The following is a 288,358-nucleotide window of genomic DNA, read 5'->3' as shown; positions in this document are numbered from 1 at the left end:
ATAACATTGCCTTCTTTAATATAATTCTACCTGCACTGTTACGTCCTCCCGTCTGGTGTTGAAAGCGTCTCTCCAATGATTTCCATCAGAGGCCAGAGCAGAGCCATCTACAGCACGTCTGTGGAAGAAATGCTCTGTAAGGCAGACGGCGTAGACGTCAATTTTAGCACATGCTCCTGTGGTCACTATATCTTTGCCCAGGGTGCACATTTACCTGCTTTGGACATTTGACAGTGCCTTCACTCGATTACAGCTAATTTTGTAGCCATATATTGCAATTTCATCTTCAGCTCTAGCCACATACTTGTAACAGTGTCTGTAAATATCATATTCAAAGTCACCTTAAATCTCATGAATTTCTCGGAGACGAAGGTGAAAGCCATACCCTTTTCTTCTCCGTCAAATGAACCGATCCCACGCGAGTGTTTTTCGCACCCAACTTGATTGCGCATTGCATCTGGGATGGGAGGAACTGCAAGCTTTGTGCGTCTCGCTTTTTTATAGATTATCCAGAGTAGGTATGCCTTGGACCTTTTTAACGATGTGATGTTCGGACGTCAAACATTACATGAACACTTTACGTCATAAGACGTCACAAATTTTGAATTCTTGTTGCATGATGACATCATCATCATATAACCTCATCAGACCACTTTCAGTGATACATACTTTGTGTATCTCTCCTGTTTATGTGAATGCCCATGGTGAAATATAGCGTCTGATAATGCATTTAGGTGTTACAACTTAATAATTCTTAATTTATTAAGTTACAAAAGTAAGGCCAAGTCTGTGACTTGTTCAAGGTTGAACTGTATACTAGGCCTGAAACGAGGCGTTATTACTAGTTGAGCGGCGTAACGGCTGTGCCATCACCGTTTACCGCGAATGCATGAACTGACCCTATTTTTGATCTGCCTTCATACCACCACATTCCTTCCTCGAGTTTTGTTATCCACCCGTTACACTGTCCGTAATTGTCGGCGCAAACAGCCTGCTATGTTTGACAAATTTCGGGACCGTAGTAAATCATTCCTTTAAATTACATGAACTATGCGAGTATGACAGATTGTTCTGGAAAATACGTGGTCTTCAGCGATAGCAATACAATATTCGAGCACACATGCATAAATGCCGACGTGGTTTACCGATTGTCAGCCAACCGACGACCGACCCTGAGTGTGCCGCTATCAGGGCTAGTGTGTATCGCTGCAAACTCACTTTCCGTTCACTGGCCACAAGGTCAGCCAAATAGGCAGTTTTATCTTGGACCATAGCCTGCTCCCTTCGTCGACGACATGAGCTCGAAACAATACACATAAGCCATAGCTATCACAGGCCTATAAAGTGTTGAGGCTTCCACAGGGACCACTTTTACCCCAAAGTTTATTGGTACAAAAGCCTAATTCTTATATGCGGTCATCTAAACCCTCCCATGCCTTACTAGTCTGCGTTTTAAAACAATGAATCTTAGAAGGCGCACTTCAGCTTCAACAGCTATGACTTTGTGCTGTCAAAGTTAAACAATGAATGAAAACGTATACTCCGTGCCATTTATTCTTATCCTATGTTCAGATTTAAATAAATTTATATGCGTTTCAGTAAAAAAAAAACGTGGCAAGAAATTTGGACTTAAGTGCAGCAAATGTGTAGGCTCTTTCAAGAGAACGAACTCTCGACATGACTAATAAAAGCAATATCTAGAAAATTTTGCGTTTAAGAATTTATATCGTACTATAGTGCCGCCCATTGTTTTAGGTGCTGCAAAGAGCAATTTTCACGGGTAATGACAATCATCTGCTTTCCTGTGTTAGAACTTGCATAAATGCTTCGCCTTCATTACTAAAGAAGTAATGTAAACCATTTCACTCACCATGACTCGACTTCCGTTCTGGAAAAAAAAGTGACACAAATTAGTCATAACCATTGCTATTGTTTCATGGCCCACTTACTTAGTATACAAGACAAATCCTCTTAGTTTAATGAAAATAATTACAATAACCATCATATTTTAGCCATGATACAGATGCAGTGTGCACGTGCAAAACGTTTTAAGAAGTGCCCGTCCTGCGCGAAAACCGCAGCAAAGTCACAGCTAAAAGTCAGAAGAGTGGGATTTGTCAAATTTTTTTTTAAAGACTCTTCGGGCAACTACTGCTGGTGCACTTGTGTGGCACCTTTTACTACTTAAATCATAATTTTTTAGAGCTAGATGAGCATTCACTACATCATTATAATTTTTCGTAAAAGCGTGTTACCCGCAATACACCTGTAGGGTAATAATGATTTTTGTCGATGCTGTTACTCACGGCGATAAAAAATTATAGCTGAACCTTTTTTTTTTTTTGGACACGCACGGTCAGGCCTTCCCACTCAGGTTAAAGGGGTCTTTAGCCAGGGGATGTTGGCTTTAGTCGCGTCTAGTGTGCACCAGCTAGAGTGTTTGCACTCACTAATTGAGTGTTTTTCGTTAGGTTGAAAGGAACATTAACCCAATCTTTACGTGATTTACTTTGCGTGACGTATGATTACTATTTGACTCGTCTAAAACACCCCTTTGCGCATGTTAGCGCGCTTCCTTACTCTAGATGAAGTCGACATAGGTTCTGTTTGGATATAATTTTCAAGCACTAGCGTGGCTCTGTGGTAGAAAAGTGGGAGACCACACAATCGGCCATAGTTCAATTCTTTTTTTTTTCTAGCTATCTCATTATATCGTTCGTTTTGTTTTGTTGTTTCGCGTTATAGTGGCTCTGGGCTTCGATGGCGGCTGCTGATGACGACGGCAATAATAACGGGCCTTCTGATTTTATAAACGTAAAACGTAACTTTCTCTGAGCAAATTGTGCACCTATTTGAGTACTTATTTCAGTGATATCCAAGATATGGCTCAGCTGGCTGTAAGCACTCATCATCTATCGGAGTGTCCGCCTTCTTGCTATCGCGTCCTTCGGCACTCATCGAGCGTGGCTCATACTATGTGGCTGAAATTCACAATAATCATGCGTTTACGGTGAATATAAAGTTACAGTTGCATATAAAGAAAAACTTTCACTATAATAAGCTTCGAATGCTTTTTGCATAGTTTTCCCATTTTATTTTTTCAGCAACTTTACTGTTAGAACAATTGAAACCTCCAAAAGACAATGACCGTCAACGTCTGATGCAAAGTGAGTCCTTTATATTGGTTCATGTTCACTTCCCTTGATTGAATTTTACCCCAGTTTTGTCTGTGTTATACAAATTTATTGCGTGCTCTAGTTTTTTAAACTGGACACGACCTTCACAACTCCTTTGCAAGTTATATGGCCCTGCCGTTTTTAACAAAACTGATGTATATATCTTTTTGGGAAGAACAAATAAATTGAACTGAATTGACTTTAGGTTGTTTCTATGTTTCACCTTATTACTCTTTGCTCTTCGGCAAGGCTAGTTGTCAGGCTCCGCTCTGACTTCATTCAAGAGAACGCCGGTTACATCATAGTTATGATAGATGTGGGAGGGGTAAAACTCAAAGAATGCTGTTTCGGACCTGAACTTGAGGCAGGAAGTCCGAAAAACTGCACACCGTGACTTCTAGCATGAAAATTATGGTGTTCTTATATACTGGTATCCACGAGGCAGATTCAGAACTCCCTACTCGAAAGGACCTTTATGACGAGCGCAGCAGCCTTGGAATTCCGGACTCTAGTATGCCAAATCAGTTTGCCACATCAGGCCGATGAAATAAATTTTATGCATTTCACATACAAAGCGTTGTCGGCTTCACTTCTTTTGCATCCAATCATGCGCATAAATACAATTCTTCCATTCGCTCTCAGCATTTCTTCATTCTCGATAAAACAACAAGGCAACACAATGTCACCGGCACTTTTTTTAACTCCTTAGTGCAGTTTGGCTTCGAAGTACTTGAAAAATGTTTCATATATTTGGGAGCAATACATATATATTGAAGGTATTACAGATGTTCGAAAGTTCGGCAGCTGCACTTATGATGCAAGAATATCCTGACCTTTTTACCGAGAGTCTGGAAGTCAGCAAAAGACCGCCAGCACGGCTTCATTTAAAGGACTGAGCACCAACATGGTTTTTAAGGGCAAGAAAAAGTTTATTTTCTTTCCTAGACAAAATGTCCACCGAGCTAGATCGACTCGTGGCCGAAGGTACTGTTTCTGCAGTTTCATATACAGAATTGGCAATGCCGATGGTTCTCGTGCTGAAACAAGACGAGACAATTAGCATGTGTTGCGATTTCAGAGTTAATTTAAATCAGGATGCGAAATGGAGAAATGTGCTTCACCCGTACAGGAAGACATTTTCGCTACGCTTCGTGGAGTTCAGCAGTAGAGCATCCTGTTCTACGCGATTATTACAACCAAATTGTTCTAGACGAAGAGGTGCGCAAGTTTATGGTTTTAAACATTCACAATGACCTCTTTTATTACAATAGGCTAATGTTTGGGATGGCCTCGGCACCTGCTATTTTTCAAAGAGCAATTGAGCATTTTTTTTGAGGTCTCCGAGGGATTCAAGCGTGCTCAGGTGACACTGCAGATGCAAACGATAAGCCAACTGTGAACCTTCAAGCAGTATTGCAGTGGTTCAGAGAATACAGCGTCAAGCTTCACTCGGACAAGTGCCGAATAGGTGAAACATCAGTTACGTATCTAAGACACAGCATAGACGCAGGAGGGTTACACCCGTCGTAGGAGAAAATCGAAAAAATTACGCTGGCTCTGATTCGCCGCAATGCACGGAGCAGGGGTCTTTTCTCGGCATGAAAAGGTATTACAATAAATTGTTGGTTAATCTCTCCACACTCCTGAGTGCCCCTTGCCTTCTACTCAAAACCAAATTGAAGTGGTTTTTATGGCTCAGCGTGAAAACAATTCCTTTCAGAAAGCACAAAACGCTCTGTGATCCATGCGTGTGCTAACTCGCTCCTGTCCCGCACAAGAGATGTTTCTTAAGTCCGATGTGTCATGTGGAAGCGGGCTAATTTCACCGCATTCAAAGACTTTAAAAGCCCTTTTGATTTCGACCTTGCTGGCGTATACTGCCGCAGAAAACAATTAGTCGCAGGTTCATCGTGAGGCCTTGGAATATGGTTTATGGCGTCACACGATTCCAAAATTATCATCTGGGCAGACAGTTCACGCTCATAAACGACCAACAAACATTGGTGGGTCTCCTAAGAGCGGGTCGTCAGACGCCGGTTAGGGCCGCAGCTTGCATTTAGCGCTGGGCCATCATACTTTCAGCCTACTGATATCGGATGCGAAAACACCTGTTTGCAATTCTTTTGTGCAATACTGATGCTCTGAGATGTCTGCGGCAATCTTTACAGGAAGAAATGAAGCGGGATGAGGAAGCCGAAGTTTTTCTAGCCTATGGTTAGTGTGATCAGCTGGTCATGCGCTTAAAAAATTTCCAGGCACTCCCCATCTCGGATGAAGTAACGTTTTGAGGTACGCAATTACACTCGGGAGGCTTGGCCACAAAAGCTTGAATTGAAATGTAAGGAAATATACGTTTCGTAGAAAAAGCGACAAGAGCTGTCTGTTAGTGAAGAAATCCTTCACTGAGGTCTTCGCTTCATAGTGCCAACGGCAGTGCGTGTGAAGCATGTAAGGTTTCTGCATGAAGCCAAACAACGAGTGTCCACCATGAAAGAAAAGGTGAGTTCTCGATTTTGGTGGCTGAGCAAGACACAGTAGCCACTTCATTGAAAATGACTCTCTGTTATAAAAAAGTTGTTTGGTTTTATTTACTTGAACTCTGATGTTACGAGCAAGATTTACTGTTACGTGGAACATGGCTATGCCACTTCCGCATTAAACGACATGGTCACACCGTTCTATCTAATAGCCCGTGGTGTTATTGACACGGGTGAATAAATATAAAACTAAAAGAGAGAGGGAAGTGAGATAAGATTGCACGCATGCGCACTCGAGAGTTTATACCGCATCATTCAATGGGTTATCGCATTTCTTCTCCCTTAGTAGACAAAATGCTCGACTGGTTTTTTTGGCCCAAGTGGGCTGACGTAGTTGCTGAGGATGCACTTTCGTGCCACACTGGCAGGTAGTAGGTACGTGTGACCCTTGCATTCAGTGCGTGGATATTTAGGTTAAGGCACCTCCTTGTTGCACTAAAAACTGTGTGGTCGCATGGACGTAGTGGCAGTCCAACCAACAATTTTTGCAAGCCTCATAGGTGGTCAGCGCCAAAAAATGTTCTCTTTTTGTTTTTGATGCAATACTGCATCCGGCATACACGTTAAAGCACGTTGAGAACAAAAACAAAACAAAGAAATCAAAGTACACATACTTAATACAGTATGAAACCATCATATTGTGCCTCGTACAAACTGGCGAATGGTGATGTGGCTAGAGCGCTGGGAAATCTTCCTAGCTACACAAGCAACAGTCAACTGCATCGAAATCGGTAAGCACAGACGTCGGTCGTCGGTAACCTGATCAATGGCGGAGCTTCTCGTTTTTTTTAGCATAATTTTTGAATACTAGAGCGTTATCGCTAAGGCTCGCGGTAGCCATAGTGCGCTCTATTGCTGCACGTTATCTGAAAAACAACCATGTAAAAACAAACCTTTTAAAAACAAACCCAGCGAAGCAATTTTTAAATTTTCTGATTATTGCGGAACAGATTCTTCAAAATGATAGTGACAGTATTTTGAGAGCAACGCCCATTTACATAAAAATACATCATCCACTGAGATCATTAGCTTAGAAAGCCACCCGAGCCCTTTTTTGTAAAACAAATTTATGTTGATATGCGCTAATAGAGTAGAACGCTTGGTGTGCTGAAATCTGCTTTTTCTGACCAAATCCCACCGACAGTCCACATGCACGGTGTGTGTTACAGGTGCGATGAGGTTTATTTAACCAGAAGAGTCACAACGAGGTCGCAACCAAAGGGCCGTACGCAAGGCTGGCAAAGACGGCATAGCTTCACGCACATTCAAAGCGCAGGGCTTTACGTCCTCTTCCGAAGGCTCATACGTGTTGGTGCATAAAGTTCACTACACAGGTTGGTTAGTCTTTTTCACCAATACTATGCATTAAGTAATAAAGGAAATTTAGATCAAGAAAACGATTTTGGAAGGTTTTTGTAGCTATGAACCTTGTGTTAAAATTAACGTTCTCGTTACAGTTGCAGACCAGACTTGGTATTGCAGGCCTTCTATTGATCAGTGAACGAAGCACATAGTCTTTGTAATCTCTCATAACCTTTGTTATCCTGGTAGCTGCGCATTTGTAAGTCACTCAACTGGTTCTTTCTGTATATCTTTGCAAGTAATAAATGCATATAGGTGAGACGGGGAACCTAATCATGTCTGCGTTAATACAGTGTTCGACGGCAGATTTGCACGAAATGGCGTATTGCGTAAGCTTCTTTCAACTTATAATAAAAAAGTAAAAAAAGTAAAAAAACATTTGTGGCATTATAAGTGGCATCGTGGAAGCCGCTTACACATTGATTAGTTTGTCACCTAAAGAAAATATTGGACGTTCTTGAAGTATTCACTCGAGCGATCGTCTTCTTCTGTGACTACGACAATAAAACAAGCATCCTGGGAGGATTGGAAGTTTTAGAACCACACAGATGTTCGCCCTATGTCACTTGCAATGGTCAGCCTTCCTCCCCAGGCTATGTAGGGCAAAACTAGAAACAATTAATCACGCAGGACCTTCAACAAAAGCAAGCTAATTAAAGAACACTGTATTTTTTTTTCAGGAATACTTTCGGAACCTGCTGTAAGCAAGGACAACGCCAGCGCGCATGTGTCATAGTAAGTCAAAGTTGGCGCTAGACTATTTCAACGCTCTCTTTGAATACCTTTTTCTCAGGGGTTGAATGCTTCTACATTCTCAAGACATGTGTAATATTGATTAGTAACACAAAGTAAGTTTTTGTTGCGTAAAAACTATAACTGCGTGACGTGTACATAACCAAAAAATGTCCTTCAATGATTTCCATCAGTTCTGTGCATTGAACCTCGAGCACCATATCTACCAGAATGTACTTTTTTCATTGCAAAATAATATTTTAGCTTTCTGATTCGGCTTTTATCATTTCGCATCTGATCTATTCTAAGCCTGCTGACGTCTGTTTTCCCTTGACAGATTTTCAGAATAACGTTTTCCTGCTGAGAAATGCTTCTTATAAACCCATTCTAGCTGTTTTGCTTCATGTAACTTTAAATTTTGTGACTAATTTTTTCGCTATGTGAACGCGAAAACCTGCTAAAACTTTTAGTTGAAGGAGTGTTCAGAGTACTAAGGTAGTTCACGTTTTAATTAGCACATTTCCGGATTGTCGGTTCGCTATTAAGTGGCAGACAATATTCAGACTAACCGAACTCATAGCGATCGTGGTCTAGCTAACATAGCGAATGCCAATGAGATGCTGCAGAGGTGCCAACAGGCCAGAGGAACGCGAAGCGGGAATGGACCTTGTGCACTAGGAACTTTTTTCGGGTGCTTTTATTGGTTAAAGATCTACATGCACAAGGTGAACAATCATGCGCGCAATGAGATTTCAAAGTATGACATGAAGTAAAAGAGTCCAGAACCACTTGTCTTAAACACCTCAAGCAACCTATCGACAAGTGTGAAGCAAGTCAGGAGTAAATTTACCCACGGCTGAACGCACTGCACATTGCGTAAATATACCGATGGTTCAATTACGTAATGCTACCCCAATATGGGGCTTCAAAAACGTTTTCGCTATTTTCAGTCATCGTCGTGCTCTTTCCCACATACGCAAGTTTTTTGCCGCGACCAAGGCAAAGGCGAGACATTTATTTTGGTGGCCAGGCGTAGCGCAAGTCATCTGGCTCATTGCAGCAACAATCAAAACTGCGCAAATACATTGCTGATATCTCAGACTAAAAAACCAGTGAATTGGCTCAAGACGTTCGAAAGATGTCCGCGTAAGTATGTGGAAAATGTGGGACCAACAAAAGGGACAGTGTTCTCATAGTCGTCTACTCAGATGAAGTGGACTGAGCCGCTCACCGGGTCGCAAGTCAACTCACATATCACAGTCGATACCCTCAGGACTATAGCCAGCCGTTTCTGTATACCACGCATGGTGGTCTCTGACAGCAGGACGCACTTTACCGCAAGAAATTTCGAGCCATTTATGCAGAGCAATGAAATAGAGCATATTAGAAGACCTCCCAGTCACTCCCAGAGGAATGAACTGGCAAAGAGAGCTGTGCCCACTTTCGGAGAATGCGATAGTTTGAAGTATGAGGCACTTGTCTGATAAAATCTCCGACACATCTATTGTGCAATCATCGGAACGCACCCCACCAAGAGGGCTCGTCTACCTCCGAGAGGCTATTGAGATATCGCCTTTGCACGAGACTGGACATGTCTTGTCATTCCAGAGTTGATCCTGCCAGCGCTACAAGTGACCGAGGCTGGAATTTTGTCTAAAGAGACCAGTTGTACCTGAGAAATTGTAGCACCAGTGACAAGTGGTCCCAAGGCACAGTGTAGTCTACTCGTCACATTTGTCGGTTGGAAGCCAATCCTGCGGATTGGCTTATCCGTAGCTGCGTGGACGAAGTTCGTAAGCCGAGCACAGATGAAACCCCAGCAGTTGAAGACACGTCATAACCTTCTACAACAGGTTCCCTGGAGCCAGAACAACTAGAAAGAATGGCACCTGCTACTACAGAAGAGCATCCACAGCAGCTACATTGCTCCAAACGGGCCAAGAAACCAGTGTGAGGTTTTAGCTACTAAGGGAGAAGAAATGTGATAACTTGTGCAATGATGCGGTCGCCGCTCTCAAGTGCACATGCGTGCAATCTTATCTCACTTCCCTCTCCCCTTTAGTTTCCTATATAATAACGGGTGTGAATAAAAATACCGGCTTTTTTGTTGACATAATCAAAATGCCTTGTTTAAAACGGGAGCGGTGTTGCCGTCTCACACATAATAGTAAATCCAGCTGATGACACCAGGTTTCAAGTATTCACCTTTGAATTGCCCTTTATAACATATCACCATTTTTGATGGACTGACTACAGCATGAGAGTTGGTAATATTTTTACGAAGAATCGTCTTGCGCTAGATGGCTTACTCATAGGTGGTATTCCTATCTATGGAGCCCTAAACATAATGTCGTTTGTGCGTTAAAGAGACGCATTTATACTTTGAGCACCTCGTGTCCTACGATATTTATTGAAACATTTATGCGAAGGAAGAATGCAATTAGTCATAAGAAATTCGGGTGAATCCACTGGGATGACGACCACTGTCACGCATATGAGCTCTGTGAACGAGACTAAAATTTTTAGTTTTTTGTAGTTTCCCATTCAAACTACGCAAGATTATCTAAAACGTAATGCGGGAAAACGATCTTAACTTTTGCTTCCGACAACAATGTTTGCATGGTTGAAACAATGACACGTAGAATTACTCGGCGCATGTCACATCTTCCCGTCATGAAGAGCAATCATTGCGATAGATTGCATGGTATTCATGTATAGAAGAACGCCTGCGTGTTTCCCCGTGCATTACACAAGGTAAATAATTTCTGCGAAATTTCCCAGAAGTATTTCACTTTCTCCAAATGAGAAAACTGAATATTGGAATTCAGGTAAGCGGATTCTGCTCAGATAAGGTGCGATATTCACTGCCCGTGCGCTTTGAATTGTTGTTTAATTCACCCTCGTGCTGCCAATCGGTAGCTTTCTGAATACCTCTAAGGTAAAGCGGACTTCCTGGAGATATATTTGGCCAGGTTTCAGCTACTAATTATGACAAATTTCTTCTTGAATAAGAACGATTTTCAATCTGAAAAATAATATGGTGTTCTTTCTAGCTTTGTGCTGAAACTTCGTCATTGTCCGTCTTGCTTTCCGCGCAATATACACTTGAAACTCAAGAACGGTTTTGGCGCCTTCGTCATTTTCGTGAGTTCGCTTTACATTTCTGGGCAATACAAAACTCAAGTTTGCACGACCGAGTACCATTTCATTCTACAGTTTCAGAAGGGGAGCATATGCCAGGGCAGGAATCAGCAGCCTGCGGGTTGCGGAGCAGCATTATGCGGCCCTTGGCACGCCGTCGAATTCCTCGGTTCATGTTTTGTCACTTCTCTGAGAACCGACGTCAGATTCTTGACATAGAAGTGCATTTTCGCTTGTTGCACATCACTGCAACTTTGTGACATGCCTGATGGAAAAAAAGGGGGAATTTCTTGTTCATTTTGAAAAAGTTATAGTTTATCGCCCGACCATTTATCTTTGCCTGAAAAGCCCTACTAGAGCCCTCAACTTCCCAGTTATCCTTCAGCACCCCGCTCGGTCGCCTTCATGCAAATTGACCCTCCACCAGAAAAACTTCACCGACCCCTGCTATAACTGCATCTGCACAGCTAAGCACGTTTCATTGCCTTTCATGCTATTTGATGCAGCGACACCCCGCGATAAGGTTCAGTGCCCTTAAATATTTTGTACTTCTTAGTAAGCAGATTACACTCACCGGGAGCATCGCATATGTTTGAAGCGTAGCCTTGGGAGGGCAGTCTGATGAATTATTGGCTCCTTCCATCACTTCCTCGCCGTTGTTGCTTCTCACTAAAAAAAAAATCTTTCAGTTGCTTCACTACATACTTGTATGGGTTGAGTGAACCTATGGTAACATTTACTCTAAGCTTTGAGAATATTGTTCGATATACAAGCATACTCCGTCATTTAGATTTTGTTTTCTAGTAAATGTTCATTATATATTTGTGCATTTCTCTCCCTATAGCGGCGAGAGCTTATTTTTATTTTCTTTACTTTTATTGTGACTCAATACGAGTACACGTTCGTTGTGCCGATATCACTTTAAGACAGCTGTGTTTATATATTTGTGAACTTATAATTTTCTTCAATCCTGTAATCATTCTAGATGATTATGTACCAGTGTATTCTGTTCAACAAATGTTTGTTCGTGTGTCTATGCTTTTGCTGCCAGGGTAGCACGACCTATTCAGGCGTTTATTTAGCGTTTAGTCTTTTCCTCAAGACAAAGTGTAACAATTTTGCCTTGAATGAAAATGAAAAAAATAGATGGCACCACTGAGTGTGTGTTTTAGAATATGGCTGATCCATGAAAAACCACGAGGCAGGCGGGTCGATTTTGCTAGATAACCTTGCGTCATTTCTCACCCGTTAGTAGGGATGTTTACGGTCGTTTCACGGGAAAGAATACACTATTGCGGAAAACAATATTTACGTAAGTAAAAAAACTGGATCGGTAACGTACACGACTTTTAGGGGGTTCCAGTGTTGCTTATTATTCGTGGTCGTGGTAAACTTTCATCCAAAGAACGTGGACAACTTCGGTACATGGACGTCGCACACATAAATTTGAAATGGTACTCTAGGGCACTACCTCCTGATTCTCGTCACTTCGCTAAGACCTCAATTGCGTCGTTAATATTTATCCGAACGCACACGCTGCTGTAGACTTGTCAGCACCCCTACGTAACATTCTGCTTGTAGTAGGCATTCAATGAGCCCTGTTTGTGACAGCAAGCATGTGCATCCTGAAGGTTGTGGATGCAGGTCCGAGCAGGCTGAAGAGCTTTCTTGATTTTTAGGACAATGTCGTAAACGCTGTGATGTATCGTGGTCTGGAGGTCAAGTGGCGGCAGAGCATCAAACGGTTTCGCGACACGACATGTGTAAACAACCTCGTGTTCTGATGTTCAACAAAAATTTCATAATGACGCTCTTAGGCAAGCAACAGTGGTCATGGAAAAAACGGGAGACAAGGACTCAAAAAACAAAAAATTCACATGGTGAGTGGAGCAAAGCTTCGAAAGGTTTATTCGGCAAACCGTGAATCATCGGTCTGCCTGTATGTCTGCCTACTGTCTGTCTGTCTGTCTCTCTGTCTGTCTGTCTGTCTGTCTGTCTGTCTGTCGGTCTGCCTGTCTGTCTGTCTGTCTGTCTGTATGTATGTATATCCGTCCATTCTTCCGTCTGTCAGTCTGTCTGTCTGTCTGTCTGTCTGTGTGTATATCCGTTCATTCTTCCGGCTGTCTGTCTGTCTGTTTGTATATCCGTTCATTCTTCCGGCTGTCTGTCTGTTTGTCTGTCTGTATATCTGTCCATTCTTCCGGCTGGCTGTCTGTTTGTGTCAGTCTGTCTGTTTGTCTGTCTGTCTGTGTGTCTGTATATCCGTCCATTCTTCCAGCTGTCTGTCTGTCTGTCTGTCTGTCTGTCTGTCTGTATATCAGTCCAATATTCCGGCTGTCTGTCTGTCTGTCTGTATGTCTGTCTGTCTGTCTGTCTGTCTGTCTGTCTGTATATCCGTCCATTTTTGCAGCTGTCTGCCTACCTGCCTGCCTGCCTGCCTGCCTGCCTGCCTGCCTGCCTGCCTGCCGGCCTGCCTGCCTGCCTGCCTGCCGGTCTGTCTGTCTGTCTGTCTGTCTGTCCATTCTTCCGGCTGTCTGTCTGTCTCTCTGTCTGTTCTTCTGTCAGTCAGTCTGTCTGTCTCTTTGTCTGTTCATCTGTCAGTCTGTCTGTTTGTCTGTCTATCTATCCGTCCATTCGTCCGTCAACACTAGTGCCACCTGCTCAGTGAGTCGTACAACTAGTCGGTCACGTAACAAACAGAGAGACAAGCATTTACAGACTCACAGCTTTAGGAGTTTCAGCCCTAAAAGCTGGGCGACACAATTTTGGTCATTATAAGCTCTTTGTGAACTTTCGCTTAGCTATCGGTCAGGTGCTCACGTGCTGCATGCGTCTTTGTTAAAGTGTTCCACTACATCCCATACATTCGACACACGTTTTCCAACAGAATATGAAGTGCATGGCTAAGTGTAGTCAATCATAAAACCAAGAGAGCTGGAGATTTTCGTTGGTAAGCCTGTATGGGAAATACACCGTAGAGTGGCAGCACAAAGCACGAATCTTCAGCGTAACATTTAACAGGGTTTTTATTACAAGGAATGTGCGGGCCAGCCAAAGCAAACGCTTCTGTCAATGTGTGGCATGTGCTGAAATCGTTAATTTTGCTTCAGTTCTCTCATTTTTAGAGAGGCAGAGCTCCCTAGCCGCGAAGCTGAGGAGGATTTTACGTGGTAGTGTGCTGAAGATACCCGAGCTTTGAGGCAAGTCTTTCGAAGAAAGGCAGAGGTACAAGTACCAGCAGTACGCAAATAGAATGTGGCCTCACATCCAAAAATATTCCTCCATATCCACGAAGTGAATGTTGATTAAGGAGCTTGCTCCAGAGGTTAAACTCGGTAAACCCTGAATCCTCTGCAGATATGCTCAATCACCATCATATATAGACGTTATAAGAGAGTTGTTGTGTTTTATTGTAAATACACGTTATTTACACAATGATTTTTCTGCACGATATCATCTGTTATTCATATAACTGTACCAGTCATATGCATAGCGCGCGACTCGTCGTCTCTGTACAAAGCACAATTGGCTTTCGGCACATGCGTCATTGTAGGCACTCAAAAAGCTGCAACGCGTGATGGCTTGGGCGACGTATACCATAGCGTCCACACCACTTCCACCACGAGCCTTTCGAACGAGTGCCTCTCCATGCTCGCTGCTCATAGCGAAGCGCACTCATTGTGGTCCTCACCCGCTGTGTGGAGCCAGTATAGTGCCTCACACGCTGCGCTCAGGCGAGTGAGTGTCGCCTGAGTGGCGGCACGCCAAGTAGTGAGCGCTCTTAAAACGAAGAGCACAGCTGCTCCTCAAGCGGGAACAACGAGCTAGATCTAGACATTCACTCAAGAATCCAAACCCATCGCATCAGGCATCGCACTGCCGCACGTGTGCTTGTTCACCTGTATTCCCTGGTACAGAGATTTTTTTCTAAACACCGATTCAAGATAACTAGTGAAATATTGAGCATTTCCACGGTAAACGAATTGATGAAGCATGCGTCAGTGAGGCATCAATATATCACACTGAAAAAGCCTTTCCAACTTGCTTGGGGCGATTCTAAGAAATTGGTCATCATTTTGCAATTATAATGATCACACATGCGTGAGATTGTTATGAAGTAGTCGGTACTATATCCGTATTTTACCTACGCACCGTTCTTCGCGCTCGGAGTAATTGACCAAACACTACGTTGCTGCACTTTCCTGCTGTCTGGGAGGGTTGTCGCGGTTCTGTTGTTTAAGTTTTTCTTGTCATTCCGCGGCGTGAGTGACCGCAGACAAGGATGTTATTTCTAGACTAATGGTTACTGGCCGCATGCTTCATTTTTGTGATGCCGCTAACTATGATGTAGTCACGTTTCGACTTTTGACGGCTCACACCTTTTTCTACAATTCTTATACAAATGTTATCTCGTACAAATGACATGTAGCATGTTGTTATCTTTAATATTTCCTCATACTACAGCGACATAACTAGGCTAAACCAAAACAAGTTTTTCCGTGGTCATCCCATATCACTTGCAACTGCCGCCTCTGCTACGACAGCCAGCCATGCCGGCCCCTGGGACGTGCGCTCCTTTCCCCGTGCTCCCATTATTGTTTATTTTTTGACAGGGCTGGTGCCATAGTCTTGCTCTCTCTCTTAGGTCACTTTTCTAAAGCAGCCATCTATTCGTATGTCTCCTTGTTGAGTCCTATACAACATGATTCCTATACAAGAAGAAGCCGCCCAGGGCACCAAAGTAACCCTGCGTGCGTTGTAGCTCCGTAAGCATATGCTTAAGCCTTCCATCTAGGATTGCGTGTATAGGCTACAACTAAATAGCTTGGCTACAAAACACCATGGTTTCAGGATCAGCAGATCCCATATACTGTCACATAAAGCTTGCACGTACCGATCAGGAGCATCGAAAAAAGGTGTTCTAGGGCTATAAACGAATATACAAGTTTTCTCAGTAGTCATCGTTTGGAAGAATCAGACAGATAGAGACAGGTTCATTTTGCAGAAAGGCAGGGAGGTTGGCCTAAGTGATAGCCTGATCTAGCCTGCTACTCTACACTGGGAGAGGGCAAATGGTAGAAGAAAGACTAATGGATGACGATGGTGAGATAGAGAGGTGAGTATTTAGAAATCTCTCTAGCTGAGAAAAATTTTATAGCCGCGCCTATAGTCCTGTTGCTTTCGAAAAGGTTGTAACATCTATTATGACCACAGTTGCACTGTTGGTGTCTGGTCAAAGGCCCAGCATGGTCTCATCAGTTAAAGACCTACTGCGATATCGTTCAATAACAGAAATCAGTGTTTATCGTTCAAGTGCGTATGCTGGGCAGTCACAAAATGTGTGCTCAAGTGTTTCTGGCACATATATGTGTTCACAATCAGGACCAGTGTCTCTGCAACCGATGATATGTACGTAACGTCGTGCGTACGCCACACCAAAACGAATGTGGTTAATCGCACTTGCGAGTTACCTTTTCAATTTAGGGGCATGCGGAACCTCGTTTCCGGGTCCCATTTGTGAAGTCGCCGGTGTCGCCGTTTTGGTTTGGTTAAGTGCTGAAGTGTGTAGCTGCGCATCACGCAGCGAAACAGCGCGTTCGTGTCGGCTCGTGAAAACAGGATGCGTACTTCATGGACACTGAATAAAGGATTTTTAGCTTCAGCGTCTGCCTCTTCGTTTTCCATACTATTAATTGTATAGCTTAGGCCAAGTATCACAGGAGGTGCTTTATTGAATGTATGGCTAAATTTTGAGGAACATACGTCAAAGTACTGTGATTCTCAGGAGAACCATCATTTTCTAGGCCTCGAAATTTTTGCGAGGTAATAGTTTTCTAACAGCGAATATTAGCATGGTTTCCACCATGGTGTAAGAATAAGTTATATGCTGACACTCAACGCTCCGCGCATGGAGAGGGCGCGGGCAGATTGTGTTCGCCAATGAACTTCAGCTACGAGTAGCTTCCGTCGCGAGAGTTGAGATGGCGCTACTGTAAGGACCGCAAGCTATACGCGCGACGCTTCATCTGAACTTCGCACGTTAAAGAACATCTTTATGAAACCTTTGTGTGCATGAGATTTCGCGATTTATAAATGCGTTGCTTTGTGCCTGTGAAACCTGCCAGTGCATTTGTTACACTTATTCACGCTTTAAAATTTAGCGCACGTATGCCTTCACGCTGCATATATCACTCCTTGTATGCGTCAGCGGCCGTGTGTTCATGGCCGCACCTCTGAACGGGCAAGTGGTATTTTGTTTCAATTGCAAGTCGAGGTACCAGGTTTGTACTGAGCATGTGGCGCTTTTGAAGCCTTCACGTAAACCGGAGCACTTGGATAAGTGATGACAGGCTATTCCAAGAGCTTACGAAGCCTTGCAAGCTACTGACCTTGGAAGAAGCACTTCTTGGAAGAAGTGATTGCTGTCACATATCACGCATAATACAAGAGAAACGAGTTGCACGCACCAAAAAACCTATGCTCACTTCGGATACTCTACCTGTCATATTACCGGACTGCCCAAAATACCTGACCTCATAGCAAAAAACCAGGAAAGCTCGGTGAGAACGGCTTACTCTTCTGCAGACGTATGGGAAGCGACGGGGACCAGAACAGCAACTGCATCTGACTTGCCTGACACGATCGTTGAAAGTGAGCAAAATGTATTGCACGCGGAGACAGCGACTTCATAGCATGGCGATAATGAATCAACAGGCACATGCATGCAAAAAGCAGCGCTTAGGATTCCCCAGTGGCGGGCCTCATTCACGAGAAGAGAAGGATGCCTCACAACACGACACTTGCAGTGTGGGCCTATGCGCTACCGAGTTAGTTGTTCATTATGCCAGAAAAGTAATTTGTTGTTTTTTATTCAGATGACACTTTTTAGAGCTGCCCCATCTATGCCTCACTGAACCAAAAAATAATGAATGTTTCAGAATGACTAGTCAATACTTTTTCTGTGATGCAGCCATGTTTTTTACGTTCACTATAAGCACGTGATTTAAATCGTTTGCCATGCTAGATTCTGCAAGCCAGTTTTTCTGACTTTTATGATATCTCTCACACTTCATTGTCGCTGTCTTGCAACATTGCAGGCCCACTTCCGACCACTTCCGACACCACATGGTTCATTAGGGCGTAGGCCTTAGGTCACCTAAGATGCCTCATCAAATGCGAAATATGATTGTCGGCGTAAGATAAGGACTGCCCAAAGTATAGCAATTTAAGCAGTGCGCTTCATCTAGTTGTGGTGCAGCGGGCTCAATAAAATAGCGCTAAGTATGGTTGATGGCACTGGCTCGACAGTCCTGGCATTCCCAACATTTGTGTGACATGGGTTAACCCAATGCCGACTCTGGGAACCCAATGAAGCTTTTCCGCCATACTACGCTGCCTAAAATGCCAGAGGCCGAAATTGAGTCATCTGGGTCACGCTAACAAGACCGCCAAGGGTGGCGTGTCGATCAAGGTTTCCAATAGAACGCGTGTAAGTATTGTTTACTATAATGCAAAATTTTCCGATGAAGTTTTTGTTCATATTGCTGAGCAACCAGAACGCCCCAGATATATGCGTACGCTCACAGACGCGCGCGCGCAAAAGACGCATATACGCAGGGACACATATACTCACATACAAGCAAAAACACACGCCCGCCGGCTGTTCGCTTCCTAATAGCTATAGTGTGTTATTGCCCTCGGGCTGCTGTTCTGAACCAGAGATGCCGACGCTGACATCGCTGATGCCAACGAAACCTTAATTTCTGCAAAAAGAACTCTTTAGAACTGTCGCGTCAAAGTGTGACCACTCTTCAGGCCAACATTTGCTGTTGTCGCCGCATTTATGACAGGAATACTGTGAGCAAATAAACTGCATATCAAATTAGTAAATCAATTTGTTGCAGCAGAGTCACAGTGTAATAATTCATTGACATTCATGTACATGGGTGTTTCGAGTGCAATAAAAAAGTGAGGCTTCGCAGTAATAACTTACTACACGCGAATCGACATCGCTCCCCAGCGAGTGCCTTGCCCCCTTCCTGCGTGAGCGCTATCTTTCGCAATAAACGTAAACAGCCCCGGCGGCGAACACAATCTGGACGTGGCAGTGGGCGTAGTGTCATGACTTGACCTATTCTCACACCTTGGTTACCACTCTTTGCATTCGCCCCTCTTGGAGTCATACACGATCGTTACTGATGTCGACATGGTTGGGCGCTTAGTGTTACCTTACGAATTTAAAACCACCTTTCAGAGCGCTATGTGTTCATCTCAGTGATTCTGCAACATTAACAAAAACGCACTGCGAACTAGTGCGCCAAGTCTTTGTTTACGCTTGTCTGAGCGCTGTATTATCAACAAAATCAATGTGTCATAAATAAGCCAGATCATTAATTCGGCGTACGTTCGCACGTAACTTTTTGGCCTGTGGCTGAGCTCTATTCATATATTAATCGCCTACCGACTTTATATGTATTTAGACAAAATGTATGCCACCTGCTTCCCTCCTCTCTTAGACTTTTTTTTTTTTGGTCAGACTAATCTTGTGTGCTGCTTCACATATAAGCGTAATTGCTTTTTTTCTTTCATGATCTATTTGCATCACTACTGCATAGACACGAATACGTACTTCAGTTTCCTCCTGTACAATAATGCTTTGAAGTGTGTCACATGCACGAACAAAACAATTCGTTTAAATATTTCTTTTGAAAAAGTGATTATTTTATGTGACTAAATACAACACCGAGGTTTTGGCTGTACTTGTCATAAAATAAATTAAGAGTGCCGTTGTCAGTACCATATGCTTCAAACTATACGTACCAATGCTAAATAATGTTGCAAGCATTGGAAAAGTTGCAATTAACATAATGTTCAGGCCTGAAAAAAGAAACAAATTGTATAGTGGAAGCTGAGCATGTGGTACAGCTTATACTTAACATGGTCCGTTGCTTAGGCAAGAAATCATAAATTAATTATCTTCTCCGTCATTCGTTACTTTCGTTGCAGATGTATTTATGATCTGCCTGTGTCTCACTTAATAGCTTCCTGTCATTCTAGCTTTATTATCGAGTGGGTCAAACAGCGTTTAAATATAAAAAGTTCTTTTATCAATACTGGTATGGAGATTAGGAACTAGAAATCAAGCTTATAAAAGCGAATGCAAATGAATAATTTTGGTACAATTTTACAAGGCAATCAAGTCTTAATGACATCATGGTGTCGTTAAAAGGCAGGTCTTGAAGACATAGCCCAGAATTTTTTTACCACCTAAATCTTTTTGTCGACGCCCTAAAGCAAATCAAATTTTTAACATGGAAAATTGTGGTACCTTCATTAGGATCGGACAGTGCAATCAGGACGTAATGCCACTGACCTAAAGAATTACAGCATGTCCGCGGAGTGATTGATGATGAGTAGGGTGAAGCTACGAAGGGTTTTATCAGCAATCCATGAATTATCTGCTGGTCGCGTCCGTCCGTTCGTTCCTCTGCCTGTCTCTCTGTCTGCCTGTCTGTCTGTATGTCCATCCGTCCGTTCGTTCGTCCATCCGTTCATCCGCCTGTCGGTCTATCTGTCTCCCTGTCTGTTCATTCATCCGTCCATACGCCCCCCGTCTGTCTGTCTGTCTGTCTGTCTGTCTGTCTGTCTGTCTGTCTGTCTGTCTGTCTGTCTGTCTGTCCGTCCGTCCGTCCGTTCGTTCGTTCGTCCGTCCGTCCGTCCCTCCCATCAACCATCCGTCCGTCCGCCTGCCCACATGTCCATCTGCCTGTATGTCCGCCCATCCGTCCGTCCGCACATCTAGTGAACACTCCAAGTACCGCCATTTCGCATTGTTTCATGATAAATCATTAAATACAACTACCGCCATTCAGTCAACATTCGAAGGACCAAAACGAGATGTGGCTGCTACATACAGGAGACTCAAGACCCACCTTTTAACTAGCTTCACCTGTAAAGCAGGAAATAAACCTCCCTTGCTACAATACGCCTGTGGCTATTTCATGGATGAACCGCCTCACAACTGTGAGAAAATGAAGCAACCACATAACGCATATAGCTACAACAAACTTCGCAAAGAACAACTACATATGTTGGTTTAGGCGCCATAATTTTTGTCAACAGGGCCTCATTAAATTTGTGGCCTACTGGACGGCTATATGATCTCTCATGGTGAAGTACCTAGTACTCTAAATTATTACCTAATTTTGTAAACACATCCTCTATACTTTTACATCAATGCCGGTATTCTTTACAGTGACGACGCGCTCTTTTTCCAACTTGGGATGGCCTCGAACACACAAGGTTTTCACACTGTTAGCTATATCGTTTAGGCTGGCCAACACCAACGTGAAAACGTTTTTAACAGAGCATGACTCTTCTTCATACTTACACTGGAGTGGAACGCAGGCCCGTCGTTGCACAGGGAATGCGTTTTTCGATACTTGCCGGCGCTTCATGTTATTCTTTTCGTAAATTTGGCCGGCGATCTTGAACTTGTTTCTGTGTAGTGTCAACGCTGCGATAAAAATATAATAAAAATATTATTCAAACGTGCCAGGAGAGAGCCATTTGTGAATCACCGGAGCAGAGGGGAAAAGATTGTACGATGTGAAACAAGTTTTTTTCATATAATAATAACCTTTATAAAATTATGAAGGCAGAAGGAATGCAATACAAAACTTACCAGCTAAAACCTCATTAATAATGAAACGCATAGTCGTGACACATAGCAGACAACAGTCATTAATTTATCTGAAATCACACAAGTGCACACTTTTTTTCGCACATATGCGCAAAGTATTGGCGCGTGCGTTTAGCAATGCATGAAGAAATAAAACTGATGCTGATATAAATAAAGTTATCTACGTGCACATGCGTTAACCCTTCGCACATGCAATAGCGACAATGCACTAATAGAACACCATCAGATTTTCGGTGTGGTAGAAAATAAAGAAAAGGACAAAAAACTGTATATCACATGATAAATCACTCTAACACAACTCTAACACGCTGAAAATTGAACTAAGAAAACATGAGTTTTCATTCCTTTAGTACACCAACAGCTATGCGCTGGTGCAATAAATAAGGGATAAATGTGACATTATGACAATAACAAGCAGCAAAAAACATTTTGAGCTACCATTGTATTTAGCGCGCTGATATTTAAATTGTGGTTCTCGAGCTCTTTGGCCATTATATGGCTCTTGTGCCAAGAGACACCATGTATCATCATTTTTAAATTATGGAGCCTTCTTGTAGCACTCAAAACCGTGCGGACGTACAGACGTTGTGGCAGTAGAGCCAACAAATCTTTGCATGCCGCATAGATGGCCAGCTGTAACTAATCATTCCTTTCTATTTCTTCATTCAGTAGTGCAGACATTATACTCGTTCAAGTACGGTAAGAACAAAAAGAATACAAACAAAGCAATTTAAATATAGTTATTAAAGTATGAAACCAACATATTTTGCCTCGTTTAAACTGGCGAATGACAATGGGGCTGCAGCGCTCGGAATCCTTCTTGGCTACACAAGTAACAGTCAAATGCATTAAAATCGGTAAGCCCAGACGTCGCTTCACGGTAACCTGGGGCCGGATTCACAAAACTCCCTTACGAAAACATTTTTGCACAAGAGAAATTTTGTTGTGTAAGTCGATTCACGAAACGAAAAAAAAAAACGTCGTAAGAGGCCATCGTTGTCACATCGGCTGCTGCAATAAAGCGCGCTGTGACTGCTAGGGAACATGTCAGCGATTGTGATGCAGTTGCTATATTTGCTTACATCACCGAAAAGTGCTTGTAAGTAGATTCACGAAACAAAAACGTGCGTTAGAACAGCGTGGCGGAAAAAAAATCCTAAGAGTGTTTCGGAACACTCTTAGGAACATTGTGGCTACTTAGAACCTGCACACCACGGCGGTATGCTTTGGTGCCCTGGCTAGTTTTGAGTTAATTTACGCCCATCAAGGGCTGCCTGCTGACTGCTGGTGCATTTTTATTTCTTTCGGCGGTTTGAGTTTCGTGTGTTGTTTCCCTTGTACGCAGTGGATGGTGTTGACAACCACCATCGTCCGATAAGTTCAAAGTCGCAGTAAATGAAGAATTCAATTGGGCGTCAATGGCGTAAAATTATGCATTTGAAGATTTGTGGTTGGATGAAAACCAATGTGTTACGTGAATGGTCCGTGCATTCGAACGTGGCACGGCATAGGATCAACGTTATTTGTTATGTTGTTGTGTTGCGCCCCATCTCATTCAATTAAAAGTACGACTCGAGATCCTTGCCTCATTGGTGGAAATTACCTCCAAAGAGGTTATTGGGATCACATTCCTTGCACGCTATTGGAAATTAAAATGAGAGGAACGTTTTAGTGAGTGGTTCATGAACCTTGTGTTCTAGTGTACTTCCATTGGCTCTAACTGTCCAATGGTTGCGATCTCTGAAATACAGCTGTCGATACACTTTGGGACGATCTCGAACAAAGCGTACTTTGTAAACCAAAGCGTATTAGGGGTGCGCGTGATTAAGCATGGAGCTACAAACAACTCAAGCATTTTCACATTCACTGTTCAGAAACCAATACGGACCATGATAATATGGCAAGCAGTCGGAACAAAATGATTCTAGTTACATTGTATGACACCGGAAACATGCAAACCCTCACGATTCTGCACCAAGCCTGGGCTGAATTCATCCCTGCGACAATTACCAGCCGTTTAACTTGGCGCACGAATATTATTCAAAAGTAGAGCGAGCCACTGACATGTATTTTGTGCGAGGCAGTGACCACTTGACCTGAGAATAATAGCGTTGCGAAGGCGAATCCCCTGTCGCACGCTCTGATCGAAGCAGACGACAAACGCGAGCAGACGACGGCTTGGCCGACAGGCACAGCTTGTGATTGGTTTTGAAGCATCAACATCAGCTCATTCCGAGACCAACGCCTCCTAGATATCCCGTGCCTGCCGGATAAGCGCGAAACGCTGGTCGTCTATAGCGGCGCTGCCTACGTAGAGCTAAGAGTCTTTGTACTCGGCCTTTGAGATCGGCAATTTTAGCGTTTGCTACTAATTTCAGTGGATACCTTGTATTAAAATGTTCCTTGCTGAATCATGGCGCCACTTACGTACGGTTATTTGAAACTTTTTAACGTTGTTTTTGTTGCATATAAGTTCCAAAAAACGTAAAAACTTATTTGAAAACACCCCTACTTAAGAGGCGTCACCACCGTAGTTCGGACGACCACCGCTTTCCAAGTGACCGTCGATAAGTCAGCAGGCACGGGAAATCAAGGAGGCGTTGCCGTGACGTTACCAAAACACTTCTTTTATCTGACACACCTGTCGTGTTCGTCATATCACCCCCCTCGCACATAAGAGAAAATTTTGTCACGCCGTGAAAATTGCGCAAGTACTTTCTAAGAGCTCTCTTAGGTGCTGCGCAGTTGTCGAAAACAACATGGCGTCGTAAACAGCATGTTGTTTATGACTTTTATGCGACTTCCAGCGAACGCTACTCCCATGACTGACTTCAGCGCTCGACTGGATGCGTTGTGATTACGGCAGCTCTTTCGGTGCGTGTAAGCAGTGTGGAAAGCTGCGGCAGTGCAATGGTCTACGGTGAAACGCAGCGAAGCCTGTGCGTCGGTGCGGTTATCAAGCGGGGATCGGCGCCGCTGTATCGACGGCAGCTAGCACTCGAGAAGCCTGCAATGCGTGTTTTTGTGCCGGTAACAGTTTGTTCGTTTGACTTTCCAGTCTCTCTGTTGGGTGCTGTGCGACATTTCGTATTGACAGCGTTTTGACACGTTACTTGAGTGACCCCAAGTACGAAAACGTATCAACTACGCACTGTGTTCGGTTCTTGCTTCACCACTGGTTAGCCCGTAGGCTTCTATTTTCTTGTGAGCAATCTAGTGTTCGGGAGTGAAACTATGTTCGTTGTGTTCAGTGGTGCTGTGTTAACGTTCCAAGAGTTGTGAAGAAGCTGTGCTCGTGTGATTGAGAATTGAAAGACAGCATTGAGAGCTGTTTTGCCCTGTGAAGTTGTGGTGCTTGAGCTTAGTGCTTTTGTTTGTTAACTCGTCACTTCTCTTTTTTGTGATAACCATATTTCTAGCACTGTGATGTGATGAACCAAAGCTACGAGATGCTACATTCTGTTGTGGATCGTGTTACTTTGGCAGCGCGCCTAGACTGTTCTTCGGTAAGAACTTGAGAGTTCTAAGTGGCAGCGAGAGCCCGCGAACGTCAAGCTTCCCTCCGGCCCCCAGAAAGAGCAAAGATTTAACCGGTGCCTTGCTTTGGATGAAGTTGTAGGCCAATACCGCCCAACTACAGGTTTTCTAGTTCGTCTGGCCATCGTTTTGCACGGTACTAGAGCCTTGACAACAGCCGGTCATGGCCAGTTCTTACATTATATCAATGAACGTACACGCCTGGCCAGCCCTTCATTGTTGTCATCGGCAGCTTCAAGTCTGCAGATGTCCTTTGCCTGTTGGCCGTAGAGCACACTTGGTTCCTTATGACACCGACGGCTACTAGATACTGTCATCGGTGAGTTGACCTTGCAGAACTAAATTTCACCGGTACTATAATTCACGCAGTACTATAACGTGTGCAAGTTTTTTAGCCCATCAGATGTAATGTTTCCCAATGGTAAGTTGAAGCATAAAACATTTACTACTACTGTTACATACATACATATATTATAGATCAAATACATCAGAAGTTCATTGTGATGTGATACAAGTGAGCTCTTGTTTGATTATGAGGTTGGGCCTGTCAATTTACCACATTTGATTGTTGGAAAGTTAATGTGAATTTATTTTCCAGGAGCTAGGTTACACTTAGGAATTTATGTTATTTTGGGAAATTATTTCTATAGACGATTACCACTCTGGTAGCACTATACTTCACTAGGACATATATATTTCGGTACATAAATTTTACATGAGGCTTTAGTTTACTTCAAAGTGATTATAGCAGATTTTGGTCACTCTGACGAAGTGACAGCTTCGTCAAATAAGTATTACAAGTGAGTGCCTGTAATGATTGTCTTTATATATCAAGTTTTTGGCTCTTCACAGATCGCAGAGATGGGTTTGTTCAGGTCCTGTGATGTATCGATTGCACACACTGGCACATCAATCCTCATCATGACTTGAAGCACCTGTACAAAAATAGGAAGGACACGTGCTCCCTAACTGTGCAAGTCTATGTCACTGCTGGGACTGTTATCATTCAGCGGACCTGGATGTGGCCTAGAAGCATACGTGGCAGCCTCATTTGGATGGACTGCGATAATGCTTGGGAGCTTCGAGGGCACAAAAATGTCTAACGGCTGGCTGCAAGGTTAGTTTTTCTTTAATACATATGATTAAGTGAACACCACTTACTGTGCACAAATTGAAAACTCAAGCATGGTAGCTTGCAGTGGATAATTGTATAATTCTCACGCATAATGCTTATTAAACATCATTACAACTACATTGCGAGATAATTGAGAATGTTAAAAGTTGAAAGCCTGCAGCTTATGATCGAAACTCCATTCATCTGAGGCTCAAAAGCTCATTCTCTTGAATGACTTATAGAGTCCTTATAGAGCTCTCGAGATTGTGACTCACTCTGGAAAATAAGTGTTCTGGAAGGAAACAGCAAGTGGGTGAAAATCGCCTGGCTGTTCACAACTTGCAAGGAGAAAGACCTACTGAACAAGCCTCAGACGACATAAGGCCAGTAACTGCATCTTTCACTTCATGTAGCTTTTTCTCTCTCAGTGCTATGGCTTGTTGTGTTTCAGCAGAACGTGTTCACCATGATTGCACAGTGATATATATTTCTCTACAAATTGTACCTGACTTAAGTACGCATTGTTGATCTCTAAAGGTGACGTTCAGTGTGTTTTAAGGCCATGGATCATCATCTCTCTGTCTGTGGGTAGCCTACTTCAGCAGCAGTGCGATGCAGCCAGCACACATGCAAGCCAAGCCATGGAGCGCTTCTTTGGTGTTCTCTGCAGGATGCAGCATATCCCTCTGGCAAGACACTGGTATCAACGTTAATGGTGACTGTTGGTGGCACCTGTAAGAGCCCGTTGTGTTTGTTGCGCATGATTATTTCCCCTGATGAAGTGCATTTATAATGGTTTTCTCGCTTGGAATAATAAATGTCAGCAACAAGCACACTCATAATCCACAAATGCTTTGTGTCTTCTAGACTGCCCATTTGCTCCTATACCCGGTATGGTGAGCTGACTGTGCTATACAGCCTTAAAGTTATGAACATTGGCTGTTGTGTTGTAATGCAGTCTAACTTGTGTTTCTTAGTGAACTTATTTGTGGTCTGCTTCTCGCACCTAGTAAAAAGTCGAAATGGAACAAACTTTATTGGCTTTTTATGCCTGGCAGAAGTTTCATGCCTTCATCTATAACATTGTAGTTTTGCTCTTGTATAAAATATAAAACATATTTTCAGTCTTCACTGTTTGTGTGTGTGTTGAGCCTTGTCATTGGCTTCTGAAAATAGGACATCTGTGAATATGAGCACATATTTAACAGCTGTACACTCTTGCATGTGACACGGTTGTAACAATGATCTGTATTTTTCTAAGTTCCAGCAGTAACAAGAGATCCTGTGCTCACGTTCTTGTACAGTGTATCAAGAAAAGAGCACAGAAGACCAACAAGTATAAAGAGACTGCCAGTGACATTTCTCCTGCTCAAATTTTATGACAGCAGAAAGAGCACATTGTGATGTCAGGAGCAGTTTTATTTGTATATGTAGTAACGTTCTGTGCAGCTGCAGCTTAACTTATTAGCAGTGCATTATTCAACAGTTCCTTTGCTTGCATTCCAAATTATTTATATTTTGCCTAGAAGATACCAAACTATGACACTAATTTAAAGGCTGCTGTAGTGTTAGTGGGCAAATATTTTTGTGCTGAAGTTATTATCATGCGTGTTAAGTGCCTGTGTGTCTCTGCATTTACTGTCATAAATCACAGCATCCATGGTCAGCAAATGTAGCTGTGGTTACATTCTTCGTAGTACAAGAAGTAAAGCCATGGATTCGGTAATCTTGTACTTAGTCGATGTAATCCTTCAGTGTACACTAATATATATAGCACGAATGATGCCATGAGTGTATAAGCTCTGGGAAGTGAATTTATGAGGATTATTTTCTTTGGAAGGAAGAGCATCATCACACTCCTAGTATATCCAAACAGTAGATTTAGTGCTTGTGTATTGTTATCCCACTCCCTGTCCGTCCTTCAACTGTCTACTTCCCTGTTTCTACTGTGTACGTGTAACTTTTTTAATATATTCCTTGCTCGGATAGGTTTGTTCATAATGTAATTGAGTACTATGCAAGTGACTTATCATCTATGCAGCTCTACTCAGACTAGAAATAAATGTATTTATTTTTATTTATATGTAGCTATAGCATGCATTTACATATCTTTTTCCAGTTGCCTGTACACTTGTTTAGCCCTACAAAGGTACTGGTATACTCTAATATTGAAGCTCGCTAGTGCAAGTAACAATGTGTTTACAACCATTATTACTATCCTCAGATGAACTGTGAAAACTCCATGGAAATGTATTTACTTTTTTTGAACTGTGTGAAGATAAATGTTGTTATGTTCTTTTATTGTGGTCCCTGTTTCATGCAAATGACACATAATTACTTTTCAGTGGCATAGTATTAGTTGTTATTTTACACATATGTGCTGAGCGACATCGCAGTTGAGGCCAGCAGCAAGACCTACATGCAGTGCACTGGAGCATCACCTAATATAATAAGTGTACAGTCTTTGCCCAGCAGTGAACTGAATTTTTTTCAAGCAGACTAATAGACAGCTATATGGGAAGTGTGTTGATGTGAACTTTGAAGCCTTTTAGAGGAGTGTTTTCTGGGTACAAAATAGGGTCTATAGCTCTCAATATAAACACTGTTTGCACCAAGAAGCGTAGTAGCGTAGAATTGTATTATTCATGTATTGTCTAGAATTTCTTTGCGCTTAGCCGCTTTTCAGCCCAAGTGTCCTAACATGCTTTGTTAGTGTGTTGTGAATGAGCCAAGCTATGTAAATAAACAGAGTAATATTGCAGACATGTACGAAATATTGATGCACATCATTTTTCTTTAGCATGATATTGTCAAGGGCTTTATTCCTGTGTTTCTTATAAAAACTGCTTGTCATTGGGCAGCAGCAGAAACTATGCATCAAGCTTTTGCGAGATGGTTCGAGAAACACCGAATTCAGGTATGACAGTGCTGGTGGATTTCTCTTGTAAGTTCCTTTCTGCATATTCAAAATGAGTGTATTAGAATTGTTGTTTTATAGCCATCCATCTTAATATTTACACCTCAGTGTATGTATGTATGTATGTATGTATGTATGTATGTATGTATGTATGTATGTATGTATGTATGTATGTATGTATGTATGTATGTATGTATGTATGTATGTATGTATGTATGTATGTATGTATGTATGTATGTATGTATGTATGTATGTATGTATGTATGTATGTATGTATGTATAAATGTATGTATGTATGTATGTATGTATGTATGTATGTATGTATGTATGTATGTATGTATGTATGTATGTATGTATGTATGTATGTATGTACGCATGTATGTATGTATGTATGTATCTTTTAAATAAGAATTCGTTTATCATTGATGAGTAAGTTTGATAATGATATAGCTGAATTTGTTTCAAAATCTATTTTTTCTGAGCTATTATTTGTTTCAATTTGTTTTTACTGCATAAAAATAAATGTAACCTTACACAAAATATGTGCATTCGAAGAAGTTGTTTCATTTGCCAACGTACAGTCATGAGCAAGGAACAGGGTAAAATGGTACCAACCAGCGAAGATTAGTTTAGAGCATAGCTACTCTACATGGCATATTTTGTACAATTGTGTTGGTCGAATATGTCGATTTCAACATATCAATTTTAATCGGAATAAGCAAGCTATCACCCGTGGTGGTATATGTGTGTGATATTTATGCATATTGTAATACCGGTTGAAATTATTATTAAGGTCACAAACCTAGTCAAGCTGAATACACGAATTTTGTCTATGCACCTTTCATTTGTACTGGAGCTGTTGTTAATAAAAATTAACCTTGGTTTAAACATTTGTTGTAGTAACCAAAAGCAGAGTATCTCTCTACGACACAAATCGAATTACCATTGTTCTGTTCCATTCTTGACAATAGGGGGCCCTCTCAGGAAAACTCGATTACCGGCTATAGATAATTTTTAATCATTGATAGCGACATTACGCTGAAGCGCGCAGCATGACAGATAGCAGGAGAGAAGACACAAACTAATCACTCTGTTTGTGTTTTCTCTAACTATCCATGCTCTTTGGCCTTGCTGCATGTAGTGATGCCCACCGAATTAGCACAAAAACGTGTCCCGACAAAAGCAGTCAACTTGGCCGCAAGCAATTAGCTCACTGCATGTGTAGATTTTCTTGGAAACACCGTGATGACTGATCGCTTGTCGAATATCCAAACACGTGAAAAGTAATATACCAGGTATGATATTGGTATTTCAGCACTGGACACTTTTGCGATAAGAGAAGATGGAGGGAAAATTATGAACCCTGAGTTATGTAATTTACGAAGGAGGACGGCACAGCGCTTTTGGGTCAAAAGGGGAGTGAAAGAAGAAAACGCGAAATCCACTTTCTCAAAAAATAGTACCCGCTGCCACGCATCATCTCAGGCCGGGCAACATCTTTAAAAAAAGTGCTTAGTGGCACTGCGGATCGAACCCAGAACCTCCAAGATTGCAGCCAAGCGCTGCAACTTGCATTCATTTTATCCCGGATATATGTTCAATGCTTCAAATGACGCCAAATATAAAAACGTGTGGCGAAACTTGGTCAAAAATAGTCAAAATAGTTATAATGCGTTTGGCCAAGGTCACTAGAAGATAGACACCGCCACCTGTGACTCTATAACCATGCACTATAATTCTTGTACATTACTGCCATGATGTTTGGATAGCCGGCTCTAACGTAAGCTACCTTCTCATAGTTTGCCAAATATAAATAAAAAATAAATCTTGGCCGGCGACAACACTAATCAACTATTTTGAATTCACTGTCACTGGTGCCACTTTCACTACATGAATACTCAGTTTGTTTCTATTATCGTTATTTAAGGAAGATTTGGCTCATTAACTCACATCTCTCCTAATTAGCATTGATTTTCTCACATCTAAAGACAGTCGCACTTCATCTAACTTTCTTTGTGGCTGTCACTCCCATAAAATGCGTACTCCACTTTTTTATGCTCTCCAAGCATCCGACGCTGCTTTGCGGAAACTTTCCCGGACGTCTGCTGGGCCAGAAACGTGTCTTTAATATCTATCAATTTCAAGCTTTCGTGGAGACAAAACGACAGTCTCTCTCTCTCTCTCTTTCGTCCTTTTTGCACGTGTGATAACGCCTCTCGACTTCAAGACTCGTATACACGTCTCTGTTGTGTTTGCCAACTCAAACGACGCTGGACGAATTAGTTGCACAGTGTTTTCTGAAAAGCATTAGCACTGAAACACCTCCCGACGAGTCTCCCTCGTTTTACGTAGACAAATATCTAAGCGTAAGTGTATGCCCGTTCTCGCATTCCGGCTTTATAAAAACCACTGCTGTGCATGGAACCTGCGCAATTCCGCTCACAATTTTATTTGATTACTGTTGTTCTATATTTCAGCACAATTCGTCCGCAGGCACAAAAGTCGCACCTGTATCTTGTAATTAGAATGTTGTAAGAAAGGCAACTTTTTTACGTCAACGTACAAAACACCCTTACGTTCACCACTATACCATGCTCGATTACACCGGATTAGTTGAGTAGCAGCGCAGCTTCATTAAATTGTAAGGCAACTGGTCGCGTTAAACAGGGGAAGATACTTGAGGCACATTTTCAAACATTGCGTGCATTGGTGTATGCGTGATTTCTTTGATGTGGTGCACCTGGAGTGTTGTTTACTTGTACTTGGCGAGAAAGTGCATGGATTATTGCTTAAGGCCATCGGGATATATTTTTAGCTACAGTTGTTGATGAAAGGCGAGTGCTTGGCTTCATACAGCACACCAAGACGACAATTACAACGTACGTGGATTCCCGTAAGCGCTGTAGCAGACACTCGCGAAACTCAAACTTAGCTGCAGCAAATCATTGGCTGTCATCATATACCCTCGATGCTAAACTCTTTGCGTCCTACCTTGACATTATCAGCACACACTTCTTTCTTTCCTTGTCGTTTCATCAGCTATTGTGTTTACTTATCACCCTCTTAAGTGCCGAATAAGTGAAATTTGTACCTGCGCTATAGTAATCCCTCCAGATAAGCGAATGCTTGGCTAAAAAAACGCGTAGCTAAGAGAAAGGTTTGTGAATTCGGTCCCTTATCAATAGCGGAACATCTCATTCTTTTTGCGTGAATTTTCAAATATCAGAACTTTATCGCTAGGGTTCGCGGTAGCCATAGCGTGCTCTATTACCGCGCGCTATCTAAAAAAAACAACCATCTATAAACAAACCTTTCAAAAGCAAACCCTGCAAAACGATTTTGAAGTTTCCGGAACATTACGGAACATGCTGTTCCAAATGGTGGCGACAGTATTTTGGGAGCAATACCTAATTACATAAAATGCTTCATGCATTGAGATCGTTAGCTGAAAAAGCAACCCGAACCCTTTTTTCTAAAACAAACCTATGCTGATAAGCATAAATAGAGTAAAATGCTTGGTGCGCTGAAATGTGCTTTTTCTGACCAAATCCCGTCGACAGTCCACATGCACCGGCCCGTATTACAGATTGTGTACTGTTTTTCAAGTCTGCGGTACATTAAACATAACTTAAAGTCAATGGGGTGCAAAACGATTTTGCGTTGTTTATCTGAGCTTTGCGTCTGCTGTTCAAATTTCCATTTTCTTTGCAGTTGTAGGGGAGAGTTGGTGTTGCAGGCCTTCCGTTTATCAGTGAACGGAGCTCAGTACTCTTAATCTCTTGTTATCCCCTTTATTTTGATTGCTGTGACTTTGTCTATTACTCAACTGGCTCTTTCTACGCAGCTGTGTAAATCTTTGATGCATAAAAGTGAAGTAGGGAAGTTCATCATGTCTGCTTTACTACAGCGTTCGACAGCAGGGTTGCACGAAGTGGCCTATCACGTATTCTTTTTTCAACTCATAACTACAGAGAAGTAACTAAATTTTGAGAATATCTGTGGTATTACACGTGGCACCATGGAGGTGCTTCCCATAATAACTAGTTAGTCACCTTAAAATATGTCGGATGTTTTTCGGAGTATTCACTCGTGGGCGATCTTCTTGTGTGACTACGACAATAAAACAAGCATTCTGGGTGGATTGCTAATTTTAGAACACACAGATGTTCCCACAATGTCATGTCCTCCTCGCCAATTCGTGTTAAGCAAGGCTTGGAAACATCATTTACGCAGGACCTTCCCCATAAGCAAGCAAAAAAAGGACACTAAAATTTTGTTTCCTAGAAATATTTTAGAAGCTGCTGTAAACAAGGAAAATGCCAGCGCACATGCTTCATAAACTGACGACACAGCTGAAATTTCAGCGCTGCGTAGTTGGCACAAAATCATTTCAACTCTTTACTTGAATACCTTTTTCTGCGTTCACATTCTCAATACGTCAATAATATTGATTAGTAAAACAAAGTAAGTTGTTTTGTGTGAGGCATATTGACTACGTAACGTTTACATAACCACCCAATGATTTTTTCGGATTCGCATCAGTGTTGTGCATTGAACCTCGAGCACCGTATGTTCTAGAATACACTTTTTATTGTAATCGAAATTAATATTTTAATTTTAACATGTGACTTTCATCATTTCTCTTCATATCTATCCTAGGCCCGCTCACTTCTGTTTACCCTCGACAGATATTAAGAACACCGTCTTGCTGCTGGGAAATGTTTGCTATGAACCCATCCTAGTTTTTTTTTCATGCAAACTTAAGTTTCATTGTTGATTCACTGGCTACGTGAACTCGAAAGAAATGTCTGCGACCTGCTTAAACTTTATTTTGAAGGAGTGCTTAGAGTACTGAAGCGATTGAGATTTTCTTAAGCCCTTTTTCCGGAGGTTGGTTTTCAGTATGTAGCAGAAAACATTCAGGCTAATGAAGCTCATAGAGGTGGTGGTCTAGCTAACACAGCAAAGGGTAATTAGAAATTGCAAATGCCTGAGGAACGTGAAGAGGACACTGAGCTTGTGCGTTAACAATTTTTATTAGGGCACTTTCATGGGTTTAACATTCATGCAAGCCGATTGTGAACGATCATGCGTGCAATGAGAGATCAAAGCATAATATGAAGTAACAAGTGTTCAGAACCGCTATGAAGTAAAGGTGTTCAGAAGCAGTTTACCAACAACCGCGAAGCAAGTCGGGAAAAATTTAGCCACCTCTGAACGTACTACACCTACCGATTAGTAAATGACGCAGTGGGACACCAACATATAATTTATAAAAACGTTATGACTAATTTTATCTTCCTGCTGCTCCTTCCCACATGCACAGCCTCTTGTTCTAAGTGGAAACTTGTGTAGCACTCACCATTTTGAGAGTTCCCTGCTAAATTGCCTGGCATCAGTAACCCTCCAACTAAATATACATGCCACTGCAATTTTAAAATGCGAAGCATTTCTTAGCAAACTTCTATCTATCCATCTATCTATCTATTCATTTATCTATCTATCCACCTATCTATCTATCTATCTATCTATCTATCTATCTATCTATCTATCTATCTATCTATCTATCTATCTATCTATCTATCTATCTATCTATCTATCTGTCTATCTATCTAACTATCTATCTATCTATCTATCTATCCAGCTATCTATCTATCTATCTATCTATCTATCTATCTATCTATCTATCTATCTATCTATCTATCTATCTATCTATCTATCTATCTATCTATCTATCTATCTAGCCGCCTACGACTTTTAGCTATGGCCGTTTCGATATAGGTCTCGATACAAAACAGGTATGACATAACATTCCTGCATCAAGAGTATAAGCGACTAGCCATAACATTAAAATTATGATATGCTGCCACGATTGTCACGAGTTACATTTCATGATGTTACTACTCTTGCGATGATTTCGTTCACATGATATGTTGCAAATCTGGTATGGTATGACACGATGATCGCATGGCGAAACCAAGTGATATGCCCTAACGTGTAAATCATAACATGCTTGTCATCTAAGGCGTGAATGCACGTTACGCTCATGTTGAGCTTGCGCCCGTTTCACTAGCTCCGCATACATCGCATTTTTTTTACACGAGCTCAATGGAAGACGAAGTCATTGACTGGTGCAAACATTAAAATAAAAATATGCTTACAATGTAAGAAGATGACTACATGCCAGAATCATGATACGCTCGCAGCGGTTTCGGTAGCTTAACATATACCAAATTGAGTATTATGGAGCATCAATGAATGACGAAGGTAAAGTACGCGTCACAATATGATAATTATGGCATGGGCGCCATCCAACAACATGACTATGAGCCGTGCTCATGATGTGCACGCGGTTATTTCGTTAGCTTCACTTATACTAAATTTGCTATCACGTGACGAGAATAGACGACGAAGGTAAATGAAACGTCCGAACATAATAATCTAAGCATGAAAGCCTTGTACGGCATAATTTAGGTCAGAGTCAATACGCTGTGCTGATTTTAAAGTGACCTATCAACCTTCCTTATTCATGCTTCGCATGTCATTGATTCCCACTGCACTTGGGATATGCAAAGTTTTTGTCACGCATTGGCCATCTTGGTTAATGTATATCTTGTCACAGCTTAAACTACCACAGATTAGACGACTTGAGTTCTGATCATACGTGTTTTTGTGCTAAAGAGCACTCCTTATGTGTGTCACATGGTCAGTAATGTGTTTTTTCGGGACACCAGCTGCTGTTTAAAAGCAGGAGAAAAATTACGCTTCACCCCGGTATTTTCAGCTTTTATACAGGCCATGTGATGCAACACACAAGTACAGGATACAAGATATCTTTCTTTTATGCTGTGGATAATCCACCCTCCTTGCTGGTAGCTGAAAACATTTTTATTGAAAGCAAATCGCCCATGACATGTTTGGTGAAATATGCTCCTAAAGTGCGCTTCCCTTCTTCTGCACATGTCCTTGTTAAATCGTCTGTCCTGCGCACAATACAATTGGCAGCACCTTTCGCGTATTGAAGTGTGTGGGGGCAGGCCTCCCTCACTTCTCAGCGCACTATATATGTATATATATATATATATATATATATATATATATATATATATATATATATATATATATATATATGAAATCTAACGGACAGTAATGCCAAGGCAAGTACAGGGGAAGTTATTAGAACCAATGAAATGTAAATAAGAAGAAAAGTGGATGAAAAAATAACCAGCCGGGAGCAATTCTGCTCACGGCTGGTTATTTTTTCATCCACTTTTTCTCTTATTTACAATCCATTTGTTCTAATAACTTCCCCTGTACATTACTTGGCACTACTGTCTGTTAGATCTCATTAATATTGTGTTAAAACAAGAAAAAACGAGCCCTTAGGTATACCCTTCTTTCCCCTATTACATATATATATATATATATATATATATATATATATATATATATATATATATATATACCCATTATATCAGGCACGGGAACGTTAACGGAACCCATTTCCAGTTATATTGATTCTTTAATCAAAGACATACCACCCACACACGAGTCCTTCTTGCGTGACACAAACCACTTCCTTCGGGAAATAGCAGACGTGAAAATTCCAGACGGTGCATTTCTCGTAACATTGGATGTTAGCTCACTCTACACAAATATCCCACATGACGATGGTGTAAGGGCGCTTGTTGAATCGTATGGCACACACAACCCTGCCGCTTATCCAAGCAAAAAAGTAATTGAAATCTTCACAAGACTTGTACTCGATTTGAACAGCTTTGAATTTAACAACCAGTACTATCTTCAAATCAGCGGTACGGCAATGGGTACAAGAATGGCCCCAAACTACGCTAACATATTCATGCACCACATAGAGTCCAATTTTCTTTCATCTTGTAATATCAAACCATTACTTTATAAACGGTACCTAGATGATATATTCATATATTTGACACATTCGGAAAACGAGCTCCTCAAATTCATACAGGCATTCAACCTGGTACACCCCAGCATTTATTTTACACACACCTACTCTAACACTGAAATAAACTTTCTTGATGTACTAATCCGAGTTGACGATGGTGCGTTGGTAACTAACGTATACAGAAAACCTACGGACAGGCAACAATACCTGCACTTCAAAAGCTGCCACCCGCGACATTGCAAGACCAGCATTCCCTATTCCCAAGCACACAGATTCTGACTAATCTGTTCCCGCACCGAGGACTTCCACAAAAACAGCACACATATGCGCGAAGTACTCCCTAATCAAGAATACCCGCCGGCTATCATCGATGACGCCATCAAAAAAGCTGAAAATCTGGACCGCCTGATTCTTCTCAACCACCAGAGAAACGCCGACCAACACCGCAACAAAAACTTGCTATTAACTTTCACGAGCAACCCACCGAACATAAACAAGGTCCTAAGAAAACACTTTAACATATTGGAACAGAGCGTGCGACTATCCAAAATTTGTGACTGATTGTATTTGTGACTGATTGATGTGACTGATTGATGTGACTGATTTGTATTATTCTATTCCCCATGATCAGTTGCTTCCTGCGGTTGAAGAGTGCATAGATTTGTTTGGCTCTGTTAGATTTCAAACCGAGTGTGGTGTTCCTGTAAGTCGGTTTTTAGAACTTTTATCATTTTATCTCAAGACGACCTATATTTCATGGGATGACAAGCCTTTTATTCAAAATGACGGAATCTGTATCGGGTCTTGCATTGCCCCCATTTTAAGCGACATATTTTTAAGTAGAATTGACAGATCGATTTACCTACATCTTCATAATTTGAAGATAAAAAAAGTGTTCCGGTATGTCGATGACTATCTTATTTTATTAACTAATGACACGGTAGCGGACGAGGCTGGTTTGGCAAAAATAATTTCACATTTTTCGGAGTGTTTTAAACCCTTGACTCTCACACACGAACTGCCTGAGAGCAATGCCATAAAATTCCTCGATGTCCTCTTCACCTTTCATCCTAACCGCATATGTTGGGCATACCAACCACGTACGAACAAACCGGTCCTTCCTTACCAATCAGCTCACTCTAAACTAGTGAAAAGAGGCATCATCAGTCATTGTTTTCGTCATGCTTTAAGCAAATCTTGTGAGCACGAAATCGCCAATAGTTTTCATAATCAGTCAGACCGTTTGTTGAAAGCAGGTTATCCTATGCACGTCCAAACTTCAGTTGCAGAAGGCTTGCTTCGTACGCTTCGCAACCCAGGATGTACAGCGAGTCGTGATGCCGAGAAACCGAAGCACCTAGTCGTCATACCGTACTTTCACAAGATATCGCACAACCTAAAGAAATTAGCTAAGCGCTCTGAAGTTAGGGTTGTCTTTTCCGCTCCCAAGAAGTTGGTCAGCCTTTGTGGCCTTCATAACCGTGACGAAAAACCCAAAGGGTGTAGTAAGAAGCATCGAACTGTTTATGTCCCCTGCATCATATGCGTTGTTTATCGCATCCCGCTTTCTTGTGATAAATAGTACATTGGACAGACGGGCCGTTGCCTTAATGATCGATTAAGAGAACATTGTAATAATGTGAAAAACGGCCAGGGGAGTTGGTTGGCCATACATTGTAAATCCTGCGGCTGCGCGCCGATATTCAATGCATGCACAGTTATCAAGAGAATGTTCGATAAGCTTACTAGAGAGATTATTGAGGCTGAGGCTATCGCTTCACTGGGGTCTAAGTGCGTCAGCACTCCCTCTCTTACGCTTAGTGATAAAGAATTGTATTTTCTAAGAAATTAATTTTTTGTGCGCATCTTTCATGTCATGTGATATTTTTTGTGATATAGGCGAGCGTGCGGTGGTAATAAACATTATGTTGGAAGTTAGCGCCTGTGCTGTGTGTCCTCTTCTTGTGTCCTCGTTTTTTAGCGCTATTTTCAGTCGTCGATTTGCCTCATCAAGCACAGCCGGAACGCACAGATAAGTGGTCCCGGATGTCATACGGTCCCCCCCCCCGTTTTTTTTTCTTCGTCAATTTTAACGCACATTCTGTTCCTTCACTGACAAGGAGCTGACAACTAGGTGGTTTCGTTAACTTTTTCCTACATGCGCGCATATCTTCCCAGTGCACCGCAACTGTGTGGTGACTGTCCCGGAGTCGTACAGTGTCCCCCTCCCCCCCCTGTTCTTCTTCTTTTTCCTTCTTTAATTCTTTAACGCACATTCTGTTCCTTCACTGACAAGGAGCCAATGCATATAATAAATATCGATGGCGGTTCCTCAATCACCGGCGTTTTCGTTCCTCCCGACGCCACCAGCACGCACTCCAAGCGCTTAAGCCCTCCCCATTAACTTGTCATACACTTCAAAGAGGAACGAGCCGCCAGCGGACTACACGGAAAGGTGAAATATAAGAACGGCGGCTCCCTGCCCACTTAGCGAAGAGTGGGTGCGGGGGAGGTATTGTTGACAATGATGACAATGCTCATCTACTTCTGCCCTACTCTGTTGAAATGCTGCCCCTTTCTAATTACGCCCTGTCGGTCTTGCTTCTTCTCCTAGACTTTCTATATTTTATTTATTGTTTGTCCTCCCGTTTCGCTTTTTTCCCTCTCTCTCTCTTTTGACCCCTTCCCTCCGGTCTCGACAGGCTATAAGAGGACACGGAACATGTGTAAATAGTATTATGCCTTGAAAAAGACGGGGTTCTCGTCGAAACGTCGGCACAATAAACAGTTGTTATGTGAAAGCGCATCTACTTTCATATTTATAACCTTGCGGCAACCGAAGTTATTCTTCTGCATATATATTTATATATATATATATGTGTGTGTGTGACGCTAGACGTGAAACACTTCGGTCTTCACCTCCTCCCTTCCCACAGCAGTAACTTCTGCTTCAATACCTCTAATGAAATTCAGCGACGCACTTTCCTGAAGTTAGAGGATGCCTTGGTACATGATGGTGGTAAGGTTATGTGTTTCCACAGAGCACGTTGCAACCAATGACTCTTCGAACACCTCCTCAGAGTGCCCTCTATGGCATCCGCCACTGTTGCTTGTGCTAACACGTTGTGCCCCTTCGCTAGAGTTGCTTGGAAGTAAGCTAGCACCTTCACTGCCAGTGTCTAGCTTCCCAGGCGTTCTAACGTACAAGCACTACTGAAAGGAAAACATTGTTTTCTAGCCCTCGAAACTGCCCTCCGCTTCTTTGTGTCCTACGAGACCTTCGCTACTTTGACAGTGAGCAACTGAAAGCTTGCCCCGTTGCTATTATTTAGGGGCTAAGGCACTCGGCTGCTGAGCCGCAGGTCGCGAGACCAAATGCCAGCATCGGTGGCTGCATTTCCGATGGAGGCCGATGCTGAGCACACGGGCCTACAACATTTCGGCCTCCGATGGAGGCCGAAATGTTGTAGGCCCGTGTGCTCATATTTGGGTGCACGTTAAAGAACCACAGGTGGTCGAAATTTTCGGAGCCTTCCACTACGGCGTCTCGCATATTCATGTGGTGGCTTTGGAACTTTAAACCCCACATATCAATAAATCAACTGAAAGCCTGCTCGGGGCGACCATGTTATCTTATGCGGGAAGCAGGAACGCTGGCACTGTTTGAAATGGGCTTGAGGGCGCACTGGCCTCACCTGGTCGCTGTGGTCGCTCGAAACAACGCTGGGGTTTGACTTGGTGTTTTGCTGTCTACGCCTCTGGTGATTGCGACTGACTAGATCTTGGTGGTCGGGTTCGGCCTCACTAGGACCGGGCCACGCGGAGACTGGACGCTGGGAATGGCCACGCTGGAACCTGGAAATTAGCCCAATGAGGTCTCGGTGGCCGACAGTGAGTGTGTCGTACCGGTAGCAGGTCTGAAACGCTCTGCTGTATGCCTTGCGGCTTAGCTGATGATGGCTCTGAATGGATTGTGCTGACAATCCTGCGGCGGCTCACTTGATTTGCTGAAGGATGAGTGCAAACTAGGTCGGACGTGTACGTGACTGAGGCCAAAGTTTCCATAGACTGGTTGCTGCCTACTCGTTTGATCCACGCAGCCTTCAGGTGACCCATTGGCATACCCAGTGCGATGTGTTATAGTGCGGTAGAAGGTTAACACATCAGCAATCTATTTTCTAGGTACGTGAGATCTGCAGCCTTTATTTCTGCTACACACTACATACTCCACCGCAACCTTTATCTTCCCACAAATGGATATCGCTTGTCAATTCAAGGTAGGCCAGTAAAACGAGATCAATTGCTTCAGAACTTGTTGTGACCCCAGAGACAGAAAGTTTCATTTCTGAAGCGAACCTTCAAGCATGGACGATTTTGCTAACCGTTATTGCATCATGAGTCAGGGTCCACAGTTTAATTTTGCTATAGATATAGCAGACCTTCTTCACGTGCTTCATTAAAGGACATATTTTAAGGTTCCAGTGAATTCCTGCCCGCTGAGGAGTGATAGAAAACAAAAGAAAAGATGCTAGAGCTAAAATAGAGCCAAACAGTGCCCTTGAAGTTCACATTCCGTTTTCACGAGTTGGAACGAACGCCCTGTATTGCTGCTTGATTCGCCTCAGCACACTTGAGCAGTGGTCTGAACGGGAGTGCTGAAACCAGCTGTTACACGAATGGCATCCAGAAATGAGGTTTCACAGGCCCCCTAAATTGAAACAACGCATCGAAGTTACGATACACCACTATGGTATTGGTGTTGAATCCAGAAGACGATACGCACATATCACAGGCCGCAGTGACGCGGCCATGATATGTGCGGCCTCAAGCACTCTTCGAAAACTTTAAAGTTAACACAAGAAGACCAAAAGCATGCTAGAGAAAAAGAAAAAAAAAGATAGTGCAACATTACAGCATGGTCAATGATCATGATACGTATAACGCAGTACGTTAACACATTGTTTAGTAAAATCAATCCCAAAATGACCTTAGAGTGACACTAACGATAAAAAAACCAAAAGCTGCCTATCCCATTGTACACCAGATTTTGAGTGAATGTACTTAGTTGAAGGCTCGCAAGTGTGGCTGTTTTTCGTTAATGCCAGAGGAGGCGGTGCTAGGCATATACATTATTCAAGACTCGCGGATTTCGTAATCTTGATGCAAACGAAAGTCTGACTCAAGTATAGCTTAGAAATGTGGCAGCTTGGGCTAGTTAGTATGACATGAAGATAGTTATAGCGCGAGAACAAAACGACGACACAGAGTTTCGTGTCCTTCTTGTCTCTGTGTCGTCGATTTGTTCTCGCGCTATAACTATCGTCAAGTATAGCGTCCCGAATATTTCTAAAACAGTGTCAAGGTAAGCTAATGTGGTTTGATAATAGTAGGCTAGAAGATTATGGGCATGCAATTTATGGTTATTTAAACGCAATGAATGTGAACTTCTCAATTTATTAATAAACTGTTTTTTAAGACGCCACACTAAAAGCATGTACATAATCTTATAACTATACCAAATAAAAGAAGCTCGAATATTAAGGGTGAAGTCTGAAAAAGTGGCTATGGATTTTTGTGTCGTATATACGCGCACACTTAGCGACGTGCCTTGTTGCAAGGGGCAGAGCTAGTTATTTTGTGCTAATACACTTTAATGACATTAATAAACTTTGAACCAAGCGAGATAGTTCAGGCAAAATACTTTTAAATGCGAAGCATTTCTTGGCGAACTTCGACGAGTATGACCGTATCTATCTATCTATCTATCTATCTATCTATCTATCTATCTATCTATCTATCTATCTATCTATCTATCTATCTATCTATCTGTCTGTCTGTCTGTCCGTCTGTCTAGCTGCCTATGACTTCTAGCTCTCCTGGTTGTTTCAATAAAGCTATCGATAGCAAACTTGGTACGACATAACATGACTGTATGAGGAACGTAACTGACTAGTCATAACATGAAAATCATGGCAAGTATGTCATGAATGTCATGATTTGCATTTCATCGTCTTGCAGCTCTTGTGGTGGTTTCGTTCACATGACATGTTGCGAAACTGGTATGCTATGACATGATTGCATAGCAAGCACAGGCGACAGGCCCTAACAAGAAAATTATGGCATCCGTGTCATGTAACAACATGACTACATGCCACGCTCATGATGCACTCGGGGCTATTTCGCTAGCGTCACTTATACCAAATACGGTATTACGGTAGGTGAATGATTGACGAAGGTATGACTTGTGCAAACAAGATAATCATGAGATGTGTGTCATGTAACAACACGACTACATGCCATGCTCATCATGCACTCGCGGCAGTTTCGCTAGATTGACATGTACCAAACTCGGTATTACGCGACGCGAACAAGCTACATAGGTGAATGACACATTCAAACATGATAATCAGGACATGCATGTCATGTATTAACATGACTACATGCCACACTCATGATGCGCTCACGGCCGGTTCGCTAGCTTCACATATGCCAAATTTGGTATTACGTGACGCCAATGGATGACGAAGGCATGTGACTGGTGCAAACTTTATAATCACGAGATGCGTGTCATGTGAGAACATGACTACATGCCACAGTAAAGGTGCCAATACGCTTCGACATGACACGATGCGTGTGCTCACCGGCATTCGTTTCGTCACGTCACGCCGGCGTTGCCATGTCAGGCACCGGTCCTGCCATATACTCGCAGGCGCTTGCCGCGCTGCGTTGTTGTGACGCACGCGGTTTCCAGCGCGTCCGGCGTCCCTCCATCACGAAAAGATGAGACGCAGTGTTGTCAGGGTAACGCATCAGTGTAAATTATGCGCCGGTTGGCGTCGGGCCACACCGACGGACGCTGGTCGCGCCAGTCGCGCCCTGCGTCAGACTACAGAGTGCTCGCGTTTTGCTTACGTAGCGTCGCTGTGCCCAGCGTGCACGTGCGGCAACGTTACGTTGGAGTATATTGGGCCCTTCATGATTCGTTCGTGGCCGTTTTGCTAGCTCCACATACACCAAGTTTGGTGTTACGTGATTTTAATGGATGACGAAGGTATATGACTGGTGCAAACATGATAATTCTGACACGCATGTCATGTAAGAACATGACAACCTACCACGCTAACAGCGTGCTCGCAGCCATTTCGCTAGCCCCACTTATTCTAAATTTGGTATCACATGACGTGAATAGATGACGTAGGTAAACGACGCATCCAAACATGACATTCATGACACGGAAGTCATGTACGACAAGATTTACTTCCACCTCTAAACCTTCTGCTGAGTATAAAGAGACATATCCACATTTCTCATTCCTGCTTCGCATATTATGGATTTCCACTGTACGTAGAATCTGCTAATTCTTTTAAATGTTCACTCTGCGCAAGCATATCGTGATGGGGTTTTAATAAAGGAATCACCTTAGGTGCTCAGACTGAGAGCGTTAGTGCAAGTTTGGTGCTAATATGTTTTTCGGTCAATCACTTCGCACTCGTTCCGCTCTTGCTAAGTTATCTGCTCTGCCTATTGCGTCATTGAGGAGCGGATGAATAATGACGTTTTGTGAAAGACGTTTTAAGCTGTTCTAAATTAGCTATGTAGTACTCGCGAAGAGAACATATTCGTTCGAAGCGATTGGCCTGACTGTAAGGAATCGCAATCTTGCCATTCCGTTAATGGCTGCTCTTAAAATGTAGAAGCGGGCTTTTATCGCTGGGTTAGCGTTATTGTTTATTTAGCAGTTTTCCTTGACATATCGACACAGTGACCTGAAAGCGATGAGCATTTTCACTGAGTTCACTGAAAGCGATGAGCATTTAAGCGACATTTTATTTGAAGAATATAACTTAATAAACGCGTTCATAAATTTCGAACGATTTTTCTCCGCATCGGTCTGATTCAAGAAGATATCATTGAATCATTTAAAAAGCGATTTTCTGTGTCACTTCTAGATAGCCAATTATTCTCCAAAACACCCATAGATATAAGCATGATTCAGGCTACTCGAGTTTCGATGGAAGCGTCGCTACCTGAACGTGATAGCTATGATTTTATTCGAAGTTATTAAGCCCAAGAGTAGATTTTTAGCAGCAATCTCAGGGTATTTTCATCTACTCGACTTTTCAGAACGACAATCTTCGTAGGCTTAAAGGACTGCTGAAATCTCATCGACATGCGGTATGTTAGTATAAAGTGACGTGACGTAGAGTGTCAGAAAGATTGAACTATCTCGAGTAGTAATGTTTAGTTTATCTTAAATAAAATTATTGGGATCCTTTACAAATGATGGGAATGTTTTAGGAATTTGGTTGATAAGGAAGCGTAAATAGCTTGAAAGGTTTTCTGTAGAATTTTTTACACCGTGGAGCGAATGGGTGACCCACTTGTTTCACTTGTTTGTGAAACATTGGTAGCAAGTAACACCTACCATAAGGGACTGAGTAGAATGAGATACCTAACGTTTTTTCGGTCGAGTTTTTTTTTCACTCTAAAGGGCTAGCCAACAGGCTCGGACTTTTTTTCACACCCTCAAACAAGCTCGCCCATCTTTTCTATGCGTGACGAACCTCCTTTCACGCACAATGACGTCCACTCGGCGATACGTGCCATGGCGCAGCATGCAGCTTGCTGAATTGTCGAAACCAGGTCTCAACAAACAGTAATGAAGGCAACGTCACCCATCGCTGACATAACGTCACTGCACGGGAAGGAGGTTCGTCAGGCGTACGCGAGCTTCTCTGTGGTGTGTAAAAAAAAGTCGGAGCCTGTTGACTGGCCCATTAAAAGTTTCGTGAGCTGATGTATTAAATGTTTCCTGAGCTGAAGTGCCCTTAAATTTATCAGTTGGATTGCTTTGGAGGGGTTTATAAAACGTGGTTTTCGAAAGTTGTCTGGTCTCTTCCATGATACCCCCCCCTCTTTTTAAGAGCGACAATTTCTCCTCTCTTATCAGCGGGCTTTATGACGACATTATGGTCGTTACAAAGTTCTTTAGGCGCTGTTTAAAATGCAAATGCATTTATTAGTCGGGTTATGTCAGGCATCCGGCGTTGTCCATGTCCACGCGCCAGCAGGTGTTATCTTTCCGCTCTCAGTCCCTCTTCCATAGCAACAGCTGCAGGTGCGCACTCTTATCCTCGCCCTTAGCAACCATAAAATGTGGTGCGAGAGAGTGTGGCTAGATGGTAGGCGCAGTGCTTCACCACTCTTTCTCTCGCCGTTCGCTTTCTGTCCTCCCTGCGCCCCGATTCCCCATTTGCTGGCTAGGCGCGTCTTAAGAACATCCAGAAATGTGTGCTCGAGACGCTGCTGTGAAGCGCCTGCGCCGAACCAAGAACGCTGCTCGTATTGTTGACTTCATAGTATTTTAAACATGCACGCTAGCTACTAAAGCTGAAAACGCATGTGACGTTCCTTGCGACAGTAAAACCATACGTGTGGTGAACGGCGCTATTGGCAACGCGGTGTGAGAAAAAAAAACATTAATCTTCTAACGCTGGGTTCTCACGTGCGAAATGCTGTTTGGAAGCTACGCAACACATTCGCATTTCCTCACGATTCCCTTCGCCGAAGTGGGGGAATTTTTTTGTCCTTCGTGATATTCTGTCGGAAAATAACACGGATCTTGTACGCTAAGAGTATTTCTCGTTGCACAACACTTATAGCCCGCCGTGGTTGTCTAGTAGCAAAGGTATTCGGCTGCTGACCCGCAGGTCGTGGGATTGAATCCCGGCTGTGGCGGCTGCAGTTCAAATGGAGGCGGAAACATTGTAGGCCCATGTTCTCAGATTTGGGTGCACAATAAAGAACCCCAGGAGGTCGAAATAAGGTGGTTTTGGGACGTGAAACCCCACATATTAGTCAATGCACAGCACTTTGTTACTAATGTAGGCATTTACCGCGTTGTAGTGGTGGGGTGCAAAGCTTGTTTGTCGGCATAGAAAGTTTACCATCACTAGGATTTCCATGGTTCGCGAATTACTCTTTTAGGCGTATGGTTGAAGCGAAACTCTCAAGTTGCATATTATCAGAAGAAGAGCTATTAGGGCTAGTTGGTTAAATTCTATTGTAATAAAGGTTGCAGCGAAAGCACGAAAGTGCTGGAAGAAAGGCGAACACAAGGCGAGGAATGAAAGTCAAAGGGGACAAAACGAGAGCTGCCTACCAACTGACCTTATCAACAGCTAAGGAGAGGTGGCTACAAACGAGTACGAAGGGGTGCTCAGCCCATGGCTTAAAGAGTTTCGCCCCTAAAAGTGGGTTCAAGATATGGTTTGGATGTGGTATTGTCAGACCCTTGCAAAGTAGGCCAAATTTGCAGGTTCACAGATGAGCGCATCGGAGGTATTACGATAAAGGGTTGTAAATGTGCCATAAAACACCTAAATGAATTTATAGAATGCACAGTGGTTGTTGTCTATATGCTTCCTTTAACGTGCCGTCCTTGTTATATAGGTCAAACTGGACGGTGCCTATATGAAAGTTTGGAAGAGCATATGAATGATTCATGCAAAACGATATCTTCAAACCTTGTATTGCATTGTAAAAGTTGCGGGCACCAGTCTCAATTTCAGGCCATAGGTGTGCTGGTACGCTATGTAGACAAGTGAACACGTGAAATTGATGAGGCGTGTTATATTAGGAAATTTGGTGACGAATGCGTGCGCCAGCCTTCAGTGGCTTTGCATGACAAAGTTATTGCACTTTTAGATAATGGTTAGCCATTTTATCGTTGTGCCTTTGTTTTTATCGGACACTTTTCCAGAACAATGTCATGTTGCTTACGTTTGCTGTTGAAAGGTTTTGCCCGTTTGTATATAATAACATGTGGGCTGCAAGAAATTGTAAGTTGGTTGAGCGCACGTGTTGATCTCCTTGCTTTCCATTCCTCGCCTTTTGTTCACCTTTTTTCTGCACTTCCATGCTTGCACTGCAACTCTTTTACTACGTATATTAAAAGCTGAGATTCATTTGTTCCACTACCGGTTGGGTAATATGTAGGACCCTTCTATAAGGCCGGTATGTGAGCGCTACAAAGACCAAACGTTGATAGGCTAACGAATTTTTCGAGTGGTTGAAAAATTCTTTTTTGAAGTGGTGGGTACACTGGAACAGTATCTAAGTTAGCAATGTATTTTGAAGGTGTAAGCTGTCGCGAATAATTTTATTGTGTTCGAGCGGGCGTAAGTTCTAATTGTACTTTAATGATGTCAGGCGTTCTAACTCGCTTGTGGTTGACTGTCACATAAGACGACCTTCTTCAATAGGTAGTTGCAACTCACTTGCTTTGTAATGATTAACAACTATGCACAGTATTTCCAAAGAGCTGCTCTTTAGTACCTTTTGCCCATTGAGCTTGTTCGAATCGGAAAGGTCGCAAGTAACCTGCTTCAGTGTTCCCTGTACGCCTATCGCTACTCAAAGCCTTCAGGTACGACGACAGTGCAGTTACACGCAATTCAAAGCGGGTGTCTTTCCGGGCAATATTTCTGGCCTTTCCTTGAAGGAAGGTATCCTTGAAGGTAGGTATTGAAAAGAGTCACCTGGAGTCAGTAGTCAATTGTCAGCTTTGCCAGAAGTGGTCTTCGTACGGGAAAGATAGCGGTGGCCCGAAGACGGCGTGGTTTGTGTGGCTCCCATGCGAAGCTGGTGACTGTTTTTGACAGGAGAGTCATGGCTGATGTCTTGGGAAGTTAGAGAACTCTTCGTATTTGGACAGGAACGGTTTGCACGATAAATGTCATGGTAGGTTGTGGCTAGAATACCGTTGTTGGCGTCTGCTTAGCTTGTTCTAAGAGCCTGGGTGGCATTTAGAAGTTCGGGTTTGCTAAAGAGTGGAGGCCTGTGGTTGAAGTTTGAGGAATGCTGAGCGGAGCACGTTCTAAAAGTGTGGGTGGCACTGCTCTGTGGGACATGCGATGCTAAATAGCGTCTCATATTCATATGATGGTTTTTGGACGTTGAACCTCACATATCAATTGATCGCGATGCAAAATTACGCTACAGTGATACGTCATTGTCAGTACAGAACAGGCGTCGCACTCATGTTCAGCTATAATTCAGAAATTACGTTAAAACATACTACATATTGATGCACAATACACTGATGCATTACGTAAAATTGAAGAAATAAGGACACCCAGCAATATGGTCGCTAAGCCATATCCAACTGACAGTTCCGACTCGCCAATGTGTTATCGATTGTGTCGTCATTGCAGCGCTAAATCACTCTTAATTGTATAATTTGTTATTAGAGAAAAATAATGTGCAAGGGTTTTAAAAAATGTACTTGCCGATAGAATTACCGTTTTAGTCGAGCTTGTAGATCACGGAGTTGGTATTGAATATCTTCTCCAAATGAATGATACCAGGATATTCTTGTTAACCTCGTGGCCGTGGCTTTGTCCAATACTGCAGCTGGTGCTGTCTACTCCGCTTTGGTAATCTTAGTTAAAAATAGGAAATAATTTTGCCAGCGTTCTTGCGGTGTTCGACTGTACGGTTGCTCGAATCGGCCTATCACTTACTCTTCTTTCCCTTTTAGGCAAAACAAAGTAAACGAATTTTGAAGACGTCTGTATCACTACAGGTGGTATAGGAGGATTTTCGCACAAAAATTGGCTAGTGACCTTAAAGGTATCAGACGTGCAGAGTATGCACTAGAGTGATTGTTGTCAAGTTCAACTACAACAGCAAAATAAGCACTCCTGTTGTTTTTGTGTATTAAAAACCACTAATGTATACTAAATCCGTTAGGTACAATACCGTTCTTTCATTCCTAAGCTGTCCAGAGCGAATGTAGGAAAGATCATTCACGTAGATATTATAGACGTGAGTAAGCCACTTAAAACACAACATAAAGTTGGTTTCCCGGAAATATTTTTTGCGAACTGTGAACAGTTGTTTACGTCGGTATATGACGTGTGTGTTTGCTGGCATCTTGACTGTAAACAATGAAGATGTCAGCAAACACATACAACATAGCGCGCTGACGCAGCCTATCATTATGACAACCCACAAAGGCACAAAGTGAAGGCTCAAACACCCTAGAGTTTTCATTGACCACCTTTTTTTTTAAAGACGATAATCTCTCTTGGGGACCTTCAACGCAAAACTTTTGGTATGCCTCTCTGTCTGTCAGTACATTTATCTGTTCGCCCGCTCCTAACGTTACCTTAAACGGCACCAAAGTGGCCAAACGATACTCTAAACAGCCGACCCCACCCGCAGCACCCACCAATACTGCTCAAGATTCAGCGTTCATACTTGTGTGATTGTCAAATAAAAAGCAATTATTGTACATATCTGAGAGACCATAACAACACGTCAATATTGTGTATGCGTGTCTCTTACTATAAAAAGCATAATACGTTATTATAGGGACACGTAGCGTTTATCAAGTTGCGCTGAGCAGGCAACGCTTGCACAAAAAGGCAAGTGTTTCGAACGCTTTGCTAAGACGACACAGTGGTGGCACCTACCCATCGCCTTGCGTTTTACACCTTAACACCTCCGAGACAGGCGCGCAGGGCACACGCGCTTTGTTTTCCAAGATAACTGCTAGATAGCGCTCACGTGTGACGTGACTTGATATGCTCGTTCGCCTCCGCTGCATGCTCGAGGTGCTCTAACGCAGCACCTTCAGAATACTATTCACCGATTTTCTTGTGCAGAACATCAAATAGACGTTTCGTTCACTCTTTCCAGACGCATGGCTATCGTCTTTCGTCGTCATATGCTGTGTAACATGCATATATTAAGCCATTTTATAAACTCGAAGCATTTCGTAGCGAACTTCGGTGACTTTGAGCATATCTATCTATCTATCTATCTATCTATCTATCTATCTATCTATCTATCTATCTATCTATCTATCTATCTATCTATCTATCTATCTATCTATCTATCCATCCACCTTCGACTTTTAGCTCTCCAGGCCGTTCCGATAATGGTATCGATACCAAACTTGGTATGGCATAACATGAATGTTTGAAGAACGTGTTTGACTAGTCATCACAAGAAAATCATAATATGTTTGTCATGAATGTCATCATATACCTTTCATGATCCTGCAGACTTTGCGGTGGTTTCGTTCACATGACATGTTGCGAAACTGGAATGGTATGACATGATTGCATGGCGAATAATAGCGACAGACTCTAACATGGAAATCTTGGTATGCGTGTCATGTAACAACATGACTACATGCTACGCTCATGATGCGCTCGCATCCATTTCTCTAGTGTCACATATATCAAATTTGTTATTATGGTACGCGAATGAATGGCAAAGCTATGTCACTGGTGCAAACATGATAATCATGAGATGCGTGTCATGTAATAACATGACTACATGTCACGCTCATGATGCACTAGCGCACGTTTCGCTAGATTCACTTATACCAAACTTGATATTACGGACGTTATTGGATGACGAAGGTATGATACTGGTGCAAACATGTTAAACATGAGATGTATGTCATGTAACAACACGACTACATGCTACGCTCATGATGCGCTCGCGGCCGTTTTGCTAGCTTCACAGTACCAAACTCGGTATTTCGCGACGCGAACGGACGACATAGGTGAATTACATGTCCAAACATGATAATCACGACATGCATGTCTTGTAACATTATGACTACATGCCACAGGCGGAAATGTTGTAGGCCCGTGTGCTCAGATTTGGGCGCACGTTAAAGAACCCCAGGTGGTCGAAATTTCTGGAGTCCTCTACTACGGCGTCTCTCATAACCATATGGTGGTTTTGGGACGTTAAACCTCACAAATCAATCAATCAATCAATGACTACATGCCACACTCATGATGCGCTCGCGGCCGTTTTGCTAGCTTGATTGATTGATTGATATGTGGGGTTTAACATCCCAAAACCACTATATGATTATGAGAGAGTAGTGGAGGGCTCCGGAAATTTAGACCACCTGGGGTTCTTTAACGTGCACCCAAATCTCAGCACCCGGGCCTACAACATTTCCGCTTCCATCGGAAATGCAGCCGCCGCAGCCGGGATTCGAGCCCGCGCCCTGCGGGTCAGCAGCCGAGTACCTTAGCCACTAGACCACCTCGGCGGGGCCGTTTTGCTAGCTTCACATATGACAAACTTGGTATTACGTGACGCCAATGGATGATGAAGATATGTGACTGGTGCAAAATATTATACATGAGATGCGTGTCACGTGAGAACATGACTACATGCCACCGTCAAGGCGTCAATACATTTCGACGTGACGCGGTGCGCCTGATCTCCGGCATTAATTTCATCCCAGCACGACGGCTTTGCCACACCACGCGCCGCTCCTGCCACTCGCAGGCACGCGCCGCGCTGCGTTGCTCTGACGGATGCGCGTTTGAGCGCGTCAGGCATCCCTCTGTCACGAAAAGAGGAAGGCGCAGTGTTGTCTGCGTAACGCATCGGCATAGAGTAATTCTACTCTATGGCATCGGCACGAAATGTAGCATGTCGCGTTTCGCGCCATCTGCCGTCAGGCCGCGCCGATGGACGCTGATCGCGCCTGGCGCCAGACTAGAGTTTTCGCGGTTCGCTAACGTAGCGTCGCTGTGCCCAGCGTGCGCACGCGTTATCGCTACAGTGGAGTATAATGGGTCCTTCATGATGCGCTAATTGCGCTTCTGAATACTGAATATAGTAGCCTGATTATAGTAGTTTATATACAGTATCGTAGTCTATATATTGTAGTCTACACTGTATATAGTAGACTTACATCTAAGATCATATAATGCCGAGACAAAATTTTTAAAACAAGAAGATGTAGTAATATTTCGTTAACACGAACTCACATATCTCCAAAATACAACTAAGTCGAATTTTTTTTGGCACTGAACATTTTACTTTGCAGCTTATGTATATTTTGCCTTTATCTCTAAGTATTTTTGGGACTGATTGAGGGTAACTTGAAAATTCGACTAGGAGTAGAATGAAAAATTAGGCGTTGGACCATTTTACAAGATTTGCGCGATGCTGCCACGCCTAAAATCCTTCCATTTTTTTTTATTCAGCCGTGCTTGTCACTACGTCAATGCTATCCGCACGCAAAGTGCACATTGTCTAAGCCGAGCTATACCTTAACTTTGTCAAGCAACCCTGTAGCACATCATGTGACACATGCACTGAGAAGAGAGGCCACCCACGCTTGGCGTAGGTTGTCTCGTTCGCTTTGTGTAGTGATTTTCCTGAGGTGTGATTTCCGTGTGACTGTGAGGAGCGGCAAGCGTGGCCTAAAAACAGTGGAAGTATCTAACACTAGAAAACAAGGTTGCCCCATTAAGAAAGTAGAGAAAAAGGCCGAACAAAGCATCGCGCGAGAATTCGACATCCCTTTGTCTACACTTTCGACGGTGCTGTAAAACAAGCAGAATGTGCTAGATGGATTTCGGCAGAGCTTCTTCAGCCAGTGGAAGTGGGTTGGAGGGTCGAAGTTCCCAGTTGTTAAAGGGGCATTGATGATGTGTTCTGCTAAATGCCAGGGCAGCCAACTTTGTCATCCCCAGAGCAATAATAATAGAAAAGGCAGACCCCCTTGAAAATGGGGCACACAGATTTTAGTCGCAGGAGGGGCTAGTTCGGCTGCTTAAAAAAAACGAACATTGCGGTGTCAAGGTCAGTGCTTACTGAGAGCGGCACTATCGATGCAGCCACTGCAGACAATTGGCGCAGCAGCTGGCTCGCCGTGTGGCGGGAGAGTTTTGCTGACAGCGACATTTCCAACATTGACAGGGCAGCACTTTTTTTTTCCAAATGTTGCCGAGCCACACCTTCACACCGACAAGTGGAGCATGCTCGGGAGTGAAACAATGAAAGAACAGGCTCACTGTCTTTTGTGGGGCAAATTCCACAGGTAAAGACAAGTGTGCCTGTTTGCAGAGATGGCAGAGACAGATGACTTCACAAGCTGTGAGAAACTTTTTGCAGAGGTTATCAAGCAAACAGGTCAAGGTGCGCCCGCAACTGACCTCACTTTCATTGAGTACACACTGTGAGAGCCGGATGTGGCAGTGACCGGAGAAATGACAGATGCCGAAATAATTCAAACAGCAACTAACGTAGGTGACGGCGAAGACGACGACGATGCCCAACCACCCCGAGAGGTGCTGATATTTTCTTAGATGACAAAATTGCTGCGCTTGCTTTAAAATAAGGTCGAGGACAGCGGCGGGGAAGATCGACTGATGGGGCGTATCAAGCCGCTGGAGGACGCTTTCCTAGGCCCGAGTGCGACCGCAAGCAAACGAGCATTAGCCAGTTTTCCCCTGCGAAATAAAATGGAAGTGCGGAAAAGGCCAGCTGGTTAAAGTCTCTTGTATGTAATTTTTAAAGACGATAGTCTTCCTTGGGGACCTCCGACGAAAATATTTTGTGTCTGTCTGTCTGTTTGTCTGTCTGTTTGTACATTTGTTCGTATGTCCGCCCTTAACGATACCTCAAATGGCACCAAACGGCCAACCTCATCCGCAGCGCCCACCACTAATGCACAAGATTTAGCGTTCATAGTTGTGCGATTGTCAATGAAAAAGCAATTATTCCGCATATCTAAGGCGCCATAACAACACGTCAATGTTTTCTATGTCTGCCTTTATACTAGAAGAGGCACAGATATCGAACTCTAAGGACATGATTGATTGATTGATATGTGGGGTTTAACATCCCAAAACCACTATAGGATTATGAGAGACGCCGTAGTGGAGGGCTCCGGAAATTTAGACCACCTGGCGTTCTTCAACGTGCACCCAAATCTGAGCACACGGGCCTACAACATTTCCGCCTCCATCGGAAATGCAGCCGCCGCAGCTGGGATTCGAACCCGCGCCCTGCGGGTCAGCAGCCGAGTACCTTAGCCACTAGACCACTGCGGCGGGGCAAAACTCTAAGGACAGTAGCGTTTATCGCCCACGTTGACAGTGCAACGCGATGCTCAAAAAAGGTGTTTCCAAAGCTTTGCTACGACGTCACGGTGGAGGCACTTGCCCGTCGCTTTGCGTTCTACAACTTATCACCTCCTAGACTGGCGGGCATCTTTCAATGCTTGCACGCACACCTTCATTTTCGAAGATAACTGCCAGATGGCGCTAACGTTCCTCGATGCGCTCGTTCGCCTCCGCTACACGCTCGAGGCACTCTAACGCAGCGCCTTTTGAATACCATTCACCGATTTCTTGCGCAGAACATCACATAAACGTTTTCTTCACTCTCTCCAGACACAAGACTATCGTCTTTCGACAACATTTTTAGTGTAACATGCAGATTCGGGCCAATTTTTTTCTCTTTTGAACATTCACGAGTTAGAAAGTGCTGCTGAAGAACGGATAAGTAGAGCTTTTTCTGAAAAGCGCTGACGTTTTTTCGGCGATTAGCGTAAACTTTGCTTATCTCCTATATTATGTTTATCTGAGAAGTTTCACTGGTTTTTAGGTTTTTACAACTACGAATTAACGAGGTAATACTGTAAAATTGAAATGACACCGATAAAAAAGTGTTAACTTCTATATTTTGTTGACCAGTATCTGCCATAATACTACAAAGGTGAGCTTGCTATGATGAACACGGGCAAAAGTTTCAGTGATGTATCGTGAGTGTGAGGATAAGCAACTTTGTTCGTAAAATTTATTGATATGTCCTTCTCTCGCTCTTTATATTAAAATACAGAACTTGAAATCCTCGAAAACTGCATAACTATCTTCGATTCATATGAACCAGATTGACAGCGTAATGCCGAACACACAGAATATTGGGAGGAAAATCATGACCACAAACGACCGGCCACCCTAATTTTTTGCTGTACATGTTTAAAATGCTCACCTTTACCCAAATAAGATGCTTATGATTAGAAGCCCAAAAAAACGTGCATTTGGGACCTGGGAGCCTTCCGTAAGTAGACTTCTAGCATTTATTCCGTGGATAGCTTAACAATCACAAGTGAGGAACAGAACTCCTGTACAATGAAGAATGTTGGCAGCTATCAGTTAAAGAAAGAACTAATGAAGCTAACCTTCTAAGACACATCTGCACATTTACAGAGGTGACGAAGCATCTGTCATTTGTGGCAGTAACCCCAACAGGACCAGTGCGAAATTTTTCACTACTTCGCTAAACAAATGTCCACACGTCTGCCTAACTTCTTCTGGCCAGCCTGGCTTAATCTGACACATTATTTTTTTTCTTGTGGTGGGACAAAAGTAATACCACCCAGGCACTCACAATGCCCAGCATTAGGCTTCTCTGGAATGGTCACCTTAATTCTCAGTGATGAAAGAGCAGCACAGTGTTTTACTAAGGCACTCCTGGCACTGCTTTTCAATGCCATACACTGACTTTTCTTGCCGTATATCAGGGTTCCATATGTAAACATTTATCAATTTACTGGCAACTTGGAAGGCATTTATCACAGTCTTAGGCAACCAATTCGTAGTGTTGTTTCCAGTTAAACTTGGGGCTTGTTACGGTGAGACCATGAAAATTGTGTATGTTATGAATGATGCCTTTACACTGCTCCATTTTGAAATATACATCTGGCAGCCGAAACTGTGCATACAAGATACTTGGTTTATTACGAAGATGTGTGAAACAACAATACAAAAATTTGTGGACTGCAAGTTTTCCTGGCGTAAAAATTGAAGTTCACATTTATAAAAAACAATAAAAAGCGATAACAATCCTTCCAGCAAAATGCGTCGTACGTCTAAATTTGAAAGTCTCGGTATTTTGCAAATATTGATAAAAAAGAACAGCAACTCGGAGTATAATTATTGGAAGCATTCTCAATCGGAAGATGGTTGTGACCTAAGCGGAATTTGTGCAACTAGCCACTACAAAGAAGATGTGTAAATGCAAGAAGAGCGCAAAGGATGCACGTTTAAGAAGTAAGTTGTTTGTTTAAAAATGACTGAATAACTGAACAATCATATCTCCTTCATTAACTCTTCATGAAGGATACAAGATATAAAAGCCAGCAACACCTAACAGAGCCACTGTACCCGAAAATTGTGATATCATATTACATAATATTAGGACAGTTTATTGGCACTGAAATGAAACACAAAAAATTGCTATACACTTGTACTTCAATGCATTGTAAACACAGAAACTTACAAGCCATTTATCCCAACTAGTTAGTGCGGTACTGGAATAAATAGATCGTGACATTGGTAATAAAAAACATAAACACTGGTGAACAAGTAAACGCAAATATAGAATGAAACTTATTAGGAGACGACAATAAAAACTGATATTTACAAACAGTACGATGCCATGGTAAACATATCAAATAAAACAATACACAAAGCTACAGAAAGAAAGATACGGGGTTGAGTGAAAGGCAGGTTGAGTGAAAGGCAGGTTGAGCGAAACTGTGTTGTTCAACGTTTTGATTCCTACATCATTATCATCATCAGGTTGACCACGCCCATTGCAGGACAAAGGCCTCTTCCATGTTACACTAATCAGCCTGGGCTTCTTGGTAATGGTATCACGTTATACCTGCAAACTTCTTAACCTCATCATTAGTGCACCTAACGTTCGGTCACCCCCTCGCACGTTTTTCTTCCCTGAGAATGCAGTCGCTTACCATTAATTACCACCACTTATTCTGCCCAAGCGCTACGTGCCTCGTTCATGTCCATTCCATTTCTCATTCTTTATTTTTGATATCCTTCATTCCGATTTGTTCCCCCACCCAAAGTCTGCTCGCTTTTTACGCCTAGCATTTATTCAATCACGCATTGCCTCGCACTCAATTAGGCTGAACGCTGTTCGTAAGCCTCCAGATTTCTACTTCGTAGGTAAGTACAGGCAATATGCAGCTGTTATATACCTTCCTCTTAAACTTTTGTGGTAAACTACCATTTATGATTTGAGAATATTTGCCAATGTTCTCCACACCATCCCTTTCTAGTTATTTCACTCTCATAATTCGGCTCCGCAGTTATTACCTGTCCTAAGTAGGTGTATTCCTTAAGAACTTGCACATCTCTTTACCTATCACAAAGCGCTGTTTTCTTCTGAGGATGCTGCACATTAGTTTCATGCACACTATTTTCGGTCCTACACTTCTACTTTTAATGTCTCGTTCACTAATTATGAGCCGTAATTCAATTTTGAGTTACTTATCAATGCAGCGTCATCAGCATATTGCATGTTTCTGAGATACTTAACGTTCACCCTTATTCCTAGCTCTTCCCATTCTATGACCCTAAAGACCTCCTGTAAACACGCCGTAAATAGCATTGGAGAGAGATTGTCTCCCTACGTTACGTTTTTATTTACAGGAATTATTCATTCATTCACTCATTCACTGTTTATTCAAACAAAAACAATGTCACATTCTTTACGAAGAACTATGGTGACTGTAGATCGGCTGTAGATTTCTTCCCTTATGTTGATGTAGGATTCATCAATACCCTGATATTGTAGTGCATGCATCACCACTGATGTCTCAACTGTATGAAATTCTTCTATCTATCACCTCATTTCAATCTATCTTCAATCTATCACCTCATTTGTAGTATATATACGGTGTATTATTGAGTAACCGTTACGAAATCCTTCTTGGTCTTTCAGTTGATTCAACTCAACTGGTATCAAAACTCTGTTATCTGTTATTTTTTGTAAAAAGCATGTAGAAAATGTACAGTATGTTGATCGGCTTGGGCATCGAAATAGTTAACGCTGTCACGCTAAAATAAAACACAAAAAACTACGAGAACAGGCCTGCGTGAAAAATGCAGCACAGTCACAGAGAAAGCTCGAATAGCATCATTTTAAGAACCAATAGCTACTAAAGCAAGTACACTTACAACGTACGCAATGCTTGAATCTTGATTCGCATAAAATAAATCTCACCACACGTGAGATGTGACGAAATATTGGACAGTAGAATGTCGTCCGTTCGTTCCAAACACCTATGGGTAATTTCATGCCAACTGTATCGACCTTGGTGCTCGATCATCTGCGATTAGCTTGAAACAAAATTCAGAACTATGTGCCCCAGGCCGAAAGTGTGCGTCACTAACATTTTTCACGAGAAAAAGTTTACGGGTACTGCAAGCAATATGTGATTTTTTTTCAAAAACCTCAAGACTAAGGATCGTAAAACACGTTGTCAAAAAATTCGTTCTTTCTTAATTAGGTTAACTAATTTTTAGCTTTAGAACATTGCATATAAATCATTTTTTGAATCTTTAATAAAAAAACAACATTAGTCGAAAAGTGGTAGTTGGCAATAGCATATTGGAAAATTCTTTTACTTTAACCAAAAATACTTTCTAGCGTATTTAGTGCCTCTAGAAGTGCACAGGTGGCGAAAGAAAAGTCGTAAAAATAATTATTTTTGCAGATGTTTGGTCCTGAATTTACCATTGTAGTGGTTCCAGTAAAAATACGCTCAATAGCAGATTTACTAGTTCTATTGCCAACCAATTGAGAACTTGTTATATTTTTTTAGGCGAGGAAAATAATTTTGAACTTGTGTCTTACCGCTGTCGGGGTTCGCACCTGTTTATACGCCCCAGCAATGCGTCCTAGCGGTAAGTACAAGCTGCACGGGTGAGCGATCCTCTGGAAAACATAATCTACGCTGTCCGTGTTAATTAAATTCTTTGCAAGCTTACCCTTATTGAATAAAAAACACGATACCTTTATGCTAGACTGCATTTACCCATATGCGCTGCAGCTGTACGCTGGCAGTCTGCGTTGTACGCTTACGCCGCAACGGGAAGTGGTACCGATGTGTGCAACAAGATGCTACCTGTACGCTAACATTTACAAGTAAAAATAACCCAAAGTAAAAGATCAAATGAAGTTAAAAAAAGGTATGTGCTGCTTGGCAGATAATTTCCAGTTATCCACCAACATATGGTCACTGGGGCCACATGGCCATTATATACGATTATGGTGGTCTTAACAGCGACTTGTCATGGTTCAAAATCATTTTTATTCCGTAGATCATTCTCTTAATTGTCATGGTCTTTCTACTTCTAAATCTTAGTGCATAGGTAGCGATGTGTTGCACACATCGGTACGTCTTCCCGGTGCTGCGTTAGCATGTGTAGTACGCAGAGTGTTAACGAATAGCTGCATGCATGTGGCGTAAATGCAGTTTAGAAGGTCCCGTGTTTTTGTACACTAAGGGCAATGCTAGCTTTTAAATAATAAAAATAAGCACGGACGCAGTATAATATGTAGTCTAGCTAAATGACTCCCACATCTGTTCCGTCTGTACTTACTGCTAGGGCGCAATTCTACAGCGTATAAACACGTATGAATCTCGAGAGTTTTATCACACAAAAACCACAAATTTGTTTCTCGCTGCAAACTAAAAATATTTCATAAACATTTCTGAGTGAGTAGGCAATGAAGGCTGCAAGTACTGCGATTGAGCCAATTTTTACAAGGAGTGCCTTAATGTTTATTTCACGACCAAACATGTACGAAAATAAAAAAAAAGTTGCAACTTTCTCGCCACCTGCATACTGTATTTCACACTAAACGCACCCTAAATTATTGTTGCTCTACACTAAAACATACTGGCTCTATTGTAACGTCAGCTAAAACATGTCACTCAAGTTTGCCTTTCTATGAAAAAAATCAATGTGAACCATTTTCTGCCTAATAGAGGACACATAATAAACCCAGAAAACCATTCAAATTATAAAACCTATTTAACTTGAAAGGCATAATAATCAATGGTTATAAGTTTGTATAGACCTAATTACTCAAGAACACCTGCGGACGTGTTTTACGAGCCATAGTTTCGAGCTTTTCAAAAAATTCACAGGAGGCTTGCAGTACTGGAAAAAAATTTCGCATAAAAATGCTTTGAGCGAACGCTTTAGGGCTTAGGTACATAGTTCTTAATTCTTCGCGCGCAAATCGCTGATGGTGGAGTGCCAAGGTTAGAACAGTTTGCGTAAAACGACCCCTATATCTTCAGGCTCTACTCTGTAGTTATAACTCTATAAGCGATTTTCAGTAGGGATGAGAGGTGGGCTAGTTCGTGAGATCTCATTTTAACATATGGTGTAGTAGCGCGAATTAGACGGGGACAGAGAGGACTATAAAACGCGACACTTTCTACTGTAACGAGTGTTGTATTTTCTTGTCCTCTGTGTCCACATAAAATTTGCACTTTTACAATATATGGTAAATCTATAGGTGATGTTCTATACCACACTTGTGTGGAATTGTCTTTTTCTATCTTTTGCGTTGCTGGTACGTTTGAGGAAACAACTGCGACTAGTGCGTTGCTGCGCGGCCAGCCTACTTTCTCCTCTTTGTTTAGGGCAGTGGTGGTCATTGGAAAATGTAAACAAAGTGGCTTTGTTCATGATCACAAGCGTTTCGAATAGATCGGCTGCAATAAAAACAGAAAGTAAATACTGCATTCGTTTGTTAGTAAACTTTGCTGTTCCACACACCGAAAGTGCTCTGTATAATTCAATTTTTTGACTAATTACAATAATACTCGTCTTCTATGTTGCATTGCTTGCCGGTATTAAAATATAGACTTTCTACTTTATTCTACGGCCTACAACCACGAGGTATACATTCGCCTTCATTTCTTCGTTGAGGAAATTAGGTCCTCAGGACCTATAGCATCTGAGTGTAAGGGAAACGGGCAGGTCGTAATCAGAGAGTGCGGGATTCAGCAACAGCAGCGCAGTGGTCTATTTCTACGCGGATTCATGAAGCTCGAAGTGACAAAGAAGAAGAAATCTGTCCCGCCATTGTGCCTTTGTCGCAGCTAGTTCTGCTATTGACTCCGATAATGGTAAGTATTTTGCAGTTGTAAACGTTTTCGTTAGTTTGTTGTTCCGATTCCTTCGTTCTCCACAGTTAAGCATATTAAGTGTTCAAACCTTATCGTCGCTGCATAATATCAGTAGAAAACAATGCATGTCTGCAATGTATCTCGCATGGTTGGACAATGCACAACGTTTGCCTCAAATCCGCTGAGCTGTTTCGTACCTGTCCATTTGGCCTGTGTGAAGGGACTGATTCGAGGAGTGGACTTAAGCCTTACACCATCCGAAATACTTAAATTGTTTGCGGCCGCAGGAGCAGTCTCTGTATTTCGATGCTCGCGAAACGTTGAGAACAAAAAGGTCCCCACAGAATCAGTGATTGTGACTTTTGCCGGCACGGCTCCACCGACTGAAATTAAGGCATGGCCACTAATCTATCGTGTAGATGCACTACCCCTCGTCCACTGCAGTGCGAAAAATACTGGAGGTATGGGCAAACCATCAAGGGATGTAGATCGGATGTGACGTGTCGCACATGTACTGACCAACATAAACCCGACAAATGTTCAACCCAAGAGGTGAGATGCTGTCTATGCAGAGGAAATCACGTGGCTTACGATGAAAGTTGCCCCATGAGGACATGTGAGTTGCAACTTCTAGAGATCATCGAACAACAACGATGCTCCCGGCGTGAGGCCCGATTTATTCTTTCTCAGCACTAACGTGGCTATGCCTCCGTTGCCAACCGGGCAGACCAGATGCTTAAGTCGTCGTTGCCTGATTTAATAACATCAATGGTGGAAAAGGCCATGACAAAACCTATGAAATCTCTATTCGTGAGCCTAGCGGTGTCATTGTCACAAATAGTGAGCACTCAGTTGAATCGAATATTGCAGGGAGGTAACCAACCTACCGTGCCCCCTTCTCTACCTTCACCAGTTAAGGTTACTGATATTCCATCGGAACCAGGCCCTTCGAAGTCAAAGCCAGACACGCCGAACACTGGCCATAGAATTATTATGCCTCTTGTACAGAACCTAGATTGGAGCTCGGACTCCGATTATCATGTCTCACAACCAGAACAAATGGACTCTGACTCAAGAAATATGAAACGACGTGCTTCTCCTGAGACACAACGGCCCTCAATTAGTCATAAATCAAGAAATAAGGGATATCAAAAGGAAAACCCATCAAAAAAGGATTTTTTAAAAAATAGCATCTTAAAGAAAGCAGTGAGTTCTGCTGGTATCTCTTCAAAATAGGAAATATAAAAGTACCAAAGTGGAATTGCCGCTCCATTTTTTTCAGCAGCTGCAGACTTACTTCAACTTTGCGATAATTATTCCCCTGATATTGTTGCTTTACAAGAAACTTGGCTTGCAGAAAATAAGTATTTTAGGATTAAAAATTACCGTACATTTCGTCTAGACCACCCAACTCGGGGTGGAGGTTTGGCAATATTTATCTCACCTAAAATCATCCATAGAGCTAAAATTATTTATCAGTCATTGGCTTCAGAAAGCGAGATTTGAGCATTAGGCATTACTATTCCTGGGTCCCTCCCATTCTCATTTATTAATGCCTATTTTAATGCGGGTGTTCTAAATTCTTCCGTTTTAGAAACTGTAGTTCACTATTGCCAAAAGATATTGTTACGAGTGACTGTGTTTATTTACAGATAAGGTGAAATGGCGTTGTGAAATAGCAGAGTACTTCTGAGACAGGCCTAGAACGCTTCCACCCAACCACACAGTCCAGGCGCCGCTCCACTACTCTTCTTCTTCTTCGGCGCCCCGTTGGCTCGCGCATCTTCGTTTCATTTCTCCCGGTGGCAGACGAAGCTTGCCGAGCGAGTTAAATATGCCTAAGATGGTACTGTTTGAGGCGGGCTACATGAACAATTTGCGTAGTGCGCGAACGCCGGTTATTGGCTGCGACTCGGGCGACAACGTAATTCACGTCACTGAGACGAGTGACTATCACGAATGGGCCGGAATAGTTTGCTAGAAACTTCCGGTACAATCCTTTTCTACCTACAGGAGTCCACAGCCACACGTAGTCACCAAGAGAAAACTCTACGGGGATATGCTTGGCATCGTAGCGACTCTTGCTGTGTTCTTGCGAAGACAATGTTCGAAGGAGTGCTAGTTGACGCGCTTCTTCAGCGTGACACAATATCTGAGCGATGGACAGATCTTCCTGATGCGAGAAAGGTAATAAAGTGTCCAGAAAACTCTGTGGATTTCGTGCGTAAAGCAGAAAGAAGGGCGAATGTCCAGTCACTTCATGCTTGGCGGTGTTATACGCGTAAGTAACAAACGGTATGACGGCGCCCCATTTCCTGTGGTCAGCATCAACGTACATGAATAGCATATTTGTGAGAGTTCGATTTGTTCTCTCATTGAGACCGTTAGTTTGCGGATGGTAATGCGTGGAGTGGCGATAAGAGGAGCCACAGAGGCGCAAAATATCTTCAACCACATCGGCCATAAATTGTCGTCCACGCTCACTGATGACAACCCGTCGAGCACCGTGACGCAGTATGACCCGTTGCAACAAAAAAGAAGAAACAGCGGCTGCTGTGGCCGATGTCAGTGCGTCCGTTTCCGTACAACGCGTTAAATAAAGGGATAACGCTGCGGTCGGAGCAAGGCGAGTCAGCACGTGCTGCGTGTTGCTTTGGAAAGAGCCCTGAAATGGTCGAGACTCGCCAGCACGTACATAGGGCGTGTACACGTTGAATCGTGGAGCTCGCTGCTGGTGACGGTAGCAGTACCTAGAGATGTGTCCAGGTATCCCTCAGTTGTAGCAAGTACGGGTGTCACACCTAGCCGTCCCCGGCGAAGTAAACCTCGTCGGTTGATGAAAGCCGGGCGATGGTGGTGGAGGAGTAAATCGCTGTGACGCAGGTTGCCTGCGTTTCTGGTTTTTGAGTGGTCGTTCACTCCTCCATTCGAACCGATCGGTGTAATTCGGGCGAGGCTCAAAGTAGCTCTGTCGCATCCGAGGTACCAGTTGTTCACGGGGCCGTTGGTCGAATGCACACTGATGGCAGACACCAGCGGTGTCCACAGCTTGCAGTTGAGCAAGTTCTTCTTTCACCACTCGTTTATAAGAGAAGAGATGTCGTCCTGCGATGGAAGGTTGACATTTGCAATCGTGGGCACATTCTCAAGGCGTCCAAATTTCGGTAGGACTCTCCTCCGCTTTAGCGCTTCAAACGCTCGGCAGTGTCTCCTTAGGTCGGAAGGTGTGTGTAAATATTCCTTAGTGATAAGGAAATTGTACACGTCTTCCGTGATTCCCTTGAGCAGATGACCTACCTTATCTTCGTCACACATGGTCGCACTCACAATTCCGCAAAGCTTCAAGACGGCCTCGATGTAGGTGGTGCATGTTTCGCCAGGTAACTGAGCTCTGCGTGAAAGCGTTTGCTCCGCCTGCTTGACCTTAGCTGTTGACTCACCAAAACAGCTCTTCAGCTCATCCACGAAAATGTCCCATGTGGTCAATGCACTCTCATTGTTGTCAAAGCAAAGAGACGTGGTGCCGACGAGAAAAAACACCACGTTCTCGAGCTGCTTAGCAGTGCTCCAGCGGTTGCTGTGACTCACTCTTTGGTAGTGCTTGAACCAGTCGTCAACATCGTCGTCCGGCTGCCCCGAAAAGGTCCTCGGCTGACGTTCCGGCAGGCCGCAGCGATCTTGTCCTGGCGGGTGAGCGTGTTGTTCATCAGCAACGAGGTTGTTATGCCCTGCTCCCGCGTCCTCCATTTCTGGTAGCTGTGGTGGCAAGCCTGCCAAGCGTCTGCTCTGTCGCAAAGTTGGTAGAGTTGGGTCGTCCAGATCGATGTACCCCGCACCTCCACCAAACTGTTACGAGTAACTGTGTTTATTTACAGAGGAGATGAAATGGCGTTGTGAAATAACAGCGTACTTCTGAAACAGGCCTAGAACGCTTCCACCCAACCACACAGTCCAGGCGCCGCTCTACTACTCTTCTTCTTCTTCCGCGCCCCGTTGGCTCGTGCATCTTCGTTTCAATATTGTATTAGTAGGTTACTTCAATTCTCATCATATTTCTTGGGGTTTTAAAACTGATTTGAATGGCAAACGTTCATGAAATTGGGTGAACAATAATAACTTTATATGCATAAACACAAAAACTCCTACATTTATGTGTAATCAGTCCTCCTCGGTACTCGTTCTAACTTTTTCTAACGCTAACCTCTCCATCTTATCATGGTCTTCGATTAACTTGGGAACAAGTAGTGGCCATATGCCAATATTGTTCAAGGTGGTATGTCCAACAACCTCCAAGAATAGATCTTCCGTAACACATGTAAACTTTATTACTTTCGAGAAATCCTTACGAGGCGCTTTATTTAACCAAACGAATGGCGCAGAACTAGACGCCATCAGAGTTAACGACATTTTAAAAGAGTCGGTAAGTAAACCAAAATTCACCAATGAAAGTTCTAAACCGTCTGCCAACCCTTGGTGGAATGCGGACTGTTCGCGGGCTTATAGACTAAGAAAGGCTGCATGAAAAAAATTAATCTTCAACCAGTGTCCCAGGAACTGGAGTGATTATAAGTATGCGGCCGCTATTTTTAAGAAAACCATCGTTAGTGCGAAGGACAAATTTAGCAACGACCGATGTGAGTTCCTGTCAAAACCGGTCAATATAAAAGCACTTTTTCGCTTTCTGAGAAATAACGAAGTTCTTCCGGTAGGAAGAAATATAGAATCTCTAGTATGATCACCAGTTGAACTAAAGGCCTTTCTAGAAGATATAGCTCAGGCCCTAGAAAGTCGCTTTACGGCACTTCTTTCATACCAAGCCCAGTCCCCCCAAAGGGCTGAGGAATTTTAAGCGGTTACGCCTGCAGAATTAGCAAACGTAGTCAGAACACTACCCCATTCGTCTCCTGGTCCTGATGGCATGACGACGTCGGTGATAAAATAAATACATAGAATATACCCACTTGGCCTACTCGAAATTATTAATCACTCACTTAGACACTCTTGCATATCACCTGATTAGAGAATGACAAAAGTGATTCCATTATAAAAAAAGCAAGGCGCTGGGTTTGCCTCAGATAATATCAGGCCCATTTCACTTACATCGAGCCTAGTAAAACTCATTGAAAGAGTTTTATATAGACGTATAGATCGATGGATGTCAGAAAAACTGACACTGAGCCTATGTCAGATTGGATTCAGGCGTGGTTGCTCCATTTGGTGTGCGCACGTTGATTTAGAAAGCAGAATTCAACTTGCTCGATATCAGAAACAATATTCCGCTTTGGTAACCTTAGAAATCACAAAAGCTTATGATAGCGTGGAGCATGTTAAACTGCTAGATTCACTTCAGAATTTAAGACTGCCTCAATACTTTGTGGCCTGGATCCATGCTTTCTTAGGGTGATAGAGAATTTTACGGCTCGGAATCTGGTGTCAACTCTTCAATATACAGGCAAACGAAAGGTATACCGCAAGTATACCTCAAGGGTCAGTAATATCGCCCTTATTATTTAATGCACTACTATGTACCATTCCCATACAGCAAGATGTACAGGTCTATGTGTATGCCTTTGATACTGCATTTTTTGCTGCGTCGGCGGACATTCACAAACTGTGCCTGATTCTGAAGACATACATGAATAGTCTGGAAAAGTGGCTGGAGCATATCAACCTATGCCTCAATACAAACAAATGTACAATCATAGTTTTCGCACAAAATGCCCCAGTGCGAATTTCACTAATGTATTGACAGGACGCCATACCTCAGGTCGAGTCAGTTAGGTACTTGGGGGTAACCTACACCGAAGCTTTAACTGGAGTCCCCACATAGAAAACATGGCTGCTAAAGGTGCATGTGCCGTAGGGATGCCGCGCAGGCTCAGTAATTATTGTGCCGGTTTGCGTAGAGGCGTGCTCGTTATGATATATTGCATGTACATTCGACCTATATTAGAATTCGGCTGTGTTTTGTTCTCTGGCACTCCGGCCTACAAAGTTTTACCACTGATTCGGCTAGAACGCGAATCTTTACGCTTATGCCTAGGGCTACCCAAATATGTTGCCAACAATATCCTATACGAAGAATCCCGCCTGCCTTCTCTTACCAAAACATTTCATATTCTAACAGTACGTACATTCCTTAAAATCTATGCATAACCTAAGCGGAGGCACACTATGTGTTCATTAACCAGCAGAACTCATTGTTCAACCACCAATGACCTAAATTAAGTGGTCCTCAAGTAATATTTACTCAGAAACTTTTGGAGCCCTTAAAAATTAACCTTTGGGAAACACTTGTGCTCAACACTGTAGATGCAATTAGGATAGAATTTGACAATATATATCCCAAGAATGCAAAAAATTTACCATATCAGTATATCAATGGCATTTTGGAAGATCATTTGGCCATTCTAGAAACATCCATTGTTATAACGACTGACGCTTCGGTTTATGAAGAGAAGGCTGACGTAGGAATCGTATCATCCTCTCTAGATTGGGCTTTCTCAATTTAATTACCTCACTTTACACCTATTTACCAAGCTGAACTATTGGCAATACTCCTTGCATTGCGTAAAGTGCCACAAGATCTATCAGCGGTGATTGTTCTAACAGACTGTCTCTCGGTCTGTACTGCCTTAAGCTCACCAACTTTTTCGCGTACCTTAGAAACTCTCTACTCGCTCATTCCAACACATGTGCGACTCGTCCGACTAGTTTGGTTACCAGGCCATAGAGGTTTAGCTCTGAATGAGCATGCAGATGCACTAGCTGTATCTTCCCTTGATCGTCCTGTTTTACCTATTTTGCCTACTTTGGAATATATCACAGCAGCACGCTTTGAAAAACGCACAACGGTCAATAACTTTGAAAAATCCGCTTTGTTTGTATCAGACTTCCCACATCTAAAGTTCCCTTGGAAGAACAAGTGGTGTTCGTCAAGAAAGGAAGAAATAGTGATTACCAGGCTGCGTTGTCGAGTCCCCTCATTGAACTTTTACCTTCACACGTCGGGTCTGGTACAGTCGCCTTTGTGCCTTTATTGTAATGAGAGGGAATCTTTGGAGCACTTCTTTTCGTCATGCCGAAAATTCAAAACTCAAAGAGAAAATCTACTGGAAGAACCCCTAAGAAAGTTGGGCTTAAGCTTGACACTTCCGGTGATTCTTTTATTTGGCGCAGTCGCATTTGGATTCAGCCACAGGAGCGTTTTTACCGCTGTTACAAATTTCTTACGAGAATCTAAAAGAATAGAATGCTAAAAATAAGTAACTTCAGTTGTTTCATGTATAATTTTTTCTCTTTTGTATGTTTATTATGTTTTCTTTTCAAGGTTTTTTCAGAAATTTAAGACGTTTTTATTACCTATATTACCTAATTAGTACGAACCTCTCTTTCAAGAAGTGAAATAATTTAAAAAGCAAGGCACCGTCCCATTCATGGCCTATACCCCAAGGAGGGTTGCGCCAAGGTTTTGAGGAACCAACCAACCAACCAACATCGCAAGTGTAATTGTATATAGAGAGGAGAAACTGAGAAAACGTCCCGTTCACCCTCTGCTGTTATATGCAGTTCTCGTGATATATATATAACCTTGTTAGATTTGGCCAGTACTGCTATAAAGGTACAGTGATTGTTTTGCTTGTGTGCATTTTTATAAAACTGAAGCTGACAGAAACTGTAGTGAAATAATTGTATCAAAGTAACTGAATTTAAATATGCACATTGGAGACTCATCTATCTTAAATATGTTTCAGCTTGTCTTTGCAAGCAATCGTTGAGCCGATGCTCCATTTTGAGGTAACAACACGGCGGGCTTCTGGTTTCGACATAAATGTGATTTTTTTTAATCGATAAATTTGTGGTGACCACTGCGCACTGACCCGCGCAGCCTCCACCCCGTCACTGGTGAGCCCGGCGTGACAGAGCCACTTGCTGAAAGACGCTTCTGATAAAGTACAGCGCCACTCCGGCTTCACCGGAGGCTTACGTCCCCATTTGTGGCTATAAAATCCAAGTTGCCAAGCTCGGTTACCGCTTTTGTTTTTCTAACCGTTCCAGCGCAGCATCAGCGTGCTCATCCTGGTGCTGCTACAGTGTAAATAAAAGAGTTGTTACATTTTATGTTGGGAAGCGTCCTTCTACCGACAAGCAACGCACATCTGGCAACGCAGAAATTGAACAAACCGCAACACCATGCCCGACTTCGAAGCCCATACAACTTTTAGCCACCAAGTGGAACAGCGGCATACTTCCAACCCCTCCACAAACCTGGCCGTGCCTGCCAACTACGACGAGGACGTCGTAGCCCCTGCATACGGCACGTCAAGCGTTGCTCCACATGGCACTTGCCGTATCGCTTTCATGTTTCCGGCGTTTTCGCCGGACTTACCCGAGGCATGGTTCACCCAAGTTGATGCCCAGTTCACCATGACAGGGATCAGTCATGACCATATGCACTACGATAACGTTGTCGCCAACCTAGACTGCCGCTACGCCAATGAAGTCCGGGATAAATATCAACCCACTAGCAACAGTCCTTACGAACGCCTCGGGTACCGAAGTCATACGTCGCCTGTCAGCATCGAATGAACAACACCTGTGATACCTTTTGACCACAGAGCTCGCTTGGCGCAAAGCTTCGCAACTTCTTCGTCACATGCGCACTTTCACGCACAGCATAAAAGTCCAGGATTTCTTCCTGTGAGCACTCTTGCTTCAAAGACTTCCACCACATATCCCGGAGAATAAGTGTTCTCAACTTAAGCTGTTGCAAGATCCCTCATTTCATTATTGGGGACCTCCTGCTGCACACGTTGCCCACAATCCAGGTTGCCGCCATTTCAAGTAACACACAAGGAAGCTGGCGCACCATATCAGCGACATAATTCGACAACTCTGCGTCATTCATTAGCGCGTCGGTTAGCGCTTTCAAATGCGCCGAAGATATCAGCTGGAAAGCTGAGGCCGCAACCTCACGTCATCGGGGCAGCCTGCTGAGAGCAACCAGTGTCACTGCTGTCACGGGGTCGTAACAACGACGAAGAGAGCAGTCAGTAGGTCGAAGATTAAACTGTTTATTCAGACATGCTTGTGGCCTCGTAAAAGGAAATTGAGTTACAGCAAGACACTGAAGCTAATATAGACGAACTGAGCGTCAGTCACCTGCCATTGAACATTCTAGCGTTATGAGTAGCGGTGACGTAGGTTACAGAATAACCTGAAACGCTCACAAAGTGGGCGTAATCTGAACAAAATGATCTACTGCAGCCCTGGAGCTTCTCCAACACTGTAGGCGTGGTTTGTGCTGAGAATTGTGTATTTTAACAGAAGATGAAAGTGCAACATCAATGTGCTATCCAAGAATGTTAACAATAGAAAAAAACACTATTTCAGTTCGTTAACGTTCAGAAATGGCTAGAGTCGCGAGACATGGACGACTTAAGGTCGCGATCGGTGCCGTGGAGTGTTCGTAATGCCGTGAGGGAAAACTTCGTAGTTGAGTAGGCCTAAACGTCGTTGTACTCTGTAAGGTTCCAAGTACCGTTGCAGAAGTTTTTTACTTCGTCCACGTCAACATATCAACGTTTATACACAAACACGTTCACCGGATTAGTATTCTACGAAGCGTCGCCGAAGATTGTAATGCTGGCGGTCGGTCGTCAGCTAATTCGTGATGCGCAGGCTGGCGAGTTGACGAGCTTCTTCAGCGCGCTGAAATAGAAGGTGACTTCGAGGTTTTCTTCGTCAGTGACGTTGGGCAGCATTGCGTCGAGCGTCATTGCCGGGTACCTTCCGTAGACCCACTTGTATTGTTGCATCTGCGTCGTCTCCTGCACGGCCGTGTTGTATGGAATGTCACGTACGGAAGGATGTCGTTCCACGTCTTGCGTTCGACATTAACGCACATGGCCAGCATGTCGGTGATTGTCAAGTTTATTCGCTCGGTGAGACCATTTGTCTGTTCATGATAGGGGGTGGAGCGGTGACGGCTTGTCTGGTTATGTCTGAAGATCACTTCAGTCAAATCAGAAGTAAAAATGGTACCTCTATCAGTGATGACAACCTCTGGGGCGCCATGACAAAGGCCGATGTTTTCAATGAAGTACTTGGCAGACATCTTCGACGCTACCTATAGGTATGGCATTTGTTTCGGCGTAGCGGATGAAGGTAGTCAGTAGCTACAACGATCTATTTGTTTCTGGAATTCAACGTTGGAAACGGCCCCAGTAGGTCCATCCCAATTTGTTGCAACGGGTAGGCGAGGTGGTTCGAACGGCTGAAGAAAGCCTGCTCGCCTTGTCGGCGGTTTTTTGAGTCGCTGACAGTTTCGGCATTTTCTCAAGTAACGATCGAGCGACGGGGCTGGTAAGGCGTGGCCAGTGGTACCTTTCTTGTATCCTCGCGAGCGGGCTTGAAATTCTAAGGTGTCTTGCTGTTGGATCATCGTGCAGGGCCTGGAGGAGCTCTGGTCGCAGAGCTGAAGGCACCACAAGAAGATACTTGGCTCGAAGTGGCGAGAAGCTCTTCTTTAGCAAAATGCCGTTTCGCTGGGAAAATGACGTAAGTGTCCATTGGAATACGTTCAGAACAACGGAGGTCCTGCCCTCAGGGTATTCGATTAGGCCCCTAAGTTCCGGGTTGGCCCACTGTCGTTCAGCGAAGTCGTTGGCAGTTATCGATCCCAAGAAGTAGTCGTCATCCAGGTGTCGGGCGGTGGTGGGCCGATAGGCGCACAAGAGAGGCAGTCGGCGTCATAGTGCTTTCTCCTCGACTTGTAAAAGATGGTAATGCCATATTCTCGAAATCTCAGGCTTCATCGTGTGAGGCGACCTGAAGGGTCTTTGAAGGTAGCTAGCAAACACAAGGCGTGGTTATCGCTCGCAACTTTGAAAGGCCTGTTGTTAAGGTAGGGGATAAATTTTGATGTATCCCCTACGATGGCTAGGGACTCCTTTTCTGTTGTGGAACGTTTGGCTTCTGCTTTGTATAGTGATCGGCTGGCGTAAATAATAACTCTTTCGAGTCCGTCAGTACTTTGTACAAGGCTGGCGCCGAATCCTACGCTGCTTAAGTCATTGTGCACTTCTGTTTCGGCATTTTCCTGGAAATGTGCGAGTATCGGAAGCATCTGCAGCCATCTTTTAGTTCCCTAAATGATTTCTCCTGTGAAGGTTCACCTCTTGAACTCCACATCAGCCATCGTAAAGTTCGTGAGGCGCTCGGCTATGCGAGCAAAGTTTCTGACGAAGCGCCTGTAATGGGCGCACTGGCCGAGAAATCGACGCAGGGTATTTTTGTCAGTGGGCGGCGGAAATGCAGTGATGGCGACTGTCTTCTGTTGATCAGGTCTTACTTCAGACTTGCGTATCACGTGGCCCAAAAAGAAAAGTTCCTCGTAAGCGAAGTGGCATTTTTCTGCCTTCAGTGTGAGTCAGGAAGTATTGATGTCTTGAACTACAGTTTCAAGGCACGGAAGATGCTCGTCAAAGCTTGAGGAAAACAAGACGACGTCGTGCAAGTAAACAAGACAAGTCTGCCATTTTAATCCTGCCAGCACTGTGTCCATAACGCTTTGAAAAAACGCAGATGCCGAGTAAAGATTGAAGGGCATAACCTTGATCTCGAAAAGGCCGTCAGGTGTTATAAACGGCGTTTTTTCTCGGTCTCTCTTGTCGACTTCGATTTTCCAGTAGCCAGTGTTGAGGTCTATCAACGAAAAGTACTTCGTGCGTTGGAGTCGATGCAAGGCGTAGTCTATCCGTGAGAGAGTATAAACATCGTTTTTTTTTGCAATTTTGCTGAAGTGGCGATAATCGATGCAGAAACGTTCGGTTCCGTCCTATTTCACTAACACCACGCGTGACACCCACGGACTCTTAGACGGTTGGATGATGTCGTCGTGTAGTATTTAGTCGACTTGTCTTTTAATGGCCACGCGTTCTCGCGTCGAAACTCTGTGGGAGCTCTGCCACAATTGTCTGGCGTTTTCTTTTATTATGCGACGTTTCGCGACTGCTGTCTGGCAAATTTTCGATGACAACGAAAAGCAGTCTTTGCTTTGCAAGAGCAGGGCCTTAAGCTGTTCATGTTTATGCTTCGGAAGGCTCGGATTGACGTCGAAAGCTGGGTGAGGAGCTTCATTTTATGGAGTCGGTTCTGTAGAATTGGCGAAGGCGAAAACATCGGTGGCTTCCATATTTCGTCAATGTAGCCCACCGCTGTACCTTTGTTGACGTGTTTGTACTCGTTGCTGAAATTCGTGAGCATAACTGTTCCTTTTCCTTCCCCGTGTTTAGCCATTTCTCTCGCAACACAATACTGAGGTTGAGCAATAGGTGCTGAATGCCTTCAGTGACGCCTTCCAAGTGTTCTGGTTTTAGGGTGCCGACGGAATTGATGACGCTTGAGTGAGGACGGATGGTGACTTCTTCCAGCACAATCAGGGCACCGTTTCGTGATGGTGAGCGTGGCGGAAGTGCTTTTTCTGTAGATAGTGTTATCGACTTTGCTCTCAGCTCAATAACCGCAAAGTCTAGGCTCAGGAAGTCCAATCCAAGAATGACATCTCTTGAGCAATACTGCTGTGTGACGAACCTTGCGAGATAAATGGGGCTGTTAACGGTAACTCTGGCTGCGCAGATTCTTCCGTTGGTCTTACTAGGTGACCTCCCACTGTGCGAATAACAAGTCTACACATCTTGTGTTGGGAGCTAGAACCGTGCCCGCACGCTTTTCTCCGCCATGCCGCCGTCAACCGGTCTTCAAGCCGTCCACCGGCCTTACAGCCGTACTACAGCCGGCTATTCGTCGACCTAGTCGACCATTGCGACGACAAGAACATTACTCTGCCCCAGAACGGGACCAATGTCCGCGTCTCGATTGGCCCGTCTCAAGCATGACGACATCGCTGCAAATGAACTTGGCAGCGCCACTCATTTTACAGACATTCTTCCACACCAGCAGACATCACAGCCTGCTCTTTTATAGACATGCTCTGGACGTCTGCTATGCCTCCCATAATTCTACAGCCGCTGAGGGCTTTGCACTTTGTGGTAGGGTAGAAAGGAGATGGGGGAGGTGACCACTGCTCACAAACCTGAGCAGCCTCTTTCTCGTCACTGCTTAGCTCGGGTTACATAGTCACTTGCTGCAACACGCTTCCTATAAGATATAGCGCCACCGAAGCTTCACCGGAGGCTTACGCCATCCCTGGGCGCTATAAAATTGAAGCTACAGAGCTTGATGGCCTCTTCTGATTCTGTAACCATTCGACAGCACCACTGTCGTTACTTAGAAACAGTTGTTAATTTTAAAGACGATAGTCTTGCGGACTTTCAACTCAAAAATTTTACTCTGTTTGTCAGTACCTTTGTTTGTCTGGCCACCGATAACGGTACTCTAAACGGCAACAAAGTGACCAAACGTTACTTCAAATGTCCAACCCAATCTCCAGCGCCCACCAATATTGCTCAAGGTTCAGCATTCATACTTGTGCGATTGTCAATTGAAAGACATTTATTGCACATATTTGCGGCACCATAAGAACACGTCAACAGTATTTATGTGCGTTTTTACTAGAAATTGCATACGTAACCCATTATAAAGATCGGAGCATTTATAACACGCTGCTGGCCATGCAACGCTTGCACGAAACTGCAAGTGTTTCCGACACTTTGATAAGATGGCACGGTGGTGGCACCTACCTGTCACCTTGCGTTCTGTATACACCTTATCACCTCAGAGACGGGTGCACATAGCGGGCGCCCCATTTTCTAGGATAACTAACATATGGCGCTCATATCTCACTTGTGACGCGGCTTGATGCGCTCGTTCGCCTCCGCTGCACGCTCGAGGCAATGTAACGCAGCGCCTTTACAATAGAATTCACTGATTTTCTTGCGCAGAACATCAAATAATTGTTCTGTTCACGCTCTCCAAACGCAAGACTATCGCCTTTCGACGACATTTGCCGTGTAACATGCAGATACGGAATCATTTTTTTTTATGTTGGGATGCGTCCTTCTCCGACACGGCATCCCACACATGTTGGAGATAGATAGATTTGTGGGGTTTAACGTCCCAAAACCACCATATGGTTATGAGAGACGCCATAGTGGAGGGCTCCGGAAATTTCGACCACCTGGGGTTCTTTAACGTGCACCCAAATCTGAGTACACGGGCCTACAACATTTCCGCCTCCATCGGAAATGCAGCCGCCGCAGCCGGGATTTGAACCCGCGACCTGCGGGTCAGCAGCCGAGTATTTAACTGAAACTTAAACTGAAACTGAAAGTGTTTAACTTTCTTCATTGGTGACAATAGTTGCGTTCTACTTCAAGAAAATTGAATACCGCATTTTACACGGATCTTAGCAATACTTTATCACTCCATAAAACGTCGCAAAGGAATTTGGTATTTTCTAGTTTTGCATGTGTTGCCGTAAATACACGTCATCGATTACATGGAGTGCTAAATCAAAAAGGAATGACAGATTTACTGGTTAGGCCAGGTGAGATGTACCTGTTTCTACACACAGTCCGTTGCATGTATATGTAACAAGCTTGTATATTGATTGGCGCGTACAACAACAGCACCGTTGTGTGTGTATCATCGAATTCTCTAGTTCTAATTACTTACTCCATTTTGATCTACTCCTACCACTGTTGCTCAAATCTTTGCACGGTGGGCAACTTCTTTCCAACATTTCTTGATGCAGAAAGAGGAGCCGAAGAAGCCCGTCGAAACTCTTCGTGGCTGTGGGGAAAGTGGGACGGGCTTTCTTCGCAATCGCAGCCGTAAAGGATCACAAATATTAAATGAACATCCACCGCAGCAGCTTCGAACATACGTGAATCGACAAAAGCAGGCCCCAGTGGCACCTGCAGATGAGAACAATCATGGTGGTACGTCACATGCGTCCAACGCAAAAAATCAGTTTATGCAAGCATTTACTCTGATGGAGACTCTTTTTTTGTTTTTTAGGCATAAGAGAGAAAGATCTGCTTCATACTCGTAAGACGTCATTCTTCAAGAATAGCGCTATTACGTACTCAAAAAAGTTGAAATTTGAAACATAATTTTGCGCTATTTTTTCACACTATGAAGTTCCTATTAGTGCTTAATTATAAAACGTGCATATGGACACGAGCTCGCGGATCTTCTTCAAACAAGTTTTTTCCAGCTCACCGAGAAGAGCCACCGTTGTCTGGGGCATGACATACCAGTTCAACGTGTCGACGCTAAGCGCCTTTCTTCTGTCTAACTTGGCTCTCAAGAATTGCTAGTCCGTCAAGCCAGCAGCATTCAGGACGTGACCTAATCATGCAGTTTTGTTTCAGGAAAACTGTTTTGAAAGGCCACTCAGGTTTTGTCTGACTTGTGGCCATAATGTTTTCCTTCCGAGCAAGTTATGAAATTCTAAAGGTTTTTCACATATACGTGTGACAGCAGTATTTATTAAGGCTGCAAGCTGGAAAGTTAGCATGTAGACATCACACCTTGAATTAGTGAAACCTCACTGAGGTTTTCACCTTTAAGATACAATAATTTTGCCTTTCGATACTTGAACACCCGTTTGCCTACTTTTATTTCTGTTTTAATATTCGCAAACTTGTTCAGTAAATCTGCCGCTCTTATTTAACTGAGAAAGTAAGGAAAACATATTGCGTAACTGAATCTTGTACCCTGGTATTGTCTGATTTACATGTGTTATAGAGGACCCAAATACTTCAGCATTGAAATTTTCGAAAACGACTCCCCTGTTACTTAGAGCGTTGTTCTTTATTTATGCATACCTCAAATCTAGTGAACATATTGCTGTCACTGAATTAGATTTGTTTATATAATTTTCCTTTATGCGGATGCTTACAATACTACTTTCACAACTCTTGACAAACAATTAGGAATATTCCTACTTCACTAATTGTTGCAGAATATGTTTAGTAATTTAAACAATGACCCATTGAACTTACTTGAAGGATGCTTCGGGTATACTCCGCAGCTGGAGATAACTTTGGCACCCTAAGAAGCACTAGGATCTAAGCTGAAATGACATACCTCGCGCGTTATGGTAACTAATTGATAGGCGTGAACTACGAATTGGTCACAAGGTATGAGTTTCACCTTATTATTCGGGTGAGTCATGTGAACACCCTCGTCAGGCTATGTCTATCACTCTCCCTTTCTGTATTAAGCGCGAATCGATAGTATCTCACGGTGCATCGTAATTTTTGCGTGCCAGATAGCACTGGAGACGAACGTGACTGATGCACAGATGAATTAAGCTGGTCAGATTTGCCGCACCATTAACGCAGCAAGTGCTAACTCTATTCTTAAATGACAGCTGTTATAATCACAAGGCTATCAGCGCTTTATTGGTTCTTAGAAGGCTGACAGCAGAGAAACCACTTTGGTCCATAAAGTGGTTGTATTCGCTATTAATTCAGTAGTTCCTAATTAGGCAGTATCACATCAGAAACAGAGCTTTAAGCCACAATTAGTGCAGCATGTCAAGTTGTTGCTATAACATTTAATGCATCGCCAAAGGCAGCGAAAGAGGGATTTTGGTATGGATCAGCATATTTTATAGCATTTGTGTTCTTTTATTGAAGATATGGTTCTTACAGTCTGCCTTGACTGTGTGTAGTGCCCGATGAGAATTTTTCAGTTTAACAAGTCGGAGATCAGCCCATAACATACCGAAGGTATAGCGACTCCTGAAAAAAACATGGTTGATACCCTCATCATAGGAATCGGTGCAAAACGAAAGTGAAACTAAAGTGAAACAGAAGTATTTTATTATTTCCTCTACATTGATATAAGACAGCTATACAATACTGTTGGAGTTGGACAAAAGTGCATCGCCACAAAAAATGATTTATGAGGACGCGGCACCTAACGAGACACATGAAAATGACTCGTGGTCTTCTGGAAAGCGCCGAAGTCTGCCAATGTTTTGATAGCAATGATACCCATGTGAAAACCAGCACCTAATTGTTTCTTCTGCGTACACGTATTCGCGATAATGACTGAATATACGCATTGTAGCCTAAACGAGACAATGCGTTTCAGATCATTGCGTACGAGTCGCAAATTAGTTATGCGCATGAAGAAATGGGCTCACGCACCTTCGCCTAAGTAAGGTTTTTATTATATACATGCCGTAATGGAGTGATCTAGATTGGGCAAAAGTAGCTCGGTCTGTTTAACAGCACACTTCAACACTCATTGTGTGCCTTCAATAAATATTTCGGTATAGTCGCATGGAATCATCTTTGCGTTATAGAGATGCGCGAATAATTTGCCCTATATTACTTATAGATTTATATATCCGTGGCAGTACAAAGCGTTATTGTAACATACTGTGAAGTCATACTGCCGAAATATTTGCTATCTACCTAATATAATCTTTACCTGTATTTTTATTTGCATGTCATCTTCAAACGCTGCATTTTATTCGTTGGTCAAAAAGTATCTATCGAATAGGTTGTACTTTACTCTGAAAATGACTATGTAGGAACTCAGATAAAGACTACAATAATTGTAAGTGCTGATATTCTTTCCTTTACGCTGAATGACACCTGCAGCCGAAGAAGGACCCCAACAGGACACGACAGAAGGCACGCAAAGCCGCGTGCTGCCGCTCCTCATGATGGCCGGGCTGATAGGTGGCGTTGTGCTGGGCTTCGCCGTTCGGTTGTCAGACAAACCCTGGAGCTACCGGCAAATCATGTACATCGGCTTCCCAGGTGCGCACAATCTTTTCCTCCGGCGATCACACAGCCAACCTGTTAAATACTAGAGCCACCACTCATCACATTCTGACGTAGTTTCAGACAAGAAGGTGCAAGTTTTCTGAATACATTTAGTTATGACGCTAAAATATAACAGCTGGTAATAATATAAAACTATTTGATTTCGCAAAAAAAAAATTTGCGCAGGACATGCTTCGCAATCACAAATGTTTGTCGTAAGCGTAACATTCTTTTAAGAGTAATTCAGAGCAGTGAGCCACAGTAGCCTGATCACATGCACCAGAATAACAGTTAGCGTAAAACTATGCTTCACTTACTTGAAGCACGTAGGTTAACATTGGTTTCTATTTCCTTAAGCTGGCCGTTTCTGACTCGATAGTTTGTGACAGGGTTCTTTTGTTGCTTATTTCAGGACACCAACTACATCTCAAATTACACGGCTTGTGAACAGAGGGCTTACTACGTCTATTTTTATTTGCAAATGGTGCAGGTGAATTGTTTCAGCGCATGATGTCGGGAATATCCATGCCACTTATCACCTCAAGCGTAGTTGCCGCGTTGGGAAGCAGCAAGCCACTGGTCCTGCGGCGTGTGGGATTGTGTGCTCTGCTCTTGTCACTCGTCTGCAAATGTCTAGCAGTAGCCGGAGCCCTGGGCCTTTCTGCCTTCCTTTCCCCGGGAAGCATAGTGCATGGCGACGCAATGGTTTCTAACGCTACCTCCGACATACGACTTTCTGCGCTGGCCACGGACCGTTTAGTTGACCTGATAAGGTAAGAAGACGCTTAAAAACAACTCCTATATTCAATAGCCCGCCTGCAATATGTTGTTTGAGACGGGCAGGTGGTTTCGATGTCAGCTTCAAGTTCAGCGTATGAGGGTTCTTACAAAACTTCCGTACAAGTTTCTCAGGCAATTTATACATTCTAAGACAAAAAGAAAAAGCTATTGAGTGTGTGTTACACTTTTCATAGACTCCACACCTGCCAGGTAAAACGACCTCTTGGCTTAGACTGAGTGCGCTGGAGATATGTGTACTGACTTTCTCAAGAACTGTACAAGACCTCTTATCCTTTTTTTCTGCGAAAGAATAAATGAGATTTATAGGCCTCTTTCCTCGCTATAGGGTAAAGACACAGCTTTCGCTGGTGCTGTTTTCTTCAAACATTCCTGTTCGCTGTCGCCCGTCGTGCAGCAATGTAAAATGCACACCTGGCCACCGTCTGACACTTCTGACGGCAGAGCTGGCGCTCTTGTTTTCTGCAATGAATATACAAGACTCTGATAATGAAATGCTCAGCAAATCCTTGCTAACAAGTCACCTTGTTCGTATGTATCTGTCTATCGACATGACCGTCTTCGGCTGTAGCGGCCAATTCATTAACACGATGTATATGGTTATTCGCCATGGCTTGACAAGAGTACGAAATTTTCGTAAATGTTAAGTCATGATATGAAAATCATGGGAAGCACGCCACGCGCGTCATGACGTATGCGACATGGTATTCTCTCGCGATGGTGTTATAGGTTAGAAACATCTAAATTTTGCATTTATGATCGGTACGCACATGGGTGCGCTCGTTGCGCAAATGAATGCGTAATGAACATGAATGCGTCTTGTTAACATGTAACTCATGTGATGCTTGTCCTCTACCTTCACATATATCGGATACCTTAAGCAATCTCGCCATGGTTTGAGTAAGCTCTTAATTACCAAATTTTGCAAGTCATGAAATGAGTGTAAAGCGAACACAAATGAAAGGTCATATTGTGAGAACAGCGTCTTGTATCTTATGTGCATTATGACACGCATGCCACGGCATTGGTGTTGTAGCGCCGTTTTCTATAACTAAGATGTTTATAAATATTGGCCGAACACCACGAAAGCATTTGACTGGAAAAGTTGCAGGTAAATACGTGATAATAATTCGGTGTATTTCATACTCGTCATGATATACATGACCTTTTTGTGTGGTCGATAATGATGAGCTACAAAACACTTGATCTGCACTATATTTGGGTGACACCGAAAGCACGAGTAGTAAAGCGGGGTTTTGCGCGCAGTGTTGGCGTCTAGCGCTTGCTGATTCACGGCGTGTGGAAAGGCGAGCCAAGATGCATAATAACAATTTTTTTCTGACCCAGAAGCTTGCTTCCACTAAGTGTATTCTTTATGTCTTTATATAAGGCATAGTGTTAAATCAATTCTCTTTATTATCACAATGAAAATAGTGTGTGGACCACTCTTCATCAGCAGATAAAGCATTCAACAATGAGTCCCCAGTCGCATTGTGTCAAGGAAAGGTCAAATGAAGCTCCTAAGTTACAAATGGTAGCTACTTTGGAGTTGTCAACCTTCGTGGCCTACGGCGTTTTGGGCGACCTCTTGACAAGGTGCTTAATCTCATAAATAGCGAGGTAAATGCTGAACACAAGTGAAGTGATGCAGACACAAATTCATCGGAGCCCGAAAATTTACGGCTCCCATTTTAAAACTGCAGCAATACAATGACAATTAAAGACGCTAGGGGACATTGGTAATTATGCTTCTTCTCCTCAAAGTTAAACTTGTATTCGCAAAACATCGCTAACTGGTACGCAATAACCGTACAAATCAACAACACCCCAAGCCAGCGATAGACAATACACGCAAAGTGCTTTTTGTAGCCAGCGTACCAAAGGTTATTCTAATTTCCCTCTCGCAGGAATCTGTATCCATCTAACATAATGAGAGCCCACATGGAAACGGTAAGTTACGCCAGTCTGTTCAAAGAAATGGCGCACCTTATAACTTTCCACGTTTTTATTTCTCAGCTTTTGATAAGAACACACCCTATATTTATACGTGTGAAGCGCTTGTATAGCACTTGTACAGTATGCACGATAACATAAAAAGTACTTGATAATGATGCCTGGAACCTAGTCTTTCCATACGTTTTGTTGTTACGGCTTTGATATGCGCATCTACTGTTTTTGTACTTCAAGAACTTGTGGTCTTATGAACAGTTTATTTCTTCTGGCGATTTATGCAGACATCTCTTCTGTATCGCTAATGCCTTCATACGGTTTCTACCAATGGTATCTTGCCCTTTCTATTTGTTGCTACTCTGTTATCGGCCACTCTCTCTGCCGGAGGTGCTCAAGCAAAGTCCTCGTCTTTTGTCAGCTCACAAGGCAATCAAAGCCCTCTTGCGCTTTCTGAGAAAAACGAAATTATGTGAAGGCCTTTGATTTTTGCACAGTACCACCGCTGCATGCACGTCAGCCCATGTACTGACTATTTTCTTCTCTCTTTCTCTTCTCATTTTTCTCTCTCTCACCTCTATACTCCCTTTTCCTACTTACCCAGTGTAGATTAGGAAACTGGGCATATGCCTGGTTGACCTCCTTGACTTCTATCTTGTTATTTTTTTCATTCCTTCGCATTCAAATCTACAACAAAATGGTGTATTAGCTGCACACCTTGTGCATCGCTATTTCAACATTTCTAAGTAATCGTTCAACCACGTCATTATGGCTAGACGTTGGTCTTTGAATCCTCAACTGTTTCCACTCTATGCGAAATGCTTAATTTTATGACAATACTTTGTGCCCTTTCATTTATGCAATTTTGGTCAACAATGTTTCCTGTTCTATACCTGTGAACTAGAAATACGGCGTCATATTCCTTGTTATTACCGAATATTTTATTACAGAAAAAAATGCAATATCCAGCACCAGTAGAATGATTATCCCTGTTTACGTCTTTTACCTGCTTGAGCAATCATACTTATTAAACTATACTTCCGTTAATTGGTCTAAATATTGAACGTTCTAAAGGTCCCGTTCCCAGTGATGGTCTCGCAAGATCGAGGGCCTGTAATCACACTCCGCAGCTTTATTAAATATGCCCGACTGTCACTATGGTCACATCTACCGCTGCTGCTGTTGTTTGATGCCAATGGTAGTAGATGTTTACATATCGTGATTTGAATGACCAGTCTGGTATGTAAGCTTGTAAACAATCACTAGAAACGTTTGTCAGATAGAATTCTTCTATGAATAATGCAAACGAACATTCTTTAGTAGAAGCACTGATGCCCCTGAAAAAGGGGTTCATTATTTTTCTGTTTATAATAAAAACCTTTGGTTCTTTCTATTGTTATCAGCATGAGGTCTTGAAAGGTAGATAAATAAAATTGCTTCTAAAAGAAAAGCGTTTCGATGCGCCTATCATGCATGATAGGTTCTAGGACACGGCGTCAGCCCTAGGTTTTGCGGGTGCGTTTCTTCACTTATGTAGGCGGAGAAACAATATTTCATACCTAAATAGAACCAAGCCCTAGAGAAGTTACGAGACGCCCAATGTAAACTGAGAATTTTTATGTGTGCAATGCGTACATAGGGTTATAGTCGAGAGTGCTGATATTTTCTTTGATACTTTTTTCAGACATTTCTTCTAGATGAGTCCTACAGAAGTGCAAACGTCGAAAAACAAAGTAGGTGGACATCTCATAAAGAATCTAGAACGTGTGCTGTAGCTGCCTCACCCTTTGTGCGTGGCCTAATATAACTTGACGGAGGCTTTTACGGGCGAAGCTCCTTATAACGGCACCCGTTCGTCCCTCGCAGTAGTAGTAGTGTTGGGAAACCAGTCTTACATTTCGACCCCTAAGGTGGTGCCGGTGGGAGATTTCTTCTGTGCGTTGTTGAACAATAAAAAATTGGCAGCGTGCGCGTTAACTAAAAGCCGATTTCTCCTGTCTCTCATTCCCCCTTAGCAGCCATTGGCATGTACATTGAGCACTATCTGACAAGAAAGGGTTGCTACGTTATACTCGCTGGGCGTAACCTCTTTGGTTTTAGAAATGTTTAGCGAGCGTTGGGTTGCAGTGCCAAGAATACAGTGAAGTAGTATATACCATGAACTCGAGGTGGTTAAAGGTGGAGAGTAGACACGAAGCGCAAGCTGCAATAAAGTGTGCATGTGCCTCCTCTCGTTCTGTCCTTGGAATATTTGCTGGAGTGCGGTGCTTCTATATGATAAATATATGATGAAAAGATGCGAGATGGTGGTACTTGGAGTGTTGAATAAGTGGACGAACGGACACACAGACAGATGCATGGACGGCCACACGGATGGCTGCACGGACAGATGGATGCATGGGCGGACGCAGGAGCGGATGCATGGACGAAAGCAGGGACGGACGCACAAATAGACGTGCAGACCCACGAACAGACGTACACACAGACGGGCGGATGGACGCACGGGCGGCACACAGACGCACGCCTGGACAGACGGTAGCAAGAACGAATAGACGAACGGATGCTTCGCCCCACTCTCCATCATTCACTCCTTGGATATTCTGCCATTTTTGTTACTACCTTGCAAATTGAACAATCGTAGCAAACTTGGCAGGCTAGAGTAACCCTCATTGTAACCTAGCTCATTACGGACGGCTATCACGCACGTACAGCGATTACGATAAAGGGCACTTTCCAAATTACGTGCAAAACAAGCCTTCGCATTGCGTGATGTAACAGTTGCGGCATAACTCATTTGGGAGATGCACTGGGTTACTTGCAGCTTAAGGAAATTTCACTGCCTCTAAAAAGTAAGTTATGCATGGCCCAGAATCACTAGCTTGAAATTATGGCATATGATAGCGCCACTGGGTGATCAGCCATGTTATATCTGAAGGACAGCTTTTTCGTTTTTTTTTTCACCTGGCGTTCTAATTTGTAGATCAGTGTGTGGTATGAAGGCACCAGGTATTTATTGGTGCAGAGAACGTTCTCTATACTCTACTCTAAAGCATCTGTTGTTGTTATTAGCAAAGTGTACAAAACTAGATTGAAGCCTGCTTATATGTTTTATAAGAACAAATTAAAACTAACAATTCTTATGTAGCAATGCAGTACTAATGATGTTAAATTATATAAAGACGCAATGCGTCCCTAATAAAAACAGATGAGTAGGTACACTGCGTAAAATTATCTCAAGACCTTGTATGACGTATTTGACAAACTAGTGAATGTAAGGTGGGCCTAAAAGTACGGTATTAATAAAGGTGCGTATTTGTACAGGTGCAGGTCATCGAATGGGATCTTACACTCTCCGGATCACAAACCAGCTGGGTTTGCTGAGTTTCAGCGTTATTTTGGGCCTTGTCCTTTCAGCGTCTCGCCAAGAACAAAGTGTCGTTCTCAACGTATTCGTAAGCTTGAGCAACACTCTCGTTACCGCCACGCATATGCTTATGTGGTTCGCGCCCGTCGGGCTATGCTCAATTACTATGGCGCTTGTACTCCGAGCTAGAGACCTACAAGTAAGTGTTTGGGTTTTGGGGTAATTCCTTTGTGGTACATTTATACGGAATCGTAAGTTTTATCAAGCGAATTTAAAACACAATTTCACATGGTGCGAGTCGTACCCAACACCCTCCTTGCAAAGTTTAAGAAATTATTCGTATGCCACACTTTCACCATCAAAATATAGTTGAGGCTAATGTTCTTTTTTATTTTTTTATGATGAACTGTGCTAGAAGTATTAAACAGGAGTTTTATAATAAGAAAAGTGCAGCAGCAAGATTCTGAACAACTCAATAGAAAACGTAAAAAATACATGGCTGATTCCTCTCTCATAGAAATCGGTATAACACAAAAGTGAAACTTGTCTTTATAAAAGTCCTGCCCATTGTGTAGTGATATAAGGAGAGTTGGTGCAATTTCTATGGGCGTTTCGTAGCTATAGCACCGTTTGACGTTGAGACAGTCACGTTGGCGCCTAAAGGTATTTCTCCATTGGGACGACCATCACCCATAATCATGATTTAATCAGTACGGTAACAAATTTCTAACTTAAACCTAAACATAGCGCATCAATAATCACGCGAAAAGATAATATAAACAAGTCCATACTCAACACTGTTACTCATCATCCGCGCTTTCAAAAGTCGTCACTAATGGAGAGAAACAGCATGGTGCGGGCTCCTGGGACCTACGCCAGCGCCCACGCGTGCGGCACTTCAGTTTGTGGCGGTTTGTAGCAGTTTGTAGCTGCATCAGTGGTTTGTAGCTTGAGCACCAAATACACGCCGGCGTTATCTATTTTGTTGGCCTCAGTTTGGCTCCACCAAGACACGGTATTCGCCCGTCAACCTTGTTGCCTTGTCGGAGTGCTTACTGCAGCAGCATTACTTTAATAAGTAAGGCAGTGCTATTATACTCGAAAAAGTCGGCAGTGAAACATCAATGGTGCACGTGGAAAGTGCATAAACTAAACAACAAGCTTTCACGCTTCACTTACGCATCGGGTGCTCGTAGTTTGCGGCTAATATTTGTATTTCGGATAATACAAATATGTTACATATTTGTATTATCACGAAATGAAGTTTAGACAAACGAATACGAATGTAATTACGGCTACTAAATAGGCACTGTAGCTCTCCACACATTGCATTTGCAAAAACGAAGCTGATGCAAATTTTGAGTGTGTGCAACTTCAATCAGAACTAACAATCTTTCAAGTCAAGCAAAGTGTAAAGGATGCTATACGTAGTAATAAAGTATAAAATGAAGAAATATAAAGGGAAAAAGATGGCTTTCCGCTGGTAGAGAGGCAATCTGCAATTTTAGCTTCGCGCGTCTAACGCTCTATTGATTGAGCTACCTACGCTGGTTGTCCACCTATCCACTTTTTTGCTCTTATTCATATCGAACCTTGGGAGTGTTAATGAGCGCCACCCTTAAGCATAGGAATATTGAACGCCTTTCAGCCAGCTGAAGTCATGTATTACGGGATGCTTTCAGGAACAGACAGCTGACCAATAACCCACCTTTTACTTCCTGAATAGCCTGAGCCTCAAAAAGAATACCTTGTAATGTATCAAGAAAGTGTGAGGGCTCGTTTTCTTTTGTGTGTGTGTGTGTGAAGCATATATTTGACTCACGTGTGTAACGCCGTACGTACGTGCGTCCGTATGAACGCGCCGCAACGCGTTCCCCTTACCGCAGGTGTTCAAATGCTTTTCTCAACGGTAAGAGTTGACGTCACTCTCTCCCTTAACCGCAGCATGTTCGCCGCAGCGGCCACCCGCTTGCAACACAGTTCTCTCTTGCTTTGTCCTCTCCACCGTCAGCAACGCTCGACCGCACGTCGAGTGGGAACACTCCTTTGGCTGGTTTATCTGCGACAATACTTAAAGAAACCCAACCTACCAGTTATTATTGTTTGACCAACCATTAAAACCACACATGCATGGTGCCCACAACGTCATAGATTATCATAATTTTGTGCAGTGAGGAAGCGTCCACAATGCCTTTATTCGTCGTTCTGAAAGGTGTAGTACCCCACCACCACGCAGCTTGTAGACTGTAAGGCGAGTTATTTCAAGTTGGCAGATTCGGTCTCTCGCGGCAGCAAGTTGCATTTTCCTACTCTGTAACTTCCTCACGTTTATATCATGAATACTACATCTAAGATATCGTATTGTTTCTTACAGTTTATGATCTCTTGGTTTTGAACGGCGTCAACTTTCGCAAAGAGAATGGGCAAATAAACTTTCTTCCTTCGTTCATTCATCTGCATGTACAGACATTTCTAGATGTATGCAATAATGTACGGTCAAGAAAAATACCTGAACGAACTAGTTACAATAAAAGGCGTAAGCAGGAGTTTAGAAACAACTTAAGCACCTCGTGGGTTGTGAAATCGGCATCTATAAGAACAACACCCCATCTATACATGCTCTATGTCAATCTCGGAATGGCATATCAGCGCGTAAAAACGCACTATTTCTACTCCTAAAAGTAATACACTGATGGCCCATAAGCTTTGTGAATACTTGAACCCAATGCAATTCATCTAAAAATATTGATTTTTATATACCTGCGTATTATACCCACAGAGACAAAACAAAAGCTCGCAGGATAGAACACAAAGTAATACATATTCATAAATATCGAGTATAAGTACAAGTTATTGCTTAACTGTCCTGCTACATTTAGTTGAATGAAGCTACGAAGCGTTAAAAGAAGTAAGCGCAGCTGGTCGAAAGAATACAAGTACCAGTGATGTGGTGTTGGCAACGTCGTTTAAGGCAATTTATTCAAATAAAAGAAAAAACTTGGACCATCTCCCCGAACGGAACCTTGATGGGATGCGAAGCAGCGACGTTGCGCATGGGTGGCGTCATGAATGGAACAGCCCTGACGCGAGAGGTCTGCGGTGAGTGCTGGAAGATTCGTTTGCAGCGATGGCTGGAGTAGGTCTCGTAGGTAACACGTACAGGCATGTTTCAACGCGTACGTTAGGCGCGCGTCAGGTTTATTGCACATGAACTGACGAGTTGATGGTGTAGCGAGCGGTGGTTGTGGCAGGTTTTGTGGGCGAAGAATTGAGGCGGCAGCTGCGGGTGCCGCAGTGAGCTCGTGGCAGGCGAGGGAAAGAGTGAAGTCAGCACGAACTCCAAGAGACGCGTGACGTCAACGCGCCGCAGTGGCATGACCTACTTGGCACCACGCCAACACCCGGCCGCCCAGCTCGTTTGCAAGGAGAGACAGCGTTACAGAGGCTAGACAAAGCTATTTCGCGTGCAGATAAACATTCCAAGAGGCTATTCTCTAATCAAAGGGTTGCGGCCTGCTATATTCTGATCTTTCCATATCTTATTCTATCGTTCAAACTTCACTGTGCTGCTGCCATTTTCTACCAAATGTACTCTGTAATTGCCCCAGAAACTGTACAAATCCATAGTGACAGCTCTGTTGTCATCTTCTTGCCCTTTTAGTACTGCATGATTTCCTGCTATGCTCTGCGAGCGGTGGCGTTAAAAACATGGAATGTCATTTCACTGTGAGTAAACTTGAATACTTGCGCAAGAAAATGGGTGCTGACATAGCAGAAATATGTTGGGCAGTCAATGTCAGTATGTGGCCACGTACTATCATGTACTAAAGGTACCACTTATATAAGATAAAATTTGAAGTCTGCACAATGTCTTGAGCACCAAAATTAATAAATAACAGCGCTGTTTCTCTGGACAAACGAAAAATTCAGGGAAGAATCATTACTAAAAAAATTCATGTCAAGACTTCAGCTTAGGCGAATCAGTTTAACTCCTCCTGTGACGTCCACCAGACACTCAGTAGTGCGGGCAACCGTGATCCTTCTACCCAGGTCTAGCTCAAGGGATTCTAACCACCACCCTTTCGCGACACTTCGGGCGCACATCTCCTGCAACCTCCTGCAGTTTTTTTTTCCTTCCACATGCATGCCTGGTCGCCTCGTATTCGAGCCCGTGGTCACCTTCACTTTTGCTCAAGTTAACTCGCGGTGCATCTTCGTGACCACTTTGCGCACTATTCGCCTAGGCTTAAATGCACTTTTGAACATACACGACAAATAGGGGAATATTCACTAATATGTAAGCATATAATCACCAGTTATATTATTGACATATGACATGATTCAGTCGCAGTAAGAACGTAAGCACAAATATAACAAAAACAACAAAACATCCCAAATAATTAGCTTGTTTTACAAGTAACAATACTATTTTGTAACAATATGATGAAGTCTACGAACATCGTGATTGAGTTAGTCACACTTGCAACAGCCATTTTACAACACATACCTATTACAAGGTTACAATAACTTTGTATGATGCAATTTAGCAGCGTTTACACGCTGCAATAGAAGCAATGAGACATGGTGAATATTGGTGGCATGCTGGGTAAAAAAAAAGACCTTCATCGCTATTTTTCTTCTCAGTAGTGTTTTTTTTGTCTACAAACTTGAATTGGCTCAATAAATGCACCAAGCACAACTTCGGAGTTTCATAATGATCCACTGCATCTGTTTACAACAGATTCTTGCGGGGGACCTATCATTATATATAATTACATTCCTGGCGGCAACCATTCTTCACGGACTTGTTGTGCTACCAGGACTATACCTGGCGATTACGAGAGGAAAACTGGGTTCTTTTTTTAGAAACATGATACAACCGATATCCATGGCTTTAGGGCTAGCCTCCAGGTAAGTGCTAAGTAGACGCCCAAAGTGCATACATGCACTTTTTTATGTGAGTGGATTCATAAAGGCTGATTAAAAGCTCTGTAAAAGCGAGCAGGACGTTTGGAGGAAAAAATAAAAACATTATGCAAATTGAGGAAAGGCATTTGTTAGTGTATAATGCTATTTGCTATCACAACGTGCGCGTGCATAATGTACCATGGGCATATATTAAGACATGTGCATGATCGCGCTAGTTGGTAGACAATGATTTATCCTTAGCGCAAAAAGGTGGTTCAAGTACGTTTGTTCAAAAGGAGGGAGACCATGTGTGGGTCGCATTCTCCTTGTTCGTGTTTCAAAACATTTTTTTGCGCTACGAACAAATAATTTAGGTGTTGACGAAGAAACGCTGTGTCTACACATCATTTGTGCAAGTGCAGTCATGGTTCCAAAGCCGTTCCGGTTTCAATGAGAGCAATAACTATTAATTGTATGCCAGTGTAAAAAATTTCAATAGAAAGAACGTGAATAAACCATCTGAACAAGAGAAAGTTTCTGTATGAAGGCATGATTGGTTTTGAAGCAAATGATCGTGCAATGCACCTTTACGATGCATTCATGTTATGTGAATCTTCGTGCCAACATATCACATTCAAACAAAGCTGCGCTCAGAAAGCCAACAGAAAGAAGTCACTGAAAGCCGAGAAGTCAGTGAAGTGATACCAATGAAAGTGCCATCGAATTTTCATGGTGAAAAATGCAAAAGGGGTTCCTAAATGTCGGGCGCATCATGGGGGGACTTTTGCGTAGTAAAGTAGGCAACACTCTAAGTCCAGCGAAAGTGTAATAACAGAAGTGGGTTACTGACAATCTTACCTGAGGAAAAGCGAGTTAAAGTTTGAAGACGTGGCATTCAAGATTTCAACGTTATCACGTGTGGTGACGTTAGCCCCAGATGAAACTGTTTTTTCGCGCTCATATAAAAAACTATTAAAATATTGGTAACATTGTGAGACAACATACTGCAACCGGCGCAAGACAGTGATAACACGAGAAGTTGGCTGGTCACACAAAATTAGGAAACGAATGGGTTCTTTACACAGAAGTGACCCAAAAGGGGTAAAGTGTGCTTATCGCCAATATGGTGTGTCGTATACATCTCCATGTAATGAAATCAACAGTCACGTGGTTGATTTGATTTGATTTGAAGGGTTTAACATCCCAAAATCAGCAAATGATGATGAGAGACGCCGTAGTGGAGGCCTCCGGAACTTTCGACCACCTAGGGTCCTTTAACGTGCATCCAAATCTGAGTACACGGGCCTACAGCATTTCCCCCTCCATCGGAAATGCAGCCGCCACAGCCTGGATTTGATCCAGTGATCTGCGAGTCAGCAGCCAAGCACCTTAGCCACTGGACCACTGCGACGGGCCAACAGTCACGTGGTATCCGTACCTTGCGAGCAAATGTGAACAGGACACCACAGGCGTGCCATTGACAGCAATAGACAACTCATTGCGGGAATCGCGTAACCCTTCATTGAAAAACTTGTATATTTCCTCTTGATAGCACATTCTCTCCTGAAATTAAATCATGTTGCCAGCAACATGAGGACAAATGTGGGACATATTCTTAATATTTCGAACTAAAAGTTTATACTTGCGTACCTTTCCGGCAGCGCAATATAATTATGATTATTTGATCACTTCACTGACAAAAATAGCAATCAGCTCATTTGTTTTGCTTTATATATTGACTTATGAGTTTGTTGACTTGTGTACTTCTGTTAACATCTGTACATCTGTCGTTCTGGTAACATATGTATAGATATCAACTTCTGTGCCTGCTGGTAAATTTTCAAATAGGCGTCCGGTAAGCCTGAGTTTCAGTTATTCGATCCATGATGAAATCGAAAGGTGCGATATCATCTTCTTTCATTTTCCGCCAATCAACTTGGTCCTATGCTTGCTGCTGCCATTTTAAAACCGCAAACTTCTTAATCTCATCGGTCTACCTAACTTTCTGCATTTTACTAATTCGCTTGCTTTCTCTGGGATTCCAGTCAGTAACCCTTAATGACCGGTGGTTATCCTGGCTACTCGCTACATGCCCGTTCCATGTCCATTTCATCTTCTTGATTTTTTCTCTGATATCCTTAACGTCGGTGTGTTCTCTGATCCACTCTGCTCTCTTTTTGCCTCATAAGTTAAACCTACAACTTTCCTCTTCATTGCTCGATGCGTGTCCTCAATTTAGGCAGAACCATCTTTGTAAGCCTGCAGGTTTCTGCTACATAGCTTAGTACCGGTAAGATGCAGCTGTTATATACCTTCCTCTTGAGGAATAGTGGCAATCTGCCTGTCATTATTTGAGAGTGCTTGCCAAATGTGTTCCACCTCATTTTTATTCTTCTAGTTACTTCAATCTCGTGGTTTTGCTCCGTGGTTGCTACCTGTTTTCAGTAGGCAAATTTTTGCAATTGTTTGGGGTTTAACGTCCCACAACCATCATATGTATATGACAGACGCCGTAGTGGAGGGCTCCGGAAATTTCGACCACCTGGGGTTTTTCACCATGCACCAAAATCTGAGCACGTGGGCTTACAGCATTTCCGCTTCCATCGAAAATGCAGCCCCCGAAGCCGGTATTTTATCCCGTGACCTGTGGGTCAGCAGCCGAGTATCTTTGCCACTAGAACACCACGGCGGGGTGGTAAACATAATCATCTAAAACTTCTAGTGCGCTATTAGCGATCTCGAAGCGTTGTTCTCTTCGGAGGATGTTGTACAAGACTTTTGTTTTTTCTAAATAAATGTTTAGTCCTACCTTTGTGCTCTCCTTGTCTAACTACGTAATCATGAGTTGAAATTCGTCTCCATAGTTTCTCAGCAATACAGTGTCATTGCCGAAGCGCAGAATAATAAGGTACTCATCATTAACTCATACCCCTAACTCTTGCCATTCTAGGCCTCTTAAAACCTCCTGTAAGCACGTGGTCAATAGCAGTAGGAAGATTGTATCCCCCTGCCTCACACCTTCTTTCATTTGTGTTTCGTTGCTTTCTTTAGGAAGCACTATGGTAGCAGTTGATTCTCTGTAGATTTCTTCCAAGATGTTCATATAGGCTTCGTCAACGCCCGGATTCCACAGTGCCTACAATACTGCTGATATTTCTACTTAATCAAGTTCCTTCTCATAATGTATGAAAGCTGTGTATAAGGTTGGCTGCCGTCTGAGCATTTCTCTATTACCTGATTGATAGTATGATTGTCGTTGATTGTGGAGTAGCCTGTTCCAAATCCTGCTTGTTTCTTTGGTTGATCGAATTATAATGTTGCCCTAAATGTGTTAGCGATTACCTTTGTAAATAGCTTGTATACAACGAAGAGCAAGCTGATCTGCCGGTAATTCTTCAAGTCCTTGTCGTCTCTTTTCTTATGTACACAAAGATGGGATATATGTAACAATATTACATGGTCCGTGATATTCATTTGTCCGTCTGGTTTCATTCCCAGCTCACAAACGGTGCCTGCTTTGATAGTTGCGCTAGAAGAAGGACTGCAGATGGATCCGCGAATGGCCAGGTTCCTTGGTCCTGTCGGCTCCACTGTGAACATGGATGGCACTACCATTTACCTGACCATTACACTTATATTCTTTGCCCAAAAGGATGCAATGTCACTTGGTGTTCTTCAGTATATCACCATTGGGTAAGCAATTTGCAACAAGAGCAAGCATTAAGAGGTTCAAAATGCTTTTTTCGTGTATGTGCACAATTAGTCTGATTTGTAGACAACGCTTTACGGGCACCGAATTCAACAAAAATAGGAAAGAAAGTACTATTGGTGCAAGTGCCGACTTCGAGGTGCTCAAAGTGACTGCGTGTCCTTTAGTAGCAGCTTCACATCGTTTTCATGTCGGAATTAGCATGCTAAAGTACTTACGTATTACCATAACAAAAAGACTTAAGTAGGACCTACGTATAGAAAAAATTTGTGCCACAGCGTTTAAACAACTTGCACTTTTACGAAGAAAACTGAGGAAACATTGGCCCTCATTGAAATGAATAGCTTACAAGGTTCCTATTAGACCTACGTTAGAATAACCAAACCAGATTAGAACTCGCATAAAAGATATTTCTGCCTCGCTTTAGAAAAATTTCAAAGCACATCTTTCAGGTTCATATACACAAAGTATTCCAGGTGTGACCGCGAATAGTATGGCGTTCTGCCGCTAGTAAACAGTAGACACGCGACAAACACGAAGACGTTGACTTGGCCGAGATTGGTTTCCATTTTTACAATCCAGCCCTCTTGAATTAAACTAAGCGCACTTAAAAATATACATATACTCCACTTGGAATAGAGGTGGCAACAACAACCGTCTACGTGTAGCCCACTAATTAAAGGACCACGCTTGGCTAAGGGAACATGAGGAAGTGCCAGCCACGTCATTGTGTTCGTATATGCAATGTGCGTTTTTTACTAGCGGCAGAATTGGATACAGATACCAAAATATCAACTAAGCCAAGAAGACATTCTTCTCAAGGACATGACCGCGTAACCACGCTTCGTACAGAGGCAGGCATACATACAGTGGTTCGCTGGAGGAAGGTAAATTATTTGAAATTTGTTTTCTGTTTATAACAACATGACAATCTTAACCAGTTTAAAAAAACTTGGGGCCCCTCGGTCGTTGTTTCAGTAGAACCAACCATGTTACATGTATTACGCTAAGTTTATCGCGTTGCAACACACTTTTTTTGGGCGAAGCTCCTTAGGATGGGGGCCATGCTCTCCAACATTCGTAGGTAGTGTCTATGTAGCCACCTGTTGTTAAGATCACTAGATTGCGTTAGGTGTATATCTCATTGCAAATAATATCACTAGATTGCGTTAATAGTTTTTAAAGTGTTGACGAATAACGAGAATATATGGTGCTGTTATTGTAAGAAATATACCATTTTCAAGCAATCCCACACCGCTCCGCGGGCACGCGGAGCACTATAGGAAAAGTGGGTACGCTGAGAGAACCGTGGTTGTTCCTCCGTCCGCTGCTCATTGGCGACGTGCGAGCATAAAACGAAAAAAAAAACAAGCCGCCGCTTGTTGAAGAGGGTTCAAACACACCTGCATGTTTATCTAAGCATGAAATGGGGAATGAATAACGCAGTCAGAGTGGGTATCACTGGATGGGTGTACATTCAACGTAGAAGATGAGCGGCCTGCGAGTTCTCGCGTACCCATACATGTGGTCAAAACATGCTATAGTGAGTAATGTGAGCGGGAACACGAATTGATAGTTATTCAACGACAAGCTGCCCATAAAGCGCTATTTTTTATGGAGAAGGCACGTGCTGAAAAAAAGTGAAAGTAAACACGTTCTAATGGTGTTTAAATACGAAGGAATGGAACTAGTATTCACGTGTGAGGGGCCTTGCTCTAATAATTTGCGGTTTCTTATAAGTCTGGGGAGCATGTTTGCTGGCAGTACATTCCACGTCTTGAGTTAGACCTTGCACTATTGAATTTTGCGTCGGTGCATTCCAATATTGTTCAAGAAGTAATAATGATGATGTTGTACTTACGCCCGGCGAAAAAAAAAACAAACAGAATCTTACGCACATTACATGAGCAATAATTTTCAGCTGCAAGAATGCGCGGCGGCCTGCACATATCAAAATGCATATGTTTGTATGCAACTCATTCGCACTGCAAACAAATATTAATCGGGATGCCCTTCACAGACAGAGAAACAAGAAATATTGCAGTTATTCTATGCATGAGCTCTGCGCCGCCTGGAAGAAAGTTGGGAAGCGATACGCGGTAAGGGTTGTGTTTTCCGTGCGATATGCTTACTAACATTTCTTCCATAGTGCAAGCTAAAGATCGCAGGGGTCTGCAGTGAGCAAAGAAAAGTACGTTGAAAGGCAGGCCAACTGCTCTATCAATTTTTTTGTGTGCAAGCGTTGCTAGCCGAATTCCCCTTTTGTTCACATATATACATCGGTCAAACTGGTTTTGTAAGAACACGCGCCTCGGAGAGCATCAAAATTTTTTTATTGGAGCCATTTCACCCCACCTCGCTTTTTCAGTCATGTAATTTCACCTTTGAAGGCCTGGTAATCTTGCACAGTCCCCCTAGCCAGACCACGCGAGGAATCTCGGAGACGTATATCATATAAAACACCGCACTTTGTTAAAGTCGATGAACTCTCACTATCGCTACAACACAAGAATTGGAACATAATAATTAACTGTAAACACGCCCAGCGGTTAGTCCTTTTGCACCTTTTTGTGACATGCGCGATGAACACCCATTTTTACGTATGTTTGTTAACACGTGCGATAACCATTCAGTCATGAATGGATATTTCCGGTGTGTGTATTTCTTTCCTTGTCCTACTTCTTTTTTTTTTGCCTTGTAGGCTTCATTCCAACCTGCAGTTACAGTGCCCAGGGAAGTGTGTAGGTGTGGAAGCTGCGAGCGACGCGCAGTGGTCCAGTGAATGCATTTCATTTCACGAAATTGCGCCTATTTTCATCTTGGTTTAACAGCGCCCACGGGACGAGGACGAAGGAAAGGAACTCTCTTTGGCGCTATTCAGTCAAGATAAACCCATGCTAAGTCGCTCGAGTTTGCATTCTTGTGCGTTTATCTCTAAAGCACTCTTTAAAGATACCAGAATCGTACAATTTACATATAAGCAGTGTCAAAAGACATTAATCCTTAATGAATTCACTACTTTATGGACAGTGCTTGCACCTTTTTGAGAACAAAGTTATACTGTTTTTCTTATATGCTGAACGCAGACTGACTCAAAAGGATACTAATAATAAACTGACTCTTTTGAGCCGCTCAGCTGGTCGAACAGGGAGACACGTGCAAATCGTAGACAGACCATCCCAGCCAAACACTGAAGTTGGTGTGCGAATCACGCAGTAATATATTCAACCTTACCGAGTTCATTTGAGCTCAGAAGTGCTGGCATGGTGCAAACGGAAAGTTTAAGCGTGAGGCCCGCGCGCTCGTCGCCATGGCTGCTGCGGCATACCAAATTTTCCCATAAGCGATTGTGCGCCCGTTGGCGGCGCTAGTGTGCTTGAAAAGGTCTATTCGCAGCAAACCCACGCAGGAAATGATGAGTGAGGTGAAGCTTCCTTCTATTCATCCGTTCAAATCGTGCTCCAGTGTGACTGGAGTGAACGGACGGGTGAACAGACAGACATACCCACGGACGGACAGAGGGACAGACAGACGGACTGACACCTTTCACCACTTATCATTTACTCTGTGGATACAGTGTGAGTTTTTTTTTAATGCTGGGCAAATATTTGTCTCACGATGTTACGCTCCGGCCTCGGCGCTGTCCACACCCCCAATGCACACTATTGGCTCGTATCGTGCCCCGTCTCGTCTTCCCGAAACGCGGGTGGTGTGCATATAGGCGGCGGGGCGCGCCTACGGTACTCATTCAAGGGCGTCTCCTCTCCGTCCAGCACAACGATGGCACCAAGCAATAAAGACACACTTTAACTGTACACTCACTTCCTTTGGTTCTCCCTCGTTCAATAAATAAGAATAATAAAGACAAAATACTAATTAGGCATTCCCAAGCAAGGCCCAATTACGCAGCATTCTCATGCTAACCCCCTCTCCACTCTATGACGCATTTATTTGTATTCCCCCTGTGGGAAGACACGAGCGCCCATTTTTTTCTTTCAAACGTAGACCTATAAATTTCGCTCCTAGCTCAGATTACTTGCTCACAGCATGTGGGCTCTTTTGTATCACCACACTAGTTGTACCTCGACTCATTATCAGAATCATGGCAACTTTGTATTTGAATAAGCCATCGAACTTTCCCCACACCCTTCATCTACTAGTTCCCTTTTCTTTTACTGTTCTCTCTACCTTTTATTTCTAGTTTTATTGTATGCTTATTACATGCGTATGCTATTCAGTTTTTACAATGACATATTATTGAGCGTATACATCAGCGCCAGTGTGGGTCACAGCTTTGTTTATTAGTCTCTTTAGTATGATGTGGCTTTTCAAGATGTGCCGAATGGAAATCATGAGTATGATCTCCTATATATTCGTCTTTTTAAGTGTGAATACACTTTATAAGCGACCCCAAACCATCCACCGCCGTCGGCGGCGTCCGCAGTCTTCTCTCCATCTTTAAAAGAAAGAGGACTTGGCGGGCCGCAGCGCGACGCTCTACCGAATAAGCCACGGACGCGACGCTGAAATCGGTGTCAGTAACGCGCCTTATATCTTTAACGCCGCTGCGCGCGTGCCTCTCCCCCTTCGCTCGCTCCTCCGCTCTCGCCCGCTGCAGCTTCGCGCGCACCCCTCTCTCTCGCGCGCCCGCCTTCTCTCTCAGTCTCCCGTCGAAAGCGGGTCGCGCGATGGATGTCCCGGAGGCAACGCTACCATCTACAACGAATGCAGTACAATCGAATGCCAGCACTGCACCCGTCGTTGGAGGTGACGGTACCGCGGTGGTTTCGCCGACGTTGGAAGACAAAGCGGCGCTGCGAAGGGCTCGTGAGACCAAACGTAAGCGGGCGAAGCGTGCAGCGGATGCCGAACTGCGTGCTCGCGAGGCCGAGTGCAAGCGGGCGAAGCGTGCAGCGGATGCCGAACTGCGTGCTCGCGAGGCCGAGGACAAACGGGCGAAGCGTGCAGAGGATGCCGAACTTCGCGCTCGCGAGGCCGAGGTCAAGCGGGCGAAGCGTGCGGCGGATGGTGAACTGTGCGCTCGCGAGGCCGAGATGAGGCGTCAGCATCGAGCCGCGAACGCGGCCCATGAAGCTGAACGACAACGCAAGCGTCAGGTGGAGAAGGGCGATGAAGGCCGGCGTCAAGACGCCACTCGCAATCGTCAACGGCGAGTGGACGTTCTCGAAGCCGTTCGAGCCAGTGAACGTGCCGCGCGGGAGAGGGTGTGAGCCCTGGACTTTGCTCGTCCGGACACGCGTTTCAAACGCGACTTTGTGGATCGCAGCTTCGGTCACAGCTGCGCCGTGTGTGACCGGCTGTGGTTCGATAACAACCTGAGCTACATTTCCGGCGTGAGGAACGAGACCAACAGGTTGAACGCGCTGCGGGTTCTTTGGAACGAGTTCGGAAGACGGTCGGGCGAACACCGATGCGACGACATGGATGCGCAAGACTCGCGGCTGGCTCCCTTCGGTGCGTTCCGGGTGTGTGCGTCTTGCCGAGAGTCCCTGCTGGCCGGGCGGGTTCCGCCGTTGAGCAAGAGCCACGGCTACGCGTACCCGCCTCGTCCCGCGAACCTCCCCGATCTGAACCCGGTGGAAGAGCGCCTCACCTCGCCTCGACTCCCCTTCATGAGCATCAGGCGGCTCACGCGGGGCAACGGTCAGTACGGCATTAAGGGACAGATCGTGAACGTGCCCATCGACGTTCCGAGCGTGTGGAGTGTCTTCCGCGGCTGGTTCCCGAGGGCGTTGCGATAGACGTGCACGTGAACCGGAGGCTGGTGAGTCCGGCTACGTACAGGCGCGGACTGGTGAAGCGCGGTAACACCTTGGCGTGGTTGAAGCACCTGAAGCATGCGCCGTTGTATGTCGCTAGCGGCGTGCGCATCGACTGGAGTCGGCTGGGTGTCTTCGATGACGATGATGCAGCCGTTTGTGAAGGTGAACGCGCCCAGGGGGGAGACGACGCGGATGACATCGAGACTGTCCTCGAGAACATAGATTTGGACGACCCCGTGCAACTAGCCATTGCCTTCAATGCCATGTCAAAGACGATCTTTTTTAATGATGAGGGTGAGCAACGACCGCGCGCTCTCTTGATGAGAGATGATGGAGAGCGAAGCGGTGAACTGGACGATGCCGCTGCCGCTGACAAGCTGATCGATCAGTCGCATAGCCTGCACCTCGCTCCGGGTGAGAACCGCGTCCCACTGGCGCTCTTCATGGGTGCGTATGCGGAAGAGCTCGCCTTCCCCACGATATACATGGGCGTGGCTCACAAGATCATCGGTCCGCGTTTCACGCCATTCGCCATGGCCAGCAGCGAGATACGGTGCACCGACCGGCGTGGAGCAACGCCGGAGCGCGTCTTGTACATGGCCGCGAAGGTGATGCGGTACAACGTTGCGGAAAGCAACATGATGTTTCGCACCAACGAGACCACTGGTTCCATCACGCGCGAGCAGCTCGAGAGTGGCGGTAAGAAGTTCCTGGAGGAGGTGCTGGACCGCGACCTCGCATTCATGCGGGGCGTTCCAAATACGGCCCAGTACTGGCAGGATCGCAGGAGTGAACTTTACGCAATGATCCGCCAGTTGGGCAAGCCGCACGCGTTCCTGACCATGTCCGCGTCCGAGGTCTACTGGGAGCGCCGGCTCGAGACCCTGGAGCGGCTGCGGGTTGGGCCCGACGGCACGCCTCGGCCCGTGTCCGAGATGATGGCCTGGGAGCGCGTGGAGCTCATGAACGAAGACCCTGTTGCCTGCGCGATGTACATCAACAGGATCTTCGACGTCATCATGAACGTGCTCGCCCACCGAGACTGCTCGCCGTTCCGCCCGTACGTGATCCGGGATTACTTCAAGCGGGTGGATTTCCAGCAGAGAGGAAGCGCGCACGTGCACGTGATCCTGTGGCTCGAAGAAACGCCCGACGAGGAGCTCACCGGTGAGAAAGGTGCCATGCCCAAGACCCTCGAGATAGTGGCCGAACTCTTCACGCTCGACACTACGCTCCTCAGGCGGCCACGCACGCAGACGCATCAGCACACCCGCACGTGCTACAAGCGCGGCCGCACCAAGTGCCGGTTCGGGGCGCCCTTCATGCCCAGTGATGAAACGAGGATCATGGTGCCGTTTCTACCTGCGTCAGAGGGAGACGATGCGGAGAGTGAGCGTGAACGTCAGCGTCTCAAGGCCCTCAAGAAGAAGTATGATGAAATGCACGAGGACCTCGAGTCCGGCGACTTTGAGGATCTCGCCTCATTCCTACGCGCTTTCGGCCTGCACTCCGAGAAGGAGTATATGGATGTCCTGCGCGCCGGCCTTTCGCGACCCTGCGTCCTCCAACGAAGGACCCCGGCGGAGAAGTTTGTGAATGCATTCAACGCGTGGATAGGCTGGGTCTTGGATTCGAATATGGATATGCAGATAATACTCGATCAATACGCGTGCGCTTCCTACGTGGTGGACTATGTCAATAAGTCCGACCGCGGAATGTCCAACCTCAAACGCACCGTTGCCGAGATCCTCAAAACGAATCCCAACGACGACATCGAAGCCGTGATCCGCAAGCTCATGTGGACATCCTTAAAGGAATTGAAATGTCGGCACAGGAGGCGGCCTGGTTTCTACTCAAACAGGACATGTCGCACAAGAGCCGGGAGGTGGTGTACGTCCCCACGTGCTACCCCGAAGAACGGGTGCGCGTACGCAAAACGCGTGCAGAGTTGGAGGCGCTCCCTCCGGGCTCCGCCGACATCTGGAAAGCGAACCTTGTGCAAAAGTACGAGGCCAGGCCGCCTACCCTCAACGACGTATGCCTCGCCGACTTCGCCAGCAAGTACCGGCCGGCGAAGGGTGATTGCCGCTACGTGCTCAGGGTACGGCCGGCTGTGTACACTACCGCGGATACAACCCCGGTGACGATGTGGAGTCGTATATGCGGGAAAATTTCCTTCTATACGTCCCGTTCCGAAGCGAAACGGTTTATGTGTTGGATGGTAATAGGTATGTGTCCATCTACGAGAACAACAAGCAGTTGATCGAAGTAAAACGAAAAGAATACAAGCCGGCGGATGACGATGCACTGGTCCAGGAAATGGTGGAGGTCCACTACGCCGAGATGCTGCGGCTTAGGCGAGAGAGATAGGAGGATGAAGAAAGAACAATGCAAGAAGAAGAAGAATGTAATGAAGATGACGGGTGCGCGCGGGTGCAAATCCCCGAACGACGAGATGCGGTTGCTAGTGTGTACGCGGGCGTGCTGCCAAACGAGCGACTGCTCTGACTGCTCAAGCAGGTCAGTACGCCGTGTGCTGCGGTACGTAAACGGCGCGGAATATTGGAACGAGAAGACTACGTCTCGATGATGCGCAGCACCAACCCCAAGCAGTACAAGTTGCTGCGCGAGATTCGGCACCGTCAGACCACGCCGGGGCAGCCTCCGCTGCGGGTCTTCTTCACGCGACCCGCGAGTTGTTCCAAGACCTTCGTGCTCAAGCTCGCCATGGACGTGTGCGGACTGCTGTGGTGCCGTTGGCGGGGAAGACGGCTCCTCCTCATCCGTCCCTTCCGTCTACAACGCATACGTGACCTGCGCCAGTACGGGAAAGGCCACCGTTGCTGTGGGTGGAACCACCGTCCACAGTGCCTTCAAACTCGTGCGGGCTGCCCGTGGAAACCAACAGGACGCCCGTCTTGAAGCCATGGGGGACGGTGGACTCCGACCTAGTGACCTGAACACCTTCCGGTGTGCCTTGCGCAGAGTCAAGTGCGTCATCATAGACGAAGTCAGTATGATGTCCGCCGACCAACTCAAACTGGTTGATTGCCGTCTGCGCCAAATCACGCAGTGTTACGGGTGTCTCTTGACCGCCGCCGTCAGCAGGTTGTGCTCGTAACTTGCATCAGGACCGACGAGAAGGGAAGTACCGGCGAGACGGTGCAGAACAGCAAATCAAAAGCTTTGGTCTACATAGTTAGACCAAAGTGGACATTCAAGTTTACAAACAAAGGTAAGAAGCCGAGTAGCAGAGTTCCGGCAGAGTCTCAATCCAGACTGCTCCACCCAGTCTCTCCCTGCGCGTTTTTAAAGGGTTCCAGACGCTTGTGTGACGTCAGGCGCCTCCAGACATGACCAAATATGGAACACCTTGTGTTCGCACCACCTACCACGCCACTGGTCACGCCACCGATCACGCGACTTATCGCGCCACGGATCACACCACCGGCGTTCCCACACTCAAGAGCCAGGTGCGAATGAGCCACGAGCTCACCGCGTTCTCGCGCACAGCACATGACGACCTTCGCGGCAGCAGCGTCTCAGGTTCCTCGGCGTCTGGGCATACACTTCTGCGCCTCTACCCCCGATACGTTTACAGGCCCGGGAGCGTTCGCACGCTGTCCGTGGTCTTGCATTTGGGCCCCAAAGGGGTTCGCGTAAAATGAAGCGTAACAGACTGCCCCCTCGCGGATGGAGATCCCGAATGGCAGGGGACAGCATCCACTGTCAACAGGGATCAGTCGTCGAAGCTCGTAGCCTTCTTAGCCTGGAGCACGGTACGTGATACCTCGCTCCAGGTCCTGTTCCGTCTCGTAAGGTAGTTCCGCCAGATTTCCCTGATGTTGTCGAGGTTCGCCGGAGGCTGGAGGCGAACCATACAATGGAATCCAGCAAATGGCGACAGTCAAAAGTGGCCAAAGACAATGGTATGAGCTCTTTTCCGGGGCGACCCCGCAGGGGCTCGTCGGTGGGGCTGGTCGCCAGGCAGCTCCGGGTGGTGAGATCATCACACCCACCGCTTCAGGTCTTTCATCAGCAAGAAGGGAAACCACAGGTTCTTCCGGTGTTCCTGCCAAGAGTTTGGAACCGACGTGGTGTCCGAAGAGATGCCAGATGACAACGAAGTCCTCTCTCTGGGAGAGCAAGATCCTCGCCATGGTAGAGCCGGTCGACTGAACAAACAATCAACGGGAAAACACAGGATAACAAAGCCACTGAAGAAGCAAGCGCGAGACACGTATCCACTGAGCTCCGCCAGGCTTACCTTAAACACAAAAGTCTCAATCTTATTACTCGCATAAAGTACTAAACACACCCCTAATTTCATTGCCCACCTAACGACGCACAGGTCTTCCAAAACTACGGAAGAAATAATAACACAAAAACCTATGTCAGGAAGAAAAACAATCGAGGACAATTTATGACCTAGGGGCTTCAGCTTAAGCCATCGGCATTGCCATTGAGACTCCCCTTTTTGTACCGTATTTCGTATGAATACTGCTGCAAAACGAGGCTCCAGCGCAGGAGGTGACCATTTTTGGAAGAAGTGGACTGGAGCCATCTGAGAGGACAGTGGTCTGTCTCTATTATGAACCTCGAGCCTGCAAGGTAGCACGACAACTTTTGCACTGCCCATACGAGACACGCACATTCTTTCTCGGTTGCGCTATACGCTTGTTCTCGCACAGTCAGCTTACGACTGGCATAAAGAACTGGGTGTTCACCGTCCTCTCCTCGTTAGCACAACACTACTACCATGCCTCGCTCACTAGCATCACACTGAACTATGAACTCTTTTGAATAATCAGGTGATTTCAGCACAGGTTGACCTGTTAAGGCGGCTTTTAATGCTTTGAAAGCCTCCTCTTTACGGTCATCCCAGATGACAGTTTGTGGCTCAGTTTTCCGGAGCGCGTCAGTTAAAGCGCTAGCTAATTCCGAATATCTCGGGATGTAACGTTGATAGTAACCTGCAACCCCCCGAAATGAGCGGATATCTGTCTTTGAGCGTGGTTGCGGGAAATCGCGTATGGCAGCCACCTTGAGCTCAGAAGGTCGGAGGCGTCCTTGTCCGATTATGTGACCTAGGTAGATCACCTCAGCTTGAGCGAGTTGGCATTTAGGTGCCTTCACAGTCAGTCCCGCTTCACGCAAACGCGTTAGAACCACTCGCAGATGTTGCATGTGTTCTGACCAAGAGGACGAATATATCGCCACATCGTCTAAGTAGGGTAAAGCGAATTCCCCTAGTCCTCGTAACACCTTGTCCATAAGGCTTGAAAAACAGTATGGTGCATTTTTCAAACCGAAGCTTAATACCTTAGGGCGGAACGTTCCCAACGGCGATATGAACGCTGCATATCTGCAAGCCCTTTCGGTGAGAGGAACCTGCCAGTAGCCTCGAACGAGATCCAGCGTGAAAATATATCGAGCTCCACTAACCCTCTCAATGCGCTCTTCAATGTTTGGTATCGGGTAAATCTGATCTTTGGTGATCGAGTTTAGCTTGCGATAATCCACGCAAGGGCGTGGATCTTTTCCCGGCACCTCAACTAAGATTAAGGGCGAAGTGTAATCGCTCTCACAAGGCTAGATCACGCCTAATTCCAACATCTTCTTCACCTCGGAATCCATAATCTCTCGTTGGCGCGGTGACACTCGGTAAGCTTTGCTACGCACGGGTTCTGAGGATGTCAGCTTGATGTCATGAGTAACAACCGAGGTTCTTCCAGGCCTATCTACAAATAAGTCCTGAAATTCTGTCAGAAGATCCTGGAGCTCGATCTTTTGCTCCGGCTCTAACTGCGCTTTCGATATTAATTCTTTGATTAGTGGTTCACCATCCTCACCGTTTATGACTGATGCAAGCCCTGGAAGTTCAACTGGAATCTCCTCGGGGATGTTCACCATCATGCATACCACTGCCTCCCGTTCTCGGTATGGCTTGAGCAGATTGCAATGATACACTTGCTGTATCTTTCGCTTTCCAGGCAGGCGTATCACGTAGTTTGTGTCAGAAAGCTTTTCAACTACGTTGGCGGGACCTTCCCACTGCACTTCTAACTTGTTTTTCTGCGACGGTCGCAGTATCATTACTTTGTCCCCGACATAGAATCGACGGGTTCTGGCTGTGCGGTCATAGTACACCTTTGACCTATGTTGCGCTTTAGCCATGGCTTGCTCTGATAGCCGTTGAGCGCTTCTTAAACGCTCCAGTAGCTTCAAAACGTACTCGACCCCTACTGGGTCTTCGGCTCGGCCTTCCCACGATTCTCGAAGCAAGCGAAGAGGAGATCGCAACGAGCGGCCGTACATGAGCTCGGCTGGTGAAAGCCCCGTTGCTTCATGCGGGGCAGTCCTTAACGCGAACATGGTAGCCGGCAAACATAGCTCCCAGTCCGTCTTCCTTTCGTAGCATAACGCCCTCAACACTCGCTTCAGAACGGAGTGGAGCTTCTCCACGGAATTAGACTGAGGGTGGTAGACTGAACTAGGAATTAGTTTTACTCCGCACCTTTCCAAAAACATAGTGGTAAGAGCACTAGTAAACACAGAGCCTTGATCCGACTGTATTTCAGCGGGAAAGCCAACTCGTGCGAATATGGAAAGGAGCGCGTTAACTATTTCAACAGAGCTAAGTTCTTTAAGTGGAACCGCTTCGGGGAACTTAGTCGCTGGGCATATCGCGGTCAGCACGTGGCGGTACCCCGACGATGTCGCCGGCAGTGGGCCTTCAGTGTCCACTACGAGCCGCCGAAACGGCTCTGTGATGATAGGCACCAGCTTCATCGGCGCCCTCGACTTGTCACCCGGCTTACCTACACGCTGACACGTGTCGCATGTCCTTACAAATCGCTCTGCGTCGCGGAAACAGCCTGGCCGATCATACTCCTGCAACAACCGTCCCTTCGTTTTCTTGACGCCTAAATGACCTGCCCAAGAACTTCCATGCGACAAGTGCAGTAAATCCTCTCGTTAAGCTTGAGGCACGACCAGCTGATCAAACATTACACCCCTTTTGTCAACATACTTCCTGTACAGTATGCCATCCTTCTCATAATAACTTATGTTTTTCGGGGCTATCTTTTCATGTACCCTGCTCTGGATGTTTGGCAAGCTCGGGTCTTTATCTTGTTGATTCCTCAAGGCCATGCCGTCTACCATTAACAGTCGCTGTAAGCTTTCCGACGTAGGCGCTACAAGTTAATCTCTGGAATGCTCTTCCAATATTTCTGATGGTGCCCGTGCCGTAGCTTCATCCTCCACGGATGGGACCCCCTGCTGTTGTAACGCTGGCGTAAGTTCGACCTCTGCTGGGGAGTCCTGCGTCAGGCCGATTTCAGCTAAAGGGGACTCGGCAACTGCCTTCGCAGCGAGTTCCCGTGCTTTCAAATGCGTTAGCGCCATCACATTTGCCTCCCCAAACAGCTGCCCTCTCTCGCGCAGCATCTTGTCAGATCTATTCGAAAACAGGTAAGGGTATGGCGGAGGGAGTGCCGGCGACACGGCAGCTTACGTCTCGAGCGTGCCGAAAGGGCCTTTGATAGTTACCTTTGCGACGGGAAGGCATGCACTACACGACTCTACAGCCTGCTTGATCCAAGCACACTCACCCGTGAACATTTGCGGTTCAACGTACGAGCTGCGAACTACGTCCATCGTAGCCGCAGAATTGCGCAGTACGCGGCATGGCTTCCCGTTCACTTCAAGGTCGCGCATGTAAGGTTCGAGAAGCTCGATATTCTCGTCCCTACCACTGATGGATAGAAACACAACTTTTGGTTTCTTACAGTGCGCCGCAATGTGACCGGGTTTATGGCAGTTATAGCAAAGGAACGGTTTCCTCGCTTCTAGCTTCCTTTGCTGTTCTAACGCAGGTTCGGTGTTCCGTTCCGACTCCGACGTATTTACGGTTCGGGCATTCCCAATTTCAGGCTCTTCCTTCGTTTTCACAGGCCCTCTTTTTGGCTTGAACCCAAAATCGGGACCCCCTTTTCGACCACTGTCACTGCCTTCGCGAGCCCGACGTGTGGCGAATTCCTCTGCTACCTCTGCGGCTCTGGCTACAGAGCTAACATCTGGCCTGTCTTGCACCCAATGCCTAATGTTCTCTGGTAACCGGTTGTAGAATTGCTCTAGTAAAAAACACTCAATAACCTTTGCGTGGTCACCGAAGGCCTTCTCCTCCTTTAGCCATTCCACCATGTTTGACTTCAGTTTATAGGCAAATTCAGTGTATGACTCACTCCTTCCTTTCTCCAATTCACGGAATTTCCGCCGGAATGCCTCCGCGGACAGCCTGTACTTCCTAAGCAAACTGAATTTTACTTTATCGTTATCGTCGACCTCCTCAGTGGATAAACGAGCGATTACTTCTGCTGCCTCGCCAGGTAAGAGTGTGAGAGAGTGCTGTGGCCACAACTCACGGGAGAACCCCTGCTTCTCACACGTCCGCTCAAAGTTCACCAAGAACAACCCAATGTCCTCTCCGAGTTTATAAGGGCGAATTAGTTCTGTCATTTTGAGCGACATGTGCACCCCTGCACTGTTTGCCTCGCTTCTCTGCCCTGCCGTTCGCACGCGCTTTATTTCAACCTCGAGTCGCTTTAACTCGAGCACGTGATCGCGTTCCTCGCGCTCTCTCGAACGTCGAAACTCGAGTCGTTTTAATTCGAGCTCCCTTTCCTCACGCTCTTTCTCTTGCTGTTCTCTACGCTCCTCAGCCTGTCTTTTTGCGGCTTCCCTTTCTCGAATTATCTCAAGGGATTCCGTCAGCTCATCTTCCTCAGCCTCCAGAGCACTAATAGACTCGATCAATCCTGGTTTCCGGAGTGCGTCAGAAACATCCAAACGCAACTCCTTTGCAAGCTGTAATAACTCCGCTTTACGCAGCAACTTCAAATTCATGGCTGTGTTCTGTGCGACCTTTCCTACTGTACACAACTATCTTGCGGCAACCCACTTTGGCGACAACAATAGTTCGAATTACCAGTTACGCTTCCTCACTGAAAAAGCCTGGCAAAACTCAGCAGACAAAGCCCCGCACTCACCACTCAACAGCCAAGAATTCCGCGTAGACCCTCGCAAACACTGCATCTGGTTGCGGCCTGGCAGATGAGACGGATCCGTGTCGCAGCTCAGCCCTCGAGTCGTCGAAATGACTGCAGCATCCCACCGCTGCCACCAGTTGTTACGGGTGTCTCTTGACCGCCGCCGTCAGCAGGTTGTGCTCGTAACTTGCATCAGGACCGACGAGAAGGGAAGTACCGGCGAGACGGCGCAGAACAGCAAATCAAAAGAGTTTAATACTACATAGTTAGACCAAAGTGGACATCCAAGTTTACAAACAAAGGTAAGAAGCCGAGGAGCAGAGTTCCGGCAGAGTCTCGATCCAGACTGCTCCACCCAGTCTCTCCCTGCGCGTTTTTAAAGGGTTCCAGACGCTTGTGTGACGTCAGGCGCCTCCAGACATGACCAAATATGGAACACCTTGTGTTCGCACCACCTACCACGCCACTGGTCACGCCACCGATCACGCGACTGATCGCGCCACGGATCACACCACCGGCGTACCCACACTCAAGAGCCAGGTGCGAATGAGCCACGAGCTCACCGCGTTCTCGCGCACAGCACATGACGACCTTCGCGGCAGCAACGTCTCAGGTTCCTCGGCGTCTGGGCATACACTTCTGCGCCTCTACCCCCGATACGTTTACAGGCCCGGGAGCGTTCGCACGCTGTCCGTGGTCTTGCATTTGGGCCCCAAAGGGGTTCGCGTAAAATAAAGCGTAACAGCAGCGACTCACCGAACCCTTCGGTGGACTGGACGTCATCCTCTGCGGGGACCTGCGGCAGTTGCCACCCGTGCGTGCCAGCGAGATCTTCAAGTGGCCCCGCAGTGCTGATGGTCTCCTCGGATTCAGCGCTGTCACCCGGCATCATCTCAAATACTTCCCGCTCGTGGGAGTCGTGCACCAGTCTGACGTCACCTTCTCCGCGGTCCTCACCAAGATTGGGGACGGCCGCGCGCTCGAGCCCGAAGAAGTAAAGCTTCTCGAATCCAGGTTCGTCACGGTTGAAGAAGCCGCCGAGCGCGCGCCCTCGGCCGTGCGCATCTTCTACTCGAACGCGATGTCACGCGTTTCAACGAGACCGTGGCCCGTTCGCAGGACGACTTCGTGGTGCTTCGCGCGCGTGATCGGTACCTCGGCTGCAAGACACCGCATCTGCTCGAGAATGCCAAGCGGAGGGTTGCCCGCATGGTTCCCAGCGAGTTTGCAAATCTGCCCGGGGAAGTCATGGCCGTGGTTGGCAAGCCCTAAATGATGACTCATAACATCGATCTCGTGGATGGTCTGGTCAACGGTGCGGTTGGAGTCTTGCGCCTGTGTAAGCTCGCCGGCCCGTTGCCCGATGATGGAGATGGAGTGGATGAAGAAGGAGAAGGAGACGGGGATGAAGAGACGCGCGTGAGGCGACTGCGGCTCGAGTTTGATGTGTCCGGTACTAGAAAGCTCACGCGTGCGCGCGCCGCTCGGGCCGTTCACGAGGCCCGTACCAATGGCTATGACGTGACCAGCGAGAACTGGATACCCATCGAGATGCAGTCGGCCACCGTCACGGTAGATCGAAAGGCCGGCATAGCTTGTAAACGGACGCAGTTCCCCCTTGTCCAGGCCAGCGCCATCACCGTGCACAAATCTCAGTGGGGAACCTACGCCTCGGTCGTGTACGACTACTCCAAGACGCACCCGCAGAAGCTCGTCTACGTTGCGCTCTCTCGGTGTACCAACCTCAACGGACTATACCTCACCAACGCTGAGGGAGACCACACCTTCTACCTCAAGCAAGACACCGACAACCCCGACAAACCCATGCTCGATGAGTTTCGGAGGCTCGAGAATCACCGTCTCGTCACCGTCACGCAGCGCTACCTCTCCGCTCTGAGGGACCAACATTTCCGCAGGGTGTGCGAGGGTGGCTGTAGGGAGTTCACGCTCCCGCTCCTAAACGTCCGCTTTCTCTCGGCGCATGCACTGGACGTTGCCAAAGACCCCGTACTCTCCATTGTTGATCTCCTCTGCCTCATGGAGACCTGGAACCGCTCCTCCGGTGACTGCGCTGCCGATGTCTCCCTGAGTGGCTACGATCGCGGGACCCGGGCCCTCGCCGAGAGAAGGGCTGGTGGAGTGGACGTCTTCCTAAAGCGCTACCGGCCCTTCAGTGAAGAGCTCAGGCAACAGCAGGACCGGACCCAACTCCTCGTCTTACAGCTTGCCGACCTCGCTCCTGATGCATCGCCGCGAACGTGTCCCACTGACGACCCATGCTCATTTGCCCGGAGTGGAAGCTGGGGCGAGTACTGCGGCGTGTGCTTGGTTGGACACGTCTACGCCAACGTCCTCTCGCATGCCGTGTGTACTTCGCCGCTCCGAGATGACTCGCCGTGCGCCTCCGTCTACACCAGTGCCTATTCCAGCGATGCCGTCCTGGTTGTGACCGTCTACCTGGCCCCGAACCTCTCGAGAGATGACGTCTTGGAGCACATGGATGCGGCGATGGAAAGTGAGTCTGTGCGCACGCGTCCCTCGGTTCCTTTGGGGTAACTTTAACGTGGACGTTAGAAAGGACAATGGCTGGTTGGTTGACCACATGCTGAACAATTACTCGATGACGTGTCTGTCTCTCGAGTTTCCGACCACGATCAACGGTGGCTTCATAGACTTGGCGTTCAGTAGGAACTGTACGGTCCGCTCCGTCTTGCCGGATCCGCTCACCGTACAATTCTCGGATCACAAAGCGCTGGTACTAACCGTGAGCTACAACGATAACACGAATAGGTATTAATCTGTAGTGTAGTTTGTGTGTGTGTGTGACGCGCTCGCGATGTGTGCATTTAATGCATCGTACGAAAATCGTGAAGTGTAAATATATAATACTTCATATATAATGTATCTGCGTACAAATGCTTCATGACAAACAACACTTAAATTCATTAATTACACTTTATACATCATCATCAGTAATAAAACTCCCAAGCATTTCCCCGAGGGTGAACATGGTTAGATGCGACTGCACGGGGTGAAGCTATGAGGGGGAGTAAAGTTAAAATCCGTTGGCATTTGCCAGTGAGTTAACGTAAACTCCCCCGTGTGATCAAATTGCGATTTCCAGGAACCATTACACCATAAAGGCACCATAGTGTGATTAATAAATATAATAGTGCGAATTAATAAATATCCCTCATAGCATCACCCCGTGCATTCGCACTTAACCATGTTCAGCCTTGGGGAAATGCTTGGGAGTTTTTTATTGACACAGCGTGTTTTAGTACATAGTTTTCAGTCTGTTACAATGAATACTTGAGCCGTACTTTTTGTATATTATAAAATAAATAAATGAGGTTGAACTTCGACTACGCCCCGGGGGAGGGCTTAGATGGCGTGTATTCGCAGTGGAGGGCATCAGGCTTGCGTTGTGTTTGAATGATCTAATTCTTGTTCGCTTGCTCACTTGTAAGCTTCAATAACACAGACGCTCTTGCTCATGTCAGACCTATACACAGGCGAGTTTCTTATTTTTTTTACGTGAAGGGGTCACAGCTGCCAGATGTGTTAGATTGAGAGCGCCGATAGTGGCTGCACGTGCTCTTGCTGTGGCTTCACGTAGTTTTGGTGTCTATGCCTACTTGTGCATGTCTTAGGTAACTACTGCTACCACTGCTCTTTTTCTGACCAATCGGCAACCGTCGCCACTATATAAGTTCAAATAACTGCCGTCAACATAGCTAACGCTGACTAAATGCATATATAAGAAGTGGGAGTCGCGTTGAGCTTGAAGTGGTCACCTCAGACGAAGTGAAGAAGAAAGATAACTTCTCTATACAATGATGAAAATAATAGATAAGTAAGTAACATTCATCTTTCATTAGTTGAGATGGTTGTCAACAAATAACAGCCCTCAAGATCACTTACCCGCCACAGCCTAAGCGAGACGTCACTGCCCACTCTGTACCCCGCCGCGGTGGTCTAGTGGGTAAGGTACTCGGCTGCTGACCCGCAGGTCGCGGGTTCGAATCCCGGCTGCGGCGGCTGCATTTCCGATGGAGGCGCAAATGTTGTAGGCCCATGTGCTCAGATTTGGGTGCACGTTAAAGGACCCCAGGTGGTCGAAATTTCCGCAGCCCTCCACTACGGCGTCTCTCATAATCATATGATGGTTTTGGGACGTTAAACCCCACATATCAATCAATGAACTGCCCCACTCTGTGCTGGTGTCACATCCAATCCATTCCATGACCCACCGTCCTCTCAAAATTACATCGCCAGCCACTGCTGATGTCATTACGCCCGCCTATGGGCCATCCATACTATCACAAACAGCCTAAGCATCACAAGGTGAAGCCCAAAAAAGAGCTAGGTATCCCTGGCAAGGCATCACTTGAGTTTTCATAATGCGTTAGGTGGCCCCAAATACTTAAGGGAAAAGGTGTCGCTATGACCAGTTCCCTTTGGGGTGGTGCCCTGGTGACTTCTACGCTGTCAATTCATGACCACATGCAAACATAACGTCAATTTGTGGCGCCTTTGCTTGTATTCTCTTTGCTTAGTCAGATATCTTGTATCTCCCGCTCACCAGTAACAAATGGCAGCAGTATACTAGGTTCAATGTTCCCAAGCATTATCCAGCTTTGTGGCCCGTTTTAAATGCGAAGCATCTCTTAGCGAACTTCGGCGACATTGAACGTATCTATCTATCTATCTATCTATCTATCTATCTATCTATCTATCTATCCATCTATCTATCTATCTATCTATCTATCTATCTATCTATCTGTCTATCTATCTATCTATCTATCTATCTGTCTATCTATCTAGCCGCCTACGACCTTTAGCTCTCCTGACTGTTTCAATAACGGTATCAATACCAAACTTGATATGGCTTAACATGACTGTATGAAGAACATATTTGACTAGTCATAACATGAAAATCATCACATTACATCAATGTCATTATTTACATATCATGTTCCTGCAGCTCTTGAGGTGATTTCCTTCACATCGCATGTGGCGAAACTAGTATGGTATGACATAATTGCATGGCGAACACAAGCGACAGACCCTAGCATGAAAATTATGACATGCGTGTCTTGTAACTACATGACTACACGCCACGCTCACGATGCGCTCGTGGGCGTTTCTCGAGCGTCACATATACAAAACTTGGTATTACGGTACGTGAATCGATGGCGAAGGTATGTGACCAATGCAAACATGATAATCATGAGATGCATGTCGTATCACAACATGATTACATGCTACGTTCATGATGCGTTCGTGGCCATTTCGATAGCTTCACATGTCCCAAATTCGTTATTACGTGAGACGAACGGACGACATAGGTAAATGACACATCAAAAACATTATAATCACGACATGCGCGTCATGTAACACCATGGCGACATGCTACACTCATGATGCGCTCGCAGCCGTTTCACTAGCTTCACATATGCATGCCGAATTTGAACTACGTCACGTCAATGGTTGACGAAGGTATGTCACTGGTGCAAACTCGATAATCATGAAATGCGTGTCATGTGACAACATGACAACATGCCACAGTCAAGGCACGAATAAAGTTTGACGTGATGCAGTGCGCGTGCTCACCCGCATTCATTTCGTCGCATCACGCCGGCATTGCCATGTCAGGCGCCGGTCCTGCCATATACTCGCAGGCGAGCGTCGTGCTGCGTTGCTTTGACGTATGCGCAATTGAGCGCTTCCGGCTTCCCTCCATCACGATGCGAGGTAGATGCCGTTTTGTCTGGGTAATGCATCCACGCAAAAAGCAGCACGTGGCGATTCGCTCCAGTTGCCGTAGGGCCGCGCCGACGGACGCTGGTCACACAGGTCGTGCCTAGCGTCCGACTCTAGAGTGCTCGCGCTTTGCTAACGTAGCGTCGCTGTCACCAGCGTTAGCGTGCTTCAACGCTATATAGGAGTGTATCGGGCCCTTCATGATGTGCTCGCGGCCATTTTGCTAACTCCCCATATACCAAATGTGATGTTACGTGACGTCAATAGATGAGAAAAATAAATGAGTGGTCAAACATGGTAATCCTGAAACGCGTGTCATGTAAGAACATGACAACATACCACGCTCATAGCGTGCTCGCGGTCGTTTCGCTAGCTCCACAGATACTATATTTGGTGTCACGTGACGTGAACAGATAACGAAGGTAAACGACGCATCCAAACATGATAATCATGACACGAAAGTCGTGTACGGCATCGTTTACCTACACCTCGTAATGTTGTGCTGATTTTAAAGTGACATATCAACCTATCTCATTCGTCCTTCGCATATAATTGATTCGCACTGTACGTGGGTTCTGAAAATTTTTCGTTCTTGTTTACGCGGCTTTTCGGAAAGTTGTTTAAGCCTACCCATGACGAAGCAATTTCGACGCACCTGCTATCTACATTGTAACTGATGGTATAGGATGATAGAATGGTTTGACGCTGTTCAAAAGCAGGTGGGTGCAGCTTGGCCAAGGTGGCCGACAGCGCGCTATAACCTCGAAGACACTGCGATGCCAGATGACGTCCTTGCTTGGCGAGGAATTTGATCTGTGAGCTTTATTTTATTCATAGCCTAAACAGGTTTGCTGTTAAAGCGATGTCTTTAAAGAAAAACCTCTCTTAACGTGCTCGAAGATGATGTAAACATTTCGTCTCACTGCAGCATCACAGTTTTTCTTGGCACCTTTGCTGACCACCCATTCAAGGCATCTTTGACAGTGATAAAGTTTTGCTCCTATACCTTAGAAGTTTAATTGGAAAAGGCACCGTTCGATCGAAGGAAGAAAAACAATACGTCATGTTTGCCAAGAGGAGCCACTGTGACCAACTTCTCAACATGAGCACAATGGCCTACCTACAGCAAATTCGGCTTTAAACAACGCGCGCGCCTCTTTAGATTTTGCCGAAGCAACAACATTGCTTATCGGTTTTGTCACCAAAAAAAAAACAGCTCTGTCTTCTCTGGCTGCATTAGTGGTGTTTTTTATCGTCTTCATGGCTTCATGCTTTTCCTTAATGCGTTTCTGAAGTCGGCGCATTTCAACACAGAATGCCTTTTTGTGTGCAGGCTAACATGTGGACTGGCCAGCCTAACCACGGCTCCATCAGGTGTGGCGATCGATGCGGCTGTTCACTACATCAGCATGTCCTTCAACATCCAGTCGCAAGACATCGGACTGCTCTCCTATACAAACTGGATGATGTGAGTAGCTTGTAACCTTTTGTTTCAATCAGGTGTTTTGGCCGTGGGACCAGCCTTTGTCAGCCGAGGGGCCCACTGTCGAAATTTTGGATGAAACTGTGCTCAAACCCTTTTTACAGTATCAGAACCTCCGACATGCATCCTATAGCCGTCATGCATATACATAGATATAAGGATTAACTGGAAGCACTGCATTAAGGAACCAGCCGCAAAGTATACGTATGCATCTTTCTAACAGGTGAGATTTCTCTGCCAGACTGCTAGATATGGTGTACTGAAGTGAACTGAACATATCCGCCGCAAAGGAACAGCACGTTAAATCCTAGGCGTTAAAGTTGAAAAAGAAAAGTTAACCATTGAACAAGGGGGACATTAGCTGTGCTGTCAGACAGTGGTCTGCAAAAATAAATAAATAAATAATGCTAGCTTATTTTCAATTGGACATTAGGAACAAGTGAATCAAAATGCATGCGTGCTTTACCCACTATTTTTCTTTTTCTCTTTCTATCTTGAAGACGACGGTTTATTTCCGTACAACGTGATCGGCTTCGGACCGTCATTATCGGCGTACAGTGCCATGAAGTTCATAAAACACCAAATTATCAACGTTCAAACGAGAGATGTCAGAGAAATCTTGGGACTAGACCTAGAGAAAGCTTTTGACAATCTCTCTCATGCTTATATTGTCAAATCCAACTCTAGTTTCGGCTTTAGGCCTACACTACATGCAATCATCATCTCTTTCCTCAAAAGGAGAAAGGTCATGATTAGAATAGAAGATCTGAAATCTGAATCCTTCATTCTTGGCTCTCCAAAGGTGTGCCACAAAGTTCAGTGGTCTCACCCCTTCTGTTCAATACTTCTCCTTGTGAGCTTTCCACGAAACTCTGGCAAATACAAAGCATATGTCATACCCTTGACGCCAATGACATCACTGTTCTGGTGCACGGGTGGCAGTGAGGGTATAGTAGAAGAAAAACTCCAACAGGCTGTAGAATACACTGAATCTTCTCTTGGTGATACTGGACTCCGACTCTCTCCAACTAAATCTAAACTTCTGCTTTACAGACCCAATAGAAGGGTTGTAAAGCCTCAAGGCGGCGTCTCTCTTTCAGATATAAGTATAGTGCTTCGCACTGGCTCTGGTCATAACGTGCCAAGGGTAGAGGTAATCAAAGTACTTGAAATGTTTATCGAGGCAAATGGCACAAATAGGCACACCATAAACAAGCTAACGGGTGAACCGTCAAGCATCATTCGGCTTATTCTTAGGGTCTCGAACTCTAGAGGTGGCACTAGAGCGGACAGTTTGTTAATGCAATTCAACGTTTCCTTAATAAACCGAATTATTTACGTTGTTGCCATGCACTGGAGAGGGTTAAGAAGAATCTCCAGATTCGCAAAAGCATCAAAAAAGTGCTGGGGTCCTTTCGAGTACTAGTATGAAGCACCTCATGCTGTTGGGTGTGCACAACACGTTGGGAGAGATCATCGAGGATCAGCATACGAATCAGATGGCCAGGCTCTCCTCCTCAGCTACAGGCAGGACCATCTTGACAATCCTAGGGTATAATGCGGCAGAACAGGAACGTTTTCAGTCTCTCCCTATGAAGCAAAGAATGAGCATTATGGTAACTTCGTTCCCCCGCAACGTGCACCAGCAGTACAATGCGAACAAATGGAAAGCCAGGGGTTACACATTGCTAAAGAGTGTTCATACAAACCCAGAGTCTGCATGCTTCGTAGGCAGTGGCATTATGGTCTAACAGCCAACTGCTCGATCGTGGCAGTTGACCACGCAGGTTGCGTTATTTACATCGTGTCTATCAGCAGCACCACTCCCGCTAAAGCTGACCAGGCAACTTTAGCTCTCGCTCTCCTTGACGACTCCCGACAACAAATCTATACAGTCTTACGAGTGGCTGTGCGAGCCTTTGCATCTGCATCGGAACCGGCTGAAGTAGTTCGCACTTAGGTCATAGGGATATTTATGAACACGTCACAATTCTATTTTCGACTCATCTAAAATCGCAATTCCCCTCCATGTCAAAACTAAACGCGATCACCCACACACGAGCACGAGAGCTTCCTCACCGTTCTGGGCAGCCTGCGGGGCCTTCAGACTCCAACCTAATAAAATTTAGGGATGGTGTCCTGACTTTCAACAAAGTGACCAAACATTATCAGCTGCACAAAAGGGTCTTCCCCCTTCTGATATGAAATTTTGTAGGGACAAGGCATCTACCCTCCGCATGCTTCAAACCAGATCGCACCCCAGTCTTCGTTCCCACAGCCAGTTAATTGAAGGCATTATTCCAACATGCCCAGATTGTGGTGCCGTACCTACGTTAGACCACATGCTCTGGCCGTACCCCTCATTACGCAATGCTGAGCACATGACCAAAGGGGAATGGAGCTCTGCGCTCAGGAGCTCAGAACTTGCACGTCAACTCTCGGCTGTCCAGTGAACCCACGAGGCGGTGATGAGGCTCCGCCTACCCGTTCCCACATGGGAGCAGCCCCGTGCTCTACCTTCTTGAGGCAGTGTTCTTTATGACCTCAATAACGTTCTTGGTCTTTCTGTTGTCTGCCTTCCTATCTCCCAGTCTCTCTGCTTGTGTGTATGTTTGCCTGTGTGTCTGTCTACATCTGTTCTTTAATTTGTGTATGGCAATGCGCAACGTTTTTGCTTCATATTTTCTTTCCTCTGTGCCGGGACAGGGACCTTCACTCACGTGTTTAGATATGTGACAATTCTTATAATACAAGCAAAAGCGACCGCCATGCGTGAAACAATAGAATGCAATGATGAAACCATTTTTTAAAATGTGGGAATATGAAATGACAAGTCCCGTCATTATCGAAATTCTGATGCTGCTGATATGGCTTTGAATGCCAGAAGTGACTGATCACGGACAAATCGACGGTGTAAGAAGAAAAGTTATTGAATGGTGCCGTATAGAAATAAGCATTTGACTCGCGCACTATCAAGGACCTAGTTTTGTTCCCCCAGTTCTCCGTGCACTTTATGGTGCCAGCTTTTGCATGAACCAAGCCGTCATTGCCACTCATTGTAGGTTCCCCTACGAATGCTAACAAAAAGCGAAAAAAAAATTTACTGTCAAAACAGAAAAAGGCACAGGTCAGCTGTTGCATCCGAGCAGAAATAGTGAAACGCAGCGCTGTTGTTTCCGAACAGGCCGATATTGGACGTTCTAAGCACAGTCCATTTTTCAAAGTATGGGTGGCCGGTGTAAAACAACCACATAACAGCTTATTCGAGGCAACAGTGATGTTAAGTCATTCGATTGCGACACCAGTTAAAAATAAAAAATGACGACGTGCAACTGAAATGTTCCATGATAACCTGATATGCGACATGATAAGTACAGAGATAGCAAAAAGAAAGGTGATTTATGGCTGGAAAAAAAAGAGAAAAAATATACGAGGAAATTTCTTCTCAAAGTAATATTTGAACCTGCATTAGAAGCATCCAAGCACGAGCTGCTAGCAGAGCAAAAATAGCCTGGGAGTGAAAAAGGAAAGCGGGGAGATAAGAAAGAAAGGGAGGAGAAGGAGTACAACAAGGGATTAGAAAGCAAAACATAGGAATAGAAGAAAAAGAAAGATACAGCCGGAGAGAACCAGAGGCAAGATCATATAAGATGGATAGAAATGGAGAATCAAAGGAAAAGTGAAAATGAAAGAAACGAAGAGAAGGATTAAGGGGGAAACCAGAAATGTGGACAATGAGAGAGAGACAAATCTGTAAGAGAGAATAAAAAAGGCAGAAGGCCTGAGGATTATAAAGAAACAGAGCAATAAAAATAAAAAAATGACAGATCCTACATACACTGGTAATCAATGAGATGCGAAGCACGAATCAGAAAGGTTGATATGCCACTTTAAAATCGGCACAGCGTTACGAGGTGGAGGGAAATGATGTCCTATATTACTTCCGTGTCATGATGATTATGTTTTGATGTGTCATTTACTTTCGTCATCTATTCACGTCAGTGATATCAAATTTAGAATATGTGAAGTTAGCGATACGACCGTGAGCACGCTATAAACGTGGTATGTTGTCATGTTCATACATGCCACGCGTGTCACGATTATCATGTTTGCACTATTCATATACTTTTGCCATCCATTGACGTCACGTAACACCAAATTTGGTACATGTGGAGCTAGCAAAACGGCCACGAGTGCTTTATGAAGGGCCCAATATACCAAAATGTAGCGTTTACGCGCGCGCATGCTGGACACAGTGACGCTACGTTATCAAAACGCAAGCACTCTATAGTCTGATGCCAGGCGCGACCGGCACAACCAGCGTCCGTCGGCGCGGCCCGATGGCAACCGGCGTGATATGTGACATGCTCCATTTCGCGCTGATGCGTTACCAAAACAACACTGCGTCTCGCTCTTTTCATGACAGAGGAACACCGGACGCGCTGAAACGCTCATGCGTGAGAGCAACGCAGCGCGGCGCGCACCGAGGAAGGGCCGGTGCATGGCGTGGCAATGCCGGCGTCCCCCGAAGAAATGAACGCTCGTGAGCTCGTGCACCGTGACACGTCGATATGTACAGGCGCCTTGACTGTGGCATGTAGTGATCTTCTCATATGACACGCACTTCATGATTATCACTTTTGCATTAGTCACATACCTTCGTCGTGCATTGACATGCCGAAATACCAAATTTGGCATATGTCAAATTCACTCAATTGCCGCGAGCGCATAATGAGTGTGGCATGTTGTCATGTTATTACATGACACGCTTGTCGTGATTATCATATTTGTATGTGTCATTTGCCTATGTCGTTCATTCGCGTCCCGTAGTACCGAGTTTGGTAATGTGAAGCTACCGAAACGGCCGTGAGCGTATCATGATCATTGCATGTAGTTATGTTGTTACATGACACGCATCTCATGTTTATCTTGGTTGGACCAGTATCATACCTTTGTCATCCATTCACGTTCCGTAATACCAAATTTGGTATAAGTAAAGCTACCGAAACGGCCGTGAGTGTATCATGAGCATAGAATATAGCCATGTTGTTACATGACACGAATTTCATGTTTATCATGTTTGCACCAGTATAATACCAGGGTCATCCATTCACGTTCTTTAATACCAAATTTGGTCTAAGTAAAGCTAGCGAAACGCCCGCGAGCCATCACGAGCTTGGCATGCAGTCATGGTGTTACATGAGACGCATGTTATGATTTTTATGTTAGGGGGTGTTGCTTGTGTTCGCCATGCAATCATGCTCTACCTTACTACTTTTTCAACATGCTATGTGAACAAAACCAGCGCAAGAGCTGCAGGACAATTAATTGTAAATTGTGACATTCCTGACATCCATGTCATGATTTTCATGTTATAGCTAGTCAAATATGTTCTTCATATAGTGATGTTATGTCATACAAAGTTTGGCATCGATACCATTATTGAAACGACCTGGAGAGCTCAAAGTCGTAGGTGGCTAGATAGATAGATAGATAGATAGATAGATAGATAGATAGATAGATAGATAGATAGATAGATAGATAGATAGATAGATAGATAGATAGATAGATAGATAGATAGATAGATACGAGCAAAATTGTTGAAGTTCGCTAAGAAATGCTTCGCATTTAATAAGAAAGAACGGGCACGAAGGGCGCTAACGCCACCAGCTCCACTGAAACCTTTCTCTTCGGACATTTCAAAAGCAAGTTTCACTTAAGCAAGTGATATTCTCATGGTACAGGGAGCAAGACGGCTTGTTTTTTTTTTTTTTGAATCTATGAGATCTAATCAATCCTTCAATTCAAATTAAAGTGGAATTTACTGGACGGTATTAGGTGCACCGCAGAAACACAAGGTTTCCAGGTTAAAATGAGAACGTGCAGGCAAAACGTCGTGAAAACTAGTCATAAAGAAGGGACCTTAAATGCAAAAAGCAATAAAAGTATTTAAATGCAGTTACGCCTTTGTGAAAGGAACAGGTACTCATGAAAGTGGCTAAATGTAGGTAGGATCAGCACTCGTATTCTAATACTTTAAAACCATGACTCACAGTTTGAATATAACGCGTAGATTTTGCAATTCATATAGTCTCTGGCGCAAATTTTCTTGCGCTGTGCCCAAGTGGCACTCTTCGCACATCTTGTGCAACGTTTGCAGAGAGTACCAAAGATATCAGCCTTTTGATGACATAAAAGAAATTAAGGCAGATTAGGGTACCCATAATTGCGATAGCCGGCGTAGAAGTATAATTGCAGTCTTCACCTTTACAATGTTTTCTCGGGAGATGACTAAGACTGGGGCCCGAGACACTGGGTTCCCAGGCTGCGTTGCGTAGGTCGTTCTTGCGTTTGGGTGACCAGCGGAATTCGAGAATTGTGTGAAACGCTGGCTGCGTTGGGTCAAATGCACGGGGTGCCACTTGCTTCCATAAAACAAAAAAATATTTGAAATGTGGGCCATACGGCACCGTGGTTCGCGCTGCGTCTGCTTCGTGTAGCTGGTGACCCGAAACAACTTCAGGGCACAGGTCAATTTTCAATTTCTGGGTCTTGGGTCAACATGAACGCAAGAGCCCAAGATTGGCTTGGGTTCTGCTTATGCACCCTTGCAAGTCGCAAGTTTCTTGGGTCTTTGAGCTTCTTGGGACCCCAATTCTCAAACTCTCTACTTCTTTGATCATCAACCGTACTAAATGCTATAAATATACGGATTAGTTTGTCGGATATTTGCTTTTTCATGTTGAGTGCAGAGCATTCACAATGCAGTGTGCGCAGTACTTTTTGCATGAACTTGACGTTGGATGTTGCATTCAGCAACAGGTGGTGCTGAAACTCTGCCTGTAAGCAACAGTGTTTCCCTAGTACCAGCCATCTGTCCGAAGCTTTAATTTGTGCACCAATGGCGTCAAACGCAAGATTGAAAGAGAAGCAGGGAAGGTGAAATGACCACAATGTTTTTACGCCACGTACTCGAACGCCAGGAGCAGCGACTCTACAAGATAGCTAGGTACGGGAAAAAAAATATTGAGAGAGTGCGAGCACCAAAAACCAGTGGTGCAGCTGAGACGTTTTCGCTGGCACCGCTGACCCCAAAAAAGAGCAAAATTGAAACAAATTAGCCAAATATTGACCCTCACGCAGGACGTTATTATGGTAAGTCAATGTTACAGGCATCTCATAAATTGCATTTATTTGCCAAACTACACACCCCCGGAAACAGATAATGTATATTGTAGTCAAACACAACATCCTGGAACACCAATTAGATATGGTGGCTAGACTTCTCCGCCATTGCGTAGTTTCTGGGTCATTCCAAGCCAGCTGTCCCATCATTGGTGTTGCAACATCTGTGCATTGCACTCATCGATATCGCTTCCCAATGCTGCGTAGGCCTACTATGTTAACCGTCACTAGACAGCAGCATATGGTTAATACAGTCTAGTAGGTATCACATTTCTCGTTCACTCAGGATGATACCATCAAGGAAATATTTTAAAAAAAGGCGTGAATATTATTAAATATGTAGTCGTGGTATTTGCCCCGTTTCCACATATGTTTACCGCAGGACTCATTGCTACCGCACTGAACAATGCTGAAAAAAAGGAAGTTAACGCACAAACTAAAACAGTATTATTCTCTATTAAAACCACAGCCTCTTCTGTCGAGCGCGAACTGCTCATGCGGGTTCTCTCTACGGCTGCGCGCGACCCCAACATTCATTGTTACGTGTCTACCTACAGTTACCGAAACGTTCGCAACAGGCCGCCTCATCTTACCTCCATATAAAGGCCCTTGATCTTGGGAAACTACCGCCATCCATAATATCCACCACCACGCGCTCTACCTAATCTCTCCCTCCTCACTTTCCTTCGCATCCTCCAGGTCTTCGACACGTTTTCTGTGGCATGATTGCTCTCCTTCGTAATTGTCCTTGGAGGAGCGTGGATCTTGCGCTTTGCTTGTGTTTCTCTTTTTCGCAGGCGCCATTTCTTTGGTGACGCTTCGCGTAACAAGCGTAGCGCGTGGTTTGTTTTTTGTGCCTTGTGGGGGCGCTATGCCGTGCTGTTGCACCTGTGACAGAACTAACCACAATAAAAATGGTTACGCACTTTTTATAATACTTCATTGTAAACGCGATGAATATAGCAAGCAGCAGTGGCTTCACAACATCCCCCGAAAAAACTTCGTTCCGACAAAGCACGGTGTTCTTTGCGAGGTAAGGCGTGTTTCTTATTGCTCGTATCAAAGCATCACCGAATGATTCATTTGAAATATTGTTTCTGCCTGCTATGTTGCGACTATACAGGTTTCTTTTCCTTGGATTCCTTCGGTACAGCCTACCTGTGTTAACCAACACAAGTAAAACAAGCATACGAATGCTTCAAAGTGTCCAGGCTCAAGCACTCCGGATATGTTTAGGCTTGCCCCAAAGTGCATCAACAGCGGCGACTATCGCCATCACAAGGGACAACCTCATCAAGACCCACATTAATGTGGAAGTGCTGAGGACACATATACGACACCTTGCTCGAACCCCTCGACATCACCTAGCCTCTCTACCAGTGGTCCGACCATGCACATCTTACTGCAAAACAGTGACCGCACATGGTGAGTCGATCCCAACTTCGTTCTCTCCTGCCGCTAGACCTGTGACTCCGCCATGGTGCCTCGCTCAACCAATAATTAATATTAACATACCTGGCGTCGAGAAAAAGGCCAATTTGTCGTCACCGGCTCTTAAACAGCTCACACTACTTCTCTTGTATGAGAAATATCAAGACTCCACACATATCTACACTGACGGATCGGTTCAGCCGGACAGCTCTACAGGAGCAGTAGTGATACCAAGGTTGGCCACGACAATTAAATTCAGGACATCTCACGCAACAACATCAACGGCAGCAGAATTGGCAGCACTTCGTGCCGCGTTGCAATTTGTAGTTGATCAGCCTACGCGCAAGTGGACTATTTTCTGCGACTCGAAGGCGGCACTGCAGTCTCTACTATCAGCCTTACGCCGTGGACCACACGAGCAGCTGGTACTAGAGATAGCAGAGATTATACAACACCTGACTGAGAAAGGGCACCAAATTACATTTCAGTGGTTGCCCAGTCACTGCGGAATCATCGGCAATGAACGGGCCGATCAAGCTGCCCGCTCAGCCCACACAGAAAATCATAAACTGCGGCTACCACTTTCTAGGACGGATGCTGCACGAGAGCTCCGCAGACTTGCTCGCCGGCAAACCACATCGCAATGGAATCAGCCGCACTTCAAGCATGCCCGACTGTACTCGCTTGACCCTACGCTAAGTCTTCAAGTCCCGTCGAGGCTTCGCCGAGCAGACCAGACCCTGTTATGTAGGCTGTGGTTGGGCGTTGCATTTACCAACGCCTACGCTTTCCGCATTGGGATGGCCGACACCGCAGCCTGTGGCCACTGTGGCAAGGAGGAAACCATTCAACATGTTCTTTGTGAGTGCCTAGCGTATAGTAGGTGGCGACTATGCCTTCGCAGGCAACTCAACAAATTAGATGATCAGCCTCTGTCGGAGCAGGAAATTCTGCAGTATCGTCAGGATGCGACTTCACAGAAGAGGGCCCCTGAAAGCGCTGCTGAACTTTTTGCGATTGACCGGCCTTGCTGAACGGTTGTAGCTGGGACGCCCTTCCAGTGTGTGTTTTCGTTTTTTTTTATGAGTGCGCGTGCGTTTCTTTTTTTTCCCTCTCTCTAACCCCTCTTTCTTGCCCCTACTTCCCCACCCCCAGCGCTGGGTAGCAAACCAGATGCCAATATCTGGTTAACCTCCCGGCCTTTCCTTTCTCACTCACTCACTCACTCACTGTTTCTGCCTGCTTATCGACGTACGTGTTTCTTTAGGGGCGAAGCTCCTGACGTCGTGGGTTGTATATTTCGTGTCGTCGTAGTCGTCGTAATTGTCTTAGTAGCAAGTTGCATTGCGTTGGATGTCAATAAAAACGTTGTCACAGCATATCCGCGGAGAAAAATATATGCATCGTAGGACATCCCATAAAAACTTTTATTTCATTTGCAAGCCCTAATTGTACAACTTTCGGAAGAAGCAAATTTCTTATAGGCGGTTGCTTTGGTGTCCCTAACTTCGTTATCACTATTTAGAAAAAAAAAATTGGCAGATCCCACGTACAGTGGCAATCAATGTTATTCGAAGCACGAATAAAAAATGTTCATATGTCACATTAAAATCAGCACAACGTTATAAGTGGAGGTAAAGGATGCCATGCATAACTTCTGTGTCAAGATTATCATGTTTGGATGTGTCGTTTACCTTCGTTATCTATTCACGTAACGTGATACTAAATTTAGTATATGTGGAGCTGGCGACATGGCCGAAAGTCCGCTATGAGCGTGTCATGTTGTCATGTTCTTGCATGGTACGTGTGTCAAGATAATCATGTCTGCAGCAGTCATATATTTTGTCATCCATTGATGTCACGTAACACCAATTCTGGCACATGTCGAACTAGCACAACGGCCGCGAGCGCATCATAAAGAGCCCAATATGCTCCAATGTAGAGTTGACGTGTGCGCACGCTGGGCACGGCGACGCCACGTTAGCAAAACGCGAGCACTCTTCAGTCTGACGCCAGGCACAACCAGCATCCGTCGGCGCTGCCCGACGGCAACAGGCGCGAATTGCGACATTCTGCATTTTGCGCTGATGCGTTACCCAGACAACACTGCTTCTCCCTCTTTCGTGACGTAGGGACGCGCGACTCGCTGAAACGCGCAGGTGTCAAAGCAGCGCGGCGCGGCACGCACCTGCGCGCATATGACAGGACCAGCGCCTGGCGTAGCAACACCGGCGTGATGCGACAAATAGAACGACGGCGAGCACGCGCACCGCGTCATGTCGAAATGTATTGGCGCATTGACTGTGGCCTGTAGTCTTATTCTCACATGACGCGCATGTCAAGATTATCATGTTTGAACCGGTCACATATCTTCGTTATCCATCGGTGTCACGTAATACCGAATTTGGCATATGTGATGCCAGCGAAATGGCTGCGAGCGCATCATCAGTGCGGCATGTAGTCATGTTTTTACATAACACACATCTCACGTTTATCATGTTTGACAGTATGAAACCTTCGTCATCCATTCACTTACCGTAATACCGAATTTTGTATATGTGTCGCTACCGAAACGGCCATGAGTACATCATTGTAGTCATGTTGTTACAAGACATGCATGTCACGATTTTGATGTTAGGGTCTGTCACTTGAGTTCCTCATGCAATCATGCCATATTATACCAGTTTTGCAACATGCCATGTAAACGAAACCACGGCAAGTGCTGCTGGACCATGAAATGTAAGTCAGAACATTCATGACACAAATGTCATGATTTTCATGTTACGGCAAGTCGAATATGTTCATCATACAATCATGTTATGCCATACTAAGTTTGGTATCGATACCATTATCGAAACGGCCAGGAGAGCTTAAAGTCGTAGGTGGCTAGATAGATAGATAGATAGATAGATAGATAAATAGATAGATAGATAGATAGATAGATAGATGGAAAGATATATATAAATATAGATAGATAGATAGATAGATAGATAGATAGATAGATAGATAGATAGATAGATAGATAGATAGATAGATAGATAGATAGATAGATACGCTCCAAGCCGCCAAAGTTTGCTAGGAAATTCTTCGCATTTGAAATTTCAGCACTACTGTTGCGCGAAAGCTGCCTCAAATTACCCGCTTTTATGGAGTTCAGCGGCGCACCCGCGGAATCGTGGATGAAAAATGGCGCCGCACGCCACACGTTAGCAAGCGGGTGAGGAGAATTGATTGATTGATATGTGGTGTTTACCGTACCAAAACAGGCGAGGAGAATCGAGGATCAAACGCGTGCTTGGAGGAAAGTGGCATTACGTTCCCAAGATCTAGGGGTTTTACCTCCATATAAAGCCCCTTGACCTTGGGAAAAGAACCAAGCTCTCCTCCATGCGCGAATTTCCTCCTCGGTTCTTCTCGCCCGCTTGCCTTACACGCGGCGTGCGGCACCAATTTTCGCTGACGCTCCCGCTGGTGCGCCACTGAATTCAATAGAGGTGGGTTATTTGCGGGAACTTGCACGCCACTGTAGTGCTGCATTTTTTTAATTTGTGATAACACAATAAGAACACTGGCGCAACCGTTTATGAAAAGGTTAGTTTCCTCCAAAGGTTGTATAGGTGGGGCATGCTAAATAAATAAAAGTTTCTATGGGTGTGCTTCAGTGAGGGTGCCTATCTGCAGCATGATAACATGCTGGAAATTTGCATCTGATGTAGTTCCGCTTGTGGCATGTCCGTCCGTGTTCAGATTTTTGTCGTGCTTGTGCACCAGTACACAACACAGGTACTTACAGCGTGACTTATTGCAACGACTTCCTGAATGGTGGATCATTTAGCTAGGTGTTTATCTTCTAGTCGTTTAAGTAGCTTTGCGCAGTAGTCTCCAAACTGAAGAAGGCTTTTGAGCAATGTTAATACGATTAAGGGTCGCCAACAGTGACTCATCTACTTCAATAACAGAAACATAAGAAAATGATTATTTATAAGTGTGTTTTGACGTATTTGTAATAGAAACTATCGATCGGGTTACTTGTGAGAAGAGAAACCCTGCACCAGGAATGTTATCATAATCAGCGAATTAGTAGAGACCGAAAAATGCTATCCTGGGTGACTGATCCTGGCGAGAAGCACCTATGTCACACTGGTATAAAATAGTGTAGTTTCTTATTGGGGAATGGAAGACATGCTAATGCATGCTTGACCAAAACGATTGCGACCATGGCCTCCTAGAAAATTGCTCACTCGCTATAACAGTGGTATAGTTCTTTTTTTTTTTGCATTGCGCCTCTGTATTTCTTTTCATCTTTCGATGGACCACACCAATATCATAATTTTTGAGGGTTATTCTCCCCTCCAAAATAACAAATAAAAGAAATACCCTCATGGAAACGAGTGCTAATTAGTGTTATCTCTTTCCATCCATTCATTTGTTTTCTCCAAGAAACTTTCACATAAACGAATCCTAACAGCCACAAAAAGCGCGATCGAGAAGCTGTGTCATCCGACGTAATTGATCGCATCAAAAGCAGTTTTATATATATATATTCTAATCTACACTTGACATTCACCGAGGTCCATGAGAGGTGATGAAATATGAGCTGAATATTTTATTTACTTTATTTATTTATTTTGACGTACTGCAGACCATCATTTTGGTCCAGGTGGGAGGAGCATAAAAACACCAAGTGATTCATAAAAAAAACATGTATCCACAGGCTAACAAAAGTCACATGTCTGTGAAACAGCAACAAAAATTTATAACACATTGAACATTTCTGACCACCATGTCGATAATGTTCAAGTGATATAACAAAAATGTGAGCCAAAAAAAAATTATGAGGCAGTGAATTGGATTCTTCAACTCTTTTGGGAAAATAACTGTATTTGTAAGCATTAGTTCATGCAAATATGGGCGCCAAGAATCGATCATGTTTACAGCGGGTATTTCTAGCAGTGGATGGCTGAACGCAATACGGTACATTTAGGGCAACATTCCCTGACTTAAATTTGTATAAAAAAGTTAAACGATTCAACTTTCTTTTTATTTGTTTCTAACAAAACATCTCAACGTATTGATGACAACTCCACTTTAAAGCCACGCACGGAGAGCCGAGAACAAATTTGCAGCATATTCACGAGGTGAATGATTACGAGTGGGGCGAAGCGTGCGGATGAACGGACGCACGGACGGACGGACGCATAAGTCAACGGATAGATGCATGCAAGGACGACGCACGGAAGCATGGGCGGACTGATAAACGCTTCATCCCACTCATCACCATTCACTCCGTGGATATGCTGCGACTGCGTTTTTATTGACATGCAATGCAATGCAACTGGCTTCTACGACGACTATGGCGACACGGGACTTACGAGGCATGGCGTAAGGAGGTTCGCCCCCAAGAAACGCGTATGTTGATGAGCAGGCAGAAACAATATTTCAAATTCAGCATTCAGTGCTGCTTTGATACAAGAAAAAAGAAAGGCGCCCTACCTCACAAGGTACACTGTTGATTGTCAGAACCAAGTTTTTTTTTTTTTGGCCGATGTTCTGCAGCCACTTCTGCTTGCACAAGACATGCCGTTTACCTTGCGGTATTATAAAAAGTGCGTAACCATTTTCACTGTGGTTGTTGCTGTCATAGGCACAACAGCAGGGCATAGCGCCCGCGTCACGTATGTGCTGCTTAAAGGGCCACTCATCAGGCCCCATACCGAATTTTAGTTAGACAGTGGAAGTTGTTGGATGCCCGATGAGGAACGTTTTGCCACAAAAATTTATTGAATCGGTTCGTTAGGAGCGGAGAAAACAGGTTTTTTGAAGCGGTGCGAAACGAAGGTGAGAGGAGGCGAGCTCGAAACCCTTGCCGCTCCTCCGCGTTGCCTTCGTGAGCCAACTCTCTTCCCCACCCTCTCTGGCATCCGACCAAGAAGTGACGTGCACATGACGTGCCCGAACAAGCCCAGCCCCCGTGTACGGGAGCGGCGTTGCTTTGTTGACCAGCGTTATTTTGTGGTTTTCTGCCTCTTTCTGCGGGATTGTTTGGAAACGCTGGCTTAGACGCGGTAGAGTAGATAAGCACAATAAGTGCGCGAACGCGTAGGAGCGTTCTACGGTGGTCGTCTGCTCAATGCGCTGACCACGGGGACCCGAACGCATGCGACGCGCTGGCGCATTAGCCCCGCATCTCGTAGCATTTCACGGAAAAAATGTAAAAAAACGCGCACAATTTTTTATTGAGTGAGTGAGCAAACTTTATTTAACCAGCGGATTGAGGCGTGGGCCTAAGCCGCACCAGGGGCGGTGGAGAGACCCTGTCTCTCAGCCGCCTCCCGTGCTCGCTGGATGGCCCATATTTGATCTGTCCGATCTGTGCTGATCAGCGCGCCTCTCCGCCACGCCCCCAGCTGTTCTGGAGAGACTGCATTGGCGTCCTGTATCTGTGTGCATACCCATAACAGATGCTCTAGGGAGGAGCGTCTCATGCTACATAGTTTACACGAGTCATCTGGGTATAGTTCGAGGTAGATGCGATTTAGGTGCTTCGGGTTGATAAATGTTCTAGTTGAAGTCACCTCCAGTCAACCTCCTGAGATCTGTCTAATGTGGAGCTAGGTGGTGGAAATCTGCGCCTCGACTTTTGGTAGAATTAGATAATGTCGCAGAACCTAAACATTCTGTCCCTCTCCCACCACTAATCTCCTCCCAGTACCTCGTGTGAAGCTCCATTGCGAGTGCGGTAAGTGAGACCTCGCGCTACGCGGTGAGCCTCCTCGTTGAGGTTGGGAATGAGCGACGCACACGGGGTGTGGGCTGGGAACCATATAATATACCTTTCTTCGAATTCCTCGGATGATATGAGATTTGCCTTGCGGAGGAGTATGTTGGCTGCCTCGGGAGATATTCTTCCTCGTGCATAGTTACGGATTGCTGACTGCGAGTCGCTGATGACATGCCTACACTTTGGGAAAATTATGGCCGCGATTTCTGAATTATCCGAGCGTATGGAGCACGCGTTTACGCATTTGCGGTCGGTGTTTATTACTACCGCAACGTAGGATTTGTGACTAAAGTACTCCACTGCGTCTACGAACAACGCTTCCTTGTCTCTGCCGTAGGCCTTAAGCAGAGTTCTAGCGCGCCTTTCTCTTCTGCCCTGATTAAATTCGGGGTGCATGTCTTTGGCCAGATTGGGGACCTGGATCTTTTCCCTGATCACCTTTAAAACCGACACTTTACTTCCTTGTTGCCTATGGTAATTTATCCCCAACTTGTGAAGGATACTCCGTCCTGTGCGCGTGCTGGCTAGCCTCTCCAACTGGGCAATCTGTTGCGCTTCTATCGGCTCCTCTAAAGTGTTATGTAAGCCCAGTTGAAACAGTTTTTCGTTGCTGGTGCTATCTGGAAGGCCCAAAGCTTGTTTGTACGCCTTTCGTATGAGTGCGTCGATTTTGAGTTTTTCGGCTGTATACCAGTTTAGATATGCCGCTACGTATATAATGTGACTTATGGCGAATGAATAAATAAGCCTGATGACGTTAGCCTCTTTCATGCCTTGGTGTTTGTTGGTGACTCTCTTGATTAGCCGTATTGCGTTGGGGACTTTGGTTACTAACCTCTTGACGGTTTCACCGTTTGTACCCTTAGACTCGATGATGAGTCCAAGGACTCTGATTTGTTGCCCTATAGGAATAGTACTGCCGTTTTTGGTGTGAATTTGGATCTCTTCGTAAGCACGGTCCCGGTTGTATCCCTTGGGTGGTCTGCCTTTAAGCGTGGGGCGATAGAGGAGGAGTTCGGATTTATCTGGCGAGCACTCGAGGCCAGTACCATGAAGATACTCCTCAATAGTGGTGACGGCCTCCTGTAGTCTCTGCTCTATCTCTCCGTCACTACCTTCACACGCCCAGATGGTGATATCATCTGCATATATAGAATGATGTATTCCGTATATTGAGTTCAGCCGCGCCGGGAGTCCTATCATTATGAGATTAAACAGCATTGGCGATATGACCGAACCCTGCGGGGTACCAGCACTGCCCATAAGCCTTTCATCAGATCTCAGTTCTCCCATTACGATAGACGCCGTTCTGTCTGTTAGGAAGTCTTTAATATAGATATACGCTCTTGATCCTAAGTTTAATTGGCAGATCTGATGTAAGATAGCCGTATGCGGTGCTTTGTCGAAGGCTTTTTAATGTCTAACCCTAAGATCGCCCGGGTAGCTCTTGTTTTGTTGGCTAGAATCTGCTGCTTAATTTGCAGCATGGCGTCTTGCATGGAGGGCCGTGTGCGGAACGCCAACATGGAATCTGGGTAGATTTCGTTCTCCTCAAGATAAGTGTTGATTCTGTCTAGAAAAGCGTGTTCCATCAGCTTCCCAACACAAGACGTTAGTGATATGGGGCGTAAATTCGATAGATCGGGGGGTTTCCCGGGCTTGGGGATGAGGATTACTTCAGCTTTTTTCCACTGTTTTGGTATAGTGCCCTCGGTCCAGCACTCGTTAATATATTGCGTGATGTTCTCTATGGCTTGGTCGTCAAGGTTCCGTAGTGTTCTGTTAGTGATCCTGTCTGGTCCCGGTGCAGATTTGGTGTTTAGCTTCTGTAGCACGGCCCTGATTTCAGCCACAGTAAACTCCTCATCTAAGAGCTCGTTCGGGCCTCCAGAATATGAACGTGCTCTATGACAGGCATGGCGGGAATATACGTGTTGCTAGCCTCAGCGATAAGTCCTCCTCACTGCCTTTATACTGGTGCACCAGTTTACGCAAGGTTTGCTTGTGTGCGGATTTGGTGTTATCTGGGTCTAGCAGGTGTTTGAGCATGCGCTATGTCTGACCAGCATTCATTTGGCCATCGAGACTATTACAAATTTGGTCCCATTGCTGTTTGCTTAGCTGCTTACAATGTTCTTCGATCTGTTTGTTCAGCTTGGCTATGCGCTTGCGCAAGGGCCTGTTGTGCCTCTGTCCCCGCCATCTATTCTGCAGTGATTGCTTGGCCTCCCACATGTGTGCGAGACGGCTATCAATCTGCTCTAGGGGTGGACTTGAAGTGATACTTCGCGTTGCCTCGCTGACGTCGTTATTGACATCTTTAATCCAATTGTCTATATTGCTGATAGGGTCTTGTTTTTTCGCGTTTCTGACTTTCCGAAACTTATCCCACTCAGCCCATCTAATCTGTCTCTGAATTTTTGCGGCAGCCATGGTTTCTATCCTGATTTCTAATATTCGATGATCACTCCTCAGATCATCGAATGTGTTTTTCCATTTAGCGGCCCCCGCGTTACGAACTAACGTTAAGTCTGGAGTGGTGTCTCTTGCAGGCCCAGTTCCCATACGCGTAGGGGAGTCGGGGTCAGTGATGAGAGTTAAGCCTGTTCCTTGAATATCCTGCCATAGCGTTTTTCCTTTGGCTCTTGTGTATCCGTATTCCCAAGCACTGTGTGGAGCGTTAAAGTCTCCACCTATGACGAGTGGATTGGGTCCCGCTATATCTACGGCCTTCTTAAAGAGAAGAAGGAAGGGTTGTCGTATGCGTGTGGGATTGCTGTACAAATTCAGAATAAATATGCTCGGAGATTTTTTTCTTTTAGGGGCAAGTTCTACGAGTATATGTTCAATTTCTGTGATGCGGGTGTCGTGGCAGATTGCTACGAGTCCCTTCCTTACTAAAGTGGTTAGTGTTCTAATATCCCCTGTTGAGGGGCCGATCACCTGATATCCCGGTAGGGTAGCTAAAGCATGGGTTTCCTGCAAAATTAAAACATCCGGTTTGGTTCTGTCTCTAAGGTGTTGTTGCAAGACTGTTCTCTTCCCCTCATAGCTCCTGCAATTCCACTGCCAAATAATTAAGTTCCTTTTTCTGGGCTCCCCTATTTTGAGTTGGGTATCGAAGAGGGAGGAGGGTGAAAGGAGGCAGGCCTCATGAAATTAGTTGATATAGCCACTGATGTGGTGCCCTGAAATAAGTGTGAATTTCCTTCAGTGCTTATCGGAAGGCTGGTAGCTGGAAGTACCGGAGGTGTCCTAGGGTTGAGATTGGCTACGTTAGCTTCGAGTTTATCTAGTCTATTCATAACCATGGATATTGCAAGCGAGAGGTTGTTGGTTGCCTCTGCCTGCTCTTTAACTGCTTTCTGTATTTCGGACAATGTTTGGTTAATGTTCGAGGTTCGCGCCGTAATTTTGTCATTAGACGCCTGAGCTTTCCTTTTAAGAGGTGGCGGGGTACTGTCCTCGTCTATTCGGTTATCTGGCATTTCTTCGAGGCGCTCTTGGGCCGCGGAACGCATTTGACTAGAAGTTCTATGTGAGCAGTTTTTAAGACTTTGAATTTCCCGAGTAAGTTGTGATATCAATTCTCTAAGCTCAACGTTTTGTTTTTTCAGCTCCGCTATATCACTGACATTATGCGCAGTCTCCCCCGAAGACTCAGGGCGCCTCCCTTTAGCCACAGCTCACCGTGAATGCCGGGTTCCCTTGATGGCCATTGCCACCCTTTGGCTTAGACCGGGATCTGGAACGGGATGTAGTGCGCCTTCTCGGTCCCGGAGACTGCGTGGTGTGGCCGCGGGGCGTTGCGCAGGACCAGGACCTTGATCTGGACCCAGGCGTTGCCTTCGTCCGGAATTTGGACCTCCCGCGTTCGGTTGGCTTGGTGGTAAAGGGGTAGTTCTCCTCGAGCGTCTCTTGAAGTTGTCGGAACCACTGGCGTTGTTTTACGATGTAGGGTGTCTTGAACTTGGACTTGCAGAGTTTGTCAGCCGTGGGATGATCCTTGCCACACAGCTGACATCGTGGCTGACAGTGGTGGGCCTCGCTCGTATCAGGTGTTCCACAACCCGCACATAGCTTGTCGTTTGGTCTCCAACACACGTCACTCCTGTGCCCAAGTCTGTTGCATTGTTTGCAAAAGTCAACTTGTTTCCTGTATAGTGAACAGCGTGTGAGCACTCCTCTGTACATAACATGTGTCGGGACTCTGCTGCCGTCAAAAAGGACTATCACTGTCGTGGTATTGCCAAGACGTTTGGCTGAGATCGCCGTAAGATTTCGTGCTGTAATAATAGCTGCGGTGATGTCCCGTGGGGTTTCGTTCAAAGGAACTCCTTTGATTACACCTTTGGCAGTGAGTTCCGGGGCCGTCTCGTATGCTCCCACCACATACAACTTGTCGTTGGCTTTGATGTGCTTGATGCCTTGGTACTTGTCTGCATGGTCTTGGTTTGGGGTGCTAACGATCAAGATGTTCTGAAAATTATTCGGACAAATCGTGTCCGTCTCTCTTTCTTCATAAGGGATCTCGGCCGCTTCATACACAGCTTTGTCTAGCTCCGTTAAGCTGAGCTTGGATAGCTGCAGTCCTCCTCGTGGCCTTATAACTATCTTGAAGTCGCCTGTCGGCAGTCTTGGCATTTTGCTGGCTCTGGGTATCCGGGATATCAGATTTGCACCGCGCGTTCTAGGTGTTCGGGTAGGGCTAGGGCTACCACGGCGTTCCTGGCTACCTTTCTTCGCACGTTTTCTGTTTCGAACTTCTGTCCACCCGTTGCCTGTGTCATCTTCCTGTTGGGTGACGTCTTCGTCTTCCCGTTGGGTGGCGTCTTTATTCTGCTGCGATACCTCCATTATGGATGATTACGGCCTGTATGGAGCGAACGCCCAGGCCTGGCTATCGTGAGGCCGCCCCAGTCGACGCGGAGCGCCGGTAGTAGGAATAGTAGACGCTGCTTGGTGGGGGCTGGTTTTCGGTCGTAAAATCTCGAACAATGATCACCCACCTTAGAATATGGTCTCTTCGGATTCTCGGTGACGAGAATAATCAAATGACATATAAATCCGAGCGGTGCCTGACTGTATTCGCTGCAAAATCATTCTATGAGAACGGAGCCGACGTGAAGAGCGTCCATTCACCTCGGTCAATTTTTTATTACGTCTCATTATTTATTTCAAGTTTTATTCATCTCTTAAAGCAACAAATACATAAACTACGCATGTAGTGTTAAATCATTTTTGCCATGTCACATGGTATACTGTTGACAACGTCAGAGCAGAGTCGTCTACGTAGAGAACCAATGTCACCACATTGCCGTGTATGTAGGGCCATTCATACGCCCACGTCATGCTCTCATTCTCTGCGCGTGCGCCGGCAGACGGGAGGGGGATCAGCTTTCATCTTCAAATTTGACCCTTTTCAGCGGCGCGTAGCGCTGCAAGTTTTGGCAGACGTGATCACGAACACCTCCTCTACGCATTGCGCTTGTCAGCTCAAAATTGTCAAACCTGGTGAGTGGCCCTTTAATGTGCTGTGTTTATCTATCTTCCCTCTCTCTTTCATCTCCCCAATCCCCCTCCCGTGCGCATTGTAGCAAACCAGCTGCTTATAAACTGGTTAAGCACCCTGCCGTTCTCTTCACCCTAACTTTTTCCTTCCATAGCACTCGCACAAAGCATAGAAAACAAAACGTGCTCTACGTTTGTTACGTGTAGTGTCGGCGAAAATGGCTATTAACTGAGATTATCAGTTATTAGCAATAACGGCACGCAATTACCTCATCTCAGTGCAGCGGTTCGAACAGTTTCCCAACACAGTGGTTTTGTGTGCGCGCTGTAAAGAAACATTGTGTCTTGCCGCTCTGTGTTGCACATTCGCGCATCTTTTATCACGACACCTTCAATATTAAAGCCGGCAAATCATCCTCACAAACCGAAACAGTGATGGCACTTTGTACTTGCTACATGACATTTCAATGCCTCCCTAGGCAGACGTATTTTATGCGCCATCCCAGAAGTAGAAGTATTGAACGGCTATTTCAGATGTGCGATTTACTCCACCCATTTGCATGAAAACAGGTGTAGAGACTGCAATATTCACATTTACGTCTCGAGTTTCTCACTGAACTATCATCTGAGTACCGGATTCAGAGTTAAAGCTTGTTATTGGACGTATAGTTACAAGTGGTGGTATCACGAATCATATGGGGTATATTTGATTCAGGCATACTTTTCAATAAAAAAGGTACGTTTATTTATATAGCCATAATTGATCTTTTTAACGGTTACGTGGACCAAGATGAATCAATTGCAATGCATTTAGTTTGTTGCGAGCACTCTCGCTTAATAATTTTCTCTGTGAAAGTGCTCCTATGTTACCTAAAAGGGCAAATTTAAAAGCATATTACGTGACATAAAATTAGCCTGGCCTCACCGCGGCAGTCTAGTGGCGAATTTATTCGGCTGCTGACCCGCAGATCATGGGATCAAATCCCCGCCGCGGCGTCTGCATTTTCCGTGGCTGTGGAAATGATGTGGGCCCGTATGCTCCCATTTGGGTGCAGGGTAAAGAACCCCAAAAAGTCGAAATTTCTCGAGCCCTTCACAATGGCACCTCTCATAATCATATTGTCGTTTCGGGACGTTAAACCCCACATATAAATCAATGGAATCAGCCTGGGCTCATCTTTCAGAAATACTTTGCTGCACTTCTCTTCAGCTGCTGTGTCCGCAACAACCCACTATAATAAACGCTCGTTGAAACGACTTATTTAGGAAACTCATTTAGGTTACCATAGGAAAAATGTTTATGCATAAGTAACACACGTATGCATTGTGAAATGCCAGAACATATTGCCACCATGCATTGGGTTTGTTTATTTGTGTTTTGTTTTTTCGGCCTGGCTGCACCGGCCTGTGCTATCGCCGTTTTCACAGCGTTTCGAACAAACGCTACCTCAGCGTTTCGAACAAACGCTATCGAACAACGCTTCAGGCGTTGTCCGATAGAAACAACGCTTCAAGCGTTGTTTGTTAGAGGCGCTGTTCGAACGAACGGCGTTTCTAACAAACGCTATCATGGCATTCTCGATACAATTCGACTATTCGAGAAACTCTCGCGCCGAGGGATATAAATTCCCGCACAGCCGATGCCGCGTCATTCGATTGCCGACGCTCACTAGCGTGCCCGTCGTTTTGCTGGCCGCTGCTTCGCCGCCTGTGTATTTTATCAGTTGTTAGGGGAGCACAGGTTCGCTCCATTAAACTTGTTTTCCTCATAGACAACTGCGTCGTCCTTTGCTGCGTGACATCTGGTGGAGGTGTGGGGTACATGAACCCTAAGCCATTGCCAAGCCGACAAGCACGCCTAACTCGTGTCAGCCGCCGACAGCAAGGCCTTCAGCCAGAGTTTGGACCACTCCCGGATAAAAAAAGGAAAGAAGACGTAAAAACCACGATGATCAACGCAGGCACCATGACCAGCGCTACCAACCCTCCCGTCATTCTGCAACAACCTCGTGAGCCCCCATCATTCCGAGGATCTCCTGGTGAAGACCCGGAAGAGTGGCTGGAGAAGCTGGAGTGCATCCGCATCTTTAACAGGTGGGATGACGAAGAAACGTTTCGTCATGTCTTCTGCTATTTGGAGGATGCAGCTCGAACGTGGTTTGAGAATCATAAAGGCTCCCTAACCGACTGGACTGTCTTTAAGAGCGAATTCCTCAAAACATTCGCTACGATTGTGCGGAAAGAACGAGCTGCCTTTTTGTTGGAGACGCGAATGCAACACCCTAACGAAGGTGTTGTACTGTTCGCTGAGGAGATGAAGATGCTGTTCCGGAGAGCTGACCCCGAAATGGCAGAAGAGAAGAAGGTGCGCTTTCTGATGCGGGGAGTTAAACAAGAGCTCTTCGCTGGACTCCTCCGCAACCCCCCTAAGACCGTCGCTGAGTTCGTCACCGAGGCTTCGATGATCGAGAGGACCTTGGATATGCGTTCGCGGCAATACGATAGACCACTCCACACCCTTTCGGTGAACCCGGTAAACGACCCTGGATTGGCGGCGGAAGACTTGCGGAGACCATCCGCGCCGTGGTTCGCGAGGAACTGAGGAAATTGTTCCCAGCAACGCCGCAGCCCCAAGCCGCCTCCCTCACTGACGTCGTCCGCGAGGAGGTTCAGCAAGCACTGGGGAATTCCACGCCGTCGGAAGCATCTTGCGAACCACAAGCGACGACCTACTCCGCTGCTGCTCGTCGACCTCGACCCGTCCCAACCCGTTATCAAGAGGCCCCGCCGTACCGCCGCCCAATGTCGCCCGCCCGACCCCCTGTAACCCGAAACCAGGCGCCCAGGAAGACCGAGGTGTGGCGAACGCCAGATAATCGTCCGCTGTGCTACCACTGCGGAGAGGCCGACCACGTCTACCACCGCTGCCCGTACAAGAGGCTGGGTTTGCGTGGGTTCTCCGTCGACGCACCCCGCCCGCGAGCCGGCCAGCGCCCATTTGAGATCGAAGAATACCTGTCGAACACCAGTCGTGGACCATCCCGTTTCAACCGTTCGCCTTCGCCCTACCTGTACCAATCCCCCAACCGTCGCAGCCATGCTGACTTCGCCCGTGGAAGGTCCCCCCGCCCACGAGAGGGAAACTAAAAGCAGCAACTTCTGGAGGTGAAGTTGCGCAACGGCGAGAAAATGAAAACCCCCCAACGACGCAAGACCGTGACTCACATGCCCTCATCCCGACGACCCGACGACACACTGACGAGACCCCCGAAAACGACGACAGCTACGCTGCGCGACGCGTACCTGAAATGACGAAGCCTGCCGCTGAGAAGACGACGATGACGACGCATAGTGCCCGACCATCAACACGTGCAAGCCGCGATACGACGCCCCGACGCACCCGAAATTCGAGGAAAGCGGCATCCGACGTCCAGTTGTCTATCGACGGCCTTGACGTAGTCGCCCTCATCGACACGGGAGCCGACTACTCGGTCATGAGCGGGTCATTCACGTCCAAGCTAAAGAAAGTTACGACCAGATGGAACGGTCCGCACATACGCACAGCAGGAGGCCACCTCGTGACCCCAAGTGGAATGTGCACATCGCGCGTCACCATAGACGGCACTACGTACCCTTCGGAGTTCGTCATTTTGCCTAACTGCTCCCGCGACGTAATTCTCGGAATGGACTTTTTGACGGACAATGGCGCAATAATTGATCTGCAGACCAGGTCGATAACGTTTTCTTCCAATCACTCCACGACGCTGCAGCCGAACCTCGGACACCGTGCTGCTGTAAGGATCGCCGACGATCACGTCATCCTGCCACCCCGCGCAAGCTTGATGATCGCCGTCTATTGTGAAGGTGCTGCTCCTGACGTCAATGCTATCGTGGAGACTGACCAAAGGTTGCTTCTAGACCGCGGTGTGTCTGTCGCAAGAGGCATTGCGCAGTTTAAGCAATGCAGATCCCACGTTTTGGTCACCAATTTCACCGAGGAGTACCAGCATCTAAACAAGGGCACTGCATTTGCGTTCCTCGAAGAAACGCAAGAAGCGAGTCAAGTGATCGCGGTCGCCACCTTTGAACGCGCACGTGCAGATGCTTCCAGGCTGCCACATCCTTTCGACGTGAACCCGGCGCTGTCGCAAGAAAATCGGGACAGATTACTGGAGTTGCTCCGTCGCTACAGCAAGTGTTTTTCCTCGAACTCGAAGTTGCGTCAGACACCTTTGGCGAAGCACCGGACAATAACCGAAGATGGAGCCCGACCTACTACACAGTCACCGTACCGCGTTTCTTCACACGAGCGCGAAGCCATCCGGACTCAAGTTGATGACATGCTCAGCGACGACATAATACAGCCATCAAAAAGTCCGTGGGCTGCGCCGGTTGTACGCGTGAAGAAAAAAGATGACACTTTAATATTCTGCGTTGAATACCGGAGACTAAACAAAATCACCAAAAAGGACGTGTACCCCCTGCCACGAATCGAGGACGCCCTCGACCACCTCTGCCACGCCAAGTACTTCTCATCCATGGATCTGAAGACCGGCTACTGGCAAATTGAAGTGGACGAGAGAGACCGAGAGAAGACTGCATTTATAACCCCGGGCGGTCTGTACGAGTTCAAGGTGATGCCGTTTGGGCTGTGCACGGCGCCCGCAACGTTTCAGAGAGTCATGGACACTGTGCTAGCAGGCCTGAAGTGGCACACTTGCCTCGTATACCTTGACGACGTTGTCGTATTCGCCCGGACTTTCGACGAACACCTAACAAGGTTGGAATCTGTACTCGAGGCCATTCGTACGTCGGGGTTAACGCTGAAGCCTGAGAAGTGCCGTTTCGCGTTCGAGGAACTCAAGTTCTTGGGTCACGTCGTGAACGCCGCGGGAGTCCTACCTGACCCGGCAAAAACATCAGCCATTGCGAACTTCCCAAGGCCGAAAGATAAGAAGGGTGTGCGAAGGTTTCTCGGACTGTGCGCATACTACCGGCGCTTCGTCGCAAACTTCGCACGCATTGCAGAGGCACTCACGCGCCTGACGAAAGAAAGCACCCCTTTCAGCTGGGAAAACGACCAAGAAAAGGCATTCTGCGAGCTGCAACAACGCCTGCAAAACCCGCCCGTGCTCGCTCATTTCGACGAAAACGCCGAAACGGAAATGCACACGGACGCCAGTGATATCCGTTTGGGTGCCGTCCTCGTCCAAAAGCAAAGCGGTTACGAAAAGGTAATCGCCTATGCAAGCCTTGGTCTGTCGAAGGAGGAGAGAAACTACTCTGCCTCCGAAAAAGAGTTCCTGGCTATCATATGGGCCATTCCAAAATTTCGCCCATACGTCTATGGTAGACCGTTTAAGGTTGTGGCAGACCACCATGCGCTGTGTTGGCACGCCAATTTGAAGGACCCCTCTGGCCGTCTTGGGCGGTGAAGCTTGCGCCTGCAAGAGTTTGACGCTACAATATTCTACAAATCCGGCAGAAAACACTCCGACACCGACTGCCTGTCCCGCGCCCCCGTCGACCCACCACCACAGAACTCCGATGAAGACAGCGCGTTCTTCGGAGTCGTGACAGAGAGCGACCTAGCTGCCCAGCAGCGTGCCGACTCTGACCTCCGCGTCATGATCGACTACCTCGAAGGACGCAACGTCACCGTGCCTAGGGCGTTCAAGCGCAACTTACCAGCATTCAGCCTCAAAAACTCCATCCTAGTGAAGAACTTCAACCCCGGAACGAGAACGAATTATCTACTTGTCATCCCCGCAGACCTTCGTGACGAAAATTTGGAAGCGTGTCACGACGACCCGTCTTCAAAACATCTCGGAACAGCTCGCACGATTACAAAAATCAAGGCGAAATACTTCTGGCCCCGCCTTACATCCGATGTCACCCACTACGTCCGGAGCTGCCGTGACTGCCAGCGACAAAAAACACCACCGACGAGACCAGCCGGACTTCTGCAGCCGATTGCCGTCCCAACGAGGCCCTTCCAACAGATCGGAATGGCCCTTCTGGGCCCGTTCCCTACATCCCGATCCGCGAACAACTGGATTGTCGTAGCGACAGACTACATGACGCGCTACGCAGAGACCACCGCTCTTCCTAGGGGAACTGCACAAGAAGTTGCAAAGTTCTTTATTAACCAAATTGTGCTGCGACATGGAGCCCCTGAGGTCCTAATCACGGACCGCGGAACGACCTTCACTGCGGAGCTCATGCAAGGAATCTTACGCTACAGCAACACAGATCACCGAAGAACGACGGCGTACCACCCCAAAACGAACGGACTAACGGAACGGCTGAATAAGACAATCGCGGATATGCTGTCTATGTACGTCGACGTTGAACATAAGACGTGGGACGAAGTCCTCCCGTACGTCACGTTTGCGTACAACACGGCTATCCAAGAAACCACGCAGATGACACCGTTCGAGCTCGTCTACGGAAGACGGCCGACTACGATGCTCGACGCCATGCTTCCGCACGTAGAAGACGACGACCTCAACGCCGACGTCCAAGGATACCTCCAACGTGCGTAGGAGGCCCGCCAGCTCGAACGATGCGTTGGGTTTGTTTATTTGTGTTTTGTTTATTCGGCCTGGCTGCGCCGGCCTGTGCTATCGCCGTTTTTACAGCGTTTCGAACAAACGCTACCACAGCGTTTCGAACAAACGCTATCGAACAACGCTTCAGGCGTTGTTCGATAGAAACAACGCTTGAAGCGTTGTTTGTTAGAGGAGCTGTTTGAACGAACAGCGTTTCTAACAAACGCTATCACGGCGTTCCCGATACAATTCGACTATTCGAGAAACCCTCGTGCCGAGGGATATAAATTCTCACACAGCCGATGCCGCCTCATTCGATCGCCGACGCTCACTAGCGTGCCCGTCGTTTTGCTGGCCGCTGCTTCGCCGCCTGTGTATTTTTTTCAGTTGTTAGGGGAGCACAGGTTCGCTCCAATAAACTTGTTTTCCTCATAGACAACTGCGTCGTCCTTTGCTGCGTGACATCTGCACAAATAAACAAACCCAATGCATGGTTCGCGGCAATATTTTTACTTGTTTGCCGGGTTGAAACTTCTTTAATTTTCGCATTGTGCCGTGGTGTGCAGAAACAGTTTTCTGACATGTTTTCCAGTCATGCTATTATAAAATTTGGACAGGATAGGTCACAGTAACTTCAAGAGAGTGCAAGGATAGTAGTATGTACTACACTGCGGCTTTCACACGTGAATAAATAATTTTTGGCAATAGATGCAACAACGACACACGCGATCTTATGAAGTGGCTATCCACTCAGTAAAACTGCTACTCGTGGAGCAGCAAATTCAAGAAGACAAGAAACCGATGACAGTCCATCCCTATCAATGCTTGAAGACAGTGATTCACGTATGACTTGGGCGATTAAAGTTTCACAGCGCACATTTCACACCTAATGATATAGTAAGCAGCTCGCACGAGAAATTCAGCATTCAGAGTAAGCGTGAGGTCCGTCCGTTTGACTTAAAGAACGAGGTTATAAAGTAAAATCTGACGTTTTCCGTCCCAAAACCATACGGGTATGAGAGAGGCCTTAGTGAGGACTACAGGAATTTTTTCTGGTGTTCCTTAGCGTGCACTGAATTCACACAATACACAGACTTCTACCACACCGCTTCTATCAAAATGTAACTGCCAGGTCCGAGGTCGAGTCCGCGACCAGCAGCCGAGTACCCTAGCCACTGTTTCACCAAGGTGGACGAAAAGCTATAGTAAACCATAGCGAAGTAGTTTACTGTTGCGACCAGTGATACGACACTTCAGATCAACAAAAATAAAAACTAAAAGAGGGAGCAGATGACATGGCACACAGCAACGGCATATATACATGTGATGCTCACGCGACAGAGGTAAGTTGCAGCACCACGCCTTGCGAGGGTGGCTGAGAGAACTAAAACTATTGAATCAGCAAAAACAAACTGAGCGCGAATAATTCGGGCAGGTCGCTAATTTTATAGAGGGGTTGGTGACTAAAACACAGTAACTTGATACCTAATTTTTTTAGTAGACAATGAAGGTTTATAGTGAACGTGATATTATCCATATCTTTGCTAAGCTAACCTTTATGTTTCATTAACGAACAAAAACTTTCTAAAATGAACATATTTTCCAGCGTGTCGTGGCCTTCCTTTGCCTTTATATGTCTCGACATATTTTAGAACACAGTAAAGCGTTCTGCAAATACGCTAACACAAGCGATCACATGCCAATGTCATTTGTCATTTGTCAAACCCCCAATATGTACCATATTGTTCGTATTTAGGGCTGCATACAAAACGATGAAAGTGTAAAGCGTCGTAAGACTTCTTTTGAATAAAAAATCCTGTTAATAATTAAAGAAAACAAATCTTCTAATCCAGGTTAGAAAAATGAATATTGCGGCAGAATGTGTTATTACATAGGGTTTCGCGGTTTCTAAAAAGAAAAGTGTGACTTGCGGGCATGAATGTTTTTTCGCAAGAAATATTTTGGGGGAGGACTTTTTGCTTAAGAAGCGAATAGTCGGTAGTCTAGCGCCAAGGTTGGGGAGCTGTGTAACTTCTCTTCTAAAGTTTTAAACGTAGTGTTTTGTGCCTAACACAATATCTGTATATTGTGTAGTTCTTCACTACATTAACAAACACTTTCCACCAAAGTGCCACTAATATTTGCTATTCCAGGAGCCGAATATCCACTGCTTTGAACGTTATCGGTGACGTTGTCGTCGCAAGCGGGACGCAAGAATTATGCAATAAGACACTTGCTGCAGCGAAAAGCCCGGATGTTGGCTCAGAGATTGCCGCACCTGTGGAAGACGTCATTCCACAACCCCACTGACTACCTAATGGTGCAGTTTTATAAATTGTTCCAATGCACCAAGATGCACCGTGCATGAACAATTATAATTTGAAAAAATCAGTTATTCAACACCAATCTGAACAATCTTCTATGTAGAAAAATAAAGATGTGCCCAAAAATTGAAGTAATGCCTCAGAATTAGTTCTTCGATGTTCTGCAACTCCACTGTAGTTTCTGCGTGCGCCTTATGAAAAAGCTGGCGCCATCATGAACGGGTATGCGCAGCAGAAGTAAGGTAAGTCCTACTACTCAAACCTCCCGCGCAAGAAAACGAACAAGGCAACAGTTAGCTCAGCAAATGGCTGCGAAGCGATGGCGGTGAATTCAAGAGCACGAGCAGCCACAAAAAGGGAATTGTACACCTAACGGTAAAGGCCACTGCGTATCCAATAGAACCGCCTAGCATAAGTGTGCGCACACGCGAGCAGAGAGGACAGCCACCCCCGCTTCCTGGACACCTGAGAGAGGGAGCCCACGCTTTGACTTCAAGGGTGGACGGCTGCGATAAACCTTAGCCTCCTGGAGGGGACCTCCACGCACGCCTATGGCCTGATGCAGTGAAAGGCCTACGCCAGACTTCTAATTTAGGGGCGAAGCTCCTTGAGGCGTGGGGCATGCGCCTCCTGTATGCAGTAGACACCTCTCGTTTTATAACTGTTAATGTCCATTGGATAGTGGTATTTGTATATGATGAACATATTATCAAATGATGCAAGACGGCGATACATGGAGTGTCTACTAGATGAAAGGACGAACAAACAGACGTACGGGCAGACGGACTTGTGTACAGATGGGCGGATGGCCGCACCGACCAAGACAGGTGAGACAGGCAGACGGACAGACGAGGCCAGCGAATGATTGACGTTTTTTCGATAAACTCTTTTGAAGCCCCGCCCCTCTCATAATCACTCACTCGGTGAATATGCTGGTAATTTTTGTTTGCTTCTTTTCATTGTAAACATTGGACTACAATGGTAGGGGCCAAGAAAAACGTTGCTCTAGGCAGCTTCAAACCTGCTTGACGCCCGTTATATATGGTGGCAGCAAGTGGCAGAGGTGGCAAAGCTAACGCTCTTGGTTTATTCATGCTTATCCATATTCATGGTTACGTCAACATTGAGTAACGATGACACAATGCGAAGGAGGAAAAAGTAAAAGTTACGATATGTTGTACAGTGCATATATATAGGTACGCGTGAAGAAACCATCCTTTTTGAACAAAGCGGTGTAGATGCTCAAGCGCAAAGGCAGTGGCAAATTCTAGCAAAACAAAGAAAAAAAGGCAAGAACAGAGAGTCACTGAACAAGTCAGGCTTGTTGACACTCCGTTGTGTTTGATGTATTAGAAACAACATTTTCAAGTGAATTAGGCAATCTGGGTAATTTGTTTTTTCACATTTGCACGGGAATATTTGCCCGGGATTAAGGTATGAACTATACTTCACTGTGACGACTGGTATGGCTGTGTTTTTTATGCAAACAGGCCATTTAGTTGAATAGGCTAATTTCTTAATTTATATTGTAGTGCCAAGCACAGAGTAAGCATTCACACTTCTTATATCAATGATAAGCATGAATTCTTGCTTTCAGGGTGAGTTCTTGTTTTTGGAGCTTCGAAATCTATGTCGTGTATTTGGCTGTTGTAGTTTATCTCCAACCTCATTGCACTGAGGATCACCGCAGAAACAACCAAGCGTCACCTAGACAAAGCCATGCAACAGGGTAAAGCAAGCTATAAAAATAAACTGCAGCACTTAGCAAAGGTTAAAATGAAGTTAGAGACAACCATGGTAGTCTACAAAATCCCCCAGCATCACTTCAAGAACGGTGCGGCTTACCGCAGCTATAATCCTTTTTTAAGAAGGCTAATAAAAAAATCCAGCAGACCCCACATACCTTGTAATCGACGTTATGCAAAGCATGCGGAGGAAAAGTGACCATGTTGCATATTTTTTGTTGAGCGACACGTCATTGATTGACGTAAAATATATCTACAAATGTTGCATCCACAGACATATGTTGAAGATATGTAGATTTTTATATAAAAAGTTGTTTACACTTGCGCAACGATGCCAACTGGTACATGCGTATTAGCCCCACGAGAATCTGATATATGAAGCGCTGATACTCGCGATGAGGCTGACCCTGGACACTGCTACATAAATCAACTTCAGCGCATAGCAACTAACCTCAACTTACGTTAGCCCGACATAACGGCTCTATTATAAGAGTACATACGTAATGTTTATAAAATTGGGTAGGCAGCACTGCAAGCACTATTGACGTGAGATTAGCGTATATTTCAAAAATAGTTCCAAGACCTGCCGTAGCTGTGTGGTAGAATGCTTCATTGCCACGAACAATACTTGGATTCGATTGCAACTGGGACCCTGACATTTATTATTTGCATTCGTCAGGTGGACGCTACCGATGTAGGGTATTTCTAAGCAATCACGCGTTAAAATTGCCCACGTGTGTTCTCGCCGTTCTTGGGTAAACACTAAGTGTCCATCACCTGTGGCACATACTCGCATACCAGCAGCCCATACCCGCCCGCGGGTATATGCCTCTTTCAGCCAGGAAGTGTTTGACGACGTACACGATGGGTTTGTGAGATTATTTATGTCTCTACTAGAGCGTCATATTCCTCACACCATCTTACCCTCCCACGCTGATTTTGGTTTGCGCCAAGTCAAGCGGGTGATCACGAGAGCATCCAAGCGTAAGCGGCTAGATAGATAGATAGATAGATAGATAGATAGATAGATAGATAGATAGATAGATAGATAGATAGATAGATAGATAGATAGATAGATAGATAGATAGATAGATAGATAGATAGATAGATAGATAGATAGATAGATAGATAGATAGATAGATAGATAGATAGATACGCTCAAATTCGCCGAAGTTCGCTAAGAAATGCTTCGCATAAAACAACCATAAACAGAAAGGATGAAATTGTATCGACCCTTTTCGTCTTCTTTACTCTTATCTTTACCGCGTTTGTAGGCTCAGTTATAATAAAGTTAATTGGAATATCAACCAACCATCCCAACGCTTTGCTGCTCATCAGGAATGCTCTGCCCAATGAGCTGCAATGAAGGGCGCTCTCTCGCCCAAAATGCTCAGTTGGTATTTATTTATTTATTTATCTATTTAGTACACGATGTTGGGGAAAAAAGCTGACACAATCAACTTGAGGGCGTTTGGGCCACCCTACAAGTGCTACAGCGAGAAAGGTGGTAACGAGCGAAAAAAAGAAAAAGAAGAACAGGAAAATGAAATGTACACATAAGGTATTGTACATGAGCATCCTTCATACAAAAATTATCTACATATAACATAATATACAAGACTATTCTTCAGGCAAAAAAAAGTAACGTACATCTATAGACATAGTGAAGAAAACATAGTAAAAATGAATTTCTCTTCAGAAAGAGCGAAATACGAAAGAAAAAAAAGGGCGTTATTTATGAGGCATATTCTTAATATTGATATTGTGGTGAAAATTTTTCGTATCTTTTTAAATGAGATTTCCCAAATGTTAAAAAAGCTTCTCTTTACCGATTCTACATAATAAAGCTTGGAGCGTGAACCATAGCATTTCTTGACCATAGTTAGTGTGACATTTCTTGATTTGCCGTTCTTCAGGTTTGCATTTAATATACTTCAGCAGGGTAGCCTGTAACCTTGCTGGCGTTTGTAGAGTATTAGTTTTTTAAGTAAGTTTGATTTGCACTGTCGACATGAATAATACTTAAAGATTGATTTTACCGGGACAGTGTTATGTCTTATAAAGAGGTCATTGGCGTGTGAGAGGTATACAACCTTGCATGCTAATTGAATCACGCTTTGTTTTGTAAAACTTCGAGCTTGCAATGTTTTCTGTTGTTGTAGCTCCCCAAACTAGCAACTCATAATTAAATATCGGTATGAACAGAGCATTACATAGGAACATGTTGTTGCTTATAGGGCATTAAAAAGAGACACGGTGCATCACACCTATTGTACTAGCTAGTTTTCTAATTAAGTAATTTATGTGGTCATTCCATGTAGTGTGCTCATTGAAATAGACATCTAGAGTTTTTATTAGCGGTACAAACTCGATTTGAGCATTATTTAACGTTCATGGTGCTAGTTCAACACGTTTGTTTTGTGGTCGATAGAATATTACCTTAGTTTTGGTAATGTTAATTTTTAAGTGGTTTTGAGTCGTCCAGTAAGTTATTTTCAATATCGCTTCATTACCTTTAATAATTAGGTGTGTTTCTGAGTTCTATAAAAAAATAGTCTGGTATTATCTGCGTATATGAGAAATTTGGCTGTATCATCGATCGTAGAGATTTTGTTTTTATAAAGTAAAAATAAGAATGCTGTTAGGATACTTCGCTGAGGAACATCACATCGGACCTCATCTGATTTTTCTCTTGCAACAATTACTTGACTTCTTTGTTTCAAATATGATGAAATATTGAATGAGCTATGCCTCTAATGCCATAAGTTTCCAATCTTCTCAGCAAAATTCTATGAATAACAAGGTAAACGCCATTGAAAAATCTAAGAGCATACCCAGCACCATTTCCTCACATTAAAAATTTTTAATATGAATTTTGGTTAAAGGAGGGCAGGTTCGCTGTACTTCTTACAAAAACCAAATCACTCGTTGACTCTTTCGGAGTGTTAACTAGTGCCAGTAGTGGCCAAGGTGGCGATTGTGGTGCACTCTTTTTGCCAGAGTACACCACGTGGCACGTAATGATTGGTGCTCTATGGCTGATATGTCAAAAAAACCTCGCATACTACCAAGTGCTATTAGGGTGGAAGTTGGGGCTAGTTAGTTTTGCGTGATACAAAGGGGGTGAAGCGCCGAACGGACGAAGCCGACTGTGGCACTGTCGTTGATCTGCGCTTGTCATTCTGCACCTTTTACCGTGTATGTTGTGACAAAGCTCGTGCGTAGCTCACCAGTCGGTTGGGACTGTTCAAGTTGAAATCAGAACTCAACCTAAACGCCTATAGAGGGCCACTCACCAGATTTTACAATTTTGAGTTGACAAGCGCAATGTGTACATGAATTGTCGACAATAACGTCTGCCAAATTTGGCAACGCTACGTGCCGCGGGAATGGGTCAAATTTTGAGATGAACGCTGCTCCCCCTTCCTTTTGCGGGCGTGCCGTGAGAGATTGAGGGCATTACTTGTGCGTGTGAATAGCCCTACGTACACTGCATTGCAGTGACGTTGGTTCTCTACGTAGACGACTGCGCTCTGGCGTTGTCAATAGTGGCACGTGACATGGCGAAAATTATTTAACACGACATGCTTAGTTTATGTATTTGTTGCTTGATGAGAATAACAAATATTTGGATAAAGGAGGAGATGCAATAAGGGAATGTGGGCGTCTTTTCTTTTTCTTCGTTTTTCCCCGTGAATTGCAACGAGATGCAGGGCTATTGTGCCTGCGTTTCGCATGCGTTCGTGTTCCCGTAGTCAGCGAATCGAGATGATTACAGCCGTGGAACGCTCCTATGCCTGGGCACACTCATTGTGCTCCTATCTTCTACTTCGTCTAAGGGATCGTTTCCAAACCATCCCTCAGAAACAGGCAGTAGACCTCAAAACAACGCTGGTCAAAAACAGAAAAGAAAAAAAAAACGCCGCTCGCATGCGCGGGGGTTGGGCTTGTTTGTGCACGTCGTGTGCACATGGCCTCTAGGACAAATGCCGCAAAGGGTAGGGAAAAGATTTGGCTAGTGAAGGCTACGCGGAAGAGCGGCAAGGGTTTCAAGCTCACCTTCTCTCATCCTCGCTTCGCGTCACTTCAAAAAAAAAAAAAAAAACAGAGTTTTCTTAGATCGTAATGCACCGATTCGAAAAATCTTTGTGGCGAAATGTTCCTCATCGGACACCCACCAACTTCCACGGTCTAACTAAAATTTGGTATGGGACCTGGTGAGTGGTCCTTTAAACAACGAAGCTCTTCCTGGTTGAGCCTTTTCTGTTCAGGATCTGTGGTAACATTTGAGAGTATCAAAAATGGTCATGCGCTGCATACATTAGGTGAACTTCACTACTTAGCCCTGGTCGACTAAATATATAAGCAGCAGTTGTTAGCCAAGCAATCGGGTATGTGCCACAGAATTATGTATGGCCTATCGGCAAACTATTGCCATCCTAAATGCGTATGCTTCGGAAATCGGCTAAACCCCGCAAATCAATAGGTGTGTGCCCAAAGCTGACAAAGCAACCAAGCTGACACCTGTGACCCCTAATTTTATAAATATGAGCAGGATGGTTCTTTAAGCTTCAGTTGCTAAACCGCTTTCGTTTGTGGTTTTGTGAGTGCCTCACTATGTCGGTGTTTTTCCAAGCACGTCTACAAATACAACATGCTATTTCAACTTGCAAGAGAAACAGAACGTCTGACAAAATGCGCGTCCCAGAAAATTGTACTCACAAAAGCCGTAAGTGGCCTCAAGTACACAATCAAAAGAATAAATTGCAGTGCACAATTCACACCACTGGCAAAAGGTCAGGCTGCCGCAACAGTAGCGACGCGCCACTTCCATCATCGAATTCATATACTACGCAAACAGGCAGGCAGCCACACCAGTGTTGGTTGATTCCAGGGTTAATTCAGACTTCCAACGGGAGGCGGCGCTAATATACAGCCAGCCTAACCAGCCGTGCAGAAAGTATGAAGTACTGCATGTACACAACAGTTCTTCACAATTGTTGTCGTAGCTGTGCTCAATGAGAAGGACTTTATGCAAGAATAAAACTTTGTGGCACACTCAAAAACATTGAACCACAGAATTAAGTAGAGGCAATCTTTGCAACTGCACATATTAGCGCCTTGGCATAGATTTGATCTTTGAATTGAACAGTGGCGCTCTATTTAAATCTTTTTATAAAATCTACAATATAATAAGAATCTGGTGTAAAATTAACAAACAGGGCTGATATTTAGGCATAGAACAGAATACACCGTTTATTTCAATTTGTTACATCAGCACAATCCAGTACCCAGGATGTTTTTTTATTTTTTCATAATTTGCGATGCGTTGATAGTGAATCTTCCGAAAGTATATAAGATGAACATTTTACGAAAACGCCTTTCTAACACACAGCTGTTGAATGTATAGCAGAGCATATTTATCCCTCATTCTAGAATTCAGCACATGGTATAGGCAGAATGAGCAAAAGAAGCACTTCACGACACCCACTTCTACCATCAGAAAATTTTACTTCGCCATCGAGCTAAATAGCACCTTTTAAGGTGCATTTTTATTACTTCTAATGTCTGCGCCCTACTCTTTTTGACAATATAAAGGGCGTCTTTACTATCCTTTGCCACGGTTAGAAAAAACACCGTCGCTCTATAAGCCGACGTCACCTAATGCATACTGCTTAGTGGGTTAGTTTCAGTTTCTCCGCCACCATGGTCTGGAAATTCGATGATGCATGAAACAACGCTTCGACTAAACAACGCGTGATACTTTTGATTTCAGAAACTATAGGCTCAGCATATTTTAGATGTATAACAACTTCGCCATATATAAAAAAAAACACCTTAAATTGGTAAAAGGTAATTCCAATATTTGTGTTAATTGATCGTTGCTAACTGATCTAATTTGTGGCAAAACCTTTCTGTCATGGCCTATGAATTGACTTCAAAGATGACAAGGTTTTATTTATTTTAATGTTTTAAGGAAAAATCAGTATTGCTTAAAAACACCCTGTATGCTACGTGAAATACCCACATGGTCACCGTATTGCGGCGCTGTGAAACATTGTGACAAAAAAGGCGACACTTTTTGGCTGGGCATGCTACTTTAGCATCGCTCCGACGATGGTCGTCACTTTGATGTCGTGGACTCACTTGTGCCGCTAGCGGAAACACAAGCAAAAGCTGCTTTCTACGCTCACCACTCTCACAAACTGTAGGGAAGGAAGCATGTCTTTTGCCTCAAAATTTCAGGAAGCATTGCAAGGACGTATTGTGTGGGCGCTCGTGTGCATCACACGTGGTATTCAGTGGTGTTTCCCGAGCATCTGCAGTAAGGTTATAATTAACGCTAATAATGAACAGATAAAAAGCTGAAAGCTATTAATTTTGATATTCTTATTGTAGTTGGGAATAAACGTCCGGAATTGCAATTTCATTTCATTTAATTTTATGTCTACCCTAAAGGCCCCAAAACGCACCTTACATTAAAGGGGGGATAAAATACATAGTACAACAAACAAAAATAGCTCAATAAATGAAGAAACAATCACAGACAAATGTAATGCAATCGCAATCGACTATACTGCAAATACAGCCTATTGTACAAGGTAGAGCAGAGTAAAGTAGTTGCGGTTCATGAATATATGACATAGTACAATCTAGCAAAAAAATATACTAGAATAAAAGAAGACATGGAATCCGACAGATCAGCTGGTAGGGCAGGGCTGTTTACTAGGGTAAGGCAAACTGTAAGTTACTTACACCCCTGTCACACGTGGCAACTTAGGTGCACTTTGATGGAGTGTACTAACGCTCACAAAGTATCAGTTTGGCGGTTCGCTGCTACACGAGAAAGCGAAGTGTACTTTGGAAGTGATGGCAGTGGCGATTGTTAGGTTTGTAGAACAATATTACTTTTGCGACCGTGTTTCATCGTCGGACCACGTTGTCTTCGTGGAAGTAGCACCAGTGGCACAAACTATCGTAAATAGCTAGACAATTGACTCGCCTACACATGTGCTAGTGCGCCAGGAAGGGAACAACGCGATGGACGCGGACATTGCACAGTATGTGCTGCCACATTCCCGTAGGGGACGTGGCCGCAAACTGCTTGAGAGAGAGAGAGAGAGAGAGAAAGTAGCGAGATTTTTTGTTGATTTATGGTTTGTTTTAGCATATAGCAGAAATCCTTGTAACGAAAACAGTAGTTTATAAATAGTATGCGCGCCACTTTAATGAATGGCGTATTTCTGTGCAAACCACTGATACCGAGGCTACACACTTGGTCGCAGCGAAGTGGGGTTGGGGAACGCACTTGCCGGTGAGCGTACTTTGCAGCGAGTGACATTAAACTTGCTCCTGCGACAGTGCCTAAATGACACTGGCGGTTAAGTGTACTCGCTTGAAGGGCACTTAAGTTGCCACGTGTGACAGGGGCTAAATTCTCTAGGGTTCGCAATGATGCGCGAAAGGACTTTCCGCTGGTGTATAATTCCAGAGGAGAGCGGAAATATTTTTCAGCAGTAGAAATATGAGAAATTTTGTGAGGAAAGACTCCGGAAATATCGACAGCCTTGGGTACATTAACATGCAGGAAAAAATAAACCATAAATCTGAAGCGTTTTCGCCTTCATCAAAACTGGAAGTGTTTATTTGGATGTCTCGCGAGTCTATCTGTGATTTCAACGGGTCCATTTTTTGGCAAGCGTTGTTGCGCGAAAAGCTAGAAAATTGTTGATGCCGAACTAAGTGATTTAGCAAAAAACGACTATGTATGTAATGCGACGCACTTCAGATTATTGTAAACGCATGCATTGGTTGCATCGTAATTAAGTGCGTTGGTATATTTTTCTACCCTGGCAAAGCTAAAGAGGCACCCTGTTTATATCTCTGCACTGCTGCCTGCCATGTTCCACATGTCGTCTTAGGCGTACTTTAACTTGTCAAAATAAATTATTCATTCGATGTCATTCTTGTAGCAAAGCGTTTGCTATTCTGTTTTTGATTTTGGCGTTCTTGTATCCCGTCTTGGAGTTCTGGTTATATCAATAGTCACTTCTTTCACCAATATTTAGTGGTCACAACTGTGAGGACAACTAGTTTTCGTATGTACTGCGCATGGATGTTGCAAATAAAGGAAAAGCCATGCTGGTGGTATCATGGTCAAATTGGTAGTTATTAGGACAAAGGAAAGAGTTTAAAGGACACCTCCCCAGTCTCTCAAAGTACAAAAAATCACCCACATTATCACAAAAAAAATTTAGACGAGCTTGCTCGTGGATGATTCGGTAAGCACCTAATCTTCCATAGAAATCTTCTACCACCAAATATAGATGTGGCGACGTTATATATTCATGACGGCTGCTAAGTTGCGAGCCTGCGGTGTTGTTGCCTTGGCTTCTAAGGTCTTCAAGCGGCTGAGGGGTAACGTCCACCGCGTAAGCTCCCGGTGAAGAGAAAGAAATCACATGTGCTGAGAGCAATGTGTTCCTTGACCAGTGGCCTGCCATCTAGTGAGCATGCTTTCAATCACCGAATGTTGACTCTTTGAGCAGCGGCACGCCATCTGTTGAGAATTGTTGGAATCGCCAGAGAAGACACCTTGAGTGGCGGTGCGCCATCTGCGGAGAATTTCAGAAACCACCACAGAAGTATACACACCGCCGCCGCCGTCGGATAAGGCGCCAGTATAAGAAGTTTGCCAAACAAGCTCGTAAAACATGACCTCAGTATAATCACCTGGCGTTTCTGGTCTTCCTTGGTTACTTGTGGTGACGCAGACCGTTATTCCCGTGACGTATGCAGTGTATGTATGTTCCCGATTAGCCCGTGTAGGCGAAACATGCGATATGAATGGCCTCCTCCACTGTTTCTCAATGCAGCCGCCCATTCTTTTTTTTAATTTCACATGAATATTGTGCGCTGTCAATTCAAGTCACTTCATTTTGTGTTTATGACAGCGTGAAGCCGAATAACGTGATATCTTATTGGACTTCAGTGCTTAGTAGAAACATTGTTCTCTTGCCTTTAAGAAATAACTGGCTAGCAGGATAGAACTTCGTGCGAAGGGTAGAGAACCTGTCTCTCGTAACTTAACGCGGGATGGCGAAGGGCCCTTCGAAGGCCTAACACCAGCAACTTTTTGATCATGTCAGGGTGACGGTGGTTTTGTGTTCCTGAAAGAACCTTTCCACGCGCGCAATAGCTGAAATTCCAACAAATCCGAAAATAAGTTCCAATAAGTAATAAACCACAATACCGAAGCCAGAACACAACGGAGTGCATTGTAGGTATCATGTACAACTTTGCTAGAACCGGAAATAATGAATGGCATGCCAGTCCTTTCAGCGCGGAGTACGAGAACTGTGAAAGCCGCGAAGAGCAGACGCTCAGCGGTTATAGGACACCACAGGAACAACGCCGCACCATGCCTGTGACTGATCGCGCCTCATTCAGAAGCTCCCCGGAGCTGTGAAACAGTGAGAGCTACGATTCAGACTCATTTGGGAGTCAGCGATTTCTCATTGATGGAGCAGATCTTCGTACTTGGTTGCGTGGTTGCAGGACTACGCCGTTAGATGGCGCAGACCGTACTTGTCAAGGTCACTCAAGTCCGTGCCTGCGGCGGTCGGCTGAAACGCTTAGCTAATATGGTGAATATATATGGGAAATCGTGAGTGGCCCACAACGCAACACCACTAGCTACGCATCACATGCCCACTCCCTCGAAAAAAGACATCGCGCGCTTAATCAGAAGAACGCCGGCCAGACACACACAATTCATAGCAGACAAGCAGACACTGCAGTGGCATGTCAGTTCTATCGCTTGCAAAAGTCATTATGCCACACCTTGTTTCGATTCATTCTGGAAAGCGAGATGAGCATATAGAGGCAAGCTATTAAACGCATTTGAAGTGAATCTGCGAAACTCTCAAGCCTGCGGTTATGCATAAACGGCTGAAATGTGCAAACGAACGTGCACACTGAATTTTATTGAGATCCATTTGCCTCGAAAGATTGCCACAGTTGGCTCTTAAAGTCGCACAGCTCATTCATTTGCACGGGTTTCTTCTAAGCTTCTGCAAGACAGCTTTTCTGTACGACAGGTTTCATCTTGTTTCGACTTCGTGGTCAGTTCCAGCAGCTTATCATAATGAATGGATGCGTTCGCTCGTACTGTGGTTTGCCATCTAAATGCGGAACTTTATATATATTCATACCGTTTACGGGGTCCGGTGATATGGAAAAATGGTCGACCAACGTTTACAATTGTCTTCATTGCCGCCGTTAGTGTTTTTATCCTCTGATTATGTAGTGAAGTTGGAGTGGACACAAGTTCCTTGGCAGCTCTAACCTTCCTAATGTCATCGATGCTATCAACGCTTGGAGCGGCTATAATTTGTAGAAAACCTAATGCTGCCTAACTAAGTGGCTCAAATCTGTAACCTAAATTTCCAGAGCCCTCCACTACGGCGTCTCGCATAATCATATAGTGGTTTTGAGACGTTAAACCCCACATATCAATCAATCAATCAGATCTGTAACGCGGTGGCTACCTCCAGGCGCCTAGAACTTCGATTGGTGCATAGCCCTTACGCTGTGGTTTGTTGTAAACAGTTCATCTAAAGGAACTTCTGCGTCATTCGCGAGGTGTCTGTTTAGAGGCTCGTTCTAAAGTGACCGCCATTTTAGGCTCCATTTATGAAATTGCTAGCGGTCACTACGTCAACAAAAATAGTCTTAGAGTAATATTACATTCATCGACCATCCTCTTTGCGAGCCTTTTCCCCACCCCGTACAGGGTAGCAAACCAGTTATTCTAGGTTAACCTTCCTATCTCTTGTTTTTATTTCATTCGCTCTCTCTCTCTCTCATCAACCATCGCGCCGTTCGCCAGTGAGGAGTTCAGTCATAGTCTGTGTATAAAAAGAGCCATTCATCGCTTGTGAAAAAGCCCTACTTCAAATTATCGCATGAATATATGATATCTCAATGTCTTCGTTGAGTGCCTTTGTGGATACTCAGTGAATTGCATGGATGTGGATGCCGGATAAATTTTCCCGCGAAACTTCACGACAGTAATTAATCTCCTCAATTATGCCAACCTATCCTTTATAATTGATGACTTATCATTTAAACTTCACTGTGTACAATGAGAAAAAATACTGTAAAATTGATCGGTATCAGTTTTTATAAAATAAACTTGAAATTGTGTCTTGACCTTTGGCACTCGTATTTATGGCAGGCTACAGACCGCAGTGCAGCATTCAACACATAAGCTCAGTGTTTTGGTGATGCCTAAAAGTATTGGTCCCTGCAGCGCGTCTTGACAGAAATTCGGTGCGCTAGGTATGTATTTCTATTTTTGCGATTCTACAGACCTCTGTCAATTTACTGAATCAGACATGCTAGCACTACACCGATCATATTTTTTTCGCCCTACTAGATTCATATATTGGGCGAAAGTGTCCATGTTCAATGTGCAAGGTACTTGTTTAATGAGAGAGACTGAAGCGTGAACGTCGTTGTAACGTTACTACATTGTAGGGCTCAAAACATAGATATATTTCAACACTATTCTTCCTTTCAAATACATGTTTAGTGCGGCTTGTTTGTTACGCAGTTAGGTATGCAGCTTGTTAATGCAGCTTGTTAGTGCAGTTTGTTGCGAGTTCGGGAAGCATAAAGAGCGAAGATGTCGAAAAGTGATTTTTAATGAATATAAAAAAACGCTGTTAAAAGAATCCACAAAATCGCCCTTCATATTTGTGTTTTTTTGTTTTTATAACATTTATGAAGGTTGCGAGATACTAGCTTCGAGTCAATAGGATTTCATTATGTTTTATTACTTTGGAGGGTGATTTTTTGTCAAAGAAATCAACGACATTTCAAAGAATATGCAACACAAAACAAACAGTGTTGTTGAAATGTCCATGAATACGTGGAACAGAGGCTGCTTGATAATGAGTTCAACTAATGGTCAAAGTGTGATGCATTCAATCCTCTCCCGAAGGTAGCACAAGTCACTCTGTTCCTGTACACGCACGTTTAGAGCACCGCTTGCCATTTTCTTCTTGCGTAGGAAAACTCTGGTTAGTCTCTCGAAGCTCGTGTGCACGTGGGTTGACAGGTGCATTCCAGCTCATCGTGTCGCAATCAGACCTTTTCAATATGAGTGAGCCAGAAGAGAAACTTATCAGTGTTTATTCTTAAGTACTTCATCATTTTTCCTTTAGGTTTAATTTTAAGAGACGGAAACAGATGAGAGAAGCCAGAAAAACAAGGAGGTTGAGGATACCATATATTTGCATCAAGAAGAATAAATGTAATAGGCCGGGCAAGTAGTGCGTCGGTAGGATAACCGCCGGTCATTAAGGGTGACTGACTAAATTCCCGGAGAAATCAAACGCGTATGGTAACCCAAACGGTTAGCTGAGTAGGAGATTGAAACGTTTGCCGCTATAACAAAGCAGCAAAAAGCAGAAGACAGGGTTGATATGTGGATCATGAGGGAGGCCTTTGCTCTGCAGTTGGTGTAGTACGGCTGATGATGATAAAAACTTTTCATAATTTGCAAGTGGAATGTACACTTCAAATACCTTGAACAGCTTTTGTAATAGGGCGAAATAGCTTAGTTTTAATTATTAAGTGTAAGCTGTGAACTCTCGACCTATTGGTTGTTATTTAGCTTACACAGGTGCACGCATATTGTAGTCAATATAAATACTCAAAATGAGTTTTTGACCCTGGCACTTGTCCCTGCAGGCATCCTTAATACAACGGTGTCACCATAAACAAAGGAAGTCGGAGTGCACCTGTGAAGCTTGCATGTGCTTGGTCCCTGAGAACGCGAGTAGCAAATATTCAAAGGAGCGAGATTACGCGCATCGTTGTAATGAATGTGAGATTCGGAACATGACTTCACACTGTATAGTGCGACAATAGCTCTTGACTGAAGCTTTCTCCACTGCTTTGTGCTTTATGAAATAGCTCAATCGAATAATACGCTTGGTCAAATTATATGAGTCGCAAAACTTGGAACGAAAAGTGTCTAAAACTTATTGCTACAGCCGCCATTGACGCCCGCCGACGATTGAAGTGCTGCTTTGTGAGGAGAGGAAATAGCCAACACTGAAACTCAATGTAGTTTTTTGTACAAATAGGCATAATTTATATAAGTCAAAGTTAACTATCAACTTACTTTACAGTGTATCTGACATCTGGATAAATAGTTGATTGCCTCGAATTTAGGTCGAGTGCCATAAATGGCTGGGGGGGAGGCGTATCTAGAATAATCTCTTAGAGCTTGTGTTTACTTCGGTGGCTCAGTGCATTGCGGGATCAACAAGGCATTGTTCTTTTTTTCTAGGTGGTTTCGCGCGTGCCTCCCGTAGTTTATTTATTTGCGTATGTGCTGTCTCCTGCTGTGGCATTTCTTAGCTGAAGTAGATCACAGATTGTGTAGATTACCGCACCTTGAATGCCGACTGCTATCACTGGCGTATGGCCAGCCTACGCTCACAGATTGTGACGGTAAATGCGGCATGCTAGGCAACAGACGCTCTCCTCTGTGGCTGCCAAAGCTATATTCTCAAAGCTGCGGTCTCACTGCAGTAGTTTTTAACGATTGAGTAACGTCAGTTTTTGAACAAATATGCTAATGTACTTGTGAACAGTTGTGCCAAGTTGCGTCTGCGAAGTGTTTTGCCTATATTGTAAGTAAGCCATTTGGCTAATAAAAGAACTTCGCTTTATCAAGCTTTGGTTTTTTGTTTGTTTTCTTTCCCGCGTGCAATTATCAAGTCATGAGGCACAATGAAATCTGCTATACAAAACGCCACGTAAAATTTCAGCAATTGAGAACAAAAATATGATTTTGCATTACGTAGGGCAAATCCCCAGCGTCACTGCCACTTCCGGTTGTGACTTCATATTTAATTTTGTATTTTTTGTTTGCTTCTAGTTGCCCCTTTCATACGTAAATGACGATGGTGGCGATGGGCCGCTAAATACTGGATTCGTAGTTTCACAGTTCCCGTTAATTTGGAAGGCAATCGCCGGGCTAATTCCAAGGGCCGAAGTATCGGCCCCCCGAACCACACCATGAAAGCGTGGACAATTTAGAAGCGGTCCTATTTGGCGCGCCAGCGGACGCCGGCTGCGGCCCAAAGAACAAGTCAGAGGCGAGAGTCGATAAACAAAACAAAATTCTATTCTCAATAATGGCAGATAAAAACGATACACAAGCATGCACACTTGACAATAGTTGAATACAATATGTCACCAATCAAACAATGTACTACACAGTACAATCAGCCACACTCGAAACAACGGACACAGACAACAATACGCACTACAATGCAGTCGCATGCATCGAACAACCAAGACACTTAAAGAGTAAAGTGTTTGGAAACTTATTCAGTCCAAAGTCCTTGGAACAAAAGTCTGGATGATACTCTTCCGAGAATCACTCACTCAAAGTCCAGCGTTGTTCTTGTTCCGCTGCCCCCGAAGTTTTTCTTCCAGGAAACCTCGCGTCTTCACTTGGCCGCTCTCCAGACTCCAAACTTCTTCGCCGGAAACACGTCCGCTTAACACACGCAGCTGTTACCACGCGTCTTCGCTCGATAGCGGTAGACACACACTCTTGCCTGTAGCTCACTCTTCACCCCTCAGGTGGAAATCCTCTTCTCCATTTTTCTCTTCTCCTCCTTTGTCACGGAAGACAACAGGCTTCGCCTATAAGGCTGTACACCCTACGCACTCTGGCGCATACTTTCTTCTTGTCCTGCTTTGTCACTAAGGACAAAACCTTCACCGACAGACGCGGCGGGATACCCTACGCACTCTGGCGTTACCTTCCTTCTTCTGCTGATCTCCCATCTCGGCTGCTCAATTAAATACCTCCCGCGCGAGATTCTAGAAAGTTCTCATCATTTCGTGGGCGCGATACGCAGCGAAGGCTGGGGACACGCAGCGAAGGGCGAGACGGTACGAGGGCCGTCCGCGACGGACTACGCAACCCTTCATCACCACGCCCCTTTCCATCTAGAACGTTCCAGAGCTTGCTCGGGCACCGATGAGAGGAGGTTCGTCGGCGAACCCACGCTTCCGAGGGGAGAGGGGCGCGCGCCCAGGGAGTTTTTGGATGCTTGTTTTCTTCCTTTTTTTATCGTTGACCTCTCGGCGCTTCGTCGCGAGAATTAGGCGGCGCGCCCTTTTTTGAGCGCTTGGTTTGTGACAGTATTCTTCTACGGAAGTACGCTATCAGTCTACATATATTTTGTAATACGTGTGAGAAACGTTGCTACACAAGCGTTCATCATTTTCTTTGTATCGCGATAAGAAATGTTCTTGCAATAACGACATTTTCCTGCTGAGAAAGCATACAACTGAGTTGAGTGATATCACTTATTTTTCTTTGAGACACTTTAAAGCGCGTGACTGGCATTGAGTATGAAGAGCATTGTGACAATTGGAAGTTGAAAACAATGAAACCACTCAATCCAGTGGAATTCTAGAACAATTGAAATGCAACCGCTCCAATACATGTCTACTACAAAAGTAGAACGAAGCAAAAATGAAGTAGGAATACACCGACAACCCAACCACAATTTTACAGAGAAGTGCGTCATTCTTACAAGTGTGACATTAACATAATGCATAGAGAAAAATTTAAGAACACGTTATTATTTCTGCGGCACCCATGCACGTTTTTTGTACTAACTAGAAATGGTCTATGAAAATTTTGTAACTCATCTTCAATTGGTTGTTCGTGAACGCATGAGCAGCCACACTGATAACTCATGCAAGGAAAGGCAAGGAAAGTGTTGTGTATTTCGAAGACTTTGACTAGTGCGACTGTAAATATAGGTAATATAGCCAGCAGTACCTTATGTAATTGATGATTCAAAAAAAAAAGCAGAGGACACTTGAACCTTGCCGTCAAAAGCAGGACGTAGTAGAAATTGAGCTCCTTGCAGATCGTTTTCTCAATTGCTAGCTCTGATTTCGCCCTTGGTGCATGCCTTAGCCATGCCATAAAGAAGCGAGAAATCGTGTGTGAAACATTGGCCGTTTCAAACTGTGCTATCATCCTTATTAGGCAAGAGCGCTTTCCAAGTGGCCCCTAGACCTAAATTTATTGCGATAGCAAATATATGGACAACATACTCTAGTTTTTGTGATTGCCGTCGCCACCGCCATCATTCCCGTATAGGTGTACGTATGTATATAAATACGGGAAAAGATGCGCTAGCCCCTTTCTTTCTGTGGAGCGAACATCGCCTTTCCGGCCGGGCTCATCTGCGCGCGCACTTATCTCTCTAGCGAATAAGGAGGAGGAGCGCTCATGGTTGCCGCGCAATCGCGGCAACGATCAGCGCGCACCTTGTCCTCTTAGATCAGGCGGTAGCTTCGATGGGATGTACTCTCAGCATCAAAAAACAGTACTAAAAGTCTATCTGGAGCAGGCGTGCTCTCTTACTCTAACGTTTTGTAGAGTTAAGTGAGATCGAATCTAAGTGAGTCATCTGCCAGCCTCAATTCGTATATCAACGGCACTGCCACGCACGAGCATTGTTGTGTTTATCTACTGTACACAAATATTATTGTTCCTAAATCATTAGGTTTAGGAGCAATAAGCAAGCTAAGAGTCTTGCTTCGTAAAAGGCTCCAATATGTTGATATATAGCATTCAATGCTTTGCCCTAATGGCAAAACTGTGACTTTTTCCTTGGGGGAATTTGCGGAAGGTCCACTACGTGTCCACTGGGTAACACGGGAAGCTACTGAGCTGCTAACTTGGCTGGAGATTTGGCAACTGATCATGAATAAATATTTCAGAGCATTCTGTAACAAGCTGGCCTTTCAGACGCACATTCAATGCACAAATTCAAATGTTTCGACGCCGGGCACAATTCTACCCTTCTCCTACGCAACTTCACATGCGTAAACAAGGATTCTCCTATGACACGGTATTATCATGCAGTCTTTTACCGTAGCTGATTGCAAGACCCGGTAGCACAGTGGTAGAACACCTGCTTGCCGCGCAGATGGCTTGGGTTCTAGTCTCACTCAAGGCGAAATTTTTTTATTATTATTTTATTTGAATCTTTATCAACTTTGTGGTCAACGATAAGGTGATGATTTTTGGCTCACAACCAACGACGGCTGTAGCCACATCAGTATTTCTGTGAAAAGTGCTCTTCAACGCTCTCTTATTAAAAAGTGATCCAGATTGGAGGAGCACCCATCGGCAGCGTCAAGCCTGTAAATGCAAAGAAGTGATTGCTATGAAGCCTTACTAATAATTTACGCCACATCCCCGGAGTTTAAGCATAGGAAAGCAAACACTGAGCTCCACAATTTTGGACACAAGGAATCTAAACTGCACAGAGAGCCGGACGCAAAGATAACAGAAACATGAAAGTATCAACCCGCTACATAGAACAAGTTTGCTATCCTGTGCATGATTGGGCAATTAGGGTACGGAGAGAAGACAGATGTAAAAAAACATAATAAAAGTTAAAATGAACGAAAACTCACATAAACACAGAAAGCTCAGAAAAGTATTCACTCAGAGTGTTAAGACCATGGAACAAACTAGATCTTCATCCTGTAGTTTACCGATGCATTTTTCCACAGTATTGCAGGAAGCATACACATGCAGGTTGGTGAAACTCGATAAGTGAGGCAGTGAAGACGGGTCTCCGCTCCCCAGTTGCTTGCATTTCTGTGATTTTAAGGCCTATACATAGGTTCAAAATACTTTTTGCGTTGGACATTGGTGTAGTGGATCGCAGGGCTGAGGGATTGACTCTCTGCACTGCTGTGTGCCGTCTGCCAGAATATTTTTTAGAGTTTCTTCTTTGCGTCATTGGTCTCAGGCTGCAAAGATGGTATTGGGTATGAAATTTGATGGCTTCGTTCATGAAAACTAATTGTGCATGCTTCTCATATGGCCCACAGCACTGCGACGTGCTATACTGGAGAGAAAGCACGAGGAGCTTCCATGTAGCATAGCTTCCAGAAAGTGCCATTCATACACGTCATTGGTGGTTTTCGGCGTGAGATAAACAGTAAGATATACTAGGCCGTTTCTTGTGAGCATTCCTGTACTGACATGGCAAGAAAGCTTGTTCTTTTGTGTGGTCTCTAAGTTTGCTAATGGGTCACGTCTGCAATCTCAAACGCCAGTAGCTCATGCTTGCCACACGTGAAGGTCACAATAAATATTAAAGTACCGCATTGGAGCCTCTGAAGCCACTTTCGAGTGAGTGTGACTCTATCAATTTGGAGTTCAATAAGCTCTGCTGGGAGCTGTGTTTCTGTCAATATAGCATGGCTAAACTCTTGAATTGATATAAAGATTTGAAGATTAGCTCTCGGGCATAATGAATTCATCTGTTCTGGTCTGCATAGTGCTAAGTCTTGTTCGTATAGTGCAAATTAAAAGAGTTCTTTGAAAGCTAAATTTTGCGTAACGAACTTTTCTAGGCACCAGGTGCTATTAGGTTGATGATCGCCTAAATGAGATGTGCTCGTAGCGCAATAAAGGTACCCCTATAAAATACCCGAGCCCTTCAAAATCAAAAAGGGCCTTAAAGAAGCTGTTTATGGAAATTCCTACAACTGTATACGCCCTAAAATAAAAACCTGGAGAAACACAGTGGGTGTGGGCCAAAATGCATCGTAACAATCGTAATTGTTTTTATTCTGATTGTTCATGAAAGCAAGCTCAACCCTGGCAGGTTCAGTAGAAGCTCTCTATAAACTATATGCTCCGCACGTATTTGACATTTTAGGGGCGAAGCTCCTTAGGCAGTGGGTGGTGCATCCGAGATGTAGGTAGTAGTAGTAGTAGTAGTAGTAGTAGTAGTAGTAGTAGTAGTAGTAGTAGTAGTCGTAGTAGTAGTTCGTAGCTAACTACATGGCTGGACTAGAAGAGCAGCACGTGCGCACTCTTTTGAATGGAGTAGGAAACCCGTGCACGTTATTATAAATAAAGGTTGTTGTTTGAGATCAAATAACCTACAGAAAGAAGTATCGGTGATATACTCTCCAATGAAATTTGCCATGAATTTGAAATTTACTAAAAAAAAAACGTTCAGTAACAGAAGGACGCACTTTCAGCACTATCTGAGCAGAAAAGGTTGCAACGTTTAACTCGCTGCGCGTAACAACCTTCTCGGTTTTAAGAAGGTTTTGCGAGGGTCGGGCCACAGTGCCATGAACTATCAGCGGTAAAAGGGAGGACACAACGACACAACGCGCAGGCCGCAGAGAGTGCGCACATGCCGCTCCAATAGTGCAGGTGTGCCACTTTTTGTTAGTGCTTGGAATGTCCGCTGGTAGGTGGTACTTCTATATGATGAATATATAAATAAAAAATGCGTGATGGTCGTATTTGAAGTGTGCACTCGATGGGACACGGATGGACAGACGCACGAACGGACGGCTGCACAGATAGACAGATAGATGCACTGATGGACGCATGGACGGTTGAACGGACGGCGGAAGCATAGATGAGCCGACGCCGGGCCGGACGCACGGACGAGCGCAGGGGCAGACGCACAAACGGACGGATGCACAGATCGACCCATGGAGGCACGGACGTACGGATGACACACAGAAGAATAGACGCACGGATGCACGCAGGGACAGATGGATAGACGCATGAACGGATGCACGAACAGACGAATGAACGTGCGGACGGTCGCACATACGGATGAACGGACGAACGGAAGCGCGGAAGGGCAGATAGACGCTTTTCCCCACTCATCATCTTGGACTCAGCGGATATACTCTGATACATGTGTAGTGGCAGTGAATGCTTTGTAAATATATCATGTCTGTAGATTGCATTTCGCGCAGTCGATATATGATAATTTGTACACAAATTGGGCAACACAAGCTAAAATTCGTCAACTATTAATTTTCTTCGACAAGTCTACGTGATGCTGTATGGGATCCAAAGGAATACGTCGTTGTTTAATCCACCTGTTACGGGTACCAGGGCACACATTAGTTATAGACAACGAACGTGCTCATGCCTCCGCCCACAATCTCCTACGCCGGGACTTCGTTGCTTCATACACAGCGCACCTTCTTTCTGACCAGGATGATCCCCAGCCCCTGTTTTCTTACACTGACATCCTGCAACACATCAGGCTGAGTAGACGCACTCTACCCCCACCTAACCGTGAATTAAATAAGGAATCGAAGGTCGCTTGAAGACGTCTACAATCATCAACAATTCCAAATCCTTATGTACTGTCTGAAATAGACCCTTCGATATACAATCCGCAATGTACGTTCTGTCCCCAGACGGCAACTTTATTTCACATGGTCAGGAAGTGCCAAAAAATGCCAGTATATCGGACAATCATAACTCTACATTAGACGAGCGGGAGGCGACCCTGTCCAGCTGTGACCCAGTGCCTGTACAAGCCCTGGTCGACCTAGCCCGGATGGTGGCAAGAGCCAATGGTCTTCCAGACTAGAAGGTCCAACCACAATAGCGACTTAGTAATTACCAATAAATGTTTTTTTATTCTCTCTCACTTGACGCACCTACGCTTGGCTACCTGTAGGAGTTTCTACTACCCTTGCCTTAAGTTCGGTGAATATGATGTCCATGAATATGACGTCCACCAAATCAACGCAATCTCAGGTTCAATAAAAAACTAAAAGAGAAAGCTTGCTTGAAGACAGTCGAGCCCACATCTCTGTACAGGACCATGTGGTGGTCCACCTAGTGTGCTACGCCAATTTTAGTGGCTCATTGACGAAAGGATGCATATTTATGCAGCCCAACAGCTAGCACAGCAATGCGTCATGGGAATGAAAAGTGGGAAATATTGAGGAAAAGCAGAGAAAGAAAAGGAACAAAGAGAGGCATGCATTAACCAATCGTTATTGAAGTCCAACAAGTTGCGGTCACTCAACAGCTGACTCGCTTTTTAACGACACTTTCCGGACTTTTAATAACACTTTACTCTTGGTTGATGAGATGGTGTTGCCGTCTGGATGCGTTATAGTGAAAGAATGCTCCGTGGCAGGTGCGTAGCGAGAAATTTGTTTCGGGTGGCGCGGGGACACCACCTTCATGACACTAAGTCACGCCGACGGGGAGTATTTCAGTAGTCTGAGAGCCCCGGAGGCTTTCGATTAAACCTTGAGATCGCGTCAGCCAGCTACAGCAGAAGTTGGCGACATCATGTTTATTACGGATCCACTGACTATATTGAACAAGATAGTTAACACAAACACCAATTCACCTTGACGTACCAGAACTTCCGCACCCCCGATGTGCTTTTGTCATGGTCGTGGTGTGTCTGACAGGGGGCTGTGACGGCTGCGGCGGAAGCACTTTGGCGAATGTCGGATACGTTGCTCTAGCATCGCGTTCGACTGTGCGTTGCCGTACCTTCATTAATGTAACTGCACTGTGGCTATAATTTGCGCGGACATTGATGTTACGTCAGAATTTAAAGGGTACTCAGTGTTGTAGATACAAAAAGAGCAAAAATATTGTAATATGAAAACAAAAACCAAACATGTGGGAGAGAACCCTGTTCTGTGCATTTAGATTGATTTCGGTGACTCCTCGAGCCCTTTATTGAAGACCTGGTAGACCCCAAACGGCCTCTCGCAGAGGTCATCTTTTTACAGATTTTGGTTCATAGGGCGAGCGGGAAGATTGTGAAGGGAAGAAATAATATCGCGGAGCACACGACCATGATATGGCACGCCGTTGAGAGCTACCAGAGCCCGAGCAACGAACAAGAGCCTGCGTTGTGGTTTGGGTAAAATTTTTATGTGAATCATCTTGTGGGTGAGCTCAATCAGGTCTCTGTGGCCACTCTTACTGCACATGCACAACAGCTGGTTCAAGCACGCTCAGAACGCGCTCACGCACTAGCGTGTTCGGGCCTGTGTAAAGGAATGGGTAAGACGATGTAGCCCTTCTCCCTTACACCATTTCGGTAATCATGTGATGACGTTGGGGAATGAGATTCTGCAGACATGCGATGAAGCAACGCGTTGCGTCATAAGTAGAACGCGCTGACACACGGCAGCGCGTTCGGACATTGATATGTTGCTCTGTAAGAGATTGTGGCTAATTGTGGCTAATTGTGGCGGCCTCTTACACTCTCCTAGCAATCACGCAATGGTGACGGGTGCTGAGACTCTGAAGCATCACGATTAATGCACGTGCGCCGCATGGCGTCGCGATGAACCTGCGTGGTGTGCTCGAAGAGTACGGGACGAGTAACAGCAACAAAAGCTACAGTAAATTTTATGGTGTGCTTAACTTGCCAGGAGCCCCACTGGGTTGGTCTAGTGGCTAAGGTACTCTGCTGCTGACCCGCAGGTCGCGGGATTGAATCCCGGCTGCGGCGGCTGCATTTTCGATGGAGGCGGAAATGTTGTAGGCCCGTGTGCTCATATTTGGGTGCACGTTAAAGAACCCCAGGAGGTCAAAATTTCCGGAGCCCTCCACTACGGCATCTTTCATAATCATAAGGTGGTTTTGGGACGTTAAACACCACATATCAATCAATCAATCAATTAATCAATCAATCAACTTGCAAGGACGCCTGATCATTGAGCAATGTACCCGTGATGAACGTAGCGTTGAAGCAGCAGTGACACCGAATTTCAAAATTCTAGATGTGGCATTCATTCGATTGCTTGGTGCGCATAAGCTTTTTATCGAAGTATGAATCGCGTTAGTTACGTAGAAGTTATTCTATTTCGAGCGTCCGAGGCTCATCAGTACGTTAGCGGCTATGAGGCGTCGACAGCATTTTGACGAGTTCAGCATGCTCCTAGGCCGCACATAATGTTGCTAGTGACAATATGAGAGCAGCGATTGGATTGGATTGAATAAACTTTTATTTGGTCCTCCAAAACACAGATCACTGTGTTGCGGGCAGCTCCCACGTGGGGACTGAGATGCCAAGCTCCTCAGCCGCCTCGCGGGCATGGTGACATTTTTTTGTGTGTTGTCATCGCGATGTCTATATGTAGTATCGTCTGGTGGCGACGCCTGGCTGTCTGACATCGACTTTACTTGCTTTGTATCGCTTGCTTCCTGCAGCGCGTTCGTGTGAATACTGTGTTTTAGCGGTGCCAGTTCGTAATTCTCGTGAATTCATGAGCGCCAATTTGCTCATATGAAACTACGGTCGTCGCGAACAAGTAACACGCACGCAGCGCTCATATGCCTTACCAGCGAGCAAGGTCAAAAAGAATCTCCAGCTGCCTCGTCGCTGCTTCGTCCAGCGGCGATTTCAGAATCACTAGTCAGAAGAGGATCAAGCCGGAAATGATTCGCCAGAGCATGAGATGCCATGACTCCATATTCCTCAGTGTTGTTATCATCGCTAATGAACACTGATGACGGTGGCAACGACAATGAGTTTGGAGAGGACATGTCTATACATGTGCGCGCCGAGCAGAAGAATTTTAAACTCGCAATTTCATCACAATTTCGTCTGGCCACGCGATCAGATGGGGTGGGACCACGGGAGGTGATCGCTTCGCAGCACTGAAAATCGGCTGGCTTCGCACCGGTGTTATTGGGTTCAATACAGTTCTGGGTAATCGATAATAAACACGTTATTTTGTCCCTCTGTTGATACCAAACCGTTCCTACAGGGTTCACAACTACGCATTGAAGCGGAAAAACGGAACATTAGTAAAGTTCATATGACTGCTTTTCGAAGTCTACCTATGCGCTGCTTCGGATGCTGCTCCGACTTTCTTTTAGTGGAGGATTTGGGACGCGCGCGGAGGTGAGCGGTCGCATGTGACTTTGGCTCCTGCAAATTTTCCTCTTGTGGCTAACTGATCACTCCAAACGCCCCGAATACTTGACTGGACCTATATGTGAGTGTTACCGACGCTTCCTGTGATACTTTTTCAATACTAAGACGTTTTTTACGCAAGCCGCAGCCCTTTTAGGGCTGTCGGCTAGCAGTATCGCTGCTAGGCCTACCTCTCCCTAGCATGAGCGCTGGAACAGGGCGCGACGCAGCCGGCGTCGATGGTGCGCGTTCCTGGCGCGCGATCCACGAGAGCCTCTCAAGACAACGCCAGCATCCTTCGTCACCACCAAGCCATGCAGTGGCTCAGGAGCGCCAATCAAGAGCAGCACCGAAGCCCCCACCACTGCCGCGCAGTGATTACAAAATCATATTAAGAGTCCGTGGAGGTTTAAACTGTGCTGTGATACATCCATGCGTCCTCAGACAAATAATCCTCAAGGCGGCGGGTCTCCCAATCTCTGACCGCACCAGTTCTGACCAAATACGCGTCAACTCCATCAACCATACCGTTCTGATTAGCACACCAGACCTGGATCGTGCCGACCTCTACCATGGCATACGGCTCTTGAACTTCAACGGCACCCCTCATGAAGTCGCCACCCATGTCGCTGATCCCGTCGATACCTGCAGAGGAACCGTTCTCCTGCCTTCCGATTACTCGGAAGACGAAATCATCTCGACCCTCCGCCGATGCAACCCAAAGCTGACTATCGGAGGTGCACGACGCCTGGGCAGCACTGAAACCATTCTAATCATATTCCAAGGCAAAATCGTTCCTTACTACGTCCACTACGACGGCTGTGCACTTCGATGTCGTCCCTTCAGGCAAAAGGTTGAAGCCTGCACACGGTGCCGTCAGATTGGTCATCGCCAAGACGTCTGCACCAACACCAGTGACACACTTTGTCCCAAATGTGGACTAAAAGATGCACCTATGGACCACGAGTGTGACCATGTTTGTGTTGTGTGCAATGGAAACCATGAAACAGGTTCATCGCTGTGTAGACAACGATTTAAGCCGCGCCCTACACGGTCCATGGAAAAGCAAGACCCACCCATCCACCGATCTCCTAGTCGCGAACAAACTCACGGTTCAAGCCAGCGGAAAAGTCGAAGCAAAAGCAAGGAACGCGGGCGGAAAAGTCGAAGCAAAAGCAAGGAACGCGGGCGACGCTCCAGTGCCAGCAAAAGTAAAGATCGCGGTCGTCGCTCCGATTCAACGACGCAAGACGACGCCTGGCCAGGCCTATCACCAAGCCCTGCTCTCAACAACTCTTCGGTCAACTCACACCAGGTAGGCTGGGCTAAGTCAGCCTCTTCTAGCTGCTCCTCAAATCACACCAGTAACAACGACTCCACCCTCTTTAAAGAAAATGCAACCCTAAAAGCTGAAATTCAGAGGCTTAAATTACAACTCGAGTCTTTTCACTTATCCGCTACTACCACTCAAATTGATTCTCGTCCTCCTTCCGCATCAACCACCCAAGCCCCTCCCTCTCATTCCGCCTCTTCCATGTGCCATTCATCAGCCCCACCTGAACCCTCTGCACATTTGCCCATGGACACTAGCCCCTGTGCTCAACGCGAACCACTTCTCCCTCCCCCCAGCAAACGTAAAACTCCGAGCACTCCACGATCAGAAGAATCCCTGGAGGAGACAGTTTTAAATTATAATGACAGAATAACCGCATTAGAAACTAAATTTCATAATATACTCACCGCAGTTGAAAAACTCAGTGCAGATTACGCAGCCAAACATGAAGCACTCGCCAAATTTATGGACCTTGTGCAAGCTCATATCCAACAAACTACAAGTTGGATAGCTGAAGTTAGTGCCAATAATCCTAGCATAGCACCACTTTCCACCTCAGCACCAGCTTCGCTTAACAATGGCCAATAACCCGACTCGCTCCGAGCTTCAGGTTTGGCAATGGAACTGTAGGGGGTTCCGAAAAAAGAAAGCACATCTGCAACAGTTCCTTGCCTCCCGTTCTAATCTACCCGAAGTCATTGCCCTCCAAGAAACTCACGGGCCAGTCAGCTTCCCAGGTTATAATGTCCACCAAACTAAAAAGCTGTCCCGGCCTGATACGGCAATTCTTACTCAAAAACACCTCACTGCAAATCACTCCCACTTCGACGGCGTCGATATAGAGCATGATTTTTTGGAGAATATTCCTCATAAGAATAACACATCTGCTCTTTACCTTCTGAATGTCTACAGCCGCCCTCGAGACAAACATCACCGCTTTGACTCCCTTTTTACTCAAGCCATTTCCGCTGCCAAAGACCATCCCCTTTTAATTCTTGGTGATTTCAATGCACCCAACCCGTTGTGGGGTCACACTGTTTCTACTCCTAAGGGCAGAGCCCTGTGGATACACATACAAGACCACAGACTCACGCTACATAATGACGTCGATGCACCAACCAGGCTAGGAAACAGCGTATCGAGAGATACCTCTCCCGATCTTACCCTTACACGCAGAATTCAGCACGTTACATGGAGCAACTTGCAAGTTAATCTCGGTAGTGATCACTACATCATTACTACTACAGTACATTTCAAGCACAAACCCTTCGCACCTAAGCCAATCAGTCACACCAATTGGGACAAATTTCGAGAGGCCCGCCAGATATCAGCTCCCAGAAACATCCAAGACATCTCAGAATGGGTGAAGCAACTTCACTCAGATGCTGGGGTGCATACTACAACTTTGCCCCCCGAAACCCCCCTCACCACGGTTGATGCCAAGCTTTTACATATGTGGGAAGCCAAACAGTCTCTCTTGAAGAGATGGAAAAAAGGACGGCACAACCGAAAGCTAAAACTCCGAATAGCCAAGCTTGACCTGCAGATCCAGGAGTACGCCACACAACTGGCCTGCCAGCAATGGGGCCAGGTGTGTGACAGCATGCAAGGAAACCTTGACAGCAAACGCACATGGCAACTACTGCGCCACCTCTTAGACCCTACCACATCACGCACACATCAAAACCAGAGCATAAAGAAACTTGTATATGCTCACAAAAACGATCTAAACGGACTCTTCGACGACCTCCGCGATAAACATCTGCCTCCTGCTCAGAAGTATAACACACCAAAGTACACTGGAAAGCCCAACGAGTTATTGAGCGCCGCTATCACGGAAGCAGAGGTTCGGCATGCTATGGCCACTCTGCGCACAACGTCAGCACCAGGCCCAGACCACATTAACAACAAAGTACTTCGCAATCTGGACGACAACTCCGTCACGGCAATCACAGATTATTTCAATCACTGCTTTGACACTGGCACCCTTCCAAGTTCCTGGAAGGATGCCAGGGTAATTTTCATTCCAAAGCAAAACAAACCAGTGAACACTTCCAATCTCAGGCCTATTTCACTAACTTCTTGTCTTGGTAAAACGCTTGAACACGTTATACTCAACCGTCTGAATAAATACATGGAAGACAACAATGTTTATCCACCAGAAATGGTGGGTTTTCGAAAATCTCTGTCATGTCAAGATGTCATGCTTCGACTGAAGCATGATATCATTACACCCAACAGCAGCCTAGATACGCAAGCAATCTTGAGTCTGGACATCCATGGAGCTTTCAACAACGTTGCTCATTCCGCCATCCTCCGCGAGCTTAATCTCATAGGGGTTGGCGCAAAGACATATAACTATATAGCTACTTTTTTAGCCAACCGTACCGCAACCATACACATAGGCGCAGATCAATCTCAGTCTTACGCTTTGGGAAGTTACGGCACGCCCCAAGGGTCTGTGCTGTCACCGTTTCTTTTTAATGTCTCTATGATGCCGTTGGCGCAAGCATTGAGATCTATCCCTGACCTCAAGTTTTCACTCTACGCCGACGACATCACTCTTTGGATGACTGGCGGCTCCGATGGAGAGATTCAAGACACCCTGCAAGCTGCGGCAAATACGGTTGTGGCACTTACAGGGTCTATGAATCTTTCATGTTCCCCACAGAAATCTCAGCTACTTCTCCTACCATCTCACAGAGGGGGCGAAAAACACATATCCAATATACAGGTAATTCTAGATGACGTACCAGTTACTCGAGTGGATAGGATCCGCGTGCTCGGTTTACACATTCAAAGCAATCGGCTCAACACATACACACTAAAGACACTTCACACCACCGTTGATCATACCTTGCGACTTTTGGGTCGGGTCAGTAATAAACATGGCGGACTAAAGGAGGCCGAACTCCTCCGCTTGGTCCAAGCCTTCGTTATCAGTAAAATAACTTTTACAACGCCTTACCTACACTTTCTTAAATCAGAATCCGACCAGATAGACATCCTTTTACGCAAAGCGTATAAGTTCGCTTTAGAGGTGCCTATACGGACCTACACTGAAAGGCTTATGCGTACTGGCACCTTCAACACCCTTGCTGAACTAGGAGAAGCCCATATTGCATCTCAGTATAACAGACTTTCTAACACCGTGACAGGCCGACACATTCTACAAACCCTTTCTGTCACTCCGGCATCCATCACTAAGGTCAAGTACACCATTCCACACCACATACACGAGAACCTATACATTCCACCACTTCCAAAAAACATGCACCCTGAGCACCAGAAACAGCGCAGGATGCAGCGCGCGAGGGCCCTCAAAAAACAATTCTCCTCCTCCAATGATGTGCTCTATGTTGACGCCGCCGATTACGGAAACAGGCATCATTATGCAATATCGGTAATCAACTCTCACGGCCAGGTCGCTGCGGCCGCCTCCGTTCTTGCTTCTTCTTCGGAGGAAGCGGAAGAGGCGGCCATAGCCCTGGCCCTGACAATACCTAGTTCATCCGTTATAATCAGTGACTCCAAAACAGCTATATATAATTTCGGAGCGGGCAGGGTTTCTAAGCCAGCCCTTTCCCTACTTTTGCATCATCCCCTTGATCGACTTGTAGCACTAATCTGGACTCCCGCGCATGCGGGCCTTGCCGGAAACGAGGCGGCTCATGCGAGTGCCCGAGGATTCACAGTCCGGGCACACGCATCCGATGTGTCGCAATTCGCTACGAATGAGGCGCCATTTACAGCGCGGGATCGCCTTATTTCATTCCACGATATTTGCACACACTACCGTTTAGAGCGATTAACCTTCCCGCCACTCACGCGCAAATCTTCACGCAGGTGCGAAATTCTGTGGCGACAGCTGCAGACTCGCACCTTTCTTTCGCCTTACCTCCTACACCGCATTCATCCATCCTGTTATCCTTCCCCCTCATGTAAATTTTGTGCCTCCTCCACAGCAGACTTGAACCACATCATGTGGCGCTGCCCTAAGCACCCTCTTCCCCCATTCCTGAAACGCCTAATTTCTAGTGAGGAGCAGTGGGAGGCTGCCTTGCGCAGCTCGAGGCCCGCTATCCAGGAGGCCATCCTGGAGTGGGCTGAGAGGGTAGAGGAGGACTACTTCAAGTAGTTCATCCCCACCACACCCTTTCCTGTTGCCCCCTTCCCTTTAACAAGGGATAAATAAAGTTGTTCATTCATTCATTCATTCTTTTAGTGGAAGGCAGTGTTATTCTGAAAGGAGGTGAGGTACGAGACGGTATTGCTAGACAGCTAAATTGCCAGTGAAATTGAGTGTGTGCGGGGATTCGATTCAGCAAAGCGGCAGTTACATAATTTGGCTTTTGCGTCATCATATGACGCCTCCTCGTCAACGTACGGTAGCTTCGAAATGTTATGGTGTTTCCCCGAAACTTGCTGCTTCTTGTGACGAGGTGCAATATAACAAACTGGCTGCAATAAAGAGAGTAGAGGGATGGTGTCCAAATGTAAGCGTCGATGGGCGATTGCCATGTCTTGGTTCTTTGATGATGCGAGGGAGACGTCAACGCGAAACGGAACGCTTTCGCGCGTTCATAGTACAGGCTATGAACTACCTCTTCCGTGTTCCTGAAATACTGCGTGAGTCATGCATGAGCAGAGGCGTTGGTCATGCCAATTCTGGGGACCACATATCTTTTGTATTGTCTCCTTAAATGGGGACGCTTTGAAAAATTAATTATCAAGTTCTAGAATATGTTGTTTGCAAGCTGAGGCCATCTTTTCTTGGCATTTACGATAGACTGTATCTAGGTCTACGTTAACTGTGGACCACAGCTACACTGTAAACACAAGCTAGCCGGGTTGGGTGTTTTAAGGGCGTGATGTTACATGCATTCACACTTATACAACCTTAGGGTGTGAAAAAAAGTGTATTATGGAACTGCGACCTCAATTATACTTTCTTAGCTAATAGGATTAATAAATGAGGGGAGAAAGGCGGTAAATTCACAATCTGACGTCATTCATCACGAACTAGACCACCAAAAAACTCCCACTTCACCTCTTCTTGCATGATTTCTTTTTTCTTTTCTGGAGCTCTCTGCAATTTGTTTTCAGTGCTGGCCGGCATGCAATCTGCTGTGCACGGGGAAGAAGTGCCTTGTCACACAAAAGCACAAACTTACCAGAATGCTTGAACCAGTTCAAACGCACTAATAGATTATTTATTTTTTCGTATTGTCGAATGATATCCGTTGTAGGGAATGTTGCAGAGGGCACACTTCAGACAGTTGGGCTCGCGTTCAACCAGCACTGCGACGACAGAATAACTTTGCTTATGTTGTCTTACCATCAAATATATATAATTTTAAAGGAAGAGCCTGCAGAACTTCGATGTGGTCGAACGGTATAGCATGCACACTCAATTTACCCTTCTGGATAAAGTATCGAAAGCGCGGCGGGCATCAACGCAAGAAATAAAACCGGGTGTTGAGAAGACCCAGAGGAAAAAAATGGTTCCAAATCTGCATGTTACACCACAGATGTCCTCTAAAGACGATAGTCTTGCGTCTGGTGAGAGTGAACAAAACGTTTATTTGATGTTCTGCGCTAGAAAATAGGGAAATGGTATTCTGCAGGCACTGCGTTAGAGTGCCTCAAGCGTGTAGCGGAGGTGAACGAGCACATCTAGGCACGTTAGATACAAGTACCATCTGCCAGTTATCTTCGAAAACGATGGCGTGCAGCCCGCGGAGAAAGATGCACGCCAGTCTCGGAGGTGATAAGGTGTGGAACGCAAAGCGACGGGTAGGTGCCACTACCGTGACGCCGTAGCAAAGCGTTGGCAACTCCTTTTTAGGGGCGAAGCTCCTTATAGCGGCACCCGTTTGTCCCGCGTCCCGTCGTAGTATGTAACCAGTCTTACGCTTTGACCTGAAAACATTTTGATCTCCAAGGTGGTGCCGGTGAGAGATTACTTCTGTGCGTTGTTTAACAATAAAAAATAGTGCTCAATGTACATGCCACTGGCTGCGAATGGGAAATGAGAGACAGGAGCATTCGGCTTTCAGTCAACGCGCACGCTGCGATCCCCATTAGCAGCCACTGGCATGTACATTGAGCCCTATAAGACAAGAAAGGGTTGCTACATTATACTCGCTGGGTGTAACCACCTTAGTTTTAGAAAGGTTTAGCGACCGTTGAGCCGCAGGGCCATGAATACAATGAACTAGTATATACCATGAATGAATTCGAGGTGGTTAAAGGGGGGAAACAGATACGAAGCGCAAGCCGTAGGAAATTAAAAGCTGAATCCTCCTGTCTTTCATTTCACATTAGCAGCCACTGGCATGTACATTGAGCACTATCTGACAGGAAAAGGTTGCTACGTTATACTTGCTGGGCGTATCCTCCTTGGTTTTAGAAAGGTTTAGCGAGTGTTGGGCCGCAGTGCCATGAATACAGTGAACTAGTATATACCATGAACTCGAGGTGGTTAAAGGTGGGAAGTAGACCCGAAGCGCAAGCCGTAAGAAAGTGTGCGTGTGCCACATCTCGTTTAGTCCTTGGAATGTCCGCTGGATGGCGGTGTTTTTATATTAGGAATATATGATGAAAAGATGCGAGATGGTGGTACTTGGAGTGTTGAATAGATGGACGAACGGACACACAGACAGATGCATGAATGGACGCATGAACGGACGCAGGGGCGGATGCATGGATGAACGCAGGAACGGACGCACGCACGGACGGGCGGATGGACGCTTGGACGATCGCACAGACGGAAGGAAGCAAGAACGAATGGACGGACGAATGCTTCGCCCCACTCTTCATCATTCACTCCGTGGATATGCTGCCAATTTTTTGAGCATGGCGTTGCACTGTCAGCGCAGCACGAATAAACGCTACATTCCTAAGAGTTAGTTGTGTGTATCTCTTCTAGTATAAAGGCAGACATACAAAACATCGAAGCGTTGTTGTGGCACCTCAGATATGCGCAATAATTGCTTTTTCATTGACAATCGCACAACTCAGAGCGCTAAACCTTGAGCAATATTTGTGGGCGCTGCGGATGGGGTTGGCCGTTTGATGCCGTTTGAGGTATCGCTAGAGCGGATAAACAGACAAATGTACAGACAGAATCACCAAACTTTTTTCGTCCAAGGTCCCCAAGAAAGAGTATCGTCTATAAGAAAAAACAAATGGAGCGAATAACGCTGCTCTTCTCATGCGGCCACTACGAAACGAGAGAATATGCCCTTTGAACGATCTCTTCTTCGATCTCTAAACAGTGACGGCACCTCGCGAGAGGGAACCGACGCACTCGCCCAGTGCCGCCCACACGCAGATAAAAAAAGAACACGCGGAAAAAGAGCCGTTCAAGTTTCGATATGCCAGTGGAGAATATAAGACTACCCCAGCGACGTGCGTGAGCGATAGTGAAACAAAGCTGTAACGGGATAACCTTTGCCTTCTAAGTGACGCATTTGAGCTGCACGGCTATGTGTCGCAGCGTTGTGTGCGTGTCTTTTTTGAGGGAGCCATACTGTGGTATTGTTGCTGGATGAAAAATGCATGGTTTGACAACACTGCAACACGCCGCTATGCAAGTGCGATGGCGTGGCATTAGCCCTGTGACTAAAGCAAGCATGCCAGCTGCCGGTGTGTATCACCAAGCAGCTTATGAGTGCGCCGCGTTCGCGGCACTATCAGGAACACAAATAGTAGGTAATACTCATGTTTACTCTGTTCGCGCATATTATCGCCGCATGAGCACCAGTAGGGGGCGTTTTGCATTTTGCGTTGCGTGAAAATAGCAATAAAAAGAAAAAAAAGTTAGTAAGCTCAAATAACGAGGGGTGGAGCGTGTTTTGGAACTCCTGTGAATATCTCCGAAGCTTTGCAACGCCAGCCAATTCTAGCGAGTGCACCCTAAAAAAAAGGAAAGTTCGTGCGACATAATTTCTTCGTTGAGATAAAGCATTATTGAAACAGTGCTTTCAGGCAGTATACACCTAAGCACAAGCAAACAAACAAACAACCACTGTTATTGCGCTGCCTTGTGATGAAGTGTGCATTAGGACCAAATTTTTGTATTCCATTTCTTATGTCCAAAATATGAGCTAGCAAGAAGACTTTACAATAGCAATTTTGGATTGCTCACTTGTACTGGATTGTAGAGAAAAAAATTGCATCGCATATCAAGGTAGAGCAGCAACATGCGATTGTATTGATTTACCTTGAAAGATAAAATACGTTAACGAGACCTAATAATAGCCATATACCGTCACAGACATGTCATTATTAACATTGCGTTTTCGAGGAAGCACATGCAGTTTAAGGTATTGTCACTTCATGCGTCACATATCAGCACTGGAAGTAGCCACGATTAGATGTGAATATTTATAGAATTTAGGAGAGGTGTCGCTTATGCATGGCTAATTTAATTACATTATTAACAGTTTAATCTGTTGAACCTTGTTTTTGGGTCACTTTCATTTTTCCTTCTGGTTATTTTGTTTTACATTGCGTCGCCGTAGTGCTTGTGATCAGTGCAAACTATTCTGACTATTTACCGAATTTTCGGCAAGGTAGAAACTGCTGATATTGTGGCTCGCTCTGTTTTTGTCGTTCTTACAGCTGTGCTTTTCATCCATAAATCAATAACAAGTTTTCCATTCTGAAACCTAAACAGAACAGCTAGGGTTGTCCAATAAGCTTGTATTGCACGTGTTTCATTTCAAAGAAATGTAATTGGTGGTCTTTAACGTTCAAAAACCATCATGTGATAATTAGCAACACTGCAGTGGAAAAGTACATAAATTTTGACCACCTGAAGCTCATGATGATGATGATGATATATGGTGTTTTTTGGCGCAAGGGCCATTTGTTGGCTAAGCACAAGAGCCTCAAGGAACTTTTCTTCATCGAGAATGGGTTCAATAACAAAGTGAATACTAATCTTACTAACATTTTTTTGCACTCCACTGCTAAATATATTGAGATAAAAAAAAAACCGACGGAGTAGTAGTGCACAGGACAAGAGTTCACTTGTGATGTTGTTTTGAATTTCTTCACCATCAAGTATTCTTTACCCTTTGTAGCTTAAAGTGAAATGTTTACAAGGAACTACTTAAGGGCATCTCAAATTTGCACCTGTTTCACGTTTTGTTGGAAAGTGTGCAGTGAGACTGTCAAGTGTGCGCCAGTGGTAAGACATTTTTTATGCATAAAAAAAGCTTAATGGACTTTTTTGTATCCCTTTCAGGAAGACATTTATGGCAAAGCAGCAGGAGTCGCTCAGCCACCTGTTTTTGTACAAAAGAGTGCATTGTGGGAACACTCCTCTTTACCTCACTGTACACTAACTTGAACATTTCTTCATCTTACGACATTTATGATAATACTTTCACTGTGCTTTGTTCTACACGCAGAGTGTTATATGTGGTACTGCACGGAACATGTGCAATTGTGTGCCCATTTGAAAATGTTACACTGTTAGAAACGACAGTGGTTGGAACCGGCTTTTTACAGCAAACTTATTCCTAAAATAGACAGTTGAGTGAGTTTATTAGTAATAAGAGTTAAAGAAAGAGTGGTAAAAAAGGCCCATATCTTAATGAAACGAGAATGAAACGCACAGGACGATGCGCTACTAGAAAGAAAAGTGTAATGCCAACCACAAAAAGGTACACACACATAGTACAAAAAAATTACTGGATGGAAGTAATATGCAGTCCCTGAATAAGTATACGAACGTGAATAAAATAACCATACTTGCGGTAAACTACAGCTTATAGTACTGCGTCTCCCTGTTCTCTTCAATTCTATTTCTATGGTTTGTTATCGCACATGTTTATCCATGGACTGAACTCCTAACTCCTTTACAGTCTGTATTCATTTGTGGTCAAAATAGTTTTCACCTCATGGCACACCAAGCTCTAGGACACAATATGCTAACCACTATCTGATATATATAAGAAGTTTAAATTGTAAGCCTGTGACTACTTAACTTCAAGTTGACTATGCAGCCCAGGTACCTGGATTAATTTTAGTGTGGAAATCATGCATAAGTCATGAAATGTGAAAGAAAATAGGAAGAACTTCTTAGGTTGCAGATGGCACTGGCTAGCTTGGAAATATTGTAAACATATCTGTACTAATTATCTATGAATAAAGCATCGGTGTATTTCAGCTGTGTGATAATTTCGACAAGTTTGAGAGCATAGGTAATTCCAGAAAATTACATTACTTTTCAGATATGTGTGAGTAAACATGTAAAGCCATATATGAATGCTATGTTGTTATTTTTCTGGCGAGACGGAACACTTTACAAATTCAGGTAAGTGATTGTACAATGAACTGAACTGGTAATATTTCGACTTCTAAGCAAAAAAACTGAACTTATGATCATATCGCGCAACGTTTGATGCCATAGCTCAAACTAATGCAATAAAAAAAAACTACAACGTGCCCACGTGAGCGGTCGCATATTTCGTAAAAGTAATGTTAGACTTATTGTACTAATTTGGTCACTTCATGTGTAGACTGACGGCAAGTTCCTTGCACTTTCTATTTCATTGGATTGTGCTTATATTCATTGGATTTTTCACTCTGAAGTGCACCTGTTAGTGTGTGTTATGATAACCTTTTTTGCTCTAGTTTCATATTGCTATACTACGGTGAATAATGCATGGTGTTTGGGTCGTGCTGTGTATGTTCCTAGTGTTTTGTATAAGGTATAGTTTGCAACTTTGTAAATATGCATATGCTTACACTGACATAACAACTGATGCCATTATGGTTCCAATAAAATATTTCGAACACTGTATCTTTAATCATTTGAGGTATGCATTAGAAGTAGCTGAAATACTGCTGGGTAAATGTTATGGCTTGTGCTTTTATTACCAAGCGATTGGAGTAGATGTTTTACTCTTGAGAAAATTTGTTGGAGTTAAATAGGTGACGGACAAACAAGCAGTAAGTTTTCACTTTGTTCTTGCATACATTAGTGGTGCTTCATCAATTGTACCATAATTGAAGTTGCCTGTTGCATAAATAAAGTTCAACGTAATATGCAGGCGACGACACAATGCTACAATGATTTGGATTTTCTAGCTTTGTGTATGTTTGCTACAATTCTCGGGGTTTCTGTGTTAGGTCTACAAAATTCTGAATGGCTAAAAAGCGAAGCTGTCGTCTTCTGTGCGCATGATATGCTTGCAATTAAAAACAATTTTTTATTGAAGAACAGCTGTTTTTAGAGGAAGACTGTAACTCAGCATTTGTTTTTGATTCGCGCTGCATCATTTGTGTAACAGGAGTGCCAAATACACATAGCCGTTCATGAGGGCGAAATGCTTGTAAATGAGCTTCCTTATTTAGCGGGAGACCTGTCAACTGCTAATTTGTGGTGGTTGTGCTTGACATTCGGGCATGCTTTAGACATTTTCTTTAATGCATTTGCGTAATATTTAACGACAAAGGTTGATTAGTAAGATTGTGGAAAGTCAACGAGCGCCAAATCAACTAAATGTTGAGTTTAAGTTAGAGATCGAATGTGTGCCGCGCTAAAATACGAGTTCCAAATAAGTGCTAATTTAGGATACAGATGGTGGTTCAGCTGCTCAGAAGGCAGGCGCTGCTGCCCCTGCGTTTGGCTCGCGACAGTGCGTGCGCAGTAAAGACAATTGGTGTAGGCGCGTTAGTGTCCTTGTATCGCCAGGGGAAAGGGGGGCGAACTCCACTCCGTACACTGACTTAATAGGGAGGGTGAGTGCTGCGAGAAACCTTCACCCCTTCCTCCTCAATCTGAATAAGAATCCTGTGCATGCTCATGGGCATCTTCGTGTGTAACTTTTATTTTTGTTTTCTATATGCTATGGGAAACGGCGGTGGTGGTGAACGCGCCGGTGGCAGACGAGAACGATGGAGCATGGCACGCTCGTGCTGGCCGCTCATGGTCACTCGCGGCAGAGTCTTGAAATGATAAAGATAATTTCTCAGTGTTTCGTCCTCGTCTCTGAGGTTTTTGTGTGGCGGCAGTCTCAGACATGTACCTACAATAGATATACGGGCGGTCTCAAAAAGCTGAGAACACGCCACTGCCATGGGACACGTGCAGGTCAAGGCGGAAATACTGAAAATAGCTCTACAGCATACGCCCATGGAATGCACATATGTTCGACCATCTGAAGATATGTTTTGTCACGCTGGTATTTACGAATTCGGTGCGAACGAAGCACTGTCGACGTAATGAGAAGTGCTCAAGTGGGCCCACGTTTACCATTTGTCTAGCGGCACGACACGACGAGCTGAATAGTTCGCAGCTGATGGTGTTCACCATGTCCGGCATGACACCCTTTCGTTTAAGCAGTGGCCTTTTACAAGCGCTGAAACATGCCGCTGCTACGAGAACAAAAATTGAAGTGTCGCCGACGTATTAGTAGCCGCTTTGTACACACCAATGCCCGTGATAAACCAGGCAAGCTAGTGGTAGTGCTTTGGTGCAATGGATATCGTGTTTGCTTTGAGTGCATGTGGTCCGAAGTACATCTTTGGTCATGCGCACTTGTGTACAAGTGTCATGTTTGTTTGTGAATGCGTGAATGTCCATTTTCGAATATGTCACTGCGATAGACAATTGCGAGAAATGTCTTCGAAACAATGATTTTGTGCCTTAAATACTTTGTTTTCTTGGCTGCGTCTAAAAGGGTATTTTTAAGGCTCTCAAGAGAAGCAGAAAAACTTTCACTTCACTCCCATTAAGCCCCCGATTCAAGTTAAATAAACACCAACGTTAGCTTCTAAATTAACTTTTTAACCCCATTTACTTCGTAAGCAAACCATGTTAAGCTTTGAGCCACCACAAATCGGCCGTGTATCTGAAAACGAAGCTATTTTATCGGCAATTAACAGTTAGCAAAGCTTCATTACTTGATTCTAGATCAAATACGAGCAATATTTGTCCATAAATAGATTTAATAAAGCAGGCTGACCACTAGAAAGATTTGAAGAGGATGGCTCTCACTTCAGCATGCTGTTCAAACGAGGAAAACAAAACACACCAGAGACCCTACAAAAACACCGTAAACAAGGGTGTTAGTAAAAACCTAATTTTAAAAGACGTTTCCTTTATTACCTTTGAGATGTACGCTGAAACACGATCGAAAAACTCCCTAAAATGCTAAAACATGTTTACAGTGTACCACGAACTTTTATTTATGATCATAGACGTTATTCGTCGGGTCTGAGATGTGTCAACAGGCGCCAACATCAGTGAATTTCCTTCAAACGGTGCCTGTAGCTGACAAAACCAACAGAGATTGTGCTAGCGCTCGTACTTCAGCGTACGCGCAAAACAAACCTTCAACTGCTTCTGGGAGAGAACACTTGACTTCCACGTTACACCTTATCTGATAACTTGAGATTAAAGATGCTTTCATATTATTTGGCCGTTTTTTTTTCGAGTGGCAGTTCTGGTGACATTATCTATTTTCTGTGGTCACTCTTGCATTTTAGAGTTGATAAATAAATGCTATATGAGATATTGATTATTTATGAATGCGATGTTTTAGTAGAGAATTGATGAAACTGTAGCACCCTATGGTGAAAACACTGAAGGGTCAAATTACTTCCCAGTAGTCTCAGGGTCAGCAACACAATTGTCATGATCAGAAAACATGTGTATGCGTATTGCGTAAAAGTTAGCAGCATGATCGATTATGCCACATTGGAGCTTGAGAAATATCTTTAGATCAGGCATGTTCACCCAGAATTATAATCTTTTTTTTCTAGCTAGAACACGAACCGTTCATTTCGTTTCGACAGCTTCATTACAAAACAGTATTTGAAACTTATGGCTTACCAGGTAATTGTGACTCGCCTCATGTAGTCATGACATGTAACGTTTGCACATGGGCACCGTAGCCGAGTAACTTGATTTGGCGGAATAGGCAGTGGTCCCTCAGTGCACATCCCTGGAGAAGAAAACACAGACTATTAAGTAACCCATGATACTAAATAGAGAATATTGGTACTGAGAAAAACCACCTGAAAGAAGCAATGTGTGCCAAGAGAACTGCGCCTCAATAATAGCACAACACGCACAACGCGCTGCATAAAATAATTAGATGGGTAGTGGCCCATCCTGCACGCTGAGCAGAGAGAATATCAATGATGCAATTGAATATTAGCATTGCGCGTGCTTCCTATCTTATAACTACACTTCCCATATTCGCGCTGTACTGCATGACTGGTACAAGCTGTTTACTTACAAAGCACACGACTTTTATGCACTCTAACTTTTCACGTTCTAAAAGCAAGGTGCCCGGGACGCTGTAGTGGGGCGCTCCAAAAAATTTTACAATCTGGATACGTTTAGCATGTACTAACATTAAAGCACAAGGGCCTCTGGAAATATCACATTCATAGAAAATGAAAGTGTCCGGCCGACATTCGATCCCACGAATCCCCAGTCAGCAATTCAGCGCCTTATCCACTATATTACACTTTCAGCTCGTATAACATGATGAATATGAGTTATGAGCTACGTCGATGTAACCAACCGAGTGTTGATACGCTCTGAGTGGTTTAGCCGGGGCGTTGTGCAGGCAATCGCCTTGTGAGGTCTGCACTGCATAAGCATCGTATCTTGGCGGCATTATTAATTCACGTTCCGGCTTCTATCTGTCAAACAAGCGTGCGGGCACACGTCAGCTTGATCTTTGCTGCTTTGGTGAAGGCCAAAGCACTGTTCCTTCGCACATCGTTAATCACATAAATTCTACCTCAGTCAAGACAACGTAGGACAGGCCAGCATATCCGTCACTGTTTCAAGTGATAAAAAAACTCTTTGTGTATTTTCCATAACAAAAGGGTTCATGCGGAATAAAATATCAAACCAGTAAAAGAGCAGTAGCTGTCCTGAAGGATACGTAAAATGCCGCATTCTCACAGGCCTTTAGAAAATAAGAACACGCGCTGCTAGATGGCATGTTGTAGATCTCATATACTTGTCACCACATACGCTCGCCGGAGTGTGTCCGAAGGGACGGCTGAAATTCGACAAAAACAAAATATTCAGTGGCGAATGTGGAAACTATTGTGTGAAGACACAACTCGAACAGTTGCTATCGCCGCGGCGTTATCGCGTGTCAGATACCACTGCCATATGGCAAGAAGCACATTCATCGCACTAAAGAAGCATAAACGGTCTTGTCAGAAAATTCGAGGGCTCTTTATAAGAGACACTGTCATTTTAGTGCTCCGCTCATCGTGTCGAATGCGGATATCTACAAACCATTCACATTACACACAATAACATGCAAAAGCACTAACGGGATCTTTATTATAGAGAGCAGGTATGACGGGGGTTGCCTCACCGGCTGTTTACCTACGTGATGATTTACCAGTACTTGAAATAATTTATAAGAAACAGCAAGTGCGAGTTTCAGCCCACCATCTAGAAACCTCAGTGATGACTCATAAGTACTTCAAACAAATTGTAGTGTACAAAGAAATTCTAGAGAACAAATTCCAGAGTATAAACACAATAATATACAAAATTAAAACTAGCGGAAACAAAACTATATAAGCAGTAGAACGTTGAGATAAAGATTGAGCAATTTTTTAACAGTACTCGGCATAAAGGAAGCTATATAAATAGTCATACAATAAATTGCGCAGCGAAAAGTACTTCTAGAACATTTCTTAAGTGGCGTTTTGTCGTTACAGAAAAAAGCATTGTCGGGGAACTCACTAAAAGCAGAAAAAACACAAAACTTTCAATACCTTTGCCATATTGTGTTTTGACAGTTTGTACAGAAAAGCGGGATATTTTTTAAATGCGAAGTATTTCTTAGCGAACTTCGGTGACTTCGAGCGTATCTATCTATCTATCTATCTATCTATCTATCTATCTATCTATCTATCTATCTATCTATCTATCTATCTATCTATCTATCTATCTATCTATCTATCTAGCCGCTTACGTTAGGGTGTCCTCTCCTTTAACTTGGCGTGAAAAAAAAATTAACATGGGAGTCTAAGATGATTTGAGGGATATGACGTGCTTGCCAAGACATTAATATTGTCACAACCCCGTCACGTACGTCGTCAAACCATTCCCGCAAGATAGTGGCACATACCCTCGGGCGGGTATGTGCCACTATGATTGACACTTAGTACCTACCCAGGAAGGACGAGAACGCACATGAGCAATTTCGTCAGAACTACCCGGTTCTTGGCCAATCCTCCAGCGTGGGTGTGTGCCACAGCTTCCAAGCACTTCCTTCCTTCCTTCCTACCTAACGCGGGAGGTTAAGGAATACCCGACATTGATAGTGTCGACCCGTTGAACGCAAAGAATAAATGTCAGGGTCCCAGCTGGAATCGAACACAAGCATTCTGCGGGGCAATGAGGCATTTTACCAGAGAGTTAAGCAAAGTCTTGGATATACTTTTCAAATAGACGCTAATCTTCGTGAAACATGTATAGTGGTTGCAGTGCTGCCTAGCCAATTATGTTAACACAACATATGTACTACTTTAATACAGCAGTCACTTCGAGTTAACGTCAATTTTGGTTAGTTGCCATGCGCAGAAGTTGATTTATGTAGCAGTTCGCAGGGCCAGCATCCTTGTGAGCATCAGTGCTTCATATCTGCTTCTGTTGTTGCTAATACCCATTTTGTATTTAGCATCGTTGCGCAAGTGCAAAGAACTGGTTATGTAAACATCTGAAACGTTTCCACATATGTCTGTGCGTGAAAAATTTGATATTTCTACAAATATTTAGTGTCATTTCATGAAATGTCGCTCAATCAAAGATTGTAACGCAGTCATCCTCCCTCCGCATGCTTCGCATAACGTGGTTTCCGGGTACGCGGGATTTGCCGAATTTCTTAATTTACAGGAGCAAAGCAGTTTTTTAACACAGAGTTACAGAACTGTCGTAATACCACAGTTTGAATAAATGACGCTTTGACAGACGGTGGGCGAATAAAAAAAGATATTTGAGTTATGTATTTATGTACGATTGTAAACAATGGGTTTCAAAATGTTTTTAAAATTAATATCAACCCGACACTGTTATAGCGAGGAACAAAGAGCAAACAAAGTGATTCCGTAATGCTGGACACTGTACGCAAGAGCGAGCAAAATGATCACTTTATATTAGTGGGTGCAATCGAGTTAGTATTTGAAAGTAACCATGAGATTTGCGTGGTCTGCCATAAATGTAAGCCGTATCATCAATTTAAAACACATGGCTATTGAGAATTACACTGAGATGTTTTATAGAATGAACAAATTCATTAGGATTGCCCACAGAAAGCGTAATCACAGACGAGAAAAAATTAAGGTGCATTGGTTCTTTTCAATGGGTTTTTGAAGAAACGTAGCTTTGTTTTTTTGGAATTAATGACCAAGCAATGATTACGAACCATAACGCAGCCTCAAAACACTGTCTTGTAGTAGTGACAACGCTTTATGATAACCGACGTGTTTGACTGGGATGCGCTTTTTCCGGTCTGCATCAGCAATGTGTGAATCACTGTAGTTGAAATACCTGAGCGCCAACATCTCATTTGGGGTGAGCTTGGGCCGCTCCATCTAGCTGTTCTTGTGAGCCTCAGCGAGCTCTTGCGAAGGATTGTGGACACCCATCTCAAGAAGTCGTGAAGTAGAAGACATGGGTAGTAGTCCGAAAGGGGCTTTGGTTGCCTCTCTTATCATATTATTGAGTTTTTCTAAGTTCGTGGTATTCAAACTAGGGTATAGCCTTCCGTACATGATGCGGCTGGTGACAAGAACGCGCATTATTTGTAGGGTGCCATGTTCTTTAAGGCCAATGCGTCGGTTCGCGATTCTTTTGACGAAGTGTGCGAGCTGCGAGAGAGTTCTTAAGAGTCTTGGTACGGTGGAAGCCCCCAATCTATTGTTGTGTATGCGACATCCGACACCCGTAGCGTATCAACTTTCGGAATAATTGTCCCGTTGAGGGTGACGAAAGGGACATGACCTTCGTATATGGGAGGCCTGCCTCTCGTCCTTGCTTTGAGTACAAGCTGCTGAGACTTCTCGGGGGCACAATTAAGACCGCAGTGTCGGAGATACTTTCCTATGCTGTTTACAGCATCTTGTGCGCAGCTCACTTGTCTCCCGATGTTCGAAACCTTGGCAGAGTGTGTGATGTCATCAGCGTATATGACGTGCTGCACATCTGGTACTTTTTCAAGAACCTTAGGCAAATTGATTATTGCAACGTTCAACGAAAGCGGTGACATGACCGAATCCTGCGAAATGCCTCTTTTAGGTAGTTGGAAGATTTGCTGCGGATGTTCCAGATGCCCAAAGTTGCTGTACGGTCCGTCAGAAAGTTTCTGACATACGTGTAGGTCCTCACGCTGCAGGCGGTGCCTTCGAGGTTCGTGAGGATTGCCTCATGAGTTACGTTATTGAAGGCCCCCTTGACATCGACTTCGAGTATTGAGTACTTTGTTCGGTGACTGAGGTGATCAAGAAACTCTTCTTTGAGTAGTTGAAGCACGTCGTGCACCGAGAGGTGGTGACTCAAGCTGAATATTGTATCTAGTAGGTGCCAAGTATCTTCTAGGTAGAAAGTAAAGTGGTCGTGTGCCGTATGTTCGAATATCTTTCCCAAACGACGTGAGAGAAATTGGGCGCATGTTCTCAATGCTCATAGGTTTGTTAGGCTTGGAGATCATGGTGATCTTCGAATGTTTTCTAACCAAAGGCAGCTCTCCTTTCTCCCAGCAGTCGTGGTAATATTGGAGAAGAGCTGTGGTGGCCTGGTGCGGTAAGTTGCGCAACTGTTTGTTGAAATTCCGGTCTTTTCCGGTGCTGGTGCTTTTTGTTACCTTCGATAGGGCTGCGAAGAGTTCTGCCTGCGTGAAGGGCCGGTCGAGGTCAGGGTTTGGTGTTCCCGCATATTCTTTGGTGTCAAAGACGCGACAGCGGGCGCGTCTATGCAAAACTTATTTACTAATTCTTGTAGATGACGTTCTTTCGATCCGGCGTACTTGTGAATAAGCTTGGGAAGAGACTGCTTCTTCGCTGCTTTGGAGGGTTTCGTTTACTTAAGAGAGTGTAGAAGGTGCCACGTTTTCTTGGTGCTAAGAAATCTCTTTAGCTTGTCGCAAAAGGCGCACCAGTGCTGCCTGGTCAAATACTTGGTATAACCTTGACTTTGCTTGGTGAGGATAGCGATACGTTTCTGTAGCTGGCTGTTAAGTTTTTTGCCGCTTCCACCTCTTAAGAAGTCTTCTCCTAGCCTTCAAGAAGTGGAGAATGTGGGCGTCGAATGCGGGCGTGTCGGTGTTGAGCTTTATGTTTTAGTCTGTCGTTCGGCTGTATCTAGCACATTCTTGAACCACTATTCAATGTCGGTTATAGTGGTTTCAACAGCGAGGTCATCCCTGTAGAAATTCTACGCAGTTAAGCATGCTATTCCTGCCTTAATCTATCTACGAGTGTGTGCTACACACTCGTAGACAGGCCAAGTTGGAGGATATGGTGATTACTGCATAAGGTTTTTGGTAGCGCACTCCACTCTGGTCGGGTGACATAGCTTTATAATAGCTATGGCTACTGACGACATTTGCACGTTCACACAAAATTAGCTGGTGACTGAATAATGGCGGAAAGAAACATAAAGAAGTGAAGAAAAGCAAGGAAGTTTGCACACCGTATGTCCATCTTAAGTTACGTGGACTGAAAAGTGTTGCTAGGAGGTACCACATCGGTGTGCTGTTTTCGGCACCAAATTGCATTGATAGCATCTGCGCTGCAGTCAAGCGAAATTTGGAGGACAGCAAGGTTTCTTCTGGTGCGTGGGATGTCAAGCTCTAGACCATACTTGTTGCCTGTAAACTGTCGTCACGTCTAAGATGCTACTGTCATGCGGAAAGAGAAGTACAAGGAAGACGGCGTGCTATTATTGTGTTCCTAAAAGGCATAAAGGAGCCAGCAAGTCTGATAGATTGTCCAACATTAGACCACACTGCAGCGCATGTGGTTGTAACCCCTGCTAAGATGAATACACTATCATTTTTAATCATACGAACTACCTTTTCAAAGAAATTGTTGAAACCTATACCTAATACATTTGTAAAAAATAAAAAAAGTTCATTCGCCACTCTCCAGTATCCTTGTCACAGAGACTTGCTTCTAATTTTCGTTTGGTAATTACGTTTTTTATTGAGCACGTGGCTTTGGTGTACAATCACAGAATTCCCTCAAATGTTTTAGTTCACTCTTTATGTTTATCGGTGTGCACGTGACTCTTCTTGTATACAGCTACATTTTATTTCCGATAACCCGCTTAGTTGTCAGTCAGCGCTTCTCCTGTTAGTTTCTTCTTCTTGGTCCTAATGTTGTGGCCATTTTCAAGATGAACACATTGGTGGTGGTCGCTCAGGACATTGAAAGGCCTCCCTTATAGGTAAGGGCAGAACATTGATGTATCTCATAGGCCTAATTATAGCGACAAACACTTTTTCTGTCATCAAATATTTTGACTCTGCTTTTGTTGGGGGACCGCTAGCGTACGAAATGGCGCTTTTTTGAACTGCCTTTCATAAAACAGTTGCGACCACTGTTAGAGCAAGTTAACACTTCAGAAATGTAGTGAAAACAAAAAACGGCCTCGTATTTGCATGTTACGCTGCAAATGTCGTCGTAAGACGATTGTCTTGCGTTTGAAGAGAGGGAATAAAATGTTTATTTGATCTGCGCAAGAAAATCGGTGAATGGTATTCTGGAGATACTCTGTTAGATTGCCCTAGCGTGCAGCGGAGGCGAATGAGTACATCAAGTCTCGTCACACGTGAGACATGAGCGCTATCTTGCCGTTTTCTTGTTGAACAAAGCGCGTGGCGTGCACGCCCGTCTCGGAAGCGATAATGTTTAGAACGCAAGGCGACGGGTAGGTGCCACCACCATGTCGTCTTAGCAAAGCGTTTGAACACTTGCCTCTTCGTGCAAGCGTTGCATCGTCGGCGCAGCGTAGTAAGCGCTATGGTCCTTATAATTACTTATGTATGCCTTTTCTAGTAAAACGATGCACATACAGAATATTGATGTGTTCTTATGGTGCCTCAGATAAGCGCAATAATCGCTTTTTAATTGACAATTGCACAAGTAGGAACGCTAAATTTTGAGCATTATTGGCGGGTGCTACGGAAAGGGTCGGCCGTTTGGCGTATCGTTTGGTGCCGTTCTGGGTATCATTAGAGGAGACAAACAGAAAAATGTACAGACAGACCAACTTTTTTGCGTCAAAGGTCATTAGGAAAGTCTATTGTCTTTAAAACGCCAGAATAGCCAGAAAACCACGACCAGTGTGCGCCGAAGATGATCACATTTTTTGTTCCCCATCCTGACTCTGCTGCCGTATCTACTTTGAAAATTCATTCCCCAAAAGACATCGTGAGGAAATCCGAATGCATTTCTTTCGCCGAGAGAGGGCACCATTGCGGTCAAACATTCACTTACAGTGTACTAAGTAGCTATAATTCACCTTCACTGACATTTGCCATCACTTTAAAAGGGCAAGGCCAGCGAACGGTCGAGAGTGAGGCGCAAGTGGACGGGAAAGTGGGGCGCAGGGAGCGAGAGGCGAATGTCGAGAAAAAAAATTGCCCGCAGCTTCCCTCGGGGGAACACTGAGGAGGATGCGGACCATATAATTGGTTAACGGGGTGTTAAAGTGCGACTTACTTGGGTCGATGGCTAAATTGGTTAACGTGGTTGTAGGAGGGGGTGTTAAATGAGTGAACACGTACACACGTATGCGAAAGGGCGGCGCTGGTCGAAGGAACGTCGATCATTGTGTTTGTGGATTCGTTGGAATTCATTTCACCGCGACCTTGGACGTCGACGCGCCGTACAAACCAACCGACGAGCGGCAACTGAGCGAGCGAGCGCCGACCTTGAGTATATACACAGCACGACGGCGCATGCACTGTCAGCTGTTGAATGTTCTCGAAGCGCGACGCCACATGCGCGTCCACTGGAGAATCAGGAGAATCGTAGATGTCGAACGCGGCGTGTAGAGAAGGAAGGGTGCACAGATGGTGGAGGAGTGAAGCGCGCGCGGTGTGTAGAGGAGGAAGGGATGCACAGATGGTGGAAGAGTGGGCGACGGCGCGACGGCGCATGCGCGCGCGTCAGCTGTCGAATGTTCGAGAAGCGGTGCGGACGGCGCACTACAAGGCGCGAGTATAAGATGCTCCGCATCTAAAAGAGCGGCGAAGCACTGTGCTCGCGTACACTTTCTCGCACCACATGCTCCGGTTGTTAGGGGCGAGAATAAGTGGGTGTGCCCGCTGCTGTTGAAAGGAGAGCTGGAGGGAGAGTGGATAGATAACAACTGCCAGCGCGCGGCCGCCACCACGGATGCTACCGCTCGATGCCTGACATAGTCTGACTCAGAAGGCATTCGCTTTTACAACGCCAGAGCAGCCGAAAACCACCACCACTTTCGTCGAAGATGGTCACATTTGTTTTTCCCCATCCTGCAGCCGCTGCCGTCACTGCTTTGAAATTTATTTTAATTCCGCCTGCGTTATGAGAACCAAAGGTTGTACTTAATTCTAGTTATTCACGCAAAGTGCTGAAAATAAAGAGCTCACACCTAATAGAACGTTGCTTCAGAGTATATGCCAGCAGAAACGACAGGATCGAACGCACCAGCAGCGACGGTGGCGGAATATACCATCTGTAAACGAAAATAAGACACGTTCGGGCATGCCGACTCTATGCAGCTGCAGCGTCAACTTCCAGTGCTCTTGGTGTTCGTAATCGAAACCAAAATCTTAAAGAACACGTCCTCTTTCAGGTCACCAAGCTTCGTCGTGCTGCACGGGGAGTTTGCGATTAAGGCCAACGCAAGCCACCACTGACGCCTTCGTCACCATGCTGATGTGTTGGCCAGCTGGTTGAATCACGTGGTTTGGATACGTAGTCAAGTATTGGCAATGCCAAAATAGGTTATTCATTTTGGTTGACAAAATAAAAAACAGGTACATTCGCTGTTTTCAAATACTAAAGTTGTAACGTAGAAACGCCCCAAAACTGCTATAAATTGATTTATATACAAATTATAGCAGTTTATACAATTTCTACAAACACGCCCTTAAGTGTATCAGTAGTTCACATTGCATCCTAGAGATGGAACTTCCTAGATTCATCGAAGTTTAAGGATGACATTTACGTTCCATACCGGTGAAGGTGACTCTGGCGTGAGGCTGTGACGAGCTGCCAAGAGGCAAGGACACAGAATGAGTTTGTGAGCAGGCGCAGCTCGGAAATTCACAGAATGCCATCAGCGCAATCTATGGGATAAAGCATTGATTACATGGGCAATCCACCATTTATCAGGGGGGGGTGGCATTTGTGAAAACAAGAACTCTCATTTTGTACGTAAAAGCGCTTCACGGACGCAATACGCAGACCGGATAAAATGAAATTAAGGTTGTGAGTAGCCCGGCTACAAGCTCTTACAAGGTAGCGTTAATGTGCATCCTTGAAAACAGACCCACTTCTATTAAGGGTACGAAAAAAATGACTGCACATTTTATTAACTTTTTCAGGAAAAACTTTCTATAGTAATATTTAGACTATTTAGACATGAAAGCTTAGCTAGTTTGTGTTGGTGACAACACCGAACACTTTAGGGCCCTTCCTTGCACTGGAAACTTGTACGTTAAATTGGCAAGCTTGTAAAAGCAGGTTTTATTATATTGAACATCTGTTCTTTACATGTTTGTTCTTCAGCCTTGCACAACAACCACGACAAAGTTAGAAGGGATGTCTCGGCTGCTAAAATTTTCAATGCCACAACACAGCGACAAACTGGTAGATCAGCCACAATGTTAAGCATGGCGGCATAAACTCATATCCCACACTCAGGTAAAATGGTTTGATATAAAGCCCTTCTTAGCAAAGTAGTACAAGATAAGCAGAAGGGCTAAGTCTTACTTCAATGCATGTCCCCCCAAACCGTCTTATGAATTTCGCAGCGAGAAATCATAAAACCGTGCTACGGATAATGGTTTACCATTCCCTATTAGGAGAGTCGTCTTATCGCAGTCAACCTGAGCCTGTGATGCCGCCACAAAGATCATTGATATTACAACCAAGAGAGAGTATCTCATCGTGTCTGCTTCTAGACAGATTGTACAGAATCTGGAAAAAAGAAACATTGATTTTCGACATTTGCTTATAGAACAAGAAAAGCATACTCAGTGCAAGTTGACAAATTACAGTGCTAAAGTTGGAAAAATAGGTTGCACACAGCATAATCACCATGAACCTCTGAGAAATGAATTGGCATGTACATTTTGAATGCTACAATATAGCATTGTGGGGGCCAATAAATGCGAAGCATTTCTTTGCGTATACTGGAAGCACTTTTGGCATCTATCCATCTATCTATCTATCTATCTATCTATCTATCTATCTATCTATCCATCTATCTATCTATCTATCTATTTATCTATCTATCTATCTATCTATCTATCTATCTATCTATCTATCTATCTATCTATCTATCTATCTATCTATCTATCTATCTATCCAGCTGCTTATTTCTGGTTGCTCTCGTAATCATCCCCGTAACTTGGCGTGAGCCAAAATTAGTATGGGAGGGTAAGCTGGCTTCGCGAATATGATGGGCTAGTTCATCCACGATTAATGCCGAAATCTCGTGGAAATCGTCAAACACTTCCCGGCAGAGAGTGGCACATACCCGTAGGTTTGTAAATACCCCTGCTATGCAGGTGCCTGCCACATTTTATTGACACTTATTGTCTACCCATGAAAAACGACAGTAGACATGGACAATTTTAACACGTGAGTGGTTAGAAAAACCTGACATTGGCAGCGCATACCTGACGAGTGCTCTTTATAAGTTGGTATATCAGCAGAAAAAGTGCCGACCCGTAACTGTCTCTCCTTACGAGGGCACCTGTCACTGCCCGTAAAATCATGGAGACCAGAGACAGATGCACATGGACACGTTTTGCTTCAGCTAATTACTTTCGATCAAACATGAAAATGAAATTCACTCAAGAAAGATACTGACAACAATGTTATAACTGTACTGGCGGCTTCGAATTCGACATTTATAATTAAGAGTCCAAATAACAACCTCAATTTGCTACTCATCATAAACAATAAAGTCTGAATATTGACGCGCGTATGCTTGGCACCCCTTCGCGGACCCGACATTCGTGCCCGAAATCGCTACCACACGTCGACACACCAGTCCACTGTTTTCGTCGCTGCATGCTAGGCCTGGCTCCCGAGCTCAATTCCTTGCGAGAAACTGCCAGCAATCGCTTGCCTCCTTCAGCCACCATGGCCATGGCAGCTCCAGTGCACATGACACTACAGAATCCCATTACTCTTGATTGTTTTTATGGTGATACTTATGAAGACGCCTAAGACTGGCTGGACCAGTTCGAATGCTGTGGGAAATACAAACAGTGGACCTTCCCAGAAGACAAGCTCGCGAACGTGTACTTCTACCTGAAAGACAACGCCCAGATGTCGTATCAACAGAGAAAGAAGCTTGGCTACGCGAGACGACTTCCGCAACCAGCTGGTCCGTATTGCCGATGACGATGTCATACTGCCGCCACGAAGTGGCTCCTTCGTATCCGTGCACTCCGACATCTTACAAAACTGTACTGGCATTGCTGAACACATTAAGGTATTCGCATTCACTAGTGGCATTTCTATTGCTAGGGCTCTCATCACTGCTATTGACGGACGCGTTGAACTCTTGACGAATTTCAGCAGAGAACGCCGACACATAGTTAAAGGCACGGCTATTGCCTACTTCGATGAACTCGCCCAAATAGAAGGTTGTCATTTAGTGGAGGAAGCACCAGCGTCTACTGTTACTACACCAACATCTTTCGACGTTCGTCCAACGTTATCTCCCATTGAGCGAGACCGCCTCCTCATGCTGATCAACAAATTCCACGGCTGCTTCTCACCCACATCAAGAGTTGGTCAAACGAAACTCACGAAACAGCGCGTCATGAGGGATTCCGACGCGAGACCCGTCCGGCAAAATCTTTATCGCGTCGCCTCAAAAGAGCGTGAAGTAATTCAAAATCAGGGGAAAGCGATGCTGGAAGATGGTGTTATTCGGCCATCTAACACTCTTTAAGCATCGCCAGTAGCATTTGTCAAATAAAATGACGGCAGCTTGCGTTTCTGCGTCGACTACCGGAAGCTAAATCTGATCACAAAGAAAGACGTCTATCTTCTGCCGCGTATTGATGATTTATTGGATAGACTACGAAACGCACGCTACTTTTTGCCCTTGGACTTGAAAAGCAACTACTGGCAAATTGAAGTGGACGAGAGAGATCATGAAAAGACCACCTTTGTTACGCATAATGGACTTTATAAACTTCAGCTACTTCTTTTGGGTTTGTGTTCGGCACCAGCAACATTTCAGATCTGATGAACACGGTTCTTTCGGAACTTAGGTGGCTAACATTTTTGGTGTACCTTGACGACGCGATTGTCTTTTCAGCGACTTTCAAGGAACACTTTCGAAGGCTCGAAGCAGTTTTTGAAGTGATATGCTTGTCTGGTCTTACTCTCAAACCCGAAAACTCCCGCTTCGCTTCCACGAATTTCCATTCCTCGGTCAAGCAGCCAAGGGATACGACCCGACCCGCATAAAATTGCCGCCGCGGCGAATTTCCCGACACCATCAGACAACAATCAGTGCGACGTTTTTTGAGACTCTGTGCCTATTGGTTTATTGCCAACTCTGTGTATATTGGTTTATTTCTAATTTTTCGTGCATCAAATGGCTATGGACAAAGCCTACTTGGGAAGACATCCACTTCACATCGGGCGAAGACCAGCAGCAGAGGTTTTATGAGCTTCGTCAGCGCATGCAAAAACCGCCCGTGCTCGCCCACTTCGATGAACATGCACCAACAATACTACATACAGAGGCTAGTATTGTGGCTCTTGGAACAATGCTCCTAGAGCTGAAGGACAAGGAAAAGGTGATCGCCTAGGCCAGGAGGACGCTGTCCCGATCAGAAGCTAACTATACTACGACGGAGAAAGAATGTCTTCAAATGGTGTGGGCAGTCCTGAAGTTTTGTCCTTACTTGTACGGCCACCCATTCACCGTTATCAGCGACCGCCACTCACTCTGTTGGTTAATAAACATGAAAAATCCATATGGCTGTCTTGCACGCTGGAGTCTTCAGCTCCAAGAATTTGACTTGATTGTTACCTACAAGTCGAGGAAACAACACACTGATGCCGGATGTTTTCTCGCTCTCCTGTTGAGATGGCATTGCTAGATGACGAACACGACACGGCCTTTTCGAAAGTTGTGGACACTGCCACCTTTTCAAAACAGCAGTGCAACGTCCCTGAAGTGCTACCACTCATAAATTATCTACAAGGGCAAGTGAATAGCGTGCCGAAACTTTTGTCAAGAGGGCTGCCATCGTACTGCTTGTGAAATGACGTTCTTTATAAGAAGAACCTTTTACCCGCCGGCAGCAGCTACTGGCTCGTCGTTCCTTCTTCTGAATGCGCCCGCAAGCCGCAGCTCTCGAAGCAGCGTCGCCCCTCTCAACCAACTCGGAGAACTTTCAGGCCAAGCCGAAGCCGAGTGCAGCGAAGCGCCTATCTTCTTTTCCATTCAGAATTGGAATGGTTGTCCTTCATGCGCTCAGAGGTCTCAGAATGAATCTATGCCCCAGACCAACATTGGCCACCATGCTTTGGGCTGCCGCTGAAGCTGATCCGAATGACCACAGAAACCTCACTCTACGAACTCGACCGCAGAAAAACTGGGCCGTCATAATCACTTTGTCATCACACGTTGCCGACGCCCTCCTGAAGGTCCAATAGCTCTCACTCGGCCAGCAAAGCTACACTTTATCTGCATATCTGGCAGCCCTTGATGATTCGTGCAAGGGTATTGCTCCGGGACTGGAACCAGGTACCACTTCACAAAGGATAAAAAAATTCAGGTGACTGGAATCCAGATACTACAAGCTCTGATGATGGGTCGGAAGAACAAATTGGCAGCATATCCACGGAGTGAATGATGGAAAGTGGGGCGAAGCATTCGTCCGTCCATTCGTTCTTGCATCCGTCCGTCCATGCGTCCGTCTGTGTCACCGTCCATGCGTCCATCTGCCCGTTCATGTGTGCGTCTGTTCGTGCATCCGTCCCTGCGTCCGTCCATGCATCCGCCCCTGCGTCCGTTTATGCGTCCATCCATGCATCTGTTTGTGTGTCCGTTCGTCCATCTATTCAACACTCCAAGTATCACCATCTCGCATCTTTTCATCATATTTCCCCACAGAGAAGCACCGCCATCCAGCGGACATTCCAAAGACTAAACGAGAGGTGGCACACGCAAACTTTTTTATGGTTTGCACTTCGCGTCTACTTTTCACCTTTAACAACCTCGAGTTCATGGTATATACTAGTTCACTGTATTCATAGAACTGCGGCCCAACGCTCGCTAAACCTTTCTAAAACCAAGGAGGTTACGCCCAGCGAGTGTAGCGTAGCAACTTTTTCCTGTCAGATAGTGCTCAATGTACGTGCCAATGGCTGCTAATGGGAAATGAGAGACAGGAGAATTTGGCTTTTACTTTCTTACGGCTTGCGCTTCGTATCTACTTCCCACCTTTAACCACCTCGAGTTCATTCATGGTATAACCTAGTTCATTGTATTCATGGCACTGCGGCTCAACGCTCACTAAACTTTTCTAAAACTAAGGAGGTTACACCCAGCGAGTATAACGCAGCAACCTTTTCTTGCCAGATAGTGCTCATTGTACATGCCAATTGCTGCTAATGGGTATTGCAGCATGCGCGTTAAATAAAAGCCGAATGCTCCTGTCTCTGATTCCCCATTAGCAGCCATTGGCATGTACATGTAGCAGCCATTGGCATGTTTATTGTTGAACAACGCACAGAGGAAATCTCTCACCGGCACCACCTTGAAGGTCAAAATGTTATACTTGTTACATACTACAACGGCTACGACGGATGAACGGGGGCCGTTATAAGGAGCTTCGCCCCTAATATAGCACTGGTAACATTTGATGTCCTTCGTGTGCCTTGCTTCGTCCACTTCCTTGGAGAAGGCCCCACCACGGTGGTCTAGTGGCTAAGGTACTCGGCTGCTGACCCGCAGGTCGCGGGATAAAATCCCGGCTGCAGCGGCTGCAATGCCGATGGAGGCGCAAATGTAGGCCTGTGTGCTGCATTTTTGGTGCACGCTACGGAACCCCAGGTGGTCAAAATTTCCGGAGCCCTCTCTTACGGCGTCTCTCACGGCCATATGATGGTTTTGGGACGGCAAACCTCACATATCAATCTTTGGAGCAAAGCTATGCTACTACCAGGTCTACAAAACGCGCCTCAATTCGGGACACCGAGCTGACCATTGCCCCTTTGCGGATGTGACTGTTTGTGATTAGTGCGGCATTATTAACCCAACCCCATCGCACCCATGCTCTACACGCTGAGAATCCTTTGGAGGTGATTATGCCACAACTGATCCACAGTTCCCGCGACGCCAGCAAGAGCCTGCCAACAGATCCTTGGTTAAAAAAGCCATGGACGAGGAACAGCGACAATTAATGAAATCCACTTATGAGGCTCCTTCACGATTGTCAACAACTTACGCTTCTGCAACACCGCTGACGAATGGTGGGCGGTCCCGTTCGATGCTGCGATCCACACCCCGCTCCAAGTCATGGACGTCTAAATTCAAAGTTTCGATGCCGCTCCCAGTCAACTTCACTAAGCATCCAAGTGAAGCACCCTGCTATCCCAGCATCACAGGCATCCCTGTCCCCTTACAAGAAGGCACTCTTATGCAAGCTAACAACTAACACTGTTACCACGAAGCAATCATCAACCACAAGGTTCGGGGACCAGCAATGTCAAGACAGCACCTCGGGAGGTAAGCAGGGGGCAAAATCCCGGACACCTCAATACCTCTTAACCTTCACCCCTTCGCACGTCCCATACTCCTCCACCTCTGAACTACCAATTACGATTCTTTCCTCGAAATCGCACTCCTAAGCAGTGACTACGGAAGCGCGTTACGCACAGATGCATGTGCAGTTTTAGTCAGCAAAAAAGTGTACAAACTCTAGAAATGAAGCAGCTATAGAACGTGCGAGGTAGTATACTCCAGCACTTCTGCAGGAGATTGTTGTAGTCATACAGGCACCGAAAGAGCGCACCCACTCCCTCATCGCTTAGTTATTCTCTCGTCGTCGCGGAAAGAATGCCGATGAGAACGACGGCGTACAAAGAAATCAAAGATGTGTTTTTCCTCTGGTTCAAGTGGGCGCGCAGTGCGAAATTACTGATCAGCAGCCTCAATTTGGAAGAGAAGGCCAAAAAAGATGTTGTGGAACCCATAGGCTTGTTCGAGTCCATCGCTCGCCAAACAATTCTCATGCCACGCGGCCCGAGCCACCACTCAAAGAAGCAAACCTGACGCACCCATACACCCACCTGACCACTTCCTCTCAAGATGACGATGGCGTCCCTTAACCAGCAGCAAATAATGGTATCGCAACGGAACTACCAAGGATACTCACAAAAGAGCGGCTCCCTGGAATAGTACATTGCTATAACCAGCAACTCCGCAGATGTGCTTCTCCTATAGGAGCAGGCTCTATCTGGTTGCACGTTAAACCCCCCATATCAATCAATCTATCTGGTTGCAACTCTTTTGCAGCTAACTCTCCACTCGTTGGAGCCTTAGCTTCCAAAAGCATCACACGCAGCACCTATGCTACAAGCATCGATGTTCTTCATCAGATCCTTGAAGTTATCTCCCATGGTAAAAAGTTGCAGTTTTTACATACTCAGCGTGTATAGTTCTCCCCGCTGATCCATACGTTCATTTCATCAACTCTTAATTGAATACAGGCGTTGGGCGCACCCAATTTGTGTGCGGAGACTTCAACGCTGCGCACAAAATTCGAGGGTACCGCAAATGTTAAGGCAAGAAAACTAGGCTCTATGATGATATATGCAACTTGCGATATACCTTGCACACAGATCGCGGACACCCTACTCGCATATGGAGCAGTGTCTCATGAGACAGATACCCCGACCTCACTTTTTTCGAACAACACAGGACCAGTAACAGCACAAGGTCTTCTTGACTAATATCTTTTGCAGTGACCACAATATAGTGTTCACTGTAATAACACTACACAATGCACGCTGTCCCGAGCAGGAAGTGCGTATCACTAGTGGAGTGTGGTTCAAAGAGCGTCAACAGAGCCCCCCCAAACGATCAGTGAATGAGAAACGGCTGTAGTCTCTTTCTGGTGACCTAAATGTGTGTATGTGCGCAGTCGTTACTACAACCACAAATCCGGACGTGAACCCTAACCTTCTGAATCTGTGGGAGGCGCGTAGAGGGCCAACGCCTCAATCACAAGCTTCGCCAGCGTATCGAACAACTCTCGTATGAGGCACAAGAACACGCGCATCATCTCGTCCGGAACAACTAGCGTCGCTTCTGCGAGCGTCTTTCGGGCGCCTTGGCACTGTGAAAAGATGCTCGATACTTGGTGCCCTTTTAAATCCAACCCCTAGCAAAGCGCACACTTTTCACCAACTACATCGCCTAACACATTTGTACGGAAACAATCCACCCGGCCTCCTCGATCAAAGAACTTGAACGACATTTCATCACTGCCGGCGACATCCCAAAATATTCTGACTACCCCCACGAGCTGAAATCTAACAAGGTACTCGACACAAACATAACGGTTGACTAAGTTGGCGTAGTTCAAGATCTCAGTCGAAATATGGCATCATCTGCGGCTCACATTCAATATTCTGCCCTTCATATTTTCAGCGAATGAGATCTGGGTCATCTAACAAATCTCTTCAAACACAATTGGCCTAAGGATAGACTACCACAGGCATGGCGTCATGCCAACATTTTCTTAATAGCTAAACCAAGTAATCCCATAGCCATAGAACATCTGCGGTCAATATCCTTTAACTGATGCATTGAAAAATCCATAAAAAACGTTCCTTTACGGCGTCTGCAGCCTATTTTTGAGTGACATGCATTATTTTTGCACTGATAATTTGGATTTTGGCCACAACTCTCTACGCCAGACAGGGGTGTACATCTCAAGGACGGAGTTCTGGGACCCGTCGCTTGTCCAGACAAGGGTCATACTCGCCCTTCATTTAAAAAGAGCATTTGATAACATGGCACACGATTTCTTCCTACAGAACCTAGCGGAATCTCATGGCGGCGTCCGCATGTATTACTTTTGTTCCTTTCTGCGTGACAGGACACCTAGCATTGTTACAGGGCCAAAACGTTCGGATACAATTCGCATTACAGGTCGTGTTACTCTTCCGGGATCAGTTCTGTCCCCCATCCTGTTTAATGTTGCCCTGGCAAAATTACCACAGCAGCTTCATCAGATCCCCAATGTCGCCCATGCAATGGACGCAGATGACATAACGATCTGGACGACGTGAGGCTCACACGGGGCTTATCAGGATCACCTACAGCAGGAAGCCGGCATTGCTGCCGCCTACGCAAGACAGTAGGCTCAACCTCTTCCCCTCAAAAAGTCCGACCTTGTTATTATCCGGGCGCGTATGATCACGCTGCCACCGCAGATTGTTGTGCACGTGGATGGCGTTGCCGTCTTCAGGTGGAGCACGCTCAATGTCCCACGGAGAGCGCCATCGGTGTCCAACGTCGAGTACGACAAACCTTGAAGGTGCATCCACTGCCCCGGAACATGAGTCCTCAGCATGACGTGGGACACCGGCGTGCCCGTGCTGGGTACAGGGTGTGCATGCTCTGAGACATCGTTGTAGCCAATACATTATACACTGATTCCACACGATGCCACAACGGGTATACAATGGTAGTGTTAGATGGCAATGCAACATTAGTTACGGCTGCCTCTTCGCACATTTCTACTCCTACAGAGGGTGAAGTCCTTGGTTTTGCGCTTGCTGTTCGACACACTCTTAACACTCACGGAGAGGTTTACATATATACTTATTGACAACATGCATACCGAGCCTTTTTGATGAGACGCAGCGTTTTCGGGGTGGCTCACCACATCCTAATCAAGGCCACAAACATCAACACGTCCAGCCCCCAACGTGTCTACTTGATCTGGACTGTTCATGCCTCTGTTCCGGGTAATAATAACGCTCACGTGGTCACTCGAGAGCTTACCTATTGATCAGCCCGGCATGACGAGACCAAGAGGCCAGATCAAGTGGGCCTTCCACTCACATATTGAGACCTATTAACATATCACATCATAGCTAGACGCATCGTGCACCCGCTTTTACCGTCGTTCCCGCGAGATGAGGAGGTGGCACTCCGCCAACTCCAAACACATACGTACCCCAGCCTTCTCTCCATGCACAAATGCTACCCTAACTGCAACACAGACTGTTTCCTGGGCTGTGGCACCTGTTCAACAGTATTTGATGTCACAGTCAAGTGTTCCACAAAATTATTTCCTCCCCATCTTGCTATCTGGCACGCCTTCCGTACCAAAGAACTGTGGTACGATTCCCTCTGCAACGGGCCTCCCGAGGTCCACCAGGCCTTGGTTCAACTGGCCCGGTTGGTGGCCGATATCATCATAGGAAAGTAAGATTCTCTCATAATTGCTTTGGTTCTAATAAAATGTTTATTTCCTTTCTCTCGAAAATGCGGTTTACGGAGCGCACGTGGGGGTTGCCCTGCCAAGTGATGACGGAGTGGTGTGTGCGAAGTTGCGCTTTAGTATTAGGGGTCCCGGGTGAGCGCGCATCTTCGGCGAGCTAGTTGGCCGCTTTGATGCCGGAAATTTTAACGTGCACTGGTATCCATTGTGACAAAAGAGCACACTCGAGGTCCTGCGCCACTTCGAGCTTTCGCGTGATGCGCGTGGCAACAGTAGATCTTCAGGTGTCCCGGGCGAGCAGTTGGAGACGAGCACGCAAGTGCGAGAGTACGGCAGCGAACGGAACTCTCAGTTGTAGGAGGGCATCGGCGGTGAGGTCAAGTGCGGCGAGTTCTGCGATCGTCAATGAAGCCTTGCAGGTGAGGCGGCACTGATGTGAAGCTCCAGCTAGGGCACCACACAGGTGGCCGCCGCACGACTATAGCTGAAAACTGAACCGGCGGTGAAAACTGAACCGTCGGGATTTGGAGCCAGCACACTCGCCGACATGCAGCTAACGTTTCTTCTGTTGCTGCAGGTTGCTGGAGCTGTTGCATCTACGTACAGTTGCAGCTTGGACGGAGGGCCAGCGATCGCACACGCTCGCGACGTGCCTTCTTCGACAGGATCACCATGGATAGCACCAGCGTCCGGTGGAACAGGGACACTTCCGACGATTATCAGCGCCAAGCCACATAGGAATGCGACTATCAACGAGGGCAGCCATCACATCGCCATGGGCCGACGACAACCACGTGACACGGATGAAGCGTATTTAATCGAGCGGCACGTTGGCTACGTGGGATTTGGAGCCGGCACACTCGCCGACATGCAGCTAACGTTTCTTCTGTTGCTGCAGGTTTGTGATAATTGCCCAATTACGATTTGTAGATTATTGTGTGCATTGGCGGCTCCATGTCCCACAAGTGATGTATCTGTTCGCCGAAAGCAAAAGCCAATGATGTATCGCAGCAACCGCTTTCGTTTTTTCACGCATAAGGTTCTGTACCTTGCAATATTGTTAATACTTTCCGGTGATGTTGAGTTGAATCCCGGTCCGCTAAATGCCTAAGAGTTCGAACTGCTTAAAACCTTACAAACTGGTCAGGCTACAATTTTGAGTAAGTTAGAGGCCATCGACACCAGATTGGCAAAGCACGAAGAAATGATTGCCGAAATTAACGGTGAATTACGTGCGACTGAAGGTCAAATTACTACGCTCAAAGAACAATTAGGCGACCAAGAAAACACCATTAGGACAATAGCGAAAGAAGTTAAGCAGCTGCATGACAAGGGCGTCGACTCCGAAAATAGAAGCCGGAGAAACAACCTGGTCTTTTGGGAATCAGCGATTCTGAATCAGAAACGTGGGAACAGTCTGAACTACTGCTCAAAAACATCTGCAAAGAAAACTTGAATTTAGAATTGCAGTCAGTGGAAAGAGTGCATCATATAGGTCATTATAATGTATCAAAAAACAGGCCTATCTTCGTCAACTTTGCCTCCTACAAAGAAAAGTCCCGTGTTCTTTCCGAAGCTAAGAAACTCAAGGGAACGACGTATAGTGTCGAGCAAGATTATGCACCTGAAACAAGACATATTCGGAAAAGACTTTGGGAACATGTTAGAACCAACAACATGAACGAAAAACATCGAGCTAGGTTGAACTTTGATAAGTTAATTGTGGATGGTAAAACATATAGGTGGGACAAAGAAAAGGAAGAAGTCGTTCAAGTTGTAAAAAAAAAATGACCCTTGCCCGAAAAAAGGGGGCGTCAAATACAACATCTGATAACACTGACACTGAACTGCAGAAGCGTTGTCAATACAGCTGATGAACTCGCGGCTCTTATCGATTCTGTAAAAGCTGATCTAGTATTCGGAACTGAATCATGGCTGGACCCTTCTATTAGAGATTGCGAGGTGTTTCTCAGCGACTTTGCTGCTTATCGAAAAGATAGATCCCGCACGGGTGGGGGCGTTTTTCTTTTAGTTCGTCGCTCTTGAAATTCATCTGAATTACTTATAGGTCATCAAGAAGTAGAATCTGTGTGGTGCAAAATTACTATGCGAGACAATTCCTCGTTTGTAGCAGGTACTTTCTATCGGTCTCCAAACTCGTCCGTAATCGCGTTAAAGCTTTTGCATGAAATTGTTTTGGAAGCTTCTGGTCACATGTTCATTTTGGCGGGAGACTTTAACTTGCCTGATTTATCTTGGCGTGACGGAACTTGTGAGATGACAGCGGGGGGAACCTTAAACCTTAAGATGAAGCACATTGTAGATTCTTGCGGGTTAATCCAATGTGTTGATTCTCCAACACGAGGCAATAGTATATGGGACCTTGTTTTTTGCAACTCGCCAAATATGGTGAATTCAGTAAATGTCGGAATAAGTGACCACCATGTTGTCGTCACCATTGCCCAAACGATAAATGAAAAACAAACGAAACAGGAGAGGAGAACGGTGTACCTCTATGACAAAGGTGATTACGCTAGCATATCAAGGAAGCTTCTCGATCATCTGCCGCTTTTTGAATGTCTCTCAGATGACTGTGACGTACAAGAATTATGGGTTAAATTTAAACAAAAAATCAAAGAGCTTACTGAAACCTACATACCCAGTATCAAAAGCGGTAGACTTAGAATACGAAACAAACCTTGGATGACTGCTCGTATCTTAAGAATAGTAAGGAAAAGAAGGCGCATATAATTAAAATATAAAAGGACTAAATGACATCGGCGCTTTGAAAGTTTGAATGATGTGACTCGAGAGTTTAAGCTCAATATAACGGTGGCTAAGCACAACCATTTTGAAAAACTTGGAAACAAAATAAAAACTAATTCAAAGGCGTTCTGGCAATACATGAAAGGCTATGGAGCAGACCCCTCGGGAATCACCAAAATTGTCTTCAATAATGAGGAGTTATTAGACGACACTGAGAAAGCTACCTGTTTAAACAACTACTTCCTTCCGTATACTTGCCGAAATATAGCTCTAGTGCTTCGCAATGCACAAGTTCCGTGCCGAAAATGCAATCAGTAGAGTTAAGTGTGAATGCAATTAGGGCATTACTAAACAATCTTACCGATAATAAGGCAATTGGACCTGACGGAATTTCACCTCGAGTCTTAAAGCAGTGTGCTGAGCCAATTTCTCTTTACCTGCACGTAATCTACACAAAGTCTTTGTCTTCCGGTGCCCTCCCAGACGACTGGAAAATTGCACATTCAGTTCCTATTCATAAAAGTGGGTCCAAGAAAGATGTAACCAACTATAAACCTATTTCATTTACGTCCATACCCTGCAAGCTATTAGAGCATATTCTGTATAAAGAAATAATGGCACATTTATCAACAAACAACTTGCTGGCGCCTCAACAACGTGGTTTTTGTAAGGGCTTATCTTGTACAACACAATTAATTGAATTTAACCATGATTTAGTATCTGAAATATACAATAGCGGACAAGTCGATTGCCTTTTCCTGGACTTCGAAAAAGCTTTCGACACTGTGTCGCACTCTTTTATTTTAAGTAAGCTTGCAGCGCTAACCATTGACCACGAAGTTCTGGTGTGGATAGAAAATTACCTTTAAGGCCGCCAACAGTGTGTAGTATTAAATGGCAAAAAAATCAAGTTTTGTAAACATCACTTCAGGGGTGCCACAGGGCTCAGTCTTACGGCCACTTTTTTTTTTTAATATATATAAATGACATTTGCTCAGGAATTGATTCTAATATACGTTTGTTTGCAGATGACTGTCTTGTACAGAAAAATGAGAAATGAGAGTGATGTCACCCTGCTCCAAAGCGACTTATCGCGCATCCAAGAATGGTGTTCAAATTGGAAAATGACATTGAATGCCAATAAATGCATTCATGTTACTTTCACGCGTAAAAAAACCACGTTAGCTTTAGAGTATGTAATCTGTAATAGTATAGTAACACAAAAACCGCATTATAAATATTTAGGTGTAACTTTTTCAGCCGACTGTTCATGGAAAGCACACGTTGATTCAGTTGTTGCGAAGGCCGCCAAGTCACTAAATTTTATACAGCGCAGCCTGACACAAGCGCCGGCATGTTTGAAATCAACGGCGTATTCAACGTACATTCGCCCTGTGCTTGAATACGCCTGTGCCGTGTGGGACCCCTGGCAAAGTACTTTAAGTTACAAACTTGAAAAAATACAAAATAGAGCTGCAAGGTTTGTCCTAAGCCGGTACTCAAGAAATGACAGTTGCACCAATATGAAAAATGAACTAGGGTGGGAATCACTCTCATCGCGTCGAAAGAAACTGCGGCTAAAGCTCCTGTACCAAATATTTCATGGTAAAACCGGCATTCGAAAAGAAAAGTACTTTCACAGTCCTCCTTATATCTTTTCGCGAAATGATCATTGTTTCAAGATTTTAGAGTACCGTACCAGATCTAATTTGTATGCTGATTCCTTTTTTGTTCGTTTCATTAGAGATGGAATAACTTATCAAATGAACAAGTGTGCTGTATTAATGAAGATGTGTTTTTCTCGACATTGTAACCCCCCTGCCGCAGCGCTTTCGGGCTAAGCGGGGTAATCATTGAATAAAGAATAAAGAACTAGGAGTCACCCTGCGAGAAGGCCGTGTGAAGCCCTAACCGCATCCCCACGATTTTCTCGCTACTGCGACAAACGACAGCAATAAGCGACCAGATTTGCTGTTGCCGACACTTATTTGTCGCCACCGCTGATTGTGTCACACGTTTTTGGAAAACCAGAAAAGATCGTTTGTCGCCGAGAAGCCAGTGTGGCGATTTCCGGCAGCGTAGCTGTGCCCCTGGCGCTCACTCAGTTGCAATTAGCTCTCGGTGCTCGTTATTCGCACGTACTTCAAGGAATCGAAGGTATCAGCTACCTTTTTTACATTCTCATCTCACGCGGAGAGCGGGAGAGCAGCCAGAATTTGACTTAAATTTCGTTATTGAAGGTTTGTTTTGATGCCTTGACTGTAGCTTGTGATACAGTCACTTGCTACAATATAAATTGATCGTGCGAAGTGCATCGTAGCCATCCTAACGAACGCTCCTGCGCATCCTGTTGCCGTTGAACCAAAGATTGCGAAAAAGGGAGGTCGTGACCCGGTTTTGTGTGTTTTCCTCCACGAGCTACGATATGATAGCGATGCAGTCGTGTCATTGTGCACTGATTCGCATCTGCACTCGCAACTGCATGGCCGATTGTTAAAAACCAAATTGAATGTTCACATAATGTCTCATCATATTAATTTATTCACGCTTACCTACTGAAAAGCCTATGTTCTTACGTGTAATTCAGCGACATTCCGGCAAGTGCGCCCTGCTGCTTTTGATGGGGGCCTGTGTGTGCTGGCTGAAAGCGCGTCGCATCGAAGCTCATCACTCCGCATACGCACACCATACGAAAGAAATAATGGTTCGTTCGGTGAACCTATTGAGGAATGTACCCTAAAGTCATTTATACTCATCGTAATCGCTTATCGTTCAACCCAGAAGGGCTGATAACATGTATGACCGGCTCGGCCGGTACGCTATAGGCCCACATTCGCTGGGAGCTGAATACAGGTCCTATTTGGTTGGGACGATATCGCTGGAAGATATAACAAAGCGAGATGCCACAACGTAGTAGAAAAAATGAAGGTTTCGAGCATTCTAACACCTCTCATTATAAATATTACGTAAAGCAAATGAGAACGTAGTTGCTTACCCAATAAATTTCTTTTTCGAAAATCAGATTGTATCAGCGCCTCTTAGGCTCGCTATTTAAGTTTTTTGGTGGTGTCTTATCAGCAGCATGTGAACAAAAGCCTCATTTGTTTATTATATTCAATTAGGCCATGACGTTAATAATACAGCATTGTAATAAATTAGAACATTACTTTTCACGTCAGAAGTAGGCTGCTAATATTGCCTATTAGAAACGTGGAGATGGCCTGACAGCTGGAAAATAAAGAAATGTCTAATTACTGCGGTCCTGGGAGAGAAAGTACTTTGCTATTTCACTCTTGTGAGCTGGAAGTGATTGACTGGTAGAATACAAAATAGTTGTAATATACCTAATGACATAGCATAAAAAAGTCGTCCGAGTGCAATTTCACGTTAAGGTTAGGCAACAACGAGTGGTTGTATTATTAAAAATGGTAATCTTTATTGGGTAATATTCCTCATTACCTTATTACAATGACTGAATACTACAAATCTAATCTATTGAACGAGGGTTCTTTAGACGTAATTAGACGTACCGAGAGTAAGCAATCTCCAAGAAAATTGCAAGCCTGACGTTGTCGTCAAGCAGGGCGACAGTACCCGCCACGGTGCTCTAATGACTAACGGACTAGGCTGTGGATCCGCAGGTCGCACCGCATTTTCGATGGAGGCGTAAATTATTGAGGCCTGTGTGCTTATAGTTAGGTGCACGTTAAAACACCCTAGTTGGTAAAAATTTTCAGAGCCTTCCGATATGGCGTCTTGGTGATCATATGCTGGTTTCGGGACCTTAATCCTCAACATAGGTTGTTAACCAGTCGGACAGCAATAGGTAAAAAGGTGCTATACACAAATTTTCACATTTATTCGAAAGCGCAGTTTCCAGTGAAGCAGCACAACGCTACCCCTGTCTTGGAATAAAGGCGTTCTTTAAAAATATGAGTATATCCCAACTCAAACAAATGAAGTTTAACTTTTGAAGTATACTGCAGTGTCAAGATAATTTATGTGATTTAATGTTTTCGCAAAAACCTGGGCAGCACTACACTGACATGTAGGTGCAACAATCACACCGCTGCTTCGGTAAATGGAATGCTTTGTAGTATAGTAGGTATATGTTGGATCAATAAAAGCTAGTGCTGCTCGATGGCACAATTCAGCAGTAGCTTAGAGCAATAATGGTGTGAGCACAACAAGCAAAGTTTTCACAGTCGGAGCACCACATGTGACACTATTGGTAACGGGCATCAAGCTTGGGCTGTCCCTTCAATGAAAATGCGTGCCCTGAAGCCGAAGTCTTTCAGACAGTACTTTTTTGAGCACATCAAAGCACTAATTTTGGTTCGACTGTCCATCTCTAGGAGTCTGCCCAACGACTCAACTACCCGACGATAACTTAGGCTCGTGCTGAAAGCCCGCTCATTTGGATTTGGTGCCTTTGTTTTTCTTTGTGAGCATTGTCAATCAAAAAGCAATTTTTGTGCATAGTTCAGGCATAACAGAATTATGTACCTGTTAGGCAGAGTGTTTGTTGTGAGAAAATGTATAATTACGTATGTGTTAACACTGAAGTGTTTAATACGCTGCGCTGGCATTGTGACCCAAAGAACGAAAAAGAGAGTTCAGATTATTTAATTTATACATTCACTCAAAATACAAAGTTCGGAGTTAAAAATATGCAGAAAAGGGTCCCAAAGTCGGACAACTGCAGAGGAACACTATTGACAATAACAACAAAAGGAATAATTATCACAGCATGTATTATTACACAACGTAAGTGCAAGTGAAGGGCTGAAGTACCAGAAAATTACAACGAATAAGCAAAAGAACACAAAACACGCTCAATGTGGCACAAGCACATAAAAATCAGTTACACAAGTGGAATATGCAGGCTTTGTGTGTTTCCTACACTTTGCTGAAAATTAAGACGCTTTACCTGAAACGATCCGTCGCTACATACCAGTGGCTCTGCTTCCTGAAAAAAAAAAAACAGAAAACTTTCGTTTCTTCAACCACCACGCTTCATATTACTTCTAGATGACACCATATCTCACACAACTCGTCAAGACACAAGACTACCTTCTTTCGACGTCCTTTGCAGCACAGCATAGAAATAGACGGTCCATTTTTGTCTATACCGGCATGGCTGAGCTATTACGTTCTTCAGGATTATTACTGGTAACATGGATTTTATTTTCAGCAATAGCGACTGACATTCGGTGGCACTGAAACTCCAGAAGCGCAAGTGTACCTACATTTACCTGCATGCTGCCGAATACGACCTCTTAAGAAATACAACATGTGTTTTTACAACGACAAGTGAGATCACCGTCCTGTGATTTCTGCGGTAAATTAAGAGACAATTGTTGTTTGAAGCCCAGACGTAACAAAAAAAGCTGCCTCTAACAAAGAGATTTGGGGAAGCATCTATAGAGAACTGGAACTTACATCGATTGTTTTCTTAGTAAATCATGCCTATTGTGCAAGATACCAAGTTTGCATTTTAAGATGTCACAATATCAGGCATAGGTGCTCCTAACGAATAGTGAAGGAGAACACATTAATTGACACATCCGGACCGAGATTCAAAGAAAAAACTCGTGACATATTTATTTGAGCAAATTTCAGACATACGGTATGCAGAAGACAGTAGATGCAAAGTTGTGTAGCGAGTGGCAAATAGCACCTAGAAACAACTAATATGCATCTCATGTGCTGTGTTTGAAATGTTCCAATAGCAAGGTGTTCATACACCTACTAGAGACGTGAAAAGGCCACAGTATATTCAATATCTTTATCGAAGCGTAGTGCGAGGAAAACGGCACACATTAAGGCTTACGTCGGATAGTAGAGTACTAAGTACTCCAAAGCGTCAACCACCTTTCCTAAACACACACAGCAATTTTGTGTTCCTAATTGCGTTCTTTACAGAACTGTGTTGTGTGCACTGTGTGTCTTTACTGTGCGCCGTTTTCCTCACGCAATGCTTTGAAAAAAAATAATAAGGACGCCCAGGTGTCAATAAATGGTTCTGGGAATACCAAGTGATCTCACAGTGTATAACTCTATTACTTCCAGCAATGCCTTGCATTGTTACTTTTTTCGTTCCCAATCTGCCCCCATTTATTGAAGTAACTCACACTTCAGTGTTAACATCACCCTCAGCCCACGAGTACAAACACTGCATGCTTCCTTATTGAAACGCAAATTCAACGAGGCAGTTATGATTACTAAAATTGGCAGATCCCTGATGGAGTGAGAATCGATGATAAGCGAAGGATGAATGAGGAAGGTGGATATGTCCACTCAGAATCAGTTAAACGTTACGAGGCGGACGAAAATTATGCTGTGGATGACTTACTTGCCAACAATATCAAGTTTGTATGTCTCATATACATTCGTCGCCTATTCACGTCACGTGATACCAAATTTTGTATCAAGGAACGTAATATGTTGAGCTAGCAGAACGGCTGCGAGAACATGAGCAAACCTTGTAGGGATTTTTCACAGCGCACGCATGTTCTGTTCATAACAATAGGACGTGTCATTTACCTTCGAGTTTATTTACGTCATGCGATACCGAATTTGGTATATGTGGAGCTAGAAAAACGGCCACATGCGCGATATAAGTGTAGCATTAGGTCATGTTTTACATAACACGCATACCAAGACTATCACATTTGAATGTGTTATCTAAATTTGTCGTTTATCTACGTCACCTGATACGAAGTTTTGCATAAGGGTAGCCAGCGAAACAGCCGCGAGTACGCTATGAGCGCAGCATGTAATCATGTTCAGATCACACGGATATTGTAATTACCATGTTTAGACGCTTCATTTACTTTCGCCGTCTATTCGCGTCACGTGATATCAAACTTGGTGTATGTGGAGCTAGCGAAACTGCTGCGAGCGCGCTATGAGCGTAGTATGTATTCAAGTTTTTCATGACACGCACATCAACATTATCATGTTTGGGCATGTTAGTTACCATTGTGGTCCATTCAAGACACGTAACACTTAACTCGGTATATGTTAAGCTAGCCAAAGGGCCACTAGCGCATCATGAGCGTAGCATATAGTCATGTTCTCGCCTGACACGCATATTATTATTTCATTTTTGTACCAGTCATGTACCATCGTCATTCATTCACGTCCCATCATACCAAAGTTGGTATACTTGAAGCTAGCGAAACGACCGCGCGCACACTATGAGCGTGGTGTGTAGTCATGACTTGTATGACATTAAAATAATGACTTGCAATTCATGGTTTCCACGTTATAGTTTGCCACTTTTCTTAGCAATGCAGTCAAGTGATACGATACATATTTTGCAAAGTATCATGTGAAGGAAACCACTGCAAAAGCAGGTAGAACAAGAAAGGTTTATCATGACAATCATGACATAAGTACAATGATTTTCATGTTATGACTAGTCACATATGTTCTTCATAAAGTCATGTTATGCCATACCGAGTTTGGTATTGATACTATTATTGAAACAACCAGGAGAGCTAGAAGTCGTAGATAGATAGATAGATAGATAGATAGATAGATAGATAGATAGACAGATAGATAGATAGATAGATAGATAGATAGATAGATAGATAGATAGATAGATAGATAGATAGATAGATAGATAGATAGATAGATAGATAGATAGATAGATAGATAGATAGATAGATAGATAGATAGATAGATAGATCGTGTGATGATTTGGGGACGTTTTTTAGTGAAAACGGGATCTGGGAAGATAAAGGAAACGAAAATGCGTGTGTGGTGAGTGGCGGCACCACTCGTCAGCTGGCGCGTGAAAGGGGATTCTTCGGAACGTTGGAGAAGAAGGTCGGACCAAAGCAGTCGGGCAGCAGTGGCAGAACGAGGGTTGTGGTGGCTAACGGGCCCGTTACGGCGCGCAACCTGTCACGACTGGACTGCATACGACCTAAGGCGACGAGCTACGCCAGGCGACGACGGTGCTCGTGGTCACGGTCTAGACCTGCTAGCGAGACGGCGTCTACGTGGGTTGCCGAGTCAGGGAAGCTGAGGCGTGCTGGGCCGATCTATCGGGTGCTCTTTGGCGTGGCCGAGCACGGATCCGACCAGCCACCGCACAGCGAGCAGCTGTCCCAGCGACGGCCGTGGTGCGAGGGCAACTTCGGGACCTTCCGAAATCAAGGAGAAGCGGCGACACGTCGGACCATCTCGACGACGGTGGCGTGAGTGGTTGACGTCGAGTGGTGCGCGAACTAGATTCGCTGTGTCAGGGCCGCGTGAACCATGACTATGTCGTTTGAACCTGTAGAGCAAACTGGACTGGCACGAGTTAGGTGTGCATGTATGTAGCTTTAGTTCATGTATGTATTTATGTCGAACTTGTATAAACGCCCTGTCTTGGTTATGCCCTATTACTTGTCGGTTGAGCGCCTGGGCCCACACGAACCTCTCACAGTTGGCGAGCCTGCCAGGATCGGCTAACAACATCTGTAGCCAACGCTCAAACACAGGGCTGAGACATGGACAACGACAGCGTCGTCAGTATTGGGAAATTGTTAGGAGTAAAAGATGCGGAACTGAGGGCATGGGTGGAGCAAGAGCGTATAAGATTATGCGATGAGTGCGCTGAAGAGCGAAATGCTCTAAAAGAAGAAATAGCACCAAGCAGCAGTTGATAGAACAGGAGCACGCTGCTGCTCGCGAGAAAACGAAGCAGCACCAGCAGCTGCTAGAACAAAAAATGAAGATTCTCGAACTGACTTTGGCTTCAAGAGAGTGCCGCTAGTCCGCAGGCCACCGATAACATAAATGCTGCGAGCACGAACGCGTCCGTTGCATCAAACCTGTGCAGTCCCTACAAACTCATACCTCTGTTCAATGACAAGAGGGACGACCTGGACGCGTACCTATAATGCTTCGAACGTGTCGCCACCTGTCAGGAATGGCCGCGCGAGAAATGGGCACTTTCATTAGGCCTTTGTATGACCGGGGAAGCTTTGACTGTAATTGGACGCGTGGACCCGACCGCAGCCTTGGACTACGACACACTCAAAAGGGCACTCCTCCAATGGTTCCTGTACACGGCAGACGGGTACCGGGAGAAATTCCATTATGCAAGGCCCGAAAATAGAGAAACCGCCAAGCAGTACGCTTCGAGGCTCTCGGGGTACTTCGATTATTGGTTTGAGCTCGCGGAGGTGGAGAAAAGCTTTAAGGGACTCAGAGAACTATTGATTGCTGAGCAATTTCTCAAGGGTTGTTCCCCGGCGTTAAGGGTTTTTCTGAAGGAGAAAAATTGCCAAACCATACAGGAACTCTCTCAGGCAGCCGACAATTTCGTCGAGGCCCAAAATTTGCTGAACTTTGGTTGAGAGCGACAAGAGAAGGAAGTGACCCAAGGGCCCAGCTGGAGGGCGAATCAAACGAAGAAAACACCTCGAGGAGACAATCGCAGTTTCCTATGCGACAAGAAGGGGTATAGGGCAGCAGAATGTTGGTCTCGCACGAAAGGGAATTGCAGAGACCAAGGTCGAACAGGCGAAAAGTTGCGTCCTAACAGGGACAAGTTATTCCCCGGAGGAGAGGGCAAGAGAGGGGACTCGTGTGCGGTCTCAGTAGATAAAGCAGAACAAGTCACAACGGATCACGAGGGTTATGTCGTCTTACAGGAAGGAGAGACAATCCCGATCGTGAATGCAACGGTGAGCCGAGAAGTTACTGCTGGTGGGCCTCGAGACATGCCATGGCGAAAGGGCTCTTGAATAAACATGAAGTTACAGTGCTCCGAGACACAGGCTGTAACACTCTTGTAGTGCGACAGGCGCTGGTAGCTAAAGAGAAAATGACGAGGACTTATATTGCGGTATTCCTCCTCGATTCAACAGTACGATATTTACCAGAAGCTGCGGTCTTCTTGGAGACACCATATTTTAGTGATGAAGTTCGAGCAAAGTGCATGCAAGGCCCCATGTACGATGGGGTCTTAGGTAACATCCCTGGAACTGTGGCACTAGACACATCGACAGGGACCCAGAACAGAGCCAATTGTGTAGGTGAGGAAGCTGACGTAAAACAAGCGCATGCGTCTCATCACCCCATTGATGTCACTGAACAGGAGGTACCCTGCAGTAGCGACGATGTCAAGAGTGAAGTAGTACGAAAAGTAGGTGAAGACAAACCTTCACAACAATAACGATTCATGGGATGGATTGGAAGCAACAGAAGACGACCTGATATCAGCAATGGGTGCAATGAAACTTAGCGACGTTCCTCTCCCGGTTTTAGCGACTTCTGTTGCCAGTATAGATATCAACACCTTACGACATTGTCAAAAGAGGACGCCTCGTTGAAAATCTGTTTCAACGCAGTCGGGAAAAAAGGTGATTGCCAAGTCCCACGAAACAAAATTCTTTCAGAATGACAGCATTATAGTTTGAAAACACCGATCACCATGCCGAAAAGAGTTGGAACAGCTGGTGGTACCAAAACAGCTACGGAATATTGTGTTAAAAATGACCCACGAAGGAATGCTAGCGGGACACCAAGGCGTGACCAGAACGCTGAACAGAATCGTCGCATAATTATATTGGCCAGGTTTGCAGTCCTCTGCAAAGCGTTTCGTAAATTCATGTGATGTGTGCCAGCGGTCTCTGCCGTGACACTTAATAGAACAAGCACCCTTAGGCACGATGCCAGTAATCGAAACTCCTTTCACAAGGGTGGGCATCGACATTGTTGGACCGATTTCACCTATATCATCTAAGGGAAACAGGTATCTATTAACAATGGTTGACTTCGCAAACAGATATGTGGACGCGGTCGCTTTAGCGACCAATAATTCAAAACAAGCGGCAGAAGGCCTTCTTGAAATGTTTTCCCGCGTGGGAATCTCCGAAGAAATAGTCAGTGATTCGGGATCGTACTTTATGTCGGTCATAATGAAAGATCTGAGCCGCTTGCTATCTATGAAGCAAATGCCAACTACACCCTACCACCCCATGGCCAATGGCTTGGTAGAGAAGTTCAATGGCACATTGAAACGAATGTTGGGGCGTATGTGCCAGGAGAGTCCAAGATCCTGGGACCATAATCTAGGACCTGTGCTCTTCGCCTACAGAGAACCCACACAAAGTAGTACATGGTTTTCGCCCTTCGCGCTCCTGTATGGCAGATATGTCCGAGGACCCATGACAGTGGATAAGAAGTTGTGGACAAACACACATCTGGATCCGGACACTAAGGCGATGTACATATACATAATGGAGTTGCGCAAAAGTCTAGAGAAGACATGTAATATAGCAAGAGAAGAACTTGAGAAAGCGCACTTGTTGCAAAAAAGATATTACGACAGAAAAGTGAAGAAACGAGACCTACTTCCAGGAGATAAAACTCTCGTTTTATTGCCAGCGGATAAAAACAAATTATTCTTGTCATGGAAAGGTCCGTTCCCTGTGGTCGAAAGTTGTTTTGAACTAGGCTACGCCGTTAACCTCGGAAATAAAATAATCGTATTTCACTATAACATGTTGGAAAAATATTAGGAACGCGACAACGCCGACCCACCTTTGATGGCTGGAGCTGCAGCTGTCGAAGCCAAAACTGACGACCTGGACAACTTCCGCGGAGAAGATGATCACGCCCCGCTGAAGCAGACTCAAGACTGGCGAGACATCCATATAGCTCCTGAACTAACAAAGGGACAGTGAACCCAGGTAACCACACTTCTTGCAGACCACAAAGAGATTTTCTTCGACCTACCAGGGAAAACTGACCTCATACAGTGCCAGTTAAAACTAACAACGCAGACACCAATTGAAGTTTGACAGTACCCTGTGCCTTCCGCAATTAAAGAGGACGTGGAAAAAGAAATACAAGAGATGTTGCGCCTCGGGATCATTGAAAAATCTGATTCCCCGAACCACGCGCCTACCATCGTCGTTAAGAAGAAAGACAGGACAATACAGTTATGTAGTGATTTCCGCCAATTGAACAAGGCTGTTGTTCCAGACTGTGAGCCGATTCCTCACACTGACATGATGTTCGATAAGCTGACAAACTACCGCTACTTCTCAAGGTTCGACCTCACAAAGGGATACTGGCAAGTACCCATGGCCAACGAGTGGAAAAAACTCACAGCTTTTTCCTCTGACTCTGGCCTCTACCAGTTCAAGTTCATGCCGTTTGGGATTAAAACCACGCCAGCAGTGTTTAACATACATGGGGTCTTAGGAAACATCCCTGTTATGCGCGCGGTCGTTGGAGCTATCCTAAACTTGCTTCATTACTTCGACGATGTGCTTATCGCTACAACTACGTGGAAAGAGTACGTCGACACTCCACAGCTTTTCTTCACACGTGTCCGGCAGTCCAAGCTTACCATAAAACCCAAGAAGAGTGAAGTGGGCCTCCCTAAAACAAGTTTTTTGGATCATGTCGTCAGCCAAGGAAAACTACAGACGATGAAAAGTACCGCTGACAAGATAAAAGTGGCTGCAAGGCCACAAACGAAAAAGGACGTGCGAGCATTCCTGGGCTTCACCGAGTACTACAGAGACTTTGTACCCAATTATGCAGAACGGACGTACGTCTTAACGGAGGTAACAAAGAAGCGGGCGCCAAACAAAGTCGTCTTGAATGATCAGCAGGAAGTGGCCTTCCAGGAGTTGAAAAACGTGCTCATAACGCAACCTGTATTGCGATCCCCCCATTTACAAAAACCGGTCGTTTTGCGCACCAACGCATCGTCACGCAGCTTAGGCGTGGTCTTACTTCAAGAACATGAAGGTCGCCCCCACCCTGTCTCCTAAGCCAGTAGGAAACTGCTGCCCGTGAGGCAGCGTATTCCACGAACGAAAGAGAATGCCTCGCCGTAGTGTGGGCAATTCAAAAATACCAAGCCTTCCTCTATGGTCGAAAATTTATATTGCAATGTGGCCACTAACCACTGGCATACATTCAATCCACCAAAGATCTTAATCAAGGCGTACTCCGTTGGAGTCTGCGACTTATGGAATATGACTTTACAGTTAGCTACATACGAGGCTCAGAAAATGTAGGCGCAGATTACCTGAGCCGAGCTACCACTTAGCTACCCTGTGAGTTGAACCTTCGGTGCGCTAACAGGACAATCCATGTGCCTGCGCTAGTCATGTTTCACTGTGATTGCTGTGTGTGTGTCGTGTGCCGCTCTACAGACTGCTTACCTACGCGGCACGGCGTTCTGAAAGTGGGGGGAGGGGGAGTGTGACGATTCGGGGACGTTTTTTAGTGAAAACGGGACCTGGGAAGATAGAGGAAGACGAAAGTGTGTGTGTGGTGTGTGGCGGCGCCGCTCGTGAGCGGGCGCGGGAAAGGGGATTCTTCGGAACGTTGGAGAAGAAGGTCGGACCAAAGCAGTCGAGCAGCAGTGGCAGAACAAGGGTTGCGGCGGCTACCGGCCCTTTACAGCGCACAACCTGTCACGACTGGACTGCAGACTACCTCGGGCGACGAGCTGCGCCAGGCGACGACGGGGCTCGTGGTCATGGTCGAGACCTGCTAGCGAGACGGCGTCTACGTGGGTTGCCGAGTCATGGAAGCTGAGGCGTGCTGGGCCGATCTATCGGGTGTTCTCGGGCGTGGCCGAGCATGGATCCGACCAGCCACCGCACAGCGAGCAGTTGTGCCAGCGAAGGCCGTGGTGCGACGGCAACTCCAGGACCTTCCCAAATCCAGGAGACGCGGTGACACGTCGGACCTTTTCGACGACAGTTGCGTGAGTGGTTGACGTCGAGTGGTGCGCGAACTATATTCACTGTGTCAGGGCCGCGTGAACCGTGACTACGTGTTTTAAACGTGTAGAGCGAACTGAACTGGCACGAGTTAGGTGTACAGGTATGCAGTTTTAGTTCATGTATGTAATTATGTACAACTTGTATAAACGTCCTGTCTTTGTCTATGCCCTATTCTTTGTCGGTTGAGCACCTAGGCTCACACGAACCTCTCACAATAGATAGATAGATAGATAGATACATAGATAGATAGATAGATAGATAGATAGATAGATAGATAGATAGATAGATAGATAGATAGATAGATAGATAGATAGATAGATAGATAGATAGATAGATAGATAGATAGATAGATAGATAGATAGAAACATAGATAGATCATCATCATCAGCCTGACTACGTCCACTGCAGGACAAAGGCCTCTCCCATGTTCCGCCAGTTAACCCGGTCCTGTGCTTGCTGCTTCCAATTTATACCCGCAAACTTCTTAATCTCATCTGCCCACCTAACCTTCTGTCTCCCCCTAACACGCTTCCCTTCTCTGGGAATCCAGTCAGTTACCCTTAATGACCAGCGGTTATCCTGTCTACGCGCTACATGCCCTGCCCATGTCCATTTCTTCTTCTTGATTTCAGCTATGATATCCTTAACCCCCGTTTGTTCCCTAATCCACTCTGCTCTCTTCTTGTCTCTTAAGGTTACACCTACCATTTTTCTTTCCATTGCTCGCTGCGTCGTCCTCAATTTAAGCTGAACCCTCTTTGTAAGTCTCCAGGTTTCTGCTCCGTAGCTAAGTACCGGCAAGATACAGCTGTTATATACCTTCCTCTTGAGGGATAGTGGCAATCTACCTGTCATAATTTGAGAGTGCTTGCCGAATGTGCTCCACCCCATTCTTATTCTTCTAGTTACTTCAATCTCGTGGTTCGGCTCTGCGGTTATTACCTGCCCTAAGTAGACATAGTCTTTTACAACTTCAAGTGCACTATTACCTATCTCGAAGCGCTGCTCTTTGCCGAGGTTGTTGTACATTACTTTCGTTTTCTGCAGATTAATTTTAAGACCCACTTTTCTGCTCTCCTTGTCTAACTCCTTAATCATGAGTTGCAATTCGTCCCCCGAGTTACTCAGCAATGCAATGTCATCGGCGAAGCGCAGGTTACTAAGGTATTCTCCATTGACTCTTATCCCTAACTGTTCCCATTCTAGGCTTCTGAAAACCTCCTGTAAGCACGCGGTAAACAGCAGTGGGGAAATTGTGTCCCCCTGCCTTACACCCTTCTTGATTGGTATTCTGTTGCTTTCTCTATGAAGCACTATGGTAGCAGTTGATCCCCTGTAGATTTCTTCCAGAATGTTTATATATACTTCATCTACGCCCTGATTCCGCAGTGTTTGCATGACGGCTGATATTTCTACTGAATCAAACGCCTTCTCGTAATCTATGAAGGCTATGTATAGTGGTTGGTTATACTCTGAGCATTTCTCTATTACCTGATTGATAGTATGAATGTGGTCAATTGTTGAGTAGCCTGTTCGAAATCCTGCTTGTTCCTTTGGTTGATTGAATTCTAATGTTTTCTTTACTCTGTTAGCAATTACCTTTGTATATAGCTTGTATACTACAGAGAGCAAGCTGATAGATAGATAGATAAGCTCAAAGTCAATAAAGTTTGCTGAGAAATGCTTGGCATTTATTATGTACAAAATGGCCCAGTACTCTACGTTACTTCAATATAATGTACCATCTAGGACTTTGTAGTGCGGACTTAGTCAGTTCTGTCCCCCCCCCCCCCTCTTTCGTGGCGCTGCTTATGTTGTACCGCTACAACCTGTAGCATTCTCAAACTTCTGTAGAACGTGATAAAAGTGTACTGGCAAAACAGTAGCGCTTCAACGCTTTTTATGAGCCCTCATCACTTATTATCATTCTCGGCGGTCAAGTTCGATGCACACACTCGGTGCTCATGCTCACGTCTACTCAGAATGGCACCGCAAGAGCTGTCGAAAAAGGTGAAATTCCTTTTGTCCTTCATCCTATGGACAGGTTCTCCGACATAGAGCGGAGACGTAAAAATTATAAATGGTCTTATGTGCCCTGACATTGCTCACAGCAGTGCGCAATGTTTTGAGAATTTTTAAGCGCCATGTGTAACATGCACAATGCACCTTTTGTTAGAGGAAGAAAAGTTGAGAGAAAGAATAAAACATACGTATGTTTATTTTTTACTTCAAATAGCATCGAACGTCGAAATTTTTCTGTCTTCATTTTTCAAGCGTTCGTGATCGTTTCTGCAACGTGTAGGTGACAGTCCTGACAACACGTGACGCGTTTTTCGTGCACTCTCCCTGGTGGCAGTTTCAGCCAGGCGACGCGGCGTATCGTTAAGTATACTGGTCTCCAAACGTGTGCGCATGGTGGGATCCTTCCTAGAGAAAGAACCAGCATGCAACAGAGAACGCCGAAACGACAAAACAATGGAGTGCTCAAGCTGGCTTTGGCACGTGATTCACTTTCGCACGTGATGCACTTTGATGAACTTTGGCTTGCGAAGACTACATGACGCAAAGTGGCAAAGGTTTCAAGCTCACCTCGTCGCAACATGAATTTGCGCCGCTTCAAAATATTCGTTTTCTTAGCTAATAAAGAACCAATGTAAAAAACTCTTGTGGTATAAAGCCCCACATGGGGTGGGGAACAATTCCCATTGTGTAAATGTAATTTAGTAAGTGACCTAAGGGGCACGGTAATTGGCCTGGGTAAATAAACTATGGATGCATGAAAATCATTTTCAAGTTGTTGAATACACGTTGATAATTTATTGACTCATTTTTTTATCCAGTATTATTATCGATCTGGCTCCTCTGTGGATATTGTTTGTTAGTTTCATGATCTTTCTGCTACTTTCATAATAGCACTTTTCACTCAAAGCATAGAAAAATTTATTTCTGTATGGTGAAATACTGACCCTGTTGGTGTGCGGCTTGTGTCTCGTCGCGTCCATAATGTGGATTTAGGTGGAATGTATATATTTGAACGCGAAAGTGTTTTATGCCAGGGTTTAACAAGTATGCACTCACGTAATTTCACCACGAATATGACTTTTTAAAAGTTTACGTGAACAAAATGCAAGAAGATAAACCATGAAAATATACGTGACCCTGTTGAAACTGGCGTCGACGCGGTTGCTCTAAGAACGGTTGCTCTAAGAAGATGCCTCGCTTGCCTACTGGCCTAGGGGATGCAATTGCGTACAAAATTTCTTCTTTGGAGTGCAAAACAGCGTCTTCGTGGTCCGGCTATCTCCAACTTTTTTTCGGCCCTCTCCTTAGTGCTGATGATGTACCCATCAAATTTGGCTTGTTTCACTCTTCCCGGATAAAGTTGTCCTTCGAAGTTTACTACGACAAAGTCATCCCTGTAGAAGATGCTTTCTCCGAAATCCGTACCGTGGACTTTCGGGATCTTGCTAGTATTTGGAATCACGGAAGTGGTACGAGTGTCCATTTCCGATGGGTTTTCAAGACTTCCGTAGAGAACATCGGAATCACTTGTATCTCCTTCCGACCACTTTTTGTTGTCGCCGTGCTGACTATCTGAGGACGATTCGCTGTCACTGCTTTCTTCTGCACTGTATTTCTCAAAAGAATACCTCTTCCTAGGTCGTCTAGATCTGATACTAGAGGAAGAGCTGCCCTTCTTTCTGGTTTTTGGTTTTGCCGTCTTGCACGCTTTTTCTACATCGGCAACCGATATGCTTTTCCTTGCTGGGACGTCGAGCATCTTCCTCATTTTAATGGCACGCTTTTCAGTCACCTCTTTTCTTTTTTTATTTAATTCCTTCAAGAAGACATCCACTAAGACGTCTCTTATGGATTTCAAACTTTCCTCAAGCACTGATTTGGGAAGCCGTTGGAGAACCTCGGTCTTGTTCTGGGGGAAAATCCCAGTCTTCCGGAATCCTGACTTCAGGTTTGTTTTAATACTTTCCTGCAATTTGGCCGTCATCATTTTTAAAAGACCGGGTAATTCGTCCTCTGGCATGGATGCGCAGTGGCTTCCAGAAGTTGACTCTTTCCATTCCGTCAAAAGTGAACGCCAAATTATTTTCAGGCTGCGAAAAACGGCGACATCAAGAGGCTGCAGTAGATGAGTCGCATTCGGTGGGAGCGCGAAGAACTTTAGATTGTTTTCTTCGCACCGACGAAGCACTTCGAGGCTAATTTGAAAACTCGAATTGTCCCCAATGAGAGCATTTGGACAATCTTACTTTTTCAATATGGGAAGCGTAAGTGACATGAACTAGTCTTCAAAAACTTTGTGATCAAACCAACCAGATTTCGTTTGATTACACCGAAACCCCTCTGGACCATTTTCTGCCCATGTCGACCTAAAATTTTCTGCGTCGTATTTGATGTAAATCGCAGCCAACTCCCCCGCATTACTTCCACAAACCATATTCGAAGTAGAGGCTTTTGATGCGCTTTGAATTTTTTCTGGATACTTAGCTCCTCTTCTAGTTATCACTTCTTGGGTCCCTGGATCATCCTGTACATTTGTTTCGTCATAGTTTCAATGTTTTCGTGCGGAATAGCATCGAGCTCTTTCTCCAGCTGGCGAAAAACGTGCTAATTACTTCTGTATTCGTTGAGGTCCTTGCATACGTTATGTTTTTTAACAGGCGTTCAGAAATAGTACATTTGTGACGTTTCATGAAAGAGTTTGCCCACTCCTTTCCAGGAAAGTCGCCGTTTTTAAAAGCCGACACTTTTCTTGCCGTTCGGTCGAGATACGCCTTCACCACACAACGCAATTCAAACTTTGACATTGGGAAGCCGAATGAAGACATTGCGATTGCATGGGCAATGAACCTCTGCTCCTCCTCTTTCGTAAAAACAGCTTGACGACCAACTTTTTTAGCCGGTCGATCGTCTAAACCCCGAGCCTGTTTGCTCTCCAACCACAAGGTGTTCCGATGAATATTGAACCCAAGAAAAAAAACAACACATAAGACATAGGTAACTCTAATGCATAGGTAAGCACCTAAAAAACAAGAGAGAGAGAGAGAGAGAGAGAGAGATGTTTTAGTAATACTCACGAACCTTTCGGATGCTGCCCTTAATGACAGTTTCTTTGAAAGGACCAACTGAATGGCATTATTTCATGCTTCTTGGGTATAATTTCGGTAAGGACGTGCACCAAGCTTCCTTTTATAATTCCTCAATTATCTTGAATCCTGCAAAATCAACAAAACAACATAGAATTTCAATTAAAAGCAGAGTGGGTAACTTTGTGACAGCTGGCGTGTCACAAAGTTACCCCGCGATATATCAACATTTCTGTTTCTTTTGTAGAACCTTCAACAGACATGACTTGAATAAATTTATATTACAGTTTATTTTAGCCCACATATTACCAATCAAAAGTACATACCTGTTTTTGCGGTGTTTCTTATACGGACGGGTCGGGCGCACAAAGCTTACGGTGCTTCAACAATGCGCGCTAAAACACCATTCAGATTCCTTGCGTGCTGCAGGCACGCAAGGAATCTATCTATCTATCTATCTATCTATCTATCTATCTATCTATCTATCTATCTATCTATCTATCTAATTCTGGGAGCTCTTGGAATACCCGTTAGGTTGTGTTGAACGAAAATTAGTACGCGAGGCCAAGATGGTTTGACGAGCATGACTCATGCATGATGTCATGCTCGTCATGCATAGTTTTACGAGCATGACGAGCATCACAAGATGAATGTGACAATCCCGTTGCTTACGTCGTCGCTTGTGTGAAAAAAAACTTATACTACGGGCGGATATGCACCACAGGTATGTGAGTTTGTGCTACATGCAAATAATAATATAAAGATACACAAGAATGGCGATAACACAAATTTGTAATTTAACACGAAAATGCTGAGTTAATGCCAACATCGGACGCGTTGAGCGGACGAATGTAAAGAATAAGAAAGTTGGAGATCCCACGTATAGTCAGAACCAATGATATGCGAAGCACGAATGAAGCAGGTTGATATGTCACGTTAAAATCAGCACAACGTAACAATGCGGGTGAACGTTGTACATAGCAAACAGAGGTAGAAAGGCTATGCGCACCCACGTAAATATATAAGATGCAAGTATGTTGTTTAAAGCCACGTAACGACGGCACACCTAACATTTGCAATACCAGCACCAGTAGTGTTTGGCACGTATTTTATGCCATACATGACTTCCATGCCATGATTATTGTGTGCGGCGCCTGCAATTGCTGGTCGTCGTTCCTTCAAATCACGTAATATCATATTTCTTTAATGTGAATCGAGCAAAACAGCCGCGAGCGCGCAATGAGCAATGCAATTAGACATCACTCACGGTAGCTTTTTACCCAATGTATACACGAAAGATGAGCAAGCGCATGTTTTCAATGACACGCATAATATGATTATCATTCTCGGTTGTGTAACTTACCTTCATTGTTCTTTCACATCTCGTATACCAAGTTTGGTATATGTAAAGCTAGTGAAACTACCGCGAGCGCATGAAGAGCGTGCTATATGGGGATGTTTTCACATTACACATGTCAGGATTATCGTGTTTGCACGAAGAACATACCTTCGTCATTCATTCACGTCACGTATTTAACATGAAATTTGGTATATGTGAAGCTATCAAAGCAGCCGTGAGCAAACTATGAGCGTAGCATGTAGTAATGTTTCGCATGACACCATGTCATGATTATATTTATGTTTGTACGCGTCATTTACCTGCGTCGTTCATTCAGGTCATTTAATGCCAAAATTTATATGTGTGAAGCTAGGGAAATGGCCACATGCGTTCTGTGAGCATAGTATGTAGTCATGTTTTACACGACGCGCATATCACGATTATCATGTTCGGACGTATCATTTAGCTTCGTCGTCCATTCACGTCTTGTAATACCATTTTCGTACATGTGAAACTATCGAAACGGCCGCGAAGGCATCATGAGCATGGCGTGTAGTCATGTTATTACATCACACGCATATCGTGATTATCATGTTTGCACCAGTCATATACCTCCTTTGTCAGTTCGAGTTACGCCATACGAAATCTGGTATATGTGAAACTAGTGAAACTAATGATAGCGCATTATCAGCGTGTCATGTAGTCATCTTCTACAAGACAAGCATATCAAGATTAATATGTTTGCACCAGTCATAAACCTTCGTCATCCATTCACCTTTTGTAACACTAAATTATATGCATGTGAAGCTAACGAAATGGTTGCATGCGCATCATGAGCATGGCATATTGTCAAGTCCTTACATGACACGCCAATCACAATTATCATGTTTGCTCTAGTTTTATACCTCCCTTGTTCATTCGCGTTACACAATACTAAATTTTGTTTGGTATATGTGCAGCTATCGAAACGTCCGCAAGCACACCATGAGCGTGGCAGGCAGTCATGATGTGCACGTTAAGGTCTCTCAAATATGTTCTCTATTCAGTCATGTCATACCATACCAGTTTTGCAATGTCATGTCAAAGAAACCGCCGCAAGAGCGCCAAGCTCATGAAATGTAAATAATGACATTCATGACTTATGTTAGCATTGGTCACTTATGCTCGTCATACTGTCATCTTAATCCTTACCAATTTCGGTATCGATACCCTAATCGAAATGCCCAACAGAGCTAAAGTCGTAGGCGGCTAGATAGATAGATAGATAGATAGATAGATAGATAGATAGATAGATAGATAGATAGATAGATAGATAGATAGATAGATAGATAGATAGATAGATAGATAGATAGATAGATAGATAGATAGATAGATAGATAGATAGATAGATAGATACGCTCAATGTCGCCGAAGTTTGCAAAAAATGCTGCGCATTCAAAAAGGCACTTATCAGACTTAATGCGTACGAAACGCCAGTTGCTGCTCTATTGCTAACTATTGAATGTTATAAACATTACGTATGTACTCTTATAATACAGCCGCCACTTCCGGTCGACGTAAATTGTAGTTAAACGCCATTCACAGAATTTGATTTCTGTGGGAGTGTCAAGCCTTAGCATTTTCGCTGGCTCAAGAGTTGCATAACACTTACTGCTTCTGATCTTGCATATACTCATGTTGTGGTTGCATCTTTAACGGAAAATGCCACTGGCATATCTGAAGCCGCCACAAAAATCTAGAAATGAACACTTGGGCTGCGGCAAGACAGATCAGCGAGTGCAACAAGTCAATACCCCGTGTAAGGACACGGTGGAAGTTGTTTACGCATACGTTATAAATGGGTACAGGAAAGTTTCTTGCCGTAGCCGATTCTCTTCGGTCTTGCACGCGGCAGGCCAGGAAACAATTCGTTATAGCTAATTTCGTATAGCATACTCGTCTCGTCGTCCTCTCAGCGGCTACCACAAGCAGAACTAGTGTCCTCGCTGTTGCTCAAAGCTAGAAGCAAACCAGCACCACGTCAGAAGCGAAACGACGCAATTTTAGGAATGTGAACATGTGCAAAGAGCTTACTAGACACCACCTAAAGAAAAAACTGAAGCCCCATAGCTGCCCTATTGCATTGCTAATGCGGACAACGCATATCCGGCAAAATCTGTCTTTGTTAGACGGAGCACGCGGAACGCTCCGTCGTGCAGTGGGTTGTTCCGATTCTGCCAGTGGAAAATGCGAACTTATTCCCAAATCTGCAAGCCTAATGCAGATTGTCGGCCGTGGAGAAGGAAAACTTGCTCCCGCTTCACGAGTAGAATTTGTCAAGGGTAAAACTCGTTATATAAACGTAAGTGATTGATCAACATGTATCTGTTCAATAGTTCGTATCGTTTCGCTAGGTACAACAGTGACCTTTTCTCGGAATCCTTTGCATAACCTCGATTTCTAAATTATGAAAGATCTGCTGAATTTTTTTTAATGTCGACCGCATACCTGAAGTTATTGTTCATAATTGTATCACGGTCTTTTTACTGGAAATACACTGCTAAGGATCACTCACAAAATATTTTAGTAGTTTTAACAGGCACGATTGTTTAATGATGTAGGTACTGCTTTTGCTCAATTATAATTCAATAACGCATGGCTCTAGCTAACACAACCCGCAATTATTCATATGCTTTTATTATGTAGCGCGACATTATTATCATATGCTTCTAAAGTATAATATCAATTATTTCTTTCCTTTGCCATAGGTGATCGTTATTTCATGCAGATGTGATGCTTGCCTGACATTGCGCATTTCATAATTATGGAATCATAATTTGTGATATTTTACAGAGCCATTTATTGCATTAATTACCAAAGCATGCAGTGGTCATCAAGTTAATAATTTGCACTCTGGCTTTAACCACCACAACTAAGCAATAAATAGCGAGCACGAAGAATGGTTACACATACAGCTTTCTGCAATCGCAAAGCATTTGGAGGTAAGTATACGATGCCTCTCCTTTTCGGCGAATGCGTTTTTGTTGGACAAATTATTTAATGCTGATTTCAGAGAGCTTTCTTCGCCCTCGTTCTGCCAATTCTTTTACCCACCTAGGGTCTCTCTTGATTGGGCGCATGTAATTCTGTTTTTGCGTTATTCCAAAGAAGTACTGAGCGTATTTCATTCCCAAGGAACTGCACATGGAGTGTCATTCGATATATACCATATAAATAGTAATAGTGCACAAGAAGGTAACAAATAAGACGTTTCGTCCATTCGCTTGCAGACGAATTTATTAGCTCTACGCAGTTAAATCAGACCTACGATAAGGACACTAATGACATAGCCAGTGGCATCAAGGAAATAAAAAACGAAAAATAGAAATTGATATCGTTATCGAAACGGCCTGGAGAGCTAAAAGTCGTAGGCGGCTAGATAGATAGATACGATCAAAGTCGCCGAAGTTCGCTAAGAAATGCTTCCCATTTAAAAGAAACTTGCGGAAGATAAAGGTTCTGCATTGCGCGGTAGTTTCACTTGCGAAATGATTGCCATAATTTTCTTTGAACAGCCAGCCTGTAGAACTTGTATGTCTCTGTTTTGTTTTGTTTTCTTTTTGCGTTCATTGGCAAAGTGGCGAAGAATTGGTGAAACACGCTTCAAGGTTTCAAAGAGCACAAACTTTTTTTACTCCGAGCGTACAGCCAGCATTCCTGCTTTAGAAGGAACTCCAAGTTTCTTTGATGATAAAGCCTATAATAAAATTGTCATTGAAACCACATATTCATTCTCACTAAACAATAGCAGTACCTCATCTGTAGTTCAGGCCTTGCAATTTAAGGGCGTAGCTGGACAGAATTGACACGATAATTTTTGGATTATCGTTAGCAATACTAACATTATCAGCTGCTTGTCCACTTTGAGACTTCTGCAAAATTAAGAGATGCGTCTTCCTGTGAGTAAAATCATTGAAATGTGCTGGTGCTGCCCCTCCTTGGCGATGTCGCCTTATTGGTCATCATTGAATCGCCATGGCAGTGCCACGAAAACGCAGTGTAGATACGTAACAATACTGGAACATAGACGACTGGACTAGAGCTTCATTTTCATAGCTTCAGTAGACCTTCATTGTGGCCAGCTGGATCGCATGATACACCAGGTTGATAACTGGGCAGCACTGCGCAGACTCTGACGAGTGTGCCACATATTTTATTCGGCTGTAGACAATAGTAGCGGCTAGTTTCTGTGGTACGCTTATCGGCACTCGTGCAGTTATTCTAGGCACGGTTACTACTGTGAGAATTTAAGACTCTTTCCTGTTCTCAGAACTTGCAGAAGCCTTTGCCAAAGCAACACTAGAGGAAAAACCGATGTATAATCTGCCTTTTCTGTGACGTAAAATGGTTCTAAAATTGCTTTTTTAGCACATCTGCGCATAGCACCAGAATTCACACTAATGAAAACAAAGAGCAGCTGTGCTGCGTGAGCCTCCCAGTTAGGCTAGCTTAGCAAACGGTATTGACAAAAATCAATTTTCTTCTACGCTGAAAGTGTTTTTTCGCTAAGATAGCTTTAAAATTTGCACCTTTCAACACAATAGCGTTTGATAAGGGTTCGTGGCACTAGCAGTTGAGCCTATAGAAGGTGAAGCATTTGAGTAAGCAAAACTTTGTAGACACGATTTTAACGACAGTTTCCCTCAAGTGTGTGGACTTTAAAAAAAATGAGTTGTTTCACACTGTTAATCTATTTTTTCTGTTTCCTCTCGTGGTCTATATAACAAAGAGGAGAGCGTTTCCATACATAAACATACTTTTTATTAGAGAGCCTTTGCATTACATTTTTGGATGACGTACAGAGAAAAGAAAGTTTAGTCTTTCCCTGGATTATCCTTTTCACGCCAGACAATAGACAAGTTTCCGCCATTTTGCTTCACTGTTCACAGCTCGCGTTCACCACTGCCTGATGTCATTTTCTTTCTAACTATTTTGTTCGGTTGAGAGTGTAATTGTTGTGTGCGAATTAACGAAGAAAAAGCTATACACCTCAACCATACATTAGGTTTTGATAGAAACTTGCTTAGTAACACTGGAGGTAAGGTAAAAAATAATATTCTTTAGTGAAAGAACTCATGGTAAGTGATCGTGAAAAGCACACGCATCACTAAAGTACAATCCGGTCAACACATGAAACGGTTTGGCGCTTTATGTGCCATCGTCACGTTCTTAAGTAGTCAACAAGGGTTCCAGAATTTTAAAGTACGCAGAGTTATAAAGATAGCAAAAGTAGTCTCAGCCACCGTTCAGATTCCAAAAGAGTCCCAGCCACCGTTCAGCAACCTCAGGATTCAAGATTCACAAAATGAATCAAGTTAATTTTACATCGAGCAATAGGAGCATAACCATTGCTGCGACGTGATAAGCGTCAACTGCGAAAAGCATAAATAAATACAGATGTTAGAATCCAGTTGTCTAATGTTCTTATATATTACATGCGTAATTTCGTGATCGGTAGCTTGTAAGTGATCAAAATGAACTTTCGGCATAACATTTTTAACCACCCTCATGATACTTTATGGCCCATGCTGTGTGTAACTTCAGTACAAAATTATAAGATGTGCTATGGTGGATGACTTCGCAAATTTTTACGACCTGTTATTTAACCCGCTTTTAAATAAAAGTTGGCGGTTCTCTAGGATTTTGTTTTCGTGGTAATGTGGCAACGACGACCAGGATTTGTTGTCATAATCTTCGCGTCAGCACTCGAGCACCACAACTACTGAACCACCGTAAAGGGTTTCCCTGAAATTCCAAGTTGAAAGTTGTATAGATACTCGTTTCTAAGCCAGCTCTCTCCTTCTCTTTCGTTTTGGTGATTTGTTTGTGTCTTATGGTTATCTGGTAGGTTGCTCTTTTAACCGTATTGTTCAGCATTTTCATCATATTGTTATACTACTTTTTTGTGGCACCAAAGATTACACGCATCTGCAAATTATGTGGCAACAAATGAATAATAAATTTCTTTATATTGTCAGTGGTGTACATTATAGTCATGCTGGAGACGTCATTATTGCTAACCATCAATATGACCCCAGAATGTGTCGCCTTCTGCAATGATTTTTCAAGTTTGCATATAGGTGTATATTTCTTTTTTACAGGATATAAAACGAACACTTGAGAGCGAATACAATGAAGTGCTGCGTGTGTGCCCTTGTAGCATTCGCCATGATGTTGATGCTTCAGAATGTCAATGGCTGCGATAAGAAGACTCTTCTGATCGGGAAAAGTGAGAAAAAAACAGTTTATTTTCTGCGTGTTGCATAGGCTTCTGTGAGATATAGTGCACTGAAACATAAGAATTTGAATGGTACGTTGTTAGAATAGGAGAGTCTCCCTCTGCCCAAACTGGAAACTTTCGCTTCCGCGATTCTTTTGCCAAGAGCGTGCCTGCCTGCCTGCTTGCTTGCTTGTTCTTATATGCTTTGAATCGTAGCCACTACGGGGGATTGGTCATTAAACCGACTATACTGTATTCGTGAAAAAAGCTCTACATTTTATGAAGAGAAAATAATATTTCAGCCATCTACGGAATATGAAAGTGGACAATCGTGAGGTGTCATACAAATAAAGTAGGTAAATACCTGATGTTTTAGACGAACAAATGAATGGTGATTCCAAAGAACTATAACTTAATTAGCAATCATATTTAACGAGCAAACATTCTGTCTACGATAAATTTGGAAACTGCTATGCAGACGCTACTTGCCGAGAGCTGCCACTTAATCACTTGATCATCAGTTCGATTAATTAGGTTACACAAGCCGATCTCCTAGGTCTGTCATGCTGTATGAAGGATAGTTTGTTTATAAATCCACCCTCAGCGCCCATGTTCGGCGCCCACGCGTTGGAACGTGACGTGGTGTGGACATATGCCTTCTGTTAAAGCGAAAGTGGTTATGAGATCAAAACGCAGGACACGCGTGGCACCATAGTTGTCTGCCGCCCCCTCCCATGTCCGTAACAAATATCAGAAAAAATAAGAATAAAAAACTACGTAAATGAAAAACACCAAGGACGCAACTGAATTTGAACTCGGCTCCGCTTCCATCCAGCACAGTATTCTACCACTGAGCCACGCTGGTGCTTTGAATTTTCTTCAAAAGAGGTCTTAAGTAGGCCTGTAGTCGGGAAATGAATCGCGTTTTTATCAGTAATAAAGCATTTTACAACACCAAAGGAACAATTTGGTATAATGGGAATTGCGTAACGGGTGGGTCCTTTAACGTTCCAACCCACTACAAAACTGTACTTCTACCAAGTAGGTCGCGAACACTTCTCCTAAGAAGGACGAAGGATAGCATAGTGAATGCTGGCCTACTACGCAGCAATTATGATTATTCATGGCGTACTTCATACCCAGCAAGTGTGCTTGCAGCAGTCACCTAGAGATCATTTAGAAAAAGCTCTGAAAGACCGCTCTTCCAGCTTTTGCTGTGACTGGGCTGTGCGCTTCGCACAAGCCTGGCGGTCTTTTACCCATTCTTGGTATTGGATCACATTGGTGTGGTTGAGACTTGAACTCTTACTTCAGCGCCAACATTGCATTTGCTCGGCAGCGTCGAATACGCGTGGCGCCGTTATATCTAGACATCGCGAACAGTTTTCGTTGTACTAAAAGCTATGATATCGAGTTGCAGTACTTCTGGCAATCTATGCCAGCACAGTTTCAGTAGGACGTTCATGAAACCTAGCCAATTCAGAAATTCAAGCGAGGGTGACACTAGAGGCAAAAAGAGAGAAACAGGTTGAGGAAATAATGAAGACACCATGGGCAGACACTGCGAACTGTTTGCTCTTCGAAATCAAAGTTAGGGAGTTTTTACAGCAAGAATAAACGTACGTGAACGCACCATTACAACAGCATGTTTATGACGTGTGAACTTTCTTTTGTGAGTGGACATTGTCATGTGGTCAATTTTGCACTACCTTCTTGTTATTGATAGCATCAACACTCTAGTGCCGCCATGCAAAAGAAGAGGAGTAGCCGGAGCCATACGCAGCAGGCAACCTCTCATTAAACATATATATGTCATAGCGCACTGCACCATAGACGGTGAATCAGGCAGCCAATGTAGTCTACCTTTATTACAATAAATAATATAGAAGCTTTGATAAAAAAGACAAGTTTTTTCAAGTTGATTGACAGATGTTTTGTTTGGTTCTTTACTCCATACTCATTTTATAGAGCTCCGTACATTTTCCTTGTTACCAGTCATGGTTACTGCCCTCTTATGAATTAATTTATTGGAATTCGTACTTATAACTGCCGATAAATGGCATGGTGTAGCTTTTCGTGCGGTAAAATCTGGAACAATAGCCGTCACCGTCTAAATGCCGCGCTACGTTTTTCTGATAAGCAGGTTGGCGCTCACTTCGTGGCAAAAAACACGCACAGTATGGAATGCAGACTCTGCAATGCAGAATTCCGGCAAGGAATATAAAATGAATCTTTGCGGCGATAACAGGCTGACCTTTTATGGCAGCTCAGATCCAATGGTAGTTTCTTTGTGCTCGTTCAGGCAGAGTTCAATTCAAAGATATTTTATGGCTGCACGTTAGGCATGTAGCCAGAAGAGAAAAAAACAGAGTTGCCAAGCTATAACACTATCATGTGATAAAGACTCTGGATATTGTAACATCCAAAAGGGCGATGGTACAAGTCTTTCGTCGGTAGCCAGAGTTAAGCAAAGCAGCAAACACAGACAAGCAGCAAACACACGTGGGCTCAAGGCCCAATGCCTGTGTTCTTCATGTTGCATTATAGAAGATTGCGACGCGATTCTTTGTAGTATCTGGTGGTCTCGATTGTACGCATATACGCGGGTCGCATGCTAGATCTGGTCGGAAGACGCGATGACAATTGAAAGGCTTCGGATACTTAAACGCCCAGCTTTCATGGTGGAAGAAAACGCATCGCACATTTAGCTCTTGAAGTAGCACTGTCACTGTGAAAAGAAATAAAAATTTTTCGCTAAATACACTTAAAACATCCGAAGTTAGTTGTATGAGCCCACACGTTGAACACATCGTTTTAAACTCTGCGAAAGCACCCTGTCCAGTATCGTAACAATGGTATATAAATCTTGCTTCAGGGTCGAGATAAGCTTCGGTGCTTTTTTTTTTTTCAAAGCTGGGTCAGATGTGTTGTTTCAGAACTTCCCCGCTCCTGCCTTTTTCTACGGGTCTCCGCAATGGAGTTTTTGTGTCCCGAAATATGCTTGCGCGCATAAACTCATGAATACGCGTACAGTTTCAGTTGAAGTTGGATACGCCTTCAGGCAAGTGCGACACAGTCGGTTCCGAGCCCGACACACTTCAACCTCTTCTATGGCAAGCATTGTCCTCTAGTCGAAACTGGTACAAACACTTGTGTAACAATATTTACTTCCAAAACATTTGTTTACTTTGGAAATATCCATGGGTGTCAGTGAGTCCAATTTATGTGTATTTAACACTGATATTTTATTTTCACAGCTGGCTGCCTTCTGGGCGCAGTTCCAATTTTACCAGGGCAAACGTTGGAACTCCGGTGCCCCTGCGCAAACGTTTCGTGTCATGATGGTCTGAAGCGCATAATAGTTTCTTGGTAAGTAGAATTTTCGAAGCAGTGCATCGTGCCGATCGATAGACTCGTTTAGTTCACGTTTCATGCGCTTAGCGCGTGCACGTTTTATTTCTGGTAATTTGGCGAAATCGATATATTGCGTGTGTGAAAAAATTATTCCCCAGGTTATAGGGTGTAGCGCTATCGAAAATTGGCCTCACTCTATGGGAACACGTTGTATAACGGTACGACAAAGTGGGAATGCCGCATACTATGTACAAAAAGAAAACGAGCACGTAAACTTGTCGTCAGAAGGAGGTTGTGATACGCGATGTAGAAGGAATTATCAAGCAGCCTATTCTGTATCTGCTGCAGGAAAAATTGTCTACATGGTTGTCGTAGGACACTAGCTCTTCCATAGGATACAAAAGACATCGTTTCCTTTACACTTCCAAATATTTGAGCTGAGTTTTTGGAAAAGTCCTTTTACTATCACCTATTCCACGTGCAAACAAAAAAAAACTACGGCAGGGTTTTCAAAAACAGGTTCTGATTCCGACAAAGTAAAAGTTTGGCGTTCAGTATTCCTATACGTGAAGAAGAGCGAAACAAAATTTGGTAACGCATCCACAAGAACAATAAGTATGTTTACAGCGTCAAATTCTTGAAAAGATTACATGGGCTGTAGCCAAAGACAGGCCATTGTGATGTACATAGGCATTCGAGCCCAATAGGCCGTCTTGAGCAGTGTAAATGCATAAATTTGCCAAACATTTATTTATGTGCTAAAACGGACAAATCTGTTGAATGTTGGGCTCACGGTTACACTACGAGAGTGTGCGAAAGTTGAATATTTTGGCCCTATAGTCACAATGATTTCAGTAGCTCTTTCCAATTAGAGAAGTGCGAGCAAGCGAAGTTAGGCGGGTGCATGACTGGCGTGTTGTTTTTCTTTCTTTAATATAGTTAGCCAGTTCACCCTAGGAACGCTGTTTTCAGATTGAATAAGCGGGGATTACTGCTGTTTCCTGCAATTTCCAGCCGTGAAAATCAAATCACAATAGTGTGATCATGAAAGCCTAGTTTAGGAATTCAGTTTTATTGATGTAGAAACCATCTAAAATCTTTAAAGGGGCACTCAACCATTTCTCCAAGTAACCATGGAACGAATTCGCTCGACGAGGGTATTGCCTCATAAATTCAACGCTACAAAAATTTTTAAAAATATGTCCAGTGGAAGTGGAGTTAAAAAGCTTTGTCGCATGCTGCGATTGCATTCTCTCTTCTCTCGTCCAGATGAAAGCGCTGAAAGCTAAGCAGGAAGAGAAAGCAGGGCCACAGGAAAGCGTCACGTGGTCCTCATGACCTTCACTTGCTTTCTTTTTTTTCTTTGAATGCGTGGCTTTTTCAGTGTGATCGAGCACGCACGCGTGGACAAGTAGCGGCGTCCCGCGGTAATCTCTGTAACGAGCGAGTGCGCCATGTTGAATTCAGCCTATGGCTGATAGATGGTCTCACTACGTGTGATTTTTGAGTATATGCCATGATTTGTCGAGAGAAGAGAAAGCGATATCCTGCTGACTGATAATTTATTGTGAATTGCAGGTCCCCTTGGTGTGCTAAAATATTTGGCTCGCGTGTTGTTGCGAGCCTCTACTACGAATTGGAAGCGTTTTCTGACCATTTTTAAAAAGTGTTGCAGGGCCCCGTCAAGTTCCGAACATGGACCTAACGCGGTTTCTAGCTGCCCGCGTTTTGTTCAGCAATGGTTTGGGTGCAGTGAAGCACCCAAACCAAGCGTACGGACTCCCAATTGCTTTTACTGCAAAAGCTGCTATGAACTCGCCATTCGGATCGCGTGCAAGTTGTCCGCTGCTGCCGCCGGTGTCCATAACCACATCGCAAGAAATTACAAAAAAACCTAGTACTAATGTTACAGTGGAGCTCAAATCTTGGTCTGCGAGGTGTCCGTTCACTATTATACCACAGAGCGACGCGGTTCCTTGGGACCTGTTGGTAAACTTGCCTTAAACAGGCTTGTTGTCGGGAAAGCAATCGCGTGAATACGACATGAAAAGCGTTTTGAAACAACGAGACAACAAGCAGTCGTCACACAATGCGAATAGCATAACCTGTGAAACGTCGACTACCCAAATCCATTAGAAAAGCTTGTTCTGGTTCACCTACTAACTGTGGCAGATACACACTTCAGGTATAATTCTACATCGTCGTATGCCACAGCATGAGCAATTGGCACAATATCTCTTGCAAGTGTTAAGCGGATACCACGCTTTTCAGAGGGATGACTAAAACCAGCATTAGCGAATGCCGGCCTACTAGACACATTTTTTTACAATTATTGCCGTAGTGGGTATCAAGAAAGTGTGCTTGCAGCAGTTGTCACCCAGTGAAAAATTCCTGAAAGACCACTCTCCTAGCCTTCACTGTGACTTTGCTGCTCCTTCCTCGAGGGCCGGGCGTTTTTCGTATTGTCGGCAGAATACATGTATAGACATTTCTTTTGGTTCACTTTTACTAGGCATGGGTGCGTGGCTTAGTGCTCAGGCAATAGCGGTCAAACAATGGTTCGAGTATTACTGATCCTGGTTATATCGCATGCCATTTGAATTAGAACTTCCAGAGTGTTTTTACTAAATCTGGTGTTTGTCCAGCCTGTGACACAAATTTTCATCCCTCTGATGTCAGTTTTTATTGCTTACCTGGGCGTGGATTCTATGCTACTTAACTTGAAAACGTAATCTTCATGTGTTCCTGACAACCTTCCTAACATATTTCTGAAACGATACGCTGAGTCTATCGCAACGTTTCTTGTTATACGTTATCGTAAGTTTTTACATCATGGTAAACTACCGATTGACTGGAGGGTAGCCAGAGTCATGCCCATACACAAGAAAGGTTATGGCTTTTGATTGGAAAAGTATCGACCGATATCTCTTACAACATCATGTTGTAAACTTATGGAGCACATTATTGCCAATCAAATAAATGAATTTTTCGATGAACATCCTGTCTTGTCTAATTAACAACATTGGTTCAGAAAAGGCTACTCAACAGTTACCCAATTAGTTACAGTTGTCCATTGGCTCGCTTTGTGTTGCCATAAAAAATGGTCGAATTGTTGCAATATTTCTAAACTTTAGCAAAGCCTTTGATAGGGCTCCGCACAACAAAATAATTCTAAACTCAGAAAAATTTAACGTTCGGAAATTTCGATCACATCAATTAAAAGTTATCTGACTAATCAATCACAGTGAGTTGAAGTTAGTGAGCAGCGGTCTGGCTATCTTCCGGGTGACTGCGGGGTCCTCCAAGAGCGAGCATTAGGGCCATTGCTGTTTCTGCTGCATGTTATTGAAATCGTTACTGTCCTTGATCCTAGCATTGAAATTAGATTGTTTGCAGATGACTGCGTGTTTTCAAATAAATTACTTCGCTTAACAATCAGCAGCACCTTAACTATTCTCTTGCTAACATTGCCGATTGGTGTATCATAAGGGACATGAAATTTATTATTCATAAGGCAGTTTATGTTCGTTTTTCTCGCCGAAAAGCTCCCCTTTCCATTAAATACAGGGAAGGCTCAGTACCATTGCATGAGGAAACGGTATACAAGTACTTTGGTGTAACTCTTAGTGAAACCCTGTCGTGAAATACACATATAAATAGTATTTGTCATTCTGCATACCTCAAAATATATGTTCTAAGACATAAGCTCACACACACTCCTCTATTTGTAAAATTGTAAAATTATTTGCTTATTACACTATAAGTAGGCTGAAACTTGAATATGCATGTGTAGTGTGAACACCTTTACTAAAGCTATCGATACTTACCAAGAGAATGTGCAAAGAAAAGCAGTGAGGTGTATTTATTCCAAATTTTCTCCGTATGACTCATCCACTGAACTAATGCACGCTAACAACATGCTATGCCTTGCACGGAGACAGAAAGCGGCACATTTAGAATTTCTTTACCTCCTTTGGAATCACAAACTAGCAATTAACCCCTCACCCTATCTTTCTTCTTCAGCATCAAGACTTACTCGCCCCCATCATCCTAATTCTTTCACACCCTATTTTACGAGCACTTATTTACTCAAATTTTCTTTTTTCCCATGACCGTAACAGACTGGAATGATTCATTGTATCATTTAGTCACATTGGGTTCATTGCTAATTGTACTACCCATATTTGTGTTTGCTTCATTTTGTTGTTGTTTTTTTTCTTTCCCCACGCTGCTTGGGCTTGTATAAGATCTGCAGTATTGAACAAAGAAAAAAAAGTAAAAAAAGAATACCTCTAATTTTGGATGCATTGCCAAGATATGTTAGGTTCAGAAAGGTTTTGGAGGGGAGTATTGCGGGCAGATTTTCAATAGACCAAATGAGATGTAAATTAAGATTGTGTTCGTCTCTCAGTTATTGTGGGCAAATAAGGCGCACCCTAGAGTATTGTTCAGCAGCATTACATCTAAATTTGCGTACATTGCAATGTTTGAAGCAAAACAAAGCCGGACGAAAAAATTATCACTAAAAAACAAATGTTCTTCGCTAACTATTACATATGCAGGTTGTAACTGCGGAAGTCTCAAATCTTGTCCATTCTGCCTTTGATTACTTTTGCGGCTTCATACCTTATGTACAGATTGCGAATCCCGAAAATGTTCAACTATTATAGAAGTATCAGCAATGAGTGTTGAAAATAAAAAAAAATACCCACATTTACATGGACAGTCAGATTGTAGTTTATGCTCGTGACTGATTGTTTGATTATTTACGATGAATTTCTCGTTTCATTCCAGGTGTGACACACCTCAAAAGCTACAAATTGATTCGAAAGCGGAGTGATGATATATAGAAATGTCTGCAATAAAAATTTGTACCCAGCTTAGCACCTTATTTTGTAAAAGTCAATATTGTGAATATACTTCATAAGAGAAAAAGAAATCTTCTTCAACTAACGTATTAGTACAATAAAAATAAGTGGATTCTCATTATTTCGACTGATACTGTTAAACTTATAATTATTATTAGGTACAAGCCTTCTTTATTTATTGCCTCCTTTATATTCACTCCATTTGATACTGTAGCGACTCACTGTAAACAGAACACTTTGACGTTTACTCCAAAAGCATGTAGCCCGTTTTTGCAGCATCCGAAACACAAACCTAAACACAAACACGTGGTCTTTTTCGGTCATTGTTCAGTTCCACGAGAATGTCGGAGTTCACATCGTCTTCATTGTCTGCCCAATAGAGATGCGTCATTTGCCACCGCCTAAAAGAGCATCGCCTCGACAGTACAGCCGATTCAGTCATTAGTGCACAAAATCAATTTGTACAAGTGACAGTAGGCTTTCATGCGTACTACCTCCACATGTTCATGTCAGTGCTGGTGACACCTTGTATACAGTGGAGGCTATTCAAGGCGAACTCATAGCTGACGTCACTGTGTCATCACAGCACTCGATAAGGTCTGAAGTATCTCCTGAGCAACATCTAAATGCGAAGAACTTCTTAGTGAACTTCGGGAACTTTGGGCGTGTTTATCTATCTATCTATCTATCTATCTATCTATCTATCTATCTATCTATCTATCTATCTATCTATCTATCTATCTATCTATCTATCTATCTATCTATCTATCTATCTATCTATCTATCTATCTATCTATCTATCTATCTATCTATCTAGCCACCTACGACATTGAGCTCTGCTGGCCGTTTCCATATTTGTATTGATACCAAACTTCCTACGCCATAACATGACGTATGACGAGCACAAATGCCTAGTCATAACATGAAAATCAAGACTTGTACGTCATGAATGTCACAATTTACAATTCACGGTCTTGCTGCTCTTGCGGTGGTTTCGTTGATATGACATGTTGAACAAACTCGTATGTTAAGACGTGACGGCATGGTGAACACAAGCGACAAAAATATGACTACATGCCACACTCATGATGTGCTCGCGGAATTTCCCTAACTTCGCATGTACAACGTCTTGTATTACGGGTCGTTAATGGATGACGAAGGTATATGACTGGTGCAAACATGATGATCATCAGATGCGTGTCGTGTAAGACTACATGCCTCACTCAAGGCGCCAATATACTTCAACATGACTCGGTGCGCGTGCGCGCCAGCGTTCGTTTTGTCGCATCACGCCGGCGATGCTACGCCAGGCGCCGATCTCCCTGCCATATATTTTGCAGGCGCACGCCACGCTGTGTTGCTTTGAAGCATGCGCGTTTGTCTGCATCCGGGGTTCCTTCATCACAAAGAGAGGCGGACGCAGTGCTGTTTGGGTAACGTCATCAGCACGAAATGCAGCATGTCGCATTTCGTGCTGGTTGCCGCTGGGCTGCGCCGAGAGACGTTGGCAGCGCCGGTCGCGCCTGGCTTGAGACTATTGGCTGCGAGATCGAGCAGAGTCGCCGTCTGGTGGCAAATGGCCGAAATGGTAATGTGTGGATTGCTCCTTGCGTCGTCTGCTAGCGATGTCGTGTTTCTTTGTGCACGTACGTCCTGCACGTTCTAAAAGTGTGGTTTGTCCGTTGATGTCAGCTCGAGTATGCCTGAGACGACGTATTCCTGAAGCAACGTATGCCTGACAACATATGTCATTCGTACGTATGCCTGAAACAACGTACGAATGCATTTGGTCTTCCTCTGCTCCCAATTCGGCAAGTGCAATAAATCGGCAAGTGCAGTTTTCCAAAGTGCCGTTTATTTTCGTCGTACCCCCCATTCACCATCATAATTACAGAGTGAGTGCTGCTTTCTGTTTCAAGAACATTGTAAAATGCTCTTGGCATCCTCCCAAACATGAGAACTATGAAATGCTGTGCGAATGCAGCACGTTATAGCGGCGAATCGGTTGTAAAGACATGGCAGCATATCCACGGAGTGAATGATGGAGAGTGGGGCGAAGCATCCGTCCGTCCATTCGTTCTTGCTTCCGTCCGTTCGTGTGTACGTCTGTGTGACCATCCGTGCGTCCAATCGCCCGTCCGTGCGTGCGTATGTTCATGCGTCAGCGCGTCCATCTCTGCGTCCGTCTCTGCGTTTGTTCATGCATCCGCCCCGGCATCTCTCTATGCGTCCATCCGTCGGTGTAGCCATCCGTGAGTCCGTCCATGCATCTGTCTGTGTCTCCCTTCCTACATCTACTAAACACTCCAAGTACCACCATCTCGCTTCTTTTTATCATATATTACGCATATGCACCGCCATCAAGCGGACATTGCAAGGACTAAATGAGAGGTGGCACACGCACACTTTCTTACGGCTTGCGCTTCGTGTCTACTTTCAACCGTTAACCACCTCGAGTTCGTGGTATATAGTATAATCACTGTATTCATAGCACAGCGGCCCAACGCTCCCTAAACCTTTCTAAAACCAAGGAGGTTATGCCCAGCGTGTATAAGGCAGCAACCCTTTCTTGTTAGATAGTGCTCGATGTACATGCCAATGGCTGCTAAGGGGGAATGAGAGACTGGAAAATTCGGCTTTTAGGTAACGCGCACGCTGCGAATTATTTATTGTTTAACAACGCAGAGAAGAAATCTCCCACCGGTACCACCTTGGAGGTCAAAATGTAAGACTGGTTACACACTACGACTACTACTACAAATACGAGGGATGAACGGGTGCCGCTATAAGGAGCTTCGCCCCTAAAAAGTATTGACGTCTTGCACTTGCGCGCTGCTGGTAGAAGCAGAACTACGGCACTGTGCTTTATTGATCATGCGTCTTAGTTGTGTTTATCTGGTGGTGGTACCACTACTTCTATGTAAATATTACTATCACATAAACAGTGACACTTCGGTACTTACACTGTACTTAAAACACGAGTTACCGTGCGCAACCTTGTGCTTAGTTTCAAAAATGCTCTAAAGAGACCAGACGTTGAAAATAATTCAGACGGTATGCCCTATACACAATGTCGTATCACTACACTGAAAGTTTAATCTTTTATATATTGTTGTCAGCGTTTGTGTTGCAATACCTGTGACCAATGGATGGCAGTGGTAATTTTTACTTGAAACAAACAAAACAAGAAACATGCTTGTCCTATTAACGGCCCCGCCGCGGTGGTCTAGTGGCTAAGGTACTCGGCTGCTGACCCGCAGGTCGTAGGCTCGAATCCCGGTTGCGGCGGCTGCATTTCCGATGGAAGCGGAAATGTTGTAGGCCCGTGTGGTCAGATTTGCGTGCACGTTAAAGAACCCTAGGTGGTCGAAATTTCCGGAGCCCTCCACTACAGCACCTCTCATAATCATATGGTGGGTTTGGGACGTTAAACCCCAAACATCTATCTATTTAGTTGTTCTATTAACTAGCCCTTTGTTGGCTCCATCGCATGCAATCGGCTCTGACCACACGCAACGAAACGCCACTGCGTGTACTTGTATGCGCGCCACCAACCACCTATCCACACTTTTACGCGCCGTGCTGCCGCTTGTAGCTCGATGTCATCGTGGATTGAGTGCTCGCGTTTCGGTAGCATAGCGTCGCTGCATCCAGCGTGCACGCGCATCAACGTGACGTCGGAGTTTATTGTGTCCTTCATGATCGGCTCGTGGCAGTTTCACTATGCCTTTCATGTAAAGCCTAACTACATGCTAAGCTCATAGCGTGCTTGTGGCCATTTCACTAGCTTCATATATACCAAATTTTGTAATACGTGTCGTGAATCGACGATGAGGGTAAACGACACGTCCACACATGATAATCATGGCATGCGTGTCATGTAAAACTTCACTAGATACTACGCTCATAGCACGCTCGCGGCTATATCGCTAGCTCCACATATACTGAGTTTCGTATTAGGTGACGTATACAGATGACCAAGAAAAATGACACATTCAGTCATGATAATCATCACATTGAAGCCATGTACAGCATTATTTACCTCAGCCTCTTAACGTTGTGCTGATTTTAAACGAACATAATAAGCATCCACATTCGTGCTTCAGATATTGATTTCCTTTGTACGGGGGTTCTCACAATTTTTTTCGGACAGTCCCCGTCTTCGTACAGGCATCCAAATCCTTACGCTGTCCCCGGTTTCATATGTTACAGGTGTATGACATAGGTTATAGCAACCTGCGTTGTACTCTTGCTCTTGGTATGTTCCCACACGTGCGAACTGCCTGGCTTCTTATGCGCGCTGAGTGAACACGTCGGCACTCGTTTCACTGTCTACGCATTCGGGTGCCAACATCACCTCCAAAATCATTCCTACTTCTCGTCCCTTAACAAGACTGAATGGAGTAATCCGTGTGGGTTTTTGTTTAGCAGTGTTATGTGCAAACGTTTCGTAAAGAAGTGTCTCATCCTATCTTTCGTGAATGCGGTTTGTTGATATGTTATATCTATCAAAGGCGCACCGTGTCTCGATGCAATGTTCTCTATGAATAATCGGGCCGTATCTTCTGCTGTGCATCTATGGGCTGCTTTTGTCTCGGCGTAGCGAATATTCGGTCATCACTATTACCCAGCCGTTACCATGACTAGAGGTAGGTTGTGGACGCGGAAGGTGCAATTCAATGTGAGTGAATGGGTTTGGCGGAACCTTGATTTGGTGTAAAGAACAAGCTTGTTCCGGCAGAGCTAACTCGTGCCGCTGGCAATTGAGGCAGGTGTGAACGTGACGTTTCACGATAGCGGCGTGTCAAGGCCAGTAACACATTTCCCGAACTATGCCCAGTGTACGTGGGTAGCCAGATTGTCCAGAGGTGACCTCGTAGCGGCACGCTAGATATATTTTAGAGCGAAGAGTGGTAAGGACGACAAGGCGACAGGTGGGCCCATCTGACGAGAAGTTAATTTTGTAATGAACATTGTTTCCCAAAGATAATGACAATTTTCTTGCAAACACTCATGGCGCGTTCTGCTTTCGTTCTTACATATAAATATTCAAGCCAAGTAGCTCAGGATTGTGATGTCGTTCGTCTGCGATGGTTGACATTTCGATCGTTCCGAGGAATGCTTTCTCTTCTATAAGAGAAGCAGGCGACACTATTGGTGATCGAGACATGCAGTCGGCGTCCGCTTGTTCTTTTCCCGTATTGTACACAATCGTATATATCAAATTTCTATGGTCTATAGCAACCAAACTGCCCGGAAGAATCTTTAAAACTTGCCAATCAACACAGCGAATGGTGCCATGAATAACCTTGAATGGGTGGCCGTACAAGGGCAAGATTTCATAACTGTGCATACCACAGCGTAGAATTTTTTTCACTTGTCAAAGAATTCGCTTCTGTGCGTGACAGAGTTCTGCTTTTACGACCACTCTTTCCTCGTCCTCCTGGCGCTGCGCAAGCACTGCTTCGAGGCTCTCATTGCTGGTTCTATTTTGAATTGTAAAGGCAATCTCTTCAAAATGAGCAAGAACTGGGGTAGTGTGTAGATATTGCTGCAATTGATTGAAATCAGCCTCTTTTCTTGTTCTTCACTCTAAACAAATACAACCTCAGGCCTCATGAGGCATCATAAGCGTGACGCCATGCTTGCAAAGTCTGGTATAAATGGCCGATAATACGCCCAGAGGATCAGAAAATGTCTGACTGGTTTTTTCATCTTATGGTGTAGGGGACTCTGTGACGGCGGCAACTTTCTCAGGATCTGGACGAACTCCTGCGTAAGTGATGACATGCCCAGGAAACTCCAGTTAATAAAAACAGAAGTGACACTTCTCCTGCTTTAGCGTCACGTCTGCGGCTCGTATGGCTTGCAAAAACCACCCGAAACTGTTCAAGCCGTTGGTAAAACGTTGCAGAAAACACAATACTGTCGTCAAATTATATACTAGGTAGGTTTTGCAGTTTGGTTCCGAGAACACGGTATTTATGAGACGCTGAAGCGTAGCTGGCCCAGAGCACAAGCCATGGGTAGGACCTTCAATTCACAAACTAAACCTGTCGTCACGAAAGGGTTTTTTTACTGTGTCTGAGATCGACTTCACTTTGCTAATATCCTCTCTTCAAGTCCATGGAAGGAAAGTAACGTGCGTATTGAAGCCTATCGAGGGAATAATTTAGCTTTCGGTTGTCTACACAATAACGCAGGCTGCCATCCTTCTTCTTTTTGATTAGAACAACAGGTCCCACCAAGGGCTCTCGAACGGTTGAATCATGTCATTTTCAAGCATTTGGCTAGCTTTATTTGTATCGTTTATTGTTCCTTTGATAGCAAAAGGAACGTATTTTGATGGAATGGCCTCACTGTGTCCTCTGTGATGCTTTGGTCCATCGTCAAAGGTGTCCGGCTAACTTTCGAGGTCGACGCAAAACAGTTGTGAAACAGTTGTGAAACGGAAGACACAAATTCTTGTAGTAGGGCTTAGACTTTTTTTCGAAGGGCTTGGTTTATTGTACACTATGTTTTTTTTAATTATTGAGTGGGACAATTTTTAAGAACAATTGATGTCAAAAAACATAGTTTAAAAAGCTGTAAATTGTCCAGGATACGGGGTGAGTTTCAAATTGGACACAAATGCAGACGCGAATGGAAAGGAGGCTAACGTCAAGTGTAGGCATTGTGAGGCCGAGGAAAAAGAATGGAGAAAATGATGGTTGCCCAGAGTTAACTGCTGATGAGAATCACGAAGCTTGAGACTGTGTTGGCAACAGAGCAAGAGAAAACGAATCCTATGGGCGAAAGGCTCAAGTCCGCCAAGGAGGCACTAGTGAAGGTGAACAACGGGAGCAGGCGACGGAGAGAATGGTAGGGCACTGGCAACCAGAACCTGGTACAATAGTTGCAAGATCCAGCTTCAGCGAAGTAGTGGTGGGGCTGGGTGAGGACAAAGCAGCCGGTGTCACAGATGCATGTAACCCCCAGGTGCAGGACGCTCCAGCTGAAACTTCACAGCACATAATCATCGCCAGGGGCTCGAATTCAAATCTATGCGCAGAAGCAATCAAAGAGAGGGTAAAAGGTAGCAAGAGGGTTCCAGTAGTGACGTTCTCAGAATGCATGCTGGAAGCAGTCATGCGGAGAGCGAGCTCAAAACTCAAAACTACAGCTGATGGACAGAACATCATAATAGTTGCAGGCAGTTTTAACGATGATTTAAATGAAGATATGGCAGGAACAGCGACCACACCGGCGAAAGGAGTCGATTACATGCGCGTCATTTCTCCTTAAGTACAGGTAGTGATATGCACAATACCGAAGGTATTGGTGCGTGACAGAATCTGCACAGAACGGTTGTCGACGCAAACCAAGAGATACGGCGGGTGAGTCGAGAGAAAGGCTTTGAGGTGGTGAAAATAAACAGAGAGGTGCATAGGTGGGGTGGTTTTCAACGAAGACAAAATTGAATTCGATGGGAGGCTATGTCATGATGTGGGTTGGTGGCTTGCAGGATGCACAGTAGTTTTTTTGTGAGGCACGTGGGCCCTTTTGGGTACAGGATAGCTAGTAACGAAGAAAACAGCTAGAGGGACTCTTTGACAGGAGGTATAGACAGATATGACTCCAAAGTGGCACCAATATCTAAGACACGTAGAGTCCGGGGCAAAAATTGACGCTGCAACGAGTGCCGAGCTAATTCAGACATGGGTATCTAAACATGCAGGGTGGCAAGAATAGCCCGTAGTGGCAAGAGATAGAAGAACAGCTAAGAGAGGAGAAGCTGACGGCGTATGGTTTTGTAGGAACACATCTTAAGGTCATGAAACAACCTCCTAACAATCCGTACTACACTTGGGAATATCGTAATAGAACGGAAGGCAGCAGAAAAAGGGGTGGTATTGGGGCATTCATTCATAAAAGTACAAACTGGCAAAGGGTCAAGCTGGAGTGCGACGAACATTTATCCCTAAAAAGCAAAGTGGCAGGGCAAATGACGCTCCTGGAATATGTATACTTGTGGACAGGGGCAAAGGATGCAGAGGAAAATCAACAAATGATGCAGTGCATAGGAAATGACATTAACAAACTAGGAGAAGCAAGCGAGGTAATTATATTAGGAGATATGATTGCGGAAATAGAAGATATGGATGAATATACTGTTCCAACAGGCAGATTGCTGATGGATATGTGTAAAAGGCATAATTTATATCATTTGAAACAGCACCGATAAATGCGAAGGGCAGATAACATGGAAGAAGGGAAGGCTTCAGTCAACGATAGCTTACGCAATAATGTCACGTAGGGTGTCTGATCGGCTAAGGGCTAAGAACATATGTGAATTGGGTCCAGAAGCTTAGGTAGTGATCACAAACGTATGAAGCTCAGTTTTGGAAGAGAAATGAAATTAGAAATGCGGCATTACAAGCAAACACACGGTAATATTCATTCAGAAAGTCAAATAGAAATAGCAACTAAGGAGATTGAGGAAATAATCACCGAGTATACTAAAACAGAGTGAACGTACACAAATTTAACTCGATTGTTTGGGTTAGAGCTTGCTAAGGCACGAGTCAAATCAACCGGGAAAAGCAGACACAAACCCAAGTGCTAGTGGGGTGAGGAAGTTAAGGGAGCCATCGTAAGAAGTCAGAAAGCCTCCCGAGAACACAGGTATGGTAAACAGAGGGGTGAACTGGAACATGATGTGAAACGAAAATGGGATATATTTTTGATCTGCAGAAGGGAAGCGTCCGATTCAATCAGTGAAAAGATTTGAAGAAAGAGGCCTCAGCGGATGGTGGAAGTAAGCAAAAAGGATAGAAAGCAGCTGCAAAGTTTTGGAACCATATCAATTCGCTGAGTAATAAGACTGTATTTGTATGTTGAATTCTTTTCTTTTTCCTTTTCTATGTGCCTTGAGTGCCTAACATGTACTTACTACTTGTACCGTGCCCACCTGCTTGGACCTGTGAAGGTCTGCAGTATGCATTAAATAAATAAAAAAATAAATAAAAGACAAGCATAAAACAGATGCTCTGAAATAAATTTCAAGGGGTCAGACTAGAAGGGGATGAGGCAATGGAATATATAAAAACAATGATAACAGAAAAAGCTAAACACTAAGAAAGCGCTGCATGCATCGTACCAGATGAGGATAGACCAATCAACTCATTGGCTCCACTAGGTCAACGAGAGTGGGAAAGGTCAGAGAAAAGAATTCCTAATAGCACGTCAATAGGTCTTGATGGCATAGCGATCACGCTAATAAAGAAACTAGGACCAAACCCTAAGCAAACAATAAGAGAGACAGCGAGCAAAGCAATAATGGATGGTGAAACCCCAATGGGTGAAAACTAAGCAGGATGAGCATGATCTATAAAGAAAAGGGGGAAAACGCTGATATAAACAATCACCCTCCTATAACAGTGACATCAGCAGTTTACAGGCTGGTGATGCAGATAGTAAAGGACAGAATACAGACATGGGTGGAGAATGAGGGGGTGTTGGGAGAACTACAATATAGGTTCCGTAAACAAAGGAGGTTGGAGGACAATCTGTTTTCATTGATACAGTGTATTGAAGTTGCGGAAAAAGAACGCAGGCCCTTGTGGCTCGCATTTCTAAATAACAAGGTTGCCTACGATAGTGTTATTCAAGAAAGCTTGTGGGCAATACTGGGCACTCTAGGTGTGGAAGATGGAATAACTAATCTTCTAAAGGATATCCATGAAAGTAACAAGGTAGATATTTAATGGGAAGAACATGTTTCTGCACCTATAATGATACAACGCGGGCTTCGACAGGGATGTCACTTGTCAACTTTGTTATTTATGCTGTATGTACAGGGACTAGAAGCCAAAATAGAGGGGAGCCACCTCGGCTTCAACCTCTGCTTCGCCAAGCAAAGAAAACACATTAAACAGTTCGTATCAGCATTGATGTATGCAGATGATGTAGTATTATTAGCCGACAACAAAGACGATCGACCTACAGAAATTGATAATAATCTGCCATTATGAGGGTGATAAGTTAAATTAGAAGTTCAGCAGGAAAAAATTGGCATGATGATGAAATATGCATTTATTTTTCGAAACAGTCCCTAGGTGGGAGGGTTTTTATTCCAGGAATCATCTGGCTGCAATCGCCTCCCGGGCCCTGGCGACAAGTCCTCGTTGGTCGTCTAGGTCGCATGCGGCAATCTTGGCCTCCCACGTCTCGGTTAGGGGGTCGATACGTGCAGTCGTTGCGGACTTGGTATTGCCTTCCTCGTGGCGCCACGGGCACTCGCGTAGTAGGTGGACAAGTAAGTCTGGCACGTCGCATAATGGGCAGTTGTAGGCGTATAGCTTTGGGTAGACTCTATGCAGTAGAATGCCGTGTGTCTAAGTGTTAGCTTGAAGTCTCCGAAATACTGTGGCCTCTTTAGTCAGCTTGGGGTGAGGTGGCGGGTACACCCTGCGAGCTGGATGATAGTGTTGTAAGATGGTGTTGTATGTTGGTGGTACGGTCTCCACTTCTTCTGCAGCACTGGCTAACCACGGGTCAAGCGAGGCGCTGAGGAAGGCCCGGCTGACGTGACCGCGAGCCGCGGCGTGAGCCACTTAACTTCCTTCGAGCCCCTCGTGCCCCGGCACCCATACCACGCAGCTGTAAGGAAGTGGATCTTCGGCTCTTTCTCTCAGAATTTTGAGAGCTTCGGCGGAGATTCGGCCCTGCGTGTAATTGCGGACAGCGGATTGGGAATCTGTGAAAACTTCGACTGCGTCCTCAGCAGTCGTAGTGGCAAGGGCGATCGCTGCTTCTTTGGCAGACTCGGAGCTCCGCACCCGGACGGTGGCGGATGCAAGCTCTTGTCGGTTCGCGTCGACCACATTTAAATCGTGGGCATTTTTGCCAATAAATATTACCTCAGCACACTTTATATGACAGCCAGGGTTTTCATTGAAGCAATATATTGCATGTTTTGTTTTTTGCATCGTTCCGCTGTAGGCGTTCGGCGCCTGCCCTTCCAAATATTATTGTTATGCGCTGTTGCAAGAATCGTGTACTTGCGCTACCAATACTTGCTACATAAATATTTACTTCGCCGTTCACGAGGGGCCAAACGAATATTCCGAGCACGCGCACATGCATGTGGTAGTGCGCGCCCCACATGTCATATTATTCTGAATTTGACTGGCTGTGTGACCTGATTGATTGATATGTGGGGTTTAACGTCCCAAAACCACCATATGATTATGAGAGACGCCGTAGTGGAAGGCTCCGGAAATTTCGACCAACTGGGGTTCTTTAACGTGCACCCAAACCTGAGCACACGGGCCTACAACATTTCCGCCTCCATCGGAAATGCAGCCGCCAAAGCCGGGATTCGAACCCGCGACCTGCGGGTCAGCAGCAGTACCTTAGCCACTAGACCACCACGGCGGGGCTGGCTGTGTGACCTACGTATCAGTTTGTATAAGATAAATAGAAATGTATATTTACGGCAGGTGCACGTGCGGTCGATGTCGGCCAATGGGCAATGAGCAAGAATCTGTTTGCTGCCGCGAGGTTCCAAAAGTTGCTGCCCATGTGCCAAAGGGGGTGAAATGCATAACAAGTCACCCCGGTTTTGAACCCGTACGCCTTAATATTTACGCCTTGCAGGTGGCTTATTATGCACTAATGGAAGATAGGCCTTCTCTTGTCGATGCACCCGATATACACACGTACGTACAAGGATGTAAACAGCCTTGTGCATGTGTGAAATATGACGTGCAGCATAAGCTGTTATTTCATACGGTTTGTGCCGGTTCTTCTGCAACAATCGCTGCTTGTAGGACTACACAGTGTGCCGTAACTAGAGTGGTGTGCATGAACGAAAACGCATATACGAACATGCATAAAACGAAATGCATGTACAACAAGCATAAAAAAAAAACTCCAGAGCCACTCCTTTCTCTACCCAATAGAAAAAGTGCGGGCTATACTGCTACTGTACAGGGTAAGTTTATATAGTGCTTAACCCTAAAAATGTGTTTATATGATGAAAAAAGAGACAGAAAGCATGAGACACAGTACAATGACAGGAAATTATGTGCTTACTTACAAACCATTTTCTTCAGTAAGAACTTTGTCCATCTCTGTAACTGTTGTGCATTTCATGCCATTTCTTGTTTTTTGTGACATGTAACAACTGCTCCAGGTAAACACTATGGTGTTTATATACGTGAAAGACAGAGAAAGCACTTCATGTGCAACAGTCATAAAGTGCGGGTAATAGGGGCAAGATACACGTATTCCTTTTGAAGTGTACTTCTTGCCGGGAGCTGGCTACAGACTAAAAACACAATTCAACAGATATGTCAATGCCAATCGAGCATACATTCGGTGGAATTGCAGTAGGCATTTGCAAGAAAGACGTTGCAAAGAAACATTAAGCTATCTATTGTTTGTACATAGAAACAGTCATTATCTCACTTGCAAATAGCTGCTGTTGACATTTATTTTTGGGAGACTAGGCAACTAACAAAATACTTGCTGATTTACCCTTTTCCATTTTTAGCAGGTACAGGTACACAGCATACAGACAGTTTCTCAGATGGATATGGGTGTGGCTAGGCCGGCGAAATCGGAAGGTGCTGCCAAGCAGCGTGGTGAGCGAGATGAGAAATGCTTTTCCTTCGGAATGGTACGCTGGATTCAAATACCCAGTATGACGATTAAATTACTGCTTTGGGTCACAGTCAACCATATTTCACAAGAAAAGTATTAGTTTACTAAATATCGATATGCATGACAATCATATAGAACAAGGTAAGGAAAAGAACAACTTGAGAAGAGAAGAAGAACAGTAACCATGCAAATGTGTCCTGTACACATTCTGCACCAGGTGTTCAGAAAGTGCAAGGCATACTGGCCATGAGTAGTACAGCCCTGCATTCCTGGTAGCCAGACATTCAGCAAGAGTGAAGAAAAATAAAGGTGTGTTATCAGCAGAACTAATGACATACACCTTTTATGGTATCGCTGATGGCTTGAAATTCTATTCTGATGAGATGGCCGTCGTATTATGCTTTAGGTTGGCACACACGTGAGGTGATAAGGTCTTGAAGGCAGAAATACGATGCCAGGTAGTAGTACAGTTGTGTCCACTTTTAAAGAAAACTTCCGTGTGCAGGACATGTTTGCTCTAGTTAAAAAGCACAGTGACACAAATTTTGCGTAAGGCTAGGTGGTTAACAGTCCTACAACTCCCTTTGACAGAATTGCTCGTGGCACAACAAATGTTCCACATTCATTTGCAGTTAGGAGGCTGACATTAGGAAACATACACATTTCAGTGTTCCCTTTAACTATGAATTGTAGACTATGTTTTCAGCCTTTAGACACAGTAATTATGCTTCACTTTTACTCCATTAAAAAGCTACTTAAGATCAGATGAAGTTTATCTTATGCACTGCCTAATAACGAACAATACAGTAGGCGCTTCATCATGAGTTTTCAAAATAATGCATTGAAGAATGCACTATACAAAGAAATGTACAATTCAAATTCAATGAAACATTGCCCAGCTTCTATTGCTGATATCCGAAACATCGGCACTGGGATATGGTATGCAATAAAATGTATTAACATAGTTACAATGTAATGAGATACCCCGGCTTGCTTGTCATAGATCTTGGTGCACCGTAATGCATCTTTGATCAATAATCTGTCCACAAGTTAATAAAAAAACAGGCTTTTTGAGGCACACACTGAATGCTTCTTGCCAGGTGATGATATATACTGGTTCTACACTCCGCAAACCCCTACATTTTTTTCGCAATCAGACTTTGGAGATGCTACACTCATTTTGTATAATTATTATTTACTGTAATGGCTTTCATGGCACATTGTGCAGTTTTTATGCACTAGTGTTGACATTTTGAATCTGATAGCAAGTCTTTTTCTGGCCATCACATGATGTGAGAATACGTGTAACATGTTATAGTATAGTTACTGACGACTTCATATGTGCACAAAGCAGGAAATGACGAAACAATAGCGACACTTGTACAAAAGTGTGAGGTTGATTAAAAAAAGTCCATGTATCCCCACAAGCTTGATGGAATGAATTTGATAGCAACCAATTGAAATTCAGTCCAACCAATATGGCTTCATTCACACGTGCACGATTTCTGGTTGGTTTTTTCTAGCCGTTTTTCTCTATCCCGCTCATTCATCTAACTTTGCCAATACCCACTTTTAAGGTTCATTGATGAGAAGTAGCGTGCATGCCTAAGCCTGTCGAGTGAATCGTCGATTCGTGTTAATGGGTATACCTCTTATTTTGTCAGATGTTTCAGCCTGTGGTAGTCGATGCAAAAGCGCAAGCATCCATCTTTCTTTTTATCCAGCACTACTGGCGATGCCGAAGGGCTTCTTGACGGCCGGATGACGTCATCATGGAGCATTTTCTTCACTTGTTCTTTGATTTCTTCATGCTCTGTCGGTGCTACGTTGTATGGGGTTTGTCGTATTGGCCTTGCCATCTCCTTCGTTATTATGCGGTGCTTAGTCAGTGGCATTTGATTAGCCCTCGAGATCGATGAGAAAAAGTCATTAAACTAATGAAAACGATCTATTTTACGCTGTCTCTGCACTGATAATAAATCTCTGCTCACGTCAATAGGTGTTGCGGCTGACGTGGCTTGAAACTGGTCATGTTGCACTGCACAGTACTCGCTGATCTCGGCAATCTTTATGAAGTAGGAAACTGTAGTACCTTGTGTATTGTGTCGTCGCTCGTTGCTGAAATTCGTCAATATCACATGGCGTCACTCTAAGATTTGTAAGGTCATTATGTGTCCTCATGTTATGATTTTTTTGCTTCATTTTCTCCTCATATGTGAGGACGTGAGACGCCAATGCTGAAATTTTGCTTTTGATGAGACAGCTAAGGCTTTAACCCTTAGATAAGAGATGAAAAGGACCACCTTCACTTAAAGTATGCATAACCAAACTATGCACTGTCATCACTGGCACCATTTGTGCGCCCGTGTGGTTCACGACAATATGAAAACTTTGATAGGTGGTCACGCACTAGTACAGACTTGTCCACGAGTGGAAAAGAGCTTGTAAGTGGCGTTGGTGGCGAGGCAAAGTTGACAGATCTGATCCAAAACTGCCATTGTGCACGAGCTCGTCCACAAGGCTAAGGAGACTGCCAAGATAACCTGCAACAGCTGCATTAAGAAAGTGTGCATCAAATTTTTTTGAAAACAACATACGAGTATCACTCCTGCAGTCTGGGCTATCATTATAAACCAAAACATCTGCAACTGCAGTTTATCAAAATATTTTGCCGCAGAGTTGCTGCTACAGAGCGAATACCCCCATCACATTGGACGTTTTAATGCCATTTAAGGGGAATGACATTAGCATCCAATTACAATATGTAGCTACTACACAGTAATATACAGCTTTAATAAAATTCACTGACTAAAGCAAAAAAATGAGTTCATGAAACACATTCGCCGTAGCAGTCATACGGAATGTATATATTTTACCACAGACACTACTTGCTTGTTGGCACTCAGCAGTCTCAACTCGACCCACATTCACAACAAACCCGTTAATAATGTTTATTTTTTAAGGAATCTCTTATTTTAACAAAAACAGGTGCATGAAAGGCTGTCACAAAATGATTTTATTCTCCATCTCAGTGGCGTCTGGCTCCCGACGTTGTCTGGCACAATGTAAACAAGCTGTTGTGTATAAGTATGCGTGCATCCTTTTTTTTATTTTACCTAACGATCAAGTCTCTTCTGACTTGTGCACATTTTTGCTCAACAAAAAACAAAAGAACTAAATGCATGACTTGTTGTGACTTCGTATTGTTGAGCGGCTCTGCCATGCCAGCCGTGTTGCTTGTGTTTTATCCTTGTGTTTATTCAATAGATTGTGGCTACCGGGTAAGCGGGTCTTCTTAGTTTATAGTGGCTATATTTCTGAGATATCAAATTGCAATGCTTCTTTATTTCGAGAAGCAACTTGCTGCACGTCTTCAAAAGTAAATAGCTTCACTTTTACAGCTCTACAACTACCTATCGCCTGCTTTCTGGCCATTTTCTTCTGAATAATTGACAGTTTGATGATGAACGAATGATATAACTTTTTTTATATATCACAACCACGGATCAAATGTTGTTCACTGCAAAGACTGATGTGCGCACCTAATGACATGAACACCTCCAGTGTGACAAGGGTATACCACGCGATCTCTCTACCTGTATAGAGGAATATAGCCTTGGCTTCCAGTTAATAGTTGTTTTATACCATTGCGTATTGCCAATATTTTTTACTTTGTTGACTAGTGTGCACCAAACACAGCCCCATTTTTTGGCTAAGGCAAGTATATATGTTTAGAAAAAAATATGAATCTTATTAAAAGGATATCACAACACGTTACGTAAATACTCATTTTTAAAATTGCTCGTATCGTAATTGCAAAATTGCCAGTACCGCGTCTTTATCATCGGGCTTCACAATTTACCACATTTTGCATAACTCTGAATACGCAGAAAGAGGGAGGCTGGAAAGCAGACAGGTTGTTAGGTTTTACTACAACGATTACTCTACAGTGATTGAAAGTTCCAAGACTGCTACACTCGACGAAGCCCACAAAAACAGGTGACTGCACTCATGTGGGCCAAGGTTAATACCGTTTTTGCCTCTTCCAGCCGTCAGGAACATTAAAAGTTGAGAACCATAATGAAATAGTTCTGTATAGTTCTGCTGATCTTGCTTATGATTGTTTTATTGATACTCTATGTTCTGTGTATAAAAACATTTTACTTACAAAGCTTTAAAGACACCAAGACGGGCGCGCAAACCTTGGATTTCTTCCGCAATACTCAATATCATAAAAGAAAAAAATAGGTTGTGCCAAGAGTTTCTGATAAAGCGAGACATGGATAAATTTAAAGCTTTTAAAGTATACAGAAATAAACTCACTAAACTACAAAAACAAGCTCAACGCGATTATCCCTTCAAGATGTTTGACGGTGTCGCCGATTCTAAGCAATTATGAAACAAACTTAATGCTATTATATCTACCAAACAAGTGTCTAATGATATAAGTGAGCTGGTGATCGAAAATAAAATATACAAGGGCGCAGTACTAGCAAACAAATTTAACGAGTACCTTACCTCACTTGTCAACAGTAGTCATAATTGTGATTCATCAGGTTATTTGCCTCCTGCTTTAAATAATTCTGTGTTTGCTAATCCTACAGACGCGCAAGAGGTCATCAGCATTTTCCGGAATTTCAAATTGAGTAAAAGCGAGGACATAGATGGCTTAAAATTAGAACCTATAATATACATTTTAGATCTCATATGCGCCTTCTTATTACATATTTATAATCTTGTGTTTACCACTGGACTGTTTCCTCAGAGAATGAAAAACGCTAAAGTAACGGGTATATATAAGGGTGGGGACAAAAGCAATTTAGGAAACTACAGACCAATATCGATTTTACCAGTTTTCTCTAAGGTGTGTGAAAAACTTATTTTCATTCGGTTACCTAATTTCTTTAATAAACACAACATTATTACATCACATTTCGGTTTTCAATCAGGCCTCTCAACCGAAAGTGCCTTACTATACCAAAAGGAACTGATTCTAGAAATACAGAAGCAAAAAAACTTACCCTAGGAATATTTCTAGATTTCTCGAAAGCTTTCGGAAAAATAAACCATGATAATATGCTAGAAAAACTTGACTGTTTTGGAGTTCGCGGTGCCGTTTTAGCTTTAATAAGAAGCTACTAATCTAATAGGAAACAATATGTATCAATCAATCGAGAGCTATCATCATCCATGAACGTTAAGAATGGTGTACCTCAAGGTAGCATTTTGGGACCCCTAATATTTAATATTTTTATCAACGATATTGTACGTTTTGACAGCTCTGTAGAATATGTAATCTACGCGGACGATACTAGTATACTTTTTTTCTCGGGAAACGGCTGATGACATCATTGTTTGTGCTAATGAAAGACTAAATAATCTATATGTCTGGACTGTGGTAAATTCTTTACACATTATTTGCTATAAAATCAAGGCTGTACTGTTCCGTGCGAATGCCAGCTCAATTGAAACGTCTCACAAACTAATACTTAATAACGTGGAAATTAAACTTTGTCAAACAGTTAAAACTCTCGGTGTCCATTTTCACGAACACATGGCATAGAATTACCATGCCAAACACATTAGTCACAAACTTTGTAAAGTTTTAGGTGTGTTGCGTCGATGCCAGAACATACTTGCCTGTGAAACAAAAAAATATTAAAGTACAGTGCTCTTTTTTCTTCACATTTACGCTACTGTCATCTGGTCTGGTCTACAGGCTCTAAAGCATCTCTAAAGAACCTGGTCGTGTTACAAAAAAATGCCTTGCGGTGCATTGAACGTGTATCCTATAATGCACACACTGCTTCAATATTTGCAAAATATAGAATTTTAAGACTTACATGTTATTACGAATACAAGCTTCTGTCAGCTTTTAAATCAGAAACACGCAGAGGAAGTACCTTTTTACGCACCTTGTCCACCTTGCAACCAAATCCTGCCAGTCGCGTTACTCGGTGTATGGAGACTTGGCACGTACCTTGTCCTCGCACAAACTATGGATTTGAAACACTACGGTACCGCCTTCCAAGTGTGATGAACAAATGGAAACTAACAACTGATAATCTGCGTATATTGTCTAAAACTGAAATGTTAAATTGATGTGCTGATTGTGTTGTAAATGAATGTTGGGTAGTTTCTGTAATGGTTATTCAGTTTTTATTCTTTCATGCCTTGCTTTCTTATGATTATTTTTGTATGTATATTAGAGTTGTCATTCTATTAATTGCTGTCATAGACCACATGCGTGTTTCTTTTAGTGATGTCGCTTTCCGCTGCCTGTAATTTTTGTAATATTTGTAAATTTGTAGTTTCGATTTTTTTCTCGGTGAAGGGGCCAGTCAAGCTGTGAAATGCAGCTTTTTTCCCTTCGCACCAAACCACGTATACAGTGTATTTTCAAGTACTTGTCACGTGGTTGAATAAACTCTAACTCAAACTCAAACTCAAATCAAGCCATAACACCTTTCCTAGAACGCAGTATTTTCTGTCTCTGGATTATAGCACTCAATGCATTGACAATAGAGTTGACAATAGACAAGAAGCTAAGAAGAGTTCCTTGTGAAAATTTATGTTTGATACATCACAAGGAATGGAAAGACATGCTAACTGAGTTTTGGCATTAAATGTTTCATTTTGCTGATCGTTGCCCTATTTGTACTGCATTATGGTAATGAAGTTCTTGTGATACACAAAACATACAGTTACACTGCTAATTATGTTATTGTATGGTTTAATTATATCTATTATCGCATATTGTTACAAGCAGTCTCTGAGTATATTTTGCTGGGCATGCTTAAGAAACAAGCATGTGCCCTATACCATGGGCATGGGATTTTTTTTCAGCTGCAGCTCTCATTTAAACATGAATAAAACTTGTACAAAGTCTTACAACAAAATAAACGGTATTTGAGAGCCCCTGCTGGCATTTGCCTGCGCAGCCAATTTTGTCCCTCCTGTGTATAGTAGATTGGAAGCAACTTGTGCATGCCACGGTTGCTTAAAGATTATTCTCGTAATTTAGGATATACAAGCCTGCAGCGAACAGTGAGCTCAGAATGTTGTTTTCGTAATACACTTCAAGTTTTGCCCTCCTTATGCGTGAATGTACATACCAAAAGTTGCCGGCTCTTTTACTGGGCATGCCACTGGATTGCCTTTTCTTGCTTTCGCGTGCTTCACAGCCCACTGCCGCCTTCCCGATGCAGTTCTGCGTTGCACCTTGTCTGAATTTTCATTGTAGTGCAATGCAGAAAGTTCTGACCTGTGCAAATACCAAATATTAAACGTGCACAACACTGCCTAAACAATTACTACAGAGAACATGCTTTGCTTGCTCTTTCCTGAAAAGCATGTCTACATGCATGCTGCAAAGGCAAAACACGTTTGCACACTACATAACATAGAATAGATGAAATGCCTTTTAATGAAGTGCTTGCAACCTTGTGCTTCAGCCAGAGTATTTGTCATGGTAAATACATTCCAAATTTTCTTTTTCTGTTTGAGACTGTAGTCTATGACATGAAATTATTAAAGGAGTGGTGACAGAAAATTTCCGCTGTTTTCTGCTCAAAGTCCGTGGCTCAAGGCTCGGTAATGTGAAAATGAAGCTCATTGGCCTCCAATGCGAGAGGAATGTTTAATTGTATGCTCTTATATTACAGCCGGAGGTGGTTTTTATTTCAAAAAGTACTCTGGAGCCCCTTGTTGTAGTCGGGGCACTTGTCAACAAACACTATAATGGGTCACTATGAGAGGTAAAAAGCACCCGTCACAATTACCTCGAGAAATTATAGAAGCGCATTGTAGAGCAAGAGCTGGCTGCACGTATATTAGCTCCCCTTCTTTGGTTTTATCTGAACATGAAGTGGCCTTCTTTAATCAGGATAATGAATCTGCGATATGTGACAGTGTGATGTTGTGTGTTATCTTGTCGTTGCGTTAGGGTGGTTTTGTATGCTTGCGCCGGTCTACATATTTGATGCAGTTTGACAATAAAGCTCAGTTGGAAGTTAGCGCTCTGTCCTCTCGTGTCGGTCTGCTCGGCCGTTTCTTCTTCCCCATAATGCCCTATACCAGTTCAAGTACGACAAACCAACTCCCCCAATCTTCAACACTCGTGAAGCAGGCATGCACTCTTCTCGCTTGAAGTACATTGCTGAAACACTGTCATTATTGTCAAGTTTCTAAGCATCGCTAGTGATAGTAAGAGATTATTCTGTTGGGCAAACACTTTTAAAGAAAATCGCAGTGATGCGAAAAAAAACTATCAGGCTTGATAAAAAAGTACCTGAAAAAATTCACTTCCTCGGTAAGAGGTCCCTATGCTCGCAGTTGTCATACTCTTCATTATGACAACAGTGCTTGTTCTGCACGTGGTTGAGGAAGGATAGCCGGATGGCTAACGCGAGCTCGCCTCTTTTCTCGGAAGTCGCCGCTCTTTCGGCAGCAGTCCTCACACAAAAATAAAAATGATTTATAACCCATTTCTTAATGACACTGCACTCTCGCGACCGGGATGCAGCCAAAAATTTATTTTTCAGCCCTGGACAAAAGAAAATTAGGAATATAGGCAACAATTTTGAACAGTTACGTGAAAGCAATTGACAATTGAATCTAGCAACCATGTGCGTTAGTGTCAGATAGCAGACCACAGTTAATGGCGAAATTTTTCTACCAATTGATGGCCTACAACGACATTCATCATCATGCACCAGCCTGACCACGCCCACTGCAGGGTAAAGTCCTCCCCCATGATCCACCAATCAACCTGGTCTTGTGCTTTCTGCTGTCACGTTATACTTGTAAACTTTTTAATCTCATCGGCCCACCTAACTTTCTTTCTCCCCATTGTGCATTGGCCTTCTCTGGGAATTCAGTCAGTCACCTTCAGTGACCAGTAGTTATCTTGCCTACGTGCTACGTGTCCGACTCATGACCAGTTTTTCCTCTTGATTTCAACTACGATATCCTTAACCCCGGCTTGTTCCCTGACCTACTCTGCTCTTTTCTTGTCTCTTAAGGTTAGACCAATCGTTTTTTTCTCCATCCCTGGCTGCCTCATCCCCGACAAAGCGTTTCCTCTTCGGCTGGCTGTGCCATCTCTAAATGTGGCCATCTTGGCATGTTGATGTCACCACAGCAAGTGACCAAATACCTGCACAATCGTAGACACACATCCAAGGTATTTGATATATAGCAAAATGTTGAACTACAGTAATGTATAATCTCTGCTGTCGATAATCTATCCTTTTATACATCTTCAATTTCTTCACATTTACATTACTATTACTTCTAGTACCCTCTCCTACACTTTCTTGGGCATCATAGTCTGTTACTTCACATTAGTACGGTTATTGCTCTGATACTACAAAGCTACCAGGTAGAGATCTGTCTATGAGTGAATGACGTCTACATGACTGTTAATGTCCACAATAATCACACAGTCATCATCATACATATATTGAATGAGTTAGTGCAAAGCCACAGATATCATTCAGAAATGATGGATAATAAAGAAACTTGCCATCAGGTTTGAATGGTAAAAATTATTTCCGCACCTGTACTGACGAGTCTGCAGGCAGGTGGCAATTTCTGCAAAACCTTGCAAGATCCAGCAGGTTTTCTTCACGCACGATGAACTTTCAAGGACATGGTGCGATAGGAACACTATAAAGCAAATCGATGTTCCTTTTGACACAACTTGCTCGCTTCTATTCAGCATTCTTTCCACTTTTCCCTCAGATCACAGAGCTCTTAAACGAATTAGCACACTAAACTATGAGGCTATAAAAAGTCTGCTGTACGCTTCCCCAGTACACAAGGATGCTGAACACAAACTTTTGGACACAGCAAGCATACATATATTTTAATTTGCTTCCAAAAAAGCGCCTAGATAGTCATTTTTACGATTGAGACCTGTCCATAGCTACCACAACTGGTGCCGATGTACTATGCTGGAAGCCTAAAGAAAGATTTAGTGATATCACAGAGCATTACGTTGAGTTAACGAGCAACAATCCCCAGTTCCACCTCACTGGGCAAGCCGGCAGAGAGCATCGCCTGCGAACCTACACGTAGCCAACCAAGGCAAGTTCATTATAATTTAACAAAGTGCTTTGCATCGTCACTTGTACCTCCTAAGAAGAATCATAGTGGGATCGAGTGCAGAAGGTTTCTGGACAGTTCCTTACAAGAGAAGACAATGCCGCACTCTGTCGCACACATTTGTGGGCTCAAGTGGCCAAGTTTTCGATACAGTGATACCACTGTCACACTTAGTAATCAGAAACTAAAAGTTATTGACAATAATATTGACAACATAACATATTGACAACATAATATTGACAACAAAAGTCATTGACAACATAGGGAATCGTTTATCAAGAAGTTTTCAATCTTTAAGTGCTCATCAAAACTTCTGGAGCAATAACAAAAAGCTTGAAACAAGACATGTCCAAGCAATGTAGTTCATATCTCAACATTTTTAAGCACGAGAACTAAACTTAGAACTTAAAGTGATAATATAAACATTCCCTAATAATCTGGTTTTCTTGAGAAACTTTTTATGACTTATCACCTTCAGCTATATGTGTATACTAGGAGTTGGTAGAGATTGTAACATGCCTGTAAGCAGTGCATAGAATGAAATGTTTACTTCGACAAACCATGCACACTTACTATTATTTATTCTCATAAATCGGTTCATAAGTAGCATCCATCGCATCGTCCAGAAAGCTCAGTGAGGGTTCTTGTTCTGGTTCTGGTGGTGGCTGTGGTGTTGAGCACTTAGGCAGCCTGTCTTCTGGAAGCAGCATGTCGGCAAAATCACACGCCGTCTGGCATTCTGGGAGGGAAATGGGCTGTAGATGAGTAAAAGGTCTTCCAGATATAAGACGAACAACTCGTTGGAAATTAACACGTCCCAGAAAGTGATGTAATACATTATTGGCAAAATCGTTATTGTGTTGGTCGACACCGCGATTATTAGTGACACAACGGACATTTTTATCAGCAACTACAACAAAACTTCTCGTTTTACGGGCTTTACCACGTCATGAGGTGCTCACCTTGAAAGGGGCCCTGCAACACAATTTGAGCCTGTCTTTTACACTGGGTCTCCTGGTGTGGAGTGCGGCGATAACTGTAATTCATGAAATAAACTACCTTGATTGAAGTCTACAGCGACACACATCCGCTATTTTTGTGATGAGAAGTGATGTCATGTCATGTGACAGTGGTGAAACTGACGACATTGACCGTTAGTTTTAGATTAGATTTACAAAAGTGCCCCCCTCACACACAAACACATCATCTCTGCTGCTTAGGAGCATAACAATATGAAACAATAGTGGCTGCATGTACATTAAAAGAACATCCTATTATTGGAGTGATCAGTTCAGAGTTACGTACAAAACATACCCAAGATAAAATTTAAAGTGTATCATTATCTGCTCATTTCTGTAGAAATGAAGTGAACTTTTTGGGTTAGATTTTAAACTTTCGAAAAATCAACTGAACAAACAATACACAGCTACATACAATGATCAAAATATGCTGAAGATGTGATGATAAAATGGTTTTTCTCAATAGTGCTGCCTTTCACAAACGTTTCAAGGTAGGCATGCAAGTTCTCTCTTTGTTCACAACATGCGTACTTATCTGTTGCACAGCACAGCTCTTCAGCGAAAAATTCATAGCCAAATTTGGCTAAGAAGCCACTAGTTTTATTCTCGCCTCCACACTACAAATCTCTCTTCTGCTTTGCTCCAGTGCCATAGCATGTATTTTTTGGCGCTCAGTTACAAAAACAATGCTTATCAAATGTCAATAAAATTTCACAAGAAGCCACATGCTGCTAAGGTAATGGGTTGGTTGTGACTCCCACTATGAAAGCTGCCACGACAAAAGGAAAACATGCGATAATTTCAACAATCTTTTTTTTTTCAGATATACTGGCAATCGACAGTACTTGGCTCTAAAGTATTTTTCCTCCTACTAAGTGTATCTGGTACTACTGAGAATGAATCAGTGTCTTTTGGGCAAGCATTCAAGCATCATAAGCCTTAAACCATAAAGGTGGCAAAGTTTCATGCCGACAAGCATGGACGGGCTGTTACCAAAATGATAAACTCGACAGGATGAAGTTGCACCAGAATACATTCAATCTCCATACTTATGTCAACTCATTAATGCTTACTATGCATGCATGGCTGTTCCTCTTGCATTTTAGGCAAATTTAAAATATGTTGAAGCATCTATACGCACCCACAGTCTGGTTTGAACTTCCTGTCTGTGTGCCACAGCTGCGCATATTTGGACGAAGCGGCACTTGCGTGGACTTGAGGGACACCTGCACAGTGCACTGTGTCTGGCTGTTCCATGTACTGTGTTCAGTCGTTGCTGACGCTCTGCATGGTGATGGTATGTCGAGGTGATAATCACATGCTGAATCAAGATTGGATAATCACAGGAGTCAGTCTCATGGCAAGTTTACCTAATCACATGTGCAGTTAGGAAACAGGGCTACATGTCGCATGGTTGTCACTAAATGACAGCAACTTCTTCATCAGGTGCCCTGTTCATTATCTTGCACAGACATAGAGGGGCAATTCAAATTATCACAACATAAAACTTTAGGATAAATGATAAAGTGCTCTTTTGTTAAAGACTAATTTTTGTGGGTTAATCAGTAAGCATGCTTATCCTCCAATAACCATCTCTAGTTTTCAGGTAATTTTCATCACTTGGCATATGTGCGATGAGGCTTACAATAAAGCAGACAAACTAAAATCAAATACCTGTGCTCGGAGATGTCTCTTCCATGACCATTTCCTCGCAGACATTAACTTCATCGCTGCCAGCTTCAACCACGCACTACGCACACCAACAAATAAGCCAGAATGAGCGTCACTATCAACAAACACGCCTTCAGGTATTACACTCAGTCGTAATACAAACCCGAAGCTTCGGTGCAGTGGCTGCGCTCTCGGGCTCCAGGAGACCTTGCACAGCTGCAGGGTACACCATCGGCACGGCACCGGGCACCAACACACGCTTGAGCGTAATCCTGAAGCTAGCCGCATACTTGGACTGATTAGCGTCCCAGCGGAAGTGCAAAGAGCATAACAAGCTCGTCTTCCTCGGTTGCCAATAATGCCACCCGGTAGCCCGAGCGAAGTCTGTCCAGGCTTTTATTTGTTGTTCGTCTCGAGGAAACTTGTGAAAATTCACTGGGTCACCAAATTTGCTCGGGCAGAAGTCTAGCACACAATAGTATACAGGCATGGTTGCTACGCGGCCAACCCACCAGATGCCTTAAGCACTCGAACATGCTGAATGCCTTCGCAGGTTTCGATGCGTAACACAGCCAAGAAGCGATCGAAAGTTGGCGATTAATACAGTAACCTATGCTTTCCCGGTACGTTGTCTACGCTCGTTTCGGAGATGGTGGAGGCCACTCACGTCACTACAGATCTGAGGTGACGTCACGACAACTGCCGTTGCTTTTCCTATTCTGAAACGTCATGTTGCTGCGCAAGTGATGGGCCTAGATCGCGAGCGTAAGCATTCAGCTATACTTTTAGAAATTAATTGAAATATGTTCTACGCGTTTGTTGTGTCCGACACTTCGTGTGGAGAGTTTTTGCACACAGAAGAAACCCACAACAGGCTTGGAATAGCCTTGAAACTTGGTGGCAACACCCCTTTAAGTCTCTCGATTTGGTTGGTTCATTCGGCTTCTGCCAGCTCTTTCGAGGCATTGTGTATACCCATATTTAGGAGTCGGGTGGTCGATGCCATTGGAGGTAGCCCTATGGCGAGCTTGGTAGCTTTGCGGATGAGCACATTCAGCTTGTCGACTTCACATGTCTGAAGGGTGAGGTACGGGGTTCCTCAGGTGATTTGGTTGGTTAGACGAGCCTGCACAACTCTCAAGGTATCGTTTTCCTGCAGGTCACTGCGTCAGTATGCGACTCTCCTTACGAGGTGCGTGAGCTAGAAGACTGTGCGTTGAAGTCGAGGAAGCGTGGCGGCCCCTGATCCGTCATGCTGCAGATGCAAGCCGAGCACGCGAAGCGCGGTGACCTTTCATATTTCTACTTCGTGAATGATGATGTATGGGTCTGGCACTTCGCACGTTGGAGGTCTTCCTCGCATGTGGGGCTTGAGTACCAGTAATTCCGATTTTTCGTGTGCACAATCCAGGCCGCAGCTTTCGAGGTAGCTCTCTATGACATTGAACGCTTCCTGAAGGAAGCTTTCTTGCTCTCCAGTGCTCTTGCCTCGCGTAAAAAGCGTAATATTGTCCGCGTAGATAGCATGACGTGGGCCCTGTATTTTTCGGGAAGCCGGGAGAGCTTAAGGAGTTCCACGTTGAAAAGAAGTGGCCACACAACAGAGCCTTGAGATGTACCCCTGTTCGGCAGCTCAAAGTTTTCGCTCCGTATGTTGTATAGTTTCACCGTGGCCGTAAGACCGATGAGGAAGCTTCGAACATAGCCATAAATCTTGGAACAACAGCCAATATCTTCGAGATTTTGTAGAGTTGCTTTATGGCTAACATTGTCAAAGGCGCTTTTCACATCAATGGCAAGCTTGATCAATTTTTGCCTCTTCCATCTCTTCAGTAAGGCTCGTCTGGCCTCCCAGAGGTGGAGTAAGTGGGAATCTACTGCCGGATTGTCTTCGTTAAGCTGCATTACTTTGGTGCACCATTTTGCGGTATCCAGAATCTTAATGACCCAGGTGTCTATGTCTGCTATTGCGTTGTCCCCATCGACTTCGTTTCTGAAAGCGTTCCAATCTGTCAGTCTTACTGTGCCTATTTTCGTAGGTCGTTGGTCATATTCGATTTCGAAATGAATTTTGTGGTGATCACTGGCAAGCGTCTCGGGGAGACAGGTCCATCCCACCTTCTTGGCATCTCATGTAAAGGTGAGGACGGGCGTGGTAAATCTCGAGACGCTGTTTTCCACTCTCGTGGGCTGGTGTGGATCATTCAACAATGTGAGGCCGTGCTGCTGAGTGGAGTGGTAAACTCTCGCACTTTTCTTTGTGGTGATGGCATAGCCCCAAGCTGTCTTGGGTGCATTGAAGTCCCCTACCACCATTAACCGGTGACATTTTGTGCGTTTTCCGAGTTCGCGGACGAAGCGATCGTAAACCCTGGGCTGATTTTGTGGTGGGCTGTACACGTCAGTGACGTAAAGCCTTTGTTGCGATTTTCGTTCCGGTATGACTTCCACGATGAAGTGCTCAAATGTAGTGTCTTCTATCTTGTGTACTTGGGCCGCAACAGTTTTCATAAGTAGAATGGCGGTTCTTGGGGTCAAGGAAGCAGTGTTGTATCCTTCAAGCCACACTTTTTCAGTATTGTTCTCTTGTAGAGCGATGAGGTCGGGTCGATCTACTTTTATAAATTCTTGCAGATTCGCCAGCCGGGGTCTGTTTGATCGACAGTTCCATTGCCAAATGCGAAAAGTTGTTTGCGGAGTAAAAATTTTTTTAGAGCCTGCCATCTTCGTGAATATCTGGTACGTTTACCTGCTCGCCATCGGGAGAGAAGGAGTGAGAAACGTTTTCTCTTTTTAGGCGTGGTTAGTTTTTTTCTGCCATGGTAGTCTTCAAGTTCCGCGCGACTAATGTAGTTTCTCTTGACATAAGCCACGAAGTCGGTTAGCTGCCACTTGAGATTGTTTATTGAGGCTGTATGAGTGTCCATCCTACGGCTGAGCGTCGTGAACGCGTCACCAATTTGGGCAAAGATGGGCTCCAACTTCGCCAGGACAAGTGCTTCGAGGGTCGACTCCACTGTTGATGTGCGTTGTGGCTCTACTGTTGCGGTGAGCTGCGAGTCGACAAGGGCGGCTACTTTTGTTTCTATAATGTAGAGTACTTTGGCCTCCACGACAGCCTCAATATCCGCAGTGGTGAGTTTCGTGGCTACTTGGTTAGCTTGTTGCTGTTCTTCGAATAGTCGAGTGAGCCTCTCTATGCTTGCAATCTGCTTCTCTATGATACTTTATTGTTGTTGGCATAGTTTTACGAGCTTATTGACAACTGCCCCTTGTTTGTGGAGCTGGTCACGCTGGCTTTACTGAGCTTTTTGCTGAATCGAAACCATTTTCTCCAAATACTTGAATGCAGTGGATTCAGTAGATGAGCAATCTGGAGTATTATTGTGGTTCTGTGAAGTCGAATCTACGTGAGCCGCATCAGCATAGCTGAGGCGTTGGGTGGAGAGTGAGCGGGATCTTGTGTGAGACCAGGAGCGCGATCGCAGAATAGACCTAGGCTTCCTTCGGCCGCGCTTGTCGTGCAATGAGCCGCTGGGGGTAGGAGATGGTTTTTCAAGCTCGGGGAAGTCTTCAGTGCGGGAACTACAACCATTCCTTCGTGCTTTCGCCTGCTCGAGTGTTTGTTGTCTAACTTGGTAAGGTGGTGGGTTTGGGCGTACCTTCTTCTTGCAATTCCTTCCCGGCGGTCTTATGGTGCTGTTCACATATTTTGCAGTTGGGAATACAATCGTGATCTGTGGTGACTGCGTCTTGTCCGTACTTGTAACAGAAGTCTTCTCTCGGTCTGGGACAGATGTCTTGTCGGTGCCCACTCGCACCACATTTGTGACAGCACTGCACAGACTTTCGATAGGGTTTGCAGCGGTAGTATCCGCTTTGGTAGGTGATGTAGTACGGGACGTGTAAGCCATCAAAAGTGATGACGGTGGTAGAAGACTGAACAAGCATGCGAGCGCCAAGGACCGTGTATCATGAGTTGACTCTCAGGCCAGCTACAATTTCAGCCCTGCTGGTTCCTGGGAGAAGCCCGTAGATGACACCTCTGCATACATTGTCGGAATGTCTCACGTGGGGGTTCACACTCAAGAAAGTGCCGCCTAACTGGATAGTAGATATGCTTCTCAGGTTGGTTGCGTGTTCTGTCTCGGCGGTACTAGCAATGATAATGTTTTCAACGCTCTGCACTCTAACTCGAACGTTCTCGTAGAAATCTTGTTGTGTGAGACCGCTTGATCGTCCGATAGCGAGCGTAATCGATGTTAGACTCCATTTCGATAAGTTGAGTCTGGTTTGTGGCCTGCAGACGACTTTAAAGTCGTCCGTAGGAAAAAAGGGCATCTTCAAGTTGCGTTGCTTCGAAGCTTTTTGCGTGCGAACGGGCTCTTTCTCGGGCTTCTCGTTGGATGCTTGAATCTGGTTCGGCGCTCGATTTTTTCGCATCTGACGTGCGGCCATTCTATATGCTCCTTTCCTGTTGTTTCGCCATTGTTGACATCATACGTTCATGGCGATTTCTCCGTGGCCGTGTCGGCGTTCACTACGGTTCGCATTGATGTTGGTTCTTCTTTTGGTTTTGTAGTAGCCATTAGCGCGCTTTGATAGCCTACGTGGCTGGCAGCAAAGAGCGTCTCCCTCTAATGAGGTTTTCTTGTCGAGAAAGGAACGCGCAGTTTCTTTCCAGGCCCGCACGTTTGGCGAATGTACATGCAACGCGAGCCACAAGTGCGAGACGCGCTTGCGCGTCGGTCATGGCGTAACGGTTAACGGGGAGGACCTTGGCGTCGAGTTTGGTGTAGGTAATCACTCACCACTTATAGGGAGGTGTCAGTCCTTTTGTTGCAACTTGGTGAATTGGTCAGCGCAAAAACCCAGAAGTAGCACAGCGTTGAACCACAAAAACGAGCATGAAAAGCAGGAGCCCATGTGAAGTGCAGCCGCACTCCGCGGCCCCCTAGCGGAAACTCCAGGGAAAAATCAGCAATCATGAATTTTAATGATAACAAAGGCAGTTAGCATAAGATAGAGGAAGTCACGCCAAAAATAGTTGATAAATACACATATCTTGGGCGTATGGATAAATACCAGGGCTAAGTATCTAGGGAGCACGAAAGATACGTAATTACCAAGGGCACTGTGGAATTCCAATAGTTATAACGTTGTGAGAAGGATTTGCAAAGGTGTCATGGTCCCGGGTGTCATTTGCATAGGTGTCATGGTCTTGTGCATGTAATCAGAAGTTCAAGCAAGATTGGAATTTAAACAACGTGGCATAGGTAGACTTGCTTCGAGAGCACACAGAAATACCCCAAATTAGGAGGTACAGGGTGACATGAGATGGACATCGTTTGAGTTCAAGTAAGCTAGCAGCAAGATAGAATTTGAGGAGCATTTGAGGAAAATGGAACAGGAGCGTGAGGCTAGGAAACTTTTCAGCTACTTGTACATGAAGAGTGTGTATACTATATTGAGAAAGCGAACTCGCAAACTGTCGAGCAAGTATTTACACAACAGCAGAATACCAAGCCAAAAGGAAACATCGGTTAAGAAGAAGGTGAAGAAAACAGCGAGAGACATGTGGAAGATGGGAATGCTTACGAAATCATCACTGAAGACCTACCGAACTTTTTAAGCAAGAAATTGCAAGAAGAGAGATCTACGATAATTCTCGAGGTAGTTCTCTGCTCTTCGAGGCTAAAACGGGAGTATTGCGGACCAAGGTGTACTGAGCGAAGTACGAAGACACAGACACGGTGTGTAGTGTTTGTAGAGAGGAGGAGGAAACGGCTGAACATTCGATATTGTTCTGTAAAGGATTTCACCCTATAGTCGAAGATAATGGCATCAAAATTTTCAAAGCGTTGGTGTTAAGGGACAGTGAACCGGTAGAAATACCCAGGAGGAGGCTAAATGGTGGCTACAATTGAGGCGTGAGCGAAATTCAATTCTTCAGCACACAGTGATAGTACATAACTTTATGGCTAGGTGGCGTGAGCTACCGCCCAATTTAGAGGGTACAGCTGGATATATCCATTCATCCATCCATCCAGGTAAAATAGCGCTGGCGTGAAGGATGGGTGTGACGTCACATGGATGCTGTGTAGGCGTGGCTTCGAGTGCTGAAAATGAGTCACGAACATGTGCTATCTCGTGAAAATATGCCAAACTTGGGCCTTTTGTAAAGGTGCCGGCGCTTTGTGGTGAAAATAGTCAACAGCAAGATCATGCGGGCGTCAGTGACATGGAATAATTTTCTACCTACCTAAATTACGTGAGGAAAAAGCAGCGAAGTAAGTCGGCCAGCGACTCCTTCACCGTCGAAGGGTACGTCGTATGCTACTGAAACAAAGGTACACGATCGAGGCGGCACAACTGTATTGTGGTAATAGAAAATAAAAGGCTTGTGTTGTGGTGACAAATAATCGGGCAGACCAGTACTTTTGCAAAATGAAACCACGTACTCTGGGATGTTAAGTACACCACCATGGTCTGAAAAAAATCAATTCCTATAAATTAATTTTTGAATCACTTTGGAACAATGATGAAAGTTCATCTTTCAGTAAAGAGCAGCTAACGATCATCTGCAGTTCTTATTTGTTGTTTTGTTCACGGTGTTTTGACTTTCCTAAGACGAGCGGCCAGATCTCGTCCTATACAGAAAAAATCAGCTAGTGTATCGACTAAGGCTGTCACTTGCTCTCCATCAATAAATGCATTGGGGTCGGTGCTTCACTTTTCGTTGCTGTTAATATTCGTCGGCGTCATTTCGTACTGTAGCGGCAAGACGGGGGACTTCTATTCGTCTTGTTATTGGGCTGCGATGTTACCCCTAAAGGTCACCGCTTTTAGTTTCCCTGGTGTGGGCTAGGGGACCTCGACCCACGAAATTGAGCAAAAATACGCAAACATACGCCGAAATTGAGCAAAAATACGAAAAATGTGCAGGAGGTGAGGAGAGTGACCGATGGCCGGCGTTGAGCTGGTGATCGGTAAGTGACTTTTGATAACCAGTACCTACACCAGTGTCGCGGTTCATTATAAACAGAGCACTGAAGCGTTTATTCAAAGAACAAATGGCTTGTTTTATCCAACAGAAAAAACAAAAATTTAAACAAAACCACATCGCCTTCTTCGGCCAGTGTCCCCTCCACAAGACTGTCGTAGCGCACATCGTCCTCGTTGTCTGCCAAATTTAGGCGCGCCAATGTGTATGCATTTTAGTGATTGGGCCTAAACCCCTCTAACTCTTCCACGTGACATAAAAAAGTATACTGAAGATGGCCAATGCGAACATTTTTCTCATGCAAGCGGCATCAAAGTGAAAGTGCAGAGCGAATACCTGAAAACCTGAATACCTGTCCACGCAAGTACCTGAAAAATTGCTGAGCAACTTCAAGCGATGCATTTGTTCGATTTGTTACGGGGGTTTAATCAGGTACACAGAGACCGGGAAGACAGCAGCTGCAACAGGCAAAGCGTAGCTAGCGAGCGAACAGCTGAGCAAACCAGGCGATGGCAATGCGCTTCCGCATGTGTTCATCTTCTTCCTCACAACAACCCCTGGTATCGAGAGGTGGCCATCCTGGTGACCTAGAGAGAGGTCAGAGGGTCATAATACGGCTTTAGACGGTTAAGGTGGACTGTCTCTCGCCCCCGATTAAAAGGGTCGGAAGGTGGCGTAATGGGTTCAACCACATAATTAACAGAAGAGGTCTGAGCAACCACACGGTAGGGTCCGTGATACCTCGGAAGAAGCTTAGAAGAAAGGCCGGGAGCCGCAACTGGCGGGACCCAAAGCCACACAAGAGAGTTGACGGTTAAAGGGTCAGAAGGGATGTCGGATTCGTGACGCTGTTTTCGCGACACTGTTGGTCGCAGATGAAAAAACGGGCATGTTGTCGGCATTTTTCGGTGTGGTGAGCCACCGCAGACAATGGCTGGTAGTCGTCTACGTCTGGATGATATGGCAGAATTGTATCAATAGTGCTAGTGGGTTCACGGCCGTATAGCAAGAAGAATGGTGAAAATCCGGTGGTGGCTAGGAAGATGGTATTGTAGGCGAATGTGACAAACGGAAGAACAAGATCCCAATTGCAGTGGTCTTACGCAACGTACATCGACAACATGTCACCCAGAGTTCGGTTAAATCGTTCCATTAATTCGTTTGTCTGTGGGTGATATGTGGTAGTGGTGCGCTGAATAATTCTGCATTCGGGTAGGGGTGCTCGCACTATGTTTGAGAAAAATACACGGCCGCAATCACTGAGCAGTTCACGAGGGGCGCCATGACGGGGAACAAAGCTGCATAGAATAAACGAGAAAACGTCCTTGGCTGTTGCGGCAGGTAATGCAGCGGCTTCGGCGTATCTCGTCAACTGATCCACGGCGACGACACTCCAGCAGTTTTCAGTGCCAGTGCATGGGAGAGGCCCGTACAAGTCAATGCTGACGCGATCAAATGGGTGGACTGGGCTGGGAAGTGGCTGGAGAGGTCCTGTGGAAAGATGCGAGACTGGTTTGCGTCGTTAACAGGCAAGGCATGAGCGGACGTATTTGCAGACGAAGCTGTACATTCCGTGCCAATAATAGCGTAGGCGGAGGTGCGTGTACGTCTTGAACACGCCACCGTGGCCACACTGAGGGTTATTGTGAAAATCGTAGCAGAGATCATGACGAAGATGGCGGGGCACGACCAATAACCATGTGCGGCCATCGTTGTGGTAGTTACGGCGGCTTAAAAGACCATCGCGGATAGCGTAATGCTGCAGTTGGCGGCGTAGCGTTCGTGGAGCTGAGGTGGTCAAGGGGCTTGAAAAAAAGTTCAGAAATGTGGTGATCCAACGGTCATTTCGTTGCTCCGAGGCCATGTCCAAGGTGTCGAGTGGCGAAATATCATGATTGTGACTAGATGCGCTGGCGTCTGAACTGAGTGGGAAGCGTCACAGGGCGTCAGCATCAGAGTGTTGTTGGCCAGAACGATATACGACACGGATGTCGTATTCCTGGAGTCGGAGGGCCCACCGAGCAAATCGACCTGACGGGTTCTTGAGGTTTTAAGACCAACACAGAGCATGGTGGTCTGTTACGAGGTCAAAAGGACGACCACAAAGATAGGGGCGAAATTTCTGTAGAGCCGATATGATGGCCTGGCACTCTTTTTCAGTTACGGTGTAGTTGGTCTTAGGATATGTGAGTGCACGACTGGCATATGCAACCACGTATTCGGCGTTGGCATCATCACGTTGTGCGAGCAAAGCATTAAGGCTGACACCACTAGCATCAGTGTGAATTTCTGTGCGTGCACTTGGAGCAAAGTGACGGAAAATTGGTGGAGACGTAAGCAGGCGTCGAAGTGTCGTAAACGCATCGTCACAAGCTTCTGACCAGGTAGATAGTTCGTTGTGGCTTTGGAGGAGTGCATTGAGAGGTGGGATGATAGCAGCAAAATTACAAACAAAGTGCCGAAAATAGGAGCATAGGACAATGAAGGTCCGCAGTGCTTTCAGATTAGTAGGCTTCGGGAACTCGGATACGGCTAGAAGTTTAGCAGTATCGGGAAGAATGCCTTCTTTGGAGATGGCGTGGCCTGATATAGTTAGTTTTCTAGCGGCAAATAGGCACTTTTTAGGTTAAGCTGGAGGCCGGCACTTCAGACACAGGTTAAAACTTGATGCAACCGTTGTAGACGAGTCGAGAAATCTGGCGCAAAGACGACAATATCATCCAAATAGCAGAGGCAAGTGTGCCACTTCAAGCCGCGTAAGGTGCCGTCCATCATGCGTTCAAAGGTGGCGAGCGCGTTACAAAGACCAAATGGCATTACAGTGAACTTGTATAATCCCCCTGGTGTTACAAACGCGGTTTTCGAGCGGTCAGTCTCAGCCATGTGCACTTGCCAATAGCCAGAGCGGAGATCCAAATAAGAAAAAAAAACTCCGCTCCTTGCAAGCAGTCGAGTGCGTCATCAATTTGTGGCAACGGGTACACATCCTTTTGGGTAATCTTGTTAAGCCGGCGATAATCGACGCAAAATCGTACTGTGCCATCTTTCTCCCAAACAAAGACGACGGGTGATGCCCAAGGACTGTTGGAAGGTTGAATGACACCACGTTTAAGGATGTCGTTCAGCTGGTCATTGATTAGGCGCCTCTCTCTCACCGATACTCGGTAAGGACCCTGTCGAATGAGCGGATGGCTTCCGGTGTCGATAGTATGCGAAACAGTCGTTGTGCGGCCGAGTGTGCTTGCTTGGCAGTCAAAAGAGGAAAAGAAATCGTCGAGCAAGCGAAGAACTTGGTCTCGTTGTGTCGTCGTAAGGTCGGTGGTTATAGCTGGTTGAAAGATCGCGGTAGTGGCCGAGGAGTTGATGTCTCGAGGGTGGCCATATCTGTGGGGTCATCTAAGGTGTCCAATATGGAAGATGACGCCAGCGGCTCGGCTTCGCCGAGGGTTGGCCGGCGTCGAAACGTGATTGGCTCTGGCGATGGATTGGTGATGTACGTGACAGAGGCGCCTGAATGGAACTCGAGAACGGCAAATGGCAACGGCAGTGATTGGCGGCGAAATAGAAGTGAAGATGGTGCGAAAAGCACTGAGCCGCCGTCTTCAGAGTCACAAGAGGTGGAGACAAGAAGAGTAGACTGGGCAGGCACAATAGTGTCATCACAGACTGTGATTTTGCGACATGTGTCCTTGTCATTAATGACATCTGTTGAAAATGGAAATGACTCGAGTTCAACGCGGGCGCAATTGATGATGGCACGATGTGTAGAGAGGAAATACCACCCTAGTGTGACGTCATGAGAACAAGATGGCAGCACAATGAATTATATCACATAAAGTACATTCTGGATAACGCCACGGGCTCTGCAAGCTCCGGATGGCTAGACGTGCTGCGCGTCGGCTGTACGAAAGAATAGTCCAGAAACAGGCGTCGCGACTTTTCCGATATGGCGGCGAATTCTGGCATCAATCGCTGAAAGAGCAGCGCCGGTGTTGACAAGGGCTAGCGTCTATGTTCCTTCTACAGCGACATCAATAACATTTCGGGGAGAAATTTGAGGCCTTATGCATTTCGCCAGAACCGCAGTTCTCGCCTCCTGAACTGCGCTACTTAGTTTTCCTGGCACACAGGGCTCGGCCGTTGGTGCATGGGGGAAAGGAAGCGGCGGCGAGGAGGTGAACGGCGAGAGGAGGGTGGGGTCCAGGAGGTAGGATCAGATTCGTAGTCGTCTGAATAACTGCGGAGGGGTTGACGTGGCGCATACGTGACCCATGGTTGAAGCACACTGTTGGAGATAGGTGGTGCACGAAATCGACAGTAACGGGCCACATGTCCAACAAGGCCATAATGAAAACAAATAGGACGGTTGTCTTGTGTGCGCCAAGGGTCGTCGGCTCGTGCGTACTGTACGACTGGGCGGGCGGGCGACAATACTGGCGGGCGAATAGGTGGACTACGAGGGCTGTAACCTTGTATCACAGGCCTGGAAGCGACTGCGGCGTACGTCAGGGGAGCAGCAGTCGGAGCCTGATGGAGCGAAGGCGAGACCTCTTCGGCGACTTGGTCCCTGATGGTGTTTTGGAGAGGGGGTGCCAACGGGGAATTCGACTGGTCGTGAACAAGCGTCATCAGCGAAAGCTGGCAAGCGACCTCTTACCGAACGAAATCTTCAATTTGTTGAAGTCGAGATGAGTTTTCAGGCGCAACAGCCAATCCCGACGTTGAAGTCGCCGGTGGATGAGAGCGGCGCGTGGCTGTGCGTTGTTTGCCCAGTTCATCAAAATTTTGGCAAAGACTCACAAGTTCAGAATCTGTGGACGGGTTCTTTGCCAGCGGCATCTGAAAGGCTTCATCTTCATTCCCTTTCAAGATATGCCTGATCTTATCGGCATCGGCCATTGCGACATCAACGCGGTTGCACAGGTCGACAACGTCTTCAATGTAGCTTCTGAATGTTTCACCATTCTGCTGCGCGCGGCCGCGCAACCGTTGCTCGGCTCGAAGCTTGCGAACGGCGGGGCGCCCGAGTACTTCGTCACGTGCGTTTTAAAAGCAGCCCACGTTGGAAAGTCACGTTGGTGGTTTTGATGCCACACATTGGCGATGCCACTCAAATAAAATGACACGTAACTGAGCTTTGCAGCGTCATCCCAGCGGTTGATCACACTTAGCCGTTCATATTCGGCAAGCCAATCTTCGAAATCATCCTCTTCTGTACCGCTGAAGATTGGTGGGTCGCGTTGACGCCATGGGCCTGGGCAGACTAATTTGGACACCAGGACAGCAGGTTGTTGCTGCGGTTGATTTCGTACTTGATCCGGCATTGCAGAGGCTGGCTTGAGTTTGCGGCTGCGAAGTTCCAGGTTGGTGCGACCCAGCAGCTCCACCACTTGTTACGGGGGTTTATTCAGGTACACAGCGACCGGGAAGATAGCAGCTGCAACAGGCAAAGCTCAGCTAGCGAGCGAACAGCCGAGCAAGCCAGGCGATGACAATGCGCTTCCGCGTGTGTCCATCTTCTTCTTCACAGATTTATTGTCTAGGATTATATTTCCCGAATACTAAAGTTTAGGGGCGACACATTTATTCAAGTTGAATAACATTTATCAAATATCTGTTCATTATGAGCATTCTCTCACACTTTCACACATGGTTCTATATTTGCGCAGTTTTATTGCCATGTGATCGTGGTAACAAGCTCTTTCTTCGCAACTTGGCACAAATTGAGTTCAAACGTACGAACAATGCGAGTCTCTTTGTGGTTTTCGCTTGAACAAATAGAAATGTAGCGTGACTGATGATGATCTAGCTTGAATAATAAATAAGGAAGATCTGTTACCGACACGATCGTGCTCGCATCACGTCCACACACGGCAGCAGTGATCTTGCCTTGCGCTGCCTTGTGACGGCCACTTATGCATTGTGTCAGGCGTAGAGATGTGAAGTTCTGAAAAAAAAACTGAAAATTTAAAAAAAATAACTGGTTTTTTGTTTCTTTCGGCACAGTTCAAATAAAAATTGCCAAAATTTTCGTTGAGTAAAACGTATAGAAGTAAAGCTTAGGCAACACCCAGCTTTAAGCGCGAAATAAAAACGGCGAACATAATACGAAAACATCAATTGACTTCTGATCATTCGCCTTCAACATCACATGAATTCAGCTTCAGCTTCAACTTAGCTTGACTCTATAGCGTAGCTTGGTGTTCTGGTGTGGTCATGGTGGGCGTTTCAAGTGATTCAGTACCCGTTATTGTTCAGTTTTGACTTTCCTTGTACACTTTTGTGACCTGTCGCGGAACTCCGCTTATAAAACCGCGTTAAACAGATTATGCAATGGTTGGGCCGATTTCCGACGGGTGACTGCGCTTCACTCTCGGAGAGACCATTGACGCTAAACGTGAACTGGCTGTCTCTAAGCTGTGAAACAGTAAGTATGGTTTTCTATTGCAACATCTTTACATAATGAAGAACGCTACAGATGAAGTCAGTGATAATGACCCGAAATAAGAGTTGGAATTTCATTTTTGTACCATCTTCATCAATGTTTTCATTGTCCAAGCGACGGAAAAAAGAAAGTCTTGGGTTTTTTATTAGAACTGTCAAAACAAATCTATAAAGCCCCACCCATTCACACAGTGTTAAATCAGTTCGCCGTGATTCTTCTGGCCAGCCTCGATTTGGTATAAGTTGTACTTGTTTGTGAAAATGAAAAAAGTATTTCATTTCTGTTATTTACATACTGAAAGGTATTGCTTTTCACTCTTGACAATACATTTTTTACCATATAACGAAAAACCCTGCTCATATGCTAAAGAACATTTGTTTCTGTTTTTGTTTTTTTCGAAATTTTTGGGAAAAAGTGAAAAAAAGAACTTTTTCAATTCATCAAAATTTCTAAATATTTTTCATCTCTAGTCATGTGCGCACCACAAAGCAGAATTACTCTATAACGCAATCTTTTATCAAACCTTGGTTAGGAAGATTTAGTAAGGGCTATTACGACCAAATCTCACTATTTATAACTCGTATGACTGCAAAATAGGTGCCCAGATTTTATAAAGACACACATCTCAATTCTACGCCACTTTTCGTGAACTTTTCAGGGATTCATATTGAGCCGATGCATTGTTTTAAAAAGTTGCATTACATATACGAGCACAAGATGTGTAATGTGTTGAATCAGAGTCCTCCTTATAAGTACTCCCTCTGACACATCCAGCTCCACACGCCGCACACAATACCAAACTACTGAAAACAATTTCATACAAGCGTATGTATTTTTTAAATAAAACAGAAGGCCAAGTAACTTGGAAATGTTCCTCGACAGTAATTAAAAACAAACAAAATCCCCAATAATAATACTGGGAATGTTGAACACTGCTGGTGTAAAATGTTGAACCCTGCTGGTGGATTTTCTTTCTCCTATATTAATTTAGGGCTTGTTGTATGTGATATCGCAATCTATTGATCATTATGTGCATAAGGTTTGAATTCATACAAAGAGCATTGTGCATGCAGAATGCGGTGAATTTTAAGATTTGCTTCAAAGGTTATAATATATATAAATATGATGTATACGCATATTGTTGAAGGCCAAAGCTCAAGTGGCTTGAGGATAAGTAAAAAAAAAGGTAACGAAGTTATATTGCGTTTTTAAAATGGCTTGCCAATTAAGAACTGCCTTATCGGGAGTAGAGATGAACGCCATTATTTTTGGAACGCACATGTTCGTACTCATGGCCTAATATAAATGGTAGGATGATATGTGCCAGAATCGCCGCCTTTTGTCGGGATAGCTCAGCTGTTGTGATAAGTTTGCATGTATGAATCAAATAATTGAGTCTATTGTAGAGCTAACATAAGAGGCAGCCAATTACTAGTAGTTTTATTCAATAGTTTGTAAAATATCAACTGTTCCGTTGGACAAACAAATATGCGATGATCCCAGAGCGTACCTTCATATAGCCGTTGCAATGATGGTACAGCACTGTTTGTGAAATATATAGTATATGGTTTTAAATCGAGCGAAGTTGATTTTTTGGCTACAAGGCTACCCTGTAAAAACTTTTACCTTTAACAACCAAATTGGCACTTCCTTCATTATCACAAAGAATCATTAACTTGAGAGTGAAAGACTGAACGTCAGACTAAAAAAAACTGGAAACACACACCGTTGTTTGTTTTACACAAACTTATTCTCTGACCCCAAAATGAGGGGATACAAAATAATTGTAAGATATTTCTTTTTCTATCAAAAATAAAGTTATTGCTGTAACTGTCGTACCGAACACGTATTTCCAGTAGTACCCGTCCAGCTTCAACCGAAGGTATTCCTAAACCTCATTGTGTGTCGCAGCTTGTACCTCCTGCTTTCGTATATGTGACAAGATGAGCAACCTGAGATGGCAGCAAACTGATTTTTTGCTTTCACTTAAGCATATCCATGGGTGATCATACTGACTTAAATAAATCTAGCGTAGTTCTCTGAAGACCCAGTTACCACGTTGATAAACGCTTGAATGAGCGCCATTAGGAGTGGTTCCGCCAGCCAGAGTATTGGGTTCCCGAAAGTGGCGTTCTAGCAAAACCTGACGAGATTGTGGCCATGGTTAGTGCCCCTAGTACACACCAACCTATGTATTTACATGAGTTTTTAAGAGATATTTTCCTTGCGTTGCTTCATATGTTCACATTACTGCCACCGTCATAAATCTTCGAGAATGTTCAGGGAACCAGTGTGCCATTAGTCTTCATAATACGGAAAGGGAGGTAACCGCCACACATCTGTGCGACCATATGAGCACATTTTGGATGATAGTGGTCATTAAAAAGAAAAGATGTGACACAGCCCTCTGTAATTGGCTGTTAACTTTGAACAACCAGTCATTAAGTAAGTCAAATTCGTAACGCATTCGTAATACTTGCTCTTCTACCTCAGGAATATAACGGGTATCAGTCGTCGCATAATGTCTGTACGGAGTTTTTTTTTTGAATTAGTCTAAAGCATCAATGTTTTTCTCTAGTAGAATAATTTATACTTGCACGCAAAGGATCTAGATTTAAAGTCAATCCAATCCTATGTTTTCTTATTTTTTTAATTTACGCTATATCTGCGTCGACACTGCTAATGGCAAGCAACAACAGCTTCAAAATTGGCTCTTGTAATCTCACGACAACTGTTACTGTGAAAACGTTGGCGATAAAAGATTGAAGGATATTTCACTCGCTTTACAGATTATCACGCTTTACCGCTGGTTGTTGCCCATTCATTATAATCTCGAGAAATCTGGGTCGTAAGACATATTTGTTACAAAAATATTACCAAATGCGCATTTGTTTATATTTAAATGAAATCAATTCGTTTAGATTGTTCTGATCAGCATGAGCGCGCACCGTGAACATCTCAGTTTAAGTTGAAAGTAGTGTGAGCCCGAACAATAAGGATGAAACCTTCGAGGCTAAATGCATGAGTTGCCGATCGGTTTTACCAATGATGAAGATACCACCATCCAACATGTGTGTTTGCCGCTATCACTGCATTGCGTGCGTTCCTTGTAGGATTACTTCTTTTTTCCTCGGCAAATGTTCGAAGTTGAACAATGTGGTCTGTAAGCGCCCAATCGCTGTTTCTTCGCCGTCACGACCACGTGATATTGTAGGGGAGGTGTTGGTTCTTTCATATGAAAGTGTACAGTGCCTACTTTTAAAGCTAATCATATATCTAATAAAATAAGGCAACAAAAGTAACGTTGGTATATTACGCCATATCTTTAACAAGCGTCCCGTGCAAATTCAGTCCAACATTTCTAAGCACCTACAAACTATCAATTGCTTTTTTCAGAACCTAGGTGAGTTCGCAAAAGCGATTTTCATGTGCCACTCAAGTACTGTGTTTAACTAAATATTTCTTCTTTGGCATGGATAAGTACCTCGATTTTTACCGCATATTCAGCAATTTCTCCATTCGTGTTTAAAAATGTCGTCTAATATCTAAACTGTCGCCAGTAAATTTAAATGCTTTAACCTTAATGTTTCTCCTAAATGTTTTTTTTTATTCCGTGAGGTGTATAGATTTGCCAATTCTATCTGCTCTCCGCTAACTGAAATAATGAAATTACGACTTGCAATAAAGATGAATATTCCCGCAGTGAGAGGTGTTAACAGCCTTTCCAACATTTAGTTGTGCCTTGTAAGGCAGTTTACAAAACACACTCTGAACAGATTTGTCTTAAATGTGTTTGCATATTAGAAGTTTCAAAAAAGGAGTGCCAAAGCTGGCAACACTGCACTCAAATGCATTAGCCTTCGCTCATACAGGCAAAGGTTATGCAATTGGCTCCTTCGAGTAATGAATAGTTTTAAAGGTGATGAACACTTGCAGGACCGCTTCACCAGGCAAGTAAACATTGTGGTGATGTTGAGCAAGGTTGCATTAATCGGATGTGGTAATATTTTCTTTTTTTAATATAGTAGAGAAATGTCTCAGATTTGTTTGAGCATATCTGCTTCTGTTTAAATTAACTTGTCATAGGTGCATCGTCCACCGGTGGTAAGTGAAACCCTGTGTGCTACTGTCATGTAAAACAATATTGCCACATGCGTTTTTTATTTTCACTTTTCTTTGATTAGGTTTTCGCCCACAAAGCACGGGTCAGGAATGCTCACCGCAAAGTGCGCATTATTGTTCGAGAACGTTGGCGATCATAGTAGATCGTTATTTTATAAATGCCCAGAAGATGGGAATACTCGAGAATACTCATGATCTTACGAGAAGACCGGCGATAAGGATGAAATATTCGAAGACACTTGCATAATTGCCACCGCGCTTCACCACTTCTCAGTTGATCGCCGGCCGATGCTCTGGTTGCCGCTATGGGTTCCCGTGTGATTCTATATATTCTGACCTATCTGGCTCGCTAGCTAAGATACATGAAAAGCATTACTGACACACGTCTTTGCCGACATCCCACACTACGTTAAAACCTGCCGGAACTGTCAGCGACAAATGACACCACCAACTACGCCCGCTGAAATTCAACAGCCCGTTGAACCATCTCACTGGCCGTTCCAGCAAATCGGCATGGGCCTACTGGGACCTTTCCCAACGCCAAAATTCTGAAACAAATGAATCGCATAGCTACAGACTGCCTCACCCGCTACGCCTAGACAAATGTGCTGCCCAAAAGCAGTGCCACCATCGTAGCAAAGTTCTTCGTCACGAGCATAGCCCTGTACCTCATGGTGCCCCATAGATCCTCACTACCGATAGAGGTACGGCCGTCACCACGGGATCAACTAAGCCGATCTTAGCACACATCCAGGGAAGCCACCACAAGACGATTGCGTACCACGTACAGACGAATGGCTGCACCGAGCGGCTAAACAAAGCAATAACCAAACGTCAACTTCTAATGCAAGACGTGGTGCGGCATCCAGCTGCACCTGACCTTCGCATACAACACGGTGCTGCAGGAGACAACGCATATACCGTCGTGTATACAAGTAGGTCTACGGAAGGAACCCGCCCACAGCGCTCGACGCCATGCTACCCAACGTCGCTGACG

The 288,358-nt window shown here is 44.6% G+C and overlaps 3 protein-coding genes and 1 long non-coding RNA gene across 8 annotated transcripts in view; 2 read left to right on the top strand and 2 right to left on the bottom strand.

Annotated features, from left to right (window-relative positions):
• Positions 1-49,769, bottom strand: part of LOC142785868 (uncharacterized) — a 135,948-nt gene extending 86,179 nt beyond the window's left edge. Inside the window, exons 1-5 of one of the 4 annotated variants that reach the window (XM_075883903.1) lie at positions 49,433-49,769; positions 21,339-21,464; positions 19,769-19,825; positions 11,523-11,617; positions 1,871-1,888 (exon numbers count right to left, since the gene is read on the bottom strand). In XM_075883903.1, coding sequence (XP_075740018.1) covers positions 1,871-1,888; positions 11,523-11,617; positions 19,769-19,825; positions 21,339-21,405 — 237 coding nt within the window. In that variant the 5' untranslated portion in view covers positions 21,406-21,464; positions 49,433-49,769. The remainder of the gene's footprint in view (positions 1-1,870; positions 1,889-11,522; positions 11,618-19,768; positions 19,826-21,338; positions 21,465-49,432) is intronic. The other 3 variants (XM_075883905.1, XM_075883907.1, XM_075883906.1) reach the window with 3 other exon arrangements.
• A 29,741-nt stretch (positions 49,770-79,510) lies between these two features.
• LOC119169426 (putative sodium-dependent excitatory amino acid transporter glt-3) lies at positions 79,511-146,397 on the top strand. Its single transcript, XM_037420502.2, has 9 exons — positions 79,511-79,685; positions 80,182-80,464; positions 82,397-82,439; positions 84,121-84,169; positions 85,758-85,999; positions 90,542-90,711; positions 94,207-94,401; positions 116,353-116,487; positions 146,115-146,397. The coding sequence occupies exons 1-9, from the start codon at positions 79,511-79,513 to the stop codon at positions 146,269-146,271; spliced, it is 1,449 nt and encodes a 482-aa protein (XP_037276399.2). The 3' UTR covers positions 146,272-146,397.
• Positions 146,398-165,100: 18,703 nt separating this feature from the next.
• LOC142796351 (uncharacterized) lies at positions 165,101-212,733 on the bottom strand. 2 transcript variants are annotated; one of them, XR_012893768.1, is made up of 4 exons: positions 212,657-212,733; positions 197,244-197,371; positions 187,029-187,140; positions 165,101-165,293 (listed from the first exon to the last, which is right to left on the bottom strand). It is a non-coding gene; the product is annotated as an uncharacterized LOC142796351 (long non-coding RNA). The 2 variants fall into 2 exon arrangements; XR_012893769.1 differs by lacking the exon at positions 212,657-212,733 and adding an exon at positions 210,023-210,149.
• Positions 212,734-255,812: 43,079 nt separating this feature from the next.
• On the top strand, positions 255,813-257,038 carry LOC142791126 (uncharacterized). Its single transcript, XM_075885412.1, has 3 exons — positions 255,813-255,923; positions 255,987-256,048; positions 256,888-257,038. The coding sequence occupies exons 1-3, from the start codon at positions 255,813-255,815 to the stop codon at positions 257,036-257,038; spliced, it is 324 nt and encodes a 107-aa protein (XP_075741527.1).
• The last annotated feature ends 31,320 nt before the right edge of the window (positions 257,039-288,358 follow it).

Source organism: Rhipicephalus microplus, chromosome 2 (assembly GCF_043290135.1).
Source record: "Rhipicephalus microplus isolate Deutch F79 chromosome 2, USDA_Rmic, whole genome shotgun sequence".
Classification (NCBI taxonomy): domain Eukaryota; kingdom Metazoa; phylum Arthropoda; class Arachnida; order Ixodida; family Ixodidae; genus Rhipicephalus; species Rhipicephalus microplus.
Note: the sequence above shows the minus strand (reverse complement) of the source record. Positions and strands in the feature narration are given on the sequence as shown.

Bases quoted from the DNA above. Each gene is read 5' to 3' on its own strand.
- LOC119169426 (XM_037420502.2), top strand. From the start codon at position 79,511: ATGACACCTGCAGCCGAAGAAGGACCCCAACAGGACACGACAGAAGGC. The intron at 84,170-85,757 runs GTAGGTGGACAT...GTATTTGTACAG, and splicing joins TGCAAACGTCGAAAAACAAA to GTGCAGGTCATCGAATGGGA. The intron at 86,000-90,541 runs GTAAGTGTTTGG...TGTTTACAACAG, and splicing joins TCCGAGCTAGAGACCTACAA to ATTCTTGCGGGGGACCTATC.
- LOC142791126 (XM_075885412.1), top strand. From the start codon at position 255,813: ATGTATATTTACGGCAGGTGCACGTGCGGTCGATGTCGGCCAATGGGC. The intron at 255,924-255,986 runs GTGAAATGCATA...TACGCCTTGCAG, and splicing joins CTGCCCATGTGCCAAAGGGG to GTGGCTTATTATGCACTAAT. The intron at 256,049-256,887 runs GTACGTACAAGG...CATTTTTAGCAG, and splicing joins GATGCACCCGATATACACAC to GTACAGGTACACAGCATACA.